At 39.5% G+C, this 288,358-nt stretch overlaps 3 protein-coding genes and 1 long non-coding RNA gene across 7 annotated transcripts; 2 read left to right on the forward strand and 2 right to left on the reverse strand.

Moving 5' to 3' along the window:
- Positions 1 to 7,352: 7,352 nt before the first annotated feature.
- aga (aspartylglucosaminidase) lies at positions 7,353 to 31,715 on the reverse strand. The gene is made up of 9 exons (XM_062999884.1): positions 31,578 to 31,715; positions 29,633 to 29,786; positions 29,023 to 29,135; positions 25,055 to 25,167; positions 20,197 to 20,305; positions 16,193 to 16,268; positions 14,598 to 14,705; positions 13,509 to 13,642; positions 7,353 to 7,591 (listed from the first exon to the last, which is right to left on the reverse strand). The coding sequence occupies exons 1-9, from the start codon at positions 31,684 to 31,686 to the stop codon at positions 7,491 to 7,493; spliced, it is 1,017 nt and encodes a 338-aa protein (XP_062855954.1). The 5' UTR covers positions 31,687 to 31,715; the 3' UTR covers positions 7,353 to 7,490.
- A 15,040-nt stretch (positions 31,716 to 46,755) lies between these two features.
- On the reverse strand, positions 46,756 to 172,641 carry rnf130 (ring finger protein 130). Of its 3 annotated transcripts, XR_010013496.1 has the most exons (11): positions 172,540 to 172,641; positions 171,369 to 171,803; positions 129,753 to 129,947; positions 115,409 to 115,659; positions 114,945 to 115,016; positions 91,625 to 91,707; positions 76,610 to 76,706; positions 69,562 to 69,772; positions 65,145 to 65,241; positions 59,584 to 59,901; positions 48,060 to 48,142 (listed from the first exon to the last, which is right to left on the reverse strand). XR_010013496.1 is itself a non-coding variant. In XM_063000526.1 (10 exons), the coding sequence occupies exons 2-10, from the start codon at positions 171,640 to 171,642 to the stop codon at positions 59,886 to 59,888; spliced, it is 1,296 nt and encodes a 431-aa protein (XP_062856596.1). In that variant the 5' UTR covers positions 171,643 to 171,803; positions 172,540 to 172,641; the 3' UTR covers positions 59,034 to 59,885. The 3 variants fall into 3 exon arrangements, 2 of the variants coding, with proteins under 2 accessions (XP_062856597.1, XP_062856596.1); XM_063000526.1 differs by lacking the exon at positions 48,060 to 48,142 and having other exon boundaries at positions 59,034 to 59,901; XM_063000527.1 differs by lacking the exons at positions 59,584 to 59,901; positions 65,145 to 65,241 and having other exon boundaries at positions 46,756 to 48,142.
- A 38,200-nt stretch (positions 172,642 to 210,841) lies between these two features.
- On the forward strand, positions 210,842 to 235,973 carry lect2.1 (leukocyte cell derived chemotaxin 2, tandem duplicate 1). Of its 2 annotated transcripts, none has more exons than XM_062999886.1 (5): positions 210,842 to 210,902; positions 226,330 to 226,362; positions 226,478 to 226,568; positions 234,173 to 234,324; positions 235,594 to 235,973. In XM_062999886.1, exons 2-5 carry the CDS (start codon positions 226,344 to 226,346, stop codon positions 235,791 to 235,793), a joined length of 462 nt encoding a protein of 153 aa, XP_062855956.1. In that variant the 5' UTR covers positions 210,842 to 210,902; positions 226,330 to 226,343; the 3' UTR covers positions 235,794 to 235,973. The 2 variants fall into 2 exon arrangements, with proteins under 2 accessions (XP_062855956.1, XP_062855955.1); XM_062999885.1 differs by lacking the exon at positions 210,842 to 210,902 and adding an exon at positions 216,831 to 216,889.
- A 30,987-nt stretch (positions 235,974 to 266,960) lies between these two features.
- On the forward strand, positions 266,961 to 272,452 carry LOC134318931 (uncharacterized). Its single transcript, XR_010013444.1, has 5 exons — positions 266,961 to 267,159; positions 267,298 to 267,353; positions 267,814 to 267,901; positions 268,158 to 268,308; positions 271,972 to 272,452. It is a non-coding gene; the product is annotated as an uncharacterized LOC134318931 (long non-coding RNA).
- The last annotated feature ends 15,906 nt before the right edge of the window (positions 272,453 to 288,358 follow it).

Here is a 288,358-nt window from a genome sequence, read left to right on the forward strand (position 1 = left end):
GGCAAGGCTGATCGTTGACTCTTCCTCGTCGATGGAACATGCAACAGTCTGTAGCTGACTTTCATTCAAGGCTGAAAGTCTCTTCTGAATTGTGTAGACTAGCATCCGCCGTGGGGTAGAAGTAGCCATTGTGACTGGACACTGTTGGCCTCCGCTCTCTAGATGACGCACGATTCTGCAGCCTTCCCTGTAGCCTTGGACACTTGTCGTCGCAGTACACTCCTTCCCAGCTAGGTGGCGCTAGATCCCGGACGAGCCCCCAATTGTTGCCGGCGCCAGGTCTAGGGGTTTCTGGGCCAGCAGCAAGGGATACACAGACTGAGCAGCACTGTGTATCCTGAGAAATAACTGTATCTGGAAGTCAATAGAGAACACCAAGCAGTAAACAGCTTGTTCGAAGCCAGCGTGAGTTTATTTCTGAACTGCGCATGCTCAGACCTCGAATTTTAGTGTTTTCTCCGTGCGACTCACTGGGATGAAGCGCCATCTAGCGGTTGAGTGGTGTAACACCATGTAAAACAAGTAGGAATGGCTTGAAAAGCTTTTAGAATGGTTCTGATTATTAAAATAATATAAACAAAATAAAAAAATAAGTGGGGGTGTCTGTTTTAATAAAACTACAGATGGAGGCAGTTTTCTAACCCTCTACACATTCTAGGGCATTAATACACAGCTTAAACTTGACATATCACTCCAGGGAACATGCTCAAACCACTGAGAATCATGCTGGCCATAAAGTGCCAAATTTTAGTCTACCTGTCCTGTTCTTTTTGAACAGCAAATGTTTATTTGCACATAATTTGATGAAAAAACAGCCTGCTTGACCCCTTTTGTAATAGGTCTTCTTAAAGCTTATTTACAGTCTTTTTATTCCTCATCTTAACTTGTTTTTTTACTAATCACGACTATACTGCTTAAGAAAAAAAACAGCAACGTAGCTTTTGATTTTAAATGGATACATGAGATTTAGACATTCATGAAGACATTCTAAATATCAGCATCACTCTTCAGGCGCAGTATGGCAATACACAAAGTTCAAAAGAGACATTATACCAATCAGCCATAACATTATGATCACTGACAGGTAAAGCGAATAACACTGGCATGTTATAGTAGCACCTATTTATAACCATGATAATCATCATACTCTCACCTGTTACCAATTCACTCACCTATTACAGAATGTTAATAGAACTTAAATGTTCTATAAACTTTTCACTAATATTTTGCCCGTCTCATCTTTTTAGAGTGTGATTCAGCCACACTTTTTGCTTGAATTTATAAATAAAGTCAGCCAAACATTTCTTTGTACTTTTCCCAGTTAAGTAAAGGTTTAACAAAAAGATTTTTTCTTTTAATGCATTTAACAAACTGTGCCTACATTTCTGGAAGTGGGAAATGTACTATGCACCCTTTACTAAACATTCCTACTAGCATGCACTGTTCTAACTATAGTCTTTATATAGTTCTTTATAGTCTAACAACTCTGTAGTCAAAACACTTGACCATGTTGCAACATGGTCAAGTGTTTTGACTATAGAGTTGTTAGACTATAAAGAATGGAAGAAGAATGGGCATGTGAATTTTGCACTTTGATTAACTGATCAGTCAGGAAGTTCTGTGAGGCTCGTATGAGCCCGCCACTCAGAGTGACTAGTAAAAAACTCTTCTAAAATATCACATTTCCCCCTAAAATTAAAAACTATAATTACAATTATTGCAAATAACACATGTACAGTGGTGTTCAAAAAAATAGCAGTCCAACACCATTGACCTGATAAATCACTGGTTTTAGTAGAAATGCTATTTCTACATAGCAAGCAAAATTTTTTTTGAAAGTGTAGTAGAGTAATGAAAACAAAACAAACCCAACAATTAGGACATGCATGCCGCTCATTCTGAGTAATCGAAGCATTGATTGAAAGGGGGTTTTTCAAAATAATAGCAGTGAGAATTTCAATTGGTGAAGCCATTCATTCTGCAGAAGAACGGGTGTCAATGTTGGCCCTTATTTAAGGTAGGAGGGTGGCAAATGTTGCACAGGTTGGTCATAGCACATTTCCTTTTGAAATACTGGGTAAAATGGGTTGTTCCAGACATTGTTCTGATGAACAGCATACTTTGATTAAAAAGTTGATAGTAGAGGGAAAAAACATACAGAGAAGTGCAGCAAATTATAGGCTGCTCAGCTAAAATGATCTCAAATGTCTTGAAGTGACAACTAAAATCTGAAAGATGCAGAAGTAAGCGTGGAACTACTGTTCGATTGGATTGAAGAATAGCCAAAATGGCAAAGGTTCAGCCAATGATCACCTCCAGAAAAATCAAGGAACATCTGAAGTTACCAGTGAGTACAGAAGATGAAGTGAGGCCAATTTACCAGCAAGAACTGCTTGCAAAGTCCCGTTGTTAAGAAAAAGACACGTCCTGAATGGGTTCAAATTTGCCAAGGAACACATTAACTGGTCCAAAGAGAAATGGCTCAACATTTGTGGACTGGTGAAAGCAAAATTGTATTTTTATTTTGTATGTCTGACGCCCCTTGAGCACTGAATTCAAGCCAAAGTTCACTGTGAAGACAGTAAAGCATGGTGGTACAAAATGATGATATGGGGATGTTTGTCATACCATGGTGTTACGCCTAGTTATCACATACGAGGGATCATGGATCAATTTAAATATATCAGAATACTTGAGGAGATCATGTTGCCCTATGTCGAAGAAGAAATGTGCTTAAAATGGGTGTTTCAACATGACAATGACCCAAAACATCTTGGTTACAGACAAACAAGATCCCATAGAGAACTTGTGTTCTGATATCTGAAATGCGTTCTTTTGAGGCAAAACCCAAAATTGCAGAAGAACTGTGGAATGTAGTCTAATCATCCTGGACTCCATGCAACACAGATCTCGGAAACAATTGTAATGCCACTAAATATTCGTTCAGTAATTTAAACTAAAGTGAAACCTCAAACATTTTTAGTTTATAGATACATTTTTTGAGAAAAATGCTGGCACTGCTATTTTTTTGAACAGCCTAATATTCATTTTTCTTAATTTTCTGTAAATGATGAACACAAACTGGCTAAATGTTGTTAATGTTTTGATTTAGAATTGAAAGTGTAGTACTTTCAGTGCATTTGCATTCATGGAAATAAAAGTTATTATAATGATTTTGTGCTTTATTCACTTTTTTAAAATCACTGCTATTTTTTTGAACACTACTGTATGTGTTGCAGTACTTTTAATGCAAAATACATTTACACAAATAGCCTGTATATTTTGAAAATACATGCACACATGAGTACTATGACTGCATTTTAGTTGTTATGTAGCAAAAGCTATATTTGTGTGTAGAGTTTGGATGCAAAAATACAACATGCATTTTGGCTAGAAATGAAAGAGTTTTGGATTAAGTCTTTGCTTTTTCCAAAAGTTTGAGACATTTTGCATGTTGTGTGTGTGGTTTTGGCTGCTGTGTGTTAAATTTTCACAAAAGGAGAAATTGGATCATAGCGACTGCAATAAAAACTGTAGCACTGAAAACACTTTGGGGCAGTTAATAGTCACAGACAGAAAAAATTACTTTGATACCAACCCCAATTATACTTGCCACATTGTGCTTTTCTGCTTTCCTGGGTGGAGTCTGAGGTCTATGCAGATAAGCCCAACATTCACTCAAAATGTGAGCAGCAGTAACACCACAGTACATGCACAGGCCTCCATGCAAACATCAAAGCTCTCCTCCTGGGAGACAGAAAGCATCATAGTGAACAGGCAACGCTGATTCTGGATCTGCTAAACAGTGAACTTTCCAAGGAATCCAGTGATTTGTGATTGTAGCTTTTAAGTTGATCAATGGTTAAGTATAATAATACAGAAGTGCAAACATTTTTTTTTAAAAGCAATGGATACATTTTTATTTCCACTTAAGTCCATGTATGTCAGATGCTAGCAACAACATGAGTAGTATTCCACTTAATAATAAGACAATTGTAATGCCACTAAATATTCGTTCAGTAATTTAAACTAAAGTGAAACCTCAAACATTTTTAGTTTATAGATACATTTTTTGAGAAAAATGCTGGCACTGCTATTTTTTTGAACAGCCTAATATTCATTTTTCTTAATTTTCTGTAAATGATGAACACAAACTGGCTAAATGTTGTTAATGTTTTGATTTAGAATTGAAAGTGTAGTATTTTCAGTGCATTTGCATTCATGGAAATAAAAGTTATTAGAATGATTTTGTGCTTTATTCACTTTTTTAAAATCACTGCTATTTTTTTGAACACTACTGTATGTGTTGCAGTACTTTTAATGCAAAATACATTTACACAAATAGCCTGTATATTTTGAAAATACATGCACACATGAGTACTATGACTGCATTTTAGTTGAAACTTTGTTTGAAAACACAAAACACAAAAAGCAAACTCCAAAATAATGTTCATGGATCTAAAATGGGAAAATGATTAAATGCCCACATATTTTTTGCCAAATAGTATATAAAGTAATAAAGTATTAAAAATGGGTGTTTGGCAAAAGTGTTATGACATGCATGGTGTGAAGGAACAAACACTATTAAAAATGTTATGGAAAGCCCTCCCAAAAGATCTGAGGCTGTTTTAGCTGCAAAAAAGGGGGGGGGGGGGGGGGGGGGGGGGGGGGGGGTTGTGTGCATCTTTACAATAATTGGCCATGCATTTATTATGCATTTTTCAGATACACACTTGCTGACTACGGTCCATCTTTTGCTCTGCACACTTAAGCCGCCGTTACACTAGGTGATTATGCTGTTGCAGACAAAAATTAGCATTATGATGCTCATCATAAAATAACTTTTTCAATCGTGGAAAGGATTGAAGCGTACAATGTGAGACCAATTTGCTGTGACCAAAGACAGTGTCTGATTTTGTTACATAACAGTACTGTTTGAACAAGTGCTCATATAACAACTTAATTACTCACAATAATTCATACAAATATACAGAGGCCTGTTTGAACCTGTTGTGGGCAATTATAGTTTTAAACATTCATTAACATATTCCACACCTTAATGTTACCAAAGTGCACACTTGGAAAAAGAAGCTTAAAAACAGTAACTGCAGCATTTGTGTTCTCTTAATTCACATTTTGTTTGCACCTTTTTGTGAAGTAATAACATTTTATGGCATGATCTTTTGAACCTTATTGTACAAACATTTCTGTTACTAAAAATTCTATGAAACAGTGGTCTCTGCTGCTAAGGTCAGGACCAAACCTTTCCCTTATGCTAAAAGGAAATTTGAAATTTCAAGATTGTCACATTTAATTAAAGTGCCACCAAAAGCAGGTCTATCTTGCATTCAAAATTGCTGGGCCACAGGTTACACTGTCCACACTCAAGTATGGATTACATTTTCATTGTCCTGAAGGCTACCAATCAAGAAACAGGCATTGCTGGCACCCTTTTTGCATAGCAGCTTGTTTTTTTGTCCCTCATGTAATATTAAATGTGATACTTTTGTGTTCCAGTGGGCCAATCTGCACTTTATATCATAGCAAACATACATTGATGACAACCATTCTCTAACTGAGGAAGAGTTTAAAGTTGTTGAGCCTGTGGAGTACATCCTTTGTTAGTACATCCTTCATTTGAGGACCCCACACTTTCTAGTATGAGCCATTTGAAGATGGAGACATTTTTTTGCTGTAGAGGAAACAAGAATTACGTTCATTCTGTATATAGATGATTTTGAGATTTGCAACCAGTTAGGGCAGAAACACTAGATCACAAAATGTTGGGCCCATGATTTGCATCTTAAAACTGTAAAGGAAAACCTGTTTTGTTACATTGCTATGGTGTCAAAAAAGCTTGTTCATTGAAGCTGTCACTTTCGTTTTACCTTCTCACATAATTCATGACCTTTTTGAAGGCTTAGTTCCTTTAGAATTAGCCCTTTGTCTTGATGTCTTCATTAAGAACAAATATATAATGATCACCAGAACTCAATGAGTTCACAACAACACATCAGTTGATGATGAAGTAAAATACATAACAGTATTAAAAAGTACTTTAATATGTTCTTTTATGATTAATATTAATATGATTTTTCATATTAAAATAAATAACACTTAATATATTTAAAATTATTATATTTTAATATGACAAACTTTTTACTATTGTACCAGTTAGTAACTTTATGAAAAAGACACCTAAGTAAACCTTTGTATAACGTGCTAAAAGTGCTTCATGTGAATTTCTATAGCAGTATACTTTTAATAAATACATTACCATGAAGTATACTTTTTTTTCAAAAGTATGATAAAAGTTTACTTTATATTTTAACATGTTTGAAATAAGTACAGACATACAGTATATATATATATATATATATACAGTATGTGAGGTTATTTATAGTATACTTAGACAAATCTCAATATATTTTAAATACACTTAAGTGCATTTTTTTTCTAGAGCAGTGTACCAGTAAGTCCCTTTTAGAAAAAATACACTTAAGTAAACCTTTGTATAACGTGTTAAAAGTGTTTTTTAAGTTAATTACTATAACATTTGTTTAACATGCTTAACAATATACCAAACATCTATTTGAAAACAAGTATTTGAGAAGTATATTAAAATAAATGAAACTTAATTTTAACTAAAAGTATACTTTATTGTAATGTATTTATTAAAAGTATACTTTTTGATATTTTTTTAAATGTTTATTTTATCTCCTTTTAATCCTGATTTTTTGTCAATGACAACAGTGCACTTGGAACCTAAATTCATGTCTACATTAGACCTTTACACTCCCAAGTATCTGACACTATCTAGCATGTGTGAAGAAATATCCTGTAAATTAAAACACAGGTCCTCAGAAACAACAAATTGTAACAAATTGTAACCATTTGAACATGTACAACTGGTGGGGCAGCACAGTGACACAGCTGAGATGTTTTGGCATGTTTTCCCTATTCATTTGAGTTACCTGAAGGTACTCTTAAGTCTCCCATCTCCCCAAAACATGCAAAAGGTGGATTGTTGCCCTTAGGCGTATATAAATGTGTATATGGCACCAAGCTGAATTGGTGCCCTGTGTTTAGGTTGGCAATGGACACATCAAGATCCCAATGAGCTGAAAGTGGTTGGTGAAAGTGAACGATTATAAATGTATAATTATTTCCTACAGTCATTTATTTAGACTTTTGGTACTTCTTAATTCTTATCTGAATGCTAGACAGTATTTAATTTAAAAATTTTAATTTTAATTTTAAACAGAAACGTTACTGATGCTGGAAGCCTGTTCTGGTTTCTAATTATTACCAATAAAGACAAATATTCTGGAAATCAGTATTTGCAAATTAATTTATTCATACATACATACATACATACCTTTATACATTTATTCCTATATAAAAGCAGAAAGATAGCTTTAAAATCACATTACAGTTATATCACGTTATGTGCACATGATAATCATTTTAGTTGTTTATAATATGAGGCACTAAAAGCAGTCAACTTTCATCTGAACAGGTTTGTTGGTCTGTGGATTGGACACCATGAAGGAGAAAGTGCTGAACCCGGACACTTTGTTACAAGCTGCACCTTTAATAAAACAATCATTAATTATTATTGACACACAAGCTAAGGAATGAACAACCCCCCCCTACCCCCCCCTGGGATGCCAAACTCCACAATCTCAGCCCTTCTGGTCGGCTGGGCGCCTACTAGCAGGCACAATTGTCAATGCCTGCAGCAGACAAAATTGGCCACTAAAGTCTGCTGGGTGAAAAAAGGCCAGGTCTTAAACGCTATGTTAGAACCCTGGTTAGTAGCCCAAGGCGCCTGTACAAAAGTGGAGGACCGCTTTTGATTAAATGGGCACAAAATACTAAACACATTCTAAAATTTGGTGAAAAAGTTTTGAAATGGGATGCCCAACAAGCCTTTGGTGTTCTGGTACTATTGACCAGTGGCCAAATAGTCTATACACCCTGCCGTATAGTTTTTGTATTGCTGTTTGGGACCTTGAACACTTATGCCAAGTTCACACTACACGACTTTCTGATTTGTCGGGTCGCTGTACAGTTCACACTATACGACTGAATCTTTTGCACTCGGGAGTCTTTCAGGTCGGTGTGTATTTCACACTACACGACTGATCGGCGATGGGGGGTTTCACACTACACCTATCACCAACTGGATTCACAGGCGAGCTTCTCTGGTCTCCCAAACTACGTTTTGTCACGAAAACAAACGCGAGAAGTGACGAGGGGTTTAATGATACCACGTCCAAAAATGCACGTCAACAAGTAGCGAGTGATCAAAGTTTGTGCGCTGATGTGCAGCGTAAAATCAAGGAGGAAAAATAAATGAATCTGAGTGGATTTGGCAACACGAACAGTATGGATTGTTCTACAGTATAGTGAGTTGGAGGTTAATTAATATTTTTGCAATGCAACGTTGGTGTTTTGTAGAGAACGATCAGGTCAGAAATACTGTAAAGCTTGTGTGTGTGCCGGTATATTCTGATATAAACTAGGGTTGGGCGGTATGACGGTATTACGGTATACCGCGGTATTTAAAAATGGTGACGGTATTTTTAAAAAATGTGAAGCGCCAAATTTCTGCTTCGGGTTTACCTTAAAAACGGAGACTTTAGGACATTCGCGCATCCACAGTAAGGGAGGGGTGGGAGGGGTAGGCGGTTGGAGCTCACTGATTGGTTGTGGAGGTGCTCACTGAGGTGATAACACAAAAACTAGTGCGCGCTCTACATAGACGCGTTTTACGTCATCCTATGCGCGCTCCCGAGAAGGAGGAGTGAGCATCGGAAGTGTCCTTGGCTTAAAACATGGCTGACGGTGCGGAGAAACAGAATTATTTTCAAACGTAAATAAATGATTATTGAACTTGTATAAACTTGCACATGTGTTTTTATTTGCAAAATCGAGCTTGTGAGTTGACATGCTTGCGCACTGTGCTATCCCATCCCATTGGTTTGAATGGCAAAAAGCTAACTGTTAGCTCAGTATAAGACAGCCCCGATATTAATATCAATGATGAACGATCATGAACATTTTGCTACCTTGCCTTAAATGTAGGCATAATTCAAACAACAAAAAAGATTTATTTTAAAAGGAAACTACAGGAAAGAGACAGACTGGTTGCATTGCATTAAGTTTCATAAAAATCCTCTCTTGTGCAGAGATGTGTTTGTTTCTGCTTTAAAACATACACGCCATGAACCAATCAGATTTAACATCATTAAACGAGTTTTTTCTCAATTATTTGTCATAATACTACTAGCGCTCTCTTTATCTGTGTGTGTGTGTGTTTGTGTGTGTGTGTGTCGCTCGCTCCCCGTGATAACTGCGCAGTTCTAATCGGCTGTATTTCACCCACTCCGCTTCGCATCAGTAGACGGAATTAATCATAATTAGTCATTATAAAATAAAAATATATGTAGAGAGCTCCCTAGCTTTTCAAACACGCGACTCGGGTTCCTTTAGTTCATTTCAAAGAGCTGTCCCTGTCTATATTATGTACCTGTTTACACTCCTCTCGTGTGTTTCCCCTCACACCATATCCTGTGTTCTCATTGGCTGTTCGACAGAGCACTCACTGCCAGACGTGCAACTGAGATCTGACATGCTAGAAATCTCAATCCGGTCGCCGAGCAAAATCTGGCCAAAGATCGTGTAGTGTGAACTAGGCATTATGAGATGCTGTGACTGGACCTTACACTTGCAGTTTACAGTGCTGTTAAAAAGTATTTGCCTATTTTCCAAACTCATCTACTACTTGCATATTTGTTTTAGCTATGTATTTCAGATCATCAAATGACTTGTAATATTAAACAAAGATAGTCTAAGTATGATGAATCTCCAAGCTTTAAATTGCTAAAAGCTGGCAAAAACAGTTATTAAGACATTACTTTTTCACATAGGTGCTGTATAGTGGTGGGCAAAGATCTTAGGCCACTTGTGAAAGTGTTTCTATATGGCATTTGGCATTTTTTATACAATTCATATAACTGGTATAAATGTATTTCTCCCAGTCTATATAATTATGATACCCAGCAACCCCTCTGCTGATTGCACCACCGGCCACCCTGACTGAGGAGAACAAGTGCCCATATACTGTATATACAGTATATATATATATATATATATATATATATATATATATATATATATATATATATATATATATATATATATATATAGTGTATCACAAAAGTGAGTACACCCCTCACATTTCTGCAGATATTTAAGTATATCTTTTCATGGGACAACACTGACAAAATGACACTTTGACACAATGAAAAGTAGTCTGTGTGCAGCTTATATAACAGTGTAAATTTATTCTTCCCTCAAAATAACTCAATATACAGCCATTAATGTCTAAACCACCGGCAACAAAAGTGAGTACACCTCTTAGTGAAAGTTCCTGAAGTGTCAATATTTTGTGTGGCCACCATTATTTCCCAGAACTGCCTTAACTCTCCTGGGCATGGAGTTTACCAGAGCTTCACAGATTGCCACTGGAATGCTTTTCCACTCCTCCATGACGACATCACGGAGCTGGCGGATATTCGAGACTTTGCGCTCCTCCACCTTCCGCTTGAGGATGCCCCAAAGATGTTCTATTGGGTTTAGGTCTGGAGACATGCTTGGCCAGTCCATCACCTTTACCCTCAGCCTCTTCAATAAAGCAGTGGTCGTCTTAGAGGTGTGTTTGGGGTCATTATCATGCTGGAACACTGCCCTGCGACCCAGTTTCCGGAGGGAGGGGATCATGCTCTGCTTCAGTATTTCACAGTACATATTGGAGTTCATGTGTCCCTCAATGAAATGTAACTCCCCAACACCTGCTGCACTCATGCAGCCCCAGACCATGGCATTCCCACCACCATGCTTGACTGTAGGCATGACACACTTATCTTTGTACTCCTCACCTGATTGCCGCCACACATGCTTGAGACCATCTGAACCAAACAAATTAATCTTGGTCTCATCAGACCATAGGACATGGTTCCAGTAATCCATGTCCTTTGTTGACATGTCTTCAGCAAACTGTTTGCGGGCTTTCTTGTGTAGAGACTTCAGAAGAGGCTTCCTTCTGGGGTGACAGCCATGCAGACCAATTTGATGTAGTGTGCGGCGTATGGTCTGAGCACTGACAGGCTGACCCCCCACCTTTTCAATCTCTGCAGCAATGCTGACAACACTCCTGCGCCTATCTTTCAAAGACAGCAGTTGGATGTGACGCTGAGCACGTGCACTCAGCTTCTTTGGACGACCAACGCGAGGTCTGTTCTGAGTGGACCCTGCTCTTTTAAAACGCTGGATGATCTTGGCCACTGTGCTGCAGCTCAGTTTCAGGGTGTTGGCAATCTTCTTGTAGCCTTGGCCATCTTCATGTAGCGCAACAATTCGTCTTTTAAGATCCTCAGAGAGTTCTTTGCCATGAGGTGCCATGTTGGAACTTTCAGTGACCAGTATGAGAGAGTGTGAGAGCTGTACTACTAAATTGAACACACCTGCTCCCTATGCACACCTGAGACCTAGTAACACTAACGAGTCACATGACATTTTGAAGGGAAAGTGACAAGCAGTGCTCAATTTGGACATTTAGGGGTGTAGTCTCTTAGGGGTGTACTCACTTTTGTTGCCGGTGGTTTAGACATTAATGGCTGTATATTGAGTTATTTTGAGGGAAGAATAAATTTACACTGTTATATAAGCTGCACACAGACTACTTTTCATTGTGTCAAAGTGTCATTTTGTCAGTGTTGTCCCATGAAAAGATATACTTAAATATCTGCAGAAATGTGAGGGGTGTACTCACTTTTGTGATACACTGTATACAGGGGTTGGACAATGAAACTAAAACACCTGGTTTTAGACCACAATAATTTATTAGTATGGTGTAGGGCCTCCTTTTGCGGCCAATACAGCGTCAATTCGTCTTGGAAATGACATATACAAGTCCTGCACAGTGGTCAGAGGGATTTTAAGCCATTCTTCTTGCAGGATAGTGGCCAGGTCACTACGTGATGCTGGTGGAGGAAAACGTTTCCTGACTCGCTTCTCCAAAACACCCCAAAGTGGCTCAATAATATTTAGATCTGGTGACTGTGCAGGCCATGGGAGATGTTCAACTTCACTTTCATGTTCATCAAACCAATCTTTCACCAGTCTTGCTGTGTGTATTGGTGCATTGTCATCCTGATACACGGCACCGCCTTCAGGATACAATGTTTGAACCATTGGATGCACATGGTCCTCCAGAATGGTTCGGTAGTCCTTGGCAGTGACGCGCCCATCTACCACAAGTATTGGGCCAAGGGAATGCCATGATATGGCAGCCCAAACCATCACTGATCCACCCCCATGCTTCACTCTGGGCATGCAACAGTCTGGGTGGTACGCTTCTTTGGGGCTTCTCCACACCGTAACTCTCCCGGATGTGGGGAAAACAGTAAAGGTGGACTCATCAGAGAACAATACATGTTTCACATTGTCCACAGCCCAAGATTTGCGCTCCTTGCACCATTGAAACCGACGTTTAGCATTGGCACGAGTGACCAAAGGTTTGGCTATAGCAGCCCGGCCGTGTATATTGACCCTGTGGAGCTCCCGACGGACAGTTCTGGTGGAAACAGGAGAGTTGAGGTGCACATTTAATTCTGCCGTGATTTGGGAAGCCGTGGTTTTATGTTTTTTGGATACAATCCGGGTTAGCACCCGAACATCCCTTTCAGACAGCTTCCTCTTGCGTCCACAGTTAATCCTGTTGGATGTGGTTTGTCCTTCTTGGTGGTATGCTGACATTACCCTGGATACCGTGGCTCTTGATACATCACAAAGACTTGCTGTCTTGGTCACAGATGCGCCAGCAAGACGTGCACCAACAATTTGTCCTCTTTTGAACTCTGGTATGTCACCCATAATGTTGTGTGCATTGCAATATTTTGAGCAAAACTGTGCTCTTACCCTGCTAATTGAACCGTCACACTCTGCTCTTACTGGTGCAATGTGCAATTAATGAAGATTGGCCACCAGACTGGTCCAATTTAGCCATGAAACCTCCCACACTAAAATGACAGGTGTTTCAGTTTCATTGTCCAACCCCTTGTATATATATATATATATATATATATACCTATAACCTTTCCCCCGCCTTACCCCACACAGACACAGCAATATTTGATGTTGGATGTTAATAACGGGTCAATAGAGGAGCTGAGAGCTTGAGACCTGTTCAAAGTTGTCTAATGTGCATTAATGGTAAAGATAACAAAACAAAAGGAAACCTGAACTTTTGTATGAAGGAACTGACATCGGCAATATTAAAAATATGTTTACTTGGTTAAATTTAACTTCTGACGTTTAAGGTTTCTTTTTTACTTTAATACTATGTTGTGTCAGCAATCATGAATGATCTTCAGATATCTGACCAAATTCATTGCAACTTTGACTTAAATACCACAATACTTTTCTTTATGCCAACTTACCATACCCTCCTGTTGTGTTGGCACAGACAATTGCCCCAAAGAAATATGGGTAATGCTTCTTAATTCTGGAGATGGCTGTTTTACAGGCAGTGGAGGGATCCATCCCAGACCTCATCAGCTCTACTGCTAAAAAACTATAAACATAGACAATGTTAGAAAGTATAACATCCATTGTGTTATCATTTAACAAAATGCAATGTATATCAACAATAGAGGATTCTAAATTAAGTCCAGACAGTTTTTAAAGGAACTTGGCAGGAAGGTTATTTCAAACATCTTAAAGAACTAACCACAGATCTTCTGTGGATGTAGGCATGCTCAAATCCTTTAGTCTCTTCATGTAATCCCAAACAGACTCAATGATGTTGAGATCGGGGCTCTACGTGAGCCATATCATCACATTCAGGACTCCTTTTTGATGCTAAAGATAGTTCTTAATGACATTTCATTGTCCTGCCTTAGAATATAGAGAAGTACTGTATCTGCCTGTATTTCTCAGCATTGAGAACACCATTAGACTTTTTGTGCGCTTATAGCACAAGGGGAGTAGTGTGTGTGTGTCAGGGTGGGGGAGGCACCACTGTTTGATTCTTGCTACCAGACACTGTCTGTAAAAAGTTCTCCAGAGTTTGCATCTTCTGCATGTGTTTGTGTGGGTTTTTTCTGGTTACTCGGATTTTCTCTAAATTGCCTCTAGATATTTGGATTATGTCACATCCACCAAAACCCTGACCAAGATGAAGTGGTTACTGAAAAATAAATAATTCTGAAAATAAATATAAATAAATAAATTGCAAGGTAAAAACAAACCTGAAACTCACAATCAATCCCTCAAGTTTTATATTAGTAGGCAGACCACAAGCAACACTGCACTTTAACAGTTCATGCTAACACTTAATAACACTAGTTTTACATTTTTAAAATATGTTGTAATATTATAATAATATTTATTTATAAAATGCTGATGTTGGTTGGCTTTGTCAAAACTCTTAATTAAAGAAATTTATAAAGAAATAAAGAATTTTGGAACAACAGACACTAAAACAGTGGTCAATCACTTAAGTTTTATTGCAAAAAAATGCAAATTACCTGGGCAGGAAGCGCATCATGATGTCTCCATCACCGGTAGCTGCCGCACCCCCAGCTAAACTGTCTGCATAAGCACCTGCTCCTGCTATTGGCGAATCTCCAACACGTCTGAAGACACAGCCATTCACACAATATAACAAGTAAGCACTGTTCAAACTTCAAAAACTTCAGTAAAACTCAGTAAAAGATTGGGGAGCTTTTATAATAACATTTGTAGGATCGTCGGGGTCATCATGATCATCATGGTGGATTATCCACTATGGTATTGTTATATGCATGTGATGACAGTACGTGTAAGATCTTGCATATCACAGATTATACATTTGGTCCTAAATTTTAAAGACACAGCAAGAACTCTTTCACATGTCCAAGAATTTCTTTAAATAACACAGGCTATAAAATCTAAAATCTGTGTTCGAGAGGTACTTTTCATGGAGCAGAACTACTACCTTTCTTTTTAATTAGTGGCATCTGAAACTGTTTGGGTTGTATTTTGCACATGCACAGTAGTTATTTTTTTATCTATTAATATTTTAACATCATGTTTTACGCACTTTGGTTACATTCATGACAGAACAGGTAGTTACTGGTTACACAAGATTCATAATTTCACAAGTTTAATATCAAAACAGTCACGGACAATTTGTTATTTCCAATTCACCTCACTTGCATGTCTTTAGACTGTGGGAGGAAACTGGAGCTCCCGGAGGAAACCTATGCAGACATGGGGAGAACATGCAAACTCCACACAGAAAGGACCTGGGAATCGAACCCAGGACCTTCTTGCTGTGAGGCGACTATCCACCGGTGCTAACCACTGAGACATCTTGCCACCCTACCCTAGTAAACTAACCTAAATTTGACTTCTTGCATGTGAATGCATCCTTACTGAACTCGCTAAGGAATATGGTATTCCAAGATCAAGCATCTCCCCGATTAAGAAGCATAAGGAAACAATAAAGAACTAAAAGTAAAGTGCAGGTTTTATTGTGTTTTTATTGATTTTTAATTGACTGTTTTTTAATTGTATTTTAGTGTTTTTGTATTAGTATTTACAGTGTATCAAAAGTGTCAAAAAACAACAAAATCAGAAAATCCAAGATTTATACCTTCATAATGGATTCATCAAAACGTTCATGAGAAAAAGGACAATACATTTTGTCATCCTCACTAAAAGTCTAAGCATAACATCACAACCCATGTCAAGGGGGCACCAAAAATGCTTTTGAACACAGGGGAGTCTAGGAGAAAAAAAGCTTAAGAACCCCTGCTCTAGAATATTAAGGGTCTATTTCAGCATAAGCATATATTAAGTCTAACATTACATTAACATATTTGTGAAATCAATTATTAATGTTTGTTATAATTCTGTTTTTTTTTTCTTGACAACATAATGCAAGTCTGTGGCCCTTCACGCACTAGTTATGGACCTGCTGTGCTTTATTACTTTGACAAAGCTATTATTTCCACATATAATAAAATACAGTTGGATGAATAATGAAACTTAATCATAATTATTCATCACTATACAGTAAATAGTTTTACATAATGTATGGTTTTCCTATAACAATATCTGCTTTTAGGTTATTACTTACCCAGGAACTTTATGGTTTGCTCCATTGGTTGAGGTTGCAGCTGCCACTTGACCATTCTGTCCAATCACAACCATTCCTAATCAAGACAATAATTATATAAGAAATTTACAGTGTTCTGAAGTTGTGGGCTCAATTCAAAACCACAGATGGTCTTTTACTTTATTTAAAAAGTAAAGATAAATCTCTTAAAATCTTTTTTAAATTTTAAAGTGTACAAACAAATGTAACATTTATTAAATACACATAGGTGGATCTCACAAGTAAATAAATGAAATAAATACTTAATATATTATTTGTAGCTGACGTAATTTTGCCTGCCACTAATGGTTATCATAAAAGATTCCAACAGCAAATAATATATGGTATAGTTGCTAAACAGGACAATGGGACTTTTGATAGCCATAGAAGAATGGGTTAAAATGGGTTACAAAAACTTTTCCACTGTAATATTTCAATGTTTCTTAAAATGAAATCATGCGTTAACACACTGTAAATAACTGTTTTGAAGTAGCTCTGTGGAGAATCACTAATGCCCTGCAGGTACAGTGTATCACGAAAGTGAGTACACCCCTCACATTTCTGCAAATATTTCATTATATCTTTTCATGGGACAACACTATAGACATGAAACTTGGATATAACTTAGAGTAGTCAGTGTACAGCTTGTATAGCAGTGTAGATTTACTGTCTTCTGAAAATAACTCCACACACAGCCATTAATGTCTAAATAGCTGGCAACATAAGTGAGTACACCCCACAGTGAACATGTCCAAATTGTGCCCAAATGTGTCGTTGTCCCTCCCTGGTGCCATGTGTCAAGGTCCCAGGTGTAAATGGGGAGCAGGGCTGTTAAATTTGGTGTTTTGGGTACAATTCTCTCATACTGGCCACTGGATATTCAACATGGCACCTCATGGCAAAGAACTCTCTGAGGATGTGAGAAATAGAATTGTTGCTCTCCACAAAGATGGCCTGGGCTATAAGAAGATTGCTAACACCCTGAAACTGAGCTACAGCATGGTGGCCAAGGTCATACAGCGGTTTTCCAGGACAGGTTCCACTCGGAACAGGCTTCGCCAGGGTCGACCAAAGAAGTTGAGTCCACGTGTTCGGCGTCATATCCAGAGGTTGGCTTTAAAAAATAGACACATGAGTGCTGCCAGCATTGCTGCAGAGGTTGAAGACGTGGGAGGTCAGCCTGTCAGTGCTCAGACCATACGCCGCACACTGCATCAACTCGGTCTGCATGGTCGTCATCCCAGAAGGAAGCTGACGCACAAGAAAGCCAGCAAACAGTTTGCTGAAGACAAGCAGTCCAAGAACATGGATTACTGGAATGCCCTGTGGTCTGACGAGACCAAGATAAACTTGTTTGGCTCAGATGGTGTCCAGCATGTGTGGCGGCGCCCTGGTGAGAAGTACCAAGACAACTGTATCTTGCCTACAGTCAAGCATGGTGGTGGTAGCATCATGGTCTTGGGCTGCATGAGTGTTGCTGGCACTGGGGAGCTGCAGTTCATTGAGGGAAACATGAATTCCAACATGTACTGTGACATTCTGAAACAGAGCATGATCCCCTCCCTTCGAAAACTGGGCCTCATGGCAGTTTTCCAACAGGATAACGACCCCAAACACAACCTCCAAGATGACAACTGCCTTGCTGAGGAAGCTGAAGGTAAAGGTGATGGACTAAACCCAATTGAGCACCTGTGGCGCATCCTCAAGTGGAAGGTGGAGGAGTTTAAGGTGTCTAACATCCACCAGCTCCGTGATGTCATCACGGAGGAGTGGAAGAGGATTCCAGTAGCAACCTGTGCAGCTCTGGTGAATTCCATGCCCAGGAGGGTTAAGGCAGTGCTGGATAATAATGGTGGTCACACAAAATATTGACACTTTAGGCACAATTTGGACATGTTCACTGTGGGGTGTACTCACTTATGTTGCCAGCTATTTAGACATTAATGGCTGTGTGTTGAGTTATTTTCAGAAGACAGTAAATCTACACTGCTATACAAGTTGTACACTGACTACTCTAAGTTATATCCAAGTTTCATGTCTATAGTGTTGTCCCATGAAAAGATATAATGAAATATTTGCAGAAATGTGAGGGGTGTACTCACTTTCGTGATACACTGTATATCTGAATATAGACATGAGTAATGTGGACAACTGATCATTAACTTGGACATCCTAGTGTGTCTGTCTATCCAAATCACATGTTTTTTTAATGATCACAATAACATTACATAATAAAATGTATTCTAGAAAATAAGCATTCTACTAAACAAGAGTATTTTACATATACAGTGTATCACAAAAGTGAGTACACCCCTCACATTTCTGCAAATATTTTATTATATCTTTTCATGGGACAACACTATAGAAATAAAACTTGGATATAACTTAGAGTAGTCAGTGTACAACTTGTATAGCAGTGTAGATTTATAGTCTGAAAATAACTCAACACACAGCCATTAATGTCTAAATAGCTGGCAACATAAGTGAGTACACCCCACAGTGAACATGTCCAAATTGTGCCCAAAGTGTCAATATTTTGTGTGACCACCATTATTATCCAGCACTGCCTTAACCCTACTGGGCACGGAATTCACCAGAGCTGCACAGGTTGCTACTGGAATCCTCTTCCACTCCTCCATGATGACATCACAGAGCTGGTGGATGTTATACACCTTGAACTCCTCCACCTTCCACTTGAGGATGCGCCACAGGTGCTCAATTGGGTTTAGTCCATCACCTTTACCTTCAGCTTCAGCTTCCTCAGCAAGGCAGTTGTCATCTTGGAGGTTGTGTTTGGGGTCGTTATCCTGTTGGAAAACTGCCATGAGGCCCAGTTTTCGAAGGGAGGGGATCATACTCTGTTTCAGAATGTCACAGTACATGTTGGAATTCATGTTTCCCTCAATGAACCGCAGCTCCCCAGTGCCGGCAACACTCATGCAGCCCAAGACCATGATGCTACCACCAACATGCTTGACTGTAGGCAAGATACAGTTGTCTTGGTACCTCTCACCAGGGCGCCGCCACACATGCTGGACACCATCTGAGCCAAACAAGTTTATCTTGGTCTCGTCAGACCACAGGGCATTCCCATAATCCATGTTCTTGGACTGCTTGTCTTCAGCAAACTGTTTGCGGGCTTTCTTGTGCGTCAGCTTCCTTCTGGGATGACGACCATGCAGACCGAGTTGATGCAGTGTGCGGCGTATGGTCTGAGCACTGACAGGCTGACCTCCCACGTCTTCAACCTCTGCAGCAATGCTGGCAGCACTCATGTGTCTATTTTTTAAAGCCAACCTCTGGATATGACGCCGAACACGTGGACTCAACTTCTTTGGTCGACCCTGGCGAAGCCTGTTCCGAGTGGAACCTGTCCTGGAAAACCGCTGTATGACCTTGGCCACCATGCTGTAGCTCAGTTTCAGGGTGTTAGCAATCTTCTTATAGCCCAGGCCATCTTTGTGGAGAGCAACAATTCTATTTCTCACATCCTCAGAGAGTTCTTTGCCATGAGGTGCCATGTTGAATATCCAGTGGCCAGTATGAGAGAATTGTACCCAAAACACCAAATTTAACAGCCCTGCTCCCCATTTACACCTGGGACCTTGACACATGACACCAGGGAGGGACAACGACACATTTGGGCACAATTTGGACATGTTCACTGTGGGGTGTACTCACTTATGTTGCCAGCTATTTAGACATTAATGGCTGTGTGTTGAGTTATTTTCAGAAGACAGTAAATCTACACTGCTATACAAGCTGTACACTGACTACTCAGTTAGTTATATCCAAGTTTCATATCTATATTGTTGTCCCATGAAAAGATATAATGAAATATTTGCAGAAATGTGAGGGGTGTACTCACTTTTGTGATACACTGTACACATAGTAAATGGAATTACAAGTGAAATCCTTCTGCTAATAGGATAGTGTGATTGTTAGTTTATTAATAAACTAACATAAATGTAATATATCATCATTACCAATAGTATCATGGGACCGAAGGTCTATTAATCTGTGCTGTGGCTTTGACCACAGTTGAGCTTTGGGTTGATAAGGCCCACAGGACAATGATGGATCAGGGAAAACATTCTGCAGAGAAAAAAACAAAATTCAAATGAATAATCAAGCAATAACTGTTAGGCATCAGTGTTACAAAACTGTGAACGTTATCCTTCCTGCTGTTATAGGTGTGGAATAATCAAACCCTCAGTGCACAGCAGTAGTGTTATCAGTAACCTCATGTAATCCCTACCTGGCAGAAATTGATGTTCTGCTGTAATGAAGCTTTTAAAATGGGATGATATGTCCAATTTGTGCAGACTGTTTCTAGTGCAATTGCATTTCAGTAAGGTGTGACTATATCTTTTGGACCATAGAACAAATTGCAGTCTAAACCTTCTGTAAACAGCACAGTGAAATATAGATTGTGGATACAACATGTCAGAAATCTGGCAAGACTTAGGTTATTTCAAGCATGAATACCCTTGATTGGCCGATATGATCAGGGATGGGAATGTCAGAGTGAACAAACTGTCAAAAATAAATAAATAAATAAATAAATTAAAAAAATAATAAATAATAAATAAGTAATAAATCAAAAAATCAAAATAAAACCCTTAAATTATAAGTACTGTTTAATAGAGTGCATAAAATAACTTAACATTAAATATATTGTTATAATATAAATTGTGTATTTATTTGCACACAGAGCAAAAGATCACTGCTTACACGTAAGCTGGAGGGCTGCATCTCAATACGCACACAAAGATATATCGTTTTAGGATTTAAGATGTGTATGCCCAACGTCACTTAAGTTAAATTAAAATAAATTAAAAACATGTCATGCTACAACTTTTTTGCTGCTTTACACAAAAGTAAAATTTGAATGGTTCTCATTTTCCATGGCATATCTACCAGAGGCAGATTATATCTGGCAAATATCATATTCTCCAATTTTCAATTCACAGATTTTGTTGCTAGTTGTTGGGAGTGACATGCAGTTTCTGATTGCACATGTAAGATGTCATAGGTATGGAATTATTTCTGCTACAGAAAAGGATGTTGACCAAAAATAGGTAATTTGTCAACAGTACCTGCCACAAAACAAGGTAACTTGACTAATTTGTTCGACCATTTAAATCAGCACCAACAGATCCAGACACTACCCAAAGCAAAAACCTCTTTCAGATGCTTTTGCCATTGTTTCACCGTATGAGAATAGTCAGACAGAGAGAAATCATTACTACAGTAACTTTTCACCTCGCGAAAGATATGATACCAGTTTACACAGTTACCAAATAGGGTTTTAAAAACATGATCGGATCGCTTAATATGCGATATGTAATACCATCACGCACATATTTTTCTCAAGATTATATTGTTATTTAATATACGTTTAATACAGCTTATTACAAGTCAGTAGTTTTATAGCAAAAATTTTTTAGCAAATTACCTTTAAGTTGTATTTCTGCATACCACCAGGGGTTTATTTGTATAGTTTAGTTTTAATGATGTTTACGGCTTTAATTTTGGTTTTATTTGTATAACAAAATGTTAAATGACTCATTATGTCACTCATGTTATTCCCCTAATCTGATATTGATGCTTGTTTAGTTGAATTATGTTTTAACCATGAGTTCAAAGACATAGCTTCTTAATTTCCTGTATCCCTTCTAGTCACCACCTTTCTTCATTCACAGATGAGTCTCTTACTTAGGGTAAGAAACATGCATTATTAATATTATGACATGTTGGATCAGTAACTTCTGATGAAATTCCTGCCTTTTTAAAATATTGTAATATACAGTGATGTTCAAAAAAATAGCAGTGATTTAAAAAAAGTGAATAAAGCACAAAATCATTATAATAACTTTCATTTCCATAAATGCAAATGCACTGAAAATACTACACTTTGAATTCTAATTCAAAACATTAACAAAATTTAGCCAGTTTGTGTTAATACTTTACAGAAAGTTAAGAAAAATGAATATTAGGCTATTTAAATAAATAGCAGTGCCAGCATTTTTCTTTAAAAACTTCTTAAAAAATGTTTTTATGAACTGAAAATGTTTGAGGTTTCACTTTACTTTAAATTACTGAACTAATATTTAGCGGCAGAACAATTGTTTCCGAGATCTGTGTTGCATGGAGTCGACCAACTTCTGGCACCTCTGAACAGGTATTCCAGTCCAGGATGATTACACTACATTCCACAGTTCTTCTGCAATTTTGGGTTTTGCCTAAAAAAAAAAACTCAGATGTTTCAGATGTCAGCCCACCAGTTCTCTATGGGATTGAAGTCAGGGGATTGGGCTGGCCACTCTATTACCTCAAATTTGTTTGTCTGTAACCAAGATGTTTTGGATCATTGTCATGTTGAAACACCCATTTTCAGGACATTTCTTGTTTGACATAGGGCAACATGATCTCCTCAAGTATTCTGATATATTTAAACTGATCCATGATCCCTCGTATGTGATAAATAGGCATAACACCATGGTATGAAAAACATCCCCATATCATCATTTTGAACCACCATGCTTTACTGCAGGGGTGTCAAACTCATTTTCACCGAGGGCCACATCAGCATTATTGTGGCCCTCAAAGGGCCGATTGTAACGTATTCTGCTGTGATTGCAGTCTGTTGTTTTTCTTGGAGGCTAAATTCTGCATTTATATTGTCCTCCTTTACCACAGACACAGCCTCATAACACAAGAGATGCACCATTTTCTCTTCCTGAAGCACAAACTTGTTTTTATTTTCATTAAATTTCCTCCTTCTGCTTAATTTTCTTACTTATCTTCTTGTACATTTTGGGATTATGTGTAAATATTTCTTAACATCATCTACTGGCGAGATGTGTCACTTTGCAGGTCACAAAATCAGCATGCATTTTGAGAGATGCAGTTAATGTAGGCTTTTACAGTGTATTTTAAGAAAATTGTTCTGCCCTCACTAATAGTTTATCCCCCTTTCCCTGCTAGACACACAGACAGACAGCTCTCTTCAGAATACAGTCGGTTTTATTTGCTTCCCAGCTGTGTGATACACTGTGAGCACCAGAATGAAGTAAAAATAGAAACAATAAAACTTAATACAGTACAAGCACACAGCTGTAGTCAAGTGTTACATCTGGTACAATATGAGATTTAACCAAACGTAAAATAGCGCTAAGGAGTTAGCATTTTGTGTAAAAATACTAATTGCTATAGTAACAATTGTATTTAATTACGGTAAATTTGTAACTAAAACGCTGTGATATACTCACTAAACATTTACAAACAACTGAGAATATAAACGCCACTACTTACAGACGATGCTTTGGTATTATACTGCAAGATAATTATTTATATTTATTATTATTGTTTACATTACTACCCGCGTTCTTTTGCCGTAAAAGTCAATTAAATTATAAGTACATCTCTGTAACGACTCGAACCATCACAACAATTGTACAGTCGTTTAAGCTCTCGCGGGCCACATAAAATGACATGGCGGGCCGGATCTGGCCCACGGGCCGTGAGTTTGACACCCCTGCTTTACTGTCTTCACAGTGTACTTTGGCTTGAATTCAGTGCTCAGGGGTTGTCTGACATACTGTCTATGGCCACTAGACCCAAAAAGAACAATTTTGCTTTCACCAGTCCACAAAATGTTGAGCCATTTCTCTTTGGACCAGTCAATGTGTTCCTTGGCAAATTTGAACCCATTCAGGACATGTCTTTTTAACGGGACTTTGCAAGGAGTTCCTGCTGGTAAATTGGCTTCACTTAATCATCTTCTGTACTTACTGGTAACTTCACATGTTTCTTGATCTTTCTGGAGGTGATCACTGGCTGAACCTTTGCCATTTTTGCTATTCTTCTATCTATTCGAACAGTAGTTCCACGCTTCCTTCTTCTTTCAGGTTTTGGTTGTCACTTCAAGGCATTTGAGCTCATTTTAGCTGAGCAGCCTATAATTTGCTGCACTTCTCTGTATGTTTTTTCCCTCTACAATCAACTGTTTAATCAAAGTACGCTGTTCATCAGAACAATGTCTGGAACAACCCATTTTACCCAGTATTTCAGAAGGAAATGTGCTATGACCAACCTGTCCAACATTTGCCACCCTCCTACATTAATTAAGGGCCAAAATTGACACCCGTTCTTCTGCAGGATGAATGACTTCACCAGTTAAACTCCTCACTGCTATTATTTTGAACAACCCCCTTTCAATCAATGCTTCGATTACTCAGAATGAGCGGCATGCATGTCCTAATTGTTGGGTTTGTTTTGTTTTCAATACTCTACTACACTTTCAAGTTAGTAGCTATGTAGAAATAGCATTTCTAGTAAAAACACTGATTTATCAAGTTAATGGTGTTGGACTGCTATTTTTTTTTAATACCACTGTATATCGCAGAAAAAAAAATATATATATTGCAATGTCAGTATTTTCCAATATCGTCCAGCCCTAATGTTGCCAAACAATAATTATAGCTAATTAATTGAGGACAAATATTAACAAAGCAACAAACTAGTAACTCAATAAATTAAAGCAATAGCTGGCTGGTGGCACAATAAAAAAAATGAAGCTTTGTTGATTCTGTACAAGCCCCCCCAAAATACATGTTCACTGGAAAAATAATTATAGTTTGAGATGTTGAGTTTTAAGCTCATCTGCACTACTGGCCAGTATATTTTTCAACCGCTCGTGCAAACCTTGAGCTTAATTTGCTACCGTTAAAAAGGAATGCGTGTCAAAAGTTAGTAAAATTAAATTGAAATAAGATAAAATTGCAAAAATCTTGTTTATTTAATATATCATTTAGTAGTACAAATTAAAGCACTGCTTACCTTTCTGTAATTGGGCTGGCACTTCTTATTTAGCCACTGTGAGAAAGTGTTTATCGACTCATTCGTGGACAAACTTTCAGATTTAAAGCCCATGTCTTCAGCAAATGTTGATGCTAAATTTAGCAACAGAAATAAAATAACTTACTTTGGCTGGACAAAGCTAAACTCGAACAATTTGAAAATGTAGAGGACCTAGAAATAGTTCTGGATAACCAGCCGTCATTCTTATCTTATGTAAAGCCACTCAGTGATTGTCTTGCCACCTTAATACTGGATTACTACAACTCCTTCCAGGCAGGTCATGGTTATGTGCACCATTAGAACCAGGCAACTAATTTGAAATTTTGTGACAGATCGAAAACAACAATGCTGACCATTAAAGCCAAAGAACTCAGTTTTGTAAAGCCCCAAATCAGAAAAAGTTGAAACAGCAGGGAAAACGCAAATTAAACGTATTTTATTGCATACCATATAAATCCAAGATACTTTACATTTTGTCTGGTCAACTCAATTTGTTAAACATCCATTCCTGCATTTAAGGCCTGCAACACATTCTAAAAATAAGTTGGCATGGTAAAGCATTTACCACTTTGTAATGTTCACATTCCTTTTCACAACACTTAAAAGTTGCTTAAGCAACAAGGAAAGCAAGCGATGACCATGTCTCCTGCAAACATGTTGTAATGTGTGCAACAGTACAAGCTTGTCATTGTTTTATTTTTCGTTTCAAAATTTTCCACACATTCTCTATTGGGGACACATCGGGACTGCAGGCAGGCCAGTCCTGTACCCGTATCCCCTTCTTCCACTGCCTTGCTTTTTCACACGCACAGTCTGGAGCACATGCCAACCATTTCTTCTAAAAAAGGTCTAAAATACTGATTCATCTGACCACAATACATGTTTGCATTGTGTGATGGTCTATCCCAGATGCCTGCTTTGCTTTTTCACACGCACGGTCTGGAGCACATGCCGACCATTTCTTCTAAAAAAGGTCTGAAATACTGATTCATCTGACCACAATACATGTTTCCATTGTGTGATGGTCTATCCCAGATGCAAAAGTTGCTTTTTTTTTTTTTTGCACGGTAAAGTTTTAAGCAGCATTTGTGAATGTAACTCTGTACTGTAGTGCTTAACAAAGGTTTGCCAAAGTAATCCCCTGTCCATGTGGTTGTATCAGATATTGAAAAATGTCGGTTCTTAAAGCAGTGTCATCTGAGGGATCAAAGATCACAGGTTTTCATCTAGGCATCAAAGATCACAGGTTTTCATCTAGGCATAAGCCCTTGCCTTTTACGCACTACAATTCCTCCAGATTTCCTGATACATTTAATTATGTAGTGTAGAAAGAAAAAAATATGCAAATCCCTTCCAATCGTTCTTCGAGAAACATTTGTTAGGATTGTTAGGATATTCTGTTAATGCTTGGCTACAAGTGTACTTTGTGCTGAATATCTTGCTGTCCACATACTTTTCACACACACATACACACATACATGTCCTCTTTAGTTTCCTACTCTTGTATACTTAATTGATTCAGTTCTTTTCCCCACTCTGATGTATAACTATTCTGACATCCTGAATAAAGATTAGATCCATCTCTCAGTACTGTTCAAATAAAGCTCAAATGTCCATATGTTTAAATATGTTCAAAAAGACAAAAGGTTTTCATGGGGTGTCCTAACTTTTTCACATGACTGTATTTTAATAAGAGTCAATCAAAAACATGTGACAGAAGTAGAGTTAATAAAAGCTGTTCCAGCCCTAGATGTAGTACATGATAAGGTAGGTGAATGATTATGCATGAAGTGATTCTAAACATGTTAAGAGCATGGTGAAAAGCTTAAGAGCTTGTACTGTACTTTCCAATAATGCTGGTCAGCATAATTTGTCTCATGCCTATAAGCAGGGTCTTGATGAACCCACCTCAATGTTTTTTAGAAGGTTGTTTATGAGAACTTATCTTAACGACATGATACCCTCACATTTTCATGTTTTAAGATGCCATCCTGGGGTTATGCAGTTATTACCACAAGGGTAGGAGAAAGTAAAGTAACTGAAGCACTACATTTGCCACCACCGCCACCCAGCATATCTAAAAAATAGTTGTTGTCAACCATCAGTTGTTGTAAACATAAAAGGAAGGGCAGCTGTAATGATTGTGGAAGGCCAGGTCGTTGTGCTTTAAAAAGCTGGTCAGAACAAACTTGTTGGCTGGTCTTGTACAACAACACTTTCCACAAGATTGTTAGCACTACTAGTCATGGATTTGATGATAAATAACAAATGTTTTGTCTTTCTAAAAGACACAGATGCTACTATGCCAATTAATGGAAAGTTATACACAGAACTGTGCTCTCTGTGGGTAATGAGGGGATTCCAACCACATGCCATAAAACACACTTTATCTATAAGAAGTTCTAGTGATGCTTCTATTTTCTTAATGCCCAAAATTGATTTCAAACTCACCCTTCATTCTCTTGGGGAGAGATTTGATGTTTAAGATGGGACTGTCTATTTTTTTGAGCATGGTCATTTAATAGTGTCTAACATAACTAGGTTTACTGACGTTTCCACAGAATGTGTTAAACGTGAGCATACTTGAGTATTTATAGGATATTTCTTAACATCTATGGGCTCACCACAGTAATGAGGTAGGACTAATCCAATTAACCCCTTAACTTGCAGCCTTAAAAGTATTACACACTTGGACCTGTATGCCTTAAGGCTTCATTGTCCCTGGCTGTTTTTGCTGCCATAAGAGGTGAGGCATTGGGAGGTTTTTTGTACCACAGGGTTTTGTCCTACTGACCTACGCTGATAATCTTATGCTCTCAGCTAAAAGCAAAGAACTCTGTGAGCATGTTTCCAGATCCCTAATGTACCACCTTGCAAAATGTAGGTTTAAGGTCTAAGTTTTAATGGTGTTTATAGTCTGTGTCTTATCTGGATTTTATCCTAAAATGGGGCCAAAGACAACTGTCCAATTAACACCTTCTCCAAAACAAACCCCACAAAGGCTATGTTAAGTTTTCTTGGACTAATAAATTACTTCAGGTAGTAGATTCCAGACTGTTCTTTCTATGTCAAGCTGCTGAGACCTTCCTCCACTAATGGCCCACATGAACCTGTTGTCTCGACTAAAGATAAGAAACTGGCTTTTCAACATCTAAAGGCTGCTCTTTGTTCTGCTTCCGCTCTAGGACTGCCCAGGTACAACATAACTTTCCATTTGTATGTCTCTGAGAAGGGGACAACAGCCGTGGGTGTTCTGGAACAAGAACATGGGGATTATTACTTCTAGATTCTGACTTACAACAACCAGTAGAACATGACTGCTTAGCTGAAATACTTGAATCATCTAGTATTAGAGGCAATTACTCTCTAATGCCAAATGAAACGTTTATGCACAACAAGATATTGAAATAGACAATGGCAGGTCATAAGTTTTTAAACATTTCAATAACTTTATTATGCATCTGTTGACAAACTGGAGATGCTCTGCCCATCTCTGACTTGAAGACTAAGCCTTTCGTGGATACAGTTTTGTTCCAAATCATTATTAATATCACCAGTTGACATCAACTGTTCAAAATCACATAATAATTTAGTTTCTTTACCTTATTACTAGACCTAAATTACTATCCAAACTATTTTTTAGAATGTGTTGCAGGCCTGAACGCAGAAATTGACATATATTAGCAAATTAAATTAAGTTGACCAGACAAACCAAGACATACATTGTAGAAAATGTAAAAATGCATACTACAAAGATAAACAATGAGGATGTAATGACCCTCAGCAACAAATTACAATATTTGTGTTAATAAAAAAATCTCCCAAAATAGGACACGAGGTAGTAAGATGCCCTATATAGTAACATATATAGCATAAGAAGTGAGAGCAGGGCTGGAACTAAACCATGTTTTGGGTCTTTAGTAACTATTTTAAAAATTACACTTTACCTGATTCGCCCACTAAAAAGGTGTGTTGGGTGTGTTCCATTACGGCTCGAGCCACTCCCACTGCATTCTTCACTCTCCTGAGACCTCCTACTGCACCCACCTCCATTGTATCTCTAAGTAACAGACAGCGAAAGCTTAAACTAATGACTTCCTCACATAACACATGCTATGGACACAGAATACAGGCATAACAATTATATTAATATGAAGCCTTGCTGTGGTTGTGTTTTTATACGTGTAATAATTTTAAATAAATTATTATGTTTATTTAAAGAGCTACTAATTTTTTGGATAAATGCATGCATGCACGACATTACAAAATATCCCAATATTAAATGATGCATTTACATGCATTTTACCAGCAATTGTCAACAGCATGACAGTCTAAAAACAGTAAACCAAGAGAACTTATGCATGAATATGAGATTAAGAGATTAAATGCAATAACATGTTTGGAAAATAACCACTGACAGAAACTGTCAAGTAAGATTTAACAGAAAATAAAGAACAAGTGAATACCAAAAACAGAGTAAGAGAGTGTTAAGGAAAGGGTCAAGAATCAGGGTCAAGAATCAGAACCAGGGTGGACCACACAGTAGCTTTCAATTACCCATTCATTATAAGAGCATCAAGTGTGATCTCTCCCATCTCATCTGGATGTCCACCGAAGCCAACACTGCCATCACAACGCTCTTCTTCACACTCTGCACATCCTCTCTGCACTGCATCCAGAGGAGAGGAACCCTCCTGCACGGCACGCCATGCTATACAGACATATGCAACCATAATGTTTTAATACACAATGTTTAACACACAAAAGGAAGTATCTCATCACAAATGACATCATGGCCTTAATTTGGTCACAGGCACAAGCCAAACAGGTGAGTGTTTGTTGCTTTTGTACAACAGTCATGCAAAGTAAATTACAGACAAAAGCTAAGCAACCACAAAACGAATAAAATGTATTTAAAAATAGCTTTAAAAAAAGTCTTTAAAGGTGCAGTGGTCAATATTTATTATCCTTAATATTGAAAATAGGGTTAAATATAAGATCAGTGAATCAAACAATGTGAACTGACAAAGTAAAAGTGGACAATAACACACTAGCACATCGGCTTTATTTTCTCCTGATAGTTACAAATATGCCTTTAAGTATTCTTAATGCCACCATAATCTTCACCAGTCACAATCATAAACACAGCTTACTACCTTGATTTAATGACTGTCATCATGTGATGGCTATGCAATTAAATAATAAAATGCATATTATATCAATAAGTATCATATCATTTAAGTGAAGATTATTGTCTTGAAACAATTTTCAAAATCAAGCTTTTTAAAGAAAAAAATATTTAAAAATGGCTAAAAGGCATGGCTGTAGGATGCCCACTGGCTATATTAGCATTTTTTATCCCTATAAATGCATGTCAGGCTGGAACAATTTGGAACAATGACAGGTCCAGAATCTTCACTTTTAATGTGCAATTCCTTATAGGAGTCTGAACAATATATACAATAAAACTAAATAATCTTTGCCAAAGCTTATAGTTACTAAGCAACCAGCTGAATTAGCTTGCCATTCCACAAAGTAAAACATATCATTTACAACTTTCCACAATAGGTTGTATATGTACGTCTTGACCAAAAATTTCTAAAAGTTATTTTTCCATTTACTTAAAGCAGTAATGTAGTTGGAAATATACCTATATAATTCAGTTACAAAAAATAAAGCTGCAGCTGCAGACTGCAATCACAGGACAACTATGACATACACTTAGATGCAAAAGTGGAAATCTCTGAACTTACTTACTGAGCCTTAACTGAGCCATTACACAGGTCAAGAACTGTCATTAGCAGTTGTAAGCTAATAATAATTCCAAAGCACATTCTCTGACTTTTTAAACTACTAAATGCCTAAAAATTAAAGGAAGGACTATAAAAATTAAAGAACTACCACACCTACCTTTCACTGTCTAAACTGTCATTTAGAAATAACAGTTAGGGGAAACTGTGAAAGTATAGTTAAGATCAGAACGAAAAGAGAACTTTTTAGTTAGTTCTATGCTGTCCAGAAATGCAAAGCCAATCAAAGTTACACAGCAAATGACCTGCAGGACAACAGAAAACAGAAAGCAAGCAGTGATATCTGCCATTAAATGTAAATGTAAACCTATCATCTGATTTGATATGGTGTCCAAATATTTGCATGTACAATGGCATGACATTTTTACTGTGTATTACCAGAACTATTGTTAGTTATAGGCAAAGTTTGTGTTGACTTGTTTTACTCCAAAAACCACACTATTTTAGTTTGAGGCACCAAAGAAGCTGCATAACTCATAACTGTAAATGTTTGAACTCAATAACAATTTAAATAAATGCTTGCTGTCAGCCCAACAAGTGCTCTTTACACTTCCATTAAGTAAGTTTTAAGTGTACAAGTTTTCTGTTTACTTCTGTGTTGGGAAACATGTTAAAATTATTGTTAGTGGTAATCAGTATGCTTGTAAATACAGATTACGGTTGAAATACAGTATTCCTTTACTATAACTTACCTGCAACTGTGGCATTCTCAAAATGCCAAGTGTTAATGACAAGTGGTAAAAGCGCCTGATTAGTGTTAATTAAACCTAGAAATAAAAAAACTAAAAGTGCTGTCATCATGGCGGAAACAAAAACTAAAATAAAAATAAAAACTTTATGACGACTTTAAAATAATTGTCCTTACTTATTGCACTTTACAAGTTCTTATTTAACCACATGACCTGGCTGTCTTATTTTATTTTGCAAGCATTCTAAACTACACACTGCCAAACTCTGTATTGTTAAAACAGTACAATGGAACAAGCAATCAAAACACAAGTAGTGTATTATCTAGCACCAGTGCTTTGAAATTGAAACACCGCCACAAACCAAGATCCCAGTAAAAATAAGTCGCAGCGACCGCGCGTTTGCATATGACAGAAAAAACCCCGCTGGAGTCATTTAAACTAACTCGCTACCAATGTTAAAAACTGGTGAGTGCAATCATTCACCGAATACGGGTGTAGTTTTAATTCAGGAAACACTTCCACTGTTTACATCCTTTGACACATTGTTTTCTTCAACAGCTTTCTAGTGGCTGATAAACACAGAGAATGGCGCATTAACGGCACCTAGGGGCTGGAGTAGAAATAGGAGTAGGCCAGGGGTTCTCCATACGTCGATCGCGATCTACCAGTCGATCGCACAGTGCACGCTGGTAGATCGCGCCTCATTCTACCAGGTCAACGTGATCGACATGAAATGTGGCCACTGTTTCTTTAATTTACGGTTTGCCTCCACCTAGTGGATATTTTGAGAAATGCAATTTATTACAGGTTAAAATGAACTGGTGCACGTACACCGATCAGGCCACAAACCAAAAATATCCAGCCAACAGCGCCCCGTGGGCAGCGTCCTGTGTTCACTGATGAAGGTCTAGAAGATGACCAGCTCAAACAGCAGCAATAGTTGAGCAATCGTTTCTGACTTTACATCTACAAAGTGAACCAACTAAGTAGGAGTGTCTAATAGAGTGGACAGTGAGTGGACACAGTATTTAAAAACTCCAGCAGCGCTGCTGTGTCTGATACACTTATACCAGTACAACACACACTAACACACCACCATCATGTCATTGTCACTGCAGTACTGAGAATCATCCACCACCTAAATAATACCTGCTCTGTGGTGGTTCTGACCATTGAAGAACAGGTTTAAAGCAGGCAAAAAAAACGTATTTAGAGAAATAAATGGACTATAGTCAGTAATTGTACGTAGAACTACAAAGTGTTTCTATATGGTAAGTGGAGCTGATAAAATGGACAGTGAGTCTAGAAACAAGGAGGTGGTTTTATTGTTATGGCTGATCAGTGTATACTCCCTATGTCTGCGTGGCTTTTCTCCGGGTTTAAAAACATGCTAGTAGGTGTGGTTGCTGCTCTAAATTGCACCTGTATGTGTAAGTGAGTGAATAAATAAGTGTGTGATGCTTTGCAATGGTTTGGCATGCCCTGTCCACACAGTGTTTGTGACACTGGAACCACGCTTGCCCTGTAATGCTGAATATTAATATAGGCAACTGAAATGCATTTTAAAAAGCCATAAAGCTTTTTTTTTTAATGATGAGGCCAACCTTAAAACATAGATCGCGATGACCTGTTAACTGAAATAGTAGAGCTCAAGCCACAAAGGTATGTGAACTCCTGGAGTAGGCAATCACACTATTGTATCCCAAAAGTCTTATTATTATTATTTTTAATATATATTTTTTTTTTTTGTAACAAGAGGAACCTTTATTATGTGCTTGTTGTAACATGGATGGAGAGTGATGGTACTCGAGATGTTGCACATGTTAGATCGCTAGGTTTGTTAAATAAAAGTTTAATGCTTTAACCGTCCATTCTGTAGAATAGTCAAAACAGAATGAAACATGGTGGCAGCGGATTCAGCTGTCTGAAGTGCAAGAAGTGAAGACATCTGCACAGTAGCTGTCGGCTAATATTAATTTGCATCATAGCACACAGAGAAGATTGCAGTGCGATTGAAGGTCTGAAATCTCAGCCAACGTTGGATCTCATTATGGAAGAGGCAGAGGCGTCAAGGAAAGTGAAGCTGTTTAGCTACCTTATTGGTGACGGGAGTTGTTGAATACTTTAGCCGCCAATTTGGCCACTCAAGAGAGAACATTGCAATCCCAGTGTGAATGAAATGGTGGAATGTTATCAGTTCTTCATGAAAAATCAGGGCAATGGTGAAAACATTGATGGCTACGTGACAGACCTCAGAGTGCTAGCCCGAACATGCAATTTTGGAGAAATCAGCGATTCACACATACATGATAGGATTGTGTGGAAAATAAATAACTCAGAGTTGAGAGAAAGGATATTTATTAAGAAAAATCTATTGCTGAATAACTGTCTACATAATAACTGTCTGGCTGCGGAGTTGTCACGAAAGAACAGCAAAACTATTTCAGGAGTACTTGTGGAAGATGTACAGGCAGTAAAAAGTGCAGTGCTACAAACCAGCACAAAAAGACAATTGCATGCATGTTCTGTGGAAAGCCACATGAGAAAATCAAACACAAGTGTCCGGCTTTCGGTAAGAAATGCTAACGCTGTGGGACAGCAAATCATGTTGCAGTTAAGTGTAACTTGAACATTAGAAATTGGTGAATAAAATTGAGGACCAGGACAGTGTTGAGGACATACTTAGTGTTACTGCAGCAGACAGGAACGTAAATACAGAAAAAAACTTAACTCAACTATTTGCAGGTATGCTATTAGGCAAAAATCGTGTAAAGTTCCAAATTGATTGTGAAGCAAGTTGTAATGACATCCCTGTAAGTCTGCTAAATCCTGACATGAAAACTGAGAAAACCAAGTCTGTGCTAGTAATGTACAACAAAAGCAAACTGAGACCACTGGAAAAATGCAAGGTGAAATTAAAAAATCCAAGAAATCAGAAATTGGATCGGCTGGAGTTCCAGGCGATTGATAATCATTGCACTGTGCCCTTGTTGGGCAAAAGCCAGTAAAGCCATGAATCTCAGTAAAGTGCATTGTGAGAACATACTGGCAATAGACAGCATTGTCACCATTGGAAATCACAAAAAGGTCAATGGGCATATGAACAAATCAAGCAAGAGTACAAATGTGTCTTGGTAAACACTGCCTGGAGGGAGAATGCAAGCTTGAGATTGACCACTTAGTAAAGCCTGTGAAACTCTCACACAGAAGAATTCCAGTTTCCATGGTAAAAGTCAAGTCAATTGTATTTGTATAGCACTTTTTACAATAGACATTGTCTCAAAGAAACTTTACAGACTCCAGCACCAACAGACCAAAAACTTCTGTTGAGCAAGCTGAGGGCAACAGTGGCAAGGAAAAACTCCCTTAAAATACAGGAAGAAATCTTGAGAGGAACCAGACTCAGCAGGGACCCCATCCTCCTTGGGCGGCCTGGAGGACAACTTAAATGAGCAGAATCCACACAAATCATACATTCAATTCAATTCAATTTATTTATTTATTGTCACATACATAGTCATACAAGTACAACTAGCAGTGAAATGCTTTTTAAGATAAGAAACAAGAAATAATAAACACATTGGGAGGAGGGGATAAAAAAACCAGCAACCAGATTATGCTCTCTTAGGAGCACACTGTGATAACACGAAAAAAAGCCCCAACAGCACACCAGCACATATAAACATAAGAACATAACATAGTCACACAACAAGCCACAGGTTAGGGATATGGGAAGAGGAAAGTAAACAACACGACAAGCAGCCTCAGCTTCTTGCAGCCATGGTCCGGCGCACACTGCCCGTCCTGCCGTATTGATGGGATCAAGCTAAGAGATTGGAAGACGTTGGTTGGGGGTTGGTAAAGTTCTGACAGTCATTCGTGCAGCATGGAAAAAGTCTGTACATAGTTCACGATAACATGGTTGTTGACAGCTCCTACGCCCAGAATGAAAACAGCCAGTGGAGGGAGGGAAGGGTACTTCGCAGCAGATACTCTGGAGGAATTTTTCTTATCACCAAGGTCGTTGATGATAACATGGTGAGCCAAGAGCAGAAATGACATGTTGTTTAGTCTGAGCCCTAATACAAATTTAACAAGAACTCACAGAATTAATGCGTCTCTGATCCGTCTCATTTCGCAAAGCCGTTAGTTTCTCCAAAATGGAATCCATATTGCGATTAATAACCACAGTCTGAGATCCAACAGCTCTGCCCACCATATCAATCAAATTGGGCAGTTTCTGGGGACCTTTGACAACTGACCCAACTTTTTTAATTTCCCGATACAGCAGGGTAAAGCCTAATCCAATCAGCAGAAACCCCACCACCAAAGTTCCGAATAAGTAAACATCCTCTACGTCCTCCAACGCCAAGCACACGACTCTCCACTTCCCCCACGAGTCCATCGCATATCCTGCCATCTGCGTTCCATCGGGGCATGTGGGTTCCCCCGAACCCGAACTTCTCGATGAGAAGATGGTGTCAATAGCATTCAGAGACCATTTAACCAATTCCATAATTTGTTCTTTGAGGAGCTGTGCTGAGAAAATCTCCATAGAGTGGAGTAGACGAGACAGGACGATACACGAGAAGCCAGCAGGGAAGATAGGAGAGGAGGAGGAGGGAAAAGCGCGTCTGTCTTCCACGAGAGCGAGCAGAGATAGGATAGGAGATAGGATACACAAAATCAAATTGAACTAAAAGTTATAACTAGCAAAAAATAATTGGAGTTCTTCATTATTCAGTCCAGTTTGAAGAAGCTACAGGATCTTCAGATGAGGGTAAGTATCTGAGGGTAAGTATCAGAGGAGAAAAGCACTGATTGGATTAGTAGAATGGTAGTCGTACAGAAATCCAATGCCACTCAACAATGCCTTAAAACAAAGTCACTGTCCTGTTCTGTCTAATCTATAATATACTCCCAGACCTCTTTAGAGCAAAGGTCTTTACAGTATGTGATGTTAACAGTGGTTTCTGGCATGTCAAATTAGACAATGAGTCCAGTTACTTGACAACATTTTCCTAACCATTTGGTTGATACAGATGGCTCAGTGTGTCCATAGGGATTAGTCCAGCACAAAGAGATTTCTTCAGAGGAAGTTTACTCAAGCATTAGAGTCTTATAATTGTGCAGTCTTGAGACAGCTAACCCATCAAGATAACACTTGGGAATGCACAGCTCAACATAAGAAAGCATTTCTTAGGCTAAAACAGGCTTTTTTATGTACACCTATTTTGAGGTACTACAATCCAGAGGAAGAGCTGACTGTCCAGACACAGGGCTAGGTGCTGCACTAATATAAAGTGGGGCCAGTAGCATTTGCGAGTAGAGCACTTACACAAACGGGACGTGACTATGCCCAAATAGAGAAGAAACTTTTAGCTATGGTGTAAACATAGCCACGTTCCGTTTGTGTAAGTGCTCTACTAAAGTATGGAAAAGCTTTACCAGTATGGAAAAGTTTTACCAGTTTACCAGTTTTACCAGTTCCAGTTTCGTTTGTGTAAGTGCTCTACTAAAGTATGGAAAAGTTTTACCAGTATACGTACAGTGTATCACAAAAGTGAGTACACCCCTCACATTTCTGCAGATATTTAAGTATATCTTTTCATGGGACAACACTGACAAAATGACACTTTGACACAATGAAAAGTAGTCTGTGTGCAGCTTATATAACAGTGTAAATTTATTCTTCCCTTAAAATAACTCAATATACAGCCATTAATGTCTAAACCACCGGCAACAAAAGTGAGTACACCCCTTAGTGAAAGTTCCTGAAGTGTCAATATTTTGTGTGGCCACCATTATTTCACAGAACTGCCTTAACTCTCCTGGGCATGGAGTTTACCAGAGCTTGACAGGTTGCCACTGAAATGCTTTTCCACTCCTCCATGACGACATCACGGAGCTGGCGGATATTCGAGACTTTGCGCTCCTCCACCTTCCGCTTGAGGATGCCCCAAAGATGTTCTCTTGGGTTTAGGTCTGGAGACATGCTTGGCCAGTCCATCACCTTTACCCTCAGCCTCTTCAATAAAGCAGTGGTCGTCTTAGAGGTGTGTTTGGGGTCATTATCATGCTGGAACACTGCCCTGCGACCCAGTTTCCGGAGGGAGGGGATCATGCTCTGCTTCAGTATTTCACAGTACATATTGGAGTTAATGTGTCCCTCAATGAAATGTAACTCCCCAACACCTGCTGCACTCATGCAGCCCCAGACCATGGCATTCCCACCACCATGCTTGACTGTAGGCATGACACACTTATCTTTGTACTCCTCACCTGATTGCCGCCACACATGCTTGAGACCATCTGAACCAAACAAATTAATCTTGGTCTCATCAGACCATAGGACATGGTTCCAGTAATCCATGTCCTTTGTTGACATGTCTTCAGCAAACTGTTTGCGGGCTTTCTTGTGTAGAGACTTCAGAAGAGGCTTCCTTCTGGGGTGACAGCCATGCAGACCAATTTGATGTAGTGTGCGGCGTATGGTCTGAGCACTGACAGGCTGACCCCCCACCTTTTCAATCTCTGCAGCAATGCTGACAGCACTCCTGCGCCTAGCTTTCAAAGACAGCAGTTGGATGTGACGCTGAACACGTGCACTCAGCTTCTTTGGACGACCAACGCGAGGTCTGTTCTGAGTGGACCCTGCTCTTTTAAAACGCTGGATGATCTTGGCCACTGTGCTGCAGCTCAGTTTCAGGGTGTTGGCAATCTTCTTGTAGCCTTGGCCATCTTCATGTAGCGCAACAATTCGTCTTTTAAGATCCTCAGAGAGTTCTTTGCCATGAGGTGCCATGTTGGAACTTTCAGTGACCAGTATGAGAGAGTGTGAGAGCTGTACTACTAAATTGAACACACCTGCTCCCTATGCAGACCTGAGACCTAGTAACACTAACAAATCACATGACATTTTGGAGGGAAAATGACAAGCAGTGCTCAATTTGGACATTTAGGGGTGTAGTCTCTTAGGGGTGTACTCACTTTTGTTGCCGGTGGTTTAGACATTAATGGCTGTATATTGAGTTATTTTGAGGGAAGAATAAATTTACACTGTTATATAAGCTGCACACAGACTACTTTTCATTGTGTCAAAGTGTCATTTTGTCAGTGTTGTCCCATGAAAAGATATACTTAAATATCTGCAGAAATGTGAGGGGTGTACTCACTTTTGTGATACACTGTACATATGATCACAAAGTGACTGTGCAAAATGATCACAAACCTTTGGAGAACATAATGTGTAAGCTGCTATTGAGTGCTCCTAAACGACTGCAACAGATGATGCTTCGAATTTAGAATTATGTGTAGATGTAGTGTATGTCCCAGGATGAGACACGCTGTTGGCTGACATGCTTAGCAGGGCATATCTGCTAAAATGTTAAGCTACTGGGTCAGTGGAAGCGGACCATTTGTGAGTATTTACTGCGAATACTCACCAAAACCATTCTGCAAGGATGGCAGAGGCAAAAAGCTGATGTTCCAAGTGAATTAATGCACTACTATGCTTTCCAGGAGGATCTGAGCTATCAAGAAGAAAGCATCTTTAGGGGTAAAAGTGTGGTTATTCCTCAAAGCTAAGAGATGAGATCACACAGCACATCCACTCCTCTCACTTAGGTGTTGAAGGCTGTCTTAGGCAGGCCAGAGAGTGTGTGTACTGGCAAGGTATGAATGACCAAATTAAGTCATACATATTGAAATGTAGTATGTCAGTGAGTTGACAATAAGCAGCAGATGGCGACACTGAGCAATAGTATTTTGACCCCCATCAACTGCATGCTTACACAAACAGAGATATCTGCCTGAGCAAAAGTATTTGGACCCCACCAATTTCATGTATGCACACACACACACTGTCACCTGCCTGAGCAAAAGTATCTGACATCCACCAACTGCATGCTCACACACACATTCACCTGCCTGAGCAAAACTATTCACACCCTCACCAACTAAGTGCTTACACAAACACAGTTACCTGTAAGCAAAAGTATTCAACCCCCACAAATTGCATGCCTGCACATACACGCACAATGACATATCTCACCAAAAGTATTCAACCTTCCCCACATACTATACTACTGCTGAGCAGTAGGCAGAAGGCTTGACCTCTGCCAGTTTAAAATCAAATCAAACCAATTAGACATGATTAAAGTACCCATTCCAGACTTTAATATAAGGCACACATTTTGATTTCACCATGTTAAAAAATGTCACTTTTTTCACAGAGTCCCCCATACCATAATGTTTAGAACATTTGGCTTTACCGGTGTTTGTGATTATTCAGGTGTATTCCATTGCTTCTTTAGTGCAGGCTAGGCTTGTGTCTAAGCTTTTGAACACATTGCCATTGTTCAACATAAGGACAAGAGGTCTGCCAATGAACATAAAAAAGATATTATAAGGCTAAAGACATCTGTCAAACCTTGGGATTACCAAAATCAACTGTGTGGAATATCTATCCACAGAAGACTTAATGAATAGAAATACAGAGGCTACAATGCAAGATCCAAACCACAAAATGAATTCTGAGGTGTACAGGAACATCTTATCTTCTCAAGTTGTAGTAAATGCCTCCAAACTCTTTGGATGGTGCTTTATACTACAGAAAGATGATGATCCCAAACATGCAGTGTTCCTTACATTTACTTTGACTTTTATTTGATCGCAGACAATTTAAACCCAAGATATTTCATGTTTTGTCTGCTCAATTTAATTTCATTTGTTAATATACCTACATTCCTGCATTTCAGGCCTGCAACACATTCCAAAAAAAGTTGGGACGGAGGCAATTTAGGGCTAAGTAATGAGGTGAAAAAACTAAATAATGAAGTGATTCCAAACAGGTGATGTCAACAGGTGATTGTAATAATGGTTTGGTACAAAAGCAGCATCCAGGAAAGGCTGCATCTTTGATGAACAAAGATGGCCAGAGGATCTCCAGTTTGTCAACAAAAGCGTGAGAAAATTATTGAAATGTTTAAAAACAATGAACTTCAAAAAAAGATCAGAAGGAACTTGCACATTTCTCCCACTACAGAGCATAAACATTAAACCATTCAAGGATTTGGGAGGAATTTCAGTGCATAAAGGCCAAGGGTGCAAGTTTAAGCTGAATGCCCATGATCTTCGATCCCTCAGACGGCACTGCATCAAAAACGGCCACTCAACAATAGCTGATATAACCACATGGGCAAGGGATTACTTTGGCAATCCTTTGTCAAGCACTACAATACGGAGTTACATGCACAAATGCCCCTTAAAACTTTACTGTGCAAAAAAGAAGCCTTATGTGAACCATGTCCAGCGGCATTGACTTCTCTGGGCTCGGAGGCATCTAGGATGGACCATCACACAGTGGAAACATGTATTGTGGTCAGATGAATCAGCATTCCAGGGTTTTTTTTTTTAAATGGACGCTGTGTGCTCCGGACCAAAGACGAAAAGGACCATCCAGACTGTTATCAGCAACAAGTCCAAAAGCCAGGGTCTGTCATGGTATGGGGCTGTGTCAGTGCCTTTGGCAAAGGTAATTTACACTTCTGTGATGGCAGCATTAATGCAGAAAGTACATTAAGATCGTAGAGCAACATATGCTGCCTTCAAGACATCATATTTTCCAGTGACGTCCATGCATTTTTCAACAAGACAATGCAAAACTACACAATACAAAGGCATGGCTGTGGATGAAGAGGGTACAAGTAGTGGACTGGTCTGCCTGCAGTCCTGACCTGTCCCCAATAGAGAATGTGTGGAGAATTTTGAAACGAAAAATGCAAAAACCCTGTACTATTGCACATCTTAAGACGTGTTTGCAGGAAGAATGGGACAAAATAAAAGCTGAAACACTAAATCACTTGGTATCCTTGGTGCCAAAACGTCGTTTAAGTGTGGTGAAAAGGAATGGCAAATGCTTTACTGTCCCAACTTTTTTTGGAATGTGTTGCAGGCCTAAAATGCAGCAATGGATGTTTATTAATAAATAAAATGAAGTTGAGCAGACAAAACATGACAAATATCTGGTTCATACTGTGAAATAAAAGTCAAAGTAAATGTAAGAAACTATGTGGTTTTTTATTATTTGCATATTCTATGCCCACCCAACCTTTTCTGATTTGGGGTTGTACCATAAATTATTCTTCAAAATTCTCTGTTCATCTGTCTATTTTATCCTGAGGCCCTCACACATTCAAAGGACCCCTCATGCCTGGAGTCTGTTTACAGAGTCACACGAGGGCCTTGCAATAAAGGAGGGTTTTGGGTTATGTACAGTGCTGTGAAAAAGTATTTGCCCCCTTACAGCTTTCTTTTGTTTTTGCACATTTGTCACACTTAAATGTTTCAGATTATCAAACAAATTTGAATATCAGACAAAGATAACCTGAGTAACTTTGGAATAATCTTCCTGCCTCTGTTTGGGATTCGGACACAGTCTCAGTGTTTAAGTCCAGACTGAAAACATATTTATTTTTTCAGGCTTTTGATTAGTATAGACAAAGGCGCAGAGCTTGGGGGTTCTTGGTCATAGAAACTTGTGGTGATCAGGGATGTTGGGTTGCTGTCGTTCTGCCTCTCTTGTCAGATCACTCAGGTTTGATGACGGTGGGGAGATGAGCGCTGATGTCCTATGAAAGCCTTCATGACCTTATTACCTGCTCGCTCTCCCTTTTAGTTATGCTGTAATAATTAGGGCTGCTGGAGTCTAAAACTCTCTGTAAAACTGTTTTACTCAGCTAGCATTGTACATTATTAACTACATTCTCTGTTGTTTTACCCCGAGGGCATTCTGATGAAAACCTGTTTACCTGCCAAGGTTAAGGATTGAAGTCGAGACTGCCGTGACAACGATGCTGCTCCTGCAGGATGTGACGGGTCTGGCGTAATTGCACCAAGAATGACAAGAACTCACTACACTTTATTGGAGACTAGACCGAATAATAACTCTATTATTATTATTTATTTATTTATTGCCAGTTATAACTTTTAGTTCATTTAATTCTGTGTTTGTATGATTTGTGTAAATCCTACTTATTTAAAGTATCCTCCAGGCCACCCAAGAAGGATGGGCCCTGCTGAGTCTGGTTCCTCTCAAGGTTTCTTCCTGTAATTTTCAGGGAGTTTTTCCTTGCCACTGTCGCCCTCGGCTTTCTCAACAGGGGTTTTTGGATCTGTTGGTCCTGGATTTTGTAAAGTTGCTTTGAGACAATGTCTATTGTAAAAAGCGCGATATAAATAAAGTTGACTTGACTTGACTAAATACAAAAATCAGTTTTTAAATGATGATTTCATGAATTAACTATGATTAACCACAATTTTGGGAAAGCTGGGTTCAATTTCACTAGCCACACCCAGGCCTAATTACTGCCAGACCTGTAGAATCAAGAAATCACTTAAATAGAATGTTTGTCTGACAACATGAAGTAGGCTAAAAGATCTCAAAAAGCAACACATTATTCCCCGATCTGAAGAAATTCAAGAACAGATGAGAAACAAAGTCATTGACATCTATCAGTCTGGAAAAGGTTACAAAGCCATTTCTAAGGCTTTGGGACTCCAGCGAACCACAGTGAGAGCTATTATCCACAAACAGAGAAAATATGGAACACTGGTGAACCTTCCCAGAAGTGGCCGGCCTACCAAAATTGCTCCAAGAGCGCATCGACGACTCATCCAGGAGGTCACAAAAGAACCCAGAACAACATCTAAAGCACTGCAGGCCTCACTTGCCTCAGTTAAGGTCAGTGTTCATGATTCAACAATAAGAAAGAGACTGGGCAAAAATGGTATCCATGGGAGAGTTCCAAGGCGAAAACCACTCCTGACCAAAAAGAACACAAAGGCCCATCTCACATTTGCTAAAAAACATCTTGATAATCCCCAAGACTTTTGGGAAAATATTCTGTGGACTGATGAGACAAAAGTGGAAGGTGTGCGTCCCGTTACATCTGGCGTAAAACTAACACAGCATTACAGAAAAAGAACATCATACTGACAGTCAAACATGGTGGTGGCAGTGTAATGGTCTGGGGCTGCTTTGCTGCTTCAGAACCTGGACGACTTGCTGTAATTGATGGAACCATGAATTCTGCTCTCTACCAGAAAATCCTGAAGGAGAATGTCCAGCAATTAGTTCGTGACCTTAAGCTCAAGCGTACTTCGGTTCTGCAGAAGGACAATGATCCAAAGCACACCAGCAAGTCAACCTCTGAATGGCTGAAAAAAAACAAAATGAAGGTTTTGGAGTGGCCTAGTCAAAGTCCGGACTTGAATCCAATTGAGATGCTGTGGCTCTAAACAGGCCATTCATGCTCGAAAACCCTCCAATGTGGCTGAATTAAAACAATTCTGCAAAGAAGAGTGGGCCAAAATTTCTCCACAGAGATGTGAAAGACTCACTGCCAGTTATCGCAAACACTTGATTGCAGTTGTTGCTGCCAAGGGTGGCACAACCAGTTATTAGGTTGGTTTGGATAGCTTTTTTCCCTTAATAAATGAAATCATCATTGAAAAACTGCATTTTGTATTCACTCAGGTTATCTTTGTCTGATGTTGAAGTTTGTTTGATAATCTGAAAAATGTAAGTATGACAAAAAAGCAAAAACCAAAGAAATCTGTATGGGGCAAATACTTTTTCACAGCACTGTATATGGTGCTTAACCTTGGGGCTAAGGTCAGTTTTAAGCTTGGTCAGGGTTACAGATTGGTTTAGGGTAAACCTAACATTTGTTGAAAAGCTTTCTTTGAAATAATGCCATTTTGATGGTTCTGTAAATATAGTAAACTGCATTTTAAAGAATAATTTCTATGTATCCTGGCCAGGGTTATGTCTATAACCCTAATGATACAGTTGCTATTTTCTTAAGAATATAAATTAGACAGAGAGCAGTAAATAAGTGTATAACCTCTCTGCTTTTAGTAAATGTTTTCCTTCTATATCATTATGAAGAAAGGAAGTATTGTCAGTGGTGATAGATCCAAGATGGCGGCGAGTTAACAAGCAGCATCCTCTCTGGCTCCAAAAAAAAAATGCTATTTGTAGTCACAGTTAGCAGCTTTTTTCATGATTATTGCCGTTATAACAAACGGCAAACGCCAAAAACTGCTACAGCCGAAAACCAACCTAGAGGATGATCTGCTACAGATGCTACGAGATCTCTACTTCAAGAACAAGGCCTGCAGTGTGGCCTGATGCCGGAGCCTGGAGAAGGGGTGTCACAAGCGGTGCGCGGGGAAGCAGAAGCATGGAAAGCGAGCCAGGGTCTGGCTAACCAAAGCCAGCCGGCTCTAGCATCGATATTTCTTGCTAATGAATGCTCTCTGGAAAATAAACTGGACTACATCCGACTTCAGCGAACTACCCAGTGTTAGTACAGAGACTGCGGTGTTCTCGTTTTTAATGAAACGTGACAGTGCCATTCAGCTAGATGGGCTAGCCTTGTATTGCGCTGATAGGAGCACAGCTCAGTACGGTAAAACACGAGGAGGAGCCCTGTGTGTTTACTTAAACATGTAACAGTACAAAAACTCTGTGCTTGTTGTGAAGAACTGTTCTTAGCTGGTGGAGTTTATTATTGTTAGAAGCAGATCTTTTTATTTGCCCTGAGAATTCACCACATTGCTCATAAAGTTGGTGTATCTACACCCTCCCAATCCCCAGTGCGAACACGAAGGAGGCATTGGGAGAACTGTATGGAGCTATTAGCAAACTGCAGTCCTTAATTTCCTTCTGGATTAATAAAGTATCCATCCATCCATCCATCCAGATGAACTTTTTATTGTCACCATAGACTTCAATCTTAAATATGTGCTCCCTTAATTTTATTAACATGTGGGTGAACACACTGTTTATACAATCATTCCTGGTGTGTACAGAGCAGACACACAGTGCATGAACTCACAATTTTACACACATGTAAACACAACCGCACACACACACAGCCCACAGACTCTGATAACTCCAATACATTCAACTACTTAGTAATTATATAATTTGCATTCTTGCCCAGTATTGCAGTTTGCACAATATTGCATTGTGCACATTATTCTTTAATTTCTTTGCTGCTCATACACTGCGGATTGTACACCGATCAGCCATAACATTAAAACCACCTCCTTGTATCTACACTTACTGTCCATTTTATCAGCTCCACTTACCATATAGAAGCACTTTGTAGTTCTACAATTACTGACTGTAGTCCATCTGTTTCTCTGCATGCTTTGTTAGCCCCCTTTCATGCTGTTCTTCAGTGGTCAGGACCCCCACAGGACCACTACAGAGTAGGTATTATTTGGGTGGTAGGTCATTCTCAGCACTGCAGTGACACTGACTTGGTGGTGGTGTATTAGTGTGTGTTGTGCTGGTATTAGTGGATAAGACACAACAGCGCTGCTGGAGTTTTTAAACACCTTACTGTCACTGCTGGACTGAGAATAGTCCATCAACCAAAATATCCAGCCAACAGCACCCTGTGGGCAGCATCCTGTGACCACTGATGAAGGTCCAGAAGATAACCAACTCAAACAGCAGCAAAAGATGAGCGATCATCTCAGACTTTACATCCACAAGGTGAACCAACTAGGTAGGAGTGTCTAATAGGGTGGATAGTGAGTGGACACGGATGGGTGCTCCCATCTCCACAAGGATACGCTGGAGCTCTGTCAGAGTAATACCCCTTAGGGTTCCTGCTCACCTCCCTGGTCAAGGCCCGTCTTCCCCGATCACCCAGTTTGGCCGGCGGCCAGGTCTAGGAAAATTTTTGGTGGTTCTAAACTTCTTCCATTTATGAATGATGGTGGCCACTGTGCTTTTTGGGACCTGTAAAGCTGCAGCAATTTTCTGTACCCTTCTCCAGATCTATGCCTTTACACAATCCTGTTTCTGAGGTCTGCAGATAATTCCTTTGACCCCATGGCTTGGAGTTTGCTCTGATATGCACTGTCAGCTGTGGGTAAAAAGGTAAAAAAGGGGTGTGCAGACTTTCCGGTTTAACTGTAGCTGAAATGACAATACAGCCTCTTGAACTTGAAGAATGCTGCCATGATGAGATTGTACACTTGACTTGTACACAGTGTTTTCAGTACATGCAACCCAGTGTTTATTAAAATAAAGATTTTATGTTTTTTTTTTTCAAATTCTTTATTTTAATATCAATTTTTTCCTTAAACATATGGATGAGCTTGCAGGTTCAGCATGCAGTAAGTATAAACCCCATTTCCAGAGTAGTTGGGACATTCTGTAAAATGCATTAAAACAAGAACCTCTGCTTTGGAAGTTTCTTAAACCTTTATTGAACTGAAGTACAAAGGAAAAAAAAATTCTGTATTAGACTTTTGTAAATATTAACAAATGTGGAATTTGATGCCAGCAACACACTCCAAAAAGTTGCCTATACCAATAGGCATGTCTTCATGTCTTTATTCTGCAATGCTGAACCCTTTCTTGGATTAAACTTTTATTTAATATTACTTTTATCTCTTTTGACTAAAGCCTGCATATCATATGGCAGGTTCCCTTAAGTAAATGTTGAATTAAGGTATGGCAGGATACATTTAATATGCAAATAACAGGCAAGAATGCCACAAACAACTGAATTGATACATTGAGTGCAACCTACGCTTGTTTTAAACTGCTAAGATAAAGGGTCACTGTTTAGTATTTGCAGTATTAGTTCAATGTGAAGTGAATATGTAGTGGATTCAGAAGATAAGCATCAATTTTGAGTTTTAATATAGCAGAATAAACCATAGAAGGTCCATTACCACAATTTAGAAACTAATAACTATAAACTACCAATGTTTATGTTTGGGGGAAAATCATATATTTGTATATATATATATATAATGGAAGGGAAATTATTATATTTTTTTGCAATTCCATATGCTTTATCTAATATGGAAATATTTTTGTTTTACACTGAGAATGGTTGGAAGCAGCAAGTTGCTTTTTAAAATGTATAATGATGTGTATTGTTAGCAACATTATCTGTAGTTATGTTTAGCATTCACATGTCCTTTGCCAGGGTTTAGCTGAGTGTGCTGATTTAGCCAACAGTTTTTTTTCTTGTGATGGACTTGATCAAAAGTCTGTATCATTCATGACCAATACATGCTAAAAACATTTATGTTAAGAACACTTTTACCAGGCCCTAGCATTTAAGCTACAACCTTCAAAAAACACCCAATAATCATTCCTTAAAAACAAAGGTCATCCATCAGTTATGACTGTCCATCAAAGAGTCCATCATAGAGGAAAAAACGATTAGACGACATACACTGAACAACTCTAGTTGAAAGACTCGCTGTGAATTAGCCTCATAGGTCCACGAGTATTGGATTTTTGTCATTATTGTAGTGCTTTCAATGTCCAAGCACACTGTAAAAGACTTTGGCCCCCTATTTAGGGATTCAGGAAGAGTGCAGAAAATTAGTTAATGGTCAAATGAAAGCGTGGCCTCAGGATTTATTCTCATCCAACATGTCCAGAGATGACTGGATTTCTGATAACTCCATCTCACTTAAAACACTTCGAGGCGATCCTGAATTTCGGCCAAAAAAATGGCCACCTACAAGAAAAAAGACAAAAAATACATTTGTAATTGAAACGCAAACACACATTGAAAGTATATTTTAAATAATTTTATTGCTTAGCATCATGAAGGGTCACATCATGAAACATAAGCAACAAAAACAGCAATAATAAATTATTAAAATGTACATTATGACAAATCAAATATTGAAGACAAGGTATGTAAAAAGCCTGTGTACTTTATATTGTACAGTATTTACTGTCTGTCATACTGTTTATGCCATGACTGACAAAAATAAGAAATAAATAAATAAATAAAATGAATAAATAGCCACTTGTTGTGTAAGGGATTCAAGTATGTCTTTGAAATGGGATGTTCTTTAACTTTTTGTCTACAGTGGGGAGTCTAAGACCACTAGTAAAATATTATAATTCAATGCAATTTGAGTGAAAAGTTAAATATTTGAAAAGTACATTTTACAGTTTTACAGTAAGCACATTTGTGAAAGTGATCATCTCAATTCCTGTGTACAAAAAGTCAAATTTCCTTTTCAATGCACATGCTTAAACAAGCTTCTTATGAGGAGATCCCACATATCAGAAACTTTAATATTTATACATTTTTCAAATATTTAGCTTTTTACCTAAATTATGTTGATTACATGATTTGTAATAGAAAAAAAAAACAATTGAGAAAAATATGTAAATTAGTAGCAGTTTAGCAAGTGGTCTCAGACTATTGACATTTACAGTTTGTCACTGTATAAAGTAGAGTAGATAACTGTAGATAACTGATAATGTGTGACATTTAATCTAATTTGCAAGAATTCTGCCAAAGAATGGCAGCCCTTTTATAACTAATTAGAGTAGATAACTGCAGAGAGTTTCAAGTCTGGTGCCTAAACACAATGTGTATATGTTTACATGTACAAAGATATAAGATAACTGCAAAAAGCCTGTTTTAAATTAGAAGAAGATACATTTATGATGGACACTAATTGCTCATTGCAATAAAAAAACAAGAATCTGGAATTTGTTCATGATCTTGAAACTTACAAGGAAAATTACAAAGGAAAAAAAAGAATTGACAATGTTTTAGCTGACAAACTTGATTGTATTTTGGAAATATGCAAGCAAAAATGGCATATGGCTCAACAATTTGCGTCAAACTTAATGAGGGAATTGTCAACAAAAGAACATTTCTACATGCCAGATTGAAAGTAACTATTTTTCACTATCTCCCGTAATAATGTAAAATATTTTAGTGAAACCACTGTTAAATAATCTTCAAGACTTTAAAAGGCACTGCATAAGAAACTGTCTTCATCTGTCTATTCATCCTGAAGCCTTCATGCCAGGGCCTGTTTATTTTCAGGATTTTTACAACCCCAATAGAGGAACTTCTTTCCCCACACTTACAAGCATACTGCACCTACAATTATGACTTTACAAGGGCTGATTTAGCATACACTTAAATCAGCCTCTAAACCTCCTGGTTCTACCCACCATTTAATCCACTATAGATAATCATATGTTATTTCCCAGTAATAGTTTACCTACCGATTTATACTTGTATAATTACCACTTAGTTATGCCATTTACTTATTAACTGTCATTGTATGTGTTATGTTTTTGTTAGTTCAATAAACATTATGATGATTCAAAATTTAGTGCTGTGAGTTTGATTACCTGGATGAGAGAAATAGTCGACTAACAAACTTCCCCAACAGTAAGTGACTGAATTTGGTTTTCCTGGTAATTTTTCCTTAAAAATGACAGTAGTGCCCCATATTTGATTATTAACTATTAATTATATAATTAAATAAATAATTGCTAACCTCTTTTTCACAACACATTATACCATGAAAAATAAAATAAATTAACATTTTCCAGCTGCCTTCTAATAATCAAAATGTAAATTTTGATGTAACATTTAATAACATTTAATGTAACATTTAATACATGTGAGCAGATGTGAGATTCAAACGCACAAGTTTGACATGTCAGTTCTGATGTTAGCCTGTTTTACCGCTATGCCACCTGAGCAATGCAATGACACATGCATTAATACCTACTTTAAGAGTTTAAGATTCCCTTTCTTATGACTAGAAAGTCAATGTTTTTACTTGTTAATAAATGTATGTTAATAAAATATATTTAAAATTATTATATTTTAATACAACAAAAATAAAAAAATTAACGTTTTACTATTGTACCAGTAAATCACTTTCTGAAGAATACACTCAAGTAAACCTTTGTATAATGTGTTGAAAGTGTGCTTTAGGTAAATTACTAAAACAGTTGTTTACTTCATGGTAATTTATATATTAAAAGTATACTTTTTACAATTTAAAAAATTAATAAAATTGTACTTGCAATCATTTGATTAAAGATTAAAAACCAAAGGTTGGTCTGTCACAAGCCTTACATAAAGCTGGCCTGTATGACAGGGTGGCAAGAAAAAAGCCACTCCTGAAAAAGTGGCATGCTAAAAAACTTAGATTCTAATGAAATATGGCAAAAGGTTTTATGATTGGATGATCATAATTTTTATGATCAAGAAAAAAGCCACTCCTGAAACAGTGGCATGCTAAAAAACTTAGATTCTAATGAAATATGGCAAAAGGTTTTATGATTGGATGATCATAATTTTTATGATCAAAGATTTTGCACTGAATACCAATACCGAGCAACATTTTGTAATAGGGATGCTTCTTCTTAGCACAAACTAGGCAATTGGTCTGGACTAAAGGGAAAATGGATGCTGCCAAGTACAGTGTATCACGAAAGTGAGTACACCCCTCACATTTCTGCAAATATTTCATTATATCTTTTCATGGGACAACACTATAGACATGAAACTTGGATATAACTTGGAGTAGTCAGTGTACAGCTTGTATAGCAGTGTAGATTTACTGTCTTCTGAAAATAACTCAACACACAGCCATTAATGTCTAAATAGCTGGCAACATAAGTGAGTACACCCCACAGTGAACATGTCCAAATTGTGCCCAAATGTGTCGTTGTCCCTCCCTGGTGTCATGTGTCAAGGTCCCAGGTGTAAATGGGGAGCAGGGCTGTTAAATTTGGTGTTTTGGGTACAATTCTCTCATACTGGCCACTGGATATTCAACATGGCACCTCATGGCAAAGAACTCTCTGAGGATGTGAGAAATAGAATTGTTGCTCTCCACAAAGATGGCCTGGGCTATAAGAAGATTGCTAACACCCTGAAACTGAGCTACAGCATGGTGGCCAAGGTCATACAGCGGTTTTCCAGGACAGGTTCCACTCGGAACAGGCTTCGCCAGGGTCGACCAAAGAAGTTGAGTCCACGTGTTCGGCGTCATATCCAGAGGTTGGCTTTAAAAAATAGACACATGAGTGCTGCCAGCATTGCTGCAGAGGTTGAAGACGTGGGAGGTCAGCCTGTCAGTGCTCAGACCATACGCCGCACACTGCATCAACTCGGTCTGCATGGTCGTCATCCCAGAAGGAAGCTGACGCACAAGAAAGCCAGCAAACAGTTTGCTGAAGACAAGCAGTCCAAGAACATGGATTACTGGAATGCCCTGTGGTCTGACGAGACCAAGATAAACTTGTTTGGCTCAGATGGTGTCCAGCATGTGTGGCGGCGCCCTGGTGAGAAGTACCAAGACAACTGTATCTTACCTACAGTCTAGCATGGTGGTGGTAGCATCATGGTCTTGGGCTGCATGAGTGTTGCTGGCACTGGGGAGCTGCAGTTCATTGAGGGAAACATGAATTCCAACATGTACTGTGACATTCTGAAACAGAGCATGATCCCCTTCCTTCAAAAACAGGGCCTCATGGCAGTTTTCCAACAGGATAACGACCCCAAACACAACCTCCAAGATGACAACTGCCTTGCTGAGGAAGCTGAAGGTAAAGGTGATGGACTAAACCCAATTGAGCACCTGTGGCGCATCCTCAAGTATAAGGTGGAGGAGTTTAAGGTGTCTAACATCCACTAGCTCCGTGATGTCATCACGGAGGAGTGGAAGAGGATTCCAGTAGCAACCTGTGCAGCTCTGGTGAATTCCATGCCCAGGAGGGTTAAGGCAGTGATAATAATGGTGGTCACACAAAATATTGACACTTTGGGCACAATTTGGACATGTTCACTGTGGGGTGTACTCACTTATGTTGCCAGCCATTTAGACATTAATGGCTGTGTGTTGAGTTATTTTCAGAAGACAGTAAATCTACACTGCTATACAAGTTGTACACTGACTACTCTAAGTTATATCCAAGTTTCATGTCTATAGTGTTGCCCCATGAAAAGATATAATGAAATATTTGCAGAAATGTGAGGGGTGTACTCACTTTCGTGATACACTGTACATTCAAATTCCAGAGGAAAACGGCAGAAGATGAGCAGGAGGTTAACTCCTCCTAAGAAGTTAACCTCCTGCTCATCTTCTGCCGTTTAAACACACCACCAAAAAAAATCAAAGCAGTGGCCTAAGGACAGTAAAGTTTAGTGGCCAAGTCAAGGCCCTGACCTAAATCCAATAGTTCATTTTTGGTCACCACAAAACTTGAACTTGACTGAACTTGAAAAATTTTCAAGAAAGAAAGGAAAAATATACTCTAATCAAGGTGTGCAAAGCTGGTAAAGACATATCCAAACAGAAAGATGGCTGTAATTAAAGCAAAATGTGGCTCTTAAAAGTACAAAATTTAGAGACTGAGATTTTTAAAATTTTGTTATTCTAGTTTTTCATTTTTGCAAATTTTAGAATTTTTTGTCATTAATGAAAAGTTGTAAAGCAAAATATTTAAATAAAGCTGGAGAAAGATTTATGTTCAAGTATATAATTTAAATCTCAATTACAAAGAGGTACAACATCAAACTAAATTTAATTTGTTGTAATTTATGGCAACTGTGCGAAAAAAGCAAGGTCCATACAGACAAAGCTTGACAAGTGCGGTGTGTTGAACCTCCAGTGGCCTTCATTTTGTCTGACTTCAAACAAACTGTCAATTGTAAGCCAGGCCTTCTTTTAAAATACATTACATTGCCAAAAGTATTCACTCACCCATCCAAATAATTGAATTCAGGTGTTCCAGCATGGTACCGTGGTACCTGTTATGCCACCAAGTCCAGTTGTGAAATTTCCTCCTACTAAATATTCCACAGTCGACTGTCACTGCTATTATAACAAAGTGGAAGCGACTGGTAAAGACAGCAACTCAGCCACGAAGTGGTAGGCCACGTAAAATGACAGAGCGGGGTCAGCGGATGCTGAGGTGCATAGTGCGCAGAGGTCGCCAACTTTCTGCAGAGTCAACTGCTACAGACCTCCAAACTTCATGTGGCCTTCAGATTACCTCAAGAACAGAGTGTAGAGAGCTTCATGGAATGGGTTTCCATGGCCGAGCATCTGCATCCAAGCCTTACATCACCAAGCGCAATGCAAAGCGGAGTGACAAATCACGCTTCTCCATCTGGCAATCCGATGGACGAGTCTGAGTTTGGCGGTTGCCAGGAGAACAGTACTTGTCTGACTGCATTGTGCCAAGTGTAAAGTTTGATGGAGGGGGGATTATGGTGTGGGGTTGTTTTTCAGGAGTTGGGCTCGGCCCCTTAGTTCCAGTGAAAGGAGCTCTTAATGCTTGGGGATGGCCCCTTCCTGTTCCAACATAACTGTGCACCAGTGTACAAAGCAAGGTCCATAAACACATGGATGAGCGAGTTTGGTGTGGAAGAACTTGACTAGCCTGCACAGAATCCTGACCTCAACCCGATAGAACATCTTTGGGATGAATTAGACCGGAGACTGCGAAGCCAGGCATTCTCGTCCAACATCAGGTGGTCAGAATGGTCAAACATTCCCATAAACACACTCCTAAACCTTGTGGAAAGCATTCCCAGAAGAGTTGAAGCTGTTATAGCTGCAGAGGGTGGGCCAACATCATATTAAAAGCTGTGGATTAAGAATGGGATGTCACTCAAGTTCATATGCGTGTGAAGGCAGACGAGCGAATACTTTTGGCAATATAGTGTATTATGCTAACAAATGCTCTTTAAACCGAACAGGAATGGTTTTGGAATGGGATGTCCAAGCAGCTCAAGGCAGGTTTACTTTTAACCATATAATTAAACAAGATTATTATGCAGTTGCAATCAGAAATATATATAAAAAATTATACAGTAATTCACATTTGTGGTCAACATTTATGGTACCCTTGATTAGTATAAAAAAACCAATATCATCAGAAACAAGGGGATATGTACTAAAATATCAAAGCAGCCCCACAACATTGCAGATCGTCCACCATCTTTCACTGTAATTTTCAATGTAAGTAGGGTGCACTTTGATTTATAAGCTCCAGTTTGTCGACTGTACACATATTGCTGGTATGCGTTGACAAAGAGCTCTAGTTTGGCTTCATCTTTCCCTAAAATAGTTTCCCAGAGAAATTGTGGTTTGTCTATGTAAGTTTTCGCAAAGTTCAGTTACTCCTTTTTATGCCTCTATGCAGTGGGGTCCATCTTGGCCTTCACCCATAGAGCCCTGTTTTGTTCAATGTGCAGTATGGTATGGACGTATGGTATGGGGTGAAACTGTTATTCCAGATGTCTCCAGCTTTGGATGTTGTACATGGTTTATTTGCCATATTTCTAACCACCTTTTGTATGGTTCTTTTATTAGTTGTCTTCTTTCCACTGTGTCCTGGAGAGTTCTTGACTGTACTAGGAGTAGCAAAAATCTTCAAAACATTTCTATACAATTTCAATACTACCAAGTACTGAGGCTGGGGGTTGTATAATAGTGCACTTGGATATTTGTGAAGAGAACTAGATATTTTTCATTTAAACTCAAATTTATCTCAAGTTATTAAAATTGTTAAAATGTATTAACACTTTTTGTCTTCATTTCCTGAGACTTCTTTTTTTATACATTCATAAAATTTTTTTTTTTGCACATCACCATGATGTGATCACCTTTTAAGTTAAGGGTGTTGAGTACTGTAATTGGAACAGAATATTTTGACAATATTACAGACATTTAAATTTTTTTATAAACATTAGTTTAGTTTTGTTATGTTGTTCAGTATCCACAAGTTGTCTTTGCTGGATGTAACAATTATGAATATTTATTTCATGAATAAAAACTAGTAACAAGTATGAATATTTGTCATGAATAAAAACTAAACAAACACAAAACAAATACAATGTGTGAAAATACATAAATCAACAATGCACAAAAAGTACTAGACTTTATTAATACAACCCCAAATGAAACAAAAAAAGTTGGGACATTGACTTTTATTATTTGCAGACAGTATGAATCCAAGACATTTTATGCTTTGTCTGGTTAACTTAAGTTCATTTGCTATACATCCATTACTGCATTTCAGGTCTGCAACACATTCCAAAAAAAAAGTTGGGACGTTAAAGCATGTATGTATGGAATGCCATTCCTTATCACAACGTCCTTTAAACACACTTAAGGTGTGCAACAATATGTTATTGATGAATTTTTCTTTTCAAAATTCTCAACACATTTTCACACTTCTGGGTCAGGACTGCAGGCAGATCAGGCCAGTATCCACACCCTCCTCTTCCACAGCCATGTCTTTGTAATGTGTGCAGCATGTGGTTTGCATTATGTAGTTAAAAATGTATGGATGTCCCTAGAAAAGATGTAGTCTTGAAAACAGGCATGTTGCAAAAAAAAAGTTTTCTGCATTAATGATGCCATCACAGAATTGTAAAATAACTTTAAAAAAGGCATGACAGGCATTGGCTTTTGGACTTGTTGCTGATAATAGTGCAGATGGTCCTTTTTGTCTTTGGTCCAAAGCCCACAGCACTTCTGCTGAGAGAACACCAAATGCAATTGCCAGCCGATTCTCAGCAGGTGTATGTGTTTTGGACCACTTTGTTGTTGTTGGATTAAGCTCAACTTAAGCTCTCTGTATGCTGAACTGAATTGTTTCTTACCTGGTTCTGGAGTCATTTTGCATAGCCTTTGGACTGTGTGACATCTGATGCTTTGTGATCTTAGCTCTGCTTTTGATACCGTATCTCACAATGTATTAATCTCTTGTGTGCGGTGTGGGGTTTTCATCTTTTCTTAGCAATAGATAGCAAAATGTGGCTATTCAGAACCATAAAAACTACTGTGCCTGTTACTACCTAAGGACTACCTTAGAGAACTCATAAAACCATGCTCTGTACCATATATAGAGACATCATGGTTAGACTATCATAATGCTCTACTATCTGGCCCTTCTGTTAAAACCTTAGGCTACAGTATGTACAAAATACTACTACTAGGATTGTCACTTATTCTGAGAAGACTGGTCACATGACTCCCATCCTTCAGATTCCTCACTGGTTATTAATTGCATATCGTATCCAGTAGATGGTTCTTCTCATAACATATGCTATGCACAGCTTGTCACCTCATTACCTGGTTAAGCTTCTTTGTCAGTATGTCCCATCTCATACCCCACGATCCCAAACCTTAGGCCTTCTTGTTGATCCAAGGTTTAAACTTACCACCATACTCTTCCCAAATTGTACCAGTGATGCCTCACCTCTTGTGTCATTTAAAACCTGGTTTAAGACTAACTTGTTTTCATGGTTTCAATTGTACTAATGTCCTTTGTTGTACTTTTGTTTAATGTGTTTATGTTGGGAAAGGCAGAGTGTGGACATTGTTAACATAAGGCTTACACTTGCGGCCTTGGCTTTTACACACTGAAATTTCTCCAATGATATTTTGCACTGCAAAATAAAAAATTCTTGCAAATCCCTTCCAACGTTTCTCTGAGGAACATTTTAATAATGTCCTCAAACATTTGTTGACAAACTGGATATCTTCTGCCAATGTTAGCATCATTTAAGGGTATTGCTTTTGTACCAAATTATCTCATTACTAGCCCTAAATTACCCTGGTCCCACCTTTCTGAATGTATTGAATGGATATACAGTGTATCACAAAAGTGAGTACACCCCTCACATTTCTGCAAATATTTCATTATATCTTTTCATGGGACAACACTATAGACATGAAACTTGGATATAACTTAGAGTAGTCAGTGTACAACTTGTATAGCAGTGTAGATTTACTGTCTTCTGAAAATAACTCAACACACAGCCATTAATGTCTAAATGGCTGGCAACATAAGTGAGTACACCCCACAGTGAACATGTCCAAATTGTGCCCAAAGTGTCAATATTTTGTGTGACCACCATTATTATCCAGCACTGCCTTAACCCTCCTGGGCATGGAATTCACCAGAGCTGCACAGGTTGCTACTGGAATCCTCTTCCACTCCTCCATGATGACATCACGGAGCTGGTGGATGTTAGACACCTTGAACTCCTCCACCTTCCACTTGAGGATGCGCCACAGGTGCTCAATTGGGTTTAGTCCATCACCTTTACCTTCAGCTTCCTCAGCAAGGCAGTTGTCATCTTGGAGGTTGTGTTTGGGGTCGTTATCCTGTTGGAAAACTGCCATGAGGCCCAGTTTTCGAAGGGAGGGGATCATGCTCTGTTTCAGAATGTCACAGTACATGTTGGAATTCATGTTTCCCTCAATGAACCGCAGCTCCCCAGTGCCAGCAACACTCATGCAGCCCAAGACCATGATGCTACCACCACCATGCTTGACTGTAGGCAAGATACAGTTGTCTTGGTACTTCTCACCAGGGCGCCGCCACACATGCTGGACACCATCTGAGCCAAACAAGTTTATCTTGGTCTCGTCAGACCACAGGGCATTCCAGTAATCCATGTTCTTGGACTGCTTGTTTTCAGAAACTGTTTGCTGGCTTTCTTGTGCGTCAGCTTCCTTCTGGGATGACGACCATGCAGACCGAGTTGATGCAGTGTGCGGCGTATGGTCTGAGCACTGACAGGCTGACCTCCCATGTCTTCAACCTCTGCAGCAATGCTGGCAGCACTCATGTGTCTATTTTTTAAAGCCAACCTCTGGATATGACGCCGAACACGTGGACTCAACTTCTTTGGTCGACCCTGGCGAGGCATGATCCGAGTGGAACCTGTCCTGGAAAACCGCTGTATGACCTTGGCCACCATGCTGTAGCTCAGTTTCAGGGTGTTAGCAATCTTCCTATAGCCCAGGCCATCTTTGTGGAGAGCAACAATTCTATTTCTCACATCCTCAGAGAGTTCTTTGCCATGAGGTGCCATGTTGAATATCCAGTGGCCAGTATGAGAGAATTGTACCCAAAACACCAAATTTAACAGCCCTGCTCCCCATTTACACCTGGGACCTTGACACATGACACCAGGGAGGGACAACGACACATTTGGGCACAATTTGGACATGTTCACTGTGGGGTGTACTCACTTATGTTGCCAGCTATTTAGACATTAATGGCTGTGTGTTGAGTTATTTTCAGAAGACAGTAAATCTACACTGCTATACAAGCTGTACACTGACTACTCTAAGTTATATCCAAGTTTCATGTCTATAGTGTTGTCCCATGAAAATATATAATGAAATATTTGCAGAAATGTGAGGAGTGTACTCACTTTTGTGATACACTGTATATTCTGAAATGCAAGAATGGATATATATATTAAAAAATGAAATACAGTTGACCAGACAAAACATGAAATATCTTGGGTCCATATTGTCTGTAAATTTAAGAAACACTGCAACACTTGGCTTTTTCAATACTGTTCTAACCTTTTCTGATTTGGAGTTGAGTTCCATGTAAGGCTGTGTCAAATACATGTTTAAGACAAAAATAAAACAAAAACTAAACACACACCAGAGTTATCAGACTTTAAACAATTCAAAAACTGTAGTAATTCAGTGAATTTAAAATAAGAGTGTACTTTTAGGGGAGTGTTTTTAAAAAATCTAGAACCTCAAACCTTTTAAGAGTTTGTAAAAGAGATGCAAACATTGTAATGTCTGTCAAAATATTTAAATTTAGCAAAATTATGTCTATTGTAACGGTTTGTCTTGATGAATGTCAATTTAGGGCATTCACAAGGTTATAATGGTTTCCTGTCTTATGCTGGACAGAGTGCACATCTGTACTGTCAACATCAGATTAGCTGACTCATGGTATATAACAGTTTCTTCTAAAGCAAGGTAGTTTTCGAATTAGACATGTAAAGTCTTACTCAAAAATATTTGCATATTATTTACAAGTGGTTTGTGTAACAACTCTTAGTTCATTACCCATAACATAACTAATCGCAGATGCAATCTATTAAACTTCAATGTATTTTTTTTGTAAATCAGAATCTGAGTGTAAATACTGTACAGTGCCTTAAAAGTTGATTCCTAAACTTGAACTGAGGGCCTTTTAATATTAGTTAATATTAGTTACTTAGAAAGTAGGTATAACCCCTTACATTTACAGCACTTAGCTGCCAATTTTATCCAGAGTAACTTATAATTGTGATGGAAGCACAAGCAATTGAGGAGTAAATGTCATGTTTAAGGGCCTTACAGTGACAACTTGGCAGTGGTGGGGCTTGAACCTTCTGATTGCAGTGGTCTGTGCAAGTGGCAAGAGGGTTACTCCACATCCAGCCACAGGTTACTCCATTATCAGACACAGGTGAAATTAAGCGTACTGGGTATTTTAAAACCAGCCTTAACTCAGTTCACTGACAGCTTCTGTGCAAAAAAATTTTATCAACTATTTTCAGGGATAAAAGATGAGAAATAAGTGCAGGACATAAAGCAACAAGATACTCTTAATAACTTAAACCAGGAAGCTTGTTTTATCCAGGAATCCATGTTTCATTTTCATTCAATTTCCAATCTGTAACAAAGAATAAAATAATGTTTTATGACAAATACATGCTTAAAACGGTATGATTCTTAATGAGAAAAAACATTGGTAAGTTTCTATCAGTCAGTAAAACTGAACAGTACAGAAACATTAGGACAAAAGAAAATAAATTAGCACATTCATTACAACAGTGGTTTTTAACCTGTTTTATGGACACCCCTGCGTTAATTTTTTTTCTTACCCCCTTGACACAGTAATTACATTATTATATTATTACGTTTTCAGCAAAGATGACAATATAAATACTTACTAGACTATGCTAAATATTTTATTAGACATAACATTATGACCACCTCCATGTTTCTACACTCACTATCAGCTCCACTTACCATATAGAAGCACTTTGTAGTTCTACAATTACTTACTGTTGTCCATCTGTTTCTCTAAATACTGTTTTAGCCTGCTTTTACCCTGTTCTTCAGTGGTCAGGACCCACCACAGGACCACTACATAGTAGGTATTATTTGGGTGGTGGATCATTCTCAGCACTGCAGTAACACTAACATGGTGGTTGTGTGTTAGAGTGTGCTGTGCTGGTATGAGTGGATAAGACAAAAACCAGGAGGTGGTTTTAATGTTATGGCTGATTGGTGTATATTGTTATTTTCTAATTTTGGTTGATGTAGTGTTAATGTAGTATACTACTGGTGCTTGCACAACTGTTGGTCTACTTCAGTGGGCTTTGAATCAACAATTAAATCAGAATTATTCATAGTACCCATCTGTTGACCTTTGCACTTTTGAGGTGGATGAATCAAATAGTTGACATCCTTAAGACCAAACATAGGGCCAGTGATAGCTCAGTGGTTAAGGTACTGGACTAGTAAACAGAAGGTTGCCGGTTCAAGCCCTGCCACCACCAAGTTGCCACTGTTGTGTCCTTGAGCAAGGCCCTTAACCCTCAATTGCTCATTGTGTTCCGCTCATTGTGTAAGTCGCTTTGGATAAAAGCGTCTGCTAAATGCTGAAAATGTAAATGTAAATGTACATAGGCTATAGGTAGTTTAAAATAGATTTATATTACACCAGAATAGATATGCCGTATGTTAATAGCCTATTGATTTTCCCATCCCATCACGTGTGATTATTTTTTACTTATCTCTGCATGTTGCTGGGCTGCAGGCCCCAACCCCCAGTTGAAAACCACTGCCTTACAAGACATGGGTAGGTTATAAAGACCTGGAAATTTATGGTATTTCTCAAAAATGCATTGATGATTATTTTAATTGGAATGGTGCATTTATGGATAATATGCATAACTTTCCAATTCAGCGGTAAACATCTATTTTCCCCTTACACAACAATCTAAGACTTGAAAACCTCATTGTTTTTATTTGTTATATCTGGTAGCTTATATGCATCTATGTCTGTTTCCCAATTCGCTAATCAATGTATCCAGAGCGGTAGAGAGAACAGAGTGGCGACACTCCCATAGGGAACCGTTGTAAAGGGGGCGGGACACTTTTTCTGCGCAGCTTCCGCATCGTGGGCTGCTCAAAAGTTCCAAACAACCCATAGAGCCCCATTCAATTTCACAACTTAGCAAGCATTTTCAGCTGTATGTTGCTTTGTTTAAAAAAAAATAATGAATTTGATGTCATTAATATACTTAATACTGTTATTGTTTAGCATTTGCTCAGCACTAAATGTTACATGTTTATTTTAATTAATAGGTATAACCGAATTTAGCTTAGTCAGTTAAGCTAAATTAATGACACGAGTCTTTTTACCTAAAATGAGTTGATTAATCAAGAGTCTTGTTACAGAAATGATCATAATTTTATTTTCATACTTAAGTACATTTGAAGGTAAATACTTTAGTACTTTTACTCAAGTGGAGGTAAAGAGTATTTTTACTTTTACTACTACTTTACTGGAGTAATATTTTACCTTGGATATCTCTACTTTAACTCAACTACATGGTTTGTGTACCTTGTCCACCACTTACATTAGACAAAATGAACTTGTGCATATTAATAATGAATTCATTCATGTATTACATGTAGGAATCAATTATTAATCACTCATGGAATAAGACATGAATGAATGCTATTTCATGTACCTGCACTATAATGTTAAAGGTACGGTAGTGTGTTTATGAATCTGTTCATTCAGTGCAGGTAAACCTTATTAATCCAGCCACATGGCTTAGTGTTTAACCAAAATGATTATTATTATGAATCCTCGGGAAAGTGAAGGGAGATTAGTTTATGTAAAAAAACAAAACATCAAAAAACTTTAATCTCTGTACTGTATATTGTCTCTACTACTTAATGATATCGCATTATGTAATGTATGCTAATATAATGTACTGTGTGTTAACAAGAACAACCTATGAACAAGTCATTATAAACATCAATCTTCCACTTTATATACCAAATTGACATTAAAGCAGATGCAGTAAATGTAAACGCAGTTGAAAATACCCAGAAATTGTACAAATGTTTACTATTTGCCGTTTAATATTTCATTCACTGCTGCCTGTCCCATATGAGAACATGACAGCGCCGGGTTTGTTTGGAACTATTGGAGGGTTACATGAACCATGTGACCGCGTAGCGGCGAGATCAAGGAGTGTCGCAACTCTCTCTCTCTACGGCTCTGACTGTATCTTACTCATACAGTACTAATTACAGTGTTGCAACTAAGTACTACGGTTTTGGTCTGTTGGTCCTGGATTCTGTAAAGTTGCTTAGTTGAGACAATGTTTATTGTAAAAAGCGCTATATAAATTAATTTGACTTGACTTGATACACATAACTTATTCTGTACAATACCTGCACATCTGGACATTATAAAATTATTCAAATTCTAAATTGAAACGGTATATGCCGGAATAATACTTGAAACATTTACATTAACGGACTCACAGTAGATTATACTTTAATGTTGTATATATGTACATTCATAGCTTTACATGTACAGTGTATCACAAAAGTGAGTACACCCCTCACATTTCTGCAAATATTTTATTATATCTTTTCATGGGACAACACTATAGAAATAAAACTTGGATATAACTTAGAGTAGTCAGTGTACAACTTGTATAGCAGTGTAGATTTACTGTCTTCTGAAAATAACTCAACACACAGCCATTAATGTCTAAATGGCTGGCAACATAAGTGAGTACACCCCACAGTGAACATGTCCAAATTGTGCCCAAAGTGTCAATATTTTGTGTGACCACCATTATTATCCAGCACTGCCTTAACCCTCCTGGGCATGGAATTCACCAGAGCTGCACAGGTTGCTACTGGAATCCTCTTCCACTCCTCCATGATGACATCACGGAGCTGGTGGATGTTAGACACCTTGAACTCCTCCACCTTCCACTTGAGGATGCGCCACAGGTGCTCAATTGGGTTTAGTCCATCACCTTTACCTTCAGCTTCCTCAGCAAGGCAGTTGTCATCTTGGAGGTTGTGTTTGGGGTCGTTATCCTGTTGGAAAACTGCCATGAGGCCCAGTTTTCGAAGGGAGGGGATCATGCTCTGTTTCAGAATGTCACAGTACATGTTGGAATTCATGTTTCCCTCAACAAACTGCAGCTCCCCAGTGCCTGCAGCACTCATGCAGCCCAAGACCATGATGCTACCACCACCATGCTTGACTGTAGGCAAGATACAGTTGTCTTGGTACTTCTCACCAGGACGCCGCCACACATGCTGGACACCATCTGAGCCAAACAAGTTTATCTTGGTCTCGTCAGACCACAGGGCATTCCAGTAATCCATGTTCTTGGACTGCTTGTCTTCAGCAAACTGTTTGCTGGCTTTCTTGTGCGTCAGCTTCCTTCTGGGATGACGACCATGCAGACCGAGTTGATGCAGTGTGCGGCGTATGGTCTGAGCACTGACAGGCTGACCTCCCACGTCTTCAACCTCTGCAGCAATGCTGGCAGCACTCATGTGTCTATTTTTTAAAGCCAACCTCTGGATATGACGCCGAAAACGTGGACTCAACTTCTTTGGTCGACCCTGGCGAAGCCTGTTCCGAGTGGAACCTGTCCTGGAAAACCGCTGTATGACCTTGGCCACCATGCTGTAGCTCAGTTTCAGGGTGTTAGCAATCTTCTTATAGCCCAGGCCATCTTTGTGGAGAGCAACAATTCTATTTCTCACATCCTCAGAGAGTTCTTTGCCATGAGGTGCCATGTTGAATATCCAGTGGCCAGTATGAGAGAATTGTACACAAAACACCAAATTTAACAGCCCTGCTCCCCATTTACACCTGGGACCTTGACACATGACACCAGGGAGGGACAACGACACATTTGGGCACAATTTGGACATGTTCACTGTGGGGTGTACTCACTTATGTTGCCAGCCATTTAGACATTAATGGCTGTGTGTTGAGTTATTTTCAGAAGACAGTAAATCTACACTGCTATACAAGCTGTACACTGACTACTCTAAGTTATATCCAAGTTTCATGTCTATAGTGTTGTCCCATGAAAATATATAATGAAATATTTGCAGAAATGTGAGGGGTGTACTCACTTTTGTGATACACTGTATATATTGAACAGATAGTGCTAGTTTTATGTAAGATTTATGTAAGAAAATGTGTGTTTTTTATTTAATGTGTGTTAAAACTGTGAGAGACTATGCACCCAAGATTTTCATTCACCCATTAACACGCCCAGTTTGTGAATATGCATAATTGAGAAAATGTCAATAATGACTTTTTGTTTAGTGTTTACAATGAAAGAGTGAACAGCAAGTAATGTTATTAATGCTTATCAATGCAAAGTGGCCTTATCTACCATATAGTACAATATAAATAATGTTTTAATACTGTATAATGAAACAGCAGTATATTAGCTCTCATGTTAAATACTTACAATGTTGTGTCCTGTTGCACAAGCCATATCTTTAGATTTTAAACAATCTGTAACTTTTTCAAAAGCAGCGTACAATTTGTATTATAATACAATACAGAATACAATATTGTACAGAATACAATAAGCAAATGAGGGTTTGAGGGCTGAGGGCCATGCTCAGGGGCCCAACAATGGCAACTTGGTGGTGATGGGGCTTGAATCATTAATCATCTGAACCCTAGTCCAGTACCTTAACCATTAGGGTACCACTGTCCTAAATCATATACAACACTGATTCAATTTGGCTTTTCTGTTCAATTGATGTAAATGTCAGTAACAATTCAAAAGAGATATCTTGAGATTTTAAATATATGGTAGATATGGTACTCACATTCTGTTGTCGTAGTTGCTGCCAGTAGCTCTGATGATCATGTAGCACAGTGTTAAAACACTGATAATAGCGAAGCTGCCCACAATAAACCATTCCTCTGTTAACAAAGTAAAGGAGCTGTGGTCACTTTCTGAAGCAGATGGATGCAGAGGCGGAAAAGCAGAGAAGTTGAGTCGTAGCAGCAAAATTGAAGAGGAAGAGAAAATGTAGCAAAGTGCAGACAGGAGAGAATTGCTGCTCCCTATCTAGGTAAATATCTAAATATTTACAGCTTTTTAGCAGCCCTTAAATAGAAAGGAGGAGGGGAGGGAAGGTATTGATTAGAGTATCAGGTGAAGCAAAGCTGTTGGGGTTTTTTCCGTTAAAAAGAAATATATTGAGACTTATAAAGCCTGTTGTCATCTGTATACTAATGACTGTCTACAAGATAATACAACAGTAACACTGTGCATAGAAAAACGTGTTGCAGTGCTGTTGTGTCTTATTACCTAACCAGTGCCCCCTACTAGCATCCTACATCTATGTCAGTGTCAGTGGTTGTCTTATTGTGGTCCCTTGATAAAAGATGAGGTAAAGAGGGCCTCAAAACTGTGCATAACAACTATCAATAATAACATACTTACAAACTATACCCTACTATATCCTTCTTTCTAGTGCATGGTACCCTACAGTATAATACAGTACACATCCAAATCTGATGTTTTACTGTCTATTTTCAATTACTGTCTATTTCCAATTTATCACTTTTGCTGTGTTGGGCTTGCAAATTTTGTTTTTGCTGCACCGCTTAAAGTTAACCTGATTAACTTTTGACCAAGTTTGCCGCTGACATTTTCAAAGTGCCTCCAATGAGTCAAACTGTTTGATATGATGTGGTAAAAGTGACCCAGGCAGTACGAATAATGCTTAACATAAAAAAATAAAGCTTAAAGTTGCACTTGTAACCAGTAATAACTGAGAGATATTTAGTGTTTCTAGTTCATTAAGTACCTTAAGCCACATTAAACTTTTTCTTATGTTAAGCGCTTTCGATTCTCCTAGAGAAACTGATTCTCAGAACCCTGAGCTGCATAACATAAGTTTAAAAGTAAAACCACCGCACAGTGAGGAAAATGGTTATTTCACACAAATGGATATTTGTGTCGTGGTACACTTTGGTGATGTTTTACTGAACAGCCTAAACCAAGCACTGAGCAAAGAGGCAATTTGTGCCAAGGCTCAAGGTAAGGGAGGCACAAAACGCTTGTCATGTGAATGCACTAGAGAAAGCAACAATGATGACAAACATAAGGAATGGAGTAACCAATAGTTCATTGATGCTTTTTGCATAAAACAAACAACAGAACAAATAAACACAGGTAATTTACATGCTCCGCCATTGTGTTACAATAATTTACTTCCGTTGCACAATGTCCACCGATGATGACGCATTCTTGGCTCCCAAAAACTGGTGGAAAGGCAGGCCGGTTCTCTGAAATGCACCAAGGTTTGAAAAAGCCCGAACAGAACCAGTTCAAGAACTAAAGTTGTTTTGGTCGAAAAGTGCTATAAAAGCAAATAATGCTATGGTAATCGTTAACAATAACAGTAGAAACAAAAGTGTTTACAGTTAAAGTAGATTAATTAATTTACTGCCAATTGTTTACATGCACATTTCAAAATGTCTGTAAAAACAGAAACCACCTACAAAATGACAATGGCATCAGAAAAAAAACTGTCATTTGACAAATCACTTACATCTACATATGTAAACTGAGAAAGAATAAGAAATAAATCTCTAATTTACACCCATATTCGGTTACTGTGAGAGCACTATTATATTGCCAAGGACCTGAAGGAATTGTTGAAAAAAAGAAGCAGGCCTTCAGACTAAAGGATAAAGAGCTGCTAAAGGGTGTGCAGAAGGAACTGAAGGTGAAACTGAGGGAGAATAAGGAAGCCTACAAAAGGAAGCTGGAGGGGAAACTACAACAAAATAATACAAAAGAAGTGGACTGGAATCAAACAGATTACTGGCCTAAAGACGAAGCAACAAACTGTAGGGGGTAGTTTGGACACAGCCAATGAGCTGTATGTATTCTTTAACAGGTTCAGCACAACACCATCCTTCTCCAGCAATGGCAGCAACCCCCCCCCCCCCTTCACTTCTTATGCACAATGACTCACGCCTCGTCACCCCACAGCCTTGTTCCTCTGACGACGACCCATTGCTGGAGGACCCACAGGCTGACAACAGCCATTCACCCCACCTCACTCCACAGCCTTCTTCTGATGACCCATTACAGGAGGACCCACAGGCTGATGACACATCAACTGATGGCCCACAGTCCGCCCTGGCGGTGACAACGAGCCAGGTGAGGAGACAGCTGGAGAGACTCAAACTGGGCAAAGCTGCTGGACCGGATGGAATCAGCACGAGAGTACTGAGGGTCTGCGCCACTCAGCTATGTGGGATAGCTCCAGCATCTCTTCAACCTAAGCCTCAAACAAAAACGGGTACCAGTGATGTGGAAAACATGTTGCCTGGTTCCTGTTCCTAAGAAGTCACATACTTCCTCACTAAATGACTTCAGACCAGTGGCCCTCACATCCCATGTCATGAAGGTCATGGAAAGACTAGTGCTGGCACACCTAAGACCTCAGGTCAGCACCTTCCTAGAGCCTATGCAGTTTGCTTACCAACAGCAGGTAGGTGTGGATGATGCTGTAATCTACTTACTGCAGAGGGCTCATTCCCATCTGGACCAGAACAACACCACAGTGAGAATCACCTTCTTTGACTATTCCAGTGCATTCAATACAATCCAACCTTACATGCTGGGGGAGAAGATGGAGAACATGCGGGTGGACAAAGCCATGATCGACTGGGTCTTGGACCACCTGTCTGGAAGACCCCAGTATGTGCAACTTGGGACCTACCAGTCTGATCGCCTGGTCAGTAACATCGGAGCACCACAGGGAACTGTGTTCTCCCCCTTCCTCTTCACCCTGTACACCACCGACTTTCAGTACAGGTCAGACCTTCAGAAATTTTCTGATGATTGTGTGGTGGTCGGATGTATCAGGGATGGGCAGGAAGGTGAATACAGGGACCTTGTGGATGGCTTTGGCAAGTGGTGTGTTAGGAACCATCTGCTCCTGAATGTCTCCAAAACTAAGGAGATGTCCGTGGACTTCAGGAGGAAGAGGAGGACTGTGACCACCCCTGTTACCATCATGGGTCAGCATGTTGAACTGGTGGACACGTACAAGTACTTGGGTGTCTGGCTTGACAACAGACTGGACTGGAGGGCCAACACAGAGGCTGTGTACAGGAAAGGGATGAGCAGACTCTACTTTTTGAGAAAGCTCAGGTCCTTTAATGTGTGCAGCAAGATGCTGACCATTTTCTACCAGTCTGTTGTTGCGGGGGCTGTGTTCTTTGCAGCAGTGTGTTGAGGAGGCAGCATCAGAGCGGGAGATGCAAAAAAACTTAATAAACTGATCAAGAAGGCTGGCTCGGTCTTGGGCTGCTCACTGGAAGGCTTCGAGTTGGTGGTCGAAAGGAGGTCTGTAAACAAACTCATTTCCATACTGGACAATCCATCACATCCCCTCCATGACCTCCTAGTCAGACAGCGGAGCACCTTCAGTAACAGACTCATTCAGCTCCGCTGTAAGAAGGAACGATAGAGGAACTCGTTTGTACCAACAGCAATCTCACTGTATAACTCATCCCCACTGTGCCGGGACATCATTGCTCACTGAGTTAGTACCAGGACTATCAGGACAGACTCAAAAAGCATGATCTGTCACTCTGCTTATGTCATTGCACATCTCTGGACATTTAATGCCAACACACTTTTGTAATTTTTCTATTATATTACATATTGCATATATATTTATTCCTACCAACATTGTACTGAAATACTTACTTAATATTTCCTATGCACCTTTAGCCTATTTAATTAATATTTTTTAACTGAGTCTTTTATTTACTTAATACTTTTTCTATTGTACCTTGAGCTGTTGTAATACTTGACTTACTCTCTGGGATTAATAAAATGATCTATCTATCTATCTATCTATCTATCTATCTATCTATCTATCTATCTATCTATCAGAGGGTAAACACTTTGGGCGTACACACACACACACACACACACACACACACACACACACACACACACACACACACACACGCTTACTGGTGTAGTATATGCACACAAATTATTCACAATTGTTCATGAATAGAGAACGTTGCACATTAATAGAAAAAGAGGTTAAGAAAAATGACAAACATAAAGCATTGACAAAGAGAGCTGCAAGTCTTATTTTGTGTTTGTAATATTACTTCTATTATGACCATTTTTACTACTTGTAACAGTGGAAGAAGTAGTAGCAATAGCAGTAGTAGCATATATGCTGCATATCTTACTGGTAACAGCAATGTTGATTTCCCCGCTGTGGTGTGAATGTGTAAGCTCTGATTCAGAAAGTAGCTGACTTGAACCTGAGCGTGTCAGTGGGTCCACACTTCCACTAGTGTCAGACGATGCATCCATCAGCGCCACCCGCTGGCTGGAGGAGTGAGTGCGTGACAAATGTTCCATATCAAACGCCACATTATCTACGCACTGTAAATTGGTCTGCAAACAATCACAAAGAATAAATAAATTACTATATTTAACACATTATTAACTCTACATGCACATATATGTTAATTTCACTGTTATTTTTTTTTTAATGCTGTGCAGCTCTTTCACTCATTCTGCATTCACCCAAAAGTTTCCATACAGCTTATGTGCAAGTCACACATAATGCAGTGGAGAATTATTTACATGTCATCAACTGCTTTATCCTGCTCAGGGTCCAGTAAATTGGTAGGTTCCACTGTGAAACACTAGACGCAAGGCATGAATTCCCAGAACGCGGTGCCAATCCTGTTAAATATTTGTTTGTACAAAATGTTATTGTTCATGTTCATGTTCATGTTATTGATAATTACTTTTTTAGAAAAGTATATTTTAGAAAATGTGTAAGAACTATCAGCATTAAAACCTTATAGTAAGAAGAAGCTGTGGTGTGTCAGAAGCTGTGACATTAAACTGGTAGGTACAGCATCGTACAGTTTTACTGGCACGTATATTAACAACAAGAATGGTGGTATTGTGACCACAAAAATAATGAACCTTAGATGTTGCTCTTTTCCATGGGCAGTTGAAAAAATACATATTTAGAAAATTAGAAATGTACCACAATCTCTTAATACTTGGAACTTGGAAATCTCATCATACAGTGTCTACTGTAGCCATTACTAGTATTCTTCAACAGTCTCTGTAAAGGAACTGAAAGTACGTGTCCACAAAATTAAATCCATAAAGTAGAACAAAAAAATAGTAGTCACTGTTCGTAAAAGTGGAGTTTTTTTAATGAACTCAAAATGACTATTGCTGTACTGTAAACACTGCAGCAATGTTTCTTCTCTCAAGTGTCCCTAGTTGCAGAAATAATATGGTGTGTTTGTGCTTGCTTGTTATTGATATTTACTTACAGTGTATCACAAAAGTGAGTACACCCCTCACATTTCTGCAGATATTTAAGTATATCTTTTCATGGGACAACACTGACAAAATGACACTTTGACACAATGAAAAGTAGTCTGTGTGCAGCTTATATAACAGTGTAAATTTATTCTTCCCTTAAAATAACTCAATATACAGCCATTAATGTCTAAACCACCGGCAACAAAAGTGAGTACACCCCTAAGAGACTACACCTCTAAATGTCCAAATTGAGCACTGCTTGTCATTTTCCCTCCAAAATGTCATGTGACTCGTTAGTGTTACTAGGTCTCAGGTGTGCATAGGGAGCAGGTGTGTTCAATTTAGTAGTACAGCTCTCACACTCTCTCATACTGGTCACTGAAAGTTCCAACATGGCACCTCATGGCAAAGAACTCTCTGAGGATCCTAAAAGACGAACTGTTGCGCTACATGAAGATGGCCAAGGCTACAAGAAGATTGCCAACACCCTGAAACTGAGCTGCAGCACAGTGGCCAAGATCATCCAGCGTTTTTAAAGAGCAGGGTCCACTCAGAACAGACCTCGCGTTGGTCGTCCAAAGAAGCTGAGTGCACGTGCTCAGCGTCACATCCAACTGCTGTCTTTAAAAGATAGGCGCAGGAGTGCTGTCAGCATTGCTGCAGAGATTGAAAAGGTGGGGGGTCAGCCTGTCAGTGCTCAGACCATACGCCGCACACTACATCAAATTGGTCTGCATGGCTGTCACCCCAGAAGGAAGCCTCTTCTGAAATCTCTACAGAAGAAAGCCCGCAAACAGTTTGCTGAAGACATGTCAACAAAGGACATGGATTACTGGAACCATGTCCTATGGTCTGATGAGACCAAGATTAATTTGTTTGGTTCAGATGGTCTCAAGCATGTGTGGCGGCAATCAGGTGAGGAGTACAAAGATAAGTGTGTCATGCCTACAGTCAAGCATGGTGGTGGGAATGCCATGGTCTGGGGCTGCATGAGTGCAGCAGGTGTTGGGGAGTTACATTTCATTGAGGGACACATGAACTCCAATATGTACTGTGAAATACTGAAGCAGAGCATGATCCCCTCCCTCCGGAAACTGGGTCGCAGGGCAGTGTTCCAGCATGATAATGACCCCAAACACACCTCTAAGACGACCACTGCTTTATTGAAGAGGCTGAGGGTAAAGGTGATGGACTGGCCAAGCATGTCTCCAGACCTAAACCCAATAGAACATCTTTGGGGCATCCTCAAGCGGAAGGTGGAGGAGCGCAAAGTCTCGAATATCCGCCAGCTCCGTGATGTCGTCATGGAGGAGTGGAAAAGCATTCCAGTGGCAACCTGTGAAGCTCTGGTAAACTCCATGCCCAGGAGAGTTAAGGCAGTTCTGGGAAATAATGATGGCCACACAAAATATTGACACTTCAGGAACTTTCACTAAGGGGTGTACTCACTTTTGTTGCCGGTGGTTTAGACATTAATGGCTGTATATTGAGTTATTTTGAGGGAAGAATAAATTTACACTGTTATATAAGCTGCACACAGACTACTTTTCATTGTGTCAAAGTGTCATTTTGTCAGTGTTGTCCCATGAAAAGATATACTTAAATATCTGCAGAAATGTGAGGGGTGTACTCACTTTTGTGATACACTGTAACTGTCAAAAAACAAGGCTGCATTTAATTAGTTAAGATGAAAATTTGTTATTGGTGTAAGTTTCTAAATACAAACCCCATTTTCAGAATTTGTAATTTTTGTAAATTTTTGTAAAAATAAGAATCTGTAATTTGTTATTTTTTTGGACCTTTAACTGACAAAAGTAGAAAAAAAAGTGTTTCACTGATGAATGTCATTGTATTTTGTAAATATAAACACATTTGGAATTAGATGCCTGCAACACACAGCAACAAATTTGGAACAGAGGCAAAACCATAAAAAATCCATACAAATATTTTAGGTATAGTGTTTTGAAACATTCCACAATTGGTAACAGATAATATAATCGTGATTGGGTATACAAGGAGGCTAAGCTTTTGGTGCAAGCAATAACAGCTTCCCACTGTTTTCTAAACTTCTTGAGAGAATTGTCAATCAGTTCAAAAAGAACATTTCATAATTCTGGTTTTTCACCACCCTCCTTACATAATATTGTGAAAAGATTCAGGAATTTGGAGAAATCTCAGTCAGTATAAGGCAATAACAGAACTACTAAATTGGCTTGACCTTTAAGCCTACAAATGGCAGTGCATGAGAAAGTCATGCTACTGTGATAAATACAGCCATGGTCTTAGGAGTACTTCAGAAAACCATTTTCATTAAACAAATGCAACCTGACAGAGAAAGCCAGACATAAGTTCTATGCAGAAACACCTCAGAGTTCACTGTGCCTGAGCTTATTTTAAATAGACTGAAAGCCAATAAAAACGTGTTCTATGGTCAGATGAGTCCACATTTCAGCTTATCTTCTGTAAAAGGATAATGAGTTATCTATGACAAAGACAAAATGGGCCATCCAGACTGTTATCACTGAAAGCCAACAACTTCCATGGCATGAGGTTGCATCAGTGCCCCTGCCATGGTGACTTGGATATGTGTGAAGGTACCTTAATCCAAAGGTGTACATTTTGATTACAGAGAGACATGTTGCTATAAAGGTGATGTCTTTCCACAGGGAGTCCGTAGTTATTTCAGCTAGACAGCCAGGCCTGTACATGGTAAAACAGCATTTATAACTAGAGAATGTGTGTACTTAACTGGCCTGCCTGCAGTCCAGATATTTTCTATTTATGTATGGTGTTTCCTATGTATGTAAGGTGCATGAAGTGGAGTATCAGACAACTGCCACCATTGCAAAATGCAACAATCATTGTCAGCATTTTTTTTTTTTAAATCTCATTAATTGGAAAGCTGCTGAAACACAAAAAACATGTAGTGATTTTTTTGAGAGCAGGCATCTAAATTCAAAATATAATGAAGCTGATCAGTAAAAACACTGGAAATCTGTTCTGTCTGCTTTTGTCAGTTAAATAAAGATTAAAGAGAATTAACAAATCATAGATTCTTTATTTTTATTGAATTTTATGAAAATGTCCACCTTTCCAAAAAAAATAGGGTTTGTAATTTGTAAATAAATGATTGGTCATAATGGCACTTCCTCTTTGGCTGTGGTATTGAATTGGTAAGAAAAACTGTGTGGTGGACAACTTGGATTAATTATAAACACCAAAAATGATCCAGCAGTCAGGAAAGACAACACAGACACCTAGGCACTTAGATCTTTAAATGTAAAAATTTGTCTCTCCATACAAAGATTTGCCCAGATATAGACAATAGAAAAAATGGCACAGAAAATATATCACTTCCCTTAAATTTTGATGTTGGTGGAGACATTGAAGAGTACCATAGACATCAAAGAAGACAAACAAATGATCTTTGACTAAATCAAACTTTGCCTCTCTTTCTTGAGCCCAGATACCAAACTGAAGGTCTCTTATTTAAAACACATTAGGAGAAGAACCAATTCACTGGAAAAGACAATTATGTTCCTAAAGGTAAAATAGAGCTGAAGGTAAAAGGAAGAAGACATAAAAATTCATTATAAAAAATTAATAACAATAATACACATGTGGTGTTGTGATAAAAAAAAATCTAAGCTATTATTTTCTATGAGCAGTTAAGGAGACTGTGTATTGAGAGTTAGTGTATTGTTAAATCTTCAAACCAACAACCAGACAATCAGGACTTTTGCATTGTGCCAAAGAGAACAAAACATAATATTATGTTGTTGGACAAAATATTATCATAATATTTTAAAAAGTATAACCCTAAAAATGCCACATTTTTACACAGTCTTGTTCCTCATTAGTTTATTTACTTGCCTCAAAAAGCCACTAAAAGATTGCTAATGCCTAGAACCAGTGAAATCAGCTTGTACTAAGCAGTGAGTATTTTATTTAACCACTAGAGGTCACTGCAATATAGCATTAAAAGGTTCTGTTTCTCGTTATTGAAACGCAACCACCTCTAAAATATTGTTAATAAGATTTTACTCTATAAAAAATGTTGGTTTTACAATAGTTTCTAATAATATTTTAGAGGCTTTTAAGCCCAAAGCAATGTCAACAACACCTGATACAATACATGGTTAAAAGTATGTGGACAACTAACAAAATAATTGAATTTACGTGTTTAAGTAACAAAAAGGTCAATACCTGCAAAAAGGTCAATACATTCATCCAATATTATTTGCTTCTAACTTTGTGGCAACAGTTTGGGAAAGGTCCTTTCCAGTTCTAACATGACAATGCTTCTTAGTGGCAAGCAGCGCTAGCTCACTGGGTCAGTGAGAGTGCCATCAGAGCCATCTCCAGAGCCATCAGACGCTTGGCATTGTACTTGAAGATGTAAGGCTTGCATGCAGCCTCTTGGCCATGGCATTAAGCTCCTAGTGTACAGTTTTTGTGCTGACATTAATGCCAGAAGAGGTTTAAAACTTATTAATACCACTCACAGTTAATTATAAATTTTTATTATTTTATTCTGTGGCAATGGGACTGAATAAAACAACTACATTTAATGATTATAAAGTATTTCCCAATATGTTTGTCTGTGTAGGGTGGGTAGGTAGGTAAGTAGATAAATAATATGGTGTTGGCACCCCCTTGCTTCTATAAAAGCCTCCACTTTTCTCAAAGGCATCCTACAAGGGTAGGCACTGATGTCAGTTAAAAAAGAATGGCTTCCACATCAACATTCCAGAACATTTACTTAAAGACAGCTCCAGGATTATGACTGATTCTTCTTATTATTATTAATAATAATTATTATCACAAGCCAAAACATTATGGCCATTCACCTAATATGCTGTTAAAACAGCTCTGCCCCACTGAGAGTACAAACAGGTCCTTCAACTTTGAAATCTATTCACTTAAGGCAGTGGTCCCCAACCACCGGGCCGTGGACCGGTACCGGTCATTTATTACCGGGCCGCACAGAAAGAATAAATAATTAGATATTGCTACATCAGCAATGAAAACACTGCTTCCATTTCCAACACACGGATGTTTATCATCTCATATCACACCCAGGTGTACAGTTATTCTATTTTAAATCCTCCCATATCATTTATCTTACATTACACCGGTCCATGGTGCAAAAAAGGTTGGGGAGTGCTGATTTAAGGCATGGAGTTTCATTTAAAAATACAGGCAACAGCAGAAGCAAACAACTGTTCCGCGTATGTGTCTATACTCACACAATACTGAGGAAACGCATTAAGTGTTTATACTACCTAAATGCTGAGCTCTTCCAAACAAAATAAGTGAGCGGAGTGTGAGAAAGAAAAAATCTTGACTGGATGAACGTGATCACCTCTGCTCACATTTGATATAATTTCTGATTTCTTTCTTTTCTTTTTTCTTTCTATTCCCTTTCTTAAGATCTTTCTATCTCTTTTGTTACTAAAAATAAATATATATGTATATATATATATATACTGTATATATATATATATATATTTACATTTTCAGCATTTAGCAGACGGTTTTATCCAAAGCGACTTACACAATGAGCAGAACACAATGAGCAATTGAGGGTGTACTCACTTTTGTGATACACTGTATATATGTATATATATATATATATATATATATATATATATATATATATATATATATATATATATATATATATATATATAGACACCACGTTGTTGGGAACGCTCATTAATATAGTACTGAGCCCAGGTGTTGCAAATATTCATTGATGAGTGCAGTGGCCTATGGGAAATGTAGTTATCTTAAACTATGACGCCGCTGGGCTCTTTCTATTTTTTATTATTTATTTTGTTTATTGTGCTAAGCATTCTTTATTTTGTTGTTCATTGCTGTATTAAATGTATAAAAAATCAGTGGGTGTTACAAATGTTTCAAAGACACTTTACTCACCGTGATACCCAGAGCTTTAAGAATGTTAAGTTTACACATGGGACAGGTACAGTGTTCATTAAGCCATGGATCCACACACATCTTATGGAAGACATGCCTAAAGAGGGTAAAAAACATGATCATGTTTGTATAACATATTACTACATTCTGATATCTGATAACCAAATGTCATTAATGTCAGGTAGTTTTCAATCAGCTTTAATGTTTTAAAAATAAGACTTATTTATCCATCATATACAGTGTATCACAAAAGTGAGTACACCACTCACATTTCTGCAAATTTTTTATTATATCTTTTCATGGGACAACACTATAGACATGAAACTTGGATATAACTTAGAGTAGTCAGTGTACAACTTGTATAGCAGTGTAGATTTACTGTCTTCTGAAAATAACTCAACACACAGTCATTAATGTCTAAATGGCTGGCAACATAAGTGAGTACACCCCACAGTGAACATGTCCAAATTGTGCCCAAAGTGTCAATATTTTGTGTGACCACCATTATTACACTGCCTTAACCCTCCTGGGCATGGAATTCACCAGAGCTGCACAGGTTGCTACTGGAATCCTCTTCCACTCCTCCATGATGACATCACGGAGCTGGTGGATGTTAGACACCTTGAACTCCTCCACCTTCCACTTGAGGATGCGCCACAGGTGCTCAATTGGGTTTAGTCCATCACCTTTACCTTCAGCTTCCTCAGCAAGGCAGTTGTCATCTTGGAGGTTGTGTTTGGGGTCGTTATCCAGTTTTCGAAGGGAGGGGATCATGCTCTGTTTCAGAATGTCACAGTACATGTTGGAATTCATGTTTCCCTCAATGAACTGCAGCTCACCAGTGCCAGCAACACTCATGCAGCCCAAGACCATGATGCTACCACCACCATGCTTGACTGTAGGCAAGATACAGTTGTCTTGGTACTTCTCACCAGGGCGCCGCCACACATGCTGGACACCATCTGAGCCAAACAAGTTTATCTTGGTCTCGTCAGACCACAGGGCATTCCAGTAATCCATGTTCTTGGACTGCTTGTCTTCAGCAAACTGTTTGCGGGCTTTCTTGTGCGTCAGCTTCCTTCTGGGATGACGACCATGCAGACCGAGTTGATGCAGTGTGCGGCGCATGGTCTGAGCACTGACAGGCTGACCTCCCACGTCTTCAACCTCTGCAGCAATGCTGGCAGCACTCGTGTCTATTTTTTAAAGCCAATCTCTGGATATGACGCCGAACACGTGGACTCAACTTCTTTGGTCGACCCTGGCGAAGCCTGTTCCGAGTGGAACCTGTCCTGGAAAACCGCTGTATGACCTTGGCCACCATGCTGTAGCTCAGTTTCAGGGTGTTAGCAATCTTCTTATAGCCCAGGCCATCTTTGTGGAGAGCAACAATTCTATTTCTCACATCCTCAGAGAGTTCTTTGCCATGACGTGCCATGTTGAATATCCAGTGGCCAGTATGAGAGAATTGTACCCAAAACACCAAATTTAACAGCCCTGCTCCCCATTTACACCTGGGACCTTGACACATGACACCAGGGAGAGACAACGACACATTTGGGCACAATTTGGACATGTTCACTGTGGGGTGTACTCACTTATGTTGCCAGCTACTTAGACACTAATGGCTGTGTGTTGAGTTATTTTCAGAAGACAGTAAATCTACACTGCTATACAAGCTGTACACTGACTACTCTAAGTTATATCCAAGTTTCATGTCTATAGTGTTGTCCCATGAAAAGATATAATGAAATATTTGCAGAAATGTGAGGGGTGTACTCACTTTTGTGATACACTGTAGATAATTCATATTACCTATGTTCTTTCTCTGTGCCAGCAATGTGTACATTGCTGCAGTGTAGCATCAGCGCCAAGGCTTAATGTTGCAAGATAAGAAAAAATCTTCCAAACAAGATCGGCTCTTTATGGCATCCACAAGAAGCAAAGAAAGCTGCATGAATTAATGATGAGTGTATTTACCACACACACTGATTACTGAGGAGGATCAGAGCATGTCTGCTACCAAGAACTGTTCTCCTGTCATTAATAATCAAAGCAATGTTTTTTCTCTATACCACTGTACATAAGAAGTGTTATTAATGGTCAGCTATATATATATATATATAAGACATTTTGCTTAAGTTTTCTGGCTAACTCAGAAATCATGCTTTTCAAAATATTTTGATCTAATATTAGGCATCAATAAAGCATCAAAACACAGATATGATTATTTCATAGATCTATTAAGAAAACCTTTTAATACTGTAATGTGCAGAAACAAGACGGGGAAATACTGTTCTACATTACCATTTAAACACCTATAAATACCTGAAACAGTCAAGTTACCAGACATTATAAGTTATTGACTGTAGCTATAAAAAATAGTGTTATTTAATAGTCCATGTAAATGCTTAGTCCATATAAATATCAGATACAAATGTGTTTTTAAAAAACTACAAACATCACAAATATAAATCATGTATATTACCTTGTAATAGAATAACCTGAATAAACTGCAGAGATGAAACATCCCACAGAGTTTCACTTCTTACCAGAGGGGAAGGAGGCGGAGCTACGCGGTTTTGATGGACAGGTCTAGCAGCCAATGGAAATACTCGTTACAGAGATCGCATGATTTCTTTCGCCTTTTCATCAACACGTAAAAAAAGTGAAAACCGCTACAAGTAGTTTTTCATCGGACAGCGACGATAATTGATTACTTTTTCTGTTTGAACAATTTAAGACAAAAGATGCAGGCCGTATAAAACCCGATCGCGGACCTGCCTGCTTTATACAGTATATTATGTTCCATTTAACAGCAGTGTTTGTAAAGTTCCGTGCCATATTCATGCGCTTTACATCCTAATTCATCTGAAATACAGTTAATTATTACCACAGAGAAACATATGTATGTGACACAAACAGCCAAATAAAAATAGTTAGATTAAAAATGTTAATGTCAATTAATTTTTTTAATCGCGATTAAAATTTTTACGCGTTAATTAACGCGATTAACAACAGCCCTAATATACAGGGGTTGGACAAAATAACTGAAACACCTGTCATTTTAGTGTGGTAGGTTTCATGGCTAAATTGGACCAGTCTGGTGGCCAATCTTCATTAATTGCACATTGCACCAGTAAGAGCAGAGTGTGAAGGTTCAATTAGCAGGGTAAGAGCACAGTTTTGCTCAAAATATTGCAATGCACACAACATTATGGGTGACATACCAGAGTTCAAAAGAGGACAAATTGTTGGTGCACGTCTTGCTGGCGCATCTGTGACCAAGACAGCAAGTCTTTGTGATGTATCAAGAGCCACGGTATCCAGGGTAATGTCAGCATACCACCAAGAAGGACAAACCACATCCAACAGGATTAACTGTGGACGCAAGAGGAAGCTGTCTGAAAGGGATGTTCGGGTGCTAACCCGGATTGTATCCAAAAAACATAAAACCACGGCTGCCCAAATCACGGCAGAATTAAATGTGCACCTCAACTCTCCTGTTTCCACCAGAACTGTCCGTCGGGAGCTCCACAGGGTCAATATACACGGCCGGGCTGCTATAGCCAAACCTTTGGTCACTCGTGCCAATGCCAAACGTCGGTTTCAATGGTGCAAGGAGCGCAAATCTTGGGCTGTGGACAATGTGAAACATGTATTGTTCTCTGATGAGTCCACCTTTACTGTTTTCCCCACATCCGGGAGAGTTACGGTGTGGAGAAGCCCCAAAGAAGCGTACCACCCAAACTGTTGCATGCCCAGAGTGAAGCATGGGGGTGGATCAGTGATGGTTTGGGCTGCCATATCATGGCATTCCCTTGGCCCAATACTTGTGCTAGATGGGCGCGTCACTGCCAAGGACTACCGAACCATTCTGGAGGACCATGTGCATCCAATGGCAGTGCCGTGTATCAGGATGACAATGCACCAATACACACAGCAAGACTGGTGAAAGATTGGTTTGATGAACATGAAAGTGAAGTTGAACATCTCCCATGGCCTGCACAGTCACCAGATCTAAATATTATTGAGCCACTTTGGGGTGTTTTGGAGAAGCGAGTCAGGAAACGTTTTCCTCCACCAGCATCACGTAGTGACCTGGCCACTATCCTGCAAGAAGAATGGCTTAAAATCCCTCTGACCACTGTGCAGGACTTGTATATGTCATTTCCAAGACGAATTGACGCTGTATTGGCCGCAAAAGGAGGCCCTACACCATACTAATAAATTATTGTGGTCTAAAACCAGGTGTTTCAGTTATTTTGTCCAACCCCTGTATATACAGTATATATATATATATATATATATATATATATATATATATATATATATATATATAAGGACACGTACCCAGGGTTAGCTATCCATCTCTATTACAAAAGCTGGACAGCCATGCACACACATACCACAAAGTCAAATGCAGATGGACGTAAATTGAATAGCTCTGACTGGGTTAAGTGACATGCATTAGCTCAGTTCTAGTCTATTGATTAGTGGATGCAAGCCCTTGAAAAAAAGAAATAAAGATATTCACTTTATTTTAGATGTCCACAAAGTTGAATCAGTTCATCTGGACACAAGTTTGTTGTAGAGATACGTTTCGTCACTCAATCCGAATGACTTCTTCAGTCTGGATTCGGATTGAGTGACGAAACGTATCTCTACAACAAACTTGTGTCTAGATGAACTGATGTGGATTTGTGTACCTGGATTATTGAGCATGCATCAACAGATTTATTTTAGATGCCTATCTACTTTGATATAAATAGCCAGAATGATTAACTGCAATTCCTGTACTGCAACAACAACACCCACACTGGCTGAGAAGAGCCTTGGAATAGTTCACACACCCTGCAACATGTATGATTTCTAAAGGGGATAGTAAAATAACTTTAGATTGGCTATATTGTGTTTGGTAAAGTTACTTTCAAGACATGAGAAGAGGTATAAGTATAGGATCATTGTTTCGGTTGAGTGAGTTTCTGGCCTCACGTGTCCCCAATTTTATACTTGTGAGACAGTAATGTCTCTGTTCTTGGATCTGTAATTGATCTAGTCATTGTTAGTCTTTTAGCTGTCTTTCTTTTTAGGGTTTGACTACTTCCCCTTATCAGGTATGAGAGTGTGAGTCGAAGGTGTCCGATGCAGCATCTCGAATTTCATACCTCATAGTTTTTTCAGGAGTGTTTTTAAGACAGGTTTGCCATCATGTATGTTGTTATTGGAGTGGAGTGCATATCAGAGGGTGGGAGCTTGAGGTCTATTGCCTGCTTACTTGTCCTTCCTCTTGCTTGCTGGTCAAGTCTTTCATCTCCTGCTTTCCTGCAGAGGCCAGGACTCCAGCAGTAATTTATATCACAGTTGCGCTCTGTAAGTTTTTGAGTTCTTACTAAAATGTTATTATAAAACGGATAGTTCCGGTCCTAAAATCTGATTGGCTGAGCCGCGTTCGGAGCCGTTGTAAAATCCCCGATAAACGCACACCTAGGACCACCTCACATCATTCCATATTAATACGCCACTGAATAGAAAAAGTTAATGTTATTTTCGCCCTCATGTTGCCTAGCAACACTGTTAATCGGACTACCTTGCGTCGCAAAAGAATGCTTTATTGTAAGTTTATACACAATAAATACATTTATGAATTAAACATTGTTGTATTTATTGTATTTTATGTTGACCTCCGTTTTATAAAAGCAATAAGCCACTCGAGGCCGTGCGTTACTGTTATGATTTTAGCACGGGGAAAGAAGTTTTAGTTAAAATCACAGTAACGCACGGCCTCTCGTGGCTTATTGCTTTAATAATTGTTGGGTGAAATACAGTGTAGTACTCCAGACAGGACTTGGAGTAAGTGAATATTAGAGCTTTGTCCCGATGGATAGTCAGTAAAAGTGGAGCTGTTTTGTGGTTGGTTTACTTTTTGTGGCACCCCACCAACCCTGACTCCTTAACCAAGCTTTAGCTGACTTGGCTTGGGATAATTATTTTGCTGGAAAGTTCAATTATCACCAAGGTTCAGTTTTACCATAGAAGATGTTTTGTCATTAAGGATACCAAACAATTAAGTGTTTTAGGTGTTATTTTGTCCCATTCTACCCGCATTCACATGTTAAGGTGTGCAACTAAATGGGATTGTTGCACTTCTGTTTTAAAATTCTTCACACATTTTCTTATGAGAACAGGTAAGGACCGCAAAAAAAGCCGGTCCAGTACCATACCCTCTTCCTTTGCAGCCATGTCTTGATAATGTGTGCAGCACATGGTTTTGCTTGTCTTGTTAAAATATGCATGAACGTCCTTGAAAAGGGCAGCATATGTTACTTTTTTTGCATTAATGCTTTTCTGCATTAACGCATTAGTGCTGCCATCATATTATTTAAATTACCTTTATCATACCACGACAAACTCTGGCTTTTGGACTGTAGAGGGAGAAATATGCACATCCTTTACAGTCTTTCTTTGAGAAACATTGTTTTTAAACATTTCAATAATTTTTCATGCATTTGTTAACAAACTGGGAATCCTCTGCCCATCTTTCCTCCTCAAAAACTCAGCCTTTGGATACTGCTTTTGTTTCAGATCATGATTACAATTACCTGTTTGAACTCAATTCATTAGTTGGGTTTTTACAATCCCAACTTTTTTGAAATGTGTTGCAGACCTGAAATGCAGGAATGAATGTACACCGATCAGGCATAACATTATGACCACCTTCCTAACTGACTGGTCTGCGGCTATGCAGCCCCATACGCAACAAACTGCGATGCACTGTGTATTCTAACACCTTTCTATCAGAACCAGCATTAACTTCTTCAGTAATTTGAGCTACAGTAGCTCGTCTGTTGGGCCGGACCACACAGGCCAGCCTTTGCTCCCCACGTGCATCAATGACCCTTGGCCGCCCATGACCCTGTCGCCGGTTTACCACTGTTCCTTCCTTGGACCACTTTTGACAGATACTGACCACTGCAGACCGGGAACACCCCACAAGAGCTGCAGTTTTGGAGATGCTCTGACCTAGCCGTCTAGACATCACTATTTGGCCCTTGTCAAACTTGCTCAAATCCTTACGCTTGCCCATTTTTCCTGCTTCTAACACATCAACTTGAGGATAAAATGGTTACTTGCTGCCTAATATATCCCACCCACTAACAGGTGCCATGATGAAGAGATAATCAGTGTTATTCACTTCACCTGTCAGTGGTCATAATGTAATGCCTAATTGGTGTATATTTAAAGAGGAAATTAAGTTGACCAGACAAAACATGAAATATCTTGGATTCAGTTTCCATACCAACCCAACTTTTTCTAATTCGGGGTTGTATATTGTGTAATTATATATTGTATATGAGTAAGGTGTTGTAGTGTCTTTTGGCTGATTGGCATGTTTCTGCACTAAGTAATGGGTTTATTAGGATACAGCTTAAAAAAATGGCAGCCCAGTTAACAGAAAGTGTTAATTCTAGTGCACTTATCCAGGAGCAGTGTTTTGTATGAATGGTCTTGTAAAGGTGACCTAAGTCTACTGCCAAAACTCCAGCTATGTGACCAGGGCAGACCCAGCAGATGGTGCCTGAAACCCTAGGAGAAATTAAACTGCCTGGTCACATAAAACTGTGTGTGTGTGTGTGTTTGTTGAGACGCACGCTGAGACTGTAGCCTAGTTGTTTGTTTGTTTGTAGCCATTAGCTAAATAACTTTTTATATACGTATGTTTTAAACGTTAATCTTTCGCGCGTAGTTGATATAGAGTGTTATTTTGTCTATCGTAAAAAAGCGCTTGTGTTTACGCTTGTGTTTACTAACGTAAATCCGTGCTTGTGAAAACTTCTGCTACCGGCATCCGAACGAAGCCGGTTTTAGTTTGTTTTGTAATTCAGCGCATAAACATTTTATTCATTCAGAATTAAAACCGCTTTCTGTCCGCAGAAAGCACATTTGTGTTTGTTTGTTTTTGTATTTTAGCCCTTAAACATATTTGCTTTGTGGAAAGTTAAAGCCGTTTTCTGTTCTTAGGAACTGCATTCTGTTTATTTGTTTTGTACACCAGCACATAAACACAGTTTTTCTTTAGAATTACAGCCGGTTTTGTCGGAAACAAAGCGCGTTTGTGTTTGTTTGTTTTTGTACTTCAGCGCTTAAACACCTTTGTTTTGTGGGGAGTTAAAACCGTTTTCTGTTCTTAGGAACTGCGTTCTGTTTATTTGTTTTGTACACCAGCGCATAAACACCGTTTTCCTTTAGAATTACAGCCGTTTTATCCAAACGAGGCGCGTTTGTGTTGTTTGGTTGTTGGTTTTTATATTCCAGCTCATCATCGCCTGTTTCGTCCGGAATTAAAGCCGTTTTTCTGTGACTACCAGCAGAAGCGCCGGTGAAACCAACATAAACATCAACTCATCTTCTAAAGCTAAGTACATTTCTTTGTAATAATGGCCCCTGCAGGAGCTTTACATCCCTGTTCCGAGTGCAACATGTTCAGTTATTCCTTCTCCGTGTTTAGTGATAACTTTATATGTGATAAGTGCAGATTAGTTGTTAGTCTGACGGAGAAGATCTCAGTGTTAGAAGGGCGCATTCGGGCGTTAGAACAGACTACTACTAGTGAGTGTTTAGATTAAGCTGTAGCAGTCCCAAATGCCAGCAGTTCAGGTGTAGAACCCCAGACTCCGGCATTAGAGTCCTCACAGCGGGGCGACTGGGTGACGTCTTGGCGACATAGTCGTAGGGCAAAGCACCGACCATCTCAGTTGCACGTGTCCAACAGGTTTTCCCCACTCAGTGACCCACGCGCTGAGAAGCCTGTTAATGTAAGTGCTCTGGTTATAGGAGATTCTCAGCTCCGACACGTGCGTATTGCAACCCCCATAGAGACACCAGCAACCATAGTCACTTGTATTCCGGGGGCCAGGGCGCCTGACATCAGAGCAAATCTAAAAGTGCTGGCTAATGCTAATCGTAGATTTTCGAAGATTGTTATCCACGTCGGCACTAATGATGTTCGTTTGCGGCAGTCTGAGGTTACTAAGAGTAATGTTAAAGAGGTGTGTGAGTTAGCTAGGTCGATGTCTGAGGCAGTAGTGTGCTCTGGCCCCTTACCGATTCGACCCAGTGGCGAAACCTACAGCAGGTTGTTGTCGCTGAACCGCTGGATGTCTAAATGGTGCTCAGAAAACTGCATTGATTTTGTAGATAACTGGTCCACTTTTGAGGGAAGGCCTGGTCTTTTGAAGCGGGATGGTGTCCACCCCACGTGGGAGGGTGCTGCTCGCATTTCTTGCATCATAGGTGACAGGCTTTACCACCCCGTTAGTGTAGCGGCAGATAGTGTTAAATGACTATCCAGAGTCAAGACCACGCAGCAGACAAACAGGCCTAACCGACTGTCTGCGAGTCACCATCGGAAGTCACCCGGAATCCTTAGGTCACAAACCATTGAGACTGTGTCTGTTTACCGTGGCAGGTGTAAGCCAAAACAAAATCAAAAAGTATGTCATCATAACTTAATTAAAATTAATCTAAATGAGCATCATGAAAACCATAGTAAGGCTAAACTAAAGTTAGGACTTCTAAATATCAGGTCACTTGCATGCAAAACAGTAATTGTAAATGAAATAATTACAGATAATTGTCTTAGTGCACTTTGGTTAACCGAGACCTGGGCTAGACCTGATGAGTATCTAAGTTTAAATGAAGCATCTCCTCCGGGTTACAGTTATGAACATAAGCCACGTCTTAGCGGTCGTGGTGGAGGAATAGCCTCAATTTATGATAAAGACATAGGTCTTACTGTAAAATCATCTCCCCTAACAAACTTGTTTGAAGTTCTTATCTCTGACATAACCAATAAATTTTCATCTGATAAAACTAGTATGTTTAAACTGGTTACTGTTTATAGACCCCCTGGTCCTTACTCAGAATTTCTTAACGAATTTGCCGATTTTTTTTCTAAATTAGTCTTATCAACTAAAAAAGCTTTAATTGTTGGTGACTTTAATATTCATTATGAGGATAAGTGTAATCCACTCAAAATTGATTCTATTTTAGAATCTCTAGGCTTTACCCAAAATGTAACAGGACCCACTCACCGCTGTAAACATACCTTAGATTTAATACTTACTTATGGTATAAACATAGACAACCTGGAAATTGTACCACAGAATGACTTAATTTCTGACCACTCCCTACTAATTTATGAAGTGTCCCTGTCCAATAATATACAGCAACCACATCGTTTTAAATGTAAGCGTACTATTACATCTGCAACTGCAGCAGTGTTCATAAACTGCCTACCAGAATTACCAAAAATACCAGCATCAGAACCTAAAGAACTAGATCAGGCAACTCAACACCTAGAGACCGTACTGCGCACAACCTTAGATAACGTAGCCACACTCAAAACTAAACTGATTAGGGAGAAAAAACTTGCTCCTTGGTACAATGACCACACATGCGCACTTAAACAAGCAGCACGGAAATTAGAACGCAAGTGGCGTCACACTACACTGGAGGTGTATAAGATTGCTTGGAAAGATGCTCTAACTGAGTATAAACATGCACTTATAAAAGCTAAATCTTTATATTATTCGTCCCTAATAGAGAAAAATAAAAACATTCCTAGATTCCTTTTCGAAATTAACTAAAAACGTCAATGAAACTGAATCTCATATACCACCTGACTGTACCAGCGATGATTTTTTAAAATTCTTTAATGACAAGATAGAAAAAATACGACTTCAGAGTCAAAGTGTGTCACTTGCCAATGTTAAGTATGGACTCACTCTGAGCAGCATTGGTGATAATAGTAACGAGTTAATCCAACTAAATTCCTTTAATCCAATCTCCCAAAATGAACTAACTGTGTTGATTAAATCATCTAAGTCATCATCGTGTATACTCAATCCTGTTCCAACTCGTTTACTTAAAGATTTACTCCAAGCTATTGTAGAGCCCCTGCTTACATTAATTAATGCATCCCTTAGCCTTGGGTATGTACCTAAATTGTTTAAAAGTGCCGTTATTAAACCCCTGATTAAAAAACCTAATCTTGATCCACATGTTTTATCTAATTATAGGCCAATTTCAAACCTTCCTTTTGTCTCTAAAATATTCGAAAAAGTCGTTTCCAAACAATTATGTTCTTATTTGAATGAAAATTGTATTCATGAAAAATTTCAATCAGGATTTAGACCCAATCATAGTACCGAAACCGCATTAATTAGAGTAGTTAACGAGTTGTTAATGTCTTCTGATAATGGATGTGTCTCTTTTCTTGTTCTATTAGATCTTAGCGCAGCGTTTGATACGGTCAATCATAACATTTTACTGGATAGGCTAGAAAATACAGTAGGTGTTAAAGGACTCGCACTCTCTTGGTTTCAATCATATCTGACTGACCGCTCGCAATTTGTTTATGTAAATAATAAATGCTCGGAAACTACAAAAGTAAAGTGTGGTGTTCCACAGGGGTCGGTACTGGGACCACTATTATTTACACTCTATATGCTTCCACTAGGTGAAATTATTCATAAACATGGCATAAAATTTCACTGCTATGCAGATGACACACAGCTGTATATATCAGCCAAACCAAATGATACTGACACAATCAGTAAGATAGAAGATTGTGTAAACGACATAAAAAACTGGATGTCGTGTAATTTTATTTTACTTAATTCAGATAAAACTGAGGTTTTACTTGTTGGCTCTAAAGCTGCAAGAGACAAGTTGTCTAACCTGGTGCTAAACCTAAACACTTTCTCTGTTACTCCCAGCCAAGATGTAAAAAACTTGGGTGTCACACTAGATTCAGATCTTTCCTTTGATACACACATTAATAATATTACTAGAGTTGCTTTCTATCATTTGCGTAATATCTCTAAAATAACGCCGAAAAACTGATCCATGCGTTTATAACTTCTCGGTTAGATTATTGTAATGCTCTTCTAACTGGATGCTCTGGTAGATCCATAAACAAACTCCAGTTAGTTCAAAATGCAGCAGCTCGAGTGCTAACTAGAACTAAAAAATTTGATCATATTAGTCCTGTTCTATCATCCCTACACTGGCTGCCAGTTAAATTCCGCATTGATTACAAAATACTTTTACTAACCTATAAAGCGCTACATGGTCTGGCTCCACAGTATCTGAGTGAACTTATTAATCACTACAGCCCAGCGCGTCCACTTTGTTCACAAGATGCAGGGTTACTTATAGTTCCTAAAATTAAAAAGACCACAGCTGGTGGAAGAGCATTTTCTTACAAAGCTCCACAACTTTGGAATAATCTTCCTGCCTCTATTCGGGATTCGGACACAGTCTCAATGTTTAAGTCTAGACTGAAAACATATTTATTTTCTCAGGCTTTTGATTAGTATAGACAAAGGCACAGAGCTTGGGGGTTCTTGGTCATAGAAACTTGTGGTGATCAGGGATGTTGGGTTGCTGTCGTTCTGCCTCTCTTGTCCAATCACTCCGGTTTGGGTAGGAGAGGTGGGCGCTGATGTCCTGTGAAAGCCTTCATAACCTTGTTACCTGCTCGCTCTCCCTTTTAGTTCTGCTGTAATAATTAGGGCTGCCGGAGTCTAAAACTCTCTGTAAAACTGTTTTACTTAACTAGCATTGTACATTATTAACTACATTCTTTGTTGTTTTACTCCAAAGGCATTCTGATGGAAACCTGTTTACCCGCCGAGGTTAAGGATTAAAGTCGAGACTGCCGTGACAACTATGCTGCTCCTGCCGGATGTGACGGGTCTGGAGTAATTGCACCAAGAATGACAAGAACTCACTACAGACTTCATTGAAGACTAGAGCGAATAACAACTCTATTATTATTTATTTATCTACTGTATTTATTACCAGTTATAACTTTTAGATCATTTAATTCTGTGTTTGTATGCTTTGTGTAAATCGTGTATTTATTTAAAGTATCCTCCAGACCACCCAAGAAGGATGGGCCCTGCTGAGTCTGGTTCCTCTCAAGGTTTCTTCCTGTAATTTTCAGGGAGTTTTTCCTTGCCACAGTCGCCCTCGGCTTGCTCAACAGGGATTCTTGTATCTGTTGGTCCTGGATTTTGTAAAGTTGCTTTGAGACAATGTCTATTGTAAAAAGCGCTATATAAATAAAGTTGACTTGACTTGTTTGTGTGCGTGTGTGTGAGACGGAGAGTGGATGAGAGACATAAAGGTCACTAAAAGCAGTGCGAAAAATAACCAAACAAGGTCCAGAAAGGTTCAAAAAGTGACAGCTACAGTTAGGCCCAGAAATATTTGGACAGTGACACAGGTTTTGGCATTTTAGCTGTTTACCAAAAAATATCCAAGATACAGTTATATAATCAATATGGGCTTAAAGTGCAGACTCTCAGCTTTAATTCGAGGTATTCACATCCTAATTGGAGGTAGGGTTTAGGAAGTACAGCTCTTTAATATGTAGCTGCCTCTTTTTCAAGGGACCAAAAGTAATTGGACAATTATCTCAAAAGCTATTTCATGGGCTGCATGGACTATTCCCTTATTAATCCATCATCATTTAAGCAGGTAAAAGGTCTGGAGTTGATTCCAGGTGTGGCATTTGCATTTGGAAGCTGTTGCTGTGAACCCACAATATGCGGTCAAAGGAGCTCTCAATGGAAGTGAAACAGACCATCATTAGGCTAAAAAAAAAAGAAGAAATCCAGCACAGAGATAGCGGAAATGTTAGGAGTGGCAAAATCAACAGTTCGGTACATTCTGGGGGGAAAAAAGAGCGCACTGGTGAGCTCGGGGACTCAAAAAGGCCTGGAAGTCCAGGAAAGACAACAGTGGTGGATGATCGCAGAATCCTTTCCATGGTGAAGAAAAACCCCTTCACAACATCCACCCAAGTGAAGAACACTCTACAGGAGGTAGGTTTATCAGTATGTAAGTCTACCATAAAGAGAAGACTTCATGAGAGCAAATACAGAGGGTTCACCACAAGGTGCAAACCATTAATCAGACTCAAAAATAGAAAGGCCACATTAGACTTTGCCAAAAAACATCTAAAGAAGCCAGCCCAGTTCTGGAACAGCATTCTTTGGACACATGAAACTAAGATTAACCTGTACCAGAATGATGGGAAGAATAAAGTATGGAGAAGGCTTGGAACGGCTCATGATCCAAAGCACACCACATCCTCTGTAAAACATGGTGGAGGCAGTGTGATGGCATGGGCATGCATGGCTTCCAATGGCACTGGGTCACTAGTGTTTATTGATGATGTGACAGAAGACGGAAGCAGCCGGATGAATTCTGAAGTGTACAGGGGTATACTTTCTGCTCAGATTCAACCAAATGCAGCAAGGTTGATTGGACTGCGCTTCACAGTACAGATGGACAATGACCCAAAACGTACTGCGAAAGCAACCCAGGAGTTTTTTAAGGCAAAGAAGTGGAATATTCTGCAATGGCTGAGTCAATCACCAGATCTTAACCCGATCAAGCATGCATTTCACTTGCTTAAGACAAAACTTAAGGCAGAAAGACCCACAAACAAGCAACAACTGAAGACAGCTGCAGTAAAGGCCTGGCAAAGCACCACAAAGGAGGAAACCCAGCTTTTGGTGATGTCCATGGGTTCCAGACTTCAGGCAGTCATTGCCTGCAAAAGATTCTCAACAAAGTATTAAAAATGAACATTTTATTTATGGTAAAGTTAATTTGTCCAATTACTTTTGAGCCCCTGAAATGAGGAGGCTTTGTAGAAGAATGGTTGCAATTCCTAAACGTTTCATAGGATATTTTTGTTTAACCCCTTGAATTAAACATGAAAGTCTACACTTCAATTGCATCTCAGTTGTTTCATTTCAAATCCAATGTGGTGGCATGCAGAGCCCAAATCATGCAGACTGTGTCACTGTCCAAATATTTCTGGGCCTAACTGTACATTTAAGATACATTAGACTAATTGTAAGTAAACCCAAGTTATTTTACCCTACACAACCCAAACTTAAATCATTACAAAAATACATAAACAAATCCACTTACTTGCAAGGCAAAACACGAACAATGTCGTTCAGCTGGTAGCCTTCAATGCACACAGCACAATGATTAAAATCAGGTTCTGTTTCCTGAAAAATAAATAAACAATCACATAGAGGCAGTTAACTACAGCTAGTAGCAAACTAGTCCACGGCTAAACAATGGCGCCAAACTGGAATATGGCTTGTGTTCCAGTGATGTTGCTTTTTTCCTACTATGACACCAAACCATGGGCTTGTAAGACATCTCATTATCAAAACAACTGGAATAAAACTGGAATAATAATCTACACTAGGGCTGCTGCAACTGGTCGATGTAATCAATGACGTCAACAAATATTTTAAACCAACACATTTTTAAAAACATTGTATTAATGTTCATTTTTTATTTTTCTACCATGCTTCCGTTCAAATGGTTGTCCTCAATTTTACTTGATGTCAGTCGTTTATGTTTCCAGTTGCTGGTTGGCGCCATTCAACACGGACTTGGCGACTACAAATGAAAAGTGTTTAGCTTAACACAAAATTAGGAATATAACTGTCTTTATTATTACATGTTTTCATTATTACACACACTCGCACACACAAAATTCCTGCAAGTAAAAATCAAGGCATTGCATAACAATGCAGCTAATGTAGCAGCCCCCCTGAAGTTGTTGGAAGAAAGACATGGGATATCTTCAATCCAGTGTTGCCCATGCATTACAACTAGTGGTAATTCACAAACTAAAAAATAAATACATAGAATGTCAAAGCAAATGGAGCAGCAAAGTGTTTGGTGAAACATTTCAGAAAGAGTGAAATGGCCAGCTCAAATCTAAAAACAAAACCAACAAGTGGGCAACCCTGACAGGGTATCTGCAGGTATTGGGAAATTAAATTGAAGACTTTTTAATACCACTCTGAGACAAAAATTAAGACCACTGTCGCAGTAACAATGCAGCAAAAAGCACACATGAACATTATGTTTACAGACTTCATTGTAAGCATGCAAAAAGCTGTATTTTCTGTTTAACCAATATTTAATGATTTAAACTTAAATGAACAGTTTTGTATAAACCAAAACCATTTATACTTATATTTTGTATGAACCAGAACCGTCTGTACACTGAAAACGGGGTCTCAGTTTTCTCTAATTTTTCAAATACATACACTACAGTATATTGCCAAAAGTATTCACTAACCGATCCAAATCATTGAATTCAGGTGTTTCAATTACTTCCATGGCCACAGGTGTATAAAACCAAGCACCTAGGCATGCAAACTGCTTTTACAAAAATTTGTGAAAGCATGGGTCGCTCTCAGGAGCTCAGTGAATTCCAGCGTGGTACCATGATAGGATGCCACTTGCGCAACAAGTCCAGTCATGAAATTTCCTCACTACTAAATATTCCACAGTCAACTGTCAGTGGTATAACAAAGTGGGATTGGGAACGACAGGAACTCAGGCCCCGAAGTGGTAGACCACGTAAAGTTACAGAGCGGGGTCGCCAAGTGCTGAGGAGACTGCATAAAAGTTTCGAACGCTCTGCTGTATAACTTGTAGCCAAACTGGGCTTACATTTCAAGCTAAAAAAAAAAACAATTAGAAACACAAAAATAATTAAATTGCAGCATTTAGGGCAAGTTTGCATTCAAAAAAACACGTTCTCTGACTTCACTCGATTTCTCAGCTCGGGAATAATCTGTCCTGTTACATGTTAGCATAATTAAACAAGTATATTTCTTAATTATTTGTCATTATACTAAGAGCATTGCTTATTTCTGGGGCAGTTGTAGCCTAGCGGTTAATGTACTGGACTAGTAACCGAAAGGTTGCCGGTTCAAGCCCCACCACTGCCAGGCTGCCACTGTTGGGCCCGTGAGCAAGACCCTTAACCCTCAATTGCTCAGACTGTATACTGTCACAATACTGTAAGTCGCTTTGGATAAAAGCGTCTGCTAAAATGCCGAAAATGTAAATGTAAAATTTCTGCATGTTCTATCTGTAGCTACGCTACGGCTCTGTGTGTGTGTGTGTGTGTGTGTGTGCGTGTGCGCGTGTCTCTCGCTCGCTCTTTATTATGACTCATTATGACTGATTAATTCCCTCTACTGATGGAAGCTGAATGGGTGGATTACAGTCGATAAGAACTGCGCAAAACTATTAAAAAAAATACACCTAACGGCTCCCAGAGGCGCGACTCGGTTCATTTCGTTCATTTTAAAGAGCCGTTTAATAGAATCGAATCGTTCACGAACGACTCATGACTAACACCCACTGTCTCTTCGGGGGACGGGTCACACATGAATACAGACTGGCAGATCGCAGTCACACACACTAGCTGTCGGTCGCAAACGAGCTCTTTGAGCCAACTATTTTCTCCGCGGCACGGGCAGGCACTCCACAGTAGGGTTGGGCGGTATGACGATATTACCGTATACCGCGGTATTCAAAAATGGTGACGGTATTAAAAAATGGTGACGGTATTTTTTAAATGTGAAGCGCCGAATTTCTGCTTCAGGTTTACCTTGAAAACTGAGACTTTAGGACATGCGCGCATCCACAGTGAGGGAGGGGTAGGCGGTTGGAGCTCGCTGATTGGCTGTGTGGTGCTTACTGGTGATAACACAGAGAGACGAGTGAAGAGCCACACTGGCTAGCATTAGCTGTGAGCTAACAAGCAGAAACTGAAAAACGGCTCGTCTTTTAATTTTTCAAAATCAAAATTTTTTATCAGTTCAACCGGAAATGAACACAAGCGCGTGCATGCGCGGACATGTACTTATTTACTAAATATATCTTCAGTGTAAATCGAGCACAAGTGTTGAGAAAAAGGAGCAAACAGTAATAATAACGTTACGCCCAATCCGCTGTTCTGACTCTTGTCTGCCATAGATTTTCCTGCCTATGTAAGAACTATTTTTTCCTAAATAATAGCGCTATATTAAGAAAAAAGAATGTCTCACCTGTCGTGTAATTTGAATTATAAAATATATTGTCTGGCCCTTTAAGAAAGTTAAGCGCACTATAGGGCGTAGGGAGCGAGTGTGTAGGGAATAGATCGGATTTGTACCGTTTCTGTGCTCGTGTTTTGCACTGAGCTTGTGTGACATTTAAAGTAGCGTTCTCGTTAACCACTCAAATGTTTGGACTTTGAATTATTTTAACATTACTTTACATCACCGTCATCGCAACATGAACATTTACATTCATATTTTTTGTTACGGTATAGACCTTAATTCTGGATTACAGGCATAACTAATCGTACACGTTCATACACTTTTAAGAAATATCTGTAACTATAAACTAAGCAGTTAACTTTTGAAATATATTGAAGTGTGTAGCCTGCTATTATTCTGTTTTGTGTGGGCAGAGAGAGATTACAATGCCAAAATGTTATGTGTTAATGTTTGTGTTAAAGTGTAGTTGATACACATGCATTTATACTTATGCGTATTTATTATAGATCAGATAAGATAAGCAATGTTTGACGTTCAGATTGTTAAATCTTTTTATAATAAAACATTGAAATATTGTAATTACACTCAAGTGTGTACACTGTAAAGTTTGTCCGCGACACAATCAAACCAACCATCCCCCCCCCCCCCGGCCGCCGCGGTAATATCGTATACCGCGGTATTTCCTGAAGTATTTTATTTTCATACTGATGAGACTCAATTGAATCCCAGAACATGCTAGTGTGAATGCATGGAAAACAAATTTAAATTTTCTTTCAAGAATATGATCCAGACTGACCAACACTATTACGCTAAATCAGCATTGAAAATTGACTTTACTTTTAATAGCCTTCTACAATGCTGGAGCTTCTTAAAACGGAAGATTTTCTTTTAAATAGAAGTGTTATTTACCTGCTATTAAATTGTTTTCCAACAAAATCCGCCCAATTTGGCGGATAATCTGGCAACACTGGAATGCGCAGAGTCAGCTGGCACTTTTACTCGTAGCGCGCCACGAATACTACTAAATAGTACTACTTCTGTAATTGTGTTGGTGGTTGACATTTATGTTGAGTGTATTACTGCACTGTTTTGGTGAAGAACTACTCATCTGAGGTGCGCTGCTCCTGCGTGCAGAAATGCTTCCGCAAAAAAATTGCCGGCAAAGCGGTGGTGGGGGGGCCAGAGGGGTGGCCGAAGATTACTTTATGGTGGCCATGGCAACCACTGGCCACCCCCTGGCTCCGCCCCTGCCAAGAAGAAAGCAAAAATATCTTTTCACTAAGGAAAATGACAAAAATAGTAACGCACAGTAACTTGGATAAGTAACTTTAATCTAATTACTGGATTGGAAATAGTAACGCGTTAGATTACTCGTTACTGAAAAATGTGGTCAGATTAGAGTAACGCGTTACTAAGTAAAGCGTTACAGACCATCAGTGGATACAATCCGCGAAAATAAAACCAAAATTATATTTACACTCAGTGGCATTTTTAGGACCAGTGGCAGATGAATTTAAGACTTTTTAAGACAAATTAAGGCCTTTTTTTAAGATAAACGAATTTAAGACTTTTTAAGGATCCGCGGACACCCTGCCTGAAGACAAACTGATTCAAGATGTTAGTGTGAGATTGAATATCTCTTAGTATATAAAAGGCTGCCTGCTAAAGCAGAGGTGGCCTATTACATCATTTCTGTCAGACCCAGAAAGTACACAAACCATTTAAGCATGTTTCCATTTATCTTGTTGGGGGCGATATGCGACTCTCTTTTCTCTGCCTGCTCTCAATAAATCAGGGGTTTTCAACCTGTGAGTGCCTGACCGGGGGGCGATGGAATTACGAGATTTTTTTACTTCTAAAACTAAAGCAATTCATTTTTCACCCACGGGAGACATATTTCATTATTCTAACTGACCACGCTCACACGCACGTTTAATGTTATTCAGTTCCGTCTGAAAAAAACCTTCAAAATAGAGCTATCAGCGAGGATAACCGGTGACAAAAGCAACGACCGCTGTTATAGGACGTGTTTGTGTCTTTAAGAGAGACGCTCTGTTCACAGTATAGATTATAAGTGACTCAGGAGTCAATTCATTTTAAGCGCAGCGTAAGTTTCTTTTCTCAGTCATCTCTCCGTGTTTACTGTTATAATGAATGTTGCGGTTGTAAATAAACACCAACTACTACAGAACATTTTGACTCTCTTACCTTAAAAAGCTCAGGCTTAATTATACTGAGTATTACCACAGAGTCAGAGTCGTTCTGCCTGTGGAGCTAAACGTTTTCAGTCAGAGCAGATGATCCCGAACTAACCAACTTAGTAATTGATGAACTTTAGTCTATGCTCTGTGAAGTAACGTTTTCTGCTCTCATCTACATCAAAAAGCAAGAACCGCTTATGATTTACCAAAGTGAACCACAAATTTATATAATGTGCTGATAGAATCGGCTCAGATGGGGTCGGACTGTATTATCTTTTTAAAATAATATTTTCAATCAGCAAAATTATATAATGTGCACAACATTGATTACGTTCTTTTAGCTTGTCTGAAGCTTTCTCAATGATTTCTGTGCGATGGTTGACGAAGGGGAGGGGGGCGTGTGCAAGTTCACGGTTGGCACACGAAGGGGGCCGCATGTCCAAAAAGGTTGAAAACCCCTGCAATAAATGACTGATGTAGTCCACACAGAATGCAGCTTTTAACAACATTGATGTACAGGCATTTTAGGCCGCTGATGGGAGCTTAATAAGAGGGGCTATATGCTAGTCGGGTAAATGACCGCCAACTAATAACAGTAAAAATAAGTAGCCTAAATGTGCAACCTTGGTGCCCACAAACCTTTGGCTGTATAGTGTAAGTTTAGCTCTTGTGTCTTTAAGTCTTTACATGTTAGATGAGAATTCAATATCTTATAACACTTTAGAAATGCATTAGAAGCTCCTATACACTATTTTGCCACAAAGCAGCAAGACGCATTATATATTGGGAAAAAATTAACAAGGTCACATTTATCACAATATTAAAACACATTATTGGAAAGGAAGAACAATACCCATCATGTAGAGGATGGAATTAGGAATGTAATCCTTGTTGTGTTATAGAATGGGCTGTCTGGCAACAGCTGTGTGATAAATTTATAGGGACTTCTGAGTAAATTGACATGTAGGGGTAGGGTACCTAATTGAACCAAAAAAGCTTATATCCTTTTTAGAATGCTGTTTTAAAATATTGGACAGACTACCTCCACTGCCTTAACAACCAGAACACCTGTGAATTATGTAACGTCATACAAGACTATTGTTTTATCCATCTCTATAATGACGGCCTTTACCTTATCCACAAAATTCTAACACCACACTGAGTAGGAGGACCACCCTTAAAACTGACCAATTATGTTTGCTCCTGGAACTGTGTCTTTAGTCCACCTACTTCACATACAGGGGGCAATACTATACACAAAAGCATGTGCTATGGGTTCCCTAGTTTTACCCATTGTTGCCAATCTGTACAAAGAGGAAGTGAAGAAGAAGGCACTTAAGTTCAAGTCAGAGACACCACCTAGACATTGGTTCTTATAAGTGGATGAGACTTGAGTTAAAATGCTCAGGAGCAGTGGCGATTTCTCTAACACTGCAAGGGAAGCTCAGCTTCCCCTAAAATGTCAAAAATTAAATGGTCAAATATGTACAGTTGTGTTAACATTTCATTGACTACAAATGCGTTAGAACACGTTCATCTTGAAGACGAGTTCGTTCAGAATCAGCTACTTATCACAAATCGACTCGATTTTGTTAACTTAACTCATACATTCCCGGAGCGTCAATGCATTTACCCGCAGACGCTGAGCGTCTCTTTGCTTCTATGGGGCTGCATGGGCGGGACTTCGAAACTCGCCGGTCATTGGATAAATGCCACGATTTTGTCCCGCCCCCAGACGCTGAGCGTCTCTGGGGGTGAATGGGGCTGTGGGCGGGTCTGGACGCTGAGCTTCTGCAAGATGATTGGAGGATCAGTCAAAAGGCTGAATCCCGTTTTGATTGACAGCTGTCGCTGGGAGCTTCAGTACCATCGCGGATTTTGCGAGTGAAGTCGGAAGACAAACTACAACCCATTTCATGCCATTTTCTTGAAAACTAACAAAGGGGAGAATTTATACATTTATATATAAATAAATTGACAAATTTTATGATGTAAGCCGACAATGAGCTTCCCCTCTTTGAAAGACCAGCAGCCGCCACTGCTCAGGAGGTACCGGATTTCACAGACCACATTTACTTGCTGGGCAAACGAATCAAGTTCACAAGGTTGCAAAGCCATTGTGGAAGCTCTGAACTCCACTGAACCACAGTGAGAGCCATTGTCCACAAACTGAATGGTGAACCTTCCCAGGAGTGGCCTGCCAGGCAAACTTTACCAAGAACACACTAAAGACTCACCCAGGAGGTAAAAAGGTTTGAAAAAAGGTTTGTCTCAGTTAAGGTTGCCTTACATGATCCCACAATAAAAAAGACGCTGAGCGAAAAAGTGCAAACCATTGCTGAGCAAGACAAAGGCTTGTCTTGTATTTGTCAGGAGACATCTAACTGAGCTCCCAAGATTTTTGGGATATTTTGTGGACTGATGAGTCAACAGTTTGCATTTTTATTATTTTTGTTTACTTGTGTTCTCTTTAACTTATATTAAAATTAGTTACAATATTTTAAACATTTAAATGTGACAAATTAGCAAAAAAATACTTTTTTACAGCACTGTAAGACTATGTGAGGCACTTATTTCTAGTGCCACTGGATTAATGGCGTCACCAGTGCACATTACATTACCTTATTAAGGAAACAAACAAATTAATAATTTATCGTAGATATCTTATTAACATACCTAAAATTCTGCTAAAGCTAAAAACCTTTAAAACACACTCTGTATTAACTTTCATGGTCTATCATATAACCACTACCTTTTTTATAACCACAGCAGTCTGCACAGCATCCCTCAATCAATGGCACATAAAAGCATGCCTCAATCACTGGCACATAAAAGCATCTATTGCACTTCGAGACCAGCGAAATTTAAACTGTGATACAGTATATAAAAAGCAGGGGTGAAACAGATCACAGGTGTCACAGATCGAATCGTTTATTGGATTATTGGTCATGGATTGGATAGTTTTTCGAATCAACATAAAAAAAGACATTTAACTTTGCTTTTCATTTATTAATACTTGGAAAAAACTTAAAAGCATGAAACTTTTGCCCATGGTCTTAAATAAAAACAACATTCAAGATGCTTTACTAAAATACTAACTCCAAATCAGAAAAAATGGGACACTATGGAAATTGCAAATGAAAAATCAGTGCTTCTTACATTTACTTTTATTACTTTTATTTCATTGCAGACAGTATGAACCCAAAATATTTCATGTTTTGTTCAGTTTATCTGTGACCTGTTACACCACTAAAAAAGTACATGTAGTGTTACTTTTGTTTGTAAAGACCATACACATGTATTATGTATTACATGTCTATCTAAATGTGGAAATACACCAGATGCTTGTTGGTCTGCCAAGAAAAAAAGGAAGAAAAATTTCAATGTCTACATGATTGGCTGTCTAAGTGAGATAAATGGCCAAAGTCCTGCAATGGATTGGCGCTCTGTTTAGGGTATTTCTGCCTTGTTGCATCAATTTTCTCCTAAATCAGTCACCTACCCTAATTACTGAATATACAGTAGCTACTCAGTTACAAAATACTAGTAGATGATAAAAAGTTAATTGAAACCATATTATGAATGAAAAGCCATTATCAATGAAACCAATTAAATGTTTAACAAAGCTAACTGTGTTTATAATAATGAAAGTTAACATTTAAATTAAATTAACATATATAAAATAAATTAAAAAACAAGGTGATTCTAGTCATTTTGTGCTTGCATTATAGTTTGGAAGCTTTCTGGGCAGACAACAATCAATGAAGATTTGCTGTTCTTTTAGACAGAAAATCTGCTTACTATGTCATATTTTCTCATTCTAATATTTTGGTTCTGAAGGCTCTGTAAAGGTCACTGGAGTTACCTCAGACTCATCAAACCCTGTCTCTATGGACCTAACTTTTCTGCACAGGGCTTCGTGCTGGAACAGGAAAGGATATGTTATTAAAAGTATTCGACAGTTTAGAAGTTACTATGTGCTTACAGGTGCGTGACAAATTAATGGTGGTGGGAAAATACCTAAGGCCATCATTGGTGTGATTTATGGTCTCAAAAGACTAAAGCGTATGATCTGTAATTTCCTAACTCATTAAACCAATTGCTGAGTGATTCATCATGGTACCTTTATTTAAAAAAACTAAATCTATAGTGATGTGTGGCCAGATTTAACACAGAAAACACAATCCCAATTCCAAGAGTTGGGAAAGTAAGAAAAATTTAAATGAAAATGAACATAAGTGTGTTGAAAATCATTTTCATGCTGTAAACTAAACAAACTAAATTTAATTGCTTTTTTGTGTGATTTTTCTAATGTTTATGGCTGCAACATATTTTAAAAAATCAGGACATTTTAAAAAAGGAGCATGTTTACTTCCGTTACATCACATCTGTCATTGTTTTGTAACTGTTTAGTCTTTAATTTCATAATAACACAATTTCTAAAATGCAATGTTAACATAAACTAGCTGTTGAAGCACTAAAACATGAATTGTTGTATCATGTTGCAATGTTAACTAACACTTAACCAAGACTATCATCCATCCAATTATTGAATAATTAAAACAACTGAGTGATGAATGCTCTGACTGCTGTTTTGATGATATTCCTGTACTTAAGAGATTTTCAGGAATCTTCTTTGCCGGCTATTTCTATCACTTTGTGGTGTACAGTGTTCTTAGCCTGTTCAAGGTGACTGTCTGTTGGGCAGTGTCAGGTTTCTAATGGAGTTTCTTTCACTCAGCACATCACTACAGGTCGTGTGTGTGTGTGTGTGTGTGTGTGTACTAGAAACCATCAGTCAATGCCAGCAAAAAGCTGTAAAAATGTATTGTTTTATTTATTTAATTTTATTTAAATGCAGTGCTTGTAACTTCCATTGTGTTCATTTGTATTCCTGAGTAAGGTAGGCTTCTGGTTGAAGCATATTCTTTGCTGTAACTTGTTTTAGAATCTATCTTTGTAACTTTGACTATTAACTTGCTTAACTGTGCTAGAATTTAACTATTTGTAAGAAACTAAACTAGTCTGTTGCTGCATTAATCTGTGTTTTGCTAATTGGTTAAAGTGGTTTCAGGTGTCTATTGTTAGAGGCCTAGGTGTGAATTGAGGGGCAGGGCTAAGCTTAGTATAAAATTAAATCTCCAGCCGGTCTTTACTATCACTAGGTTTTAATGTCTGTCTGGACTGTTTAATCTATCTAACTTTTACTACTAATCTAAACTAAACTAAATTTGAGTAAGTACTATCAGTGTCTGACATTGTTTCATTTACCAAACTCTTCTCAGCATGTGCTACTCAATCATTCCTGTGCTCATATCTCACAGACCCTGCAGACATCAGAAGTCACATTACAGGAACAGCAACGCCAGCAACCTCATCTACCCCCAACTGTTGCAACAGACTCAAACAGTGGTGGTAGGTGGGTTCTGGAACTGTCAATCAGCTGTCCAAAAAGCTGACTTCATCTCAGCTTTTGCACTTTCTCACAGCCTTTACTTCCTGGCACTGACTGAGACATGGATCACCACCGAGAACTCAGCAACACCAGCAGCCTTATCCTCTGCCTACACCTTCTCTCATACACCGAGAGGATCTGGTAGGGGTGGTGGTACAGGTTTGCTCTTGACCAGGAAATGGCACTTCACTCCTGTGAATGTTTCTCACCTTAACATTTCATCCTTTGAATTTCATGCTATTACTGTTACTTTTCCAATTACTGTTCATATCATTGTCATCTACAGACCACCAGGCTCATTGGGAGACTTCATAGAAGAGCTGGATGTTCTTCTGAGTTTCTTCCCTTCAGATGGAACTCCTCTGACTCTTCTTGGTGACTTTAATCTCCCTACACTTCAGTCCTCCTGTCTTCTTCCTCTTCTTTCATCTTTCGACCTCCTCTTTAACCACAGCCCTCCGACACACAAAGGAGGCAATTTTCTGGACCTGGTCTTCAGCCGTCCAGCTTCTGTTCTTGAACCGTCACCCCACTTCACCTCTCCGACCATCACTTTGTGTCCTTCTCTCTCTATCTCCCAACTCTTTCTACCTCCAACCACACTTACACCCTTAAAACACGCCCCAATCTTCACTCTTTATCTTCCTCCCTGCTGATCTCCAACATCCTAACTTCACTACCGAACCCTGACATGCTTGCTACCCTTCCACTCAACTCCGCAACTAATACTCTACTCTCTTCTCTTTCAACATCCCTCGATCAGCTCTGTCCTCTTACCCTCAAACGAGGAAAACCTTCTCACCCTGCTCCTTGGCTTTCAGATGCATTGTGCAGCAACAGAAGAGAATTAAGGGCAGCTGAGAGAAAGTGGAGGAAATCTAAGCTCGGTGTTGATCTCCACTCCTACCACAATCTGCTGTCCAGGTTCTCATCCGGCGTGATTGCTGCAAAAACATCTTTTTACAAAGCCAAGCTTGAACAATCTGCTGCTGACCCATGTAAGCTTCATGCTATCTTTTCCTCTCTTCTGAACCCTCCTCCTCCTCCCCCATCTGCCTCTCTCACTGCTACTGACTTTGCAACATTCTTTCAGGACAAGATTGACAAAATCAATCAATCCTTCTCTCCGACTGACTCACTTTCAACTGACCCTCATCCCACCAACACACTCACCAGCTTCACCCCACTCACCATGGATGAGGTTACACAGCTCCTCTCATCCAGCAATCCCACTACATGCACACTCGACCCTATACCATCCACCATTCTCAAAGACATCTCACAGGACCTAATCCCCTTCATCACACCCATCATCAACAACTCCCTGACATCAGGTGTTGTCCCTACTGCTTTTAAGAAGGCTCAGGTCATTCCCCTTCTTAAGAAACCTACACTAGACACTACAGACATTAACAACTACAGACCTGTCTCACTCTTCTCTTTTCTATCCAAAATTCTTGAACGTGCTGTCTATAACCAACTATCTGCCTTTCTTACTCAGAATGACCTCCACGATCCGTACCAGTCTGGCTTCAAGGCAGCGCATTCTACGGAAACGGCACTTGTAGCTGTTACTGAGAAGCTTCATGCAGCCAAAGCAGCCAAACTGTCATCGGTCCTCATTCTTCTTGACCTCTCTGCAGCCTTCGACACAGTGAATCACAGCATTCTCTTGTCCACTCTCTCCAACCTTGGAGTAACAGGTTCAGCATGGCAATGGATGGCCTCCTACCTCGAAGGGCACTCCTACCAAGTGTCATGGAGAGGATCCATAACTCCCCCATGCACTCTCTCAACCGGTGTTCCTCAGGGCTCTGTACTTGGCCCACTTCTTTTCTCTATTTACACCCGCTCTCTGGGTAAGGTCATAGCCTCCCATGGCTTCTCCTACCACTCCTATGCAGATGACACTCAGCTAGTTCTGTCATTTTCTCCTTCAGACACACAAGTCTCAGCTCGCATCTCAGCATGTCTGTGAGATATCTCACAATGGATGTCAGCTCATCATCTAAAACTTAATCCCAGCAAGACAGAGATGTTGCTCATTCCCGGAGATCAGTCTCCAACCCAGGACCTAGTCATTTCTCTTGATGACTCCCAGATCAGACCATCTGATAAGGTAAGAAGCCTTGGTGTTGTCCTGGATAACCAGCTGACTTTCTCTCCTTATATAGCCAACATGACGATCGTGCCGGTTCCTCATGCACATCAGGAAGATTCAACCATTTCTCTCCAGGGAAGCTACCCAGATTCTGGTCCAATCTCACGGTTGGACTACTGCAACTTCCTCCTGGCAGGAGCTCCCATGTCCACTATTAAACCCTTGCAGCTCATTCAAAATGCAGCTGCCCGTCTGGTTTTTAACCAGCCCAAACACTGCCACATCACCCCACTGCTGCGTTCTCTTCACTGGCTTCCTGTAGCTGCACGCATTCAGTTTAAAACACTGATGCTCGCCTACAAAGCCAAAAATGGACCAGCCCCAAGCTACCTTCGTGGTCTAATCAAACCCCGCTCTGTACCACGCAACCGCCAAACCACTAGTCTCACTCGACTTGAGCCTCCACCCAGGACTAAAGGAAGACAAGCATCTTCTCTGTTCTAGCACCCAAGTGGTGGAATGAACTTCCTCTGTCTGTCCGAACATCTGAGTCTCTTGCTGTCATTAAAAAACGATTAAAAACCCACCTTTTTACTAAGCACTTAAGCTGACTTGTACTTATTTACTAATATTTTTCTTTTCAAAAAAAAAAAAAAAACACTTTGGTTCTAACAGGTTTCAGCAGATTTGTGTTCTCTGACTGTTTACTAAAACTTGAGAAATTAAATATTTACTTTGGAAGCACTTCTGTAAGTCGCTCTGGATAAGAGCATCTGCTAAATGCAGAAAATGTAAATGTAAATGTAAATTTACATATTTATTTTATTTTAAATGCCATCCTGAACTTAGATTTCTTCATTTTGTTTCGATTTCTTTATTTTGTATCTGGCCTTGCTTTGTGTGTCCCTAAAACAGAGAGGACCTTCACAAAACTGTTGCCACAAAATTGGAGAAATTAAATTTATTTTATACACCTGTTAGCAATTGTTGTTGAGCTTAAATACCCTAAAATTATCATTTACAAGGGGTGTTCACCTACTTTTGGACACATAGTGCACAATGTCACCAGTTTACATCCTTTCCAGGGTGTTTCCTACCTTTTGCCCAGTGAATTTGAACCATCACGACCCTGACCAGGATGAAGCGGTGATAGACAATGAATGACTAAATGAATTAATGAATCCTGTTATCCACCTAGTATAAATTTATACATTTTAGGACCAAACAGGCCATTAGGAGGTGCACTTGTCAGTGTGCTCTTTATGCTCGTCCCAAGAGTGGATGAAAACAGGAGGGTTGCGTCAAGAAGGGCATCCTGCGTAAAAACTGTTAAAAGTCTAATACACAGGGCACACCAGCTCAAATCAAATTCAAATCTCGGCTCTGCTACCGGTTGGTTGAGCGCCATCTAGCAGGCACAATTGTCAGTGCCTGAAGCAGACACAAATTGGCCACTGTGTCTGCTGGGTGGGGAAATGACTGGACCAAGTGGGTGGGGTCTTCAAACGCTGTTTGAACCAGGACCCTGGTTGTGCAGAAGCACGGGCGTAAAAAAGGGGTCCGCTAGAACTGTGCACGCGTCTGAGGGCACTTGAGCCGCTCCTCAAATTTCCCCTTCTCGAACACAACTAAAGATCCACAGCAAAAAAAAAGTCTGGTATACAAAACAGATCCCAAATACAGGAGCAGTTAAAAAAAGGAAAAAAATATAAAATTGTGAATACGTATACATACTGTCTTAGGCCACCACTAGGTTTGTTGTGTTAGAAAAGTTTTAATGACCATCCTTATTAATTTTTGGTCTCTTTATTGAGATAGACAACATTTTTACAAAATCAGAAAAAAATGGATTCTACAGGCGAAAGTCAGTATTTAATGTGTGACCTCCCTTGGCACTGAGCACATCTTGAACTCTTTTGGAGACACTGTCCTGAAGTTTTCTGGTATATTAAACCAGGCTTCTTTCAGTACTTCCTAAAGATCCTCTTAAGATTTATGCTGTATTTTATTTCTTTTTTCTGTCCAGGTGATCCCATACTGCCTCTATAAAATTCAGGTCTGGACTGCTGTTGTCACTCAAAATATGATGCATTAGCAGTGTACTTGGGATTGTTATCATGCTGACAAAATAAAACCATTGCCAATAGACCGTTTCAATGAGGTAAACAATAACAATGCTACTGCGCATGTCTGTTCCTTCAGCCTTTCCGGTAGCACCATTTTTAAATATCCATCCAGCTGTCAACATGACGAGCTCGTACTTTGCAAGTCTCCCGAAAATGGAACAAACGCGATATAAGCAGAAATTAATGATAGATCATCAAGTATCTTTACCAGACCCTTTTGAGGAGAATTTAAAAAGACAGTGTTTTTCCGCTGATTAAAAACGTTTGCCTGAGGTAACATTCATGTAACATACCCAGACGTGTATCACTACCCTGTTGAAACGGAGTGTGTTTACACCAGAGAGGCAGTAAAAGCATACCGCAGTTTGGACGCATACAATTAATTATTAAAATAATTATTGTGTCATCTCCCCTTTTACATTCTGTGAAAAGTCTGTTGAACTAAGAGCCATTATAATAGAATAATAATCTGACAGACAAACCACAGTGAATTACTTCTCATCTGAATTAGAACATATTAGCTAATGCTGAAACAATTTTTTATAGCCTAACTGGAAATACATAAAATATTTCACAGTAAGCTCAATGTATTCGTAAATAGTTTATTTACTTTTTGTATTACAAAAGTAGAACAATGTTTCTTTACAGGTTTGCATGTCATTTAATAATTGAGCTAAGAGCTGTTAATATAATTCCATATAGGGACATTTCCCCAAAATATAGTCCTATAAAGTTATGGCTTTTACACAGTATTATAAGGGGAATGTAAACTTTTAAGGCTTATGTTAGGTTTATGCTTATTCTGTTCTTGTAATACAAATATTAAGTGCCTGCATATTTTAATACACTTAAGCTAAACGTCAGGGACAAGACACCATGAGAACAGCGTTCAAGTGAGTACATTTGTTCACAATATTTTATTATGAAAACATTGCTATATATTACATTTATTATAAGAGCTGAGAGTGGGTATCCAGCCGTCTCTCTTTATAGCAGCAATCCAAGCGTTTCGCTGTGCGTGGTCTTTTGGAAATCTGTACACTTTAATTTCTGAAAGCAAGTTTGTACCTGGCCTGAGGGAACATCCGACAATCGAACAACATGGTCCTAACTTTAATTTAGACATACTGTCAATAAATCAGACCTGAACTAACACAAAAGCATTGAAGCAGTTGTGCTCAATCGCTATTGTTCTGAGCACTGTTTACCGCCAAGCGGAAGCGTCTTAGGAACAGCTACGTCACTTCCTGGACTCATGAATATTCATTTGAAACGGTCTATAAGGCACTTTCCGAAGGTAATGGCATAATAAATTAAAACCTGTCTATGCTTACATTCATACATTCATGATCCCATCAATTCAAACAATATTGTCAACGTCACTGGCAGAAATGCAGCCCCAAACCACGAAAGACCCTCCACCATGTTTCACTAAAGGCCATAAGAACTCATTATTCTATCTCTCTTTTCAACTCTTCTTCTTACATTCTGACAACGATTGGGCCCAAAATTTTTATTCTTGGTTTTGTCACTCAATAATTCTCTTTTCCACTGATCTTTATTCCCATCTTTATCAGATTTAGCATATCTAAGCCTTTTCAGCTTGATCCCCTTCTGTAAATTATTTCTTGGCTGCTTTACTTCCAAAAAGACCATTCCTGATCAAGCTTCTTGAGTGGATCTTGAGTATTCAGTTTGCTAATTTCTTATTGAGAGTGGCCTTACTGATGCCAAATTATCATTTCATGTCTGTCAAATTTTGTGATCCTTGGCATTTTCACACAGAGTGATGTGATTAAATGTTGGTCTTAACATATTATCAAGCTTTAAATTAATTAATCTCATACCCCATGTGTATGTAATTCGCAAGCATGTAGTAACAGACCACAACAGCAGTTATTTTGACATGAAAAAGTAGGACAAATACAGATGTAATCAATGACATTAATTGGGGTTCCATTCCATTTAGGTGTAAAAGAGCCAGGTTCCTTCTATTGCTCTGGCGTAGGTGGAGGTCACACTAAATACTTGACACTTTAGCACATAGACACTTTTTTCAGCATACAAATTTTCTGTATTTCTAGTCATATTCTAATAAGGAGAGTAAAATGATTTTGCACTGTTTTTTGCACAGTACTATGTGTAATCACAGTACACAACAGCATTTTACAGTCTCATACATAGTTTCATATCTATCCATTAATCTATGTATTTCTGCCTCTTTCCCTCCCATCCCCCCTCTCTCTTTCTTTTAGTCTTCACTTCCTGAATATAGGATTCAATTTCTTTCTACACTCGTCCAAGGCTGCTAATGTTTTATTTATGGTTATAAAGGCATGACCTTGAACAGACACTGATCGTCTCATCCCTTTTTTCATATGCCTCTCTTTAACATTTACACATTTAGAAATTTCCTTCCTTAAAAATGTTTTGCAAATGTTTGCATATAATATGCAATATACCCTACTTAACCTACCCTACTTGGTCTAAGGTCAGACCCAGAAACTTCTGATTCCACCACTTTTATGACTTTTATGGGGTTGCCATCTAGATGTACACTATATTGCCAAAAGTATTTGTTTGTCTGCCTTCACATGCATATGAACTTGAGTGACATCCCATTCTTAATCCATAGGGTTTAATATGATGTCGGCCTACCCTTTTGCAGCTATAACAGCTTCAACTATTCTGGAAAGGCTTTCCACAAGGTTTAGGAGTGTGTTTATGGGAATTTTTGACCATTCTTCCAGAAGCGCATTTGTGAGGTCAGATACTGATGTTGGACGAGAAGGCCTGGCTCGCGTCTCCGCTCTAATTCATCCCAAAGGTGTTCTATCAGGTTGAGGTCAGGACTCTCAGGCCAGTCAAGTTCTTCCACACCAAACTCGCTCATCCATGTCTTTATGAACCTTGCTTTGTGCATAGGTGCGCAGTCATGTTGGAATAGGAAGGGGCCATCCCCAAACTGTTCCCACAAAGTTGGGACCCCGCTCTGTCATTTTACGTGGCCTACCACTTCGTGGCTGAGTTGCTGTAGTTCCACTTTGTTATAATTCCACTGACAGTTGACTGTGGAATATTTAGGAGCGAGGAAATTTCACCACTTGACTTGTTTCACAGGTGGCATCCTATCACGGTACCATGCTGGAATTCACTGAGCTCCTGAGAGTGACCCATTCTTTTACAAATGTTTGTAGAAGTAGTCTGCATGCCTAGGTGCTTGGTTTTATACACCTGTGGCCATGGAAGTGATTGGAACACCTGAATTCAATAATTTGGATGGGTGAGTGAATACTTTTGGCAATACAGTGTATTTTCAGGTCTGGATGTATCTAATTTTTGACAAAAAATGGTTACATGTGGTCTTTTAAGATTTTAAAGTAATTTACGATTGACCACTTATGGATTCAATTTATGAAGACCTTAAATTTTTTGCTCAACAGGTAACCAAGAGGATACACCCTTTCCTTAATGTGGACATTGAATATGCAGTTAACTCTGACTTTAAAGAGCCTGTCTGGAAGGACAGCTCTAAATCACGACAATCTGCCCTTTAAGGCCTGCTTGATAAAGATATTTGAGGATACCAAACCTCCAGGTGGTATCATAAGCTTTCTTAAGGTTAAAGAAAACAGTCAGTGTGCTCTTTCCTAAAAAAACATCTTGAACAAAAGTCTCTAATTTGATAAGATTGTCAATTGTACTCCCGCCCTTCCAAAAACCACTTTGGGCATCACTTGTCGGGCATTGCCCAAGCCCCCCCACCCCCATTTTTAGGGGGGTGTTGGTACCTGGTGTTATAAAAGTTTATTAAAGGCAAAAGGCCAGTGGGTTTGGGAGAGTAGCTAGCAGTTACATTTCATTGTAATTTGAGTCCATGGCAATTACATTGTTTAGTCAAATTAGAATTTAATGTAATTTAATCAAGACTTGCTTCTACCTCTAGGGCAGTGGTTCTCAAACTTTTTTTGTCACGCCCCCATTTGGAAGATGAAAATCTGTGTGGGAAAAGGTCGATTCACACAAGTAGGTTGATCCGAAAAAGCTGTCAAATACACTGCCTGGCCAAAAAAAAAGGTCACCACCTGGATTTAACTAAGCAAATAGGTAAGAGCCTCCCATTGGATAATTACTGCATGGGTGATTATGTATCAGCTGGCAACAAGTTATTTCACCCTGACTGATGCAGTGAGTAGCTTCTCATTTGTTAAACAACCAGCCAATCGAAAGACACATCCTGTGGTCGTGGAAAAGATGTTAATCTGTTTCAGAAGGGTCAAATTATTGGCTTGCATCAAGCAGAGAAAACATCTAAGGAGATTGCTGAAACTACTAAAATCGAGTTAATTGTCCAACACAGTATTAAAAAGTGGAAGGACAGTGGGGAAACATCATCTTCTAGGAAGGAATGTGGTCGGAAAAAAATCTTGAATGATCGTGATCGGCGATCACTTAAACGTTTGGTGAAATCAAATTGCAGAAAAACTACAGTAGAACTCAGGGATATGTTTAATAGTGAAAGTAAGAGCATTTCCACACGCACAGTGCGAAGGGAACTCAAGGGATTGGAACTAAACAGCTGTGTAGCCTTAAGAAAACCACTTGTCAGTAAGGCTAACCAGCAAAAACGGCTTCAATTTGCTAGGGAGCATGAAGATTGGACTCTGGAGCAATTGAAGAAGGTCATGTGGTCTGATGAGTCCAGATTTACCCTGTTCCAGAGTGATGGGCGCATCAGGGTAAGAAGAGAGGCGGCTAAAGTGATGCACCCATCATGCCTAGTGCTGGGGTTGCTGCAGTTGGTCAGGTCTAGGTTCAGCAACGTTATGTGCCCAAAGAATGAGGTCAGCTGACTACCTGAATATACTGAACGACCAGGTTATTCCATTAATGGATTTTTTCTTCTCTGGTGGCACAGGGTTTAAATTGTGAAAGAGTCGTTCAGGGAGCATGAGACATCATTTTCACACATGGATTGGCCACCACAGGGTCCAGACCTGAACCCCATTGAGAAACTTTGGGATGTGCTGGAGAAGACTTTGCGCAGTGGTCCAAATCTCCCATCATCAGTACAAGATCTTGGGGTAAAATTAATGCAACTCTGGACAGAAATAAATGTTGTGACATTGCAGAAGCTTGTGGAAACGATGCCACAGCGAATGCGTGCTGTAATTAAAGCTAAAGGTGGTCCAACCAAATATTAGAGTGTGTGACCTTTTTTTTGGCCAGGCAGTGTACAGTGTATCACAAAAGTGAGTACACCCCTCACATTTCTGCAAATATTTTATTATATCTTTTCATGGGACAACACTATAGACATGAAACTTGGATATAACTTAGAGTAGTCAGTGTACAGCTTGTATAGCAGTGTAGATTTACTGTCTTCTGAAAATAACTCAACACACAGCCATTAATGTCTAAATGGCTGGCAACATAAGTGAGTACACCCCACAGTGAACATGTCCAAATTGTGCCCAAAGTGTCAATATTTTGTGTGACCACCATTATTATCCAGCACTGCCTTAACCCTCCTGGGCATATAATTCACCAGAGCTGCACAGGTTGCTACTGGAATCCTCTTCCACTCCTCCATGATGACATCACGGAGCTGGTGGATGTTAGACACCTTGAACTCCTCCACCTTCCACTTGAGGATGCGCCACAGGTGCTCAATTGGGTTTAGTCCATCACCTTTACCTTCAGCTTCCTCAGCAAGGCAGTTGTCATCTTGGAGGTTGTGTTTGGAGTCGTTATCCTGTTGGAAAACTGCCATGAGGCCCAGTTTTCGAAGGGAGGGGATCATGCTCTGTTTCAGAATGTCACAGTACATGTTGGAATTCATGTTTCCCTCAATGAACTGCAGCTCCCCAGTGCCAGCAACACTCATGCAGCCCAAGACCATGATGCTACCACCATCATGCTTGACTGTAGGCAAGATACAGTTGTCTTGGTACTTCTCACCAGGGCGCCGCCACACATGCTGGACACCATCTGAGCCAAACAAGTTTATCTTGGTCTCGTCAGACCACAGGGCATTCCAGTAATCCATGTTCTTGGACTGCTTGTTTTCAGCAAACTGTTTGCGGGCTTTCTTGTGCGTCAGCTTCCTTCTGGGATGACGACCATGCAGACCGAGTTGATGCAGTGTGCGGTGTATGGTCTGAGCACTGACAGGCTGACCTCCCACGTCTTCAACCTCTGCAGCAATGCTGGCAGCACTCATGTGTCTATTTTTTAAAGCCAACCTCTGGATATGACGCCGAACACGTGGACTCAACTTCTTTGGTCGACCCTGGCGAAGCCTGTTCCGAGTGGAACCTGTCCTGGAAAACCGCTGTATGACCTTGGCCACCATGCTGTAGCTCAGTTTCAGGGTGTTAGCAATCTTCTTATAGCCCAGGCCATCTTTGTGGAGAGCAACAATTCTATTTCTCACATCCTCAGAGAGTTCTTTGCCATGAGGTGCCATGTTGAATATCCAGTGGCCAGTATGAGAGAATTGTACCCAAAACACCAAATTTAACAGCCCTGCTCCCCATTTACACCTGGGACCTTGACACATGACACCAGGGAGGGACAACGACACATTTAGGCACAATTTGGACATGTTCACTGTGGGGTGTACTCACTTATGTTGTCAGCTATTTAGACATTAATGGCTGTGTGTTGAGTTATTTTCAGAAGACAGTAAATCTACACTGCTATACAAGCTGTACACTGACTACTCTAAGTTATATCCAAGTTTCATGTCTATAGTGTTGTCCCATGAAAAGATATAATGAAATATTTGCAGAAATGTGAGGGGTGTACTCACTTTTGTGATACACTGTATGTGGCAGTCAAATATGTGGAAGTTCCAAATTGTCCAGCAGAGGCCCTTGACTTAATATAAATGTCAGATTGTAGGTTAAGATTTCTCCCCTTATAAAACGTTCTAGATTAGCGGTGCTAATTGGTAACAATCCGCAAATTAAACAAACAGTGGCCACATTTTATGTCAGTCACGCTGATCTGTTTAAATGAAGCGCGATCTACCAGCTACTGTGCGATCGATGTATTGAGCACCCCTGATCTAGACTCTCTGTCAGAATGAATACTTCAAACCTGAAAACACAGTTTGTTTATTGTCCACTGTGAAAAAGATTCCGACGTTAAAACACTGGTTCTGCGCTTAATTTCTCCGTCAGTCAGACGTTGCTCTAGGGGATGAGCTGCGGATTCGTGTTAAGTCATCCTTTCTCATTTCAAAAATTTTAGGGGAGTCCGTCTTCCTTAGATCTTGGTCTGGAAGTGCTTGGCTTTCTTAGGTGTATTGGTGTTGCTAGAGCCTGTTTTGTCTAGGGTTATTTTAATTAGGGTTGTCTGGGGAGTCGTCAGTCGATCCTGTGCTGGGAAGTTTTTGGAAATATTGGGGTCTTAGTCTATCCTAGTCAACTAGGGTTTCTCTTTGTTAAGCCAAGTAAAGTTTGCCTGAGGCCACCAAATCGGTTAGGCTTCACTACTGCACTGGATAACGTTTCAGCAGCTGTTCAACGTTGAGTGTGGGTAAGTTTTAACCTCACTATTGACAAAGGTTTTTGATGCTGAAGATGTCCACTTGGACTTTCTTCAGGAATTCTGTTAGAATTCTGATAACTTTTTGAACAGCAGACAGGGATTGGGGTTGGGTCTCAGACGTCAACTTGGTCACATATGTTGCTCTAAAATCTCAATGTACTTTCCTGCATTAATGCTGCTATCACAGAAGTGTAAATTATCTTTGCCAAGAGCACTGACACAGCTCCATACTATGACAGAGCCCGGCGTTTGGACTTGTTGCTGATAACAGTCTGGATGGTCCTTCTCTTCTTTGTTCTGGAGAACGCAGTGTACATTTCTTTAAAAAAATATCTGGAATATGTTCCACTGTGTGATGGTCCATCCCAGATTCCTTTAAGCCCAGAGAACTCAACACCACTTCTGGACATGGTAAACATAAGGCTTCTTTTTTGTACAGTAAAGTTGTGGCATTGAAGTGGCATTTATGAATGTAACTCTGTATTGTAGCGCTTTGACAAAGGTTTGCCAAAGTAAAATCCCATTCACATGTGGTAATATCAGTTTTTGAAGAATGATGGTTCTTGATGCAGTGCCATCTGAGGGATTGGAGATCACAAGTTTTCTTGCTTCCTTGCCCTTTATACACTGAAAAGTCTTCCTTGAATTATTTAATGATTATTTTCTGATTTGGGGTTGTAGGTTACACATGATGTATCAATTCAATGTCAAACACTGTCATGGGCAATTTTGTATCTCCAGTTTACCTAATTTATATGTCTCTAGACTTTGGGTAGAAACCGAAAAAACACACAAAGAACATTCAAATTCCACACAGAAAGGAATCAGACCACTCCACCTGGAAATCAAAACACAGGACCTTCTCGCTGTGAGAAGACAGTAATACCAACTGAGCTATCGTGCCTGGCAAAAGATTATGATGATGTCAATATATAATTGCTCACCTTGTCCCCTCTTTTAACCGTACGAGTTGTCAATTTACTGATAGCTTTCCTCGCAGCATCTCCGAGGCGTCGCTGTATTCAAAACAAAGTAAAAGAGAAAAAAGCAAATATATTGTAATTTTTTGTACAAAATTTGTACTAACAAAAATTTGTACTAACATTTGTACTTAAACACTGCTTTCATTGTAAAAAAAAACGTTTCTAACAGAATGGAAGCCTAACTATGCCTACACAAAAATTTTAACAAAAACTTTGCTTTGTTGAAATTGATAAAACTAAATAAAACTATGAAGACATTTTTATAGTTTGTGGTGAAGTTACAAGCCATTTAAGTTACTAGTGACTTTTTTTCTTAACATTTTCACTGCATCACAAATGTCACTTTGGTTCTGTTTTCCAGTTCAATGCTAATATCAAAATAAAATTCTGCTTTTGAATTAAATTGAATTGTGTGTGTGCATTACCTGGCTCCGATCTCGTGCAGTGGTGTCTCTGATTTTCTGTATAAAGTAGAAGATAAGCCATGCGGATGAGATGATCATTAGAACAATGAAGGAGATGGAAACAAAGACCAGTGAGCCACGGTTCAGGTTCTTAACTGGACCCCGAGATCCGACTGACACTGAAACTACCACTGTCTCATTCTTTTCTAAGAATGAAATGATGTCCTTTCCCAATGACTCTGTAATCATCACCGCCACTGTGTCTCCAGTGCCTGCAAACATACATTTACATACAGCAGTCATAATTCTCTTATAGAGTCATAATTATCTAATTATTTGTTGAATTTGTCATGAATAATTTAGGGCAGTTCAAAGAAAATAAAAAAGCAAAAATGAAAACAGCCACATAATGGTGTTGAGATTACACAAGCTACCAGAACAGCTTTAATAAACCTGGGCATAGATTTTACAAGCAGCATAGCATTAAATGGATGAAACATCATCCTTTCAAAAGACATTCCCTTAACTGCTATGAAAATGCCAAGCCATCATTTAAAACTGGTTATATGTTCAATTAGCATAAAATCTGTTAACTGTAAATGTTAAAGCATATGATTGACATTATTTTCATACTTATTAAACTACAGGGTGGGCCATTTATATGGATACACCTAAATAAAATGGGAATGGTTGGTGATATTAACTTTCTGTTTGTGGCACATTAGTATATGGGAGGGGGAAAACTTTTCAAGATGGGTGGTGACCATGGCGGCCAGGGCTTAGCATGCGTCGCAAACGAACTAAAGTGAACGTATCGGACCCATGGATCGGCCTGATTATTGGATATCCGATCCATCTCATTTTGGTAATATCGGGACCGATATCCGATCTTAATATCGGATCGGTGCATTCCTAGTTTCAGTTGATCTGCAGGTTTTTTAGACTGCAGCATAAAATCTGGGTAGGAAAAAGAATGAGGGGTCTTGTATACAAAGAAAATCAGTTACCTAGAAGCTCAGAGGTTAGTACTTCATTCGTTCACAAAGTTGAATCGGTTCATCTCAACACAGTTTTGTGTGGAGATATGTTTCGTCACTCATCCAAGTGATTTCTTCAGTCTAAGCTGGTGGTGAATACCCCAACCTTATTTGCAGCTGTTCTGGTGTATAGTTGCAATACCCCAATCCTACATAAATTGCAAACATTGCCATTGTAATTAACGGTCATTGTGATTTGCATATGGAACTGAGCACCAGTTTCATTGTTATGCAATGGGCCAGTTTTAGTCGTTATGCAAGTTGACTGTGTATAAGGTTGGGGTATTCACCACCAGCTCAGACTGAAGAAGTAGGGCCAACAAGGGGATACACAGAGCTGCAGACATTCAGCTGATATGTATCAGGGAAATAGAGATATGGATGGAAACACTCTACATGCTTGACCCTTACAGTAAATAGATTTATTGCCTTTGTTATGCAAAAATTGCTGGCATAATTTAGATCCACTTGTACCTTTTGAGTTTACGGTCACCGCAAATCAATGCAAGTTATTTTGATCAATTACCTGATCAGCTAAAACAATATTTATAATAATAATATTAATAAGAATAAGAATATTAATTAATAATAATATTAATAAAAAATAATTATTAATTAATAATTATTATTATTATCATCATGATGGGCAGAATTTCTTGTATTAATAAAAGTATTTACTGAGCATGAGGGATCACTGTGATCTGTGTATCCCCTTGTTGGCCCTACTTCTTCAGTCTGAGCTGGTGGTGAATACCCCAACCTTATACACAGTCAACTTGCATAACGACTAAAACTGGCCCATTGCATAACAATGAAACTGGTGCTCAGTTCCATATGCAAATCACAATGACCGTTAATTACAATGGCAATGTTTGCTATTTATGTAGGATTGGGGTATTGCAACTATACACCAGAACAGCTGCAAATAAGGTTGGGGTATTCACCACCAGCTTAGACTGAAGAAATCACTTGGATGAGTGACGAAACATAACACAAAACTGTGTTGAGATGAACCGATTCAACTTTGTCAACGAATGAAGTACTAACCTCTGAGCTTCTAGGTAACTGATTTTCTTTGTATACAAGACCCCTCATTCTTTTTCCTACCCAGATTTTATGCTGCAGTCTTAAAAACCTGCAGATCAACTGAAACTAGGAATGCACCGATCCGATATTAAGATCGGATATCGGTCCCGATATTACCAAAATGAGATGGATCGGATATCCAATAATCAGGCCGATCCATGGGTCCGATACGTTCACTTTAGTTCGTTTGCGACGCATGCTAAGCCCATACAGGACGCGCTGCTGACGTATAACACAAACAAAAAGAGCAACATGGAGCGAGCCAAAGAGTCAGCTGCATGGAGGTATTTCACGCTTGCTATGCTAACAAGTTCGATGGCAACATGTTTATTACTCATGTTTAGCTGCTATATTTTATTTTGAATTACTGTTTGCACTAAATATTTACGGATAAGTTTATTTGAAAAAGTTATTTAAGCTACTACTGTTTTTCTCATTGTCAGCAGCCACATTTTGGGTGTGTTCGAAAACCTAAGGAGCTGCCTTGCTGTCTTACTGTCTACATAAGCGGCTGCCTCAGTAGAGAGGATTCTAATAAGTCAACAACTTATAAGTCAGGTTATTCGAACGCGCTACTTACACAGCGATTCCATCGGGTTTAGCATTTAGCATCTTGCCATTAAAAACAATGAACTGAAGTAGCACAGCGCTAACGCTAACGCTAACGTCAATATAACATTTCCCTTCATGTACCGATAACGGTTACATTTCCTGACAAGCTCCAACTTGCAAATAAAAACACTCGGTACAAGTTTATACAAGTTAAAAATCAGTAATATTTTATTTACGTTTGATAATAACTCCATTCGTTTCTCCGCCCCGTCAGCTATGTTTATTTTTCTGTAAGAAAAGCGCACCCGACCCGCAATGGATGCTGGGATTGCTTTGGTCACCAAGGCAGCGTTGGATGCTTACTCGTTGAGTGAAAATAACACTGAAATATTTAGATGCCTGTTTATTATTTTATTGACAAATGAATAGCAGTTCAGTACATTTATATCTGTGTTAATTATATTTTGTTTTGCAAACTTAGTAATGTTTAAGTCAATCCTGATGCCTTAAGTCTTTCCCACATAATAAAGTATACAGTTTATTAATTCAACAATGGTATCGGATCGGTATCGGGTATCGGCCGATAGGCAAAGTATATGTATCGGATCGGTATCGGAACTGAAAAAGTTGGATCGGTGCATCCCTAACTGAAACCCGAACAGAATTAACCTGGCTTCAAAAAAACAAACCTCAGCATATCTTTGACAGCAAAAATCTCCACTCAATTAAAAACAAAACAGAAAGCTTGCAGACACTATCCATTCCCCAAGCAATACAAACTGGCCAGCCCCAAAACAAAAACTCAGAACCCACCCCCTCAACAACAAAAAACTACCCAACAATCAAGAGACGACCTAGACATTAAACCGTTCAATGGAACTGTCATGATTTTAAAGCGTTTCAAACTTCACATAACTACAACCTCCCTAAACCCAAATACATCCTGCTTACAGGAAACCCTGCTACCCCCAAACTGATTAGGAGAAACATCCACCGACTAATACCAGTTACATTTACATTTTTGACATTTAGCAGACATTCTTATCCAGAGCGGCTTACAGAAGTGCTTCCACAGTAAACATTACCTCACTTTAGTTTAAGTAGACAACAGTTCAAGAATTCAGAAGACAAGGACAGACCAGGGAAGCTCGTCCCAAGTACAGGGGATATACTGTAGATCCCCTCCTTGACACCTGGTAGGAGCACCCTTCCAGGTGGGAGGCCATCCATTGCCTTGCCGAACCAGTTACTTCAAGGCTGGAGAGTGTGGACAAGAGAATGCTATGATTCACTGTGTCAAAGCCTGCACAGAGGTCAAGAAGAATGAGGACTGATGACAGTTTAAGTGCTTTGACTGCATGAAGCTTCTCAGTAACAGCCACAAGAGCTGTTTCTGTGGAGTGTGCTGCCTTGAAGCTAGACTGATAGTTGGTTGTAGACAGCCCGTTCAAAAATTTTGGATAGAAAAGAGAGGAGTGAAACTGGTCTGTAGTTGGTAATGTTTGTGGTTTTAGTTACAACTCAACTTCAAGCCACTGTAGCAAACTTAACTTGCCTAGGATCCAACTAGAAATAAAACTATTAATGAGAATCCATAGATCATAAGCTCCTACCGTCATCCTTATGGGCAACTTTAAAAGTCACAACCCAGTCTGGGGAAGCAAACACACAAACACTAAAGACAAAAAAACAGTAGAATTCCCAACTCTATAGGTGTCTAGGTGACACATATTTACACCCAGCAAACAGGACATAAGCAATTGATCTGACCATCTGCAGCCCTGAAGTCCTACTCTGCTTTTCCTGGAAAATCTTAGAATATCACTGTGGGAGTGATTACTTCCCCATTTTTTAACCACCGAAAAAGCAAGCAACCATAAACAATCCCCTAGGTGGCTTCTTATGAAAGCTATCTGGCCTAAATTCCAATCCCGGTGCAGGGAGGAACTAAAAGAACAACCCAAACTCCGTCGAGACCCGATCGAATGGCTCACAGCTCTCATCATAACAGAAGAAGATAGCATCCCTATAACATAAACTAAACCCAGCAGACAAGGAAACCCATGGTTTAACAAAGCATGCAAAGAAGCCATCACAGCTCGCAAGAAATCTCAAAAATTATTTAATACCCACCCATAAACCACACATCTACCTAACTATCTAACAAGCCAGAGCAAGAAAAATAATAAACAAGGCAAAAAGACATGACCCCTCCACAAGAACCAAATTAAATTTCTTATTAGATAACTCTGAGCCCTACAGCAAACCCTTCTTACTAACAGAACTTTAAAATGCCATCAAACGACCTGACAAAATCCATAACCAGCACTTGAAGAACCTACCTATTAATATGCTGCCTACTCTACTAGCATGCCAAGGATAATAGATCCAATGTAATGTGCAGCCTTTGTGTGGATGATCTATGTATCTGCACAAGAAGCACCAACAAGAACTTCATAACACTCCAACTCCAGAACAACCTAAATAAAATTCATAAATGGGCAAAAGAAAAAGGTTTCATCTTTTCCAAAACAAATACGTCAGCATATATTTTTGTCAACAAAGAACCAGAACTATTCCTAGGCTCAGACCCCACCCAATAGTGGATACAATTCCTAGGTCTCATCCTCGATCACATATTGTCTTTAATTCTTTATCTAAAAGCTATAAAAACAAAATGCTTAAAGTCATAAAATGACATCATAAATCTAAGTGGGGAGCGGACTATTATTTCCTTCTTAAACTGTATCGAACACTGGTAAGCAATACCTATACACTGAAGCAAATGAGCCTCCTAAAAACTAGGCGCCAGGAACTAGCTCTTAAACATGCAGTCAATTAGTGCTGGGCGGTATGACGGTACATTTGGTATACCGTATTTGATTTCTCATACCGTATGGATTTTTTTAAATACTGCCATACTTTAGCACAGTTAATAGAACAGCTGTAGGCTTCAGTAGGCAGCAAATCATATGATACTGTTCACCGCTAAAAGTGCTATGGAGTGTTGTGCAGATTAGATACAGCTTACAAGTTAGCCAGGTAGCATAAGCATGACAGTGTTAACACATAAGAGAGACTTCCTCAATATGCTGAAAAAAATAAACAAAAACAGATGGAATATGATGAGTGAAAGACCAAAAATGCCAAAGAACTGAGCCGTGTCGGCAGTTTAGAACAGACTAAAACACTATATGCTGCATGGTTTGTTGAGCCACGGCTGTTGCAAACAACAACATTACAAATGCAGTAACAATCCACATATGTAAGGACACGATTCCTCTAGACAGTCAAGAAAGACGCTTTCAAAGCAATAATTAAAACAGTGGATTCCAGATATGTCTTACGGGGCAGGTCAGTTGCTAAACCAACTTTTCTACAACAGACCTGTGGTCAAGTTGTACAGTTTTATTTGTTAAAGGGAGAGCTAAGGGTAACTGTTCAATACTTAAATATTAAATAAACAATAAAAAGTGTATTTATTGCAGCTGTTTCACACGTACTGATTCCATCATCAAATATACCAAAGCCCTGTCCCCTCTTGGGACCTCCAGAACCAGACATCATCTCTTATCTAACAAACCTAACCCAATATTTTCATAGAAATTAGAAACATCCCCATCTATACAGACGACAAGACAAATCAAAGTCACTGCTGCCATAACAATTGGCCAGTTCAGCATAGGAATCAAAAGCCCAAACCACTCTTGAGGCTTGAGTCATACAATTACCATTAGACCATATCCAAGATAACCACCAGCTTATGTTTTTTTGCTTTAGGATTTAGCATGTTATAATTCCACACACCTGATAATAGCAATCATTACCCAAAAACTACAGCATCTAAAAAGCCACAGCCATGACAATAAGCCTTAAAGGAAATAATCAAGCATACACCACAGAAGATTGGCAAAAAAGGGATACCTATACCTCCAATAAACGAGATCTGAATGAAGAATCTCTGCCAAAAAATGAATTACAATACAAACAACTACAAGAAAATCTTCACCTCAATGGGTCCTTTTATTTAGCCATGATAATAGCAGCTGCCAGTGATAGCTCAGTGGTTAAGGTACTGGACTAGTAAACACAAGGTTGCCGGTTCAAGCCCCACCACCACCAAGTTGCCACTGTTGGGTCCCTGAGCAAGGCCCTTAACCCTCAATTGCTCCTTGTGTTCAGCTCATTGTGTTTGGATAAAAGCGTCTGCTAAATGCTGAAAATGTAAAGCAGCTGACATGGTGTTAAGAATTAAACAAACAAACAAAGTAACCTGTCTAATCCTGGGGCCTCACAAGAATCTCGTATTTTATAAAGAATAAAAGGTTTTTATTATTTTTTGACCGAGGAGAGCCATGACTAACACACCCCCCACGACACTTACGCAGTAGTCACCTGCACAAGGCGAGTTAATATGTGGATTAGATCCGTGCACGGAGAGTCACACACTAATCCTATTGTCCCTCCACCGTCAATCAGCCAGCAGAGGTTGTAATTGCATCATTATGAGGAGTCCCCTCCTGCACCCTCCCGACGAATGAGCTGATAAGTGTTCGTGTAGGTGGTGTGGTTACCTGACAGAATTCTGTTTTCGGCTTCGTGAAGTCTGTTTTTGGTCTGTTGAACCAAAGGAAAGACTGGTGATAGTGCCTTCCATAGAATATATTGATGCAGTAATAGTGTTCAGTCGACTGTCTGTTTTTTTTAATTTGCTGTTTGTTACCGTAGCTTTGCCTCAGCCCACCTAAAGAACTGCTAATCTAAAAAGCTTTTATTCATCAGTAGCCAGTTTGCACCATGTTTGCATTTTTCCTTTTGTAACCTACACTGTTTGTGAAGATGAGTGCGAAACCAAGCACAAATAAACCAAAAACAGTTAGATTCAGGCAAGACCACTGCAAAGACGGCTGTTTCGTTCATACATGGAAGAAGCTGACGGAGAATATTCAGAGCTCATGTTACATACAGATGTCTGATGGCTTAGTAGAGGCAAATTTCTGCAGAGGTTTCAGGATATTTTACCTGACATCAAAGAGTTTCTTCATGGCTCTTAGATTCGGCATTCATGACAGATCTAACCAATCTGTTGAATGAGCTTAATTTAGAGCTGCAGAGCAAAGACAAATGTGTGGTGGACATGATCAGCTCTGTGAACGCTTTCAAATGAAAACTGGAGTTGTTGTCCTCAAAGTTGCAGCGTCACAACTTACAGAACTTCCAAAACATGTAATCGGAGCTGGAAAAGCAGGGGGGCATCTTATATACAACTGAATAGTGCACGGTACATTTAACAAATTCAGAACGTGTTGGCAGACTTTGAACAGTGCTTTTGAGACTTGAGTTTGCTTGAGCCGATTGCAACATTTATGTGCTTTCCATTTGGTAGTACAGCTGAAGCTGATGTGCTGGCTTCATAAACTGCATCGTTGTTCCACATGGACCCATCTGCTCTTGAAGATGAAATTTTAACCCTACAATCTGACATTAATATGAAGTCAAGGGCCTCTGCTGGGCAATTTTGGAACTTGCTGGCTAAAGAAAATTGTCAAATTGTCAAAAAAAATTATCGAGAACAGGAGGGGTAGCGGCTTGATCAGATGAGTAAAGAGATGCATAAAGATTCCTAAACACTTTCATTCAATTCATTTCCAGAGGGTCAACAGTTTTAACAGAGCTGGTTTGAATTGGGAAATTTGATGGGAAGATGATAATTGATAATTATTGTACTAATAATTTGCTAGCCTTATCTCAGTGGTGCGATGTGTCATAAGGGCATCAAACTCAGCTTGTAAGGTTAAACGCTCCTTATATATCAATGGGGAACGGGACAATGCATAAGAATCATCAAGAGATATGCTTGTTTAGTCGATTTTCTCTACATTTTCTTTTATGACGTACATATGAAATGATCGTCCCCGTAATATACGCCTTCAGAGTTTCCCATAATACTGAGGCGGACATCCCAGGTGTTTAGTTCAGACTAGGGCTGGGCGATATGGATAAAAAATAATATCTCGATATTTTTAGCTGAACGGTGATATACGATATATATCTCGATATTTTTTCATCCCATAAGGTAATAACAAAAAGACACTTCTGAGACTAAGCTACATGTTCCAAATTTTATACAGGCACTTTTATTAACGTTCATGCTGGGGAAGCTTCACACAAGAACTATTTTTCCTAAAAAAAGAACTATTCTAAGAAAAAGAATGTTGTTTTCTAATGTATCACCTGTCGTGTAATGTAATTACAAATATATTGTCTGGCCCTTTAAGAATGTTAAGTGCACTATAGGGTGCAGGGAGCGAGTGTGTAGAGAAGAGATCAGAATTTATAGTTTCCGGCTGTGCTTATGTTCTTCTGTTTTTTTGCACTGAGCTTGTATACTATTCAAAGTAGCATTCTCGTTAACCCCCCCCCCCCCCCCCCCCTCACATGTTTGGACTTTGAATTATTTTACATCACCCGTCGCTACAACATTAACATTTACAGGCATACAGGCATAACTAATCATACACGTCACTGTGTAACTATTACAACATTTAATGCATTTTAATCAGCGTTCTGCGTCATGCACTTTATTATTATTTAACAGCTTTATTTGTTGTTTAATTGCTGTGTGCTCATTGTTTACTGCAGAGTCAGTTCATGCAATTTTATTCATGTTTGGATGTTTATTGGCCGACAACAAGAAATACTATAATACAAGATATATAAAGAAATGACGTGTCGGGCGATTATCCAGTAAAAACTAACACGACCACGTACAACATCCAGTACAGAAATCACTCCCCATAATGTTTGTTTTTTACAGATAGAGCAAATATATGCACATCACATATACAAACACACAAGTCAGAACAACAGGAGACGCACCATTACGTTATTATTACTTTCTCAACACTTGCATGATTTACACTGTTTATATATGAAGTTAGGGCTGGACGATATGGCTAAAATTTATATCACAATATAACTCCTAATTTCGGTCGATACGATATAATTCCGATATCGATATGAATAATACAAATGTCAGAAAAACTGCCAAGAACACCAACATTGGAAGGCTGTACCTGCAAACATCTGAAAAATTTTTGTGCAAAGTCTATAAAATCTCACCCTTTAAAACTACATAATATTTTAGAAATAATAATAATAATAATAATAATGGTACAAATAAATTAGCTCTCACCTTTTATTTGTATTCAGCATTTGTATACAAACAAAAACACGACATCATTCTCAAATAAACATAAGCTTTGACCATATATAACATAATATATTAACATATGTCTTAACCAGAGGTGGAAAGAGTACTAAAATATTGTACTTAGGTAAAAGTACTATTACTTTACTTAAGTACGAGTAAAATTACTAGTCTAAAAATCTACTCAAGTAAAAAGTAACTCATTTAAAATGTACTCAGAGTAAACATTACTTAGTTACTTTTTTAACAGCAGGGGGGGTCTCTTCTGTGTAATACAAACAGGACAAGTGGATATAAATCTCACAATATTTGTCTTTAATTAAAATATAATAGAAAAAAACATGTTGACACAACATTTAAAACATTTAGGGATGTGTAATGTGTCATTTTAGTCCCATAAAACTTTTTCAAACTGTATAACCACAAGTGATGTGTCATAGAATGATTCGAATCTATTGAACGGCCCTTTAAAATGAAATAAAGGAACCGACTCGCGCTTCTGGGAGTAGTTATATATATACGGCTCTTTAAAAGGAACCGAGCAAAAAGATCTGACTCCCCATATCAGAATTCACTGCAGCAGTTTCCCAGACGCAATTTTTTTTTGTGTTTTTTTGTTATTTAAAATGTAGCGAATTACAATTCTTAATACAAAACATACTTAAGTAAAATTACAGGCTGTAAAATCTACTTTAAAAAGTACAAATACACAAAAAAACTACTCAATTACAGTAACGCGAGTAAATGTACTTAGTTACTTTCTACCTCTGGTCTTAACCAACTTTAATCCACAACATGGACTGATAATTTTTTGTATGTAAACATTTTGAAACAAAAGTGCTCAACCAGGATAAAAAATATAAAAAGTGCTTAAGAGTTGCTGCAGAATTTGCTACAGCAGGTGTTGTGCTTAAAGAATACAGAAAAAAAGAGTCTAGTTTTTCCTCTCTTATCAACTATTTCGTCTGCTTCTTTTTCAACTGTGGATGCTCGTTCACTCACAGCTGTTGAACTTATTTTGCCGCTAATATCCACCGTGTTGTAGGTAGAGTAGCGTAATAAGAGCGGTAATGCTGAGCACTGGCTTCGTGCCTGTGGCGTACGTCATTACGCACTGTGGCGTACGTCATCACGCACTGACGTAATGTATATTGATCGAATTTGATAAAAAATCATATCACCGTTATTGAAACATTTTCTATCTCGATATATATCGATATTGAATTATTGTCCAGCACTATATGAAGTAAATACGTACATGTCAGCATGTGCATGAGCTTGTATGTTTAACGAATAACGACTTGTTTTCTTGTTTTTCAGCGTTGGGATTTGAAGTGAAAAACGAATGACCCGGTGACGAATGGTACACGGAGCTGGAACCTTTTATCTGGACTTGTTTTTGGCATTCTCTACAGAATACATTATTCTGCTGCTCATCTGACACTTTGAATCCAAACCATCTCCAAATAATTGAGTCATTATTTTTCTTTTTACTAAGCAGCTCCTCTTCGATAGCTTCTGTCATGTCTTTATCCGTCCCCATGCTATTGCTGCATGCAGGACTTACTGGTGAAGCGGTGGGCAGGGGCGAGTTGTGTTTAGTGAGGGAGAGAGGTGGGGCAAGGTGAACATGTGCAGAGACAAACTGGGAGAAGAGAAAGATCAACATCTATATCGATATAAGCAATATTGTCTTATTTTATATCGCATATGAAAATATATCGATATTTTATAAAATCTCGATATATCGCCCAGCCCTAATTCAGACTCAAAAAAAGTTGATTTGTTGGGACACAAAAACAAAAAAAGGGTTTTATTTAAAAGTAGGGCACAAGTATTAACAAAATTTTTTAAGTGGATATTTAAAGAAATTGGGGTGTGGTCTGAAATGACAACAGCATCATATTTACATGCCAACACAAGTGTCTTTTGTCAATCAGGAAGTAATTAAAATTAATTAATTAATTAAAAAGTGTGGTCAACCTGGGTAAAAAGATTAATATTCCCTTTTGGAAGGATTTAAAAAACGACATACATATAAAATGGCAAAATCCCACATAAAGGAGTGAATTACTTTTGCGGGTTTTGAGGTTGCTCGTGCATCTAGGAGGAGCAATCAGAGTGAGGGTCGAGCCAGCAATTGAAATCCCCTCCCATTAATAGATAGTGTGCAGACAAATCAGAAAGTGTTGAAAAAAAGCATGTAAAAATGGCATCATCATCCCAGTTAGGGGCGTACACATTGGCTAAAACCACTTGAGTATTAAATAAATCTCGACAGAATCTGCCACTGGGATCAGATATCACCTTTGGCTGTAAAAAGGAGACAAATTTATGTAAAAAGATAGCTTCTCCTCTTGATCTACACAGAGAAGGAGAATGAAAGATCCCCTCTTCAACTGTAGGTGGTCCGCAGCTTTAAGATGGGTTTTTTGTTAAAAGAAGACATGAGCTCCCAGACGACGGAGATAATTCAACACCCTGCTACGTTTTTCTGGATCATTAAGCCCCCTAAAGTTGAAGTTAATAAATTTAATGTCACCCCCTGTGGTTGGTGCTGTTAGGTTGTCTAAGTCATGGCTAGAATTTAAGAGGGTTATATCGAATCAGACTAATGGACTAATGGTCCCTGTCTTTTGTGAAGATAAAAAAAAAATATATATATATATATATCCGCCAAAGAGAAAAACATTTACAAAAAAGTGGATTTTATCCCTAATGGAACAACACACTGATATAGATTTTGGTTTGTGGTGTGTCATTGATTGAACTGGGACTCGCCTATGGATGATATTATGTCAGATCAGGATAGAGGCACCTACCATTGAGCATTGTGAGAGCAGGCCATATGCGTTGAACATAGTATAGCCTTTAAAGCTAAGTCACTGAATTCAGATTTAAAGGTTTGGTGTCTGTCATTATGCGAGCAATATTAAAACATTCTTTTTTGTTCTCTCTCTCTTAGTTTCCTGGTATTCTTTACTGTTCCTGCTTTTTTTACTGTTCCTGGTATTCTTTACTGTTCCTGCCAAGTATTCCCTTGTGGATTGAAAAGGGTGATAGTCTTGTTAGTGAAACACTGTGTGTTTCAGATTTCAATAGGATAAAATTTGGTCAGTTGTCATTCAAGGCAAAGCACATTTCTATGTTCCCATAGTTAAGGTCATGTTTCTTTCAGTTGTCCATATTGAGGGGTGTACTTTTCTATCACCTCTACTCCCCCAACAAGGGGATGCGCAGAGCTGCTGACCTCTTATGGATGAGCACCACGACTATAGTGAGGATATACATAACCAGTTCATAGACTTTCAGGGCATTTCTTGACCAGCCGGCTGATAAAAGCAGGCTTCTCCGACCTTCTCTCTATGCAAAGTAGGAGCCAAAGTTCTGTGTTGGGTCCCGGCAACCACAGCTTGGCATTTTTCTCAAGTACCTGCATCTCTTTCTTCGGAGACACAGGTCGCACTTCATGGCAAACAAGTGCCACATTTGTTTGCCTATTATGAACAGCATGAGAAAGTCAGGGACCTATTTTACCCCAGGGTCGCCATGGGCCAAAATATTATTAAAAACAAACAAGCAGTTGTTGGTAGCTAAATTCATTGGAAATAAATGGAGATTTTTAAACAGTTTTCTACTTGTTTTCTAGAATTTTCCTGAGGTTTATTGTAGTACTGATGCAGTACCAGTATTAACCATTGTTATTTTGGTGAAAACACTATACTAGACATAATTCATTCTACTCTGCTATTAAGAAACAGAACTAGTGTGGCTTAACTTTTTAGCATGTATTAAAACAACAACCAAGGAACAGTAAGCCTTACATGTCATACTCATCTGCTGTCATTATCAATGTAAAGAAAAATATTGTACTAACAAAGCTACACAGTGTGAGAGAAAAATATTAATACATACATACATAAAGTATTAATACATAATCAAGTACTATGTACTTAGAAAATGTAGATTTGCTTGGGGCATGATTGCCAGTAGTCATATTCCAAGAATACTGCTACAGTAGAATGTTACTGGATGTAAACATGATGTACGTGATAAGGGGTGCGTCAATTGCATTGTATGACCCCCAAAACCCAGTTCAAGCTGGTTTAGACCAGTTCCTATGTTCTAGCTAAGAAACTCTGTTAACAGTGGAATCTTCCACTGTCCTACAAGGTCAACAACAAGATATTTAAGGATGTTAGTTTTTTCAAATGTTATCGCATTCACAGAGCCTCTGTGTGAGACTCTGTTGATGTGACCCTTCTCTGTAGACAAGATTAAAACTCTTTTCTATGCACAATCCAGTCTCTGAGCTATATCATTAGAAGGTTTTCCACCACAAATAATAAGTAAAAGTTTGGTAAACAATTGATATTATTTGTCCACTGTTTTAGCATTTAACATTACAAAAGCTTGCATTAGTTTTAAGCACAAATACACACACCACAGTCTTATAACAAAAACAAAAAATGTTACTCACCCTCGTGTGCCATTGTCACCGTGTCCTCTTTAGAACTGTTGTTGTAGATAAGCACAGCAGAGGCATTAAAGGCTGCAGCCTTTAAAATCTTCTCTTTAAAAGTGCACTTTCCTCGCTGAAGCAGAGCAATCCAGTGCGTGGTCTTTGGAGGAATTACAAAACGTGTGTAAGGACAGCAGCCCTGCATGTCCACCACTATAATAAAAAAAAGCAGTGATTGTAAGGGTTTATAAAATAATAACACACAGTTAAGCTTAAGCTCTGTACAATTTTGGATTAGCAGTACTGTCTAAAATCCATATTATACTAAAAAAATACTGAATTATAAGACTTTTACTAATTGTTCTCTTTCCAAAACGTGGCACTTAATAGCAAAGAGCACAGGATTAACTTATTAACTGTATTATAGCTAAATAAACTTAAAGCCATGTAAGGTCAACAAATTATTACAATGTGTTGTAAAGTAAAAGCAATGGTCTACAGTAAGTAATATGGTAGTAAATATATGTGAAAACATGACGTAATGATAAACAACAAGACATAATGACCACACAACATACAATAAAAAAGGTTATATTTGCATAGTACACACTAAAAATAATAAAGAACATACAACACCTACAGTGTATCACAAAAGTGAGTACACCCCTCACATTTCTGCAGATATTTAAGTATATCTTTTCATGGGACAACACTGACAAAATGACACTTTGACACAATGAAAAGTAGTCTGTGTGCAGCTTATATAACAGTGTACATTTATTCTTCCCTCAAAATAACTCAATATACAGCCATTAATGTCTAAACCACCGGCAACAAAAGTGAGTACACCCCTTAGTGAAAGTTCCTGAAGTGTCAATATTTTGTGTGGCCACCATTATTTCCCAGAACTGCCTTAACTCTCCTGGGCATGGAGTTTACCAGAGCTTCACAGGTTGCCACTGGAATGCTTTTCCACTCCTCCATGACGACATCACGGAGCTGGCGGATATTCGAGACTTTGCGCTCCTCCACCTTCCTCTTGAGGATGCCCCAAAGATGTTCTATTGGGTTTAGGTCTGGAGACATGCTTGGCCAGTCCATCACCTTTACCCTCAGCCTCTTCAATAAAGCAGTGGTCGTCTTAGAGGTGTGTTTGGGGTCATTATCATACTGGAACACTGCCCTGCGACCCAGTTTCCGGAGGGAGGGGATCATGCTCTGCTTCAGTATTTCACAGTACATATTGGAGTTCATGTGTCCCTCAATGAAATGTAACTCCCCAACACCTGCTGCACTCATGCAGCCCCAGACCATGGCATTCCCACCACCATGCTTGACTGTAGGCATGACACACTTATCTTTGTACTCCTCACCTGATTGCCACCACACATGCTTGAGACCATCTGAACCAAACAAATTAATCTTGGTCTCATCAGACTATAGGACATGGTTCCAGTAATCCATGTCCTTTGTTGACATGTCTTTAGCAAACTGTTCGCGGGCTTTCTTGTCTAGAGACTTCAGAAGAGGCTTCCTTCTGGGGTGACAGCCATGCAGACCAATTTGATGTAGTGTGCGGCGTATGGTCTGAGCACTGACAGGCTGACCCCCCACCTTTTCAATCTCTGCAGCAATGCTGACAGCACTCCTGCGCCTATCTTTCAAAGACAGCAGTTGGATGTGACGCTGAGCACGTGCACTCAGCTTCTTTGGATGACCAACGCGAGGTCTGTTCTGAGTGGACCCTGCTCTTTTAAAACGCTGGATGATCTTGGCCACTGTGCTGCAGCTCAGTTTCAGGGTGTTGGCCATCTTCTTGTAGCGCAACAATTCGTCTTTTAAGATCCTCAGAGAGTTCTTTGCCATGAGGTGCCATGTTGGAACTTTCAGTGACCAGTATGAGAGAGTGTGAGAGCTGTACTACTAAATTGAACACACCTGCTCCCTATGCACACCTGAGACCTAGTAACACTAACGAGTCACATGACTTTTGGAGGGAAAATTACAAGCAGTGCTCAATTTGGACATTTAGGGGTGTAGTCTCTTAGGGGTGTACTCACTTTTGTTGCCGGTGGTTTAGACATTAATGGCTGTATATTGAGTTATTTTGAGGGAAGAATAAATTTACACTGTTATATAAGCTGCACACAGACTACTTTTCATTGTGTCAAAGTGTCATGTTGTCAGTGTTGTCCCATGAAAAGATATACTTAAATATCTGCAGAAATGTGAGGGGTGTACTCACTTTTGTGATACACTGTATGCATGTGTAAACTGTGCTAGTTTACACATGCATAGGTGTTGTATGTTCTTTATTGTTTTCTTTATGCATAGGTGTATGTTCTTTATATATCTGTAAAGCTGTAAAATACAGCTCTGTAAGGCTGCATTTACAACCCCAAATCAACCCCAAATCAGAAAAAGTTGGGACAGCATGGAAAATGCAAATATAAAAAAAAACACAGTTTCTTACATTTAATTGCAGACAAGATGAACCTTAGATATTTCATGTTTTGTCTGTTCAACTTAATTTAATTTATTAATAAACATCCATTCCTGCATTTTAGGCCTGCAAAACATTAAAGCATTTACCACTTTGTAATGTTGCCATTCCTTTTCACCACACTTAAAAGACGTTTTGGCACCGAGGATACCAAGCAATTTAGTGTTTCAGCTTTTATTTTGTCCCATTCTTCCTGCAAACACGTCTTAAGATGTACAACAGTACGGGGTTGTTGTCACATTTTTCGTTTCTAAATTCTCCACACATTCTCTATTGGGGACAGGTCAGGACTGCAGGCAGGCCAGTCCAGTACCTGTAGTACTCTCTTCTTCCGCAGCCATGCCTTTGTAATGTGTGCAGCATGTGGTTTTGCATTGTATTTTTGAAAAATGCATGTTTGTTCCTGGAAAATATAATGTCTTGAAGGCAGCATATGTTGCTCTAAGATCTCAATGTACTTTTGTGCATTAATGCTGGCATCACAGAAGTGTAAATGACCTTTGCCAAGGGCACTGACACAGCCCCATACCATGACAGACCCTGGCTTTTGGACTTGTTGCTGATAACAGTCTGGATGATCCATTTCGTCTTTGGTCTGGAGCACACAGCATCCATTTTTTTCCAAAAAAGGAACCTGGAATGCTGATTCATCTGACCACAAAACATGTTTTCCACTGTGTGATGGTTCATCCTGGATGCCTCCAAGCCCAGAGAAGTCGGTGTTGCTTCTGGACATGGTTGACATAAGGCTTCTTTTTTGCACAGTAAAGTTTTAATTGGTATTTGTATATTGTAGTGCCTGACAAAGATTTGCCAAAGTAATCCCTTGCCCATGTGGTTATATCAGCTATTGTCGAGTGGCGGTTCTTGATGCAGTGCCGTCCGAGGGATCCAAAATCACGACCGTTCAGCTTAAGCTTGCGGCCTTGGCCTTTAAGCACTGAAATTCCTCCCAATTCCTTGAATGGTTTAATGATATTATGCACTGTAGGGGGAGAAATATGCAAATCCCTTCCAATCTTTCTTTGAGGTACATTGTTTTTAAACATTTCAATCATTTTCTCACGCATTTGTTGACAAACTGGAGATCCTCTGGCCATCTTTGCTCATCAAAGACTCAGCCTTTCCTGGATGCTGCTTTTGTACTAAACCATGATTACAATCACCTGTTGTCATCTAGGGATGCACCGATCCAACTTTTTCAGTTCCGATACTGATCCGATACATATACTTTGCATATCGGCCGATACCCGATACCGATCCGATACCATTGTTGAATTAATAAACTGTATACTTTATTATGTGGGAAAGACTTAAGGCATCAGGATTGACTTAAACATTACTAAGTTTGCAAAACAAAATATAATTAACACAGATATAAATGTACTGAACTGCTATTTATTTGTCAATAAAATAATAAACAGGCATCTTAATATTTCAGTGTTATTTTCACTCAACGGGTAAGCATCCGACGCTGCCTTGGTGACCAAAGCAATCCCAGCATTCATTGCGGGTCGGGTGCGCTTTTCTTACAGAAAAATAAACATAGCTGACGGGGCGGAGAAACGAATGGAGTTATTATCAAACGTAAATAAAATATTACTGATTTTTAACTTGTATAAACTTGTACCGAGTGTTTTTATTTGCAAGTTCGAGCTTGTCAGAAAATGTAACCGTTATCGGTACATGAAGGGAAATGTTATATTGACGTTAGCGTTAGCGCTGTGCTACCTCAGTTCATTGTTTTTAATGGCAAGATGCTAAATGCTAAACCCGATGGAATCGCTGTGTAAGTAGCGCGTTCGAATGACTTATAAGTTGATGACTTATTAGAATACTCTCTACTGAGGCAGCCGCTTATGTAGACAGTAAGACAGCAAGGCAGCTACTTAGGTTTTCAAACACACCCAAAATGTGGCTGCTGACAATGAGAAAAACAGTAGTAGCTTAAATAACTTTTTCAAATAAACTTATCCGTAAATATTTAGTGCAAACAGTAATTCAAAATAAAATATAGCAGCTAAACATGAGTAATAAACATGTTGCCATCGAACTTGTTAGCATAGCAAGCGTGAAATACCTCCATGCAGCTGACTCTTTGGCTCGCTCCATGTTGCTCTTTTTGTTTGTGTTATACGCCATACGTCAGCAGCGTGTCCTGTATGGGCTTAGCATGCGTCGCAAACGAACTAAAGTGAACGTATCGGACCCATGGATCGGCCTGATTATCCGATACATCTCATTTTGGTAATATCGGGACCGATATCCGATCTTAATATCGTATCGGTGCATCCCTATTGTCATCACCTGTTCGGAATCAAATCATTATTTTCACCTCATTTCTAGCCCTAAATTGCCCCTGTCCCAACATTTTTGGAATGTGTTGAAGGCCTGAAGTGCAGGAATGGAGGTTTATTAACAAATTAACAAATGGGGGGGGGGTGAGGGGTAGGCGGTTGGAGCTCACTGATTGGTTGTGGAGGTGCTCACTAAGGTGATAACACAAAAACTAGTTGCGTTTTACGTCATCCTATGACGAGAAGGAGGCTGTTTGAAGCCTTAGATGCCTTAATAAGCTGTAGTTCAGTATCTTAACATTTCAAGAACGAGTGAGCATCGGAAGTGTCCTTGGCTTAAAACATGGCTGACGGTGCGGAGAAATGGAATTATTTTCAAACGTAAATAAATGATTATTGATGATTATTGAACTTGTATAAACTTGCACGTGTTTTTATTTGCAAAATCGAGCTTGTGAGTTGACATGCTTGCACACTGTGCTATCCCATCCCATTGGTTTGAATGGCAAAATGCTAACTGTTAGCTTAGTATAAGACAGCCCCGATATTAATATCAATGATGAACGATCATAAACATTTTGCTACCTTGCCTTAAATGTATGCATAATTCAAACAACACTTCAATGAGAAAAAATATTTATTTTAAAAGGAAACTACAGGAAAGAGTTAAGTTTCATAAAAATCCTCTCTTGTGCAGAGATGTGTTTGTGCCTGTGTTTGTTTCTGCTTTAAAACATACACGCCATGAACCAATCAGATTTAACATCATTAAACGAGTTTTTTCTCAATTATTTGTCATAATACTACTAGCGCTCTCTTTATCTCTGTGTGTGTGTGTGTGTGTGTGTGTCGCTCCCCGTGATAACTGCGCAGTTCTAATCGGCTGTATTTCACCCACTCCGCTTCGCATCAGTAGACGGAATTAATCAGTCATTATGAAATAAAAATATATGTAAAGAGCTCCCTAGCTTTTCGAACACACCCTATATAACAGCTCCCAGAGGCGCGACTCGGGTTCCTTTAGTTCATTTCAAAGAGCCGTTCAAGAGAATCGGATCGTTCGCGAACGACCCATCACTAACAGACAGACACGCCCCCTCTCCCTACGCGCCTACGCGGTAATACCGTATACCGCTGTATTTTTTGAAGACGGTATGACGGTATGAAAATCGGCAATATCGCCCAACCCTAATGTATACTGTTCTTATTGACAGAATTACCAATCCTTCTATTTAGTGCACTTAAAGATTTGTCTAGAGAATTGTCTATCACACTATGAGTGTGTGTTGGTTGATAATAGTGTGCACCTTGCTAAGTCAAAAAAAAATGTTTTACAGTCATTCAGTACACATACACACACTGTATAAACAAATACACTTTAGCTTTAATATTGTTTTAATCTATATAAGAGATACAAAGAACAAAACCATGGTCAAAAACCAAGTAGGTCTCTCACAAATAGACACAAGCACAGATTTAATGCTGATTTGATCTGCAACCAGCCTGTAATTTCTGCAACAGAAAAATACAAACTCCATTTCCAGGAAAAGTTGGGACATGTTTCCAATAAAACGATCCTCTTGACCCTTTATTTAACTGATAAAAGTACAACGAAATGACTAAATGTTTTGGCTGACCAGCTTGATCATATTTTATGTTAATATATTAAGTGTATATATAAAATCTACACACCCATGTTAAAATGCCAGGTTTTTGTGATGTAAAAATGTAATCAAGATTAGGAATTTCAGATTTATTTCTACCTTTAATGGTCAAATGCAAAATGTCTACCTTTTACAAAGATTGCCTGAATAAGTGAATCAAATCATCAAATGAATTGCCTGATCAAATGAATGCTGTCATAAATTCAGTTTAGTACAGTTTAGTGCAGCCACATTATTGTAAGTTTTTTTTATTTTTATATGTGCTTTTAAAAATAAAGGTGTTAATATTTTATTTTTATTAATTAACAGAATGCAAAGTAAATAAACAAAAGATAAATCTAAATCAAATTATGACCACATTTTGTCTTCAAAGCAGTATCAATTCTTCTACATACACACAGTTTTTTAAGGAACTTGGCAGGAAGGATGTTCCATACATCTTGTAGATGTTTGGTTCTACGTCTTGTAGAACTTGCATTTTGTATTCTTGATCAAATGCTTCTGTCTCTTCATGTATTCCAAGACAGAGATGATGTTAGGATTAGGGCTCTGTGGGGACCATAACATTACTTCCAGGACTCCTTGTTCTTCTTATGCTGAAAACAGTTCTTAATGACATGTTATTTACTGATGTCCATATACTTATGGTATTAGGCCTAGTATTTCCCCACTTTGCACAGCTTATGCTGTGTGTGCCAGATATTGTTGTTGAGGCCGCTTGCCTTGGTTTCTGATCACATTCAAGCCTGCACTTTGCCTTCCCAACTTGTGTAAAAGTAAAATGTCATGACCTGTCTGACTCTAATATAGCCAAATGTGTTGTAATATGTTGTCATGGCTCTATGCTCTGGGTTATTGTTGAGTTGGGTTGAGTTTGTGTGCTCTTAATTCCCTTAATTCTTATCAGTCTCCCTGTCTCTGCTGTTGAAAAGCACCTCATAGCATGATGCTGCCATCACCATGTTTTCCAGTAAAAATATTATCAGCCAGTTGATGTGTACTACCAGCTTTTTGCCAGACATACCTCTTGCTGTTCTGCTTAAAAAGTTCAATTTTTGTCTTAGAGATGGTTGTCTATCCAAAAGGTTCTTTCCTCTCTTTATGGGACTTTCATTAAGGCCCATCTGTGTTCCTGGAAACTCTCAAAGCCTTAGATATCGTTTTATATACTTGACCTGATCTATGCCTTAAAACAATTTGATTGCAAAACCGACTGCCTTTCACACACACACATGGAACAACTTGAGTGTGAACTGTAAAAGAGGTAATAAATGTTGCATGTGAGGGAATGCATGATAGCATCAGCAATGCTGCAGAAGCAGTGATGGTTTCATTCACTATCAAACCGGAAGTGTACAACCTTACAGCACAATTACTTCAATACTGCAAGAGGAACAACTTCTCACAACCTCACTACTACCATGCTGCTGTAGTACCAGTCAGAGAAAAAAGCAGATGCGTGGGGAGACAGGAATACAGAAGTTGTAACAATACATATTTAAAATTTGATACAGAGTATAAATACAATACATCAATTAATCAAATACACCTAATGCAAACCTGTAATATGCACTATAAGCATAAATGCATGTATAATGTATTTAAAACACATCTACATATAATGTTTCAATACTTTACAAATCACCTTTTACACCCTTGCTCAATCAGTACAGCCTACATTTTTTATTTTTAACAAATTCCAAATATTTAAAATTTATTTTAAATGTCATTAAAACTATTAAAATGTTCCACTGTAAAATACGAAGTATGTTAAATAATTTTCAACTGTTCAAGGACAAATGTGTCCTCTAGTGATTAAAATGATGACATGGCATTTCACACTCTCTAAACGTCACTGCATTAATGTTAAATAAAGGATTAAACTGTTCTTACATGTTAACCCTTTATTAGATGAAGTTTAAGTTTTTTGTATCATTTATTAAACCAGTATTCTGTTCCCATATAAAGCATTTTACAAGATTTTGAAGCATGTCTGTAAAAGTTTGTGTGTAGTGGGGCACACTGCATCTCGCCACTTGGGCGCAAGGTTTAAGCCTAAAGTAAAAATGAACCCAGGATGCTTTTTCAAGGTAGAACAACACTGTCAAAAATGCCTTAAACAAAAAAGTTAAAGTTAAAAGTAAAAAAAAACAAAGTAATAAATAAAAGCCACAAAACATCATGGTTTCAGGAGAAAAGCAGAGGAGCTGGCAAATCTTTAAGGAAGAAACCATAATAAATAGAAAACACCTAAATCAACGCACACTTACATCAACCACAATACATAAACAAAATACCTGAACTCAGTAATTAGGTTTGTTTGGTTATTAGGATTTTCACATCATGTTTTACACTTTAATTACATTCATGACAGGAACGGTAGTACCTCATTACACAAGGTTCATCAGTTTACACAAGGTTATATCGAACACAGTCATGGACAATATAGTATCTCCAATTCACCTCACTTGCATGTCTTTGGACTGTGGGAGGAAACCAGAGCACCCGGAGGAAACCCACACGGACATGGGGAGAACATGCAAACCCCACACAGAAAGGACCCGGACCACCCCACCTGGGGATCAAACCCAGGACCTTCTTGCTGTGAGGCAACAGTGCTACCCACTTAGCCACCATGCTACCCACTTAGCTCCCAGTAATTAGGAGGTATGTCGATATACCTATTATGTAACTAATCTCTCATTAATTAGTCAGAAATAAAATGACAAGCATTAGAAGAAACTTAAATTCATATGTATATGTACTTTTCACACAGCCTGACAATCAATCTGTACTGCAATGGGAATCAACTGATGGAATAGTTGGTTTAGATTGACACTTTAGACTGACAGGGAAAAAAAACTATTTAGAAATGCAATTTAATCAACATGCACTTGTACTAAATACACTTGCTGGATTAACGTGACACAATTGTGCACACACTTTTTCTTTCTCTCTCTCTCTATATATATATCCCTTTTGAGACGTGAGGATTTAATGGTCCATTAAGTGTGAAATGTAGCAGTACGCCCTACTAAATACTACAAAATAAGAAAATAGCAACAAAGCATTAACATGGTGCCCCATCTTTCATTTGTAACTCCTGCAGCTAACATGAAGTGAGAAAGCACACTTTATTCTTAATAGACCATTGAGTGCAACATTGTGTAGTGCAAATATGTACCAAAGGAAGAGTTCAAGAATTAAATGTACACATTCTCCCATAACACTAATTTACTGGATTAGCCAAGAAATATCTGGGGTCTAAAGATTTGTATAGGAACTTTAAGGCTTATTTTTCTTAAAGTAAGAAAAGCTTTCAGCCTTCAGTTCTGCATAAAAAATTTTTTTTTTTTACTAATTTCTTTATACTGTTTAGACTCACAGTGAGTTTGGACACAGGCAGGAATACACCCTAAACAAGGCACCAATCAATCACAAATCACAGCATACTAAAATTACATCAAAATGTACATTTTTTTCTGTTTTCACTAAAAGAAAGAAAGTGGTAACATTCGAGGAGCACAGTAAATACAGAGGTGGTGATTTAAAAAAGTCATAATACATGTCATAGTCATGCCTTCAGGACCACTAAGCTTAGCTCCTCCCTTATATTCACTGCTGAATATTGACCGGTTACAAACACCAGCAATGCATGTCATCCCTGCTAAACAGCTAGCATATCTGAACACATTTTCTACTATGGAAAACTACTAAAAATCCAACAGAACAAGGCAAAGCTGAATCTGGAAGCTAAGATAGCAGAGGCTCTCCAAGGGTAAGGTGGGTGCTACACAGCAACATGGGTTACGAAGATCCTTGGTTTGTCAAATCACAGTCTGTATCTGTCCAAAGTAGGAGTGCTAAGCATTCTAAGCTTGCAATTGTGGAAAGTCTAGGCTTCTGTGAGACTGTCAACACATTCTTACATGGTATGTTCTCCCCTTCAGAAGCTACTTTGCTTAACTTAATTGATTCAGGATGTATCCGTAAGGTACAAGGTGTACCCTAATTACATGGTGAGTTGCCTCTTCAAGCAAAGGTAGCTGGTGACTGCAACCCTTACAGATCCAAGAGTCACACAGCAAAAAAGCACTAGCTACATCTAAACGGTGACCAGTGGACCTTACTGGAGGAACTGGAGCAAGTTCTTAAGTCCTTTGAACATGCAACTGCTTTAAGTGAAGAGCCTTGTCACTGCCTCTGCTTTACCTTCACTGGTAAAGGTTCTGCCGAAGTCCACACAAGAACTTTTCTGAGTCTGCTTCTGTCAGCTCTTTTCAAATTGCTGCAGCAATTGAAGGTACAAGTCAAAGTTCAGACTGTTATGCCTAACTGTTCTTATAGCCTCCTCAACAAAGGACAGATGGAGACCAATGCACTAAGAGAGAGAGCAACAGAGATTGTGTGTATGTGCTTGGGTGTGTGTTAGTGATTTGACTGGTCGCGCTTGTTGTTGCTACACTCATACTCCGACATCTCAGTATGTCTTGCAGATATCTCACTATGAATATCAACTCATTATGCAAAACTTAACCCCAGGAAGACAGAGCTGATATATATTCTTGGAGATCAGTCTCTAACCCAAGACCTGGTCATCTCTCCTAATAATTCCCAGATAAAGCCATCTGATAATGTACAAAACCTTAGTGTTGTCCCAGACAGCCAGCTGCTCATGCAGCTAACATGACAAGATTATGCCAGTTTCTGCTATATTCAACCATTTCTCTCTATAGAAGCCACTCAGATTCTTGTCCAATCACTTGTCCAATTATGTCTTTAGTTATATATCTTGTTTGTAGTACATTCAATAATATATTCACCTGTATATCTTGTTCATACCACTGCCTGTATCCTGTAAATAATGTACAGTATATCGTAGATACCGTTTATCCTGCACTTCTGGTTAGATGCTAAACTGCATTTCGTTGCCTTGTACTTGTACATGTGTAATGACAATAAAATTGAATCTAATCTAATCTAATCATCTCGAGGCTAGACCACTGCAACTCCCTTCTGGCAGGTGCTCCCAAGTCCACCTGGTTTTCAATAAACCTAAACATTGCCACATCACCCTACTGCTGCTCTCTTCTCACTGGCTTTTTGTAGCTGCCTTCTTTCAGTTTAAAACGAAGCTTGCCTACAAAGCCAAAAATAGACCAGCCCCAAGCTAACTCACAGAACCCTGATCTGTACCATGCAACCTTTAAGCTACAAGTCTTGCTCATAATGATACTCCACCCGCAACTCAAAAAGGACATCAAGGCAATTCTCTGAACTAGCACCCAAGTGGTGGAAACATCGGAGTCTCTCACCATGTTCAAAAGACGACTAAAAACCCACCTCTTTATTATGCACTAAAGTTAAGCACTAACATGCACTTACTAATTACAGTCAAGCCAGAAAGTCTGCACACCCCTTTCACCTTCTCCACGTTTTATTACATTACAGACTCATTTTATAATAGATTGAGTTCATTTTTTGTCACAAAGTTTTACAAAGGTTTTTAGACATTTGTGCTAATTTATTAAAAATGAAAATGTGAAATATCATATGTACACAAGTGTGCACACCCTTTGATATGACACCCAAAAGTGAGCTGAGGTGCATTTGTTTTCACGGATACTGCTTGACTAGCACTCTCTTGGTTTAAATACCATCTGACTGACTGCTTTCAATTTGTCCATGTAAAGTTAAATCAAAAGTCAAAGTGAACTTTATTGTCATTCAGACTATACAACAAGAAGTGCACAGCTGAACAAGATTGCAAAAAGCTCCAGTGTGCAAATAATATATAAACTACAAAACTATGGTGTTTCACAGGGTCAAAAATTGGGATCTCTATTATTCACACTCTACATGCTACCATTAGAAAAAAATAATTCATAAACATGGCATCAACTTCCACTGTTATGCAAACGACACACAGTTGTATATATCAGCCAAACCCAACAAGGTCAACAGTTGGTAAGATTGAGGATTGTGTAAACAAAATAAAAGACTAAAACAAAACAAAATAAAATATTCAAATAAAACAGTATTACTTCTTGGATCCAAGGCCACAAGGAACCAGTTCTAATCTGGTGTTAAATCTTAATGTATTCTATGTGACCCCCAGCTCAGCTGTAAAAACAAAAAACTTGGGTGTCACAATGGATTCAGGCCTTTCCTTTAATGCACACATGTAGTACTAATATTACTAGAGTTGATTTCTTCTGTTTGTATACTATTGCTAAAATAGGAAATATACTTTCTGTTAATGATGCTGAAAAATTTATCCATGTCTTTTTAACTTTAGGGTTAGATTAATGCATTGCCATTCTCAGTGTATGCTCTGGTAAATCCATGAACAAGCTCCTGTTGGCTTAAAATACAGCAGCTTAAGTGTTAACTAAACCTAGAAAGTTTGATTATATTCTTTCAACTCTGCACTGGCTGACCATTAAATTCCACATTAATTACACAATGCTTTTACTAGCATATAAAGCAGACTGAAAACATACCTATTTACTCAGGCTTTTAATTAGCCTTTCAAAACCAGGGATGTGTAGCTCTGTTCCTGGGGGCCTGGGGTCTGAGCAGTCTGGTGCACTCATGTTATCACAATTGCTGGCCCGGTTATGATATGTTGGCTATGTTCCAACCTTTAGGACCAGGACTGGTTACCCCAACTATAGACTAAGGCACAGAACTTAAGGGTTCAAAGTTATAGAGATTTGTGGTGATCAGGGATGTTGGGTTTCTGTCATTCTGCCTCTCTCATGCGATCACTCGTTTGTTGACGATGGAGAAGGTGGGCGCTGATGTCCCCTGAGAGCCCTTATAGCTGTTTTACCTCCTAGTTCTTCCTTTTTCTGTAATAATAACGGGTGCTGGAGTCTCATGCTATTCGCTGCAAAATTGTCATCTTACTATTCATAATTGTGTTCATATCACATTTTAACTACATCTTCTGTTTTAAGGTGCCTCTGACCATAAACGGCAAGCCTGCAAGTTTGAGGCTGCCATGCCAACAATGCTGCTCCTGCTTAATGTGATGAGAATTTACTGTGTCTGCAGTTATAATGTCCAGAACAATTAACCTTTACATTTTACATTTACCTTTGCCAGAGACTGGACTGAAAGATTGTCACCATAATCATCATCAGTGTCTGTTTTACCACCACTTTATCTTGATCAGAGTGGGTCTGATTAATTGGACAAATAGCATAAAAAAGCCTGGACAGGTAGCCAGTCCATCATAGGGCAGACACACAAAGACAATCACACTTTTTTGGAGCTCCAGTTGGCCTGACTGCATGTCTGTGGACTTCTAAAAGGAAACTCCAGGAGCACCAGAAGAAAACTCACACATACACCTTTTCCACCAAAAAAAACATGGTTCTAGAACCGGTTCTGTTCAGGTTTCTCTGAACCTTGGTGTTCTGTAGAGAACCGACGCGCGTTTCCACCAGTTTTTGAGAACCAAGCCTCCGTCATCATCGGTGGGCGTTACTTACTAAGAGTTTAGAGAAGTAATAACATGGCGGAGTGTGTGGATCATGTGCGAGCATTTGTGCTGCTGTTACAGATGTTTGTTTTTATGTAAAAAGCAGCGATCTAACAATCGGTGATAAGAAGACGTGACGTGTTTGTATCAGTTGTTGTTTTCTTTAGTTCACTGATGTGAAAAGCGTTTTGCGCTTCGCTTTCACCGCGACTCTCGGCGCAAATAGCGGATTTACTCAGCGCTCGACTCGAGCGATAAAACATCATTAAAGTTCCACAACATGAACATTTATCTGTGTTTGTCTCAGTTGTTGTTTTCTTTACTTTATTGACATGAGAAGCATTTTACGCTTCGTTTTCACCGCGACTCTCGGCGCAGATAGCCGGTTTACTCATCGCTCGACTTGAGCGATAAAACATCATTAAAGTTCCACAACACGAACAAACATCTGTGTGAAATAACCATCAAATCCACTCTAAAATACCACATGTATCTGTGTTTAACTGGATTTACATCACGTGTGGTGTTGATGCAGCTCGGGGAGTTGAAAAAGCTTCATGCTTTATTATTCATGTTAACGTGTTTCGTTCTGTCCGGGTCATTTTTACCACGTAATATCACACAGTTCACCTTTTTAAATGCACTTTGAAAATGTCAGCTGCAAACTGGCTAAACATTTAGTCAGGTGAAGTTTCAAAGATAAAAATGCAGCGATAAGCTCCATACGAGACTCCAGCGGACGGCATGGTTGCTAACGCGCTGTGCTGTACAACATGACATGCCCACTGACGGACGTCAGTATTCTGTGGTGCCAGATTGGCCCGCTAGTTCACTGTCTGGAACCTCTTTTTTCCGGTGGAAACACGCGGAACCGGTTCAAAATCAAGTTCGGGAACCGGAACGGGCTCCGTGCCACGTCGGTGGAAAAGGGGTAACAGACACAGGGAGAATATGGCTGCCCGATCAGAGAATCAAACCCAGGCCCTTTTTTGCTGTGAAGCGAGAGTGCTACCCACTGCACCACTGTGCCGGCCCAGACTAAAAGATGGCCTGGACTGAACTCAAATTTTTTATGCTTTTTGCTTGTTATAACTTTAATTAGACATTGTTTAATTTTACATGTGTGGACTGTTTCATTTAATTCTAATTTATTTAAATTATCATCTTGGCCACCAAAGAGAGATGGGTCTCTGTTGACTCTGGTACCTGTCAGAGTTTCTTCCTTGTAGTTTTAGATAAGAGCATTGTGATCTTAGCTTGCTTAACAGCAGGCTTTTGGTCATAGAATCGGTCAAGTTGCTTTCAATGTGTATTATAAAAAGCTCTATATAAATAAATGTGACTATCTGCTTATAAGATTAAATTGTCTTCAGCATTACCACTTAATATATCAGCTTACTTCTACAGTTTTAGCAAATTTCCTATTTAAATTAGCTACAGCTGGTTTAAGGTATTTGGATATTTTTCTGACACCAGATCTTAATATTCTGTGCCCTAAAAATAATTTAAATGTTTTAAATTGTCGACTCTGTTAATAATAACTCTATTAATAATTTTATACAAATACACTATATGAAGTATTCACTCCCCCATCCAGATCATTGAATTCAGGTGTTCCAATGGCACCTAGGCATGCAGACTGCTTCTACAAACATTAGTGAAAGAATGGGTCACTCTCAGGAGCTTAGTGAATTCCAGCATGGTACCGTGATAGGATGCCACCTGTGCAACAAGTCCAGTTGTAAAATTTCCTCGCTACTAAATATTCCACAGTCATCTGTCAGTGGTATTATAACAAAGTGGAAGCTTTCTGCAGAATCAGTCGCTACAGACCTTCAAACTTCATGTGGCCTTCAGATTAGCTCAAAAAACAGTGCGTAGAGAGCTTCATGGAATTCATGGCCAAGCAACTGCATCCAAGCCTTACATCACCAAGCGCAATGCAAAGCGTCGGATGCAGTGGTGTAAAGCACATCGCCACTGGACTCAATAGCAGTGGAGTTCTCTGGAGTGATGAATCTTGCTTCTCCGTCTGGCAATCTGATGGATGAGTCTGGCGGTTGCCAGGAGAATGGTACTTGTCTGACTGCATTGTGCCAAGTGTAAAGTTGGTGGAGGGGGGATTATAGTGTGGGGTTGTTTTTCAGGAGTTGGGCTCGGCCCCTTAGTTCCAGTGAAAGGAACTCTTAATGCCTCAGCATACCAAGAGATTTTGGACAATTTCATGCTCCCAACTTTGTGGGAATAGTTTGGGGATGGCCCCTTCCTGTTCCAACATGACTGCGCACCTGTTCACAAAGCAAGGTCCATAAAGACATGGATGAGCAAGTTTGGTGTGGAAGTACTTGACTTGTCCTGACCTCAACCCAACAGAACACCTTTGGGATGAATTAGAGCGGAGACTGCGAGCCAGGCCTTCTCGTCCAACATCAGTGTCTGACCTCACAAATGCGTTCTGAAAGAATGGTCAAAAATTCCCATAAACACACTCCTAAACCCTGTGGAAAGCCTTCCCAGAAGAGTTGAAGCTGTTATAGCTGCAAAGGGTGGCGCGACATCAAATTAAACCCTATGGATTAAGAATGGGATGTCAATCAAGTGCATGTGCATGTGAAGGCAGACGGGCGAATACTTTTGGCAATATAGTGTAATTGTCAGCACATAACTAGCTGATATTAATCTTACGGTTACAGCCTTATTTTAAAGTTTAGGTTTAACATAACATATTTGTCCACCTGGCATTGTGTGAAACTAATAAGCATTTTTCCTGTATGCCAAAGCTCTTTACCAGCATTTGGATTTATTTGAGTGCCAGAAACCACATGATGCCCTCCTTCAAAAAAGAGATGCTCTTATGTCACACTAAAATCATATGCCTCTTTCCACTGTCCAAATTACACAGTGACAGCTAGAGGGTCAACTTTATATATTAGCTAACTAACAACACCCCTCCACCCCAACCTGGACCTTTTGGTGTGTGTGTGTGTGTAATTTAAACCATGCTAGATGCAGGGCAGATAACTGGATGACTAGGTGGTTTCCTTCTGATTGGCCAACCCAACACAACCCGTTTAGCTAATGCCCAGAGACGTGGAGAGAGATGAAATTAAGTGAATGTAGTTGAGGAGTAGTGGTGAGTCACTGGCACTATAGGTTTGGCACTGTCTTCTCAGCCCTTCTCCCTCTTATAGTGGATAAACAGAAAGAAGGAATTAAATGCAGATGACAGGAAATTATTATTCAGAAACGACAATGGTAAACTGTAAATCATTATTAATCTAATTTGCAGTTCTTCCCTCAGCTCTCACATACAGTGTATCACAAAAGTGAGTACACCCCTCACATTTCTGCAAATATTTTATTATATCTTTTCATGGGAAAACACTATAGACATGAAACTTGGATATAACTTAGAGTAGTCAGTGTACAACTTGTATAGCAGTGTAGATTTACTATCTTCTGAAAATAACTCAACACACAGCCATTAATGTGTAAATGGCTGGCAACATAAGTGAGTACACCCCACAGTGAACATGTCCAAATTGTGCCCAAAGTGTCAATATTTTGTGTGACCACCATTATTATCCAGCACTGCCTTAACCGTCCTGGGCATGGAATTCACCAGAGCTGCACAGGTTGCTACTGGAATCCTCTTCCACTCCTCCATGATGACATCACGGAGCTGGTGGATGTTAGACACCTTGAACTCCTTCACCTTCCACTTGAGGATGCGCCACAGGTGCTCAATTGGGTTTAGTCCATCACCTTTACCTTCAGCTTCCTCAGCAAGGCAGTTGTCATCTTGGAGGTTGTGTTTGGGGTCGTTATCCTGTTGGAAAACTGCCATGAGGCCCAGTTTTCGAAGGGAGGGGATCATGCTCTGTTTCAGAATGTCACAGTACATGTTGGAATTCATGTTTCCCTCAATTAACTGCAGCTCCCCAGTGCCAGCAACACTCATGCAGCCCAAGACCATGATGCTACCACCACCATGCTTGACTGTAGGCAAGATACAGTTGTCTTGGTACTTCTCACCAGGGCGCCGCCACACATGCTGGACACCATCTGAGCCAAACAAGTTTATCTTGGTCTCGTCAGACCACAGGGCATTCCAGTAATCCATGTTCTTGGACTGCTTGTCTTCAGCAAACTGTTTGCGGGCTTTCTTGTGCGTCAGCTTCCTTCTGGGATGACGACAATGCAGGCCGAGTTGATGCAGTGTGCGGCGTATGGTCTGAGCACTGACAGGCTGACCTCCCACGTCTTCAACCTCTGCAGCAATGCTGGCAGCACTCATGTGTCTATTTTTTAAAGCCAACCTCTGGATATGACGCCGAACACGTGGACTCAACTTCTTTGGTCAACCCTGGCGAAGCCTGTTCCGAGTGGAACCTGTCCTGGAAAACCGCTGTATGACCTTGGCCACCATGCTGTAGCTCAGTTTCAGGGTGTTAGCAATCTTCTTATAGCCCAGGCCATCTTTGTGGAGAGCAACAATTCTATTTCTCACATCCTCAGAGAGTTCTTTGCCATGAGGTGCCATGTTGAATATCCAGTGGCCAGTATGAGAGAATTGTACCCAAAACACCAAATTTAACAGCCCTGCTCCCCATTTACACCTGGGACCTTGACACATGACACCAGGGAGGGACAACGACACATTTGGGCACAATTTGGACATGTTCACTGTGGGGTGTACTCACTTATGTTGCCAGCTATTTAGACATTAATGGCTGTGTGTTGAGTTATTTTCAGAAGACAGTAAATCTACACTGCTATACAAGCTGTATACTGACTACTCTAAGTTATATCCAAGTTTCATGTCTATAGTGTTGTCCCATGAAAAGATATAATGAAATATTTGCAGAAATGTGAGGGGTGTACTCACTTTTGTGATACACTGTATATGTTACACCATAAAGAAATCATGAGACAGTCACCCACATTTGAAAACAGAAGAAATGCTGTCTGCCATTTCTGTCTCTCATCAATAACCACCACTAGCTTTACGGCAGATAAAGCCAAACCAACATTCTTTAGAAAACATATTCCTTGGAGTCATCAAGAGGTTTCTGGCAAACATGAAGCAATGTGTTTCATTTTTAGCATAATCTAGTAACTGATTGCCTTTAGCCAAAACTTAAATACATTGTTGTTGTAAAAAAAGTTCTATTATGCCAACATTTTGTTTGTGTTGTTTGACTAATCCAAACATAAAATATTTTATTTAGCCACTCAGGTGGCGCAGCGGTAAACACGCTAGCGCACCAGAGCTTGGATTTTGAATACATCGTATCGAATCTCAGCTCTGCCATCCGGCTGGGCTGAGCGGCCACATAAACAACGATTTTTAAGTCGGATAGGAACTCCTCGTAACTGATGCACTACGACCTCTGCTGGCTGATTGATGGCGCCTGCACAGAGGCTGGGAAAGAGTGCGGATCGGGGTGTGTCTCTCCGTACACAAGGCTGATTTGCATATATGCACTCGCCTAGTGTGGGTGACAAAATTCATACGGCTGCTGCCGACATGTCAGACAGTGAGTGGACACAGTATTTAAAAACTCCAGCAGCGCTGCTGTGTCAGATCCACTCATACCAGCACAACACACACTAACACACCACCACCATGTCATTGTCACTGCAGTAGGGCTGGGCGATTTTCACGATTAATTCGGTTAATCAGAATGAACGTTTTCACCCGATGTTAGAATGTGACAATCGCGATTGTTTACATACTTTATATTTTTACTAAAATACCAACATGACACGAGGCAGAAACTGACGCTCGCGGAATATAAATCAGGGAAAGTTTAATATAAAAAGGCAAAAACAGTGTACAAAACCAGGTCAGAGTCCAAAACCAGAGGATAAACTAAAACAGTAAACGGAAGACAACAAGGGTTATACACGGTAACGGTTAGATTCAGAAATAAGGAGCGTAAACACGATCGGTAAAACGAGACACAAACAGAAGAGTTTAATTAAGATTCACTGAATCGAACACCGCTGAACTGAATCAAAACTCCGGCGCCGATGAGCGCGATCAGGATTGGCTGACCGGGGACATGTGACGGTCCGTGGAAACATGGGAGTTGTAGTCTATATAGTTAGAAGCAGAACGTGCCCCCTCCATCCACCCCCCAATCACAAGAGGACAAAATCAAAGCTGAGCTGAGTGATTACTTCACCCCCCCCTCCCCCAGTATAGATGCTGATACAGACTCACTCAGTGGTGGAAACAGCACAGCACAGACTCGTGTTTCTTTTAAGAAACCTGTAAAGAACTTTTTTTTAGTCCTTTTCCTAATGTAAGGTTTTGCTGCACATTATTTTTTTAAAAAAGAGTTGTTTGTGAGCTATTCTTATAAAGCATATAGATAATTCAGATTTCCATTTTGTTTTTAATTATTGTGATCGTTATTGTTATAAATTTTTAGATCCTTAAAAGGATAATTATAGGTGGTGGTGGTACTATTTTTGCACTTCTGCAGTCATTTTAATTTACAATGCAAAAAAAAGTAATCTGAGTCTTATTTCAATTGCATTATACAAGAACAAAAAAAATCGAAATCGTAATCGACAATCGGTTATAATTTTAAAATAATCGAGATTTTTTTTTGGGGCAAAATCACCCAGCCCTACACTGCAGTGCTGAGAATCATCCACCACCTAAATAAAACCTGCTCTGTAGTGGTCCTGTGGGGGTCCTGACCAACAGGGTGAAAGCAGGCTAAAACAGTATGTAAAGAAATAAATGGACTACATACAGTAATTGTAGAACTACAAAGTGCAAAGTGGTAAGTAGGGCTGTCGCGCTAACTGCAATTTTGAAATACAATACGCGGTATAGATCAGCCAACCGCAGGGCATGCCAAGCAACCGCAACACCGCGATGTTCACGTTTTTTCTTTTTTTTTTGTTGCAAAGTCCATCTTGTTTTACGCTTACATTCGGGCGTAATAAATGTTAAATAAGTTCATAATGAAAATGAGCTAACTGCGTCATTTTCATGCAACCTGTTCGCATCCGTTGCTGCTGAGTGTCAGGCTTTGTGTTTTAAAATGGAAACAATGGCAACTTTAATTATAGGCAGGTTTATTAATGATCAAATTGAGTTCACACTCAATAAAATACTTGTAATTTAGACTTTATTCAAACAGCCTTGGCGTACTAAAGCACTTCATGACGATTAATATGGCATTGCAGCCTGCAAATATTCTCTTGCTGGCTTGCTGGAATGATTTAAATGTATTTTTTTGTTGAATAAAAATGTATTGAAACGAATAAATAACTTGAAATGTAGTATATATTGTTATGTTAATTATACCTACTAAATAGATAGTTAATAGTGGCGCGACAACCAGGCTAGATTTCCTCTGCTCTCTAAAGTCGCATGCAGGTACAGTACACGTGTGTATTAGTGCAGAGAGCACACACACCATCAGAGAGAGTGTTAGTGCCGTGGGAACATCACTACCCCACTCAGATCCTCTCTGGAACCACATCAGGTGAACATCTTGGTTTTTCTAGCGCGCATGATAACGCAGGTTTAAGGTCTTACAGACTTTATTCTTTATTCTATTTTTTTTATCATCAACTGCCATAAAATCCAGATAAATTAAGTAATTTTTAAAACAAAACAAAAATTGGCGATATTACCGCGACAGCCCTAGTGGTAAGTGGAGCTGATAAAATGGACAGTGTGTGTAGAAACCAGGAGGTGATTTTAATGTTATGGCTGATCGGTGTATATATTTATATTGTCTATGTTGTGATGTCCTTCGGAGTAATCCTGCTACCTTCCAATACTTGGATATACTGCAAGCAGATAATTGTGAGGGTAAATGATGTAACTAGACCTTCCTTCCTTCCTGCTGCTGTTAGACTGTATAACCAGCACTGCTCCAGACAGATCACGCACACACTCTAAATCATTCATTATTCATAACAATGTGCAACTTCTTCCCCATGTAATTATTACAATGTGCAATGTGCAATATGTGCAATATTTTTTTCCCATGTGCAATTATTGTTTGTAATTATTTGTAAATATTTAGTTTTTTTTCAGAGTTTTTGACTTTTTATTATTATTATTGTTATACACTGTACTTTTTATTGTCTATTTTTTGTACTGAGTGCTGTACTGTCCCTTCGCTGCTGCAACACTGTGAATTTCCCCACTGTGGGACTAATAAAGGATTATCTTATCTCTTATCTCTTAGACATTACAGTTTGTTGAAAGTTACTCGTAGTCCATGGCAGTTGCACTGTAAGATTGGGCTTTTTCATTTTCTTTTAGCTAGGTTGTTGCAGGATTTACTTTTGTATTTGGGTAACTCGTTTTGATTCTGTAATGCCCTGTCCTCTTTTATTTTTTATATCTTTCAGCATGTCTGAGCTCCTTGGTTGTAAGTTGGACTTTGTTTGATTGGGTTTGCTTGTTTTTCTGATGTTGTGTTGGTTTGTTTTTTCTTTGGTTTTGTTTGCCCTGGGGGTGGTTGTTCGGATGTGGGCAGACACTGTATGGCTGCTTTTTATTTTGTATGGGGGGGGGGTTCCTTTGCAGAAGTGATTTGCAGCTGTGGTTTTTCCTTATTTTTATGTGAAATGTTTTATGTTTTGTCAGATATGATGTAAGTGTTTCTGCACTGTGGTGGTTTCGAGCACGGCATGTCGTGCCTCTCTTGCTGCAGTCACAGCATATTGGGGGGGGGGTTCTGCATGCGGCTGATCCATATACACTGGTGGTTTGGAGCAGGGCATGTCGTGCCCCTCTTGCTGCAGTTACAGCATATTGGGAAGGAGGCTTCTGCATGCAGCTGATCCATGTACATATATTTAACACTGGAAGAATCAGAGGGAATGGAAGAACTCTCTTGCTGCTTTGACACTCCGATAATATCTGCCCTGATACTTAAAGTTGAGTGGCTTTCAGACAACAGGGGCCAGAATGAAGTAACATAGCTAAAGAATGTGCAGCTCATTCACACCCACTCAAATACACACACACACACACTTACTTATACACACACACACTTGAAGCTCAAACACACATACATTTAACCACTTGTTCACACATACACTCACTCATACACATGCATGCACGCACACATTTCTCTCTCTCAAACACACAGTCACACAGTCACACATACTCCCACACACTTATAAATTAAAGTACGATGGTTATTATTTTCCTCCAAGACAACACTGGCCAACACAACACTTGTTTTTGTTCCATCCCTTCACTTTTTCAAGACTAAAAATGTGCCAGTATTTATTGTAGTTCTTTGTATTTATCACTTTTATTAGAATATCACCGTAACTCAGTAGAACTACACTACTCCAATGCATGTTTATTTATTTATACATGAATGATAAAATGGGATACTATATTATGAATATACAAAAATACAAAAAGCTGTTACAGTAAAAACAAAGGTTCTTAATTCATGCCATAATCAGTCGTGTATTTGTAACATGCATATTAATACACGTTAAAAACTAGCATATTGTTCATTTGCCCTTTGTATATTTTAGTTTCCCTTTTCCTTGCAACGTCAATAAACCTGTGGACAAAGATCAACTGCCTTCAGAGTCTTGATGTTAGGAGAACGTTTATATGTCTAACAAGTTATTTACAGCACATATACCAAAGACAGAACGTGTTGTATGTGTACTTATAGCTGAAATGACAGCCTCTTGAATCAGTTGAACTTTGCTTGCACTGTGTTTTAGTAATCTGTGATTGGCAATGATTGATTATGTCTGTGCAGCCCCATTAACCACACCCCCAATTTGCTAGATTATTGTGATTGGACAGTGATTACTTTTTATTTTGACACTAATGCTTGGCTGGCTGAAAAAACAAAACGCACGTTCAAAGCAGCATACATAGAAGAGGTACTGCTTTTTATTTTGTAATTTTTACCACGTCACTATGAAAAAGCCAGATTTAGCCACATTTATCCACTATAGTGATTGCATTTTAATTTGTCTCCATATGTTTGCACATTAAAGTTTTAAGTAGCATTTGTAAAAGTAACTCTGTATTGTGGTGCTTGACAGAGGTTTGCCACAGTAATCCCTTGGCCATGTGGTTGCACTAGCTTTCAATAATGATGGTTCTTGATGCTGTGCCATCTGAGAAATCAGAGATCACAGGTGTTCATTTTAGGGTAGCACCCTTGCCCTTTATGCACTGAAATTCCTCCAGATTCCTTGAATTGCCTAATTATATGCACTGGGGAGATAAAAATGCAAATCCATTCCAATATTTCTTCGAAAAACATTGTTATTAAGCATTTTAATAATTTTCTCACATATCTGTTGACAAACTGGAGATCCACCCTTGCTACACAAAGACTCAGTCTTTTGTAGATACTGCTTTTGTTCCTAATCATGATTACAATTATCTTTTGACATCACCTGCTGGAACTCCTTACATTATTATTTATTTTTTAACCTCATAACTAGTGCTAAACTGCCCCATCTTTTTTTGAAACGTGTTAAAGGCCTGAACTGCAGAAATGGATGTATATTAAGAAATACAATGAAGTTGACCAAACAAAATATGAATTATTGAACCAAGATGGCGGCGCACATGGATGCAGTGGCTCTCTTTTCTTTATTTTACTTTTAATTTTCTTTTTGACCTTTTCTTTCATCAGTAAAGCAGTAACTCCTACCAAGCACAACAGAAATTAGTTATTTTTATAGGCCTACCTAATTCACGGCCGTGAAAATCGCACCACGGACCCTAAAATGAACCTTTTCCCATGTAATATGCAATTTGCTGTGAAATTTAAACTTTAAGGTTTGTGTTTAGCCTTTTATAGTTTTTCATTCGCGGAGCATTTAAGTGCCTCACATTTACATCCTACGACAATTCAGTTAGCAATCGGTTAGTCAAAATGTCCAAGATGTCGAAGTCTAAAGCAGCTGAAAACACGACTCTGGTAACTGAGAAACTTGGACAACCCCCAACCAATTCAGTGGACGCAAGGGGGGGTCAAAACACAGACAAGTTTTTTTGTATTTGAGATGGAGCATGAAGCCTCGCACCGTCGCTTAATGTTTTAGGTTTACATTTAACTGTTAAGGTAGGCTGTGCTGTGTATTGAAGCTTCCATTTATTCCTTTTTTTCAATTTATAAGCGTTATTTAATGACTTTGGTGAATTTTGGCCCTTTCCTTTTAAAAGCTGTAATGTATTAGGGATAATTAAACAGCTTTCACATTTAACACTACTTTTATCCCAACAGAGATAATGAACACAAAAGCTACCACCAGTAAAGCAACACCTCTTTTCTATTTCAATAAAGTAGATCCCTTGCAGGTATGAACCAAACCATTCAACCTGGGAGACTCCAACCCAGTTCCCAAGTCTTTTATTGTCACTATATCATACTATCATACTATTGTTAAGGTTGTTCAGTTGAGCAGCTGTAAAACATGTTAGCACACCAGAGCTGACATCTTGTGAGTTAAAATCTCAGCTTAACTCCCGGCAGGCTGGGTGACTATAAGAACAATAATCGGCCGTCAGGTTGGATTCTGGATGGGGGTTTCTCATGACTGATGCAATTACAAACTATGCTAGCTGATCAATGGCGCCTCCATAGAGATGGGGGATGATGGAAACCAGTGTGTGACTCTCCGTGCCCAAGATTGAGCCCCATATGAACTTGCCTTGTGCAGGTAAAAGGAAGCAATCAACCACTGCACACATGTCAGAGGGGGCATGTGTTAGTCTTGGCTCTCCTCGGTCAGGACTGGAAGTCAACAACAGTGAGAAAGCGAAATGCAATCAGGTCATTTAATACAATGGGATTGGGAGAAAAATCGAAGAAAATGCAAAAAATTTGGTCAAAATGGTTCTAGAAGAGAGGCAAAGCGGCTTTAGAGGTGCAGGTTGTAATGGGTTAGGAAAACATGAGTGAGGTGTATTAAGTACTCTGCTAATCAGTGAAACACTTTTGCTTTAAAAAGTGGATGATATGGTATGAGTCACTGTATCAATTAAAATTAATTATTGATAACACAAAACTAGGACATTTTAATCATGACACCTCATAATAAGGGCTCTTCGGTGAATATAGTTACAATTTAAATTATACCCCTGTTTCAAATTAAGTTTATTAGCAAAATTTACAAACATTCAGCTGTTTGCAGTAAAACAACTAAACAAAAAACTAATTAAATAGCTCAACACAACTAATAAAATAAGTGGTTTCTTCAAATTCAACACAAAATACCACTTCTAATGACTACTGCAGCCTCAGAATTATTTATTTATTTTTGTTTAGTGTTGAGTTTATAACGCCATGTCTACCCTAGGATGAAATGTTTTATTGTAAGCTGTAATTGCTATGCTGCACAATATGGAGCAGGTTCACCTTTTATCAGATACATGTGTGTTGTTCTGCTGTGTCCAGTTCAGCATCTTGTGTAGGTAGGTCAGCCCTAAAAACCAATAATGGGATTCGCTTTGTGTAATTTAATATTTTGGTGTGTGTTACATTTGTTTTGCCATTTGTTCCTGATATATAAGTTTATTAAAGGTTTGTTGTGCATTGGTGGGATCTGGTACTTTGCATGTGGCTTTTTTGCTGCCTGATCTGCTCTCTTATTGTCCAGGAGCCCACAGTGTTCTGGTATCCAGCATAAGATGATGTTATAATTGTGTTGTCCCAGGCAGTATATTTTCTGTAGAATTTTTGTGATTGTTGGGTGGTTGCTTTCTAAAGCTTTGAGTACCTGTAGACAGGATTTGAACCTGTGCATATGATTTGATATGATATGATCTGCTGTGATTAAGGAGCTTTATTCCTTTCTGTAATTGACTAGTCGCTATTGCTGCTGATGTTTGTTTGCCTTTGATCCTTCTGTGTATATAGGGGTATATGCAGTGGCGGCTTCTGCCAAATCTCTCAGGGGGGGCAATTGTTGCGATGATGGCCAAGGTGACCTGTTTAATGGGTACATTAAAGCTTAAATAATTAACATCTTAAGTAATGTCAGTTTGCCCTCACAAATAACTTTGAACATGGAGAGAGAGCAGCTTTACCATTAATCATAAAATTAAGCAAAGCCTTCACACTAACAATTTAATTTAGTCTTCATCAGGTAGCATTTTATTTTAGGTGCAGCAGATCCAGAATAAAGATTGGCATCGGGGCTGATGTGCAATGAATAAAAATGTACAATTAAACAATTGGGGAGACACAATAAGTGCAATCACAATTCACAATTTAAAGATAACATTACTTACTTGTAATTTACTTATATGATTTCCCCCCCTTTGTAGATACTTGCTTGATGTTTAAATTTGGTCTGGGTGGCCCTAATTCTTAAGTTGCTAATTTATCCTGATTACTACAACTAAATGGCATTTCCCTTAATGACACAATGGAGTTAGTCGGAACTGAGGTAATGGGAATCATGGTGATGAGATTGCGACACCAGGTTACGTGTGACCCAAGCACGTAAGTGCAAGCCCTCCCGGAACCCATTCAGATTGTATTGCAGTGCCTGCAGTTAAAAAAAAAGAGCCTTAACATGAGAGTCGACGCTGATTGGACTACGATATTCAGAGACAAGACAGACTGTCCAGAACAGTCGCAGCTGTGATAGAAAAATGTCTTCCCTTTCGCTTTTTGGTGGTGAGTCGCCCGATCACCCTAAGGAACGAGCCGCCCCTGGGTATATGTAGGGCTGGGTATCGCCACCAATTTCCTGGATCGATTCGATTCCGATTCACCAGGTCCCGATTCGATTCGATCTTCGATTTTCGATTCGATTTTCGATCCAATTTCGATTCAACACATTTAGGCATATTTGAGTTACATTAACAGGTTTTGTTTACATATGTACAGATGTTCAGAGAACGAATGTGATAATTGTACAAAGAACACTCATTATTAAAAATATTTGTGTATTTTGTTTACATAAATAATTAATCCAAAACAGAAAACAGTAACATTCAACAGCCAGGTGTATGTTTACATTACATTTACAATGTTGTAGCATGTCAGACAAATGAAATAATAATAAAAAATGAATGTTACTGTTTTCTTCCATTTGTCTGACATGCTACAACATTGTAAATGTAATGTAAACATACACCTGGCTGTTGTACAGCTTATGCCAAGTTTACACTACACGACACTCTGATTAACACGTGGTCACTGTAATGTTCACACTACACGACTGATCGGCGATGGGGAGTTTTACACTACACCATCCATCACCAGGGGGAGTCACAGGCGAGCTTCTCTGCTCTCCAAAACTACGTTTTGTCACGAAAACACACGTGAGAAGTGATGAAAGGTTTAATGATACCACGTCCAAACATGCACATCAACAAGTAGCGAGCAATCAAAGTTTGTGCGCTGATGAAATAAAGGAATCTGAGTGGATTTGGCAACACGAGCAGCATGGATCGTTCTGTAGTGAGTTGTAGTGATCGCAGAGCGAACACCGAGTTCCTCCCGAATCCAGAGCCGAGCGAAAATCAGTGCAAAAAGTTGTGTAGTGGTCATAACTTGAGCTTCTGCCATGCTAAACTGATGTGCAGGTCAGATCTCGTTGCATGAAAAAACAGTGGCTGGTCACGCGAAATTAAAGGGGGTAACAATAGTAATAGATTTCCGTGTGCACCGTAAAAAGGGGCGTATTTAAAAAATCGATCTCGCATTTATATGAATCGATATCGGATCGTTCAAATAAAGATCGATTAAAATCGAAAAATCGATTTTATAAACCCACCCCTAGGTATATGTATAAAATTTTTCTCTGCTTTTAAGAATTCACTGTTGATATGTGTTTGGGTGGGTCTCTGATTTTTTGCTTCTAGAGATGTCCATGATTACATTTATTTGTTTGAGGTCCCAGGGTGGAATAATAAAGAGTTGTGTTTGTGCAGTGGTGTCCAGGTTTATGTCTAGTTCATTTATGGCTGATTGAATTCTTGGGCCAAGGGGTCGAATGAAGTTAGGTCTGGCTTTATATAGTGGCAGATACTGCAGGTAAAAAACTGTAGGGTATGCTGGATTACGTTGATTTAGGGCTGTTGCTCTAACCGCAATTTTGAAATACCGCGGTATAGACCAGCCAACCGCAGGGCATGCCAAGCAACCGCAACACCGCGATGTTCACGTTTTTTCTTTCTTTCTTTTTTCTTTTTTTGTTGCAGGGTCCATCTTGTTTTCCGCGTGCATTCGGGCGTAATAAATGTTAAATGAAATCATAATGAAAATGAGCTAACTGCGTCATTTTCCCGCAAACTGTTCACATCCGTTGCTGCTCAGTGTCAGACTGTGTTTTAAAATGGAAACAATGGCAACATTAATTATAGGCAAGTTTATTAATGATCAAATTGAGTTCACACTCAATAAAATACTTGTAATTTAGACTATATTTAAACAGCCTTGGCGTACTAAAACACTTAATGACGGTTAATATGGCATTGCAGCCTGCAAATATTCTCTTGCTGGCTTGCTGGAATGATTTAAATGTATTTTTTCGTTGAATAAAAATGTATTGAAACGAATAATAACTTAAAGTGTAGTATATATTGTTATGTTAATTATACCTACTACATAGATAGTTAATAGTGGCGCGACAACCGGGCTAGATTTCCTCTGCTCTCTAAAGTCGCATGCAGGTACAGTACGTGTGTATTAGTGCAGAGAGCACACACACCATCAGAGAGAGTGTTAGTGCCGTGGGAACATCACTACCCCACTCAGATCCTCTCTGGAACCACATCAGGTGAACATGTTGGTTTTTCTAGCGCGCATGATAACGCAGGTTTAAGGTCTTACAGACTTTATTCTTTATTCTATTTTTTTTTACCATATTTTGATTAGATGTGCATTTAAAATATTTAGCCTAAACACTTTACAGTGTATATCTAGCCTAGGCTAGAAGCTAAATTTAAACCTTTTTTTAATAGAGAAAAGACGTGCATTCTTATTGCGCATCTTAGCTCTGTTCTGTATTCAACAATAAACACGTATTTGATTTGTCCTAAAGCTGTCTCATCTTTGTCATTATAAAGCAATAATATACCGAATCATAGCCTAACAATAAAGCTTGTTTATATAGCTCTAAAATCCAGATAAATTAAGTAAATTTCAAACAATAACATATATATATATACTGTATATACAGTGTATCACAAAAGTGAGTACACCCCTCACATTTCTGCAAATATTTCATTATATCTTTTCATGGGACAACACTAGAAATAAAACTTGGATATAACTTAGAGTAGTCAGTGTACAACTTGTATAGCAGTGTAGATTTACTGTCTTCTGAAAATAACTCAACACACAGCCATTAATGTCTAAATGGCTGGCAACATAAGTGAGTACACCCCACAGTAAACATGTCCAAATTGTGCCCAAAGTGTCAATATTTTGTGTGACCACCATTATTATCCAGCACTGCCTTAACCCTCCTGGGCATGGAATTCACCAGAGCTGCACAGGTTGCTACTGGAATCCTCTTCCACTCCTCCATGATGACATCACGGAGCTGGTGGATGTTAGACACCTTGAACTCCTCCACCTTCCACTTGAGGATGCGCCACAGGTGCTCAATTGGGTTTAGTCCATCACCTTTACCTTCAGCTTCCTCAGCAAGGCAGTTGTCATCTTGGAGGTTGTGTTTGGGGTCGTTATCCTGTTGGAAAACTGCCATGAGGCCCAGTTTTCGAAGGGAGGGGATCATGCTCTGCTTCAGAATGTCACAGTACATGTTGGAATTCATGTTTCCCTCAATGAACTGCAGCTCCCCAGTGCCGGCAACACTCATGCAGCCCAAGACCATGATGCTACCACCACCATGCTTGACTGTAGGCAAGATACAGTTGTCTTGGTACTTCTCACCAGGGCGCCGCCACACATGCTGGACACCATCTGAGCCAAACAAGTTTATCTTGGTCTCGTCAGACCACAGGGCATTCCAGTAATCCATGTTCTTGGACTGCTTGTTTTCAGCAAACTGTTTGCGGGCTTTCTTGTGCGTCAGCTTCCTTCTGGGATGACGACCATGCAGACCGAGTTGATGCAGTGTGCGGCGTATGGTCTGAGCACTGACAGGCTGACCTCCCACGTCTTCAACCTCTGCAGCAATGCTGGCAGCACTCATGTGTCTATTTTTTAAAGCCAACCTCTGGATATGACGCCGAACACGTGGACTCAGCTTCTTTGGTCGACCCTGGCGAAGCCTGTTCCGAGTGGAACCTGTCCTGGAAAACCGCTGTATGACCTTGGCCACCATGCTGTAGCTCAGTTTCAGGGTGTTAGCAATCTTCTTATAGCCCAGGCCATCTTTGTGGAGAGCAACAATTCTATTTCTCACATCCTCAGAGAGTTCTTTGCCATGAGGTGCCATGTTGAATATCCAGTGGCCAGTATGAGAGAATTGTACCCAAAACACCAAATTTAACAGCCCTGCTCCCCATTTACACCTGGGACCTTGACACATGACACCAGGGAGGGACAACGACACATTTGGGCACAATTTGGACAAGTTCACTGTGGGGTGTACTCACTTATGTTGCCAGCTATTTAGACATTAATGGCTGTGTGTTGAGTTATTTTCAGAAGACAGTAAATCTACACTGCTATACAAGCTGTACACTGACTACTCTAAGTTATATCCAAGTTTCATGTCTATAGTGTTGTCCCATGAAAAGATATAATGAAATATTTGCAGAAATGTGAGGGGTGTACTCACTTTTGTGATACACTGTATATATATGTTGCGATAATATCGCATACCGCGGTGTTGAGCCGCCTAAATATCGAGAGGGGAAATTCTTTCAGACAGCCCTACATTCATTGGATTTCAGTTCAATAACATATTGTAAAGCTAGTTTTAGCCGCCTATTCAGGGGACAGGGGATGTTCTAAAAGCTCCAAGAGCTAGCTGTATTCCTTGATGGTGGATAGTGTCAAGTGCAGGAATATATTATTTCCTAGCTGATCCATAAATTGCACTCCCATAATTGAGTCAGGATCTTATTAGGCTTCTGTATACTCCTAATAGCTGTTGCTGGTCTGCTCCCTATTTGGTTCTTGATATGACTTTTATAACATCCAAGCTTTTAAGGCATCAGTTTTTTTTAAAGTTAAATATGTGGAATGAGGGACAATTTACTGTCTAGCAGGAGTCCCAGAAACTTTTTTTCTATAGTAATCGTAATGTGGTTCCTGTTTAGCAATAACTTTGGTTCTGGGTGTAAGGTTCAGAGTAGGCAAAAGTGCATACTATAAAGTATAAAGTGTGTTTTGGTGTTTGAGAATTTAAATCCATTAAGGACCGACCACTTGTAAATCTTATTTATGCAGATATCATCTACATAGAGGCTACAGAAGGTGTTTGGTGGGATTACCTGTGTGATACTGCTTAGAGTAACTGATAAGATGCTTCCTTGCAGGACTCTCATTTCTTGAGTATGTGTTTTAGAGAAGGTATTATTGATGTAGGTCTTTTAAAATTCCATACTCATATATAATTTCTAAATCAGAGAATATGGCTATGACATGTTCTTTTTTTATAAAAGCGATTCTGATAAAAGGCTCCATTCAGACTAGGTTATCCATTGTATTCATTGTATTTTTAGACAGGAAATTTAGTTATTTTGTTGCTGTTGGAAGGTTTGGAATTCTGGTATGTGGTTCTGTTTTATTGGTGTATGTTTTGTCTTGCTGTCTAATGTGTTGGATATGGATGTTATTAACTTTTATTTTGTGTATTAGATTCCAGACTTTTGTTGCTGGTGTATTTACTGTCAGTTTTGACACAAAATCTCTCCAGCCTAGCTTTTTGCTGAATTAATCACTTTTCTGGCTTTTTGTCATTGGGTGACTGTAAAAGAGCCTTTCTGTTCTTTTGTGCATGTTTATTACCTTCTTGCACTTTTTATTGAAACAAGGGTTGTGTCGTTTACTTGGTTTTTAGAGGTTTTTGGGACTGTTTTGGCTGCTCATAAATGTCAGGTTTTTGGATCTGGTTTGGTTCTCTACACAGCTTTTCCCAACAGTAGGTCTGAAAGGCATACCAGCCAGCCCTTTTTAGTTGCCATTGCTGGTTCTATTTTTTTCTGATGGTATAATAATTGATAAATGGTCACTTCCACAAAGACCGTCCCAGACATTCCATGTAAAGTCAAGTAGCAGTTTAAGTTTACATATGGTCAAAACTATTGCAGAGTATGTTCTATGTCCAATGTGTAGATAAGTGTTTGCTTGGTTATTAGGTCATTTTGGATGATGAAGTCTTCCATTACCTTTTCTGTAGTATTTGTATGCTTTTCTGTAGTATTTGTATGGGTGGGACGTTGGTCTACTAGTTTATTTAGTTCTTTTAGCGTTAGTGTGGTATGTACAGTATATAGAGCAGAGAGTAATGGACTTAGCTGCTAGAATTGTTATGTGTATTGCTGTAGCCTGCAGGCTTGTATCTATTGCAATTTGGCTGTGTATTTTGTCATGTCTTATTAGAACGGATGTTCCTCTTTCAGTGTAATACCTTGGTTTGGTGTGAATTGGGTTTCTTGGAGGCGGAAAGCTATTGGATTTTGTGTTGCCACCAGGTGCTGCATTAGCTCTCGTAGTCCAACAATTCCATTAAAAAATGGGGTTCTTTTGCATTAGGTTAGTGCTGAAGGGGTGCAAGATTTGCTTCTGTTTTTAGGTGATATGCTTCGACTGCGAGGGTGGGTTGCATCTTTAATTTCTATGTCTCTAACATTCTCTAGTTTGCTTGCATTGATTTCTTGGTCTGTTCTTGTTATAAGTATACTGGTTTTCTTTTTCGTCTTGCTTTTAGTTCGATCTTGTTCGGTTGTTGGGATTTGTTTTTGTTTGACTGGGTTTGGGTTATCATCTGCATGCTGATGCTCTTTGATTTGTTGGGTTTTGAGTTTTTCTGGTAAGTAGTCTGCTGTGGGTTATCTTTATCTAGCCAGGCTAGGTCAGTTTGGCTAGCTATAGATTTTGTTAACTCTACTACTAAAGCAAACAATTTCTCTAGTTTAAAATTAGGGAGTTTATTAACCAGTCTTCGTGCCTCTGGGTAGCTAATTTCCCTGGTGTTTTTTTACATTCTGGATTTCTTCCTTTTTTATCCAGGTTGGGCATATCTTTGAGGTGGCATTGTGATCCTCCACAGTTCCTACACTTTGCTGGTTTTTGGTAGGATAAATCATGTCCTTCTTTCCTGCAGTTACAGAAAATTGCATTGATGTTTACTTCTAAAACTAAAGCAATTAATTTTTTCACCCACAGGAGACATACTGTATTTCATTAGTCTAACTGACCACACACACACACGCAGGTTTATGTTATCCAGTTCAGTCTGAAAAAACCTTAAAAATAGGGCTCACAGTGAAGATAAACCGGTGACAAAAGCAACGGCGTGTGTGTGTGTGTGTGTCTTTAAGAGACGCTCTGTTCACAGTATCGATATAAGTGATTCAGGAGTCGGTTCATTTTATGCGAAGTGTAAGTTTCTCTTCTCAGTTATCTCTCCGTGTTTACTGTTATTAATTAATGTCGTGGTTTTAAATAAACACCAGCTACTACAGAACATTTTGTGTGACTCTCTTACATTAAAAAGCTTAATTAAAAAGCTTAATTACACTGCTATTACCACAGAGCGGTAACCGAGTCAGACTCGTTCTGCCTGTGGAGCTAAAAGTTTTCTGTCAGTCAGAGCAGATGATCCTGAACTAACGAATTTAGTAATTAATAAACGTTTGCCTCTGATTGGCTCTGTAACGTTTTCTGTTCTCATCTACATCAAAAGCAAGAACCACTTACGATTTACCAAAGTGAACCACGAATTTATATAATGTGCTCATAGAATTGACTCAGATGGGATCGGGTTGAATTATCTTTTTAAAGTAAATATTTCAATCAGCAAAATTGCATCGTATGTATGATGCACAACGTTAATTATGTTATTTCAGGTTGTGAAATGCGATGGTTGACAAATGGTGATGCGATGGTTGGCGCTTTGTAGCTCAAAGTCTGGATCAATCCACTGAGCTGTTAAGCTTAACATGGAGGTTATCTTTATATATCACGCGATCGGATCTGCTGAATTTAGCAAATATCGACCGATCGCATATTTTGATAAAAAATCGGCCGATTTCAATACATAGCCGATCAATCCTTCCATCTCTACTTAATAGGTTATCAGCTTGTATCTTTTAGTATTTTAGTATTTGTCCAGATCTCAGTTTATTCGCATCTTTTACAGAGCAGGCCTCTCCAACCTCACGTTTACATGAAGTCCTATGTTGGGGACATGGCAGCCATAGCCACCACGCCACTAAACACCAGGATCCCTTTCTCCACAGACACCTTCTGGCAAACGAGGCGCCTCATTTGCTTGCCTCTTACAAGCAGCTGAGGACCTATTCTACAAAGGGTCCCCACAGGGGCAAAATTATTTAACCACTTTATAACGAGCATATTTAGCACATAGTTGAGCATCATTTTGCTGTTATGACCTGCTTCAAACATAATGCATAGTCAGACACCAGCTTCTGTGTCGGGCTATGTATCACGCAAACGCCTTTTTCAAATCCCACCAAAGATTTTCTTTAAAAAGCACCTCATAAAAACAATAACAAAGTTAGATTAAACTTAGGACTACTAAACATTAGATCACTCGATTGTAAAACCATAATTGTAGATGAAATTATCACTGTCTTAGTGCACTCTAATTAACTAAAACCTGGGCTAGTCCTGACGAGTATCTAGGTTTAAATGAAGCAGCTCCCCTGGGATACAGTTATGAACACAAGTCACGTCTTAATGGTCGTAGAGAATGAGTAGCCACAATTTATGACAAAGACATAAATATCACTAAAAACAGCCCATATGACTAACTCACTTGAAGTCCTTGTTGCTGACATAGTCAATAAATCCTTATTTGGTAAAAATAGTATGTTTAAGCTGATTTACCGACCTACTATTTGCCGACCTCTTGGTCCTTATTGAGAATTTCTTTAAGAATTTGTTTGGGATTGTTTTGGGTTTTATCAATTTAAAAGGCTTTAATTGCATGATCCGCTTGAAATCACATTTGATACTATTTTACATGTTACCCAAAATGAATCTAATATACCATCTAACTGTACCAGTAATGATTTTTTTACAATTATTTAATGATAAGATAGAGAAAATACGACTTCAAAGTCAGAGTGTGTCACCTGGCATTGTAAAGCCCCTGCTTACCGTATTAATTGCATCCCTTAGCCCTGGATATATACCCAAATTGTTCAAATGTGCTTATTACAACCCTAATTAAAAAACTTATTCTTAATCCACATGTTCTAATTATAGGCCAATTTCAAAACCTTTCTTTTGTCACCAAGATTCTAGAAAAAGCAGTTTAGACCTAACCATAGTACTGAAACTGCATCAATAGGGGTAGTTAATAATTTATTAATGTCCTCCGATTATGGATGCATCGCTTTTCTTGTTCTATTAGAACTTAGTGCAGCATTTGATACTGTACATCATAATATTTTGGTGAATAGGCTAGAAAATACAGTAGGACTCGCACTCTCTTGGTTTAAATACTATTTGACTAACCATTCTTAATTTGTCTATGGAAATAATAAATGCTCAAAAACTTCAAAAGTAAAGTATGGTGTTCCACAGGGTCAGTACTGGGAACTGTATTATTTGCAGTTAGTATCAGTAAAATTGAAGATTGTGTAAACAACATATAAAAACTGGATGTCATGCATTTTTTTACTTAATTCAGATAAAACAGAGATATAACTCGTTGGATCCAAGACTGCAAGAGACAAGTTGTCAAACCTGGTGCTAAACCTAATGCATGCTTGCACTGTTTCTGATGAAAATATTGCTATGTCATTCATAGTCTCTCTCTTTCTCAGTTGTATTTAACACATTCTGTCAAAATGTGTTTTACAGTAATTGTAGTTTGACTAATGTTGAGGGCCTCCTCTCCCCTTATCAGATATGAATGCGTTGAGTGTGTCCGATACGGCATCTTGTATATAACGTTTGTTCTAGAGATGGGACGATCGGGGTTTTTGGCACCGATTCCGATCTGCGATCTCCTTTCAGGGACATCTGCCGATAGCCGATTGCGATCGGGGGGGGGGGGGGGTGTTAGCAGTAAATAAAATAAATAAACTTAAAAAGAGCCTCACAGTGAAGACGCGTGTGTGTGTGTGTGTGTGTGTGTGTGTGCCTTTAGAAGAGACGCTTTGTTCACTGTATCGCTATAAGTGATTCATTGATTCACGAGTCATTTTTCGCGAAGCGTAAGTTCTTCTTCTCAGTTATCTCTCCGTGTTTACTGTTATTAATTAAATGTCGTGGTTTTAAATAAACACCAACTACTACAGAACATTCTGTGTGACTCTCTTACATTAAAAAGCTTCATTAAAAAGCTTCATTAAACTGCTATTACCACAGATCTGTAACCGAGTCAGACTCGTTCCGTCTAAGGAGCTAAAAGTTCAGCAGATGATCCTGAACTAACGAATTTGGTAATGAATAAACTTTTGCCTCGTATTGGCTCTGTAACGTTTTCTGTTCTCATCTACATCACAAGTAAGAACCGCTCACGATTTACCAAAGTGAACCAGGAGTTTATATAACGTGCTGATAGAATCGACTCAGATGTGACCGGGTTGAATTATCTTTTTAAAGTAAATATTACAATCAGCAAAATTACATCGTATGTATGATGCACAACGTTAATGATGTTATTTTAGGTCATGAAGAGCTTTCACTGTGGTTTCTGTACGATGGTTGATGAATGGTGATGTGATGGTTGGCGCGTCGTAGCTCAAAGTCTGGATCAATCCACTAAGCTGTTAACTTAACGTGATCTTTATAGATCACACGATCGGATCGGCTACTTTTAGGAAATATCGCCGATCGCCGATAGCATATTTTGATTAAAAATCGGCCGATACCGATTCATAGCCGATCGATCGTCCCATCTCTAGTTTGTTCTATACGTTTTTTCAGACAGGTATTTTACTGAATATTTATATTAGGACAAATTTCATGCAGCTTATTGTTGGTAAGTGAGTTCCATTCTGATGAGTTTTTTTTCAAAATGTCTATGATGGTTGGGTGGAGTGGAGTATGGGATTCCAGAACTTGCAGGCAGGATTTGGAGTCAGTAAAAATCAGTGCTTTGTCTGTTGGTAGTGTCTACATAGTCTAAAGCCATTAGATAAGCATAAGCTTTGGCTGTAAAAGAGATGTTCTGTGGTAGATTTACTTTGAGTATCTGCCAGCTACAATCGCTGCTGATACTCAAGTCTCTGTTTTAGAGCCATCCGTATAGGTAGCTCGGTGTACTGGAAACTTTTCTCTAACCATAATTAATTTTTGGTGATATGTATCACCAAAGATAGGGTCTGATACGGGAGCTGAAAGGTGGGATGCCATTTGGTTTGCTGTCGTACAGAGCAGTATATGGCGGATTAACAGTCAGAGTATAATTTGGATTGTTCGGGTAGCTATTTCGGGGAGTATTTGAGGGATAGTTTCAGATGTCTGTGGTCAAGGGATGGTTCATGGGCCTCTACATATATGCTTTGTACCGGCGAGGTTCGGTAAGCACCTAGCGCCATTCTAATACCCTGGTGGTGTATTGAATTTATTGATTTTAAATATGATTTCCTGGCTGATCCATCCATAGTCTAGTTTTGTCCTGATGAGTACTTTATAGATATGGATGAGGAATGAAAATTTTGCACCCCATTTAGTGCTTGCCAGTACCTTTATTATGTTTAATTTTTTGGCACACTTAATATGATTAACAACATAGTTTCAACAAAAAGGAATTGTAGAAGACTAATTTGGAAGTGAATGAGAATAGCATCCATTAAAATAGTGTACACTTTAACAAAACACACCACCATGTAACCATGCATCAGCCAATCACACGGATTCAGACACTCAAGTCAGTAAAAAAACTGAAGAGAAGGCTAACTGGGGTAATTAGCTCTTATCAAAATTGCTGGTTTCTGCTGCTTTGGATAAGTTATGTATCTTTAACTGACTTTACAGCATGTTTGTAAAGTTCTCATATTACATATACAAGAATCTATGGCTGTCCCCAATACACATCGTCATACTTAATACATGACAATTTACTTCACAGCCACATTGCCGATAATACTTTTTTTCCCACAACTTTTTAGTAATATGTTGTATAAGGCATTCTCGCACATAATTTGTAATAAATGACAGCCATGCTGGCCAAGAAGAGCAGCATGCAACAGGCCTTCTCAAATGGGTGTGAAGCCACCAGCCGCAGCTTTATACCAAGCAGAAATGGATTCTAAGGGTGCATAGAGATAAGAAGCGCTTTGCACTTCTCTCTTCGCAAGGCTGGGTGCAAATTGCCACTTTGTTCACCTCTTGACTTGTGAAAAAAGCTTACCGTAGCATAATATACTTATTATACTTATTTTAATTATTACTGAGAATAGGTACTCTCTACTGCTGAACCTGTGGTGCCCGGGAAAAGCAATTGTTTCATTAAACTCTATTCTTATAATAGGTTTAAATGGAAAGAAAAAAGCTTAATATAAAAATTCTTACTTTTTAGGACATTAAGCCACATTAAGCGTTTTAGACTCTCTAGCTTCTCCTCCATGTTTGTACTGCTTGGGTCTCTTTTACCACATCATATCAAACAGTTCCTCTCATTGGAGGCGCTTTGAAAAGGAAAGTTAAGTTAACTTTGAGCGCAGCAAAACTCATAAGCCCAACACTGGAAAAGTGAGTGGTGCGCACTGCTCAGGAAAGTACAGCAGCAAGCTAAGTGGCACCGCCACACTTCACAGGAAACAAGGCACTTAAAGCATCTAATTGTGCACCAGTGATACAAGGGTGATATACTCAAGACCCGCGCTCGAGTGACCCAGAGTTAGCATCTTCTAGGGATTTAACAGGAGATACAAACTAAGGGCCATAATTCCAGCGGGTCTCTCCAACCTCAACCGCCTGTCTATGCGAAGTAGGGGCTAGAGTGTTGAGTTTGGGCCATGGTGACCACAGTTATCACTCCCCCAGGGGGTTTTGGTCTGTTGGTCCTGGATTCTGTAAAGTTGCTTTGAGACAATGTCCATTGTAAAAAGTGCTATACAAATACATTTGACTTGACTTCCCTCAAATACCAGGACCTTTCTCTGCAGACATAGGTCACAACTTAAGACAAACAAAGCACCTTATTTGTTTGCCTCTTACAAACAGCATGAGGAGCCTGAGGACCTACTTTGTCCCAGGTCCCTGCAGGGGACGATTTTTAATTAACCTTGGTCTGACACTGCAAAGAGACTAAAACTAGGTTGGATCTTACAGACAGTTATTCAAAACATAATTTCAAATACACAAAACACAGTGTAAGTATGGTATTCTATTCATTCAGTATGTTCCCAGAGAAATGCCAAAACAGTTTATGCCAAAACAGTTAAAACAGTTTAAGTGGATATTTATCTGTGGTTGTGCCACATGCAACAATGCAGATCTGCTTTTTAGTAAAGTGCTCAAAAACACATATTTAATATTAGTTACATTAATAATCTGCTTTAAAATGAAATAGTCTATTCCTTCTGTTTGCTGAAATATGTCATGCAGAATGACTCAGCCTCTGGCAAATTACCAAATGCATCTGTACCTGATTGATTTTTGTCTATTCATTTTTTTAACACTCAACTGTATGCTCTGTATGCACCTCAAATTGACTTACTACACATTTATGTTACATGAAAAATCTGTTTCAATAAATGAAAAAACTTGCAATACAGATATATGGTGATAAATTCTGCTTTAAAATCTGGATCCATTTCTCAGTACCATTTACTCTGTCCCAACTTTTCTGGTTTGTATGTAATCTTAAAAACTTCCAAACAAACTATACTGTTTAGATACAAAAACACTGATCTGAAGCCTTTTTTAAAACTCTTATTTATCATTTTTAGATTGTTGAAACTAGAATTTAAAAGAGTTTTAAAAGAGTGTCACAGGCTGCAAAATAGCAGTGATCTGTAACTTACTAGTATAAATAGGTTTTGTCTGTATTAGATCAGTAATTGTCAATGTGTCCTGCCTAGACAGATCTCTTGCGTTAACAAACTAAACAGGTGACACAGTTGCTGTCTAACTTATCTTCAACTCAACTCATCAAAATATTAATTCATTAATTAGTTCAGTGTCTGTCTTATCACTGCTTTATCCTGGTCCGGGTTGCAATGGGTCTGATTTACTAGTGAAAGGCATAAACCCTGGACAGGTCGCCAGTTCATCACAAAGCAGATACACATACAGATGAACACATGCACACACACTTAGGGCAATGTCTAGCAGCTACAAGTTGCCTGACTGCATGTCTTTGGATGTGTGGGAGGAAACTGAAGCACCCAGAAAAAACCCAAGTGGACACAGGAAGAACATGAAAACTCCACACAAAAAGAACCCTAGCTGTCTGACCAGAGAATCAAACCCAAGGCCCTTTTTGCTGAGCCTACCCACTGTGTCACCATGCCTCCCCTCATTAAATTAGATAAAAAAGAAAACAAATTTTAATCATACATGTTAATACTTTAAAATTAAATTTAAAAAGGCAGTAAGTACAATCTGAGAGACTCACCTCCATTAACAGTAGAAGGTATTATTATGATTCCTTTCACCTCTGTTTTAGGTGAATTCTGTCCGTACCTGCCATCCTCCTTCGATATAATCCTTCTGCCATTCCCTTTAACTTCCTGGATGGTGGCATTGATTGTGGCACTATAGTACTCCTCTTTGTTAACCACAGTTTTCTCTGTACTTGCACATAACACACACTTGGGCAAGAGAAGCAAAATAATAGAGCAAAGTGGAAAACCAATAGGAGTCAACAATATTCTCAGTCTCTTCTGCATTTTTAGGGACGCTTTATGAGTATCTGTGTTACTAAAAGGTTGGACATTCACAAACAATTGCTGTATCCAAGCAAAACTGATGTTGATTTACACCATAACTCCACGGCCAGAAGGCAAAGGCAGGAATGCTTAGTTAGATACTCATTTTCAACCCAGAAAATCTGAAAAAAGCAACAAAACACAAAGTTACAATTTAAATAATGATCAAAAATAATGGTATTATTAACGTGAGAGACAGAATTGGGTAAATTTAGCCAGGTACACAGACACACGCATAGACAGATGATTGTTCATGAAACAAGTTTAAGATAACTTTACAGGCATTCTTAATGTAATTACACCAGAGAACATTTATTTTGGAACAGGTTTAAAACCAGTTTAAATCTTTGTAACATACATGGTTCTCAACTTGCTGCCCCCGCATTGTTTATCAAGAAAATGTATACAGACAGCCATGGAAAGATAGATAATCAGACAGACATTCATAAAGACAGACATGGACAGTCAGACATACATGGACAGACAGACACGCTAAAGGTATGATTAAATAATAGATAGAATCAATATAATCACAAAAAAACAAAGACATAAATATAAGTCAGGGTATCATTAGTCCAGCCCAGTTCAGTCAAAACTCACCAGACCATAACTAATCAACCTAAAGGCCGGTACAATAATGACAACAATAATGACAGTAACAATGACATGTACTGACATGTGGCGCGCTTCTGTCTTTTACAACCTGGCTGGCTGAACGGTTTGATGGTTTTTTGTAGGATTTATCCATTTTCATACTCGACAATCTCTGCTGTAATTTCTTCGCGATTCCGTGAACACCCAGATGTCAGAATTGGGTCTTAGCATACAAACATTCATATTATTTTATATGTTATTTACCTGCGGTTTGACGGTAATGGCGTGCTGTTTCTGTGCGCTGTGTGGGCTTTCTTCTCATTCTGTGGGCCGTTTTTTTTTTTACAGATTTGCTGTAAACTCGGTTTACCGCGACGCCTTTTCTCTGCAAAAAAGGGGTCGTGCGCACGCGCGAGCTCTACAGCGGGGCGCGCGAGATAGTGCGTGTGAGGAAGAGGCGAGGGAGGGGCAAATACACAAACACTTAAGCTCAAAAGCAGGGGTACCGCTGCAGGTATGGCTGATTTACATTTACGGCATTTAGCAGACGCCTTTATTCAAAGCGACTTACATTACAGTTACAGTATACAGTCTACAGTCTGAGCAATTAAGGGTTAAGGACTTTGCTCAAGGGCCCAACAGCAGCAACCTGGCAGTGGTGGGGCTTGAACCAGTGACTTTCTGATTACTAGTCCAGTACCTTAACCACTAGGCTACGGCTTGCTGATAACACAAATATCCAGTGCTATGTCCATTACTCGTTCTTAAAATCATTCTAGGTTTACTAATTAATCTTTTGTAAGCGCGTCGTCATGGGCAGGGTTATTAAACTGTATTAATAAAAATAGCTTTCTCAGAGGTGGCACCGTGGTTCAGTGGGTATCACAAAACAGCCCTTACAGCAATTAGGTCCTGGGTTCGATCCCCAGGTGGGGTGGTCCGGGTCCTCTCTGTGTGGAGTTTGCATGTTTTCCCCGTTTCTGTCATGAATGTAACCAAAGTGTGTAAAAGATGACGTTAAAATCCTAATAAATAAATAAAATAGCTTTCTCACACCTGTCATTAATTCTTTTAGAGGCTATGAAATTGTATTTGTCCATACAAACTAAACCAGTAAGGCAGTATTAAAAAGAGCTTAAAATCCCAATGCATTCACTATCTGGTCAAATTTACATTTTACAGTTTTCATAAACTAACTAAATAAGGGACATGTATGTTATGATTTCTTCACATTTCTTTGTAAGTTAATAATTGGAACATACTTTATGGTCCAAAATGTTTTTTCTCATTTTATTCGAAAACAATGTACTTGCACTTACAACACTCAAATAATAAACACAGGCAAGTCCACCACATTAATTATGTTAAATCCAAATGGTAACTTAAAAACATGCATATCATTACAAAGTACACCGCCTTAACACCACATCACACAGATTTCTATTAAACTATCCACCCTTTATGTGACTTTATGTGATGAGTGACACACTGCACCCTGGAAATCCCAAACCTCCGCTAGAGTGGCACACAGCATCCTGGAACACCAAGATGGCTGCACCCTCTTTCGTTAGCTTAGTGATCAAGCCGCTCACCAGAAAATGACAAAATGTTTGTTGAAATATAAAACCCTATTTACAGAAAAGTTGGGACTGTAGGTGAATGCAAATAACAAAAAAAACCATAATGTTGTGTAAAATGTAATCAGGAGAAGAAATGTGCTATTCTTTTTCAGCAGTGCTTGTTATTCTGTTCAAAGAGTTCAATTGCATCTCATCTTAACAGAGGCTAAAAATAATGAACAAATCCCAGATTCTTTCCAGTTTTTTACCGCAATCAAATACCAGTTTTTATTGCATTTTACAAAATGCCGTTACTGTTTGGAAAAGGGGTTTGTAGTAATCAGTAACTCTAACCCAACTAACTGCAACATCTATTCCATATGTTTTATTTTTATTTCTATACATTATGGGGGAGGTACAGTGGCTTAGTGTGTAGCACTGTCGCTTCACGGCATCTGGGTTCGATTTCCAGGTAAAGTGGTCCGGGTCTGTTATGTGTGGAGTTTGTATGTTGTCCCTGTGTCTGCAGTAGTCTCTTAGAATCTGTGTTAGGTCTATTTGAACTTGTTAGGGAACTTTAGTAGGCCAACACCTAAGACAATTTAACCTATTTATTTAATTTTCTTGTTCCTGTGCACACAGCAAGATCCACAAAGACATGATTTGACAAGACTTTTGGGATAAACTGGCACATGATTATGTTGCTCATTATAATGTTTAAACATGGCCCTGCTGTTAAACTTCCATGTGCACTGAAATCATTTAATTTGGGTAAATGAGTCATTTAGGGAAATGACTGCATGCAGAAGTGTTTGTACGTTTTATTCACAAGCCAAGTATTTTAATGTAAGTGTAACATATCCTAGTCTACATAAGTAGTCAGTGTGTATGTTGAAGTGTTGTGTATGCCCAAGCACTTTGATGTATTTTATAGTTACCAGTTTGTCATAGCTGTAAATGTCCTATTTTACATTTTATGTGTACCAGTGACCATTGTCACTATAAACTGCTCTTTGACCATCAAAAAGAGAAAAATGAACTTACTACAGTCAAAAATCTTGTTTATTAATTGTTTATAAACAGAAAAAGATATTTCCTGTTCCTTTCCTTCATTTTACTATTTAATTGTTTTTTTGTTCCATATCTTTCTGCTTAGGGATGCTCGGGTGGAGCACTGGTCCATAACTCTAGCCCACCACTGCTTCTACACAGACATGATTGGCTATGTTTGAGGGTGGGGATGGCTGACGCTCTGTGATGAATTGGCATCTTGTCCAGGGCATGTACCCAGTGTTACCTGGTGAAACTGGACCCACCGCAACCGTGATCAGAATAAAGTAGTCGATAAAATGAAATCTTTCTCCCTATTTTTCTTTTCACTTCCTCTTTCTTGTAATTTATCAACTAATTCATGATTGACCTGATCTTTTCCTAAACATGCCACCTTGTTCTTTTCTACATCATGATATCCCATTTGTGTCTTTCTCCTTTTGTTTATTCTCTTTACTTCTCTCTTAATTTACATTATCTTTTGCCTCCCCATTCCTGTTCAATCTTTTTTTCTGATGTTCTTCTTTTTCAACCCTTTCCTCACTCTCCTTCTTTTAATTAAATTAACTCATTTTAAACATGTTTGTCTCCCTTTGTTTCTTCCTCCTCTTCTACTCCCCCTTTTCACTTTGATCCTTGTCCTTCTTTATCTTCATTCTCTTAATCTTATTTGTAACCTTCATTCTGTCTCTTTGCACTTTTTTTTGTCTTTATTCTCTTAACTACATTCTCTTAACTAGGGCAGTGATAGCTCAGTGGTTAAGGTACTGGACTAGTAAACAGAAGGTTGCCGGTTCAAACCCCGCCACCACCAAGTTGCCACTGTTGGGTCCCTGAGCAAGGCCCTTAACCCTCAGTTGCTCATTGTGTAAGTCGCTTTGGATAAAAGCGTCTGCTAAATGCTGAAAATGTAAACTACATTCTATAAATTGTTACCTGTTTTAGTGACATTGGTGGCTTAGCAGCAAGGCCCCTAAACCCTTAACAACTCAGCCAAACTGTAGATCACTTCGATTAAAGTGTTTGACATATTAATGTACATGCTCTTCTTCATTTTCATTATCTTCATCTTTCATTTCATTTCATGCTTTCTCTTCTAGATGCTTCTGTATTACTTAATTTATTTTTCCCAAGTATCTCATGCTATGTTGTGGTGTGCACTGCTGGTGGTGATCAAAGCAAATAAAGAAAGCAAAAGCTTAAACATGGGGCAGTATGGTGGCACAGTGGACAGTGCTGTTGCCTCACAGCAAGAAGTGCCTGCTTTTGATTCTCTCGCTGGGCAGCCAGGGTCCTCCCTGTATGGAGTTTGCATGTTCTCCCTGGGTTTGTAGGGGTTTCCTCTGGGTGCTCAGTTTTTTTTGCGCAAGACATGCAGTCAGGCTACTGCAAATTGCCTTAAGTTTGATTTGTATAATTAAGTGTAATATTAAGTGTATGATAGTGTGTGTATCTGCCCTGTGATGGACTGGCGACCTGCCCGTGGTATTACCTACCTGCCCAATGAATTGGACCCACAGCGACCCTAATCAGGATAAAGCTGTTCTAAAACAGACAATGAATGAGACTCAATAAGTTTCTGAACCTGTCTTTACAGTAAGAAGAATAATCTTAATGTTATTAGTGACTAACAGCATGTCAAATGTTAATGTGGAGTATTTTCAACTTAAAAAAAACCCCATTACATTATAAACATATTATAATATATTTGTATAATATAGGTCATATTGGAGTGTGACTATTGACTTAACTTAGATACCTGATCAATTAACTGGCTGGTACTTAATATCTTAATATGGAGTATAGAGTTAAGTTTAAATGTTTTACCCACATTCATTGCTAACTTAGTATAGGAAAGGTAACAATTTTGACAATGGCCCTTTTTGTTTCTGTTCCAAAATAATGGACACACATTTCCAAAATCTTGTGAAAAGCCGTTTTAGAAGTGTAACGGACATTACGTAGCTGCATTTAATGCCAGAACAATACCGGAACAGTACTATTTGAATGTGAATGGCACCATCTGGTGGTAAACAAATGTAGTTTCGTAATTAGAATAAAAAGATACATATACACGTGTACAGTACAATGATTTTTTTTTTCGCATATCCCAGCATATATGCTTGAACAAGCAAACAGAACAGGAAGATCACTAAACACAACACACTTAACAAAAATGGTAACTTTACAACTTATTAGAACTTGGACATAAAAAACATTACATTAAACACATCTCACTTCTACAACATTTAGACTATAACCTGTTTTTAACCCATATTAATGCTTCGACCATGGGCACACTGCATTGTGGTATACCACACTCCCATGGCCGATGATATAAGCAGGGGCCTTTGACAGCAAACGGCCACTTGCCACAATACTAAGACACAAGAAACTGCTTTCAACACCTCTCGACCTCAGTGAACTTCTACTGCTAAGAAAAGAAGAAGATATACTTTATTTGTCATATATACATATACAGTACAATGAAATTATTTCTTCGCAGATCCCAGCTTGTTTTGGGAGCTGGGGTCAGAGCGCAGGGTCAGCCATCGTACGTCGCCCCTGGAGCAGACAGGGTTAAGGGCCTTGCTCAAGGACCCAACAGTGGCTGCATAGCAGAGCCTGGATTTAAACCGCCAATCTTCTGGTTGATAGCCCAAAGCTCTACCCACTAGGCTACCACTGTCCACCCACTAGGCTACCACTGTCCGTGGTAGAGCCATGAATATGGTGGCCCTAGTGATTCTGACCGAGTATTTACTGAAATATGGTTGATAAGTTTAAGATTGGGTCAAATTGACTCTTGACTGGATATTACTGACACCTGCCTTGACGCTATCAGTGGTTCAATATTGTTTGAAATCGCTGGTTAGTTTAACAGAAAGAAACTGATTTATTGAAGAGTCTGATTGCAGCTGTTAGGAAAGACTTCCTGTAGCGTTCAAGTTGCAACTGTTGGGTCCCTGAGCAAGGCCCTTAACCCTCAATTGCTCATTGTGTAAGTCGCTTTGGATAAAAGCGTATGCTGAAAATGTAAATGAACACAATTTTGAGCAATTGAGGGTTAAGGGCCTTGCTCAGGGGCCCAACAGTGGCCACTTGGTGGTGGTGGGGCTTGAACCGGCAAACTCCTGGTTACTAGTCCAGTACCTTAACCGCTGAGCTATCACCACCATTTCTTTGGTTTTTGCGATGTTAAGTTGTATGTGGCTGTTGATACACCAGTCCACAATTATTTATGCTCATACAACCCACAACTGCTGAATCATCTGAAAATTTCTAAAGAAAACAGATTTATACTGAAAGTCTGATGTATACAACGTAAACAGGAAAGGGGACAGGACTGATCCTTGTGGGGCCCCCATACTGCACAAGGTTTTTCCAGAGACACAGTTTTTGAGTCGCATGTACTATGGTCTACAGGTTAGATATTCCATAACCCAGGAGACTAGAACTGGTTCCACCTGCATCTTCAACATCTTTTACCTAGCAGCTCAGGTTGAATAGTACTGAAGGTACATCAAAAATCAGCCTCTACCCACCCCCTTCCACTGACCATGGGACTGGAAAAAACTAAACATGAAAATCACCAGGATATTTGGGATTTTTTCAAATTACTGTCTAGGCGCAAACAGTAATTTAGTACAGGCCGGGAGCTACTTGAAACTAGCTTTGTTGTGTAAGAAGGTTACTTTAAATGTGAATGTTTGCACTCCAGCTATATAAACACCACCTTTGCAAGAAATTGTCAGTTCTGATAATAGCATATGCTCTAAGTTGGCATTTAAAATGTCCTTCATTGGTTGGTATATTGGGTCTGGCAGCAGTACAACAGCTTGTCAATGGGATTAACAGCTTTTCAATAAGATCTCTCCCCCATCTTCTAATTAATGTTCGTGTTCTTAACGTGACATTTATATGGAATCTGTTGGTTTCGGTTGTTGTTTCTTCAGCTCAGGAACTTTTCTGCAACGTCTTGCGTGCACCCACGTGACTCTACCTGTCACCTTCACTGCTGAATTGCTTGTCACTTGCACTTGGAACTGGCCGATCCACCTTTCCTTGTTCCAACTTGTCATTCTGAAGTCTTTAATCACCACCCAATCTCCTGGTTTTAGATTGTGCAGCAGCCCCGTCACTTTTGTTGGAAAGGCAACTTTCACCTGTGGGTGTGAGTTTATTTGGTCCAATGCCCTTGCATTGGCCTTGTTTGGCTATTGGAAATGCTTCTCTCCATTTAAAGAACATGTCCACAATGATCAAGCAATATTTATTCCATTGCTTGGTGACAATTCAATGCTGCAAGCAATCAAAAGGTTTGTTTATAGCAGGGTGTGCAGCCTTTTTTATACATGGCCTTTGCCAGTGTTGTGACACACAGCAAGCACTTTTAACAAAATCGTTGTTGTGCATAAGATATAAACCCTTTAGTATACAAATGAATCCTACCCCCCCCCCCCCCCTTTATACACAAGGTCTTTTCCATGGATCATTTTAGCAAAATAGAGGAACAACTATTTCGAAAAGCAAGGCCTACCATCAGGGCTGGACCACACATCATCAGAGACAACAACCTGTTTTTTTGCCACTCATCCTTTTCAAATGAAGTAGTTCACTGCTGAATTTTGGAAACCTGCAAGAATTTTTGGTATTAGAAAGAGACAAGACAAGCAATTTAGCAGCAGCTTTAACATCATTGTCAGCTTTGTCATTTCCCAGTAAAACAGGATCTTACCTGTTAAAATGGGCCTCACACTTGCAAACTGTTACCTGCCTGGAAATAGGATAGCATCAAGCAACTGAGAAACCAAAGAGTGGTAAGCAATGTGGGTACTAGAGCTAGTCAGAAATTTTGTTATGCTTCCAAAATCATGGACCACTCCAAATGCATACCTACTGTCTTTGTAAATAGTTAACGTGTTGCCTTTCGTAAACTTACATGCTTCAATTTAATCATGTGGTTCAGCTGCCTGAGCAAAGTAATGTGATGGTAAAGAACCTGGTGTAACCACATCATGAGCAGTGGCCACTGCAAAGCCTACTCTGACTGTTGCCAGTTTTAGAGTTGCGAGAAGCTGATCCATCAACATACAATTCTAGATCAGAATTTGGAAGTACAAAGTAGAAGTCTCCTGTAGGTCAGGCCTAAAGAAACGAAGTTCATTAGTTACAGCAACACAAGTATCTCTTTCACCATTTTTTTCTGTAGGCAATAGGGTAGCAGGATTCAGAACAGTACATCATAGTAGAACAATACACATTTTAATGGTAATGTTAGTAATTTCATTTCAACCCTATTTTTTGTCCACTGTCTGATTAAAAGGTCTAGAAGTACAGACAAACACACACAATATCCCACAAAATCTTTAGGAAATATTAAAAAATAACTCAACGCACTTAATGTCTCATTGTCAGAACATGGATATCACACCAAGCAAAATGACTCTATCCTTATTTTTTCTCTCCTTTATTTTGTCCCTATGTAATCACTCCTTCCTATGTTCTCTCTCCTACCAACCTCTATTTTATTACTATTATAGATTCCAGATCTTAAAAATGTTTCTCTGTTCATATACACAGTTCCCCATTCCACACAACACAAAACAACTTCAAACATCCTCACACTCATCTCATATCACTGATAAACACTATTACTTTCTACTTAATAATATGTCTTCACTTAAGTTTGTAACATGGAACATTCATGGTATTGGCACACAGACCAAACAGACCAAGGTATTAAACCATCTCACCTCTCTAAAGGCAGATATCTGTCTACTACAAGACACACATTTATCAGAAACAAATCATCACAAGTTAAAATCACCACAATTCACCCATATTTTCTCAGCATACTATAACTCCAAACAAAGAGGAGTATCAATCCTAATAAATAAAAAAAAACCTTTACACATAACACCACTATATCAGACCCGGAAGGAAGATATATCATAAGCAACACCCTCTTAACAATTGCAAGTTTATATGGCCCAAATACCGATGACCCATCCTTCTTTCATACGTTCTTCACCCACATAAATAATATCTCAGATTCCACAATTATAATTGGAGGTGACTTTAATACAATCATCAACCCATATTTAGATAGAATAACTAGTTCAGACAATACACATTATTGGCAATCAACAGACATCATTAAACAATACATGACGGATTCAGCGATGGTTGGCGCCTCAAAAACCCAAAGTCCAAAAGAATTCTCTTTTTATTCAGCAGTTCACCATTCACACTCCCGCATTGACTACTTCTTAGCCAGTAATTCCATTATATCTAATATCTCAGAAACATGATATCATCCTATAATTATTAGCGACCATGCTCCGGTATCTACGGTGGCCCGCTGAGTCAAAACACAATAACATTTACAAAACAAACGAAAGCTGACAACACAACAACAATAAGGAAAAACGCGAAATACAATAAGACAACACAACAATAAGGAAAAACGTGAATACAATAAGACAACACAACAACAATAAGGAAAAACGCGAAATACAATAAGACAACACAACAACAATAAGGAAAAACGCGAATACAATAAGACAACACAACAACAATAAGGAAAAACGCGAAATACAATAAGACAACACAACAACAATAAGGGAGAACGCGAATATATTAAGACAACACAACAACAATAAGGGAGAACGCGAATATATTAAGACAACACAACAACAATAAGGGAGAACGCGAATATATTAAGACAACACAACAACAATAAAGGAGAACGCGAATATATTAAGACAACACAACAACAATAAAGGAGAACGCGAATATATTAAGACAACACAACAACAATAAGGGAGAACGCGAATGTATTAAGACAACACAACAACAATAAGGGAGAACGCGAATATATTAAGACAACACAAATGCTTTAAGGTGGAATGCAATTACATTAAGGGAACACAACGAAATTAAGGAAACACGAATACAAATCTACAACGGAAATGCTCCCGGTCACTAGAGGGCACCTCTATCATTTTTTATCTGTATGAACACTGCAGCAAAAGAAGCAAGAAGAAGAGCAGCGTAGTGCAGAGCATCTGGCTTCGGTTTAACTTTAACTTTCAGGGCTGTAATTCTAAATAAAATTCAGCTTTTGATAAATTCATGTCAAACCATTTTTATACAAACACATCAATGTTTCTCACCTACTACAAACTATTTTTTATATTAATTTTAAATAAAGATCAATAAATCTGATCATTTTATATTGGAGATGAATTATGCAGGTCTCGTATAATTTCATTTATTAGTACAAACATCAATGTTTCCCATTTACTACAAACTTTTTTTAGTTACATTTTTAGTTGTATTTTATTTAAATTTATAGTTAAGATGTATGATCATTGTACTGCACATCTGTATAGGTATATATGACATAACGGATATATTACCTTATTTCATATAGGATAATTATAAATTATGGAATTATTTGATATGATTAAATTTATTAATGTAAACTATTTTATATTTACACATACAGTACATACCCCTCACCTACAAACTTCTTTACATTATTAAATGATTTATTTTAGTTTCTAGTTAAGATCAATAATTGTATAATATTTATATTTTAGTTATCTGTTCATTTATGTCTGTATAAAAATGGTTTGACATTAATCTAATCAAATAATACAAGACTTGTATTTATTTATTTGCACAATAAAATTATTATAAAAGAAAGACAATTTTTGTATTGTTTTGTACAAGGTTTGTAGTAGGTGAGAGACAATGATGTGTGTATATAAAAATTAGTTTGACATTAATACATCAAATTATATGACTTTAATAGATTCCTTTTTCTTAAAAAAAAAATTAAAAGTATTTTTTAAATAATAGACGTAATCTTAAATTTAAAATGAAATTGCTTTTTAAGTATGTTGCCTATTTTCATGTGTAAGAATTCATAAAATAAGTCTTAGGTGTTTTTTCAACCACTTATTTAAACCAGAATGCCGAATGTCAAACGAACGTAGAATATTATTAATGGGCATGCATATGTACGCTTAAAATGATTAATGATAACTAACTAATACATTGTCAATATACTGTTAAATGGTTTATGACATTAAAACATGTTAAACTGTAAAAGCGTGGCACAATATGACAGTCCGTTTAAAACTCAAGTTAGTTGATTTTGCAAATATGTTAGAAATTTGGCAAGCTAATAGCTGCCTGATGTTTAAAAAACAAAAAAGCGCTATACAGTCAAACCGCCGACACTAAAAAGCTGAATTTTATTTAGAATTATATCACTGAAAGTTAAAGTAAAACCGAAGCCAGATGCTCTGCACTACGCTGCTCTGCTTCTTGCTTCTTTTGCTGCAGTGTTCATACAGATAAAAAATGATAGAGACGCCCTCTAGTGACCGGGAGCATTTCCGTTGTAGATTTGTATTCGTGTTTCCTTAATTTCGTTGTGTTCCCTTAATGTAATTGCGTTCCACCTTAAAGCATTTGTGTTGTCTTAATATATTCGCGTTCTCCCTTATTGTTGTTGTGTTGTCTTATTGTATTCGCGTTTTTCCTTATTGTTGTTGTGTTGTCTTATTGTATTCGCGTTTTTCCTTATTGTTGTTGTGTTGTCTTATTGTATTCGCGTTTTTCCTTATTGTTGTTGTGTTGTCTTATTGTATTCGCGTTTTTCCTTATTGTTGTGTTGTCTTATTGTATTTCACGTTTTTCCTTATTGTTGTTGTGTTGTCTTATTGTATTCGCGTTTTTCCTTATTGTTGTTGTGTTGTCTTATTGTATTTCGCGTTTTTCCTTATTGTTGTCGTGTTGTCAGCTTTTGTTTGTTTTGTAAATGTTATTGTGTTTTGACTCAGCGGGCCACCGTAGGTATCACTTATTTGGAAGCTAAATCCAATACATAAAACCTTCAGATGGCGCCTAAATACGTCATTACTTTCAGACCCAGAATTTGATAGTTACATCAGGAAAGAGTGGGCATCCTTCTTAGATATAAATGATTCTCCAGAAACCCCACCAACTCTACTTTGGGAAACTGGGAAAGCAGTATTAAGAGGCAAAATAATATCTTACTCCTCCTATAAGAAGAAGAAAGATACAGAAGATACAGAAAACGAATCCAATCTACTACAGAGAGTTAAGGAGTTAACGAATGAAATGATAAAAAACCCAACAAATAAAACTAAAAAAGAGCTAAGTGAATGTAAAACACAATATAATGAATTCACAAATAAGAAGACTCAATTTCTAATACAACGACTAAGACATGAACATTTTGAACACAACAACATAACTGGAAAATTCTTAGCAAACCAAATAAAACATAACAAAGAAAAAACAACAATCCCGGCAATAAAAGATGAGATCAGAATGATCACCCAAACACCAGAAGAAATAAATCAAGTATTTAGGAAATTCTATAAAAATCTCTACTCAATAGAACATGACCCATACCTGGTAGATATCCACACCTTTCTCGATAATATAAACCTTCCAAAATTAACAGAAGAACAAAAAAGTATATTAGAAAAACCAATAACATCAGAAGAACTCCGCAATGCTCTCCACCAAATGCCTAATAATAAAGCACCCGGTCCTGATGGCTTTCCCGCAGAATATTACAAGCACTTCTGGACAGTATTCGCTCCAATATTCAGTAGAGTATTAGTTGAAATAAAACACAACATGAGATTACCAACAGAAATGAACACGGCTACAATCTCACTCCATCTTAAACCCAATAAAGATCCTACTTTACCCTCCAGTTACCGTCCACTATCACTCATTAACACAGATACAAAGCTCATAAGTAAAGCCTTGGCTGTCAGATTGGAAACAATCATTCCATCCCTCATTCACCCGGATCAGACCGGCTTCATCAAAGGAAGGCACTCAACTACCAACATGCGCAGACTACTCAATTTGATATATCACACAACACTCCATAAGTTAGAAACTGCAATAGTTACCTTAGATGCAGAGAAAGCCTTCGATAAAGTCAATCGGAAATTTATATTTACTACATTACATAAACTAGGGTTCGGAGAATCATTTATAGACTGGATTAAAACTCTTTACACTTCACCCAGAGCCACAGTCAATACTAACGGACTAATATCACAGAATTTCACACCGTCCACTAAACCCACTAAACCCACCGTTCTACAAAACCCACTCTCGTCAATTCCACAAACAATACAAATCATTGAAAATTTTTCTAAAATATCAGATTACTCGATTAACTAAATCCACTAAATCCACCATTCTACCATTTAACTTGAATTTAGCAGATATAGCAACTCAGGCCCTCCCTATCCCAATGTGCACTAAACACATCACATACCTTGGCATTAAAATTTCCACCAAGCTGTCTGAACTGCACACACTTAATCTTAATCCGTTACTCACAACTATAAACAAGGATGTCCAACGATGGATGAAACTCCCACTATCCCTCATCGGCAGAATATCCACTATCAAAATGTTAGTATTACCAAAAGTAAACTACCTTTTCTCAATGATTCCTATTCAACCACCTCCTACCTGGTTTAAAACCTTAGACTCAATCATCTCCAAATTCTATTGGAAAAACAAACCACCTAGAATCAAATGAACTACATTACAAAAACATAGAACTCAGGGAGGCCTTGAAGCGCCAGATTCTATACTATACTATACTTTGCCGCAAATCAATTACAGTACATAATCAAATGGGTAAAACCGAATCAGACAGATGAAACATGGAGAGAAGTGGAACAATCATCTAGTAATGAAATACAAATTGCAGACCTACCATTTATTAGTACAACACTAAAACGCCAATCCTGTTTTAAAAACCCAATAATTGCATCAACTCTAAAAGCTTGGTGGAGACTGCACAAGAACACAAAAACTATACTTGCACCCACTAAACACTCACCCATATGGCACAACCCCGACTTCCCTGCCACTAACAAAACATTAAAATTACACAAATGGAAAGAAAAAGGTATTACACACTTACATCACATTCTACAAAACAACAACCTATCAACATTTGCGCATCTAACACAGGAAGATGGCATTGAGAGTAACCAGTTTTTGGAATATCTCCAACTTAGATCTATATTAAACACAAAAATTAAGGATAAAACAACTCTAGAACTTACTACACCAATTTCTGAATTCTTCAACATCTCCTCCTCAGAAAAAATCGTATCTAAAATGTATAGGTTCTTATCTGAACAAGACCAAACAGTTTCTTTACCAAAAAACAAATGGGAAGAAGATCTCTCAATTACTGTCACTGCCGATTCCTGGACAAATATTCTCAAAAACAAATTAAAAATAACTAACAATACTAACCTCCACCTTATACAATATAAGGTAATTCACAGAGTACACTATACTAGGCAAAAGCTATATAAAATGGGATTAGTGGACTCTGAAATCTGTACACACTGCTCACTAAACACCCCAGACAACTATATACATGCCTTATGGTACTGTCCACCAATCAAACACTTCTGGCAACTAGTTATAAGTTATCTGACTCTACTACTAAAACACCCCAACCCCCTATCCCCATCACTCTGTGTATTAGGCGACACATCAACCACAAACTTAAACCAGGATGACACAAAAGCACTTTTAGTGGCGCTAACCATCGCCAAAAAAACGATTCTCACAAATTGGAAAGCAAGGAAAAATATCACAATCAATCAATGGAAAAACTTACTCATAGAACATATAGAAATGGAAAAAATAGCAGCATCTATCAAAAACAGAACTCACGAACACAAGAAAACATGGTCAGCACTTAAAAACCTGTTATATCAATAACTTCATCAGCTCTCATCAACAGTTTGCCCACAACCACTAACACAACCATTATACTGTACATCTATAACTATTCTATACCTGTTAAGCTTGGCACTGAGCCAACACAAAGGTTTTGGAGGAACCTCAAGGCGAACACCACACCACAGACACAGAGATGAGTATAACAAAAATTTTATTGAAACACAAGGCCAGGGGCAAATGAACTCAAAAGGGACAACTGGGAAACCAGGAAGCGACGGAGGATGTGAGTGGGGGAAGCCTGGACACCGGAACAGCAGTGAGGGAACCAAGGAGCAGGTGAAGCTGTCAGCAGAGAACCAGAAGTGGGTGATGAGGCTGGCGGAGCTCAGGAGAATCAGCAAGGAACCAGAAGGCTGGAGTGGCGGCCAAAGGAACTTGCAGGAACTCTGGAGACTGGAGAGAGGCAAGGAACCAGGGAACCAGGAGAGGAGGCGGCTGGGACCGGAACCGAGGAGGCAGAGAGTCCAGGGAAGAAAAACTGCAAAAACAGTCAAAATAGCGTCAGAAAAACAACCAGTAGAGCTGAGCAGCAAAACGCCGACTTCAACGGACGATCTGGTAGTGAGTGAATGAAAACCAGGGGCTTTTAAAGACTGAGTGGAAATGAGCTGATTGATGACAGGTGTGTCTGATTAGCTTGGGAGGAGATCCATTGGCTGAGTCAATGGGGTGAAGTTCCCCTCAGCTACACCAGAAGTCGCCAAACCTCTCCAACAGGTGCCTGATGAATAAGCAGCATAGGTGGAACTCCTAACAGTACCCCCTCCTCAATGGCTGCCTCTAGGCAGCTTACCTGGCTTGTCAGTGTTGTCTTGGTGGAATTGCTTGATGAGGTTGGGGTCTAGAATGGCTGAACGGGAAACCCAGGAGCGTTCCTCGGGACCATAGCCCTCCCAGACAAGGTACTGGAGGCCCCGGCCTCGGCGTCTGGAGTCTAGAAGGCGGCGGACTGTGTAAGCTGGGTGACCTTCGATGAGTCGGGCAGGAGGTGGGGGGTTGGAAGGAGGGCACAGGACAGAGTGGTGTACGGGTTTTAACTGTGAGACGTGGAAGGTGGGGTGGACACGCATGTGACTGGGAAGCTTGAGACGGACTGCTGTGGGACTGATTACTCTTTCAATTTTGTAGGGGCCGATAAAGCGGGGTGCCAGCTTTCTGGAGTCAGTTCGAAGGGGGATATTTCGGGAGGATAACCAAACGGATTGGCCGGGGATGTAGTGGGGGCTGGGTCTCCGGTGACGATTAGCGGAAAGCTGGGTGGAGGTCTGCGATTTTCTCAGGGCTGCTTTAACGAACTTCCAGACCTTCCTGCATCGTCGGATGTGATGTTCAACGGAGGGAACTGCCAGTTCTTGTTCCTGTTCGGGGAATAGGGGAGGCTGGTAACCCAGGGAGGCCTCAAATGGGGATCGCACAGTGGCAGAGCAGGTGAGCGAGTTGTGGGCATACTCCACCCAGGCAAGGTGGGAGGACCACTGTGAGGGGTTGCTGGCAGTGACGCAGCGCAGAGCAGCCTCTAGCTCCTGATTAGCTCTTTCCGCTTGGCCATTAGATTGGGGGTGAAACCCAGATGAGAGGCTAATCGATGTTCCCAAAGCCTTACAAAAGGAGCGCCAGACTTGGGACACAAATTGGGGGCCACGGTCCGAAACGATGTCCTGGGGTATCCCGTGGATCTTAAAGACCTGATCAAACAGGAGTTGGGCAGTTTCGAAAGCTGAGGGGAGCTTGGGAGGTGCTAGGAGGCGAATGGCTTTTGAGAAACGGTCCACAACCGTGAGGATGACAGTCATACCCTGTGACTCGGGAAGGCCTGTAACGAAATCTAGGGCTATGTTGGACCAAGGACGCCCAGGGATGGGGAGGGGCTGTAGCAGGCCTGCTGGAGACTGGTGGGAGGACTTGCTCCGAGCACAAGTGGGGCATGCGGCCACAAACTCCCTAGTGTCTGCCTCTAGAGTGGGCCACCAGAAATGTCTTTTTAGGAGGGATTCAGTTTGGTTGGCTCCAGGGTGGCAAGCAAACTTAGAGCTGTGGGCCCACTCAAGGACAGAAGATCTCACCATACTGGGTACAAAGAGGTGGTTAGAGGGTCCATTACCAGGGTCTGGTTCATGTTCCTGGGCCTCTTTTACGACTCTCTTGATTTCCCATGTGACACTGGCTAGGACGCGATCAGAGGGTAGGATGGGTTCAGAGGAAGACAGAGAGTCCTCTAAAGAGAACTGGTGGGAAAGTGCGTCTGGCTTGGTGTTGCGAGAGCCAGGACGATAAGTCAGGGTGAAATTTAATCGGCTGAAAAACAAGGCCCACCTGGCTTGCCGGGAATTGAGCCGCTTTGCAGTCTGGACATAGGACAAGTTCTTATGATCAGTCCAAACAACAAAGGGCTGTTCCGAACCTTCCAGCCAGTGTCTCCACTCTTCCAGAGCAAGTTTGATGGCCAAGAGCTCGTGGTTACCGACATCATAGTGGGATTCAGCTGGGGTAAGTCGCCGGGAGAAGAAGGCACATGGATGGAACTTATTACTTGGGCCAGAACGCTGGGATAGAATAGCGCCCACTCCACAGTCAGAAGCATCGACCTCCACGATGAATGGTTTGGAAGGATCAGGCTGGATGAGGATGGGCGCCGAGGTAAATAGCTCTTTAAGATGGTCGAAGGCAGACTGGGCTTCCGGGGGCCAGTAGAAAGGAGCCTTGGTGGAGGTCAGGCGGGTAAGAGGAGCGGCTACCTTGCTGTAGTCACGAATGAACCTCCGATAGAAATTGGCAAAGCCAAGGAAGCGCTGCAAGGCCAGAACTTGACGGACATGGGTAACATGTTCTTCTGGGGTCTGGGAAAATATGAGGATATCATCCAAGTATACAAAGATGAATCTATACAGGAAATCACGCAAAATGTCATTCACAAGTGCTTGGAAGACAGCGGGGGCGTTGGTAAGGCCGAAAGGCATGACCTGGTACTCGAAGTGCCCTAGCGGGGTGTTAAAGGCCATCTTCCATTCGTCCCCCTCGCGAATACGTACAAGATGGTAAGCGTTGCGGAGGTCCAATTTACTAAAAACTGAGGCTCCTTGTAAAGATTCAAATACAGATGAGGTCAGCGGAAGGGGATATTTATTCTTCACCGTTATTTGTTTAAGGCCCCGATAGTCAATACAGGGTCTCAGGGTCTTGTCCCGCTTTTCCACGAAGAAAAACCCAGCACCGAGGGGGGATGAAGAAGGACGGACTAGGCCTGCCTCCAGGCTCTCCGAAATGTAACTCTCCATAGCTTCCCTCTCGTGGCGAGACAACTGGTACAGGCGGCTAGTCGGAAGCGGGGCTCCTGGGAGAAGGTCTATAGCACAGTCATATGGGCGGTGAGGAGGTAAGGTCAGAACGCGGGTTTTGCTAAAAGTCTCCCGGAGATCGTGGTATTCACCGGGTACCCTAGAGAGGTCTACAGGGTCGTTGGGAGGTGGAGAATTCCGTCGAGGGCCAGAAGGATGGATCGCAGAGCGTAGGCAAAAAGAGTGGCAGAAATTGCTCCAGGTAGTAATTTTCCCTTGCTGCCAGTCGAGGTGAGGATTGTGGGTGGCCAGCCAGGGAAAACCCAGGACTAGAGGGGATTTGGAGGTCTTGATAATGGAGAAGGTCATGGTTTCGCGGTGGTTTCCGGAAAGGACCAGGGTTATAGGAGCGGTGCGGTGGGTGATACGGGCAAGGATACGGCCGTCCAGGGCGAAAGCCGTAACAGGAGTGTCAAGGGCCTCAACGGTGCAACCAGCGTGGGTAGCCAGGTCAGCGTCAATGAGGTTGTCCTCGGACCCTGAGTCAATCAAGGCGGAGAGATAGAGGGGACCTCCTGGAAGACAAAGGGTGGCAGGGACCAAAAGACGGGGCTGTGGAGGTGGGCAATCAGGGACCTTGCTCGTCAGAGTCCCCACTCCTACTGACGAGCTCCCTCTTTTGGGCGCACCGGACAGGAAACAATGAGGTGCCCCATCTGGCCACAATAGAGGCATTCCCCCAAGCGGAGCCTTCTGGAGCGTTCCTCTGGGGTAAGCCGGGCCCGACCTAGCTGCATGGGTTCAGGGGCATTGGCGGTAGGGAATGCTGGAGGCTGGCGGCATCCCCGGCATAGTTAGGGTGGTCGAAGACTGCCTGAAACCTGCTGAGGAAGTCCTCGTACGACTTCACCTGTGGGCCGACGACGGACTGGGCAGCCTCAGCCCAAGTCAGAGCTCTTCCCCTAAGGAGCCCTATAATATACGAGACCTTACTGGCACCGGTGGCGAATGTGATGGGTCGTTGAGCAAAAACCAGGCCACACTGATACAAAAAACCATGATAAGGCTCTGGGTGGGTGGTGAGTCCTTCTGCCAGGGATTGAGGCAGGGCAGAGGACATCAGGGCAGGAGGAGGAAAGCCAGCATCGGGGTGAACATAAAAAGGGGCCTGAGGGATGGCACTGGGGTCTGAGGAGGAGCTGGCCTGGGAGGAGGTAAGGGCGCCAACCTGCCTGGAGACATTCCCCAACTGTTGAACCAGTTGACGATTGCTCTCAATCAGGGACTTCAGCAGCTGGTCATGCTGGTCCAGCTGAGTTGCTTGGTGGCAAAGATGGGCCTCCAGGGACCTCTGGTCTTCTGAGGGTGAGTTCGCGGGTTCCATGTGACCAGATCGTACTGTTAAGCTTGGCACTGAGCCAACACAAAGGTTTTGGAGGAACCCCGAGGCGAACACCCCACCACAGACACAGAGATGAGTATAACAAAAATTTTATTGAAACACAAGGCCAGGGGCAAATGAACTCAAAAGGGACAACTGGGAAACCAGGAAGCGACGGAGGATGTGAGTGGGGGAAGCCTGGACACCGGAACAGCAGTGAGGGAACCAAGGAGCAGGTGAAGCTGTCAGCAGAGAACCAGAAGCCTGGGTGATGAGGCTGGCGGAGCTCAGGAGAATCAGCAAGGAACCAGAAGGCTGGAGTGGCGGCCGAAGGAACTTGCAGGAACTCTGGAGACTGGAGAGAGGCAAGGAACCAGGGAACCAGGAGAGGAGGCGGCTGGGACCGGAACCGAGGAGGCAGAGAGTCCAGGGAAGAAAAACTGCAAAAACAGTCAAAATAGCGTCAGAAAAACAACCAGTAGAGCTGAGCAGCAAAACGCTGACTTCAACGGACGATCTGGTAGTGAGTGAATGAAAACCAGGGGCTTTTAAAGACTGAGTGGAAATGAGCTGATTGATGACAGGTGTGTCTGATTAGCTTGGGAGGAGATCCATTGGCTGAGTCAATGGGGTGAAGTTCCCCTCAGCTACACCAGAAGTCGCCAAACCTCTCCAACAGGTGCCTGATGAATAAGCAGCATAGGTGGAACTCCTAACAATACCCACACACCACTAACACAACCATTATACATCTATAACCATTATATATATACTGTATATATATACAGGGGTTGGACAAAATAACTGAAACACCTGTCATTTTAGTGTGGGAGGTTTCATGGCTAAATTGGACCAGTCTGGTGGCCAATCTTCATTAATTGCACATTGCACCAGTAAGAGCAGAGTGTGAAGGTTCAATTAGCAGGGTAAGAGCACAGTTTTGCTCAAAATATTGCAATGCACACAACATTATGGGTGACATACCAGAGTTCAAAAGAGGACAAATTGTTGGTGCACGTCTTGCTGGCGCATCTGTGACCAAGACAGCAAGTCTTTGTGATGTATCAAGAGCCACGGTATCCAGGGTAATGTCAGCATACCACCAAGAAGGACAAACCACATCCAACAGGATTAACTGTGGACGCAAGAGGAAGCTGTCTGAAAGGGATGTTCGGGTGCTAACCCGGATTGTATCCAAAAAACATAAAACCACGGCTGCCCAAATCACGGCAGAATTAAATATGCACCTCAACTCTCCTGTTTCCACCAGAACTGTCCGTCGGGAGCTCCACAGGGTCAATATACACGGCCGGGCTGCTATAGCCAAACCTTTGGTCACTCGTGCCAATGCCAAACGTCGGTTTCAATGGTGCAAGGAGCGCAAATCTTGGGCTGTGGACAATGTGAAACATGTATTGTTCTCTGATGAGTCCACCTTTACTGTTTTCCCCACATCCGGGAGAGTTACGGTGTGGAGAAGCCCCAAAGAAGCGTACCACCCAGACTGTTGCATGCCCAGAGTGAAGCATGGGGGTGGATCAGTGATGGTTTGGGCTGCCATATCATGGCATTCCCTTGGCCCAATACTTGTGCTAGATGGGCGCGTCACTGCCAAGGACTACCGAACCATTCTGGAGGACCATGTGCATCCAATGGCGGTGCCGTGTATCAGGATGACAATGCACCAATACACACAGCAAGACTGGTGAAAGATTGGTTTGATGAACATGAAAGTGAAGTTGAACATCTCCCATGGCCTGCACAGTCACCAGATCTAAATATTATTGAGCCACTTTGGGGTATTTTGGAGAAGCGAGTCAGGAAACGTTTTCCTCCACCAGCATCACGTAGTGACCTGGCCACTATCCTGCAAGAAGAATGGCTTAAAATCCCTCTGACCACTGTGCAGGACTTGTATATGTCATTTCCAAGACGAATTGATGCTGTATTGGCCGCAAAAGGAGGCCCTACACCATACTAATAAATTATTGTGGTCTAAAACCAGGTGTTTCAGTTATTTTGTCCAACCCCTGTATATATATATATATATATATACTGTATATCACCTCCACCCGAATGTTCCTAAACGCGCACACACGTACGCACACAGAGATAAGACAAGACAGATCAATTTATTTATTTATTTATTTATTTTTCTCTTTTTCTTTTTTTATTATATATATTTTTTTGTTCTTTCCTCTCTCTTCAATTATTATTACTATTACTTTTCTTCTCCCTGTTGTCTGCTCATTTCTGTTTCCTCTTTTACACTCCGCTCTCACCCCCCTTTTTTTCTGTTTGTTCATTATTTTGCTTATATTATTGTTTCCTTATTATAGTAATGTATATCTTCCCTCTGCGTAATGACCACACTTTAGTACTTTGCATTAACAATAATAAAGTTTAATTGGTCCCCCGAAGGGGGGGGGGGGGTGAAGGTCTAGAAGTATCAGTCAGTCCTAATGTAAGAATTGTTTGCAAGGCCAATTTTTTAAATAATCCTCAGTCCACGTGACCTTGCTGTGTGCACTGAGGCCTTGCCCATGGGCAATGTCTCTCAATGGTGCCTCCATCACGGAATAATTATTGATAAAAATCTGACAAAACATCAGATCATCAACATATTTCAGCAAAGCGAATCCTGATGTAAGATGTAATGAGCTCAACACCTGGTTTTAGATGGTTTGAGATTCACAACATCCTTGGCATTACCTGGTGAACGTGTACTAAGTAAAACCACTTGCTGTCTGATGGCACCTTACTTAAAATTATGTAAGAATTTGGAATGTCTTGGCCCTAGGTATGACTGCTGCATTCCCCACCTGAAGGTCTTTTGGCGAATCTCCAGTCATCTGGTTGCAGCAGCCAACTCATATTTTTTAAGTGAACACTGAACTACGGACCAGAATGTTTGGACATGGCACAATTACTCCCGCTTTTATGAGAGACTCAAACACTGGTGTTTTTCCCTTAACTGCTTCAGGTTTCAATAGGTACTTTGTTTGAAATGGGCGGTAATCAGATTTTGGCTTGATCCTCACAGGCTCCGCCCCCTCAACCAACGCCACATCATATTTCCCTTTTCGCCCATCAATGACTCGGAACATCGACTAACCTTGAATATATTATAGAGAGATAAGTCAGCTGCCTTAACACATGTAAGGAAATTCCCACAGTACTGGTCGTTACCTGAATTGTCATAGTGATACGTACAGTAATTAAAAGCCCCTTATTAAAGATCTCAAATTCTGGCTGATAAAAGATAACATGGTCATCTGTAGGTTCCCAGGTTAAATGCTGGATGGCCATTGAATATGAATCACTAACCTCACAAAGCCATTGACCCAAATCTTGCCATTAACCACATTCAGGTTTTGCTAACGAAAGGTATGGCATGGAACTGGGTACATCAAACAGATCTTTTTGGCAACCTTTTCCAGGGCAGAACATGGGACATTCTGAGAGTTGAACAGAGCATGCTACAGTAGTTATAGACCAATATAGGCCTGTTTTCTAGAAGCAGTGTTTCTATGTTACAATTTTATTTGTACCATCTTGTTTCAAAATTCACATCTAGTACTTCACCAACATGTGATGTGCAATGCAACTCATCTGAAGACATGAAAACAACTTCTCTGCTTTTTTCACTAAATGATCAATGTCATCAGTTAGTACATCAGGACTGATCCTCCACTCATACCACTGTACTTGAGAAATAAGAAACTGATGTAATAACTGTCATCCTCCCTGACCTATGCAGTAGAGTGGTTCTGAAAAGTATTCCACTGTAGAATGACCTGTAGGGCATACGGTATGAACTTTTATTTAGCTTAGTTTGGGTGTTGGGTGCAGTGTGTTGCTGAATCACAGAGTGTGTTGCTCCTGAATCTACTTAAAACTAAACTGGTGTTTTGCACTACTAAGTCTACACATGGTAACTGAATGAATACAAATGTTAAATATTAAAAAAGTGATTTTTAAGGTGTGTCTGTCTCAGTTGGTGTTGGGAAACTGTCACTTATCTGTTCTTGCAGATCAGTCCCGCAAGCAGACTCTGCCCCTCAATCTGCCTTGGGCACTTCCCTCTGCCAGTCACGTTCACCACGACAGTTTCTTGCATCATGTTGACTTTTTTTTTCTTTTTATTTCAGCCGTCCTCTTAATATATTTAGCTGTATTTCACTAAAATGTCCCTTCTCTTACACTATTTGGTCTATCATAAATGTTGTCACGTACAGAATGAGGACTTTTTTTTAATATTGACTCAATAAGTAACTATTTCCAACAAACACACTATTTCCCACAATCAAACAAAATACTATACCTAACTATGGTAAATGGCAATCTTCAATGGGTTGCCCATTGTAACTATTTCCAACAAACACACTATTTCCCACAATCAAACAAAATACTATACCTAACTATGGTAAATGGCAATCTTCAATGGGTGCCCCCAAATCTACGCTCATCCGCAAGTGTTGAGCTGCCCCACGTTGAGTGCCAAATTGTTGTGAAAAAAACCCTTAATGTAATACATCAGAGACTGGATTGTGAGTAGAAAAGTGTTTTAATTTTGTCTGCAGAGAAGGATTACACCGACAGAGTCTCATACAGGGACTGTAAATGCGTTTTTCTTTCACACCCTACAACTATGTCACCGAGACGTCACCCAGTCGCCCTGCTGTGAGGTCTGTAATGCTGGAGTTGGGAGCTCTACATCTAAACTAGTGGCATTTGGGACGGCTAAAGCTGTTTCTAAGCATTTCTCACTATTACTTGTCTGTTCTAAAGCCTGAATGAGCCCTTCTAGCACTGAAATGTTCTCTGTCAAGCTAACTACTAATCTACACTTTGTTACCTTCCTCCCTTAGAGACGTACACAGAAAGAAAGGTTCCTGTGTTAAGCTTCGTTAAATAAACACACCTTTCTCAATATATATATATATATATATATATATATATATATATATATAAATATATATATATATATATACAGTATATATATATATATATATATATATATATATATATATATACAGTGTATCACAAAAGTGAGTACACCCCTCACATTTCTGCAAATATTTCATTATATCTTTTCATGGGACGACACTATAGACATGAAACTTGGATATAATTTAGAGTAGTCAGTGTACAGCTTGTATAGCAGTGTAGATTTACTGTCTTCTGAAAATAACTCAACACACAGCCATTAATGTCTAAATAGCTGGCAACATAAGTGAGTACACCCCACAGTGAACATGTCCAAATTGTGCCCAAATGTGTCGTTGTCCCTCCCTGGTGTCATGTGTCAAAATCCCAGGTGTAAATGGGGAGCAGGGCTGTTAAATTTGGTGTTTTGGGTACAATTCTCTCATACTGGCCACTGGATATTCAACATGGCACCTCATGGCTAAGAACTCTCTGAGGATGTGAGAAATAGAATTGTTGCTTTCCACAAAGATGGCCTGGGCTTTAAGAAGATTGCTAACACCCTGAAACTGAGCTACAGCATGGTGGCCAAGGTCATACAGCAGTTTTCCAGGACAGGTTCCACTCGGAACAGGCTTCGCCAGGGTCGACCAAAGAAGTTGAGTCCACGTGTTTGGCGTCATATCCAGAGGTTGGCTTTAAAAAATAGACACATGAGTGCTGCCAGCATTGCTGCAGAGGTTGAAGACGTGGGAGGTCAGCCTGTCAGTGCTCAGACCATACGCCGCACACTGCATCAACTTGGTCTGCATGGTCGTCATCCCAGAAGGAAGCTGACGCACAAGAAAGCCAGCAAACAGTTTGCTGAAGACAAGCAGTCCAAGAACATGGATTACTGGAATGCCCTGTGGTCTGACGAGACCAAGATAAACTTGTTTGGCTCAGATGGTGTCCAGCATGTGTGGCGGCGCCCTGGTGAGAAGTACCAAGACAACTGTATCTTGCCTACAGTCAAGCATGGTGGTGGTAGCATCATGGTCTTGGGCTGCATGAGTGTTGCTGGCCCTGGGGAGCTGCGGTTCATTGAGGGAAACATGAATTCCAACATGTACTGTGACATTCTGAAACAGAGCATGATCCCCTCCCTTCGAAAACTGGGCCTCATGGCAGTTTTCCAACAGGATAACGACCCCAAACACAACCTCCAAGATGACAACTGCCTTGCTGAGGAAGCTGAAGGTAAAGGTGATGGACTAAACCCAATTGAGCACCTGTGGCGCATCCTCAAGTGGAAGGTGGAGGAGTTCAAGGTGTCTAACATCCACCAGCTCCGTGATGTCATCATGGAGGAGTGGAAGAGGATTCCAGTAGCAACCTGTGCAGCTCTGGTGAATTCCATGCCCAGGAGGGTTAAGGCAGTGATAATAATGGTGGTCACACAAAATATTGACACTTTGGGCACAATTTGGACATGTTCACTGTGGGGTGTACTCACTTATGTTGCAGCTATTTAGACATTAATGGCTGTGTGTTGAGTTATTTTCAGAAGACAGTAAATCTACACTGCTATACAAGCTGTACACTGACTACTCTAAGTTATATCCAAGTTTCATGTCTATAGTGTCGTCCCATGAAAAGATATAATAAAATATTTGCAGAAATGTGAGGGGTGTACTCACTTTTGTGATACACTGTATATATATATATATATATATATATATATATATATGAGATAGGAAAGGATGTTAAGAACAGGAACAGAACCAGATCATAACAGCTCTGGAGTTAGCTTTATCTGCAGGTCAAACAGTTCAGCACCATAAGCATATGGACACTTAAAATATCTAACACATGTTTACTCACTCACACACACACACTTGTAGGGAATTTTAGTATCTCATATTAACCTGACTAAGTGTCTTTGGATTATGAAAAGGGACTGGAGCACCCAGAGAAAGTCTATACAGACACTGGAAGAACATGCAAACTCCACACAGATAGGACCTGGAATGCTTCACCTGGGAATCAGACCCAGGACCCTCTTGCTGTGAGGCGACAGTGCTACCCACCGAGCCACTGTGTCACCCCAAAATAAAATTGAATAGACAAATACTATAAAAATAGAATAGAAAGAAAAGTCATCACAAAAACGACAAATGATCACAGCTGAAGTTTGACGAGCCTTGACGAGGACTCTGACATTAGTGAAGAAGTAAGTAAGTAAGTAAGTAAAGTTTATTTATATAGCGCTTTTCTAGGACCAAGCCACAAAGTGCTTTACAATGCGGTCAAGTATACAGTGTATCACAAAAGTGAGTACACCCCTCACATTTCTGCAAATATTTCATTATATCTTTTCATGGGACAACACTATAGACATGAAATTTGGATATAACTTAGAGTAGTCAGTGTACAGCTTGTATAGCAGTGTAGATTTACTGTCTTCTGAAAATAACTCAACACACAGCCATTAATATCTAAATAGCTGGCAACATAAGTGAGTACACCCCACAGTGAACATGTCCAAATTGTGCCCAAATGTGTCGTTGTCCCTCCCTGGTGTCATGTGTCAAGGTCCCAGGTGTAAATGGGGAGCAGGGCTGTTAAATTTGGTGTTTTGGGTACAATTCTCTCATACTGGCCACTGGATATTCAACATGGCACCTCATGGCAAAGAACTCTCTGAGGATGTGAGAAATAGAATTGTTGCTCTCCACAAAGATGGCCTGGGCTATAAGAAGATTGCTAACACCCTGAAACTGAGCTACAGCATGGTGGCCAAGGTCATACAGCGGTTTTCCAGGACAGGTTCCACTCGGAACAGGCTTCGCCATGGTCGACCAAAGAAGTTGAGTCCATGTGTTCGGCGTCATATCCAGAGGTTGGCTTTAAAAAATAGACACATGAATGCTGCCAGCATTGCTGCAGAGGTTGAAGACGTGGGAGGTCAGCCTGTCAGTGCTCAGACCATACGCCACACACTGCATCAACTCGGTCTGCATGGTCGTCATCCCAGAAGGAAGCTAACGCACAAGAAAGCCTGCAAACAGTTTGCTGAAGACAAGCAGTCCAAGAACATGGATTACTGGAATGCCCTGTGGTCTGACGAGACCAAGATAAACTTGTTTGGCTCAGATGGTGTCCAGCATGTGTGGCGGCGCCCTGGTGAGAAGTACCAAGACAACTGTATCTTGCCTACAGTCAAGCATGGTGGTGGTAGCATCATGGTCTTGGGCTGCATGAGTGTTGCTGGCACTGGGGAGCTGCAGTTCATTGAGGGAAACATGAATTCCAACATGTACTGTGACATTCTGAAACAGAGCATGATCCCCTCCCTTCGAAAACTGGGCCTCATTGCAGTTTTCCAACAGGATAACGACCCCAAACACAACCTCCAAGATGACAACTGCCTTGCTGAGGAAGCTGAAGGTAAAGGTGATGGACTAAACCCAATTGAGCACCTGTGGCGCATCCTCAAGTGGAAGGTGGAGGAGTTCAAGGTGTCTAACATCCACCAGCTCCGTGATGTCATCATGGAGGAGTGGAAGAGGATTCCAGTAGCAACCTGTGCAGCTCTGGTGAATTCCATGCCCAGGAGGGTTAAGGCAGTGCTGGATAATAATGGTGGTCACACAAAATATTGACACTTTGGGCACAATTTGGACATGTTCACTGTGGGGTGTACTCACTTATGTTGCCAGCTATATAGACATTAATGGCTGTGTGTTGAGTTATTTTCAGAAGACAGTAAATCTACACTGCTATACAAGCTGTACACTGACTACTCTAAGTTATATCCAAGTTTTATTTCTATAGTGTTGTCCCATGAAAAGATATAATAAAATATTTGCAGAAATGTGAGGGGTGTACTCACTTTTGTGATACACTGTAATACAATAAAAACACAAAAATTAATAATCATAAAAGCTACACAGTGACATAAAAACATTAATACAATAGCACAAATAAAAATTATAAATGCACTTTAACTACACATACATACATATATATACACACATATACATACACAAACATACACATACACTTTACCAAAGAACGTCAGCCCCATTGCTTAAGATCACTACTCTGAAATGCTAATGAATAAAAATGTGTCTTAAGACATTTCTTGAAGGTTAATGTAGACTCAGAGAGTCTGATATCGAGTGGGAGACTATTCCATAATTTAGGAGCCTGGACAGAAAAAGCACAGTCCCCTTTCCGCCTCTGTTTGGTACGGGGCACAACCAGAAGCTCTTTATTAGATGACCTCAAAGACCTACAACTTTTGTGAGGAACCAGCAATTCACAAATATAATCAGGTGCTTCCCCATGTAGAGCCTTAAAGGTAAGAACTAAAATTTTAAAATCTATCCAAAATTGTACTGGCAACCAATGAAGTGAGGCCAGCACTGGACTGATGTGGTCTCTCTAGTTTTTGTTAAAAGCCGAGCAGCTGCATTCTGAACCATCTGGAGTCTTGACACAGCTCCTTGACTGAGGCAAGTATACAAAGCATTGCAGTAATCCAGTCGAGATGAAATAAAAGCATGGATGATTTTCTCTAAGTCTTGAAAAGACAAAACCTGTCTAAGCTTTGCAATATTTCTTAGCTGAAGGAAGCAAGACTGAACAAGCTTATTTATATGGCCAGAAAATTGCAAGTGAGAATCAAACACAACACCCAAATTTCTTGGTTCTCTTGAAACGAGAGAACCAAGGGCCATCTCCAAATCTCTGGGTATGTTGTCTAGACCAACAACTAGAACTTCGGTTTTGTCCTCATTTAATTTAAGAAAATTATAATTCATCCAATTATTGATAGCTGCAATGCACTCAGTTAGATTGCCTAATCCACTGAATTCATTTCGTTTAACAGAGAAGTACAGTTGCATATCGTCTGCATAAAAATGAAAAGAAATATTAAAACGTCTAATTAAATTACCCAGGGGGAGCATATATAATAAGAATAAAACAGGGCCAAGAATAGAACCCTGAGGTACCCCACAGGTAAAATCAGCCTTCAAGGACATCTTATCTCCAATGGAAACAGAAAATTTCCTATTGAGCCTGTTTATTAGGATATCATGATCTACTGTATCAAAGGCTGCACCAGTGCAGTTTCTGTGCTGTGCTTTTTTCGAAAACCAGACTGAAATTTTTCAAAGACATTATTTTCTTCCAGTGCATGCAGAAGTTGATCAGACACAACCTTCTCCAAGATTTTTGATAGAAAAGGAAGTTTTGAAATGGGTCTAAAGCTAGCACAATCATTTGGGTCAAGGCCTGGTTTCTTCAAAAGAGGCTGTACACTTGCCACTTTAAAACAGGTTGGTACAATGCCTGAACTAAGAGAAAGGTTCACAATGGCTAGCAAAAGAGGACCCACTGATTTCAAAACTTTTTTAAGAAAGTTAGGAGGAATCACATCAAATGAACTAGAAGATGGTTGCAGGTACTGCACGATTCCCATTAGCTCATCCATAGAAATAGGGGTAAAACAATTTAAAATATCACTGTTATAGCTGACAGGACAAATTTCCACACAATCCGAAAGAGGAAAAATATTGGCTCTAATTTCAGTGATTCTGTTTAAAAAGTACTCTAAAAACTGTTCACATCCAATCAAGGACGGATTAAGGATAGTCTGGGCCCCCCTCCAAAAACATAAATAAGTTAATACATTAAACCAGTGTTTCTCAACCTTTGTTCAGTCACGACACCCTGTGAAAGTGTTCAAAATCTTGAGTTGCCCCAGTCTACAATGTATTGAAGGGCACTTGCTCTCTGCATCCATCCCCACACCACGCCCCCCCTCCCCCTTGGTGAACCAGCTCTTTGTTGCATACCATAGGCGCAACTTCTGCCACGCCACCTCCACCTTGGTGGTACTGCAGCCCTCGATCGACAACCCCCCTACCCCCCTTGTGCGGCCAGCACACACGGTGACTTACCTGGCAATTTGTAGGTCCCTAGGAGATCAGGGACCTATGGTGAACGACTTCTGTAGAGCTCTGGGGGCCCCAATAGCATGGCTAGGGCCCCCGGGACCCCCCCTCAGGGGCCCCTGACCTCGAGGGCCCCTGGGCGCTGGCCCCACTTGCCCGGTCAGTAATCCAGCCATGCATCCAATGTCTGAATCTTGCCTGTTCAACTCAACACCATTAATGAGAGAATCAATGGTAGAAAACAGGAACCTTGGCCTATGCCTATTAACAGTAATTAAGTTATTAAAATATGCAGCTCTTGCATCCTTAACTTTACTGTTGTACACCACCATCAAATCCCTCATATACAGGTAGTGCACCTGAAGCTGGGACTGTTTCCATTTACGCTCCGCCTGTCTACGTTTCCTTTTGAGATCCAGAATTTCACTGTTTAACCAAGGAGATAGAGTTGTTAATTTAGATCTGGTCTTAAATGGAGCCACCTCATCTAAAACTGTTAAACATAAATCATTAAAAGCATCAGCCATAACAGTAAGATCTGCAGACTGCAATAATGGTGCAGATAAATCATTAAATATAGTTGAAAATTTTGCCGCTGTGTCTTCATTAAAAAGCCGAGAGCATATAATGTGTTTGGAATTTGCAGCTTTAGACTGAAAGATAGACTCAAAGCAAATGCATTTGTGGTCAGAAATTCCCAAATCTTCCGACCACAGACAATTTAGACTAAGCCCTAAAGTAAAAACCAAATCCAAAGTATGTCCACGAACATGGGTTGGGCCTGACACATGTTGCACAAAATTAAAAGATTCAGCAGTATCTAAGAATTCTTTGGACCATCCACTTGCACTGTCATCTACATGCATGTTAAAATCCCCTAACAATAAAATCTTATCAAAGTCAAGTACAATGGATGACAACAATTCCGAGAATTCTAAAAGAAAATATGCATTTGTCTTAGGTGGCCGATAAATTACAACACGAAGCACTGGGTTATCACTTAAAACTTTAAAAGCCAGCAGTTCAAAACTTTCAATACCCCCAAAGACACAGGAGAACAATTTAAACTGTTTTTTAAAACAGCAGCAAGTCCACCCCCACGCCCAATTAATCTTGGGCAATTAAAGCATCTATAATCTGGTGGCCACAGTTCGGAGAGTTGACAGCTCTCACCAGGCTTCATCCACGTCTCTACTATAAACATAAAATCAAGATCCTTAGAAGAAATAAAATCATTCAGCATAAAAGTTTTGTTTGAAATTGAACGAGCATTTATAAGTGCCATCTGTACAATAGAGCGATACTCCAGTTCCGACGGAGACGCACAGTATATTTTCCGCAAATTACTGCCTATCACACCTCTGGCTCTGAAAGCAGTTCACTGAAGGGATGCATTGAAGTGAGTCTGACTGTACCGCTCCCTCTCTTCTACGGCGAAGTGGGCGTACCCGGACAGGCCAGCTGAGCGCCGATGTGTCAGGCTGAACACACCTGAGATGAATAGGTCTGAAATTCAATGAGTAATTGCGGACAAGATCATGTGCAGAATTCACTCCGCGTTTCCCATCCCACTCCGTGGACAGCGTTGTCATGGAGACGACACCGCTACTAGTGTGCAAGGCAGCAGTGCTCTGATGACGTGTTTGCTGAGCGGCACTGCGCACGGCTGACCAGAAGGATGGAATAGCGTTACTGTTTCGAAAATAAACAAGCTTTCTCCGTGAGCCCCTGTGAATATAACGAGGCCGGCGAAGGAGTCCAAGCTGTTTGATGACCAGAACGCACGATGGAGTAGTGCAATTGTTCAACATTGTGCCGATCCCAGGAACAAACTCATCCACCGTTCACCACCAGCCGCAGACGTCACGCGATGCACAGCAGAAAGGACAAAAGTATCAAAGAACAAATGAAAGTATCAAAAATGACATAAAAAAAATAGAGCCACAGGGTGTGTAAAAAGATGAAAACGAAAAACGATAATAAAACAATAAAATACGGCAACGGCAGCGGCAGCCAAATGCGCCAGCGTCCACCATCCTCCAAGAAGTGTGAAATTCAGACAGAAAGGTCTTTAGGTTTCATGATCCTCTTCACTGAGATGCCCATAATAATTTACTTTAAAAAAGTTCTTACATAAGCAAATATGGCAGCGTGTGAAGCTGTATGCTAAAGTTAAAAATTAATTGGTGATAGTAAGTAGACTAGCAACCAGTCCAGCTGCAGACTTTTGCCTAAAAGTGACTTGTCACATTACTAAGTACCTTTCCTTGCAATTACAGCCAACTAAATAATTTTTAAGTTAATATATACATTTGGTTTCAGCATTTTACTGTATTTGGCAATTCTTGTAAAGACCAGTTGTTTATTTAAAGCAGTTTAGCATGTTCAGTGTGTATTTTGCCGTACATAAATGTATAAAAAATTCTCTATGCTGTAAAAATCTGAAGTATGTCAGTGTACTAATCTGCAAGATAATTAAGACTCAGATACCAGAGAATGAAGTCCAGTAACTGAACTAGATCATAACAAAACCTAACCAGACCACTAACCACAAGATCAACCAGTGGCAGGCTAATTAGAAAAAAGTGAAAGGTGGATAGAGCCAAAACAGCCAACTAACATTTTGTCATGCAATATTCAAAGACTTGCTTTTAAAGGGCCAGCATGGATGACAACAGTAAGTGCCGAAGCTGGAAAGCTCTGTTGTGCTGTTGTTAGTGTGCTGTTAGTAAAATTGAAATGCCAGGCTTTCTAGTGTTTAAACTTCTTAAACAAGCAAAGTTTCTTAAACAAAAAAGTAAAAATAGTAACTAATAAATCTATTAAAACCATACATAAACTAAACTAAAACACACACATAAACACATGCAAGCACGCACACAAACACACATTGGTTTTGAACATTTCTTTTCACTCTAATTGCACACACACACACACACACACACACACACACACACACTGCAGACAAAACTGCAGAAAAGGAAGAGTAAAGAGGAAGAAAAGTATGAGGAAAAAGATGACAGTTGAAAGCTTCATGCCTTAGCTCAAACTATTTTTATTTCATCACTTATTGAACACAGCATTAAAATGGTAGTAACATTAAGTGAAAGCAAGACCTTTACCACTTTGTGCTTGTTTTATTATTTTAAAGTTTATTTACTTAAATTTTACAGCTTTTTAAAGTTCTCATTGAGAAAAATGGCTTAAATTGAGTTTCTAATATTGAGACTTGTTGCAGCTTTTAGTACCTAGTATAAAGTATTTAATTAATGCAACACCTATTATGTAATAAACTACTGCTTAATGTAATAAATCAACATTTTATTTTCAATCTAAGTTGTATATTGTCTTTAAACAGCATTCCATATATTTTTCACTAATCAAGTAAAAGAAATTATATGTCCAGGTATGTGGCTGCCTATATTACTATAATTATTAATTAAAGTATTTTATGCAGCTTCGTTGCTAACAGGTGTAATAAACAGTTATCTACAAAATGGTATGTGTCTAACCTTGTTAAAACAGTTAGATCTATAAACAGTTCAGACAAGTTTGGTATAAAGGACCTCCACAGGTCTACACTGAGACCTGACCTTAACACTACTGAACACAGAATTGGAGCATCAATTTTGAGCCAGACGTTCTTGTCTAACACCATTGACTGACCTTAACAGTTTTTGAATTAGCACAGATTCCCACAGGCACAAGACGAAGTGTTGTGTGAATCTTTCCCAGAAGAGTGGAGGCTGATAAAGAGGGGCCAACCCCATATTAAGACCCATGCTTTTTAGATAAAATGTCCAAAAAGCTCACCCACATGTGTTTACATAACTTTAATTAATGTATAATAGATTCCAGATATAATGGATTATAATTTATTAAAAATCTAAATGTAAAATATCATATGTACACCAGTGTGCACTCCCTTTGATATGACACCCAAAAGTGAGCTGAGGTGCATTTTGTTTTCACTGATACTGCTTGAGATGTTTCTACAATTTAATTGGAGTCCCACCTGTGGTAAATTCAATTGATTGGACATAAATAGGGATTGACAACACCTGCCTATATAAGGTCCCACAGTTGACATTGCATATCAGAACAAACTCCAAGCCACGGGTCAAAGGAATTATCTGCAGACCTCAGAAACAAGATTGTGTCAAGGCATAGATCTGGAGAAGGGTACAGAAAAATTGCTGCAGCTTTACAGGTCCCAAACAGCACAGTAAATAGAAGAAGTTTGGAACCACCAAAAATCTTCCTAGACCTGGCCGTTCGGCCAAACTGAGTGAACAGGGAAGACGGGCCTTGGTCAGGGAGGTGAGCAGGAACCCGAGGGTCACTCTGACAGAGCTCCAGCATATCCTTGTGGAGATGGGAGAAACTATCAGAAGATCAACTATCCAGGCAGCACTCCACAAATCACGCCTTTATGGTAGAGTGGCCAGATGGAAGCCACTCCTTAGTAAAAGGCACATGACAGCTCGTTTGGAATTTGCCAAAAGGCACCTAGAGGATTCTCAAACCATGAGAAACCAGATTCTCTTGTCTGAAGAAACCAAAATTTCATGACCTGAATACCAAGCGTCACGTCTGGAGGAAACCAGGCACCGCTCATCACCTGGCTAATGCCATCCCTACAGTGAAGCATGGCGGTGGCAGCATCATGATGTGGGTATGTTTTTCAGCAGCGGGACCATGGCGACTAGTCCTGATAGAGGGAAAGATGAATGCAGCTAAGTACACCAAGATCCCTGAAGAAAACCTGCTTCAGAGCGCTCTGGACCTCAGACTGGGGCGAAGTTTTACCTTCCAACATGACAATGACCTGAAGCACACAGCCAAGAAAACAAAGAAGTGGCTTCGGAGAAAGTCTGTGAATGTCCTTGAGTGGCCCAGCCAGAGCCCAGACCTGAATCCAATCGAACATCTGTGGAAGGAGTTGAAAATGGCTGTGTACCAATGCTCCCCATCCAACCTGACAAAGCTTGCAAGGATATGCCAAGAGGAAGGGGCAAAAATGTCCAGAAACAAGTGTGCCAAGCTTGAAGCTTCTTTAAAGTGTCATGAAGCTGTAATTGCCGCCAAAGGTGCATCAACCAATTATTAGGCCAAGGGTGTGTACAGATATGTAATTTACTTTGTAATTATTGCCGGTTGTGTGTAGATGTTTGAGGCAAAAAATGAACTCAATCTATTATACTTTAGAATGAGTCTGTAACATAATAAAACGTGGAGAAGATGAAAGAGGTGTGCAGATTTTCCGGCTTGACTGTTTGTGAAGATGCCACATGTTACAATATCACGATTAAAGTTCAGTCCTCGGCCGCTCAGGTGGCGCAGTGGTAAAGTACGCTAGTGCACCAGAGTCGGGGCTCTGAATGCATCGCATCGAATCTCGACTCTACCTCTCCGACTGGGTTGGGCAGCAGCATGAACAACGATTGACTGTTGTTCAGGGTTAGAGAGTAGAGAGTCGGATCATAGGTCCTCATAACTGGTACAACTGTGGCCCCTGCTGGCTGACTGATGGCGCCTGCACAGGGCTGAGGAATAATGCTGATGGGGGTTTGACCCTCCGTACACAGCGTCCATTAGTGTATGAACTCGACTCGTGCAGGTGAAAAATGCAGTCTGTACTGATTGCGTACCGGAGGGGATGCAAGTCAGTTGAGAGGCGTCCTCAGTCAGCGGTGAAGGGTCGAACCAGTATAGAGCAGGGGTCTTCAACCTGTGGGGCGTGCCCCCCTGGGGGGGCGCGAGTACTTGCCCGAGGGGGTGCGAGCGGCTGTCCACTGGACACAACTAGAATAGGGGAGAAAAATTGGGGGGAAAAAAGTGGGGAATAGATAATAATAATAAAAAAAAAAGTTCAGTCCTCATTTCTCATATGACACATGAATGCAACACTCTGGTCACAAATCTTTTACCACCAATCAGCCAAAATCCAGCAGCACGAACAGCGCCCTCTGTGAATTCTCGGCCTTGGCACGCCACCTTTTCATGATAGAAGCATATAAGTAGGGTAAAAACATGGTGTTTACCGGGAAGGATGAGGGGATTTTTCTCGCCAGCTCCATTTCTGATTGTTTTAATCTGTAGAAAGCCTCTGTAAAAAGTTCTCTTAATAAAAATCTTCCCTGTATGGTAACAGGAGCTGCAATGCCAAGGGGATCAAAAAGACTTGATTGTAGATATGACTTCACAACGTGTGAAGGGTTTGTCACTGACTGACACTTGAAAAAGGAATTGTATCAGCTGCTACTTCCCAGATTAAGCCAAGGCTGCATTGTGTGTGGATGGAGCGGAGCCATTTTGATCAGTGTTCAGCTCCTCGCCAATGGGAAGACCTATGTCTTTGTGTGGATAAAGGAGGACATCCATGCTCTGTAGCTTTCAGGGCAGTCATCAAATTATCGAATTGGGACAAGCCAGTACTTACAAGTTATCTTCGAGCTAAATATCTAGCTAAATACAGTGGGGCCAAAAAGTATTTAGTCAGCCACTGATTGTGCAAGTTCTCCTACTTAGAAAGATGAGAGAGGTCTGTAATTTTCATCATAGGTACACTTCAACTATGAGAGACAAAATGAGAAAAAAAAATCCAGGAAATCACATTGTAGGATTTTTAAAGAATTGATTTGTAAATTATGGTGGAAAATAAGTATTTGGTCAATAACAAAAGTTCAACTCAGTACTTTGTAACATAACCTTTGTTGGCAATGACAGAGGTCAAATGTTTCCTGTAAGTCTTCACCAGGTTTGCACACACTGTAGCTGGTATTTTGGCGCATTCCTCCATGCAGATCTCCTCTAGAGCAGTGATGTTTTGGGGCTGTTGCTGGGAAACATAGACTTTCAACTCTCTCCACAAATTTTCTATGGGGTTGAGGTCTGGAGACTGGCTAGGCCACTCCAGGACCTTGAAATGCTTTTTACGGAGCCACTCCTTCGTTGCCCGAGCGGTGTGTTTGGGATCATTGTCATGCTGGAAGACCCAGCCATGTTCCATCTTCAATGCTCTCACCGATGGAAGGAGGTTTTGGCTTAAAATCTCACGATACATGCCCCGTTCATTCTTCCCTTAACACGGATCAGTCGTCCTGTCCCCTTTGCAGAAAAACAGCCCCAAAGCATGATGTTTCCACCCCCATGCTTCACAGTAGGTATGGTGTTCTTGGGATGCAACTCAGGATTCTTCTTCCTCCAAACACGACGAGTTGAGTTTTTACCAAAAAGTTTAATTTTGGTTTCATCTGACCACATGATATTCTCCCAATCCTCTTCTGGATCATCCATATGCTCTCTGGCAAACTTCAGATGGGCCAGGACATGTACTGGCTTAAGCAGGGGGACACGCCTGGCACTGCAGGATTTGAGTCCCTCTCGGCGTAGTGTGTTACTAATGGTAGCCTTTGTTACTTTGGTCCCAGCTCTCTGCAGGTCATTCATCAGGTCCCTCCGTGTAGTTCTGGGATTTTTGCTCACCGTTCTCATGATCATTTTGACCCCACGGGATGAGATCTTGTGTGGGGCCCTAGATCGAGGGAGATTATTAATGGTCTTGTATGTCTTCCATTTTCTTACAATTGCTCCCACAGTTGATTTATTCACACCAACCTGCTTGCCTATTGTAGATTCACTCTTCCCAGCCTGGTGCAGGTCTACAATTTTCTTCCTGGTGTCCTTCGACAGCTCTTTGGTCTTGGCCATGGTTGAGTTTGGAGTCTGACTGTTTGAGGCTGTGGACAGGTGTCTTTTATACAGATAACGAGGTCAAACAGGTGCCATTAATACAGGTAACGAGTGGAGGACAGAGTGAATCTAATATATCTGTGTGTCATCTGCATAACTATGGTAATCAATGTTGTTAGCCTGTAGCATTTGGCCTAATGGCAGCATATATATGAGGGAGCAAACAGGATTGGTGTCTCGGCAGACTGATTCTGATGGCTTGGTTTATGTTTTGCCATGGTCTGAGTTACATGAGGCATTGGTTGAATGCTGAGCTCTGGCTTGTACTTGTGAGTTGATCTGATATCTGATGTTGGCCGTTGTGTAAGCTGCATCGCTTGAGCACTAACATATTTGCTTGTGTTTGTTCAAGCTTCTTACTGCAGTGGGGTGGCTTTCGCAAATGTAGGACTCTTTACCTTCTTGTCTTATAGCTGCTTCCAATATCTCTGCCTACAGCCTCCTTTTCTAGGTGCAAAGCCAAATTAGCCTCCAGCCTTGCTTTGTCCACTTTTATGCTGATTTCTCTTTCTGCGAATGCGGCATGTGCTCGTGCTGCTTCTGCCCTGGCACGTGTTGCTGCAGCTGTGACTGATGAGCTAGATCAGGGGTGTCAAACTCACGGCCCGCGGGCCAGATCCGGCCCGCCACGTCATTTTATGTGGCCCACGAGAGCTTAAACGACTGTACGATTGTTGTGATGGTTCGAGTCGTTACAGAGATGTACTTATAATTTAATGGGACACCTGCGCCTTTAAACGGCAACCGGTGACATCGTAGTCATGGCAACTAACTTTGACCTTCGCTGAGAAGCCATGTGACTTTTACGGCAAAAGAACGCGGGTAGTAATGTAAACAATAATAATAAATATAAATAATTATCTTGCAGTATAATACCAAAGCATCATCTGTAAGTAGTGGCGTTTATATTCTCAGTTGTTTGTAAATGTTTAGTGAGTATATCACAGCGTTTTAGTTACAAATTTACCGTAATTAAATACAATTGTTACCGTTACTATAGCAATTAGTATCTTTACACAAAATGCTAACTCCTTAGCGCTATTTTTGGTTAAATCTCATATTGTACCAGATGTAACACTTGACTACAGCTGTGTGCTTGTACTGTATTAAGTTCTTTATTGTTTTTATTGTTTGTATTTTTACTTCATTCTGGTGCACACAGTGTATCACACAGCTGGGAAGCAAATAAAACCGACTGTATTCTGAAGAGAGCTGTCTGTCTGTCTGTCTAGCTGAGCAAGGGGGATAAAGTATTAGTGAGGGCAGAACAATTGTCTTAAAATACACTAACTGCATCTCTCAAAATGCATGCTGATTTTGTGACCTGCAAAGTGACACATCCCGCCAGTAGATGATGTTAAGAAATATTTACACATAATCCCAAAATGTACAAGAAGATAAGTAAGAAAATTAAGCAGAAGGAGGAAATTTTATGAAAATGAAAACAAGTTTTTGCTTCAGGAAGAGAAAATGGTGCGTCTCTTGTGTTATGAGGCTGTGTCTGTGGTAAAGGAGGACAATATAAATGCAGAATTTAGCCTCCAAGAAAAACAACAGACTGCAATCACAGCAGAATACATTACAATCGGCCCTTTGAGGGCCACAATAATGCTGATGTGGCCCTCGGTGAAAATGAGTTTGACACCCCTGAGCTAGATGATTGAGAACACCTGGAGCACTCATAGCCATTATCATATGCTATCACTGATTAGACTAGTGATTCGTTCTGTAATGTAGCTAACAATGTGAAATTGTAACAGGTAGGCACACTGCACCAAGTGTGCTTACAAGTCCAAGTCACTAGTATTTATGCAAGTCACAAGTCTTTAGACTCGAGTCTAGGTCAAGTCTCAAGTTAATATAACATACACAAAAAATATGTTATATCATTTTCGTTTTGTAAAGTAAAAACATGATTTTTGTTTACAATGTGATATAACTTGCCTGAGAACTTCAGTAGGTGTGTCTAAATTCTTTAAACTCGCAGATAAACATGTTAGTATTGTAACTATGTCAAACCATGGTAAGCTTAGGGTAAGGAGGGCACTGCATTGTTTACACTTGACACTGCTCATTGATATCACTCACGCTAACCAGATGTTGTGATGGGCACAAGAAGAGGCTGTGTCCAAAATTAACAAAATGGTATACATAACAGGGAAGAAAGATTCACTCCAGTAATTTTGGAGGACTGTAAATGAATGTACAAATTGTTTAAGTCAAACCTGGTATATAAAAATACAAAATACTTAATATAGAAACAGTATTGTACACGTATGTGTACACATATAATTTTGCCTGATCCATTACTGTTTTATAGCATGACAATAGTTACAGGGTCAACCAGTACAGGAATTAAATATGTGTTATCTGGTATTCTTCACATTACAGTGGTTTGCAGTTCCACAGACAATAAGTGACAATAAGTAGACTATGTGACCAAAAACATGTGAACACTAGACCATGAGCTTGGACATTCCATTCCAAATCCGTGGGCATGGACTCCGCCTTTGGCTAAACTCTTTACTGAATAGACCTTTTAAAAGGCAATGATGTTTGATAAGGCTTGCAATTGATGTTTCACTGATTAACCGATGTTCCTTCAAATGTGTTTAGTCATAATACGGTTAGGGAGATAGCAGGCTGTTCAGAGTTTCCTCTCACAAAACAACAAAAAAAAATAATGTCCTATAAACCTTACTTGTGCACAGGAGCTCAGTCATGGTACTGGAAAGGGCCTTTGCCAAATCAATGACACAATGTTAGAAGCATATTTGATTAGTGTAATTGTAACCCTAATGAAAAAAAACCCCAAACAAATCTTGCCGCGTTCAGTTTTATTTTAGGGCTGCCAGTATGCACACAATATATTTCATAATTATTACATACCTGTATATCAACTTAATTTAATTTGTTAACATACAACCATGCCTGCAACAGGCCTGCAACACATAACAAAAAGTTGGAATGGGGCAAGTAATGTTAGCTTATAAGCTAGTAAAGTACAGTACTAAAACTTAGTTATGATGTGATTGTGATGTCAACAGGTGATTGCAGTCATGATTTGTTACCAAAGCAGCATCCACGTAAGGAGCAAAGATGGGCAGAGGATCTCCAATTTGTCAACATATGCATAAGTTATGGAAATGTTAGATGTTAGTTACACTTACAGTGTATCACAAAAGTGAGTACACCCCTCACATTTCTGCAAATATTTCATTATATCTTTTCATGGGACAACACTATAGACATGAAACTTGGATATAACTTAGAGTAGTCAGTGTACAACTTGTATAGCAGTGTAGATTTACTGTCTTCTGAAAATAACTCAACACACAGCCATTAATGTCTAAATAGCTGGCAACATAAGTGAGTACACCCCACAGTGAACATGTCCAAATTGTGTCCAAATTGTGCCCAAATGTGTCGTTGTCCCTCCCTGGTGTCATGTGTCAAGGTCCCAGATGTAAATGGGGAGCAGGGCTGTTAAATTTGGTGTTTTGGGTACAATTCTCTCATACTGGCCACTGGATATTCAACATGGCACCTCATGGCAAAGAACTCTCTGAGGATGTGAGAAATAGAATTGTTGCTCTCCACAAAGATGGCCTGGGCTATAAGAAGATTGCTAACACCCTGAAACTGAGCTACAGCATGGTGGCCAAGGTCATACAGCGGTTTTCCAGGACAGGTTCCACTCGGAACAGGCTTCGCCAGGGTCGACCAAAGAAGTTGAGTCCACGTGTTCGGCGTCATATCCAAAGTTGACTTTAAAAAATAGACACATGAGTGCTGCCAGCATTGCTGCAGAGGTTGAAGACGTGGGAGGTCAGCCTGTCAGTGCTCAGACCATACGCCGCACACTGCATCAACTCAGTCTGCATGGTCGTCATCCCAGAAGGAAGCTGACGCACAAGAAAGCCAGCAAACAGTTTGCTGAAGACAAGCAGTCCAAGAACATGGATTACTGGAATGCCCTGTGGTCTGACGAGACCAAGATAAACTTGTTTGGCTCAGATGGTGTCCAGCATGTGTGGCGGCGCCCTGGTGAGAAGTACCAAGACAACTGTATCTTGCCTACAGTCAAGCATGGTGGTGGTAGCATCATGGTCTTGGGCTGCATGAGTGTTGCTGGCACTGGGGAGCTGCAGTTCATTGAGGGAAACATGAATTCCAACATGTACTGTGACATTCTGAAACAGAGCATGATCCCCTCCCTTCGAAAACTGGGCCTCATGGCAGTTTTCCAACAGGAAAAACACAAAACTCACAAAACTCCAAACACAACCTCCAAGATGACAACTGCCTTGCTGAGGAAGCTGAAGGTAAAGGTGATGGACTAAACCCAATTGAGCACCTGTGGCGCATCCTCAAGTGGAAGGTGGAGGAGTTCAAGGTGTCTAACATCCACCAGCTCTGTGATGTCATCATGGAGGAGTGGAAGAGGATTCCAGTAGCAACCTGTGCAGCTCTGGTGAATTCCATGCCCAGGAGGGTTAAGGCAGTGCTGGATAATAATGGTGGTCACACAAAATATTGACACTTTGGGCACAATTTGGACATGTTCACTGTGCGGTGTACTCACTTATGTTGCCAGCCATTTAGACATTAATGGCTGTATGTTGAGTTATTTTCAGAAGACAGTAAATCTACACTGCTATACAAGCTGTACACTGACTACTCTAAGTTATATCCAAGTTTCATGTCTATAGTGTTGTCCCATGAAAAGATATAATGAAATATTTGCAGAAATGTGAGGGGTGTACTCACTTTTGTGATACACTGTATGTCATTGGGCCTAGTATTTCTCCACTTCGCACAGCTTACGAGCTGAGCATGCAGTTCTGAACATTGTTTTGGCTAGTTTTGTTCTTGTTTATCAACACCCTTCTTCTCTCTGAAACTTTCTAATGTAGTTTAGCCATCACACACACGTACACTCACTCACACACACACACAGTCTCTCTCTCTCTCTCTCTCTCTCTCTCTCTCTCTCTCTCTCTCTCTCTCTCTCTCTCACACACACTTTTCTAGTGTTTTTAAAATCTGTTTTTTTTTTCAATAAACCAAGGAACTCATACTTTGACTTGGTGTCTTGTCTGAGTGCTTTCCTCTTGCATGAGATTCAACAAATGATTTTCTATGTTAAGTTCTTTCTATTAGCTTAGGGGACAGAACTTTGAGTAAAAACCTAACAATGTTCCTTAAAGAAAGATTGGAAGGAATTTGCATGTACATACTTCTCCATGCACATTGCATAACATCATTAATCAATTTGAGGAATTTGAAAAAAAAAATTCAGTGCCTAAAGAGCAAGCGCCTAAGCTGAACACCTGAGCACTGCATAAAAAACAATCATTCATCAATAGCTAGTATAATCACATGGACTATTACTTTGGCAGGTCTTTGTCAAGCACTACAATAAAGAGTTACATTCACAAATGTCACTTAAAATTTTACTTTAATTTTTTGTTAACCATGTCAAAAAGTGGCATCAAGTTATCTGGACTCAGAGGCATCGAGGATGGACCATCACATGGTGGAAATGTGTATTGTAGTCAGACAAATCCGTATTCCAGATATTCTTTGGAAGAAATAGATGCCCTGTGCTCCAGACCAAAAATGAAAAAGACTATCTAGACTTATCAGCAACAAGTCCAAAAGCCAGGGTCTGTCATGGTATGGGGCTGTGCCGGTGTCCTTGGCAAAGGTAATTTACACTTAAGTACATTAAGATTTTGGAGCAACATATCCTGCCTTCAAGATGCCATATTTTCCAGAAATGTCCATGCATCTTTTACCAAGACAATTTAAAAACACATGCTGCACGCATTACAAAGGCATGGCTGTAAAAGAAGAGCCTGACCTGTTCCCAATGGAGAATGTGTAGAGAATTTTGAAACAGGAAATGCAACAAAACCAACCCCATACTGTTGCATACCTTAAGACGCATTTGCTGGAAAAATAACTCATGAAAGATTTCATCACTTGGTATCCTTGGTGCCAAAACATCTTTTAAGTGATGTGAGAAGAAATGGCAACATTACAAAATAGTAATGCTTTGTCATCCCAACTTTATTTTGAATGTGTTGCATGTCTGAAATGCAAAAATGGATATACATTAACAAACTAAATAAAGTTGACAAGACAAAACATGAAATATTTTGTTTACATTGTTTGCAGTGAAATAAGTGAAAGTAAAGTTAAAGTTTGTTTTTTATTTGTTTAATTGCATTTTCCATACTGTCCCAACTTTCTAAATTTATGTTGAATAATCTTCCCAAGAGTAAAACATACATAAGCTGTTCTAAAAATCATTTATATGTGCTATTTTATTCTAAAGTGATTTAAAAAAGGTTTTTTTATGCATAGCTTTATAATATCATTTCTATTTTTTAATATACATTTTGATTTAACTCATAACATGTGGGACACAGCTGCTATTGTATTATCCAACTAAATATGATGCAATACTTATTATGGGATATTAAATACAGACAGTCTGCTAGCACTAGCCCCTTTACTCAATAGAAATTGCATTTAAAATCCCTTTATTAAATAAAGTAATCTTGTTTTACACAGGTTTATTGTACCACAAATAAGAGAAGCTTGCAACCAAAAAAACTGCATTAGCTGTGTTTAGAGGAAGTATGTGCTTTCCATTTAGCAGTTATTCAATTGTGTTTCAAAATGTTGAAAACTGCATAATGAAGCAAGAGTCATTTTCTGTGTGTGTGTGGGGGGGGGGGGGGGGGGGGGGGGGGTAAACCTGTGAAGTTCCAAAATCTGTCTATAAAAGACTCTGATAACACAGACACATTCACTAACAAACCAAGTTTGACAAGATGAAGTTTGAAATCCTTCTAATTTTTGCTGGTAAGAGAAATTTCTTATAACATTTCTTATAAATGTTTTATAACACATAACATACAGTATGACCAGCTTTATTTTAGAGGTCAGAAGTTGATATGATAGATTTATAGCTCAAATGGTTTTGGTAAGTAAGAAAATGTATGAGCAATAAACAATATATATTTAAAAGCTGGTTGACTTACATTTATTTAATAAATACACAGTTCATACTCTGAGGGCTAGAATTACAAACCTAGTTGGGACCTATGTAAAATGAAAATTAAAAAACACTGATTTATACCGTGTTTCTCATATACAACCACAAATCAGAAAAAAGTTAACACAGACAATGGACAGTATTGAGCAAAAAATGCAGGGTTTCCTACATTAACTTTGACTGTTATTTCATTGCAGACAGTTAGCAACCAAAATATTTTATGTTTTTTCTCAACAACTTCAATTTATTTGGTAATATACAGTGTATCACAAAAGTGAGTACACCCCTCACATTTCTGCAGATATTTAAGTATATCTTTTCATGGGACAACACTGACAAAATGACACTTTGACACAATGAAAAAAAGTCTGTGTGCAGCTTATATAACAGTGTAAATTTATTCTTCCCTCAAAATAACTCAATATACAGCCATTAATGTCTAAACCACCAGCAACAAAAGTGAGTACACCCCTTAGTGAAAGTTCCTGAAGTGTCAATATTTTGTGTGGCCACCATTATTTCCCAGAACTGCCTTAACTCTCCTGGGCATGGAGTTTACCAGAGCTTCACAGGTTGCCACTGGAATGCTTTTCCATGACGACATCACGGAGCTGGCGAATATTCGAGACTTTGCGCTCCTCCACCTTCCGCTTGAGGATGCCCCAAAGATGTTCTATTGGGTTTAGGTCTGGAGACATGCTTGGCCAGTCCATCACCTTTACCCTCAGCCTCTTCAATAATGCAGTGGTCGTCTTAGAGGTGTGTTTGGGGTCATTATCATGCTGGAACACTGCCCTGCGACCCAGTTTCCGGAGGTAGGGGATCATGCTCTGCTTCAGTATTTCACAGTACATATTGGAGTTCATGTGTCCCTCAATGAAATGTAACTCCCCAACACCTGCTGCACTCATGCAGCCCCAGACCATGGCATTCCCACCACCATGCTTGACTGTAGGCATGACACACTTATCTTTGTACTCCTCACCTGATTGCCGCCACACATGCTTGAGACCATCTGAACCAAACTAATTAATCTTGGTCTCTTCAGACCATAGGACATGGTTCCAGTAATCCATGTCCTTTGTTTACATGTCTTCAGCAAACTGTTTGCGGGCTTTCTTGTGTAGAAACTTTAGAAGAGGCTTCCTTCCGGGGTGACAGCCATGCAGACCAATTTGATGTAGTGTGTGGCGTATGGTCTGAGCACTGACAGGCTGACCCCCCACCTTTTCAATCTCTGCAGCAATGCTGACAGCACTCCTGCGCCTATCTTTCAAAGACAGCAGTTGGATGTGATGCTGAGCACGTGCACTCAGGTTCTTTGGACGACCAACGCGAGTTCTGTTCTGAGAACAGTTCTCTTTTAAAACGCTGGATGATCTTGGCCACTGTGCTGCAGCTCAGTTTCAGGGCGTTGGCAATCTTCTTGTAGCCTTGGCCATCTTCATGTAGTGCAGCAATTCGTCTTTTAAGATCCTCAGAGAGTTCTTTGCTATGAGGTGCCATGTTGGAACTTTCAGTGACCAGTAAGAGAGAGTGTGAGAGCTGTACTACTAAATTGAACACACCTGCTCCCTATGCACACCTGAAACCTAGTAACACTAACAAATCACATGACATTTTGGAGGGAAAATGACAAGCAGTGCTCAATTTGGACATTTAGGGGTGAAGTCTCTTAGGGGTGTACTCACTTTTGTTGCCGGTGGTTTAGACATTAATGGCTGTATATTGAGTTATTTTGAGGGAAGAATAAATTTACACTGTTATATAAGCTGCACACAGACTAATTTTCATTGTGTCAAAGTGTCATTTTGTCAGTGTTGTCCCATGAAAAGATATACTTAAATATCTGCAGAAATGTGAGGGGTGTACTCACTTTTGTGATACACTGTACATCTACCCCTGCAACAGGCATGTAACACATTCCAAAAAATGTTTGGATGGTAAAGCCATGCCATTCCATCTCATAACATTTAAAGGATGTTTTGGCAATGAGGATGAAGTGAAGAGATAAAGTGTTTCAGGTGTTATTTGTCCCATTCTTCCTGTAAACATGTCTTAAGATATGAAACAGTAAAATGTTGTACTGTTTGTCATTTCAAAATTCTTCACACAATCTCTCTGGCAAGCCAGTCCAGTACTCATACCCTTACCGTGCCTTCTTGTTTCAGCCATGTCTTTGTAATCTGTGCAGCGTGCGTTTTTGCATTGTCTTGTTGAGAAATGCATTTCCTGCATTCTGTATTTATTGAAAATATAAAGAAGAATAATCTAATGTACATTATACAATTAAATGCTTTTGTAAAATACAACAATTCTCAATTTTTGATGACTAAAAATATTCCAAAAAGTTGGGACAGAGGCAGGGTATGACTAATAAGTTATAAAGATAAAAATAAGATGGGGCAAATTTGAGTGTTACAGCAGCTCCAGTACAGAGTAAATACAGTACAGAGTAAATACAGTTAGAATAAAATAAAATATTGACTATGTAATGGCAACTACTGAACAGCGGTGTAAGAAATTACAACTATAAAGGAAAACACTACATACAGTGTATCACAAAAGTGAGTACACCCCTCACATTTCTGCAAATATTTTATTATATCTTTTCATGGGACAACACTATAGAAATAAAACTTGGATATAACTTAGAGTAGTCAGTGTACAACTTGTATAGCAGTGTAGATTTACTGTCTTCTGAAAATAACTCAACACACAGCCATTAATGTCTAAATGGCTGGCAACATAAGTGAGTACACCCCACAGTGAACATGTCCAAATTGTGCCCAAAGTGTCAATATTTTGTGTGACCACCATTATTATCCAGCACTGCCTTAACCCTCCTGGGCATGGAATTCACCAGAGCTGCACAGGTTGCTACTGGAATCCTCTTCCACTCCTCCATGATGACATCACGGAGCTGGTGGATGTTAGACACCTTGAACTCCTCCACCTTCCACTTGAGGATGCGCCACAGGTGCTCAATTGGGTTTAGTCCATCACCTTTACCTTCAGCTTCCTCAGCAAGGCAGTTGCCATGCTTGACTGTAGGGAAGATACAGTTGTCTTGGTACTTCTCACCAGGGCGCCGCCACACATGCTGGACACCATCTGAGCCAAACAAGTTTATCTTGGTCTCGTCAGACCACAGGGCATTCCAGTAATCCATGTTCTTGGACTGCTTGTCTTCAGCAAACTGTTTGCGGGCTTTCTTGTGCGTCAGCTTCCTTCTGGGATGACGACCATGCAGACCGAGTTGATGCAGTGTGCGGCGTATGGTCTGAGCACTGACAGGCTGACCTTCCACGTCTTCAACCTCTGCAGCAATGCTGGCAGCACTCATGTGTCTATTTTTTAAAGCCAACCTCTGGATATGACGCCGAACACGTGGACTCAACTTCTTTGGTTGACCCTGGCGAAGCCTGTTCCGAGTGGAACCTGTCCTGGAAAACCGCTGTATGACCTTGGCCACCATGCTGTAGCTCAGTTTTAGGGTGTTAGCAATCTTCTTATAGCCCAGGCCATCTTTGTGGAGAGCAACAATTCTATTTCTCACATCCTCAGAGAGTTCTTTGCCATGAGGTGCCATGTTGAATATCCAGTGGCCAGTATGAGAGAATTGTACCCAAAACACCAAATTTAACAGCCCTGCTCCCCATTTACACCTGGGACCTTGACACATGACACCAGGGAGGGACAACGACACATTTGGGCACAATTTGGACATGTTCACTGTGGGGTGTACTCACTTATGTTGCCAGCTATTTAGACATTAATCGCTGTGTGTTGAGTTATTTTCAGAAGACAGTAAATCTACACTGCTATACAAGCTGTACACTGTCTACTCTAAGTTATATCCAAGTTTCATGTCTATAGTGTTGTCCCATGAAAAGATATAATGAAATATTTGCAGAAATGTGAGGGGTGTACTCACTTTTGTGATACACTGTATACTATAAAGTCAAGTGCAGGAAAAAAGGGGGGGAGAAAGATCTTTATAGTTATTGTGTGGGGGGGGGCTGGCTTGCCAGTGTGAGAACAGTCTGTGTATTTTGCTGTTGTTATGCAATCTAATGGCAGTGGGCACAAAAAAACATCTGAAGCTCTTGCTCTTTGGTGGAATAACTAAATGAACTCCCCAGCTGCCATAGTTCCTCATTGAGAGCGTGAGAGGGACTGTCCAAAATCGCTCAGATTTTTTCTTTTATCCTTCTCTCACGCACCTCCAGATGGTCCAGCTCCAGACCCACCACAGAGCTGGCTTTTCTCGCCAGCTTATTTAGTTTGTTGGTTTTCCAGCCATCGGTGTTATGTGTCCAGTCCAGTTTATTTTAAATATGGCTTCCAAGGTACTTGTAGAAGTCCAGTCTCACCACTTAATTTCCCTGAATGAAAACAGGAACAGAGGGGCTTCTTTCTGTTCTTCTGGGAATCCACCACAATCTCTTTAGTCTTACTAATGTTGAGCTTCAGGTATTTTTTAAAGAAAATTTCTTGAAATGGCAGGAACCACTTTTGAAGCTCAAATCTGAGGTGAAGACAATAAAGAGGAAAAGTGCTAACACAGTTCCCTGGAGTGCACCAGTGTTGCAGATCACATACTCAGAAACACAGCCATCCACTTTGACATATTGTGGTCGGCCTGTAGAGTAATATGTGATCCAGGATGTGGTATGGGGTGCAGGTGCATCTTCAGCAGCTTCTCTCTCAGTAGGCAGGGCTGTATGGTGTTAAAAGCACTAGAGAAGGCAAAGAGCATAATTCTTACAGTAGTTTCCTGCTTGTCCAGGTAAGAGAGAGCCTTGTGTGTCTTGTAGATGATGGCATCATCCATCCAAATGTGTGGTCGGTATGCAAACTGCAGTGGGTCTAGGAAATCTATCAGCTGAGACCTCAGGTCTCTTGAAGGTCTTCATCACATGGGACCTCAGAGCCACAGGTCTGTAGTCATTAAGATCGCTGGGAGGGCTCATCTTTGGCACTGGAATAATGCAAGAGCTCTTCCACAGTGTAGGCACCCTCTTCAATCTCTTTTTGAGGAGCTGCCAGCTGCCAAGCACATACTTTAAGCATCCTGGGGCTGATGTCATTGGGTTCACTGGCTTTGCGACTCTAAAGCCTGGAGAGTTCCTGATGTACCTGGATGATGGTTAAGGTAGGGCTTGATGAGAGTTTGCATGGAGCTGCGAGTTTTTTTTCAAGGCAAGGTTGTTTCCTTATCTCCTCAGGTATGTAAGCAGAGGGGATACTGGTTTACGCCAGTATTGCAGTAGGTTGTCGCTAGTGTAAGTGGTCATAATTCAAAAAATAAATACAGAAACACAAAAAAGTGTTGCATTAAAACCATACAATCTGTCAGTGGAAAAGTAGATAATAATAAAGTAGAAAGAAAGAGCAAAAAGAGTAAAAGCAAAGTAGATGAGAGCTGCTGCAACAGGCTGCGGACTACTCCAGTGCCCAAGATGTAATTTATAAAACAGCCTATTTTAAACCTTTTTACAGGTAAAAGAATAAATAGGTATTAGGTAACAATGTGAGACTATTGCTTAATGCATGACTTTAAAATCTACAGCCCTCAACATTATTAAATGATTTATAAGCTGTAGAAAAATCTCAATGACATTTTTAAGTTTAAGATATTTATTTTGTACATGACATAAGCAATCGTTTCAACAAATGTTTACACAGATTATTTCACTGAATAAAAATTCAGTTGGGTAGAACTTTACATACAAGTTTTTGCCTTTAAATAGGTTGAAAAACACCAGACAACCAGAAAATGATATCATGGCTTTACAAGCTTTTGATAGGTTTATTGATATCATTTAAGTTAATTGTTGCTTTATATCATGGGATATCGTGGAAAAATGAAATCATCCAAGACACCAGAAAAAGAATCTGGACCTCCAGTATTCTACTACAGTACTATGTTCATCTGTCCCTGCAATATTATGCAGGTTTAAACACCATGGGACCACACAAATATTATACCATTTAGGAAGTAGATGCATTTTTTCAAGAGATGAAGGTGCTTTGGTGAGAAAAATACAAATCAATCCAAGAACAACAGCAAATGACCTTGTGAAGATGCTGGAGAAAACAGGTACAACAGTGTCTTTATCAACAGTAAAACATGTCCAATATCGACATGACCCGTAAAGCCGTTTAGCAAAAAAAAAGCCACTGCTCCAAAACCGCCATAAAAAAAAAGTCAGGTTACAGTTTGCAGCTGCACATAGGGACAAAGATCTTACTTTTCAGAGATAAGTCTTCTGGTGTGATGAAACTGAAAAATAGAACTGTTTGGCCACAGTGACTATTGTTACACTGGATATAAAACGTCTACACACTTCTGTTAAAATGCCAGATTTTTGTGATTTAGAAAAAAGATAAATTATTTCCAAACTTAATATTAATAATTTAAAATGTATTTCCATCTTTTATGTTACGTTTCATCTGTACAAAACCATATAAAAACCTAAAAGAAAACCTCCTAAAAGTATATACATGTACAGTGTATCACAAAAGTGAGTACACCCCTCACATTTCTGCAAATATTTCATTATATCTTTTCATGGGACAACACTATAGACATGAAACTTGGATATAACTTAGAGTAGTCAGTGTACAGCTTGTATAGCAGTGTAGATTTACTGTCTTCTGAAAATAACTCAACACACAGCCATTAATGTCTAAATAGCTGGCAACATAAGTGAGTACACCCCACAGTGAACATGTCCAAATTGTGCCCAAATGTGTCGTTATCCCTCCCTGGTGTCATGTGTCAAGGTCCCAGGTGTGAATGGGGAGCAGGGCTGTTAAATTTTGTGTTTTGGGTACAATTCTCTCATACTGGCCACTAAATATTCCACATGGCACCTCATGGCAAAGAACCCTCTGAGGATGTGAGAAATAGAATTGTTGCTCTCCACAAAGATGGCCTGGGCTATAAGAAGATTGCTAACACCCTGAAACTGAGCTACAGCATGGTGGCCAAGGTCGTACAGCGGTTTTCCAGGACAGGTTCCACTCGGAACAGGCTTCGCCAGGGTCGACCAAAGAAGTTGAGTCCACGTGTTCGGCGTCATATCCAGAGGTTGGCTTTAAAAAATAGACACATGAGTGCTGCCAGCATTGCTGCAGAGGTTGAAGACGTGGGAGGTCAGCCTGTCAGTGCTCAGACCATACGCCGCACACTGCATCAACTCGATCTGCATGGTCGTCATCCCAGAAGGAAGCTGACTCACAAGAAAGCCCACAAACAGTTTGCTGAAGACAAGCAGTCCAAGAACATGGATTACTGGAATGCCCTGTGGTCTGACGAGACCAAGATAAACTTGTTTGGCTCAGATGGTGTCCAGCATGTGTGGCGGCACCCTGGTGAGAAGTACCAAGACAACTGTATCTTGCCTACAGTCAAGCATGGTGGTGGTAGCATCATGGTCTTGGGCTGCATGAGTGTTGCTGGCACTGGGGAGCTGCAGTTCATTGAGGGAAACATGAATTTCAACATGTACTGTGACATTCTGAAACAGAGCATGATCCCCTCCCTTCGAAAACTGGGCCTCATGGCAGTTTTCCAACAGGATAACGACCCCAAACACAACCTCCAAGATGACAACTGCCTTGCTGAGGAAGCTGAAGGTAAAGGTGATGGACTAAACCCAATTGAGCACCTGTGGCGCAGCCTCAAGTGGAAGGTGGAGGAGTTCAAGGTGTCTAACATCCACCAGCTCCGTGATGTCATCATGGAGGAGTGGAAGAGGATTCCAGTAGCAGCCTGTGCAGCTCTGGTGAACTCCATGCCCAGGAGGGTTAAGGCAGTGCTGGATAATAATGGTGGTCACACAAAATATTTACACTTTGGGCACAATTTGGACATGTTCACTGTGGGGTGTACTCACTTATGTTGCCAGCCATTTAGACATTAATGGCTGTGTGTTGAGTTATTTTCAGAAGACAGTAAATCTACACTGCTATACAAGTTGTACACTGACTACTCTAAGTTATATCCAAGTTTCATGTCTATAGTGTTGTCCCATGAAAAGATATAATGAAATATTTGCAGAAATGTGAGGGGTGTACTCACTTTTGTGATACACTGTATATACATTTATTATTGGGGATGTGGCTGTGTTCACCAATTACATTAAAAGTTAAATAATCAGTGACACCATCAATTAAAGTGATGCTGATAAACCCAATATAAAGTTTAGTTCTTCTAGATGGATTTTCCTGACGTTTACTGAGTTGCATCTTACAGCAAAAGCAATGTCTCCTAATAAAATGTATGGCGCAGCAAGACGAGGAAAATCAGATAATTACAACCACACATTGTTGAGGAGCTAAAGTCTTGTATCAAGCGAGAATAAACAAAAAAAAGATTCTTCTTGCAAAACTGCAACGATTACTGTCATCAGTTCCCAAATCATTAGTAGGTGTCATTAATAGGAAGGTTAATGGAACACAAGGGTAAACATGCCTCTGTCCTAACTTATTTGGAAAGTGTTGCAGGCACATTAAGAATGTGTTTATATTTACAAAATGCAATGACACAGCACCTCACCTGAGCTTGTAAGGTTGCTAACTGGACCCTAGAGGACTGGCAACGTGCTGCAGTCCGATAAGTTACGGTAGACCCCACTTGTCAAACAGGATTGTGCAGGCTGCTGGTAATTTCATACTGGCGTGGGGTGTGTTTTTATGGTATGGGTTGAATCAATTGGTCTGCCTAAACACGCCACTGACTGGTGCACACTTTGGATCACTGCTTGGTGATTAATAGCAGCCCTTTATGGTCTTTATGTACCCCCACAACGAGGGGATATTTCAGCAGGATAATATACCATGCCATTAGGCCCAAAATTTCCAGAACTGGTTTAAGAAGCATTCTGGAGAGTTCTGACAAATGGTGTGGGCTGCATGTTCGCCCAACAAAAGCTCAATTAAGTGTTTATGGGATGTGGTTAATAGGTCCGTTCGCATCAGAAATCCTGCGCCTACAAATACCGTGGAGCATCTTCCATCCTACACAACTGTAGTTCCAATGCCTCATGTGTGTTTACCAACTTTAAACTTTTGTCATCATAGATGGACAAGAATGGATTTATGGGGTTTTAGCTTTTGTGAAAGAGCCTTAGAACAGGAAAACACCTATAAACACACTGTTTTGAAATCAATTTGTTTGTAGTTGTAATAACACTGTATGAATTATGTATGTTTTGTCTATTTCCTTCAATTATAGTGCTTGGCAACCTAATGGCTGAGGCTGACCAAGGTAACATTATCACAAACATAGACAGGAAAAGCAAATAATAATAATTTACCATGACAACATCTTGTTATGTAACAGAGGTGCTTCAAAGGATGGAATGATGGTTTGTGTGTTGCAGTGAAGTTTGGTGCTCTCTGCAGTGGAAACCCAGCAAACACCAAGAGAGGGTGTGACAAGCAATATGGGTGTGGAAACTACGGCGCTAGACGGTAAATTATGTGTGTTTTTGTATATGTGAGTGTGTGTACACTAGAATCATGTGCATTTGTTGTGTGTTTTTCTACGTGTGTGTGTATTTTGTAATAGTAGAACACTAAATGTGTAAATGTTTTGCATAATCAGCTTTTTCACTGCAAAATCAAGCCTCTGTCATAGTGCTAGTGTCATAGGCCAGTAATCTCATGCAGCGTCGGAACATAGCGAGTTTTTGTTTTACTCCAGTGCATCAACATGTTTTTCGTCTGGTATTGAGGCCGTTTTCTGTGATTACCAGCAGACACATCGAAGAATCCAACTTAAACTGCACTTTAACTCTACATTCTAAGCTTTTTTTACTGTCATCATGGCTCCTCCAGCAGCTCCGTTTCCCTGTGCTGAGTGTGGTATGTTTAGTTATTCTTTCTACGTCATTATTGATACTTTTACATGTGAAAAGTGTAGATGAGTAGGTAGTTGGACAGAGAAGATTTCAGTGTTAGAAGGGCATATTCAGGATTTGGAACAGACTATTGATAGTGAAAAATGTTTAGAAATGGCGTTAGCAGGGTATGCACCAAACTTTTTAGGTTCACATGTCTAAGAGACTCACCCACTGAGAAACCTGTTAATAAAAGTGCTCTGGTTATAAGAGACTCTCAGCTTCGACACATGCAAATTGCTACCCTTATAGTGACAACAGCAACCATATTCACTTGTATTCACCCAACATCAAAGTAAACATAAAAATGCTAAAGCTAAATGTAGATTTTTTAAAAATTGTTATGTCTTTGGCACTAATTATGTACATTTGAGGAAGTTAAGTGTGTGAGTTAGCTAGAACGATATCTGAGGTAGTAGTGTAACTCTGGCCTCCTACCAATTCGTTGCAGTGGCCAACCCTACAGCAGGTTATTATCACTGAACAGCTGGATGTCTAAATGGTGCTCAGAAAACAAAATTGGGTGGTGTACACCCCTTGTAGAAGTGTGCTGCTTTCTTTTCTCACAGCATAGCTGATAGGCTTTATGATGTCAGTGTAGCGGCATAGCTTGCATCTAAAACTGTAATTGTACATTAAACTAGCACAAATACCATATTATAGTTATGAACTTAAGACATGTCAAGTCAAGTCAACTTTATTTATATAGCGCTTTTTACAATATACATTGTCTCAAAGCACCTTTACAAAATCCAGGACCAACAGATACAAAAACCCCTGTTGAGCAAGCCGAGGGCGACTGTGGCAAGGAAAAACTCCCTGAAAATTACAGGAAGAAACCTTGAGAGGAACCAGACTCAGCAGGGCCCATCCTTCTTGGGTGGCCTGGAGGATACTTTAAATAAATACATGATTTACACAAATCATACAAACACAGAATTAAATGATCTAAAAGTCATAACTGGTAATAAATAGATAAATAAACAATTAAATAATAATAGAGTTGTTATCCGCTCTAGTCTTCAATAAAGTCTGTAGTGATTTCTTGTCGTTGCAATTACTCCAGACCCGTCACATCTGACAGGAGCAGCATCGTTATCCCGGCAGTCTCGACTTTAATCCTTAACCTCGGCGGGTAAACAGGTTTCCATCAGAATGCCCTCGGGGTAAAACAACAGAGAATGTAGTTAATAATGTACAATGCTAGTTGACAAACAGTTTTACAGAGAGTTTTAGACTCCGGCAGCCCTAATTATTACAGCATAACTAAAAGGGAGAGCGAGCAGGTAACAAGGTCATGAAGGCTTTGTCTTAATGGTAATGGTGGAGGAGTAATCACAATTTATGACAAAGACATAGGCCTTACTGTAAAAACAACTCATATAGAGTAAGTAACTTATTTGAAATGCTACTTGCTAACAAGCTGCAAAGCTTAAATATTTCCTTTTTAAAGGGAAATGGTTTTTACTACTCAACTATGTTATGGACTGCATGCCATTACAGTCATTTGATTACATTCTACACTTTAGGTACAATTCAGTTTTTAAGTGCTCTTAAATCTGTTCTATCATACATACAGTGCATAACATATATACTGTACATACAGTGGGGGAAATAAGTATTTGATCCCCTGCTGATTTTGTAAGTTTACCCCCTTACAAAGACTTGAACAGTCTATAATTTTTATGGAAGGTTTATTTTAACAGAGAGAGACAGAATATCAACAAAAAATCCAGAAAAAAAAAACATTAAATAAAGGTTATAAATTAATTTGTATTTAATTAAGGGAAATAAGTATTTGATCCCCTACCAACCAGCAAGAATTCTGACCCCCACAGACCGGTTATGTGCACAAAAGGCACACAAATTAGTCCTGTCCCTGTATTAAAGACACCTGTCACAGAATCAGTTTCTTCCATTCAAATCTCTCGACCACCATGGGCAAGACCAAAGAGCTATCAAAGGATGTCAGGGACAAGATTGTAGACCTGCACAAGGCTGGAATGGGCTACAAGACCATCAGCAAGAAGCTTGGTGAGAAAGAGACCACTGTTGGCGCGATCATTCGAAAATGGAAGAAATATAAGATCACAGTCAATCGCCCTCGCTCTGGAGCTCCATGCAAGATCTCACCTCGTGGGGTAAGAATGATTCTGAGAAAGGTGAGGTCAGCCCAGAATTACACGGGAGGAGCTTGTCAATGATCTCAAGGGAGCTGGGAGCAGAGAAATGCTGGATATGACCCCAAGAACACCATCCCCACTGGGCATTTCTTTGCCTCCAAACACGGCGAGTGGAGTTGATGCCAAAGAGCTAAATTTTTGTCTCATCTGACCATATCACATTCTCCCAAGCTTTCTCTGAATCATTCAGGTGTTCATTGGCAAACTTCAGACGGGCCTGTACATGAGCCTTCTTGAGCAGAGGGACTGTTCAAGTCTTTGTAAGGGGGTAAACTTACAAAATCAGCAGGGGATCAAATACTTATTTTCCCCACTGTATATAATAAAAAAAAAAAAAAAAAAAAAAAAAAAAAAAATATATATATATATATACAGTGTATCACAAAAGTGAGTACACCCCTCACATTTCTGCAGATATTTAAGTATATCTTTTCATGGGACAACACTGACAAAATGACACTTTGACACAATGAAAAGTAGTCTGTGTGCAGCTTATATAACAGTGTAAATTTATTCTTCCCTCAAAATAACTCAATATACAGCCATTAATGTCTAAACCACCGGCAACAAAAGTGAGTACACCCCTAAGAGACTACACCCCTAAATGTCCAAATTGAGCACTGCTTGTCATTTTCCCTCCAAAATGTCATGTGATTTGTTAGTGTTACTAGGTCTCAGGTGTGCATAGGGAGCAGTTGTGTTCAATTTAGTAGTACAGCTCTCACACTCTCTCATACTGGTCACTGAAAGTTCCAACATGGCACCTCATGGCAAAGAACTCTCTGAGGATCTTAAAAGACGAATTGTTGCGCTACATGAAGATGGCCAAGGCTACAAGAAGATTGCCAACACCCTGAAACTGAGCTGCAGCACAGTGGCCAAGATCATCCAGCGTTTTAAAAGAGCAGGGTCCACTCAGAACAGACCTCGCGTTGGTCGTCCAAAGAAGCTGAGTGCACGTGCTCAGCGTCACATCCAACTGCTGTCTTTGAAAGATAGGTGCAGGAGTGCTGTCAGCATTGCTGCAGAGATTGAAAAGGTGGGGGGTCAGCCTGTCAGTGCTCAGACCATACGCCGCACACTACATCAAATTGGTCTGCATGGCTGTCACCACAGAAGGAAGCCTCTTCTGAAATCTCTACACAAGAAAGCCCGCAAACAGTTTGCTGAAGACATGTCAACAAAGGACATGGATTACTGGAACCATGTCCTATGGTCTGATGAGACCAAGATTAATTTGTTTGGTTCAGATGGTCTCAAGCATGTGTGGCGGCAATCAGGTGAGGAGTACAAAGATAAGTGTGTCATGCCTACAGTCAAGCATGGTGGTGGGAATGCCATGGTCTGGGGCTGCATGAGTGCAGCAGGTGTTGGGGAGTTACATTTCATTGAGGGACACATGAACTCCAATATGTACTGTGAAATACTGAAGCAGAGCATGATCCCCTCCCTCCGGAAACTGGGTCGCAGGGCAGTGTTCCAGCATGATAATGACCCCAAACACACCTCTAAGACGACCACTGCTTTATTGAAGAGGCTGAGGGTAAAGGTGATGGACTGGCCAAGCATGTCTCCAGACCTAAACCCAATAGAACATCTTTGGGGCATCCTCAAGCGGAAGGTGGAGGAGCGCAAAGTCTCGAATATCCACCAGCTCCGTGATGTCGTCATGGAGGAGTGGAAAAGCATTCCAGTGGCAACCTGTGAAGCTCTGGTAAACTCCATGCCCAGGAGAGTTAAGGCAGTTCTGGGAAATAATGGTGGCCACACAAAATATTGACACTTCAGGAACTTTCACTAAGGGGTGTACTCACTTTTGTTGCCGGTGGTTTAGACATTAATGGCTGTATATTGAGTTATTTTGAGGGAAGAAAAAATTTACACTGTTATATAAGCTGCACACAGACTACTTTTCATTGTGTCAAAGTGTCATTTTGTCAGTGTTGTCCCATGAAAAGATATACTGAAATATCTGCAGAAATGTGAGGGGTGTACTCACTTTTGTGATACACTGTATATATATATATATATATATACTGTATATATATATATGTATATACTGTATATATATATATGTATATATATATATATATATATATATATATATATATATATATATATATATATATATATATATATATATATATATATATATATATATATATATATATATATATATATATATATATATATATATATATATTAAATAATTCATTTTTTTTCCAGATATACATATGTTCAGCAATGTCATTAAGGACATATTTTTTGGTATAAAACTACTTTACAGGTAAATGTAACATATTTAGAGGATGGCATGCAAAACTGTGTAGATGTGCAGTATACTTCAAAAAATATCAGGAGCACTACTTATTGTAAGTAAAATAAGATGTAACTCAGTTGACAATGAAAGCCACCAACTGATGCAAGTGAACTGAACACATTATTAACCACCTGTACTATGATTATTTGCAAAACAAACAACAAACACATTACAACACAGTGTGAATTAAACATTCCAGTAATTGATCAGAAGTGAAAGGTTGGAACAAGGGCTTTATCCATACATTCATAATTAATTTTGAATAATTTAATTCATACATTCATAATTAATTTAGAATAATTTAATTCATACACTACAGTCCAAATAATTAACTTTTACATTAAGTAGTTTGCCAGTTTTATCGGTAGTGACTCATAAGTCAGACAAAGAACAAACACATAGTAGAGGAAGAAGGAAAGAAGTGGCAGCCGATTGCAGCAGCTCTGTCTTTAGGGACGGCTTTTAACCGATATTAGGTTAATACTTTTATTTACTTTCTTACTATGCTTACTTTTTTTCTTAACTTTTATCCTTTTTATTCATTTCTAGTTGTGTCTTGTTTATACACATAGTTTATTAGTTATAAGTATTGGCAGGTGCCTACAGCTCATCTGCCATTACTCCACTGGAAACATTGGATCACAACCTGATTCTGTCGTCTTAAGCCACCAATGACAAAATGGACAATCAGAAGGTGGTTGCCAGAGGCAGAGGAGGCTCTGCAGGTCTGTTTTGAGACCACAGACTGGGGGGTCTTGTGTGAAGCAGCTGGTGAGGACAATAACTAGATGACAGAATGCATCACAGATTATATCAATTCATACACAGACACTATTGTTCCAGTCAGGTTGGTGCGTCACCAAGGACCTGAAGGAATGGACACAACAAGCTGAATGTATTCTTCAAGTTCAGCACAACACCATCCTCCTGCAGAAATGGCACCACCTTTCCCACATACACACAATGACTCACACCTCCTCACCACACAGCCATTCTGTGATGACCCATTCTGGCGACCCATTGTCGGAGGACCTACAGTCTGACAACCTATTATCGGAGGACCCACAGTCTAAGGACCAATTGGCTGATGGTACAGAATCCCCCCATAGAGGTGACAATGAGCCAGGTGAGGAGACAGCTTGAGAGACTAAAACTGGGCAAAGCTGCAGGATTGGATGGAATGCAGTACTGAAGGTTTGTGCCACTCAGCTGTGTGGAATTCTACAGCATCTCTTCAACCTGAGTATCAAACCAAAAATGTGGAATGTAAAAAACATCCTCCCTTGTTTCTTTTTCAAAGAAGTCATGTACCTCTACTCTAAACGATTTTAGACCTGTGGCTCTTACATCCCATGTCATGAAGGTCCTGGAAAGACTAGTGCTATCACATCTAAAACCTCAGGTCAGCCCTTTCTTGGACCACCCGCAGTTCTATCAACAGCAGGTAGGTATCGATGATTAGCTGTTATCTACTTACTAAAGACAAGATGAAGAACATGCGAGTGATCACCTGATCATTGGCATTGTAGAATTGGAGCACTATCAGGACAGACTTGTGAACATGATCCTCCACTCTGCAATTGCACATCTGTTAATATTTAATATTTACAGCAAAGGACACTCATAATGTTTATTATATTCCATATATATATTTATTCTATATTGCACATTGCATAGCATTGTACTAATATGTTTACAGCAAAGGACACTTTCATAAGTTTATTATATAACATATCACATATCTTTAGTCTATTTATAAGCTACACAGTTTTGTACAGTAATACTTGCTTTCTTTAATACTTTACTCAATGTACCTTGAGCTGCTGTTATACCTGACTTTCCCTTTGGGATTAATAAAGTGATTGATGGATGCATGTGCTTAACCTGCACACCTGTCTCTATGACGTCTTGAATAATATCTGGGTAAAAATCTCCAACATCTTTCAGGGCACACCACTGGCCAATGAAATCAGGACCCCATAGCAATTCACTTTTCTTGCTTTTGTGTGTTTGAGGCAGCATATTGGTTGTTTGCTGAATCCCATAACTAAAGGTATAAGCACATTGACACTCATAACTGTCTGGCAGTGCAAGGACAACTTACATCTCAACACAACAAATTAAGACATAGGGATGTCATGACCTTGTCGGCAGTTGTAGCCTAGTGGCTAAGCTACTGGTCTAGTAATTGAAAGGTTGCTGTGAAGGAACTAAATTATTTGCAATCTTGCATTGAGAAATGAGTTTTAAACCACTTTTTGTAAAGGTAAAAACGTTGGAAATATTTTTTTTCTTTAGTTAAATAAAAATGAAAGATAATGAACAAATCACAGATTCTTCTTTTTTTTTTTTACTGCATTTCACCCTTACCTAACCTTTTTGGAAATGGGGTTTGTATGCTTCCAACTTTGTAAAAACAGTTTGGGAAAGGCTCCTTCTTTTTTAAGCATGCTCCTGGGCATAAAGTGAGATTCATAACAACATGGTTTGATGAGTTTGGTTTAGATTACTCCAACAGCCTTAACAAAGCAAGGTGACCTTAATTCCATTGAAAATTTTTTCTTCAACATTATTGGTTATATTGTTGGTTATTTTTTTTATTTGGCCTTATCAAAAATCTTCATAAAAAGACTTTTTATAACAGACGTTTAAGTGTGCATGTGTGTGTTATAGTGATGGAGGAAAGCGTAAACACATGGGTCTGGACATTGTGTGTGCTGATGGAGCAACAGTTTATGCTCCATTCGATGTGAAGCTGAATGGAAAAGCTGCACCATACAAAAAGAACAATGCAATTAATGATGGTGTCGGCCTCAGTGGTGAAGGTTAGTCATCAGTCACTAGATAAATACATTTACTGTAATTCTTTACTAGTTACTGGACAAATGCTTCCCCATGAAATCAGGAAAATGAAATACTGTATTGTTAGTTTATTGCATGTCTAATTTCTAAACTTACTAAATAAAAAATCAGCCCTTGTTCAGTTTAAAAAAACAAACAAAAAAACAGACTAATTAATGGAAAATTAGACTCACCCAGCTTCAACAGTTCAAAATGTTGAAGTTTGCTTCTCATGAAACAGTCAATAACATTCCAGGATTGGTGGAAAGATGAAAATTGAGAACCCTCCAAAAGGTGATTCACAATGTGGCAAAGAAACCATTTACAACATCCAAAGAACTTTAGGCTGAGCTGAAGACGTTTGACAGTATTAGCTTGTTCTATGTGCTGCAAACTAAATAAAACAGGACTGTATGGCAAAGCTCAAGAGGGACCCCACTTGTAGAAAAGGAAATAAAAAAGCAACTCACCTTTGCCAAATATTACATTAACAAACCACATTTTAGGAAAATGTATTATTGACAGATCAAATCAAATTTGAGCTCTTTAGCAATACATACCAGCTTTATGTTTATAGACAAAAAATTAAGCATATAAAGAAAAGGACACCCCTCTAAAGTGGAACATGGTAGAGGATCCATATTGTTATAAGGAAATGTAAGAAAACTAGGTTTGAGTATAACAGTACACACTCAAAAGTACACCATAATAATTAAAAATGAAAAAATAAAATTACCAGCAGTGAATTACCAGCGGTAAGTCCTGATCTTAATCCAACTATAAATCTTTGAAGAGAGCTAAAAACAGCCATTGGGAAAAGTAACCTGCAAACATTCAAGAGCTTGAGAGAAGTGCAGTGAAAAAGTGGAAGAAACTACCAACTAACAGGTGCAATAAGCTTACAGATGGCTTCAGAAACATTTGGAAGCTCCCACTGTTTCCAAAGATTGTGCAACCAAGTATTAGGGACTGGTGCCGTAAATTCTGTCCATGTAGTATTCTATATTTCTATTTTTGAAATGACTGGATGTACTGTATGTTAACAGCTCAACTTTTGTTAAATGTGGTGAATATGGACATGCTATTTAATATTCTGATTATACAAAGCTGAAACATATCAATGTATTTCTGATTATTAATTTATCAGTTTCAAAGTTCATAAACGTTTATTGATTTAGTTTAGTGGTTAGATTTGGACTAACACTAGGCTAACAATGGTATGTGTGTGTGTGTGTGTGTGTGTGTGTGTGTAGGTCTGTGCTTCAAGCTTTTCTACATGAAGCCAGTGAAATACAGTGGCACATTTAAGAAAGGACAAAAAATCGGCACTTTGCTCCCAATGCAGAAGGTTTATCCAGGAATCACTTCCCACATTCATGTGCAGATGTGTGACCAGTCAGACCCCACCAAATACTTAAAAAAAAAAAAAAACTACACAAACATTTCTCCATAGATGAGCTTTGTAACACACACCCACACACCCACACACCCACACACCCACACACCCACACACCCACACACCCACACACCCACACACCCACACACCCACACACCCACACACCCACACACCCACACACCCACACACCCACACACCCACACACCCACACACCCACACACCCACACACTCTGTAACTGAGCTTTGTTGCAACACGAGACATTATAAACCTTCATTTCTTTCCAAAAAAGATTCTTGCTTTCTATCTGAGAAACATTATTAAATAAATTTAATCACATCTAACACCATTAGAGCTTTCATACTAAAACTGTGTTTGTACTTTGGGATTTTTGTGACTTTGCTTTTAGAATAAATGTGACAACCTGCACAACAGTTTTAACAGTGTCTGTATTGTACCAGAATTACAATAATTTAATCTAACTTTCAAAGTTTTTTTATTTTAGTGGTTGCATTGGGACACTAATCACAAGTGTTGCATATACTGTAGAATAGAATGCCTTTATTTGTCATATATACATATACGGGTGTAAAGTACAATAAAATTCTTTCTTCACATATCCCAGTTAGTTTGAAAGTCACGGTGCCCTTGGAGCAGAGAGGGTTAAGGGCCTTGCTCAAGGGCCCAAAAATGGCAACATGGCAGAGCTGGGATATGAACTCTTAACCTTTCGATTGATAGCCCAAAGCTTTTTCTTTTTTTTTATAGAATAGAACACAACAAATTAATGGGACACCTTAATCACACATTAGATCTTGAAGATTCACTCCAGCCCGTGAATCTAAGTAATAAGTTAAATATTCCAATAAACAAGCGGTTAAACAGACTGGTGTTCGTTATGTGGCTAATTTACTGCACATGCTGTTATTATTATTATTATTATAGGTAGTAGTGGTATATAATAGTAATGGAGCATATTTTCTTGTAAGCAAAACAACAACAAAATATAGTTATATTATTATTAAAATGCAAATGCTTACAGGCTACTTTAAGACTGTACCACTTAAGGGGTATCATATCTTCCCCCATGGTAATTTATTGACTGTTTTGGTGCCACTGTGGCTGCCTGACTGGGTCAAGTTACCATGGCAATTTGTTGTTGACCATCCCCCTTAAACCCTTGACCCAGTAATATACCCATCTGATTGGTAGCTGAGTCCAACTCCTCTCTCCCTCCTTGTCCCTATCCCCCATGATCAAGATTCCACTTGGAAAAAAGTGTCAACTTGTCACTGACAAGAAAAGTGTAAGGGGACAAGAGAATTAAGAGAGAAGGATTTATTTACAGAAGATGAGTGCATGGAAGACAAGTGATATTTGGATGCATTTTCATGCAGTACATCAGTCAAAATCAAGATGCCAGTACAAGTAACTCAAGTGAACCGGATCAGATTACTGAGTGACTCAGAGTCCATAAAATGAACCGAATTTAAACTAATCATTAACCAATTGAGGCCTGGACACAAAATCACAACTAAAATCTAAATAAAAGTTGATTCAATTTGTGTGAATTTTATCATCGCAACTCATAATGTGACTCGGTAGTGTGTACGACCCCCACATGGCACTCCCGACATTTAGGCTGCTCCTGATAAGTTGGCAGATCACAGATTGCATGGAGTTATGTGCAATGTTTACCATGATGTCTCCAGACTTTTTCATTTCTTACATTAGCAAAACACAAAACTATAGAAGGATAGGGAGTGTTTGTTTCACCTGCAAAAAATAACACCTTTAGGGTTGTCTTGTTGCTGCCTCTCCACTGCACCTGTTATCACTTTTGTTTGCACCAAAGCAGGGGAATGATTCTTAATTGCTTATGCTTGATTGATATCCCTAACAATTAATTGACTAGGTGTAATATTGTGATGATTAAGTGTTCCCTTAAAGCAGTGTATGTAATTAAATATGAGATTTACAATTATTTAATATAATAATCAGCTGTACACAAGATTTTACACAGAGGGCTTCTCACCAAAATAACATTACTATTATACTATTTATGTATATAGACAGTGACCGTGTTTGACATTAAACTTATTAACCTAATTAGCTCTAGCAGTCTTGTCATGAATATAATCAAACTAACAAACAATCCACAGTGTAATCTGTGGTATCTGTCTGGCATTCAAGCAAGAAAATCTTTAATCTGGGAAGTAAAAAATAACCCAGTGTTCATTCTAAAATAGATTCAAACTGTTGGAAAGAATACCATCTTTGTAACACTTCATAAATCAGGGCTTTATGGCAGTGTGCCAAGGCTGGCCACTGTTGGGTAAAAAGCATTCGATTGTGATCAACATCATTGGCATCGCTAAATATTAAGTATGCCATGTAAAATATCTCCTGAAATAAAATGTTTAGTGAAACTGATGTGATATAAACTCACATGTTTAATACAAAAAAGCAGAAGACACAAACATAACAAAATTAAAAACAATGCCAGGACATACAATTTGTTTTAGTTTGAAACAAATGACAAAATCAAACTAGCCTGTAATTAAATATGTATTAGACTCACCTGTCCCCACTGTCAGTGCTCAAGCGGCTTTAATTCTGTCTGAGCAGACCAGAAATGCTATTATCATCAAGCACAAGCAGTCAGAAGGGCAATGAGAATGAAGCCACCAGGCAGGAGGATGGAGACAAATGTTCCACAATGTTGACCCCTAATGAAAGCAGCCAAAAAAAAGAATATGCTTTAGAATTGTTATAATTATTGTAATAATTAACTTTGTTTTGGGTGTTTTAAATATCTGCTTATTTAATTTTTTCAAATCTCACTGTAAATTCTCCAAATGTCTTTTGGGCCAACCAAAAAGAATGGGTTCCTACTGAGTTTAGTTCTTCTCAAGGTCTCTTATAATATTTAGGGTTTTAGAGTTTTTTCCTTGCTGATGATACCCACTGCTTGCACATTAGGGGGTTTTGGATCTGTAAACATTGCTACTTTGTCATGTGGGGGCTAAAGACAAGACAAAAGGGGCGGACACACACGCAGAGATGTAACCAACAAACTAGTATTTTATTAAGAACAAAAGAAGACAAACCAAAGCGAACCATAGCTAAACTAGGAAAACAAGACTCAACAGAATAAACAAGGCTAACTAAGGTGATCTTAACAAACATAAACATAGCAAACTAAGCTAATAAGGCTAACTACACTAACATTACTAACAAGACTAAACTAGACTAAACCCTAAGCTAAACTAACAAACAAAAGTCGAACATAAACCAAACATAGCAAAACTAGGCTAAACAAGCTAACCTAAATCCTAAGCTAATTATATTAAACTAAACTTAAAAAAACTGAGCTAAACCCTAAGCTAACAAAACTAACTAACTAAGTTAACAAACAAAGATAACAAGACCAACAAGCTAAACTAACAAGACCAACAAGCTAAACTAACAAGACCAACAAACTAAACTAACAAGACCAACAAACTAAACTAACAAGACCAACAAACTAAGCTAACAAAGCTAACAAGACTAACAAGCTAAATTAATAAACTAAGCTGAACAAGCAAGAACAAGCAAGAACAAGCACAAGCAAGAACAAGCACAAGCACAAGCAAGAACAAGCACAAGCACAAGCACAAGCACAAGCAAGAACAAGCAAGGTCCCACACCACACCAAGAGTCTTTTTGGGAAAATAGCTTCCAATGGTCTTTTACCCCCCCCCAGCTCTCCTTTTAAATGTTCCTCAATGAGGAGCAGCTGGGGCTGATTAGTCCCAGAGAAGGGGTGTGGCAGGAGACAGTGTGTTCTCCCTGAGAGGGGGGCGTGGCACACAGGAGCTCAGCGTCACACTTTTAGACAATGTCTATTGTAAAAATCACTCTAGGCATAAATTTGACTTGGCTGTAATAGTTGTAACTTAGCTGTATCAAAATAATAAAAAGTGATTCATACTTATGAATTGTCGACATCTAAGGTTTAAAATTTTTATTTATATATGTAGGTACGTAGTTTTCATTATTTTTCTCAGAAATAAATGGTAACTTAATGTCTACTGCAATTTGAGGTAAGAAAATACATACACACGTTAAAATACTTATATTTTAAAGGTACTGGACATATCTAGCTTCTTTAAAATATTTCATATTGTAGCATACACTTTTCCACTGCAAGGACCTTAAATATACACTGTGCTTAAAATTCAGTCAAGCCCCTTAAAATTATTATTCTCAGAAGGGTAGACAGCCCGTAAGCTCAGTTTAGCTATTAACATAGTACCTTTATAAGCCCCCAATACCCCCCCAGTGTTACAATTATTTCTTCTTTTTTACGCGCAGTGCTGTGGCATAGAGGTTAAGTGATTGTTTACATATTAGCGTGCCGCAAGAGGGCAGCAAAGCTTAGCAGAAATTAGAAATCAGCTTTTGTAGCATTGTGCGTTTGTTTTGCTTTTTTATTGCTGCAATTGCAATACCATTGGTTAACCATTAAAACACCGTTTGGAATTATTAACTATGTTAATGAATGTTGTACAAGTTATTATTGTAACCTTTGAAGCATTTGTTTGTAAACAACATAAAAAGACACTTAGAAAGAAAGAGACAGAATAAGACAGATATAACATGTGACAGCACAGACACAAGCACAAAACAAAATGCAGTGCTATTTGGCTTTAAACCAACATTACACTATAGCGGAGTACATCTGTTTCTTTGCATGCTTTGTTAGCCCCCTTTCATGCTGTTCTTCAGTGGTCAGGACTCTCCCAGGACCACTATTATTAGGGTGGTGGATCATTCTCAGCACTGCAGTGACACTGACATGGAGGTAATGTGTTAGTGTGTGTTGTGCTGGTATGAGTGGGTAAAACACAGCAGTGCTGATGGAGTTTTTAAACACCTCACTGTCACTGCTGGACTGAGAATAGTCCACCAACCAAAAATGCCCCATGGGCAGCATCCTGTGACCACTGATGAAGGTCTAGAAGATGACCAACTCAAACAGCAGCAATTGATGAGCGATCGTCTCTGACTTTACATCTACAAGGTGGACCAACTAGATAGGAGTGTCTAATAGAACAGTCTAATGGACAGTGAGTGGACACTGTATTTAAAAACTCCAGCAGTGCTGCTGTGTCTGATCCACTCATACCAGCACAACGCACACTAACACACTACCACCACTACCATCATTGTTACTGCAGTGCTGAGAATGATTCACCACCCAAATAATACCTGCTCTGTAGTGGTCCTGGGAGAGTCATAACCATTGAAGAACAGCATGAAATGCTCAATCAGTAATTGTAGAACAACAAAGTGCTTCTATATGGTAAGTGGAGCTGATAAAATGGACAGTGAGTGTAGAAACAAGGAGGTGGTTTTAATGTGATGGCTGATCAGTGTGTGTGTGTATAAGCCAATAAAGTTCATTAAACTGAATTGAGAGAGAGAGATAAAATTGCCGTTTTTAAATTTATTTTCTCCCTTGAGCGTTCGAAATGTTTTAAATTACGTTTTAAATTAATGTTAACATCATTAACGTTCTAAATGTCTTCCTTAATGTTGTTCTAAATGTTCTCTTTTTATTATTACTATTAATATTTCTCTTTTCTTTTCCTTTTATTTACATGTGTGTTCTTTGTTTGATAATGCTTTGGCAATACTGTAAATTAATATGGTCATGCCTATAAAGCTTATTGAATTGAAAGAGAGCGATTTTAAGTGAATATTTGTGATTTTTTTTTACTTAATAAAATAAAATGTACATCTCAGAATAGGAAACAGAAAACTACTGTTATTTTTGCATAACATGCAGCATGCACCCAAATAATGTACCATTTATGTGTATCTTTGTCCCTGTGGGTGTGTCTGTGTGTGCTTGTGCATGTGTAAAACTATACATTGACACAAACACTGATTTAAGCAAGTTGAATTAATCTAATTTATGTAGATTACATATTAAAGCCAGCTTGCTGTGTTGATTTATGGCCACATGTATCAAAGGAAAGTAATAAAATTAAAAGTAATCTACAATAATCTGTAATAACCTGTGGGGAGTTAAAATTTAGGACTCGCATATGAAATATGCTACTCCCCGGCTGTGCACTTAAAATATTTTGCTAATTGAATAATTTGTGTTTGTAAAAATAATCATATTTACCAAGAAAAGGTTCATTCATACCAAAGAAACTCAAGATCTCCTGTTGAAAGGATCCTAGAATATTTATCTAAGAATACACAATCATCCAAACAAATGATTAAAGGTAAAGGATTTTTTTCTACATCATATCATATACAAACTTTTAAGCTATTTGAAACCTTGGCTCACAGGAAGGATTCCTAAAGTTAATGTGTTAGAAGCAGGAAATATGTGCAAGTGTAAGGATCTGAGCAAGTTTGACAAGGGCCAAATTGTGACGGCTAGACGACTGGGTCCAAGGAAGGAACAGTGCGACAGGGTCATGGGTGGCCAAGGCTCATTGATCCATGTGGGGAGCAAAGGCTGGCCTGTGTGGTCCAATCCAACAGATGAGCTACTGTAGCTCAAATTGCTGAAGAAGTTAATGCTGGTTCTGAAAGGTGTCAGAATACACAGTGCATCGCAGTTTGTTGCGCATGGGGGCTGCATAGCTGCAGACCAGTCAGGATGCCCATGCTGACACTGTCCACCGCCGAAAGCGCCAACAATGGGCACGTGAGCATTTCAACTGGACCACAGAACAATGGAAGAAGGTGGCCCGGTCTGATGAATCATGTTTTCTTTTACATCACGTGGATGGCCGGGTGCATGTGCATCGCTTACCTGGGGAACACATGGCACAAGGATGCACTATGGGAAGAAGGCAAGCCAGCAGAGGCAGTGTGATGCTTTGGGCAATGTTCTGCTGGGAAACTTTGGATCCTGACATCCATGTGGATGTTACTTTGACACGTACCACCTACCTAAGCATTGTTGCAGACCATGTACACCCTTTCATGGAAACGTTATTCCCTGATGGCTGTGGCCTCTTTCAGCAGGATAATATGCCTTGCCACAAAGCAAAAATAGTTCAGGAATGGTTTGAGGAGCACAACAATGACTTTAAGGTGTTTACTTGGCTTTAAAATTTCCCAGATCTCAATCCAATCTAGCATCTGTGGGATATGCTGGACAAACAAATCGGATCCATGGAGGCCCCACCTCACAACTTACAGGAGTTAAAGGATCTGTTGCTAACATCTTGGTGCCTGATACCACAGCACACCTTCAGGGGTCTAGTGGAGTCCATGCCTCGACGGGTCAGGGCTGTTTTGGCAGCAAAAGGGGAACCAGCACAATATTAGGAATGTGGTCATAATGTTATGCCTCATCCGTGTATAAATATATATTGAATTATCAAAATACATAGACATTTCAAAAAATCTTACATTTGGCCTAAAATCAGAAGAATTAACATCCAAAAACAATTATGTGCACGATTATGTGACTAGAAGAGCATTTCCCAGCTCCACACTGAGATCTGCAGCTTCCACGCTCTGGGAAATGTGCTGATCTGTGGGGACCTAATTACTCGCCCTGAATCTCTACCCGACATGAATAATAAACAAGACAACTCATACATACTTGGAAGACAGTACCCCAGAAACATAACTTACCTTCCTCACCACAAGGTAAGGTGAATCAGTAATTGAACCCATTATTCTATACGGTAGTGAGATTTCGGGACCACTTACCAATTAAAATTTTTAAAAAATGGGACAAACACTTATAAATGGGCCAAAATTAATGTGATTTTTTAAAAATCATTCTATGGGTTCACAAAATACCACACATACTGAATTTAGAACAGAAAAGGATATATTAGATATTGGCTACATCCTAAATTGTACTTTGCCAAAGCCATGCAATGCCAGGAGCTATGCAAAGTGCCAAGTCCCCTCATAGAGCTGTTCCTGAACCTGATCTCCCCAACACACACTCACTAAACAATGCAGGACCAGTCTGACCCCAGATCATTTAAACCAAATTTTAACACAATAAAAAGCAAATGCTCCTGGTTGCTAGTACAGAGAATAGCCTTGATGCACGTCTTTCTGGAGTTCTGGATTAAGGATCAAGACTAGAGATATGTGGCTCAGAGGTTGTGTGGTACAGAGGGGGGTTTTATGAGCTCAAAGTTTTATGAGCAAGTAAAGGTAGCTTGGGGCTGTTCTGTTATTGGCTTGCAGGCAAGCATTATTGTTTTAAACTAAATGGCAGCAGGAAACCAGTAAAGAGAATGCAGCATTGAGGTGATGTGGCAGCTGCATTTTGAATCAATTGCAGGGGTTTAGTATATACTCCCAATAGTGGACATGGGAGTTGTAGTAGTCCAGTCATGAGATGATAAGTGATTGGACAAGAATCTGAATTGTCTCCCATATAGACAATGGCAGAATCTTCTTGATGCTGTAGAGGAGTCATGTCAGTTACAAAAAAGAGACAGGTAGCTGGCTGTACAGGACAACACCAAAATTATGTACAATGTCAGATTGTTTGATCTGGGAGTTATTAGGAGATAACTAGGTCTTGGGTTGAAGTCTGGTCTCCAGGAATGTATATCAGCTCTGTCCTGCTGTGGTTGAAGACTGGTCTCCAGGAATGTATATCAGCTCTGTCCTGCTGTGGTTAAGTTTTAGGTGATGAGCTGAGTTCTTTGTGAGGTATCTGTCACACATACTAAGATGAGCCTTGTGTGTCTGAAGAAGGGAATGACAAAATCAACTAAGTATCATCTACATAGGAGAGATAAGAGAAGCCATGTAAACAACTGAAATTCTTTGTTATTCAGTCCAGTCTGTAATAAAGCCCATAGTGAGTTGTGGACATTGTTGGCTTAAACATGCCAGGTTCCCATCATATCCGTAATTGCTGGCACAGCAGTCTCGACTTGCAGGCTTCAACCTCAGGTGGGTAAACAGGTTTCCGTCTGAAACACCTCGGGGTAAAATAACAGAAAATAGTTAAAATTTGAAATTGTTAAGAGTAAAAATGTCAGTTTTGCAGAGAGTAGCATGAGACTCTGGCACCCCTAATTATTACAGCCTAACTAAAAGAGAAAGCGAGCAGGTAACAAAGTCATGAAGGCTTTCACAGGACGTCAGCGCCCACCTCCCACACTTTCATCAAACCTGAGTGATTGGACAAGAGAGGCAGAACAACAGCAACCCAACATCTCTGATCAAGTTTCTGCGACCTAAAACCCTCAAGCTCTGCGTCTTTGTTTATAGTCGGCTGGGCAGTTCCGGTCCTAGGGGTCAGAAATCAGGCTCAGCCAGACGCCAACACGCAGCATCAGCAAATCTGACCACCAGACCCTCAGGGTCGGAGCCACACACCCCTAGTTTGGAAAGACTAATCAAAAGCCTGAGTAAATAAATATGTTTTCAATCTGTGCTTGAACACTGAGACTGTGTCTAAATCCCAAACAGAGGCAGGGAGATTGTTCCAAAGGCAGCCAGTATAGAAATAGAACAGGACTAATATGACCAAACTTTCTAGTTCCAGTTAGCACTCGGGCTACTGCATTTTGAACCAAGTGGAGTTTGTTTATGGATCTACCAGAGCATCCAGTGAGAAGAGCATTACAATAATCTAACCGAGATGTTATAAACGCATGGATCAGTTTTTCAGCTTCATTAACTGATAGTATATAAAAGTAGTTTTCTGATATTAAACTGATATGAAGCTTGTTCTTTTAAGCCTGTAAACCACCTTAACAATGGAGCCTATCTTACACCTACAGAAGAACAAGATCTTCACAACATAAGAATTTATAGAATAAAATACATTTTCTTTTTTCCCTTTTAACATAATTTATGCTATCATGGTTACAATCACCTGTTTGAAATCAAGTAATTATTTAGTTTTTTACCATTACTATCACTAAATGGCCTCATCCCAACTTTTTGTGTTGTAGGCCTAAAATCCGTGTATATATGTTAACAGCTAAAATGAAGCTGACCAGACAAAACATGAAATATCTTGGGTTTATATCTGCAATGGAATAAGAGTCGATGTAAATGTAAGAAACACTGCATCTTTTTTATTGCATTTTCTATACTGTCCCAACTTTTTTCTTATTTGGGCTGTCATAAATATAAAGTCATAAATATATCCCAATAACCTTTAACCACTGAATTTTGGCAGAATTAATTTGAAGCAAAACTCTTTAAAAAAAAGTTTAACAAAAAGCATGGCGCTTTTAAACCTTTTCTGCTCAATCATTTAGTTGAGCTTACTTTGGGTGTAAATACTTGGGTAAAAATAAGCTGTATTTAAATAATCTTGTTTAGGCCATATCTACTCCTTGGTTGAAATGTATTAAAAAAATATTGGTAGATGACAGATGTAGATGTTATTTTAAGAAAACACCCTTTATGTCAACTTGAAGCTAGCAGCTAAAAAATCATTAATGAAAAGTTTTTTTAAAAATTAAATATAGTTTCCTAGGGGTTTCTAAATGATTTATTTAAATGGCAATAAATTATGTGATGAGGTGTAATATTTTGTAAAAATATTAAACATTTACTGACTGAATTGAACATATTGCTTACCACACCAACTGAACTGGGAGATCCAATCAATCATATAGTTTTTGGCTACACTACTAATAATGGTTGTTATTTTTCCCAGCCACAAAGGATTACTAGCACCACACTTCACGTTTGTTTGTCTGATCTACTCTACAGTACTGTTCATTTAATTTATTTAATTCATATAATTATTGTGGGCAAATAGGGCAAATTTGTATCTCCAATCATCCTGACTGCATGTCTTTGAACTGTGGGAGGAAACCGGAGCACCCTAAAGAAACCCACATGGACATGGAGAGAACATGCAAACTCCACACAGAAGGGACCTGGACCGCTCACTCTGGGAATCAAACCCAGGGTTTTATTAGTTTTTTTTTGGTTGTTTTTTTTGTTAAAATTTATTTTAATACATTTTCTATACTGCTTTGTTATGTGTAAGACTTTACGAATCATGGAGACTAGACTAAAAAGAGTTTAGAAAAAAACATTTTTGCCATGTTAAAATGTATATAATGCACTCTCTTAGGAGACATCTCAACTGTTTGGTAGAGGCCCATTACAAAATTACTAATAAAAAAAAAAAAACTGTTTGTAGTTGGTATTGTCCTGTTGTCAGCAAAAGGTGCAAAAGCCAACATCTGTCATGGTATGGGGATTGGGAAGAATGTATGAAAATAAATATACTGTTAAGTTGTCACTCGTGTTTTTCCCCTGTCCAATTTTTTGTGTTGCAGGCATTCAATTGTATGTTTGTTTGTATTTACACAATTTCTTTTAGTTAAATAAAGATTTAAGAAAATGAATAGATTATACAGTAGATTCTTGTTTATTGCATTTTACAAAATCTCCCAAAAAAGAGTCTGGATAGAAGTCTTTCTTTAGCACTGATTTTCATGTTTTGTCTCTTTCTCTGTGTGCAAATATGGTGATGTTTTTTAACAGTCTTGGCAATCAAATAATAATGAACACTGTTGGGGAAAGGATGGACATATAATTAATAGCTAATAATAAATTACGGAGCACCACTGGCATTTTTAAGGGCGAATTACATACACTAATTACATACATTACTTACACTCTTTCTGATGGAGTAAAATTTGTTAGGTTGATTATTTCTTTCACTCACAGAGCTTAATTCTTTAATATATACATTAAACAGGTCTAATACACAGAAATAATTAAAATAATGATTTAAGCATGCAGTACAAATGTTCTTTAGCCTTGTGTACAGGATACTGATATAACATAATTCTTAACTTTATATGTTGAGTCAAAGACAGTAAGCTGAATAGAAAGGATACAAAAAAGTATGGGGACAGAATTTATGAGGATACTATTCTTAGACATTACAACAATTGCTGGATTGTCGATAGTAAAATTAATTTGGCTTAGTTCTTTTCCCACATAGAGGTTGTAAAAGAAGTTCAGATATCACTTGAGATGAAAGAACAGAGTTGTTCCAACCTGTGAAACGTATGGCTTTTAGTCCTTGTGGGATCCTAAATGGGGAATGCAACATAGGTGCTGGATGCTAGTAAGTGTGGGGGAAGAAGCTTGGAATTCTCTTTCGGAGTTGTAAAATCCTGAGATTAAACAGACCCTGGCATCAGGGGTCCTTTAAATGCATGAAGGCCTCAGGACGAAAGAGACAGATGAAGAGAGAATTTTTAAGAATAATTCATGCAGTGTTTCACTACAACAGATTTAAACTAAATAGCTCACCAGACACTTTTAAGGAACCTGTAGTTGGTACAGGTGATGTTGCTGTCACCTTTTACTTTTTTAATAAAAGCTTGAAATAAGCAGATGCTACAGTAGAGAACAAGTATAACTGTATTTTTAAAGCATAAGGAAACATGTCACGTAAGTGGTGGTACTTTTAATTCAACCCTGACCTGAGTGCATACCACAAACAGGAGGACAATCCTGAGAATGAAAAGTGCTTTTAATGCACTGGTTTCATCATTACCTTTGTTGATTATCACTGCTATAAAAGAAGATTAATTTTGGACTTTAAACATAAAGCTGAGTCTCCTCCATCTGTTCAGGCCCATCAGATGTGTTAATTTCTATTGATTGCACACTACAAGTCTAGCACTCAAGAGCTGATTGCACCCTCCTTTCCTAAATCCCATCATCCTGAAACAAAAGAATAATATTCTATTTTATGTGTAGAGTCAACATTTGAGGAAGTTCAGCAAATCTGTGTAAAACAGATTTTTGTTATCCATTACTCTGTTAAACTTATTCTTTCTCTTCCTCTTTTCCTCTTCATCATTTCCTTATTTTGCTTTTTTCTCTCACTTTTCTTAATGCCCTCAGCAATAAGATAAAATCGGTTTTGAGAGGAGGATAAAGCTAATGTGTGTCCTAAGCTGGTAATGTATTATTGTGTGTGTGCGCGCGAATGTGTGAATACAATTATGTCATCCAGTCTAAGTGCATTACAGAAAACTTTTATATCAAATCATATATCAGAAGTTGAGATGTAAATACTTAGCAAATTCTAATACAATTATTTCACTATAACCAAATTATTTACTATAACCCAAACTCCATTATTCCTAAACAGTAAGTCTAATACATTTGTGGTTGCACTTACTAAAAGCATATAGAGATGATAATGCATAAAGCAAAGACAAATGTACTACTAATAAAATCATATGTTAATATTTTTAAGTGCTATTATAAATATGTTTCTATTCCAGAAAATGCACAAGGATGTTCATTTAGGCTCTTGTGGCCCCTTCAGCCCACTCCTCAAAAGCAAACTACCACCACATTAAAGGCATCCACCTTGATGATTAACCAGATTAACCACTTGGGTTAACATGAAGCACTTTCTAATCATGCAGGGTGGAGAAAGTGAGACAGGTTTAACAGGTTAAGGAGGCTGCACTGGGGTCTACTTTTCAAGTGGCGTTCATCCTGCAGCTCACTCTCGGAGCAGCTCGAAGGGTAATGGTGAGTGCATCAAAGCCTATTGCTCTACGGTCTGAGTTTAAAGGTTAGGCAAATGCTGGGGAAAATAGGCTCAAAAACTTATCTCTATGTGAACATGATTAGCCCTCTGAACTCAACAAGATTGATTGGTTTGTGAAGTTGAAGAAAAAAAAAAGGTATTAAAGGGGAAAAAAGTAAAAAATTAAGCTCCACTTGAAAGTAACACACCAGCTACTCAGTAAACCAGTGTTCAACAACACATCAGCAGTCCTTTTTTTCTATATTTTATTCTTTCCTTTCTTTCAGTTTTCTTCCCAATGTAATCATATCAAATTATCCGATGAGTTGAATATGTGTATGTGTGTGCATGTACGTGTGCGTGACTGAGTATGTGTTTGTGTGTGTGTGTGTGTGTGTGCAGGGGGTTTCCATGAGTTCAGAAATGAATTGAGGAGTCTGATGGCTTATGTACAAAAGCTGTTGCACAATCTAGCAACGAGGGACCAAATGCTATGGTACATTCTACCAGACAGCAGAGTGAAGAGTTTCTAAAAGGGATGTGAAGGGTCATCCACTAAACACTAAAGGCTTTGTGGATGCAGGATGTGATGTAAATTTCTGTGACAATGTCAGAGAGACTCATGATCTTTTCTGCCATCCTCACTATTCGCTGAAGAGTCAGAGACAGTGATGCAGCTGTTAAGAATGCCATTTATAATGCCCCTGTTAAACATGGTAAGGATGGTGGGTGGTAGTTGAGCTCTCCGTACAGTGGCTTAAGTAGTAAGTACAGAAACTGCTGGTGTTTAGGGTCCAGGTTCTTCACTAGGTGAACACAAGACACTTGGTGCTCATAACGATTTCCACAGAGTTGTTGAAATTGAGAATGATACTGATCATGTTGTGCTCTACTGAAGTCAACTACCATCTCCCTTTGTCTTATTTACATTTAAGAAAAAGGTTGCTGGCTTTGTACCAGTCTGCCAGTGAACACATCTCATCTCTGTATGCTGAATTATTGTTTTTAACAAGATCCACCACGGTTAGTGTAATCAGCGAACTTGATGTGGTTCAAGCTGTGCATTGCTGCACAGTTGTAAGTCAGCAGAGGGAACAGCAGTCAACTTCCCTGGGGACCCAAAACTCCATGTTCCAGGTCCGGTGGTGCGCACGCTGTAACTAGTTGTTTGTTTGTTTGTAGCCGTTAGCTAAATAACTTTTTTCTCGCAAACGTATAACTTAAAAGTTAATCCTGCGCTTGTAATTAATATATAGTATCTAGATTTATACGGTTTTATTTTGTTTATCTTAAAATAGCGCTTGTGTTTCCTGACATAAATCCCTGCTTGTTCCCGAAGTCTGTTGCTAGGAAACTTGTGCTACCTGCGTCCGAACTAAGCGCGTTTGTGTTTGTTTTGTTCTCGAGCGCATAAACACTTTATTCGTCCAGAATTAACACCGTTTTCTGTCCGAACGAAGCGCGTTTGTGTTTGTTTTGTACTCGAGCGCATTAACGCCTTATTCGCCCAGAATTAACACCGTTTTCTGTCCGAACGAAGCGCGTTTGTGTTTGTTTTGTACTCGAGCGCATAAACGCCTTATTCGTCCAGAATTAACACCGTTTTCTGCCCGAACGAAGCGCGTTTGTGTTTATTTTGTACTCGAGCGCATAAACGCCTTATTCGTCCAGAATTAAAACCGTTTTCTGTATGAACGAAGCGCGTTTGTGTTTGTTTTGTACTCGAGCGCATAAACGCCTTATTCGCCCAGAATTAACACCGTTTTCTGTCCGAACGAAGCGCGTTTGTGTTTGTTTTGTACTCGAGCGCATAAACACCTTATTCGTCCAGAATTAACACCGTTTTCTGTCCGAACGAGCGCGTTTGTGTTTGTTTTGTACTCGAGCGCATAAACACCTTATTCGCCCAGAATTAACACCGTTTTCTGTCCGAACGAGCGCGTTTGTGTTTGTTTTGTACTCGAGCGCATAAACACCTTATTCGTCCAGAATTAACACCGTTTTCTGTCCGAACGAAGCGCGTTTGTGCTTGTTTTGTACTCGATTGCATAAACACCTTATTCGTCCAGAATTAAAACCGTTTTCTGTCCGAATGAAGCGCGTTTGTGTTTGTTTTGTACTTGAGCGCATAAACACCTTATTCGTCCAGAATTAAAACCGTTTTCTGTCCGAACGAAGCGCGTTTGTGTTTGTTTGATTTTTTTGTATTCCAGCTTATCAACGCCTGTTTTCGTCCGGAATCAAAGCCGTTTTATCTGTGACTACCAGCCGAAGCGCCGGTGAATCCAACAGCACTTCAAAGCTTCATTCAAAGCTAAGTACATTTTCTCTGTTACCATGGCTCCCGCAGGTGCTTTATATCTTTGTGTTGAGTGCAACATGTTTAGTTATTCTTTCTCCGCCGTTAGTGTTAATTTTACATGCGATAAGTGTAGATTAGTTGTTAGTCTGACAGAGAAGATATCAGTATTAGAGGGGCGCATTCGGGCGTTAGAACAGATTACTAGTAGTGAGTGCTTAGATGCACCCCTATAGAGACACCAGTAACCATAGTCACCTGTATTCCGGGGGCCAGGGCGCCTGACATCAGAGCAAATCTAAAAGTGCTGGCTAATGCTAATCGTAGATTTTCGAAGATTGTTATCCACGTCGGCACTAATGATGTTCTTTTGCGGCAGTCTGAGATTACTAAGACTAATGTTAAAAAGGTGTGTAAGATAGCTAGGTCGATGTCCGAGGCAGTAGTGTGCTCTGGCCCCTTACTGACTCGGCCCAGTGGGGAAACCTACAGCAGGTTATTGTCGCTGAATCGCTGGATGTCTAAATGGTGCTCAGAAAACAACGTTGCTTTTGTAGATAACTGGTCCACTTTTGAGGGAAGGCCTGGTCTTTTGAAGTGGGATGGTGTCCACTCGCATTTTTTGCAGCATAGGTGATAGGCTTCACCACCGCGTTAGTGTAGCGGCAGATAGTGTTAAAAGACTACCCAGAGCCAAGACCAGGCAGCAGACAAACAGGCCTAACCGACTGTCTGCGAGTCGCAATTGGGCGTCACCAGAAATCCTTAGGTCACAAACCATTGAGACTGTGTCTGTTTACCGTGGCAGTTGTAAGCAAAAACAACATCAAAAAGTATGTTATAATAACCTAATTAAAATTAATCTAAATGAGCATCATAAAAACACTAGTAAAGCTAAACTAAAGTTAGGACTACTAAACATTACATCACTGGCGTGTAAAACTGTAATTGTAAATGAAATGATTACAGATAACTGTCTTAGTGCACTTTGTTTAACTGAGACCTGGGCTAGACCTGATGAGTATCTAGGTTTAAACGAAGCAGCTCCTCCGGGATACAGTTATGAACATAAGCCACGTGGTCGTGGTGGAGGAGTAGCCACAATTAATGACAAAGACATACATTACTGTAAAATCAACTCCTATAACAAACTCTTTTGAAGTTCTTATCTCTGACATAGCCAATAAATGTTCATCTGATAAAACTAGTATGTTTAAGCTGGTTACTGTTTATCGACCCCCTGGTCCTTACTCGGAATTTCTTCACGAATTTGCCGATTTTCTTTCCAAATTAGTCCTATCAACCGAAAAAGCTTTAATTGTTGGAGACTTTAATATTCATTATGAGGATAAATATGATCCGCTCAAAATTGCATTTTATTCTATTTTAGAATCTATAGGTATTATACAAAATGTAACAGGACCCACTCACTGCTGTAAACATACCTTAGATTTAATACTTACTTATGGTATGAACATAGACAACCTGGTAGTTCTACCACAAAACGACTTGATTTCTGATCACTCCCTACTAATATATGAAGTGTCCCTATCCAATAATATACAGGAATTACATCGTTTTAAATGTAAGTGCACTATTACGTCTGCAACTGCAGCAGCATTTATAAACAGCCTACCAGAATTACCAACCGTATCACCATCAGAACCTAAAGAGCTAGATCAGGCAACTTAACATTTAGATACTGTATTTCGCACAACCTTAGACAACATAGCCACACTCAAAACTAAATTGATTAGGGAGAAAAAGCTTGTTCCATGGTACAATGACCACACGTGTGCTTAAACAAGCAGCATGAAAATTAGAACGCAAGTGGTGGCACACTACACTGGAAGTGTATAAGATAGCATGGAAAGGTGTTCTAACTGAGTATAAACATGCACTCATAAAAGCTAAATCTATGTATATATTTTTCTTCCTTAATAGAGAAAAATAAGAATAATCCTAGATTCCTTTTCGAGTCCAAATTAACTAAAAACTTCAATGAAACGTCAATCTTAATATACCACCCGACTGTACCAGCAATGATTTTTTTTAAATTCTTTAATAACAAGATAGAAAGAATATGACTTCAAAGTCAGAGTGTATCACATTTTAAGTATGAACTCACTCTGAGCAGCATTGGTGATAATAGTGACTTATCTAACAAGATAATCCAACTAAATTCCTTTAATCCAATCTCCCAAAATGAACTAACTGCATTCATTAGTTTTCATCATTCAAAGTCATCATCGTGTATACTCGATCCTGTTCCAACTCGTTTACTTAAAAATTTACAACCTGCCATTGTAGAGCCCCTGCTTACATTAATTAATGTATCTCTTAGCCTTGGGTACGTACCTAAATGGTTAAAAGTGCTGTTATTAAACCCCTGATTAAAAAACCTAATCTTGATCCACATGTTCTATCTAATTATAGGCCAATTTCAAATATTCCTTTTGTCTCTAAGATACTAGAAAAAGCAGTTTCCAAACAGTTACAGTATGTTCTTATTTGAATGAAAACTGTATTCATGAAAAATTTAAATCAGGATTTAGACCCAACCATTGTACTGAAACAGCATTAATTAGAGTAGTTAAGGAGTTCTTAATGTATTCTGATAATGGATGTTTCTCTTTTCTTGTTCTATTAGATCTTAGTGCAGAGTTTGATACTGTCGATCACAACATTTTACTGGATAGGCTAGAAAATACAGTAGGTGTTAAAGGAGTCGCTCTCTCTCATGGTTTAAATCCTATCTGAGTGACCGCTCTCAATTCGTTTATGTAAATAATAAATGCTCAGAAACTAAAAAGTAAAATATGGTGTTCCACAGGGGTCGGTACTGGGAGCTCTATTATTTACACTCTACATGCTTCCATTAGGAAAAATTATTCATAAACATGGTATAGATTTTCACTGCTATGCAGACGACACACAGCTGTATATATCAGCCAAACCAAATTATACTAACACAATCAGTAAGACTAATGATTGTGTAAATGACATAAAAAACTGGATGTCGTGTAACTTTCTTTTACTAAATTCAGATAAAACAGAGGTCTTACTTGTTGGATCTAAAGCTGCAAGAGACAAGTTGTCTAACCTGGTGCTAAACCTAAACACTTTCTCTGTTACTCCCAGCTCAGATAGGTAAAAAACTTGGGTGTCACAATAGATTCAGATCTCTCCTTTGATACACACGTTAATAATATTACTAGAGTTGCTTTCTTTCATCTGTGTAATATCTCTCAAATAAGAAATATACTATCTGTAAATGACGCTGAAAAACTTATCCATGCGTTTATAACTTCTCGGTTAGATTATTGTAATTCTCTTCTCACTGGATGCTCTGGTAGATCCATAAACAAACTTCAGTTAGTTCAAAATGCAGCAGCTCGAGTGATAACTAGAACTAGAAAGTTTGATCATATTAGTCCTGTTCTATCATCTCTACACTGGCTGCCAGTTAAATTCCGCATTGATTACAAAATACTTTTACTAACTTATAAAGTGCTACATGGTCTGGTTCCTCAGTATCTGAGTGAACTTATTGATCACTACAACCCAGCATGTTCACTTTGTTCACAAGATGCAGGGTTACACTGCACTGTAAAAAAATAAAAAGTTGAGCAAACTTAAAAATGTAAGGCAACCAGCTGCCTCACTTTTTTGAGTTTTCTCAACTTCAGGCATTCGTAGTTGTTCTAACTTATTTTATTCAGTTACCCTATAAGTTCACTCAAAAGAAAAATGTAAGTTAAATCAACCCTTTTTTAAAAGTAAAATCAAATAGTAATTGTAACTTTGTCCAACTTTAAATAGTGATTTGAGTGAACTAACAATTTAACTTAGCAAAGCAAGTTGGCACAACTGTTTGCTCCTGAAGTTGAGAAAACTCAAAAAGGTGAGGCAGCCAGTTGCCTTACATTTTCAAGTCTGCTTAACTTTTAAGTTTTTAAGTTGACTCAACATTTTACTTTTTAAGTTTACTAAACTGTTTTTAATTTAAAAAAAGCAGTTGCTAAAATGTTTTTTACAGGCAAAAGTTTTTTTACATATCTGAACTGGCATTTGGTAGCTCAGTGGTTGAGGTACTGGCCTAATATTCAGTAGGATGCCGGTTCAAGCCCCACCACTAAGTTTGGTCCCTGCAAGGCCCTTAAACCTCAATTGCTTGCATCATATTCAGCCACAATTGTAAGTCTCTTTGAGTAAAAGCATCTGCAAAATGTAAATAAATTAATGTTATGCTCTTAACAAGTATGAAAGAAATTAAAGACAATAAAAATTTTATTAAAATGTTTATTTGACTTTTACAACAGACATGTAAACCAACCATTAAAACCACCTCCTTGCTTCTACACTGTCAGCTCCACTTACCATATAGAAACACTTTGTAGTTCTACAATTACTGACTGTAGTCTATCTCTTTCTCTACATGCTTTGTTAGCTCCTTTCATGCTGTTCTTCAATGGTCAGGACCCCCACAGGACCCCCACAGAGCAGGTATTATTTAGGTGTTGGATGATTCTCAGCACTGCAGTGACACTGACATGGTGGTGGTGTGTTAGTGTGTGTTGTGCTGGTATGAGTGGATCAGACACAGCAGCGCTGCTGGAGTTTTTAAACACCTCACTGTCATTTCTGGACTGAGAATAGTCCACCAACCAAAAACATCCAGCCAACAGCGCCCTGTGGGCAGCGTCCTGTGACCACTGATGAAGGTCTAGAAGATGACCGACTCAAACAGCAGCAATAGGTGAGCGATAGAGTGTAGAGTGGACAATGAGTGGACACTATTTTAAAACTCCAACAGCGCTGCTGTGTCTGATCCACTCATACCAGCTCAACACACACTAACACACCACCACCATGTCAGTGTCACTGCAGTGCTGAGAATGATCCACCACCTAAATAATACCTGCTCTGTGGGGGTCCTGTGGGGGGCCTGACCATTGAAGAACAGGGTGAAAGCAGGCTAAAAATGTATGTAGAGAAACAGATGGACTACAGTCAGTAATTGTTGAACTACAAAGTGCTTCTATATGGTAAGTGGAGCTGATAAATTGTAGAAACAGAGTGTAGAAACAAAGAGGTGGTATTAATGTTAAGGCTGATCAGTGTATTTTAAGCCATACATATTTGCCACTCAGCAAAAATATAATTAACATCAATAAACAAACTGAACATAAAACATCTGAACATTCTGACACTGAAGAAACACTGAGAAATGGGAGTCTCTTCACAACGCAAAATAAAAAAAATCAACCTCAGCATCATCTGCATCCCTCCACCCCAACAAATGCACTCACCAGAAATCACTATCAACACCACCTGTATCCCTTAGAACAAATGAACTGATGCACTCACTCTCAATCACTAGAAATCACAAACTAATTCAAATCCAATACCCTAGATCTAAATAGATGCCCACTTGAAGTATACCCAAATTTTCAAATTTTACAAGTGTTCAAGGTAAACTGGTTTCCTATATGTTTACTAATCAGGTTACACACCAATCACGGCTGTCTGCTGATTAAACACAGAAGTCAGAGCTAAACCTTAACTTCAGTTAGCCCAAAGCCCCCCAAAAAGAAAAAAAAAAAGATTGATCAAACAGGTAAAAACAACATACCTTCTTTTAAAATATTGCCCCTTCTCTTACAAACGCAGTGAAACGTATGCACATATTCACACCACTCTCTTGCAGTCTATATGTGAAAGTACTTACTGGCCAGCACTCTAGCACCTCAGTAATTTGTTTTTGAAAGACTGCACTCTTGCAGAAAGATTAGTATCAAGGTTCATGAAAACCTTTTGAATGGTTTCAAAGGTGTACTTTAGTTCTTTTGGATACTGAATGTTCAAGGCATAAATCAGTCCAAACAAGAGAGCCATAGCAGTGGGTAGGTCCGGAATGTCATCAAGCACGATCTTTTCCTCAATAATCAAAGCAAGGTACCTTACATTTGGGTCTGTGTCAGTGAGGGCAACATCATCCTCAATAAGTGTTAAAATTCCTAACTTGACCCCATGTGTGTTGCCATCATCTCTATCCTGCAGGACAAACTCAAACTTCAGTTTACATTATATTTCATTATATTATATCATTATTATAGTGTATGACTTCCTATTATGTTAGACAGCATTGCATCAATCTAACGAAACAAAGGTAAAAACAAACCAAAATTAAGACTAATGACTGGGTTTGATGTCCTCTTACCAAGCAAGACTTTAGGAAGGAATTTGAAGAGCTTGAAGAGCTGTTGTCTTCCTATGTGCAATCACATTGGTTGTCTGAAAGACACACAAAAAAGTCATTAAACAAATTATATTTAACCACATCGGAACATAAGTCATGTTTATACGTAATTGTATTTTTGTACGAGATTTGCCAACAACAGCAAAATCATTGGAGAACTTCCATAGGTGGCAAATCTCGCAAAAAAGTAAATCACGTATAAACATCCTGGAGACGACAGCGAGTATAGGGAGCTTACTAAGAACTTTGTGGACTGGTGTGAACAAAGCTACCTTCAGATCAACACCAGTAACACAAAAGAGCTGGTGGTGGACTTTCAAAGGATTAAGTTACAACAACTGAAACCGGTGAACATCCAGGGACGGAATATTGACCACCATGTTCACCTTAACAATAAACTAGACTGGTCTGATAATACACAGGCACTGTACAAGAAATGTCAAAGGAGGAGGCTCCGGTTGTTTGGAATACAGGGGACCCTTCTTTTTACAACTCAGTGGTGGCTTTGGCCATTTTCTATGGAGTTGTCTGCTGGGGTAGCAGCATTACTGCTACCTGCGGACAGGAAGAAACTGGATAAACTGGTCAGGAAAGCGAGTTCTGTCCTGGGCTGCATTAAAGCAATAAGCCACGAGAGGCCGTGCATTACTGTGATTTTAGCACGGGGATGACGTTTTTGGCACGACGCGAAGCGGAGTGCCTAAAACTTCTTTCCCCGTGCTAAAATCATAACAGTAATGCACGGTCTCGAGTGGCTTATTGCTTTTATAAAACGGCGGTCAACATAAAATATAATAAATACAACAATGTTTAATTCATAAATGTATTTATTGTGTATAAACTTACAATAAAGCATTCTTCCGCGACGCAAAATAGTTCGATTAACAGTGTTGCTAGGCAACATGAGGGCGAAAATAACATTAACTTTCTCTATTTAGTGGCGTATTAATATGGAATGATGTGAGGTGGTCCTAGGTGTGCGTTTATCGGGGATTTTACAATGGCTTCGAACGCGGCTCAGCCAATCAGATTTTAGGACCGGAACTATCCGTTTTATAACCTGGATTTAGTGCAGGCAGTAGCAGAAAGAACGATGATGGCCAAGCTTTTAAACTTAATGGAGAACACCTCCCACCCACTGTATGAGACAGTGGCAACACTGGGCAGCTCTTTTAGTGACAAGCTACAGGATACCTACAGGATTTCTTCCTTCTTATGTCAGGCTTTATAACCAGCACCGCCACAAGCACAGACAATCAGTCACCATCACAATAGTTTTACATGATCTTAATCTGCTCTCAGTTAACATAACCCTGGATCAAGTGCAATACCTTTTTACAATTTGTGCAATACTATTTTGGCATTTATGCAATACACTTATAAAACTGAATATTTGTTCAACTCAATTCAACTGAACATACAATATTGGAATTGTGAGAAGACTGCAAGTGTATGCTACTAATATCTAAAAGGTGGGAACAAACAGTTGTATAATGAGTGAATAACAATTAAAAACAAATGAAATATCACAAAAATTCAACAGTATCAGTATAACAGAGGCTGAAAAATATACAACCCCAAATCAGAATAAGTTGGGACAGTATGGAAAATGCAAATAAAATCAAAACACAGTGTTCCTTACATTGACTTTTATTTGATGTCAGACAGGATGAACCTGAGATATGTTATGTTTAATCTGCTCAACTTCATTTAATCTATTAATAAACATCCATTCCTGCATTTCAGGCCTGCAACACATTCCAGAAAAAGTTGGGACGGGGGCAATTTAGGGCTAGTAATGAGGTGAAAAAACGAAATAATTATATGATTTTAAACAAGTGATGTGAACAGATGATTGTGATCATGGTTTGGTACAAAAGCAGAATCCAGGAAAGGCTGAGAGTCTCTGATGAGTAAAGATGATCAGAGGATCCAGTTCGTCCACAAATGTATGAGAAAATGTTTAAAAACAATGAACCTCAAAGAAAGATTGGAAGGGATTTGCATGTTCTCCCTCTACAGTGCAGAATATCATTAAACCATTCAATGAATCAGGAGGAATTTCAGTGCATAAAGGGTGCAAGCTTAAGATATAACCACATGGGTGAGGGATTAGTTTTAGTTATCAAACCTTCATCAAGCTCTACAATACAGAGTTACTGCACTAATTATACTTAACACTTTACTGTGCAAAAAGATGCCTTATGTTACCCATGTTAAAAATGCAAAAACGACGAGCCCGTACTGCTGCACATCTTAAGACGAATTTGCAGGAAGAACAAGACAAAATAAAAGCTGAAACCATAAATCACTTGGTCTTCTCTGTGCCAAAACTTCTTTTAAGTGGAGAAAAGGAATGGCAAAATTACAAATTGGTAAATGCTTTACTGTCCAAACTGTTTTTGGAATGTGTTACAGGTCTGAAATGCAGGAATGGATGTTTATTAATAAATGAAATGACATTGAGCAGATAAAAGATGAAATATCTCAGGTTCATCCTGTTATATCAAATAAAAGTCAAAGTCAGTGTAAGAAACTTTGGGTTTTTTATCATTATTTGCATTTTCCATACTGTCCAAACTTTTTCCGATTTGGGGTTGGACTACAATTATGGTTATTCACTTTCCCTTCAACTGTGCAAGCTACAATATTTAAACTGTGGAATAAATAAAAAAAGTGAATTTCAAATATATGGTATCATGTCCCCATGCTCAACTATTAGAAATATCAAGACCCAGTAATACATCATTACCTGGTTATCAAGTTTGTCTAAAAGAGTTTTCAACCCCTCTCCAAAAGCTACACTTCTTGATCTATACAGTCTGATAAGCTTTACTGCAAGTTCATCCAACGATGAGAAAAAAGTGTCTGAGTGGAATTCCTGTAATTCTGTAAAACTCTATGCAGACCTATCACACAAAAATGCCATTTAAACAGATTCAAAGATAAATCATACTAATCTTCAGTCAAGTGATTTTAAATATATGAACTTACCTGCTCTTCCATGAACAATGCTGGCCACTGTGTCATAATATCACCCACCAGGGGTTCTTCATCCACTATTTCTCTCCTTCGTAAAGCAAATGTCAGCTCCATTTTGGAGTTGATAAATGCTAGGTTGGGGTGTTTCAGTCTGCATCAGTCTGCCCCACTGGAATGTCAGGGAGAAAATTGACCTCACATCTTCTTGCTTTCTTTAGACGATGCCTAAAACCTTCTCCGAGTCTTTTTTGGTTGACATTGACTTCATTGCAACCTGTGGTTCGTAATTTTTGGCGGTAATTACCAAGCTTAAATTTAATGCTTGTGGTCCAGCTATCATAACCTGTTCCAAAGCTAGGATCTTTGAGACATGGATGTCTGTCAATTAATGCTGCAGCCACCAACTCTATCTCTTTTCTGTTTGGGTATGCTTTGTATGAAAAAACAGCATGAGCTATGGCATTTAAGATGTCCATTTTAATCTCTCTCGACACTGTAAGCAGTGTTCCATGTTCTCTGAACATCTTGTTCCCTTTGGTAAGTCTCAGTTCAACATCATATGAAAATGTAGGGATGGGGAAAGGAAATGGCCACTGCTGTGAATTTTCATGCTGTCTAAAAGCCATGCATAAGGATCTTTGGTTTAAGCTGGATGATCCAGAAGATGCCATACTGGCTGTGTCCAGGGAGGATTTGGATGTCACATCATCTGACTTTTCATATACTTTGATAATTTTTAATACAGCTCTTTCTGGTGGAAGCTCAGATATTTCAGTTAAATTACAGAGTTCATTGCCAAACTCAGGATCCTCAAACTGAATCATAAAGTCCTCTGTGAGTTGGAGCCTATCTTGAAGAATAGTTTTTAAGTGACTGACTGAGTTGAGGGTTTCGGTTATATTAAGTCTTCTGATGTTTTCAGGATCCAGCACAACACGAAGCAACATGTTCTGTGAAAACAAAACACTATTAAGATGGTGGTAGTTTCTTCTACTGAAATGGCACATTTCACAATAACTTTGGTGTTCCACCAAATAATATCAGTGAAGAAGAGACTTCTTTAAGGAGATCATAGCTTTTCCTTGAACTGTGTATGATGTCAGAGGATGGTGATCATTAAGGTCTTCTGGGTCAAGAATTTCAACTGTGCTCATTTCAGAAACCTCATAACACCTGTAATGCTCAATATACCATGCGGAAAGCTTTCTACAAATGAAAGACACTGTGTTGGCATTCACATGTACACTGAGAATCCTAAAAAATTCTGGCAACCCACTGAGTTCTCCAGAAGACAAAACCATGCCCTCACTATAGTGAACACCATACAGATGTACATCTGAAGCAAGGTTTACAGTCTCCACATTCGGATACTTTTGCTGTACTGCAGTCTTTTGCTGCACATCTAGTGTGCATATTCTGACTTTTTTGATCTTCTGCACAGACAGAGCTGGAGGAAAGAGACTTGGACTGCTTAGGTAGTGAGCCATCATGAGCTGGTGTTTAGTTGCCAAGGTCAGGAGAATATTCTTAAAATTGTGCACATCACTTACAACCCTTTTGAAGTAGCTATGTTTTGCCTCAAACCTCATGGTCCACAGCTCTACCAGAGGGCCAAAGCACGTAATCAAAAAGGCATAGTGCTCAATATAGTGATGTTTTGGTCTTAGTTTCAGGTCTGGGAATGTCTCTTTAATCAGCTGTTTGTGATCAAGAATCTTTCGCTCTAGCCAGGACAAGGATGCTGCTGAGAACTCTGTTGACACCACCAGCTCAACAATGTCTTTCAACTCCATTAATATCTCCCATGATGGGTCTTGCTCTGGTACATAACTGCCAATCATTAATGGCAAAAGTCGAAGCAATGCCCAGTTCTCATGTCCGTTCCCACCTACTGTTTTCTTTGTGAAGCTAGACTGTGTTATTATTTTGGGTCGGTTTATCTTATCAGAGTGCTTGTAAGGGAAGGACTTGATACAACTGTTCAGCTTATTCAGAGAGAAATATCCCTTTTTTATGAGTTCCTTTAAGCAAACTGACAACTCATATGGTACTATTCCCTCAAAAAAGTCATGTAAGATGTCTGGTGGAAATCCTGTTACTGGATGAAAATAGGATAAGTACCTAGCAAGAACACACTCTTTTTTTACACCCAGTTTTCTGGTGAGTTGATCATTGTCTTTGAGCTCTTCTGTGATGAGGTTGTGCTGTTCAATAGTTCTTAGCTGAAAACAACTGGCATCCAGTGTCTGTATGTCATCTTTACTGGCAATACAAAATCGACACAGGTTTTCAGCTTGAAAACTTTCTTGAAAGCCTGCAAGGCTGTGGGCTGCAAGATTGTCAGCACATACACAATACACAGTTCCTTTGATCTTATTATTAAGATGTTTTACAAACACACCTTGCTGTTCTAGATGACGCAAGTCTTTAATCAGTGGATCAAAAAACTTGTCATAGCCAAATGTCTTTACATCACAGCTTTTCCCTAGTAGAGCAAGTTGTATTGAGGCAAGTGTTGAGCGGAATTTTGTTGGTAAATTCAGTAGCACCCAATAAACAGCAGTAATCTTATGGACCTTCCTTGATGTCCCCAGTGGATTACAGATCTCAAAGTCATCAATGTAGACACCAATTGAAAGACAATCACTTTGACAGCCTAAAAGCAGATTGTCTTGAAAATACTGGCCACTACGTGTAGACTTATATTGCCCAGGCAACTTATCATCAACAAAAACAGCTTTTTCCAATACATCTACTCTGTTCAACAAAACCTCGATAACTCTTAATACTGAGACATAAACAAAAGTGTTGGGCTGCAGTCTTTCATAAAAATACTCAACTTTGTCAATCACTTAAAAATTTTCTTTAAAATATGCTGTCCTTCTATGTTCTGTGGAAAGTCTGCCTTTTTCTGCAGTGCTCAAAGGCAAGGGATTTGTTTTATGCACTGCTTCTGATATCAGTTCTGACAGCTCCTCTGTTAATGAGTTGTCAACATCATGTTTCTGTAAAATACACTTGATTGATTCCTTTGCAGCAAGCTTGGAAAAGGACAGAATGTCACTTAATCCACTTAAAATTTCCTGGGTTGCACTTTTTGAAATGTGCAATATACTCTGCATGTACAATATAAATGAGGCAAGTTTGTGTTCAAGTGTCAGATAGTCCACAGGCTCTGGATAAGAGGTTGTTTCAGGTACAGGAAAAACTACTGTAATAGAGTCATCAGCTAAGGGTTGAGGATCAGGCTGAAGATAATTTCTTTCTTCAGACAATGGCAGTTCAATGTTCCAAGACACATCTTGCTGAGAGGTCACAGATGGGCGAAATTCTTCAAAGGCATGTGACCTATGTCTCCGAGATATGTGACTACTAAAAGTTGAAAGAATATTTGTTGTAAGCTGGCAGTTCCTAAAAGGACACTTGACAGTTTCACGTCTCCTCAAATGACACCTGATGTGATTTAAAAAAGTTTTTGGCTCGCAAATATCTCTAAAGTCACAGGTTTCACACAAAAAATCAAAATGTGTTGCTTGTTGTGGAGTTTGCCTGTGTGCCCGTGATAAATGTGACTTTAATGCACCTGTAGTTTTGAAAGAGCACACACAGTCAAGATACAAACATGGCAGTGGCCAGGAGCGCCCTTGGTAATGGCATAATCGGTAATGTTTAAGTAGCACTTCTGGACTGGGATTTGCAAATTTGCACTGTTTACATTGCATTTTAATCTGCAAAAACAAAAAATTTTAAAATTATATATATATATATATATATATATATATATATATATATATATATATATATATATATATACATTTTTACATTTAAATTTAAACAATATGATGGTTTAGCTCTAGTTCAATAATCAAATGCACAGTAAATCAGCTAAAGTTCAAGTATGTATGAAATTAGAAAAGTTTAAATAATGGACAACAAGCATATTAATGTTTAAAAGTTTGCAACTATATACAACTGTCCATGTACTGTAATTCTGGCTATAGTTAGTTTGGGAGTCCTGTGTGCATAATTCACTGTGGCATCCTAGTATGAATAAATCAGGAGTACTACAAACACACTGACATAGATTGAAATATTTCAAGACCATACATCACGGACCCGCTTACTGTGAAATATGCGATTTGCTCTGAAACTCAAAATGTAAGGCTTGTGTTTAGCGATTTAACATTTTTCATTTTCATTTCATTTGCGTATGAAATATGAGGCGCAATATGGGGCGGTTGTAGCAATCATACCGCATCATAATTAGGTTCAACATACTTTTCTGTGGTTTAATCAAGTGTTTTCACCCTTTTTGGACCCCACCCCCACCCCCAAATAACATAATTGACAACCTAAAATAATATAATAAACGTTGTCCACATCATACATACGATGCAATTTTGCTAATTGAAAATATTACTTCAAAAAGATAATACAACCCGATCCCAAGTGAGCCGATTCTATCAGCACATTATGGTTCAATTTTGTAAATCGTAAGCGGTTCTTACTTTTGATGTAGATAAGAGCAGAAAACGTTCCTTCACAGAGTCAAGCAGAGACAAAAGTTCATCAGTTACTAAGTTGGTTATCGGGATCATTTGCTCTGACTGACAGAAAACTTGTAGCTCCACAGACAGAACGACTCTGAGTCGGTTCCCGCTCTGTGGTAATACTCAGTTTAATTAAGCCTGAACTTTTTATGGTAAGAGAGACACACAAAATGTTCTGTAGTAGTTGGTGTTTATTTAAAACAGCAACATTCATTAATAACAGTAAAAACGGAGAAATGACTGGGAAAAGAAACTTACGCGGCTCTTTATATAAACCGACTCCTGAATCACTTGTATCGATACTGTGAACAGAGCATCTCGCATCCTATAAAAGCAGCCGTTGCTTTTGTCACCGGTTTATCTTCACTAGCTCTAGTTTTAATCATGTACTAACTGCTTCCAAACGAGCTGTAGTTAAAATTACAGTACATTTACTAGCAGTTGGATATAGCTGCAAACTTTTAAACATACTGTTGTCTATTGGTGAGACAACTCTGTATTGTTAGCAAACCTCGACTAGCTGTCACGATTTTTTTTTATTTGTGACGTAAATAACGTTTACGCTACAACAAAAATGCCATGCATCTGTTAACTTTTAAACATAAGTTAATAGCTTGGGATACCTACCACAATCAGGGGAAAATAACTTTACCGAGCTCTCTGCGTCCTCCACGTCCGTTAAAATTCAACTCGAAGGCGGGAAAATGAATGGAGAAGTGCGCATGCGCCGTGATAGAACGTACTCAGTTTCAATGAGAGCTAAAGAATGTAATTTAGCTCAACTCTGTTTGTCACGTCAGTAGAGCTTCTAATGAAAAAAATCCGCTCAACTAATTTTTATACATTACCTCAACATTTGTAAAGACTGTTTGCTCGTTCAACTTTAAATTCTTATTCCACTTTACGATTTGGAAGTTAGACTTTTTACAGTGTGTAACAAATTGCTGTAGTTTTTACAGTAAAATCGTACAGTAAATTACTGTTTTATGCTTTTCCATGGTTATACTGTAGAACGCAAAGCATTTTGGGTCATAATGTGCTTACAACTGCCAGCTGTAAATTTAGCAAAAAACAGGCGGTTATTTTGCCTGCTGTAAAATCGCAAAATTCCAAGGATTTACTGCTGTGTCGTGAGTTTCTTGCTGCCTCTATCAGCCGTTCAGACAAGTAACGGAGAGCTTTGTAAGTATAAACACCCATTTCTTTTTTAAAACGCACCAATAGTGTGACCAAGTTTATGAAAATACTATACGTTTAGTACTTTTTATAAAACTAGCGCTAGCAATCTGTGGTAATACAGTCACTTTGGGATATGTGCAAACTGCGTACCAACAAAGGTAACGTAAAAAAAACTATTGGTAATAGTCACACATTTATTAGTAAGCAAAATCGTGCAAGTTAAAGAAGGTATAAATCTCAATGCTATCGTTTGTGTTTTAAAAGACGCTAAAGAAGTAGCTCTATACGGACTACTTAGTATTTTACTTATTTACTATTTTGCTAAGTTCAAACGACTGCATTCCTTTATTTATGATGTTTAAGTAAACAGCATCAAAGTAATGAGCTGTTTAATTTACTATTTTTAAGTTTAAATATTCGTTTTAGACTTGAAATAAGCAATATACATTTGCATGTTGTGTGAAAACGAATGTAATACTCTTCTTGCCTTTACCCAGCACTTGAAAGTGCATAAAAATGCACCAAATCCACCGGACCTACTGTACTGGTACCATGCATTGTTCTTCTGCTAATGGCATACTTTAAGGAGAAGTCTGATGGACTGATTTTTGAAGTTGATGTAAGTATTAATTTGATTTGCTTTTACTTAGTGAAGATATATGAGCTTAAACTCTAATTCTAAGACTGCTTGTATTTATTCCAGAATAAATCTCAAACTGTGTCAATAATTTGAGTTTATGTATATCCTGTGTTTTAGGCCATGGACACACCGGCCACTTTCTTTGCCAGACTCTCCAAGACTGATTTTTCAAGGTAGTGAACTAATGTATTATTTTGGCATGAAGGGAAAAAATTTTTCAAACTGGGCTCTATTTTCTCATTGTTTTGGGTTAATATTTTTACTAGGGACAAAAATGATCAGTTGATTCAGTCTTTATTTAAAATGTCAAACTTCCATTTTTCACTGATAATAACATTATAAACCGGTCTGTGGTAAAAGTGGTTTATTTAGATTTTTGGAACATTCTCTAGCAGTATTGTTGATTCAACTCAACATTAAATTTTATTATTTTTGCCTCTAAAAATATGAATCCAAAATTATTAGAAAGTAGGGCTCAGATCTGGTTGTTTTCCTTTAAATATTTGCTTGGTCTTATTAAAGGTATTAATATGCATAAATGTTTATTAATTTAATGTGAAATAATGACTTCAGTGAAGTGGATGATTAGTATTGAGGATCAGGTGGTCATGTCTTCACACTCCAACTTTGCAGCAGGCCTGGCAGCTTTGTTTGACTCATTCTATAATTTCAACCTGGAATACCAAGAGGAAGCCTCATGCACTCTCGAATTCATCTAAAGGTAAATTATGGTTTTTATGCGTGGATTAACTGTGAAATACAGCTCTCAGTATTCACAGATCAGTTAATTAATTTGAAACAAAACCTCATACATAGTACCACAGAGCAATCTCTGAGCAGAAACTAAAATTGTTTAGATTTTTATACATTTTTCAAAATATTTAACTTTTTTGTAAGGCTACAAAGTATAGATGTAAGTAACTTTAAAGTAGCATTAAAAGTCTGCATTATAACATCTTTTTGTGTGATATTTCTAGGTGCTTTGTGGGGATTAACCCAACCACTGGCTCCAAGAACTCTGCTGAAAAGGTTATCAGCAAAAAAGTGGCAAAGTAGTGGAGAAAAAGAAACACTCAATGAATGCTAATGTTTGCAGTCTTCTAAGAAAACTAATGGATTTTGAGTAATGTAAGTTGAATGAAAATGTTGTGACCACAGCAGAGATAGGCCTACACAAAAGTTCTCTGTTTTTCATGCTATGTTTAGGGTTTTAGAATGTAGAATGAAGTTTGGATTTACACTTTTTTTGTGGCCTACATTTTATATGCATTTTAAAAAAGTCTGCCAAATGCCGAAAATGTAAATGTAAATGTAAAAGTATATGGGGCTTTACAAAAGTTGTTCAGTCCAGTGTGTGCTTATTCTATGCCAGTTTGTTTCCTATGTAAAATTATATATATTTTCAAGCTTTTTCTTAGCGTAGGTGCTTTGGAAAAGTTCCTCCTGTAGTTTTAATTTTGACACTGAAGTCCTGTATATGTCTTTTCAAGTACAGTCTTATACAAAAGGGGACATCCCTGGTCAAAATCCATATAATACACCGGTCAGCTATAACATTAAAACCTCCTTCTAGATTCTACACACACTGTCCATTTTATCAGCTCCACTTACCATATAGAAGCACTTTGTAGTTCTACAATTACTGACTGTAGTCCACCTGTTTCTTTGCATGCTTTGTTAGCTCCTTTCATGGTCAGGACTCTCCCAGGACCACCACAGAGCAGGTATTATTTGGGTGGTGGATCATTCCCAGCAGTGCAGTGAAACTGACATGGTGGTGGTGTGTTAGTGTGTGTTGTGCTGGTATGACTGGATCAGACACAGCGGCGCTGCTGGAGTTTTTAAACACCTCACAGCTTCTGCTGGAAGATGACCAACTCAAACAGCAGCAATAGATGAGCGATCATCTCTGACTACAAGGTGGACCAACTAGGTAGAAGTGCCTAACAGAGTGGACGGTAAGTGGACACAGTATTTAAAAACTCCATCAGCGCTGCTGTGTCTGATCCAGTCATACCAACACAACACACACTAACACACCACCTAAATAATACCTGCTCTGTGGTGGTCCTCTGGGGGTCCTGACCATTGAAGAACATGGTGAAAGTGGGCTAAAAAGTATGCAGAGAAACAGATGGACTATAGTCAGTAATTGTAGAACTACAAAGTGCTTGTATATGGTAAGTGGAGCTGATAAAATGGACAGTGAGTGTAAAAAAAGGAGGTGGTTTTAATGTTATAGCTTATCAGTGTATTTACATATATTTTCTTAATGGTCTGCAGAAAAATGTCATTAATTTAACTTACTGATACAAATAGACAAAATGTTATTTAAGCAAAGGGGGTCAACACTATTGTATAGATAGATAGATAGATAGATAGATCTATCCCTAAGGAGCACACTATGGTAACACGAAAAAAAGCTCCTTACAGCACACAAGCACATGTAAACATAAGAACATAACATAGTCACACAACGAGCCACGGGTTAGGGATGTAGGGATAGGAAAGTAACCAAACTACGACAAGCAGCCCCAGCGATTCGCAGCCAGTATGCCGGCGCGCACTGCAGACCCGTCCTGCCGTATTGGTGGGATTAAGCTAAGAAGTTTGGAAGGCGTCGGGTGATGGGTTGGGAAAATGTCAGTTCTTTCATTCCTGCAAAAAGTCTGTACAAAGTTCGCGATAAGATGGCGACACAGCAGTTGCTGCCCAGAATGAAAACAGTCAACATACATAGAACAGGGGAGGGAGGGTGAGATGACCCTTAGCGCAGATCTTCCGGAGGAATTTCCTTATCAGCGAGGCCATGCTGATAGCAGGGAAAGCCAAAGAGCAGAAATGACCTGTTTTTGTAATCCGAACACGGTTAAAAATTTCCTTAACACATGCTCTGCGATTGATTCAGTCTCTGATTCAAATCCCTTTGCAAAGCCGCTAGTTTCTCCAAGATAAATTCCATATTGCGATTCATAGTCACAGTCTGAGTTCCGACGGCTTTGCCCATCATATCAATCAAATTGGGCAGTTTCTGGGGACCCTTGACAACTGACCCAACTCTTTTATTTTCCCGATACAGCAGAGTAAAGCCTAATCCAATCAGCAAAGACCCCACAATCACAGTTCCGAATAGGTAAACATCTTCTATGTCCTCTAACGAAAGAGGTGCCAGGCACACGACTCTCTACTTCGCCCACGAGTCCATCGCGTATCCTGCCATCTGCATTCCGCCGGGAACTCCTCGTTGAGAAGATGGTGTCAATAGCATTCAGAGACCATTTAACCAAATCCATAATTTGTTCTTCGAAGAGCAGTGCTAAGAGAATCTCTAAAGAGTAGAGTAGACGAGACAATATATACAGAAGAAGCCAAGCAGGAGAGATAAGGGAGCAGGGAACAGTGTGTCCGCCTTCCACGAGAGCTTGGAGAGAGAGAGAGATTCTAACAGAATCTATAAAATGATATAAGACACATTGTCAGTGTTTAATGTAACTGGTTTTAGATAATGCCAGCCTTGGGTCCAGACTAGTGAACACCAATCCTGTTCCTGGAGTTCTGCCTTTCAGTTCCTGTCTGTATCTACAGTCAGGATTCATTAGATGTCCATTGAATCTAAACACAGAAAGGTATATTTAGGATCAGGGTTGTTGACCACTGATCCAGACTAAAGTTGTTTAGATGATGTATAAAATGATTACATTTAAAGTTAGAATTTTTCCAAATGCTATTGGTAAACTTAGCATTCTGTCTGTAATATTTAACATAGCTTTTCTTGTTACTGCCAGATATTTAAATCAATATATTTTATATTGTTTTTTATTGATTCTGTTAGAATCTGGCAATAAATGAAGCACATATTGCATATTGCACATATTATTTTGATATTAAAAATGCTTCATGAAACATAAGCTGTTGTATGGTTTGTTATTTGTAGATGTGCATAATTCATATAGTAATTTGTCAAAAACATTTCTCAAACCAGAGCTCTAATGAAGTAAGATAACAGAGAGTAGCTGTAATTTTCCTGTACTATATCAGTTAATATTTTACAGTCTTTAACTGGCAACCGAGTTGCCAGGTATATACTGTAATAATAAAAAATTACAGCGAATTTTTGTATATATTTTTACAGTATTATAATATATTTATTCTTAATGACTTGCTGTAAAAAAGTGGTAGTCAACTGTAAATAATTTACAGTAAATTACCATTCCAATAAAACAATAATTGATTGTAATTCAAATCCGTAGTAATTTACTGTAATTTTACAATACTTTATTGGCAACTTTTTTGCCAATAACTTACTGTAAAATTTACAATAAATTTTTTACAGTGTACTTATAGTTCCAAGATTTAAAAAGATCACAGCTGGTGGAAGAGCATTGTCTTACAAAGCCCCACAACTTTGGAATAATCTTCCTGCCTCTGTTCGGGATTTGGACACAGTCTCAATGTTTAAGTCTAGACTGAAAACATATTTATTTTCTCAGGCTTTTGATTAGTATAGACAAAGGAGCAGAGCTTGGGGGTTCTTGGTCATAGAAACTTGTGGTGATCAGGGATGTTGGGTTGCTGTCGTTCTGCCTCTCTTGTCCAATCACTCAGGTTTGATGATGGTGGGGAGGTGGGCGCTGATGTCCTGTGAAAGCCTTCATGACCTTGTTACCTGCTTGCTCTTCCTTTAAGTGTAATAATTAGGGCTGCCGGAGTCTAAAACTCTCTGTAAAACTGATATTTTTCTCAACTCACGTTTTACATTTTTAACTACAGTTTCTGTTGTTTTACCCCGAGGTCCTTCTGATGGAAACCTGTTTACCTGCCCGAGATTAAGGAATAAAGTCAAGACTGCCGTGCCAACAATGCTGCTCCTGCCGGATGTGACGGGACCTGAAGTGTTTGCACCAAGGATGTCAAGAACTCACTACAGACTTTATTACAGACTGGACTGAATAATAACTCTATTATTATTTATTTGCTAGTTATAACTTTTAGTTCATTTTAATTCTGTGTTTGTATGATTTGTGTAAATACTATTTATTTAAAGTATCCCCCAGACCACCCTAGAAGGATGGGCCCTGCTGAGTCTGGTTCCTCTCAAGGTTTCTTCCTGTAATTTTAAGGGAGTTTTTCCTTGCCACTCTCGCCCTCGGCTTGCTCAACAGGAGTTTTTGTATCTGTTGGTCCTGGATCTTGTAAAGTTGCTTTGAGACAATTGTCTCTGTAATTGTCTATTGTAAAAAGCGCTATATAAATAAAGTTGACTTGACTTGAATTCAGCAGGCTTAACTTTCCGATCAGATGCTGAGGAATGATTGTGTTGAATGGTGAACTGAAGTCTATGAACAGCATTCTACCATAAGTGTCCTGTTTGTTCAGATACGTAAATGGCCTAATGGCCTAGATGCCCTGCCACATGTGCCGCATATCCCTGGTGTTCTGAAAGTGGCCATGGATTCTCTTTATTATTCTAAAAGCCACCCTAGCACCAGCTCTGTCCTCAGTAGTACTTGGATAGAAGTTAACATATTGATGAAATTTAGAAAGCTCTGACCTGTGTAATTAAAATATCCTGCAACATTAAACAGGAGTGGATGAGGATATTATTAACCAGGTGCCAGACAAAACAGTTTCACATGTTTCTAATTACCTCCTTCCTTAAAACAGACTATTTAGATAGATAGATAGATAGATAGATAGATAGATAGATAGATAGATAGATAGATAGATACTTTATTAATCCCGAAGGAAATTGAGGTAAAATGGGTGCTTCTTTATAAATGGGGACAAACACTCACACACAAACACAACTACCAGTGAGATAAGCTCACATGATGTGTGATATGGAAATTGATGCCTAGCGTGACATGTCTCTGCTTTAGGACACTTATGACTTATGGAGCAATGGAGTCAAATAATGTGTTATAAATGTTGAGTTTTTAGCACTGAAGTGCTGTTCGTTTGCCACGCTTGATAGCACTTTGCCTCCTGTTGTTTGTACAGCGCTTGATGCTAAAACAGGTTAATGTGTAAGCAGTTGCTAATCGTGGTGGCCCCACAGGTGGGGCAGTGCATGTGGTCTCCACCTGGGTGGGCATCGGTTATGAGGGTGCCCTTGTTCAGATAGCCTTCAATGCTTCGAAGCAATGTCAGTGTCCTTCTGGTCCAGCCTGATGTGGCAGTGCATGTGGGCTCCACCTGGTAAGGCAGGGGTTATGATGGTGCCCATAATATCAGTAGTCCCTGACTGATGACATACTGGTTATAACCTCTTAATTTCTGGTCCTTTCACCTTGCAGATGGCTTCACACTAGTGGGAAATAAGGTTTAAGCTCAAAGGTGAAGCTGTGCCCTACAAAGCAGCTGTCAAAGGAACATGTGTTAAAAATATTGTTTTTTTGTAAAAAAGAAAAAAAAAAAAAGAAGAATATAAGAAATTGCACTACATCTAGTCTCCATTAATAAAAATAAAACTGAGGTTGCAAGGGCAAGCATGCACTTCAGAAATTCCAAAAAATAAAGGTTGTAGTTAGATCAACTCCGAAAGCAATGAAGCTTTGCACACAACGCAAAGGTAGCCCAAGAAGGGTCTTTGAAGAATAGGTGATTGTTATCAGCCAACCTAAACAAAGACAGCAAAAAAGTTCATACATTATATTTTTGCCTTGGCCTACATGCAAAGAAACATAACTGGAAACTCTGGAACGTCAACTCTGAGCCAGATCCTCTTTTCCAAAATCAGTGGCAAGCCCACAGACTGGGACATGTTGTGAAATCTGGTAGAAAGGCTTCTTTTAATGAAAAGAAGGAGCTACATGGATGGGGTGTGGGTGGTGGACTCCATGAGCCATATTACTGCCCATGGGATTGCCTAAATAAGTCATGACAAGCTCCAGGTCAGGTACTTTTGGACATTTTATGTGAGTCCCATCAAGCTTTGTGATAAATCAGTTCTTAGCAATGCAATAATATTATGAAAAATTAACCTGCGCTCAGAGATCCTTATGATCCTTCTAAAAGATGAAGGGAAAATATATAAAATAACATTTAATATATTTTGGTTCCTTTCATTCTTTGTGTTCATTAGAGAAAATGAGCAAAGCGTAGAACAGGAGAATTACATTTTCAGCATTATTTTAAAATAGCTCATTTTGACCTGAACCGAACACACAAGGTTCAGGATGTGCCGTGTAAGATGATGAAAAGCTCCTCAAGATAAGCAGGTCATCAGGGACCCGGTCAGAGAGACACAAGGTCTCCTGATATATTAACACCCCAACCCTGATCTTTAATTAATTCACGTTTTATGCTGGCATGTGCGAGTCTCATATTGTTTCACAGAGACATCCCAGTGATTTATCTGTCTCTTTATTTGGTGCCTCTGTGAATGAATTTTTTCCAAAAGTAAAAGCATTCCTTCCTCAGGAAGTGACAGGTCAGGTGTCACTTCCTAGCCAATCAGCAGCAGGCTGGGTTCCTGTCGAAACAAAAGATCGAGGGTGTGATTGGCTGGTTGTGTGTTGCCCGTGGCACCAGCCTACACCAGCATCATTGTTTAAGGACCTGAACCAGACCATGTGGCTCCATCAGCATTTTTATTTATTATAGCTATAAACAGTCCAGATTTTTCTTCTTCATGATGAAGAGAACCTCGCCAAAGATAAAAAATAAACTATTATACATTTGACATTCTTGATTAATGAATTAAAAGAAACCAAATTATTAAAAGCATCACTGACTGTTAATTTGGCTACGTTTACAAAAATATACTCCTAAACAATAAACAAAGAAACATGAACTTAGACTTCATTATACACAACTGGCCAATGAAGCCAATTGATGACCAAAGTCCTGAAGTGGGTAGAAAGAACGGGTGAACCTCAGATTGTTACGATTGGCAGAGCCAATAAAAAGTTTTTTGGAGGAACCACCAGGCGAACACCACACCACAGACACAGAGATTAGTTAGTTAGATTTATTGAAAATACAGGGGGGAAAAACACGCCGGGGCAGGAGCACAGGAACGGTCAACGAGGGAACCAGGAGGCAGGGATCATGGCAGGTGGGACTGCCGGCTGGGGACCAGAAAGCTGGGAAGGAGGCAGGAGGAGCTTTGGAGACGCAGCACTGGAACCCGAAGGTTTGGAGGGAGGCAGGAGGAGCTTTGGAGACGCAGCACTGGAACCCGAAGGTTTGGAGGGAGGCAGGAGGAGCTTGGGAGAAGCAGCACTGGAACCAGAAGGCTGAGGTGAAGACCGGAGGAACTGGCAGGAACGCTGGAGAAAGGAAGGAGGCGAGAAACCCAGGAACCAGGAGGAAACGAGGCTGGGGTCAGGAACACTGGAAGCATGGGATCCAGGAAAAAGCACAAAGTTCAATTATCCAAAGTTCAATTATCCAAAGTTCAATTATCCAAAGTTCAATTATCCAAAGTTCAATTATCCAAAGTTCAATTATCCAAAGTTCAATTATCCAAAGTTCAATTATCCAAAGTTCAATTATCAAAAGTTCAAAAAGGTAACCAGGAGAGCTGAGCAGTTCATGCTGACATCAACAGACGATCTGGTGGAGATTGAGAGAAACTGGGGGTTTTTGACTGCTGGTAGATGAGGAGTAGATAGGAAGCAGGTGTGACTAATTAGCCACGGTGGAGATCTATTGGTTAGCTCCAGAACCAATTAAGCTGGTGCAGTTGCAATAAGCGCCACCAGGAGTCACCAAAACACCCTGGGTTGAGCCAGAAGAGAAGTGAGCACAGCAGTGACTCCTAACACAGATCCTAGTGGCCCAGCAAGAATGTGAGTTCCAAATTATAATTGAATTCCACCATACGGTTTCCTTGAGTTTGAATGCATAACCCCATTCATGGAGGACAAATAATTGGAACGATGCTGGTTTAAGTCATTGTCAGTTTGCCGCTGATGGGCCCTTGACAGAGACCCTTAACCCTTAATTGTATATGGTTACAGATGTAAGCTACGTTAAATTTAGGCTTTGAATATTTAAATAAATATACTTTATGTATACCATATGTTTTATGGGTTTTAAATTCATAGTTTGTACCTAAACCTGGCTTTAATATAAAATGTGTAAAGTAAGATAAGATAATCCTTTATTAGTCCCACAGTGGGGAAATTCACATTGTTGCAGCAGCAAAGGGATAGTACAGCACTCAGTACAAAAAATAGACAATAAAAATAAAAAATAGTACAATGTATAACAATAATAATAAAAAGTCAGAAAAAAAAAACTCTGAAAAATATTGACAAATATTTACAAATAACTGCACGTGAGAATATTGCACATTGTAATAATTACACATGGGGAAAAAATTGCACATTTTTATGAATAATAATTTAAAGTGTGATCTATCTGGAGCAGTGCTGGTTGTATAATCTAACAGCAGCAGGAAGGAAGGACCTGCGGTACCGCTCCTTCCCACATTTGGGGTGAAGCAGCCGGTCACTGAAGGAGCTGCCCAGTGCTGCCAGAGTCTCATGCATGGGGTGGGAGTCATTCTCCAGCATGGATGCCAGCTTGGCTAACATCCTTCTGTCTCCCACCACCTGCACTGGGTCTAAGGGGATCACCAGGACAGAGTCGGCCCTCTTAATAAGTTTGTTCAGTCTCTTCCTGTCCGCTGTAGAGATGCTACTGCCCCAGCATACCACTCCGTAAAAGATGGCTGATGCCACCACTGTATCAAAGAAAGTCCTCAGGAGTGCTCCCCGCACTCCAAAAGACCTGTCTCCTGAGTAGGTAGAGTCTACTCTGACCTTTTTTATAAAGTGCGTTAGTGTTAACTGACCAGTCCAGTTTGTTGTTTAGATGAACACCCAGGTACTTATAAGAGTCCACTCTCTCAATGTCCATTCCCTGGATGTTCACCGGTGGCAAGGTGGATCTGCACCTGCGGAAATCCACCACCAGCTCTTTGTTGAATACAAGTATAACTGTCTGAGTGCAGTACCAAGAACTGTTATATTAAATCAGTTTCAAACTTTTACATTTAATCAGTTATCAAACAATAATACAATTATAATTCTTCGATCCAGTCTCCATTATCCTAACTAATAAATGTACATTGCAATTATATTGACTGAATGCAGTATAATCAATAAAGCTTAATGCATAGTGGAAAGTACTTACAGTGTTAGGTTTTAAAGTTTCTTCAAGGGCTGTCAAAAAGTTACAAAAAAAAATAAATATATATATATATATATATATATACAGTATATATATATATATATATATATATGATCAGCCATAACATTACAACCACCTCCTTGTTTCTACAGTCCACTCCACTGTCCATTTTATCAGCTCCACTTACCATATAGAAGCACATTGTAGCTCTACAATTACTGACTGTAGTCCATCTGTTTCTCTACATACCTTTTGAGCCTCCTTTCACCCCGTTCTTCAGTGGTCAGGACCACCACAGAGTAGGTATTATTTGGGTGGTGGATGATTCTCAGCACTGCAGTGACAATGACATGGTGGTGGTGTGTCAGTGTGTGTTGTCCTGGTATGAGTTATACATAGTTAAGTTCAAAAGTATGTGAATGCCTTACGATAAGCTTGTTTCACAGCTTATAATAAAGTTATAGTCATTTTATGTAACTGATTTTGAAAATCTATTTGTATTGGGTGTGGCTAAGACTTATAAACTTATTACTTAGTATCAACAAGATTTTGGCCATATGTTGTGCTTTACTGCCATGCACTTTGGCTTCTGCTTTCTAATTCTGTAACATAACTGTCAGGATGTTTGTATGACAGTAGCTAATTACAAAGCAGTATCACTTTTGTTTCCTCTTCTCAATATATTTTGAATTACATTATGTTTTATTATTATTATTATTATTATTATTATTTTTAATTAATGTAATATAATTACTGTGGTAAAGTTTGGATTAAAAGCAAGCTGATGAGAAAGTGTGTGTGTGTCCAGCAGCAGCTCTAAGCCTAATCTTTCATAAATTTTTGACATCTTTCTGACCTCTCCATTCTCTTCTTCCCAAGAGTCATTAATTACACATTTAGCTGAATTCCACTTATGTGTGTGTGTCAGAGCAATAATCTCATTATCCAGTCCACATGAAAGCCAAAAAATGGAGAGTAAGACAAAGGGGAGGGGGTATGGAGAGACAGAGAGAGAGACAGAGAAAGAGAGAGAGAGTAAAGACAAGAAAGGGCCAGAGATAGGGAGGGGTAAAAAGAAAGAGAGAAGAGGGGTGAGGTGGTGGGCTGCTTCCCCATACTCATCTGTGGGCGCTACATCAAAAGACACTTTAATACATGGGCGCCCATACATTTGTGGCTTGAGATCTACTATTTTCAGTTGACAGGTCATCGCAATCTACTTTTTAAAAAGGTTGGCCTCATCATTTAAAAAAAAAAAAAAAAAAAAAAAAAAAAAAAGGGAGTGTCAGACAAACTCTGACTCCAAACCTGGGCAGACGGAGCTTGTTAGCCTTGTCAGGCAGTCCGCCTAGGAGAGGAAACTCTAATGTAAAAACCTATGACCCAGGGACCTCGCTGTCACCGTCCTAGCTCGCTAGGCCATGGCTGATGAGCGATCTGCCCTCATCGCTCACAAACTGTCTAGACTGAAGGTCAATATTGCTGCTCTCAGCGAGGTACATCTTGAGGAGGAAGGCAGTCTCTAAGAGCGGTTGGCTGGTTATACCCTCTACTGGTCAGGCAAGCATGCAACGGACAAAAGCCTCTCAGGTGTTGAATTCATGGTTAATAACTTCGTCGCCTCCAAGCTTAAATACCTGCCAATCGGTCACTCGGATCGCATTATCTCCATGCGCCTCCACTACAGAAGCAGCAGTGGGTTACACTTTTTAGTGTGTATGCCCCAACTTTTCAAGCCACCCATGCAGATAAAGACAAGTTCTATACAGACCTGTACAGCCTTGTCCAAAACACCCCAGCAGAGGACAAGATTATTATCCTTGGCGACTTTAACACCAGAGTTGTGATTTTGAAGCCTGGAGAGGAGTACTGGGGAAGCATGGTATTGGCAACTGCGGTGACAACAAATGCTTGTTACTGGGGTTCTGCACTGAGGTTGGCCTCATCATTTTTGAAAAAACAAAAAAAACTATTTCAGCTTTTTTTTTAAAGCTTTTTTAAAATGCGCTTCAGTTGCCTGTATTGATATTCAGCATAACAGGGCAAGCGACTGAAGAATCACACTAACCTTATTCTGATGATTTGCACTGAATCGTGTCAGACAGGTTTATGTAGTCTGGATAATAGCTGCTGATGCCAGTTCTCAAGCAGGCTTCCAAGTGTTTATTAGTAAGAGTGGACTGATATTTAGACTTAATTATTTTCATGCGAGAATAGGCTGATTCACGCAAGTAGATTGATCCAAAAATGCTGTCAAATGTGTGGCTCATTTTTATATGTTTGGATATTTCTCCTCTGCCAGCAAGTTCCAAAACTGTCCAGCAGAGGCCATTTACTTCATATAAATGTCAGAATGTAGGGTTGAAATTTCATTTTCAAGAGCAAATGGGTCCATGTGGAACAAAGACGCAGTTTATGAAGCCAGCACATCAGCTTCAGCTGTACCACCAAATGGAAATCAAATGAATGTTGCAATCGGCTCAAGCAAACTCAAGTCTTGAAAGCGCTGTTCAAAGTCTGCTATCAAGTTCTGAATTTGTTAAATGTACCGTGCACTATTCAGTTGTATGCAAGATGCCCCCTGCTTTTCCAGCTCCGAGCATGCTTTGGAAATTCCATAAGTTGTGAAGCTGCAACTTTGAGGACAATAACCTTGCAGCTCTAAATTAAGCTCATGTAACATGTTGGTTAGATCTGTCAGGGGTATAGGAGGCCCTGGAGAGGTAGCACCTTTACAACCTGGCTGCTGCTTCCTGTTCAGGAAGGATGGGAAGGATTGGTGTACTGGTCCTCCTCCATCCTCTAATTCTCTCACATTGGGCTCCAAGCGCCATACCCCGGACCTCGCCTCAGCAGGCGTGCTAAACCATGTAAGAGAGTGTCAGACAAACTCTGACTCCAAACCTGGGCAGACGGAGCTTGTTAGCCCTGTCAGGCAGTCCGCCTAGGAGTGGAAACTCTAATGTAAAAACCTATGACCCAGGGACCTCGCTGTCACCGTCCTAGCTCGCTAGGCCATGGCTGATGAGCGATCTGCCCTCATCGCTCACAAACTGTCTAGACTGAAGGTCAATATTGCTGCTCTCAGCGAGGTACGTCTTGAGGAGGAAGGCAGTCTCTAAGAGCGGTTGGCTGGTTATACCCTCTACTGGTCAGGCAAGCATGCAGCGGACAAAAGCCTCTCAGGTGTTGAATTCATGGTTAATAACTTCGTCGCCTCCAAGCTTAAATACCTGCCAATCGGTCACTCGGATCGCATTATCTCCATGCACCTCCACTACAGAAGCAGCAGTGGGTTACACTTTTTAGTGTGTATGCCCCAACTTTTCAAGCCACCCATGCAGATAAAGACAAGTTCTATACAGACCTGCACAGCCTTGTCCAAAACACCCCAGCAGAGGACAAGATTATTATCCTTGGCGACTTTAACGCCAGAGTCGGTTGTGATTTTGAAGCCTGGAGAGGAGTACTGGGGAAGCATGGCATTGGCAACTGCAATGACAACAAATGCTTGCTACTGGGGTTCTGCACTGAGCAAAAACTTGTCATCACCAACACCATCTTCCAGCAGAATGACAGATTGAAAACAACCTGGATGCACCCGAGGTCAAACCACTGGCACCTCAGTGACTACATCCTTGTGTGCCAGCGTGATCTGAAAGATGCTCTACACACCAGAGTGATGCCTAGTGCAGAATGCCACACTGACCATTGCCTCGTCTGCTGCAAACTGAGGCTCCATTTCAAGCAGAAGCTAAGGAAAAAGGGAGCTCTCATAAAGAAGCTCAAAGTCAGCGGCCTCCAGTCACCAAAAACAAAATTCAGCCTCCAAAGAAATCTTTAGCTGAAACTAGAGGCAGCCACTCACTCCAAAGGCCCTTGCCCTGAATCCTTAAGGAAACAACTGAAAACCATCATTCAAGAGACATCTGCTGAATTCTTGGGATACACCTCGAAGAAGAACAATGACGGGATCCAGAACCTGTTGGCGAAGAAGAGATCTGCCCACCAGGCCCATATTGCCCAGCCGTCTTGTTCCGTGAAAAAAGCTGCCTTTCGGCAGTTCTGCAACCATCTTCAGTGCAAGTTGTTCGAGATTCAGAACAAGTGGTGGATCAACCTTGCTGAGAAAACTCAGCTGTGCACAGATACCAACGTCAGGGCTTCTACGAAGCGCTCAAAGCAGTGTACGGTCTGTCTTACCATGTTCACTGCGCAGCTCCGATGGTCAGGCACTCCTCACCGACAAGGCGGCAATCCTGAACCGCTGGACGGAATATTTCCAGACTCTCTTCGGTGCCGATCGCGCTGTCGATGATTCATCCATCCTCCACATCCCCCAGCCGTCGGTCAGGGTAGAACTGGATAAGTTGCCTGCCATCGAGGAAACCAGGAAGGCAATAGAGCAGTTGAAGGCTGGTAAAGCTGCAGGAGTCGATGGAATGCCGCCGGAGATCTGGAAGCATGGCAGCCCAGTGTTACTGGAGAAACTGAACAGACTGTTCATCTGCTGCTGGGAGCAGGGCAGGTTACCTCAAGACCTCCGGGACGCAATTATCACCCTTTACAAAGGTAAAGGAGAAAAGTCGGACTGCTCCAGCTACCGGGAGATCACCCTGCTCTCAATTGCTGGGAAGATTCTCGTGAGGCTTCTGTTGAACAGGCATGATGGACATGGTGTTTGTTTTCCAGCAGCTCCAAGAGAAGTGTCGTGAGCAGAACAAAGGCCTCTATGTTACCTTCATTGACTTGACCAAGGCCTTCAACACAGTGAGCAGGCAGGGAATGTGGCGGATCCTTGAGCGGCTTGGCTGCCTCCCAAAGTTCCTCAGCATGATCATGCAGCTGCATGAGGATCAGCGCGGCCAAGTCAGACTGAATAGTGACTTGTTGAAGCCTTTCCAGCGATGGACATCCTGAGTGATGAGGATGCAGTCTACGTCAGGTATCGGCTGGATGGCAACCTGTTCGACCTTAGGCGTCTGTGGGCCCACAATGGAGGGACAATGGAGCAACTGGTTAGAGACCTCCTCTTCGCAGATGCTTCCCAGCTCTTCGGGCTGGAAGTCAGCCTAAAGAAGACGGTAGTCCACCATCAGCCTGCTCCCCAGGAAATGTCTCACCCTCCTCCTCACATTCACATTGGTGCGGCTGAAATGCGAACCGTTTACCAGTTCACCTACCTGGGATGTACCATCACATCAGATGCTAAGATCGACAAGGAAGTGGACAACAGGCTGGCCAAGGCCAATAGTGCTTTTGGCAGGCTGTACAAGCAAGTGTGGAGCAATAAACATCTTAAGAAGGATGCTAAGGTCAGTGTGTATAAAGCCGTTGTCCTTACCACACTCCTGTTTCGCTCAGAGTCCTGGGTCCTGTACCGTCAGCACCTGAAGCTCCTAGAGCGCTTCCACCAACGCTGCCTCTGTACAATCTTGGAGATCCACTGAAGTCACAAACGTGAACGTCCCAGAGTGCTCAAAGCTTGCCACCATAAAGACTATGCTTCTGAAGTCACAGCTGCACTGGGCAGACCACATATCCCGGATGGAGAGCTATCGCCTGCCCTAAATTGTACTGTTTGGTGATCTGTTCACAGGCAGAGGGGCACCAAAAACAGAAATAAAGAATCTCTTAAGAAGGCCCTCAACCTCTGCCACACTGACTTTTGCCTATGGACCTCTCTCGCCGCTGACCGTGATGCTTGGCACCTCACCATAAAAAAAAAAGCCACCTCAGCCTTTGAGAGTACCCGCAGGGATGCGCTGAAGGGAAAACGTCTCTACCGTTCAAGACACAAAGAAACTTTTTGATGTCAGGTAAAAGATCACAAAACCTCTGCAGAAATTTGCCTCTACTAAGCCATCTGACATCAGTATGTAACATGAGCTTTGAATATTCTCCGTCAGCTTCTTCCTTGATGAACGAAACAGCCGTCTTTGCAGTTGTCTTGCCCGAATCAAACCGTTTTTGGTTACTTTGTGCTTAGTTGCACACTCATCTTAACAAACAATGTATGTTACAAAAGGAAAAATGCAAAAAACACTTTCATGCTGTTCTTTAATGGTCAGTACTCTCCCAGGACCACCAAAGAGTAGGTATTATTTGGGTGGTGGATCATTCTCAGCACTGCAGTGACACTGACATGGTGGTAGTGTGTTAGTGTGTGTTGTGCTGGTATGAGTGGATAAGACACAGCAATGCCGCTGGAGTGGACAGTGAGTGGACACAGAATTTAAAAAGTCCTGCGATGCTGCTGTGTCTGATCCACTCATACCAGCACAACACACACTTACACACCACCACCATGTCATTGTCACTGCAGTGCTGAGAATGATACACCACCTAAATAATACCTGCTTTGTGGTGGTCCTGACCATTGTAGAACAGAGTAGAAGCAGATTAAAAAAGTATGTAAAGAAACAGATGGACTTTGTAGAACTACAAAGTTTTATATATATATATATATATATATATATATATATATACTGTATATATACTGTATATACAGTATATATACTGTATATATACAGTGTATCACAAAAGTGAGTACACCCCTCACATTTCTGCAGATATTTAAGTATATCTTTTCATGGGACAACACTGACAAAATGACACTTTGACACAATGAAAAGTAGTCTGTGTGCAGCTTATATAACAGTGTAAATTTATTCTTCCCTCAAAATAACTCAATATACAGCCATTAATGTCTAAACCACTGGCAACAAAAGTGAGTACACCCCTTAGTGAAAGTTCCTGAAGTGTCAATATTTTGTGTGGCCACCATTATTTCCCAGAACTGCCTTAACTCTCCTGGGCATGGAGTTTACCAGAGCTTCACAGGTTGCCACTGGAATGCTTTTCCACTCCTCCATGACGACATCACGGAGCTGGCAGATATTCGAGACTTTGCACTCCTCCACCTTCCGCTTGAGGATGCCCCAAAGATGTTCTATTGGGTTTAGGTCTGGAGACATGCTTGGCTAGTCCATCACCTTTACCCTCAGCCTCTTCAATAAAGCAGTGGTCGTCTTAGAGGTGTGTTTGGGGTCATTATCATGTTGGAACACTGCCCTGCGACCCAGTTTCCGGAGGGAGGGGATCATGCTCTGCTTCAGTATTTCACAGTACATATTAAAGTTCATGTGTCCCTCAATGAAATGTAACTCCCCAACTCCTGCTGCACCCATGCAGCCCCAGACCATGGCATTCCCACCACCATGCTTGACTGTAGGCATGACACACTTATCTTTGTACTCCTCACCTGATTGCCGCCACACATGCTTGAGACCATCTGAACCAAACAAATTAATCTTGGTCTCATCAGACCATAGGACATGGTTCCAGTAATCCATGTCCTTTGTTGACATGTCTTCAGCAAACTGTTTGCGGGCTTTCTTGTGTAGAGACTTCAGAAGAGACTTCCTTCTGGGGTGACAGCCATGCAGACCAATTTGATGTAGTGTGCGGCGTATGGTCTGAGCACTGACAGGCTGACCCCCCACCTTTTCAATCTCTGCAGCAATGCTGACAGCACTCCTGCGCCTATCTTTTAAAGACAGCAGTTGGATGTGACGCTGAGCACGTGCACTCAGCTTCTTTGGACGACCAACACGAGGTCTGTTTTGAGTGGACCCTGCTCTTTTAAAACGCTGGATGATCTTGGCCACTGTGCTGCAGCTCAGTTTCAGGGTGTTGGCAATCTTCTTGTAGCCTTGGCCATCTTCATGTAGCGCAACAATTCGTCTTTTAAGATCCTCAGAGAGTTCTTTGCCATGAGGTGCCATGTTGGAACTTTCAGTGACCAGTATGAGAGAGTGTGAGAGCTGTACTACTAAATTGAACACACCTGCTCCCTATGCACACCTGAGACCTAGTAACACTAACAAATCACATGACATTTTGGAGGGAAAATTACCAGCAGTGCTCAATTTGTACATTTAGGGTCTCTTAGGGGTGTACTCACTTTTGTTGCCGGTGGTTTAGACATTAATGGCTGTATATTTATAACGAGGTCTGTGGTAGCTGGTGAACGTGCCCCGGGTTCCCAGCGAAGCAGACATTACAGAGCTCAGAAAACTAAGGCCTCTTATACCAGGCCTCCTAATTAGTGCTGATCACCCGCAGCTGTGGGGCTGACTATTTAAGCCAGCTCCACACAGCAGCGGGTGTCGCACCTTTGTTTGTTTTCCGGTCCGTGGTGGCAGCTCGTCCACACGTTCGTAGCCTTAGCTGGTAGCCCTGGTGGCGTATGCCATTCGGGCAAGTAAAACCGCAAGGTTTGAGGTAACTGGTATGTTCTTTTGGTCTCTTAGATATAGTGTGGTGCGACGCCGCGCAGTCCTCGAACTGCAGTTCATTTGTGCGCTAGCATTTAGCATTAGCGGTTTCACTCAGCGCTGTGTTAGCGTTGAGGGTAATTCTGGCACCAGTGCCTTTAGTCAAACTAAACATTGGATTCTTCAACCGCTGGGTGGCGACTCCGCTGAGCAAGCGGTTGTCGCACCAAACATCCCCGGTTCGAATCCGCAGTCTACCCCTGCCTAACTTTGCCTATTTGTTTCTTTCTTGTTTCAGATCGGTGTGTGTCAGCTCCGCGACCTAGAGCGCGCCGACCGTTCACTGCTGTTGTTGATCGCAGTGATGGGTCTAGCGCTCCTCGGAGTTTCCCTCCTCTCCCCTCGCTCCTAAACGTATTAGGGGTTCTCGCGCCCCGTTTCCCAGCACCACTTCAGCGCGGTGGTAACGCTCCCGGCTGTCACGCGGCTGATCGGGGTTCGCGTCCCGCTTTCTTCAATTTGGTTTTCCGTTGACTATTTTTCATTTAGTTGCGTCAGCAGCTCCGTCGGAGTTTCCGATCGGGTTTTTTGTGTTCTGTTTTTGTTAGCTGTTTATCTTTCTGTTATCTTTAATAAATAAATAAATATTTTTGTTATAATTTACTTCTGCATTTGCGTCCTTTCTTCCCACGTGACAATATTGAGTTATTTTGAGAGAAGAATAAATTTACACTGTTATATAAGCTGCACACAGACTACTTTTCATTGTGTCAAAGTGTCATTTTGTCAGTGTTGTCCCATGAAAAGATATACTTAAATATCTGCAGAAATGTGAGGGGTGTACTCACTTTTGTGATACACTGTATATATATATATATATATATATATAGAGAGAGAGAGAGAGATGGAGACGAAAAGAGAGAGAGATCCATGCCCTGACCTCAGCCCCACTAAAAAGATTTTAAATGAAATAGAGCATTAATTGAGGCTTTTCTTGACCAACATCAGTGCTCAGCCATACAAATGCTCTTTTGACTAAATGGGCACAAATTTCCACTAACACAAAAGTTGTGTATGAAGCATGTGAGGTCCAACAACCTAATAATCAGGGATACTAATACTTTTGACCATATAGTGTATATACAGTGTATCACAAAAGTGAGTACACCCCTCACATTTCTGCAAATATTTTATTATATCTTTTCATGGGACAACACTATAGAAATAAAACTTGGATATAAGTTAGAGTAGTCAGTGTACAACTTGTATAGCAGTGTAGATTTACTGTCTTCTGAAAATAACTCAACACACAGCCATTAATGTCTAAATGGCTGGCAACATAAGTGAGTACACCCCTGAGTGAACATGTCCAAATTGTGCCCAAAGTGTCAATATTTTGTGTGACCACCATTATTATCCAGCACTGCCTTAACCCTCCTGGGCATGGAATTCACCAGAGCTGCACAGGTTGCTACTGGAATCCACTTCCACTCCTCCATGATGACATCACGGAGCTGGTGGATGTTAGACACCTTGAACTCCTCCACCTTCCACTTGAGGATGCGCCACAGGTGCTCAATTGGGTTTAGTCCATCACCTTTACCTTCAGCTTCCTCAGCAAGGCAGTTGTCATCTTGGAGGTTGTGTTTGGGGTCGTTATCCTGTTGGAAAACTGCCATGAGGCCCAGTTTTCGAAGTGAGGGGATCATGCTCTGTTTCAGAATGTCACAGTACATGTTGGAATTCATGTTTCCCTCAATGAACCGCAGCTCCCTAGTGCCAGCAACACTCATGCAGCCCAAGACCATGATGCTACCACCACCATGCTTGACTGTAGGCAAGATACAGTTGTCTTGGTACTTCTCACCAGGGCGCCGCCACACATGCTGGACACCATCTGAGCCAAACAAGTTTATCTTGGTCTCGTCAGACCACAGGGCATTCCAGTAATCCATGTTCTTGGACTGCTTGTCTTCAGCAAACTGTATGGTCTGAGCACTGACAGGCTGACCTCCCACGTCTTCAACCTCTGCAGCAATGCTGGCAGCACTCATGTGTCTATTTTTTAAAGCCAACCTCTGGATATGACGCCAAACACGTGGACTCAACTTCTTTGGTCGACCCAGGCGAAGCCTGTTCCGAGTGGAACCTGTCCTGGAAAACCGCTGTATGACCTTGGCCACCATGCTGTAGCTCAGTTTCAGGGTGTTAGCAATCTTGTTATAGCCCAGGCCATCTTTGTGGAGAGCAACAATTCTATTTCTCACATCCTCAGAGAGTTCTTTGCCATGAGGTGCCATGTTGAATATCCAGTGGCCAGTATGAGAGAATTGTACCCAAAACACCAAATTTAACAGCCCTGCTCCCCATTTACACCTGGGACCTTGACACATGACACCAGGGAGGGACCACGACACATTTGGGTACAATTTGGACATGTTCACTGTGGGGTGTACTCAATTATGTTTCCAGCTATTTAGACATTAATGGCTGTGTGTTGAGTTATTTTCAGAAGACAGTAAATCTACACTGCTATACAAGCTGTACACTGACTACTCTAAGTTATATCCAAGTTTCATGTCTATAGTGTTGTCCCATGAAAAGATATAATGAAATATTTGCAGAAATGTGAGGGGTGTACTCACTTTTGTGATACACTGTATATTAAAAAGCAACTTTAATTATTTAATAAACTTTTTTTTTTTAGTTTAGACGCTCTTAACCCTTAAATACTCATATGGAGTGATGGAGTCCAC

Source organism: Trichomycterus rosablanca, chromosome 8, assembly GCF_030014385.1.
Source record: "Trichomycterus rosablanca isolate fTriRos1 chromosome 8, fTriRos1.hap1, whole genome shotgun sequence".
Lineage (NCBI taxonomy): Eukaryota > Metazoa > Chordata > Actinopteri > Siluriformes > Trichomycteridae > Trichomycterus > Trichomycterus rosablanca.

Coding starts and splice junctions, on each gene's coding strand:
- aga (XM_062999884.1), bottom strand. CDS start 31,686: ATGATGACAGCACTTTTAGTTTTTTTATTTCTAGGTTTAATTAACACT. Junction 29,787..31,577: donor TGAGAATGCCACAGTTGCAG/GTAAGTTATAGT, acceptor ATGTCTGTATAG/CATGGCGTGCCGTGCAGGAG. Junction 29,136..29,632: donor GATGCTCTTATAATGAATGG/GTAATTGAAAGC, acceptor TCTGTTACTTAG/AGATACAATGGAGGTGGGTG.
- rnf130 (XM_063000526.1), bottom strand. CDS start 171,642: ATGCAGAAGAGACTGAGAATATTGTTGACTCCTATTGGTTTTCCACTT. Junction 115,017..115,408: donor CTGCACGAGATCGGAGCCAG/GTAATGCACACA, acceptor TTTTGAATACAG/CGACGCCTCGGAGATGCTGC. Junction 76,707..91,624: donor GTTCGTGTTTTGCCTTGCAA/GTAAGTGGATTT, acceptor TACCCTCTTTAG/GCATGTCTTCCATAAGATGT.
- lect2.1 (XM_062999885.1), top strand. CDS start 216,859: ATGAAGTTTGAAATCCTTCTAATTTTTGCTG. Junction 226,569..234,172: donor GGAAACTACGGCGCTAGACG/GTAAATTATGTG, acceptor TGTGTGTTATAG/TGATGGAGGAAAGCGTAAAC. Junction 234,325..235,593: donor TGTCGGCCTCAGTGGTGAAG/GTTAGTCATCAG, acceptor GTGTGTGTGTAG/GTCTGTGCTTCAAGCTTTTC.